The sequence below is a fragment of the Loxodonta africana genome, chromosome X (assembly GCF_030014295.1).
Source record: "Loxodonta africana isolate mLoxAfr1 chromosome X, mLoxAfr1.hap2, whole genome shotgun sequence".
NCBI lineage: Eukaryota > Metazoa > Chordata > Mammalia > Proboscidea > Elephantidae > Loxodonta > Loxodonta africana.
The window spans coordinates 123,856,164-124,144,521 of NC_087369.1; the positions used below are offsets into that span (position 1 = coordinate 123,856,164).

The window sequence follows — 288,358 nt, forward strand, 5'->3', positions numbered from 1 at the left end:
AAATCCAGGGAGTAGAAGGCCTATACAAGCATTTGTTTAAGAATGAACTTTTTAAAGATTGACAGATTTATACATAACATTTAAAAGGTTGCTTTTAACAAACACAAGTTAAAAAGCTGAGGTAATGTAGTATAAAATGTGTTTTTCTTGACCAAACACCATGTAGAGACGTGCAATCCCTCCCAATACGAGTAAAACATATCAAGAGAAATTGGCAGTTTTCCTTATGGGACAGCTGACAAAAAAAGAAAAAAAATGGTGAGCCAGCCCTGTGCCTTTGGCTTTGTTTTCTGTTTGTATTGTTTTCACTATGTGATGTGTCTCTTCTTGTTTCCAGACCATTTTTCAAGGTTGTGGTAGCTTGATGGATACTCTTGGGACTGGAATTCCAGCTAAAGTGAGATAAGATTCCAGGGGCTCACTGTGCCCTTTTGCAAAACAGGATAAATCCATCCCCCTGGTGCTCAGAGGCTCTGGTGGTGCAGTGGTTAAGTGCTTGGCTGTTAACCAAAAAAAGTCGGCAGTTCGAATCCACCAGCCGCTCCTTGGAAACCCTATGCAACAGTCCTACTCTGTCCTGTAGGGTTGCTGTGAGTCGGAATAGAGTAGCTGGCAATAGATCCTGATGCTCATAGGGGTGGGGCTCAGGCAGGATGTAGACAAGTGCTCCCAAGCCACATGCCTTTCTAGGGTGGATCTGACTTTGGTGTTTCCGCTCCAGCCTGCAGCAGGCACCAGGTCCACCTAGGCTGATGGCCAGGCTGTCCTGAGCAGACATACCTGGAGAAGGACTGTCCCTCCTGCATCTAGGAGCACTTTGCCTTTTCCTCCTTTTCCCTTTCTCTTTCAGGGAACTTTAGGGGAAGAGATGAAGTGCCAAAGCTTCCTAACTGGAAACATTGGTTGTGATAGTCCTCACCAAATAGTGGTCTGACTGGGTCTGATAACTTGGGGTTGAAGCAGAAGGGACTGTCTCTTCTCTCAGAGTTCAGGGAACCAACTGGCATGGGGATTGGGTTGGGACAATGACCTCACCCCCCTTCACCCACTGTCTTAGCTATCTAGTGCTACTGTAACAGAAATACCACAATTGGATGGCTTTAACAAAGAGAAATTTATTCTCACAGTCTTGGAGGCTAGAAGTCCAAATTCAGGGTGCCAGCTCCTAGGGGAAGGCATTCTGTCTTTGTCAGCTCTGGGGTAAGGTCCTTGTCATCAATCTTCCTCTGGTCTAGAAACTTTTCAGCGCAGGGACCCAAGGTCCAAAGGACATGCTTCCCTCCTGGTTCTTCATTCTTGTTGCCAAGAGTTCCCTCTGTCTCTCTGCTAGGTTCTCTCTTTCATATCTCAAAAGAGATTGGCTTAAAACACAACGTAATCTTGTAGATTGAGTCCTGCCTCATTAACATAACTGTCACTAATCCCATCGCTTTAACATCATAGAGGTAGGATTTAGAGCACACACGAAAATCACAACGTATGACAAAATGGTGGACAATCACACAATACTAGGAATCATGGCCTAGCCAAGTTGACACACATTTTTTGGTGATGTAATTCAATCCATGACATTCTACCCTTTGCCCCCCCAAAATTCATGTCCTTGCCACATGTAAAACACATTCACCCCATCATATCATCCCAAAAGTCTTAAATCAACTTTAAGTACAAATTCCACCCTGGGGCCAAATTCCTCTTCAACTGTTAAACCTAGAATATGAGTTATCTGCTTCCAAAGTACAATGGTGGAACAGTGGAGAGCTAGGCATTTCTATTACAAATGGGAGAAACTGGAGGGAAAGAAGGGATAACAGGCACCAGGAAGTCAGCAGAACACATTACATTAGCCCTCAAGTCTTGAAAATAATCCCCTGTTCTCTGAGACCATTTAGGCAATGGCCCTACCCTCCAGACTGGGTGTTGGCCACACACTCCAGATTCTGGGCGAAGGCCCCTTGGCCCTGGGCTTTAGCTCCACCTTCTAGACCCACTGGAACAGCAACTGTGCACCCTCACATTTGGGCGGCCCCATTCTCCTAGCCATCTGAGTGGCAACCCTAACCCCTGGGCCCACAGGCCCAGTTCTTCTGCCCCTTGGGCATGGCAGTCCTGCCCCCTCAGCTTTGGGCAGCAGATCTGGCCTTATCCCACTGGCACTCGTAAACAGCAGCCCCACACTCCAGAACCGAGTTGGTAAAGATATGACTCTTTGAAACCTAGGAGGCTGTGACCCCACTCTTTGAAAGCCCAGAGGCCATGGCCCTACCCTTTAAGGCTGAAGCAGTTCTGCTTCCTGTGTTCCTTGTTTCTTCAGCTTCCTGGCCTCTTGGCCTCTCAGGCTGCCCGACATCTGCCCTGCTCGACAAGTGTTCCAAAACTCTTTAGCTCTGCCGGTAAGTGCCTGGAGGCACCCCACTCTGCCAGGAAGCCTCCTGTGGAAAGGCATTCAGCTCTCTCACTCCATTGGTCAGCTCCAGCGCCTTCTTGCGCTGATCTACTGGTTCTGCTGCTGCCGCTTTTTCTTGCCATCTGCACCATCTCTGATGTTACAGCTCTCCTTCTTCACTTCCTTCTGAGTCCTCACCAGAATTGTCTCTGAGGCCATAATTCCACCAACAGTTTCTTCAGGGCAATCTATGCTTTTTCTGTTAGGCACCTTAAAACTCTTCCAGCCTCTACCCATTCAGTTTCAAAACTGCTTCCACATTTTAGGTATCTGTTAGAGCAGCACCACATTCTTCCTCTAATCCTGACTCATTAACATCATTAAAAAAACAAACCAAACCCATTGCCGTTGAGTCGAGTGGATTCGGACTCATACCCAAACAAAAACCCAGTGCCCTCGAGCCGATTCCGACTCATAGCGACCCTACAGGACAGAGTAGAACTGCCCCATAGTTTCCAAGGAGCACCTGGCGGATTTGAACTGCTGACCTTTAGGTTAGCAGCCATTGCACTTAACCACTACACCACCAGGGTTTCCCATTAACATCATAAAGGTAGGATTTACAACACATAGGATAATGATATCAGATCACAAAATGGTGGACAACCACACAATACTGGGAATCATGGCCTGGCCAAGTTGACACACATTTAGGGGGGACACAATTCACTGCACAACACCCACTTTGCTCAGACTCCCTGAGGGGCCTCAGTTGTGACGAGGCCTGTCCTGGTGGGTCTGTGATGACTTCAGTTCTATGTCTGCCTGGGTTAATGCTTCTGATATTCGAGTCAGGCCAGGCCCACAAGTGCAGGAAACCTCAGGCACAGGGAGCTTGAAAAGGCTTATATGTGGTCTTACAACTCAGGAGAAAAGGGGTGTCACCTTCTGTCTGCACTGTATGCTCAGCCCACGATTTGGGGGCCAGGGCAGTCAAGCTGTGAATTGGTGTGAAGATACATTTTTAAGGCATTGTTGGTGGAGAAAGCAATGTCATTGTGAGCTTTGCTCTTTAGGTCTATCATCTAAGGAACTGTTGTAGCTTTTCTGACATGCTACTAAAGGACTGGTTGGGCAATAAGGTGAAGAGAAAATCTAAATCCTTGAGTTCAGCAAAGTGTTTAAGGATTATGGCCTTTAGAGCCAGATAAACCTGGGATCCAATCTGACCTTCTTCCCTTATCAGTATGTCACCTTGCAGAAATATCCTCTTTGAACTTCAGTTCAGTCACCTATGTAAAGGGAATAATAACACCCATCTCAGAATTGCTTGTCAGAATTAAAGGAGTTAGAAATATGAAACACAAACAATGTGGTTTCCTTGGCCCCACACTACCTTTCAAATACAAAATCCATGTTCTTTCCTCTCACCTACTTCCTTGGATACCAGACAATTCATGTGGTCCCCACAGTACTCTTAGATCAAAGAGAAAATATCATCTCCACTACCACCATTATCGTCTATATTATCCTCATCATCATCTAGAGGGGTGTTGAATGGATGCTCATGGATTTCTGCTGGGCACAGGCTACATACTGTGAAGGTTTGAAGCAATTAGTTGCCGTCATGGATTGAATTGTGTCCCCCCAAAATGAGTGTCAACTTGACTAGGCCAGGATTCCCAGTTTTGTGTGGTTGTCCACTATTTTGTTATCTGATGTGATTTTCCTATGTATTGTAAATCTTACCTCTATGATATTAACGAGACAGGATTAGAGGCAGTTATGTTAATGAGTCAGGACACAATCTACAAAATTAGGTTGTATCTCGAGTCTTAAATCTCTTTTGAGATATAAAAAAGAGAAGCACGCAGAGAGACAGGGGGACCTCAAATCACCAAGAAACAAGAGCCAGAATAGTGTGTCCTTTGGACCCAGGTCCCTGGCACTGAGAAGCTCCTCAACCAGGGAAGATTGATGACAAGGACCTTCCCACAGAGCCGAGAGAGAGAGAAAGCCTTCCCCTGGAGCTGGCACCTTGAATTTGGACTTCCAGCCTCCTAGACTGTGAGAAAATCAATTTCTCTTTGTTAAAGCAATCCACTTGTGGTATTTCTGTTACAGCGACACTAGGTAACTAATACAGTTGCCAAGCCCTGGAAACCTCTCATCTAAAAGGGCGAAACTGGTATAAGAAGAAAGTATTGGCTAGAATCGGATTCTCTGCTTATCCAAAGTGTGAAGCCAGATTGGTTTGTTCATCTGTAGAATTAGTATAACCACGTGAAACTCACAAGACTGTTGTAGAAGTAAAAGCAGAAAGCTGTATCAAATACTTGGCATATAATAGGCCTTCAGAGAATGTTAGATCTGCTGTTATCATTATTGTCACCATTATCATCATCGGGGGGGGGGATGCTGAGATAATACTCAAATAGGAATTCAAAAAATGTGAGCTTCCTTTACCTCACACAACCCTTCTGAAGCCAAAGCCCATGCTCATTCCTTCCATCCAGCCTTCTCCCCTGCATAAAAGAGGCAACTTCTACACAAACTAAAACTAACTGCCATTCATTTGGAATTGTAAAAGCAACAACTGAATTCTACATGTTTTAATTATATATGCATTCTGGTGCCATGTCTGTATTATAGAATGAGAAAAAAACTCTTCACATTTCCATTTTATCTAGTTACCTGCCAGAAAATTTGAAATCATGGAGAAAACTCTAGTGTCATAAATTACATAATATGATGCACAAATGTATCATCGATATGGAAAGCTCTTCCTAACATACCATTTCATGAAAAAGCCAGTTGTAATACACATGTGAAGGATATTAAGGATAAATATCAATATATTTGAAATGAATATTTCTAGATGGTGTTATTATGGGAGATGTATAGCTTCATCTTTACCCTTCTCTGTATTTCTAGTTTTGATTTTTTCAATGACCATGTGTAACTTTTATAATTAGAAAAAATCGTAAAGGTGAAAACAGTGTAATTCCATTTTCACTTATCTCTTTGGTTGAGTTAGGGACTGGCTCCTCTCGTTCCTTGTTTGCTTCCTATTCCATCTTATTTCTGAGAAGAGCCTGGTATAAGTGTCAGACTTGTGTGGGTCCTGGCTGAGAAGCCCCCCACCCCCATACTTGCTCCTTGCCACGCTCCCTTGTCAGCTTATTTCATGCTGTAGTTCTATTTTTGGTCAAAAGGTGGCACTTCATACCTTCTTATTAAGTGCCCTGGAGTCCGTTCTGACTCAGAGATCCTACCTACAACAGTACTAAACACTGCCTGGTCCTGTGCCATCCTCACACAATCGTTGCTGTTTGATCCCATTGTTGCAGTCACTGTGTCAATCCATCTCATTGAGAGTCTTCCTCTCTTTCGCTGACCCTGTACTTTACCAAGCATGATGCCCTTCTCCAGGGACTGATCCCTCCTGGTAATATGTCCAAATTTACATGAGATGAAGTCTCACCAATCTCGCTTCTAAGGAGCATTCTGGGTGTACTTATTCCAAGACAGATTTGTTTTTCTTCTGGCAGTTCATGGTATATTCAATATTCTTCACCAATAGCATAATTCAAAAGCATCAATTCATATCTACTTCCTAAACATTCTCCAATAAAGAGACTGTAATTTTGCAAAAATAAAGTAGTAATAAACATTACATTCAAAGAATATTACAAAACTCTGATTCCTAATTCTAATTAAAAAGTACATAGGTATAGAAAAATACCAGGATATACCCTCAGTGGCATTTGCTAGAGCTTCTCAAATTAATGTTTCATTTATTTACTCCTTCAACAAATATTTATTTGGTAACTACTGTCAGTGCTAGCTAAAATCCATTTATCCATCCAAGACTTCTCTCCTGAGACCCTATATCCAACTGCCTGCTATAATTGTGCACTTGGACCAAGATAAATGTTATTGTCCAACCATATAGGCATGACCCTGCATAGATGCATACTCATAACTTTTACCCATCTGTCCCTGAATCCTGGAGGCTCATCATGTAAACAGTATGGAGAGGGAGGTAACATATAGGTTTTATGGTCAGAAAAGCCTGTGTTAAAATAGCCATTTTCTTATTTCAGAACCCTGTAACTGATCAATGGGATCTTAGTAACCCAGGAGTTAGATTAATAATATCAGGTTTCAAATACAAGAGATATCGATACTACCTAGAGTTGAGGGTCAAAATCCCCATTGTGCATTTGATAATCATTGATGTAGATGATTTCCAAGGTCTGCTGCTCTGTTTTGCAGCATTTATCGAGCTCCTGTTATTTTTTGTTAAGTGCCCTGAGACCTAACAGTGAACAAAACAAAGTTCCCCTTCACAATGATTATATTCAGATTTACATTCTCTTTTTTATAAAAGATGAGATAAAATTTACATGCAGTGAAATGAACAGATCTTAAGTGTATACAAGTAGTTGAGTACAAAACAGGATATTTCTATTACTCCAGAAAGTTTCCTGTCCCTCTTCTCAGCCATCCCAAGTAACCACTCAACTGACTTCTAGCAGTTTAATTTTATCTGTTGTAGAACATCATATAAATGAAATCATACAGTAGGTACTCTTTTGTGCCTAGAATCTTTCACATAATACTTCTGAGTCATCCTTACAGTTCTGTGTACTGTAATTCATTTTTTATTACTGTTGTATGGTATTCCATAGTGTGAATATATAACAATCTACTTATCCATTCAGATAGTGTTGGACTTATGAGTTGTTTCCATTTCTATTATAAATATAGCAGCTATGAACATGCTTATACAAGTCTTTTTGTACATATATGTTCTCATTTCTCTTGGGTAAATGCCTACGAGAATTGCTGGGTCATAGAAAAGGTGCACATTTAATTTTTTAGAGAACTACCAGCTTTTCAAAGTGGCTGTACCATTTTATAATCATACCAGCAATGTATGAGTTTCAGTTGCTCCATATCCTCGCCAAAATATCAATGCCATGAAAGAAAGAAGTCAGAAAAACGTTCTAGATTAAAAGACATACCAACTAAATGCAACGTTCGAATAAGTACTGTAGATTAGTTAGTATCATATCCACTGCCATCGAGTTTCCAAGGAGCGCCTGGTGGATTCAAACTGCCAACCTTCTGGTTAGCAGCCACCGTGCTTAACCACTATGCCACCAGGGTTAGTATTATATCAGTACTAAATTTCCTGAATGTGATCATCGCATTGTGGTTGTTTAGGAGAGTGACCTTGCTGTTAGGAAGTAAACTGCTTAAGTATTAAGATACCTACAATAAGCTTTAAAATACCTGTTGCCGTCAAGTTGATTATGACTCATAGAGACCTTATAGAATAGAGCAGACCTGCCCCATAGAGTTTCCAAGGTTATAAATCTTTACGAGAGCAGACTGCCATATCTTTCTCCCACAGAGTAGCTGGGTTTGAACTGCCAACTTTTCAATTAGCGACTGAGAGCTTTAATCACTGAGCCACCATGGCTCCTGGCTTTAAAATAGTTCAGCAATAAAACTATATATATATATATCAAGACAGAAATAAAACAATTGGCAAAATATTAGGCGGTGAATCTAATCTAGATGAAGGGATTGAGTATGTGGGTGTTAATTATTCTTGAAGCTTTTTGTAGGCTTACATTTTTTCAAAATAAAAAGTTGAGAAGGGACAGAGAGATCGAGTCATCCCTGCAGAAGAAAAGGAGGCTGAAGAAGAATCTAGCATCAAGGCTGACAAACTTGGTGATACGCAAGCATGAGGTGCCACATTACACAAACACCTTTAGAGGAACATAAAGACAGGGACAACAGACTGAACCCTGCTTCTGGCAAGTTTAAGAAATCACTCCGTAACTCAGGAATCAAAAGGCCATTCATAAATGTCACTCAACTGCTGGCCTTTCTGAAGTGCCTATGAGCTCCCCACCACGCATTTTCAGATCAGACTCTCCATCATCCCCTTCCTCTAGACAGAAGGTGAGAGATCATTCCAGCTCCAAAATTTGACAAGGGGCTCAAAGTTATCCTTAAACATGTTTCTCAGTTGAGCATGCAGGTACTCTGATGACAAAATAATATGAACATTAAATAAACAATCTGAGTGATTTTTTAAAATAAGCTGTACAATTTTGCTCACATACATCAACTGGAAATCAGTGTATGCTGTCAAAATTTCCAAATACTGCGTTTGTTAACCAATGTCATAAAACAATGCGTACTGTTTAATGAGAAACCAGTTTGTTCTGTAAACCTTCACCTAAAGTAAAAAAAAAAAAAAAAGTTACTGGCCTGACAGAGACTGGAGAAACCCCGAGAGTATGGCCCCTGGACACCCTTTCAGCTCAGTAATGAAGTCACTCCTGAGGTTCACCCTTCAGCCAAAGATTACACAGGCCCATAAAACAAAACTAGACTAAATGGGCACACCAGTCCAGGAGCAAGGACGAGAAGGCGGGAGTGAAAAGGAAAGCTGGTAACGGGGAACCCAAGGATGAGAAGGGAGAGTGTTGACATGTTGTGGGGTTGGCAACCAATGTCACAAAACAGTAGGTGTATTAACTGTTTAATGATAAGCTTGTTTGCTCTGTAAACCTTCATCTAAGGTACAATTTTTTAAAAAAGGGGAAAAAATCCAAATAATGCCTTGTGGAAGCACTATGGTGAGGAGACAAGCACCCCAAGCTAGGAACTGGGAGGTATGGGCTGTGGTCCCAGCTCTGCCACTAACTGGCTGTGTGACCCCGGGAAAATCACTTTCCTACTCATGTTCCTCATCTGTGAAAAGAAGTTTAGACTGAAGAAGTAACTTTCAAATTTTTGACTCTGACCTACAGTGAGAAATGTATTTTCTAAGGAAACCATGTTTAAAACTTAAAACAAGTTTCTCAAAAGAATTAACAACACTACCCATGGGTGATGGACTCTGACATGTTTTTGTTGTTTTAATTGCTGGTTACGACCCACAAAATTAATTTTACAAACTGTAATGGGTAGGAACCAGAACTCTGAAGAACACTAGACTGGAGGGTCTTTAAGAGTTTTATCCGCTCTAATGTTCTAAAAATGAAAGTGCCTGTACTGGAAACGGAGCCCTGGTGGTGCAGTAGTTAAGAGCTCAGCTGCTAAACCAAAGGTTGGCAGTTCAAATCCACCAGGCACTCCTTAGAAACCCTAGGGGCAGTTCTACTCTGTCCTATAGGGTCACTATGAGTCAGAATCGACTCGACGGCAAGTCCCCCCCCCCCCGCCCCCGTCCGTCCCCCGCTTCATCCCGGGTACTGGAAATATAGCAAAACAAAGTTAATTCATACACAGCCTCAGTTTTGCAGCCTCTCTTTGACCCTCCTCAGCTTGTCAACAGTTCTAAACATGTATTCTGCATCTGCAGATAACAAGGTGCCACAGAAAATGATGTAGGCCTGAACCCTCCTCCCAAGATACACAGCAGGGGGTAGCCCAGGTACTCAACATCTCTAAGCCTCAGTGTACTCATCTGTAAAGGGGGAAAACAATACAGATCTTAGAGGTTGTGATAAGGATAAAATGAGATACAGGGTGTAGTGCAGACATGGGTCATGAACTCGAGGTCCCTCCGACTGTATGTGCCCTTCAAGACATGCTTTGTTTGTCCAGCACAGCGTACACCCTCCAGTTTGGCACTATCCCTACCACTCATATGGTCAGTCTATTTTAAGGTCTTACACTTAACTTTTTTAGTGTTTTGCCCATCGAATCCAGATTTTCATTGTTATCCTACTTCATTATTTACACTTAATATGATACAATATACACACATATGTATACAGATACATACACACACCAGTGGTTCTCAAAATTTGATGTACATCGCAATTACCTGGGGAACTTATTAAAAATGGAAATTCTGGAGTCCCACCCTGTGAGTCTAGAGGATGGGTGCCAGAGGTACATTCTCAAAAAGCTCCCCAGATGTTAGTGTTTTTATGCAGATGGTGGACTAGCACTCTCTAAAAACACTAAGACATAATTCTTAAAATGATTATCAGATGTTGAATTGTGAGTACAAACTTTCCTTACTGATTGGTTGGAGACAAGTAAAAATAACAAAGACAACTGAGATTTTGAGTCCAGGTAACAAGAAGAAAGGTAACATTAACAGAAAATAAGGACTGGAACAGAAGAAGAAGATGATAGGATACAGACTGCCTTTTAAATCACCTTATTAATTTCACAACATGAAATTTATTATCTTTTCCTAAAAATGGGTGAAATTGCCCTGCTGACACTTGTAGACTGACACAAAACAATATTCAGTTAGAAACTGGTAAGTGCAAACACCAAAAGGTTGACAGCAAAACGAAATCGCAGCAACACAAGCTGTAAAACAGAAGCCACATTATTAACCTCACGGAAAACCGTAGTATTCGAGGTATAAGGCAAAACTCGTCACGATTGTCAGGTTCAGGGATTTGGGGGCGCATATAATGCCTCATCTGCTGCTCCCTAATCTTTCTCCTGATTTCCAACATCTGCCCCGTGACCCTTTCTACATTATCTCCCACTTCACTGCGATCAATATGCTTATTAGGTATGCCCCAATGAAAATTAGGGGCAAGTCACCAACCCCGCCCCCACCTGACATTTCCTCCAGGCTCCCGGGCTTCACCCCTCCCAAAGGGAGGCCTTCCTCTCCATTCTTCACAGGGGCCTGCTCCCCTCCTGCGTTTTCCTGGAGGTTATTTTCCACGTTGAGACTTTTTCCCGCTTGTTTCTCTTTGGACTCCATTACTCCTAGGAGACAAAGGCGGGAGAAGGGACTGAAGGCTTCGTGGACAGATCAGCACCGAAGACAGAGACTCTACTAAGCACCTTTTACCATTTAAACCAAAACCAAACCCAGTGTCCTCGAGTCGATTCCGACTCATAGCGACCCTATAGGACAGAGTAGAACTGCCCCATAGAGTTTCCAAGGATTTGAACTGGCGACCCTTCGGTTAGCAGCCGTAGCACTTAACCAGTACGCCATGAGGGTTTCTTTTTTACTATTTAGAGCCCTGGATACTCAAAGTTTTTTTTTTAATTTCATTTTTCCCACCTGAGCGACTAGGGCGCTCTCTAGGGGGCTCCCAGTTCTCTGCCCTCCCTCCCCCAAACCAAAAACCAAACCAAACCCAGCGCCGTCAAGTCGATTCCGACTCATAGCGACCCTATAGGACAGAGTAGAGCTGCCCCATAGAGTTTCCAAGGAGTGCCTGGCGGATTCGAACTGTCGACCCTTTGGTTAGCAGCTGTAGCACTTAACCACTATGCCACCAGGGTTTCCCCCCTCCCCCAAGCCCACCATCTTTCCTGCTTCTCCATCGCCACGCCTCTGCAGGCACCAAAATGGAGAACAGGACGAATTGGGGGGGGGGTGACAGGGGTCTCCGACTGGGCTCCGCCCCGCCCCCACTCCCCCACGGTCCCTTGCACCGACCTGGGCCTATCCTGGCAGTCTCCGCCTCCTCCTCCTCCCGATCCTCACCGCCAGGTGCGCCTCCGCGACCCTCAGACCTGCAGACGGCCGCGGGGCGGAAGGGTGCTGCGACCAGCTCTCGGCGCTGCCCCACCGCAACCCGGTCCCCCTTGTCGCCCGCGTCCGCCCCTCTCTCTCCGCTGAGCACCATTTTCTGCACAAAGGAGGACAAGCGGCACGGGGTATTTGGAGAAGCCTGCGGCGGTGGGAGAGCCAGGTGTTTCCCAGAGGTCGTCGCCTAGGGCCCACCCGTCCCGCAGGGCCGGCGGGCCCCTTCCGACAGGAGAGGGCTACGGATCTCTGCACCCGCACGCACCGCTTCGCGGCCGGCCGTTGGGGCTGCTGCTGCGGGCTCTGAGCTGCTCCGCCCGGGGCCGCCGGACCCTGAGAGGGAGTTCCGCCGCCCGCGTGTCGCCCCCCACGCCAGACCCAAGCACCCCTCCGGGTTCCTGACCTGCTCCACCTTCCGGTTCCTGTGCCGCCGCAGCCCGCACGCCCCCAGGACCACCGGGAACAGGTACAAAGAGGGACCAGCGAGGGCCGGCCCGCCTGTGGGCGGAGGCGCGCGAAGCTGCGCTGGCCAATCACGTGGGGCTTCGTCTCCCCGAGGCTCCGCCCCCACCCTTGCCGGTTCCGGTCGTCCCGGAGTCAGGCAAAGGCCGCCCCCCCTCACCTTAAAAAAAATAAGTCCCTTTAAAAACACCACCCCCGCGGAGCCCTGGGGAGCCCTGGGGAGCCCTGCGGAGCCCCGCGGAGCCCTGGGGCTTTCTCGGCCGGCCAGGGGAGGGTAGCATTTGCTCACGGGGCTGTTGGCCATTTCTGTTCTTCTCTGGGGATTGGCTTTTTCTCTTCCCTCTGCTCCCCGGATACCGTCCCTCGCTCTGCCAGTCAGCCGCAGAATTTAAGGGGATGCCAAATAACTCAGCAATCAAGATAAATAATATCTTCATGCGGTATTTTAAAAACAAAATCCATGCAAAAATATCCATGACAAGCAAAATGTCAAGAAATTTAAATAGAGCACCTGCCACAGTCGCTCTTCCCGCCAAACTGCAATCCTCCTTGCTACCAATGTCCACTGTTTTCTGTACATCGGAATGACTGCAGAGACAGGAAATGAGTTAAGGAGAGTGGAATTTCTAATTCTTCTGAATATCTTTCCGTTTTGTCCCTTTTTTATTTTTTTTAAATATGTTCTTTTTATAGTTCACAGTAACTATATTTTTTAATTTTATTGTGGCAAAATATATATAGCGACAAATTTTGCCATTTTAACCATTCTTAAATATATAGTTCAGTAAGAGTTAAATTCACCAGGTTGTGCAGGCACCATCACTCTTTCCAGAAGTTTTACATCACCCTAAACAGAAACTAAATCCTGGTGGAGTAGTGGTTAAGTGCTATGGCTGCTAACCAAAAAGTCGGCAGTTCGAATCCACCAGGCGCTCCTTTGAAACTCTGTGGGGCAGTTCTACTCTGTCCTATAGGGTCGCTATACGGGTTACGGTAAACCGAAGCTCAGTACCCCTTCAGCAGTAATTCCCATTTCCCCTCCCCCAGACCTCTAGTAACCACTAAACTACTTTCTGTCTCTATGCATTTGTCTATTCTAGTGGGATCATAAAAAATTTGTCCTTTTGTGCCTAATTTCACTCAGCATGTTTTCAAGGTTCATCCATGTTGTAGACATGTATCAGAATTTCATTTCTCTTTATGGCTGCATAATATTGCACTGTATGTATTTATCACATTTTGTTTATCCATTCATCTGTTAATGGACACTTGGGTTGTTTTACCTTTTGGCTATTGTGAATAGTGCTGCAATGAACATTGGTTTACAAGTATCTGTGTTCCTGCTTTCAATTCTTTTGGTTATATACCTGGGACTGAAATTGCTGAGTCATATGGCAATTCTCTGTTTAACTTTTTGCAGAACTGCCAAAGTGTTTTCCACAAAAGCTGTACCATTTTACATTCACAGCCGCAATGGATGAGGGTTCTAAGTTCTCTACATCCTCGCCAACAATTGTTATTTCTCCTTTTTCTGATAATAGTGGTAGTAGTAGGTGTGAAGTGGTTCTACTCTGTAACACGCGGTGTCCCCATGAGTCAGAGTTGACTCCATGGCAATGGATTTTTTTTTTTTAAGGACTGATGGAAGGGGGTTGATGCTAATGGGTATGAGGTCTCTCTTTGGGTGATGAAAATGTTCTAAAATTGGATAGTATTGATAGTTGCATAACTATGATAAACTAAAAACCATTGAATTGTACACTTTAAATGTGGATTTTATGGTATGTGAATTATATCTCAATAGCGATGTCAAAAAAAATACATAATCACAGCTACTGAACGACTAAACTATAATCTCCACAGTATGAACTTGTAAATCTGGGTGTTTAATAAACACCTTTGGTGATTCTTATGAGGAAAATTTTGGTAAATCCTAACTATTTATAATGGCAATGAACCATTTGATGCACCAGAAAAGGAAAGGAATGAATAATATTCATGTGTAAATTAGATGTGTAAAAAGAAGTTGAATACAACATGATTGGCAGCCATTGGCACCGGGTAACCTGGCCCCAGCATCTCCTGATCCCCCACCCAGAAGGACAAGGTTTATCAAAATGACAATCATAGAACACTTCACCCACCAACAGAACAATGCACATTCTTTTCAAGTGTCCAAGGAGCATTCCTCAAGATAAACCACACTGTATGTCATAAAAGAAGTCTCAGCAAGTTTAAAATAATTGGAATAATACAGAACACGTTCTCTGACCATAGCAGTATCAAAGTAGAAATCAATAACTGAAACGCAACAAGAAAATCTAAAAGCACTTGGAAAATAATCAACACACTTCTAAGTAATCCTTGGGTCAAAGATGAAGTCTCAATGGAAATTAAAAAATAAATATATCTGAATGGAAATGAAAATACAGCATATCCAAAAGTTGTGACGTACAGCTTAAAAAAGCGTTGAGAGGGAAATTTATAGGGCTAAATGCTTACATTAGAAAAAAGAAAAGGTCTAAAATCAATAATCTAAGTTCCAAAATTCAAGAAATTAGAAAAAGAAGAGCAAACTAAACCCAGAGAAGGAATAAGAAAGGAAATAATAAAGAGAAGAGTATTAATCAATGAAATTGAAAGCAGTAAAATCACAGAGAAAATCAATGGTTCTTCCAAAAAATCAATACAATCGATAAACCTCTACCAAGTCTGACAAAAAGAGAGAACACATAAACCACCGACATAAAAAATGAAATGGGATATCACTACAGATAGCTCCTATTTACTGCAGCCAGTAAAAGGATATGTCGAAAAATTCTAAGAGCAGAAACAAAGTTAAAGAAATGCTAGAGATTTATTAGTCAATTGTACAATTCGAGAATTGGGCAACACACAGCATAAACTGAGCGTTCCAAAGAAATGGGGCAGTATTGAGGTTTTTATAGCCCAAGAACAAAGAAAGTCAGGGAAGTCCAGGTGGTTTCAGATAATCATTCAAAATGTCCCTTGAAATCCTTCTTTAGATATGTCAGTTTTGCTAAGAAGACGAATGACGCAGGTTTCCAGGGCATCAGTACCTGCCGGCACAGGTTTCTAGATGGCTAGGCTCCTGTTGGTCTGGACTGTAGGGCCTAAAGACTCAGGATGTTGTTTACATATAAATCTAAAGAAACAAGTTAGTTATTACTTCTAAAGGTTAGGTTATGTATTATCTTAAACTTTTGCCCTGTGAAGCCAGACAAAGGCCATGTTCTCTGGGTTTGGCATAACTGTCTCCACCTTGTCTTTAGTTTCCACAGATAAAAAAGAGAACACTACAAAAAACTCTACATACAACCCCAGCGACTATGGCCCCTGGACACTGCTAACTCAGAACCGAAGCCACTTCTGAAGTCCACCTTTCAGCCAAAGATTAGACAGACCTATAAAATAAACAGTAACACTTGTGAGGAACATGCTTCTTAGTTCAATCAAGTACATGAGACCAAATGGGCAACACCTGCCCAAAACCAAAGACGAGAAGGCAGGAAGGGACAGGAAGGCTGGATGAATGGACATGGGGAACCCAGGGTGTAAAGTGAAAGGGGAGAGTACAATCAATGTCACAAAACAATTTCTATATAAATTTTTGAATGAGAAACTAATTTGTGCTGTAAAATTTCACCTAAAGCACGATAATTTTTTAAATGCAATATATGAAAAGTACAAAACAAAACAAGAACTCTAAACACATAAATATGAATACTTAGATGACATGGACCAATTCCTTAAAAACCACAATCAAACCATAACCAATATGAAACAGAAAATCTGAATAGTCCTATAAACATTAAACAAATTATATTCAAAATTTAAAAACTAACCATAAAGTAATCTCCAGGCCCAGATGGTTTTCCTTCAAGCATTTAAAGAATCCACACCAATTTTATACAATCTCTTCTAGAAAACAGAAAAGGAGAGGACATCTCCCAACTCATTTTATGAAGCCAGTATTACCCTGATATAAAAACCAAAGACACAGTGCAAAAAAATTTAAAACTTCAGACCAATATCTCTCATAAACTTGAACACAAAAACCCTCAATAAAAGCTGACTCTAAAATGTCACAGATGAGAAAGCTAATAAAACCAAAAAATTCAAACCCGTTGCTGTAGAGTCAGTTCCGACTCATAGCGACCCTATAGGGCATAGTAGAACTGCCCTATAGGGTTTCCAAGGAGCAGCTGGTGGATTGGAACTGCTGACCTTTTGATTAGCAGCCGGGCTCTTAACCACTGCACCACCAGGGCTGCTGTCAAATTAATAGATGAGGACATTAAAATCGTTATTATACCTATATAACACATGTCAAAGGCACTAGAGGTGAGCATGAGCATGTGTAAAAGAGATTCATGAATAATAAAAAAGGCCCAAATCAAACTTCTAGAGAAGGAAAATACAATCTTTGAAATGAAAAAAATGCATTTAATGGGATTTACTGCAGGTTACACTCTAGGGAGAAATGAAGGGAGATTCTGGAGGAAGAGGTTACAGTGGGACACAGGAAAGATGGGTGAGGGTTTCTCGGTCATGTACATATATCGAAACGGCCTAACTATATTTTCAACACGTAAAGTTTATTGAATGTCAAATGTACCTCAATAAAATTGTTAGAAAAATACAATGCAATATCACTACACACCTGTTAAAATGGCTAAAATAATAAATACTGACAATCCCAAGTGCTGTCGAGCATGCAAAACAACTAGAACCCGCATACACTGCTGGTAGAAATGCAAGATGGTATAGCCACTCTGGAAAGCAGTTTGGCAGTTTCTCATCCCCATAGGGTTTCCAAGGCTGTAATCTTTACAGGAGCAGATTGCCAGCCATACATTCACATTAGGAGTGCACATGACCTGGGGGTCTGGGACCTTCTTGGAGCTCCAGGAAGAGGACTGTGGGTTTATAGGGAAGGACACCAGAGCCAGTGTCAGGAGAGTCAGGAGTTCTGCCTGGGTCCTATTGCCTAAAACTGTTCCAGGCTGAGTTACTTCCCCTGCCTTGGCCTGTGTAATGGATTGAATTGTGTCCCCCATAATTGTGTGTCAGCTTGGTTAGGCCATGTGTGGTTGTCCTCCATTTTGTGATTTTCCTATATGTTAAAAAAAATCATATCTGCCTGTGGTTAAAGGGATGTGCTCAGGCCACATCCCTGATCCAATGTAAAGGGAGTTTCCCTGGGATGTGGCCTGCACCACCTTTACTCTCTCAAGAGATAAAAGGAAAGGGAAGCAAGCAGAGAGTTGGGTACCTTATACCACCAAGAAAGCAGTACCAGGAGCAGAGCGTGTCCTTTGGACCCAGGGTCCCTGCACTGAGAAGCTCCTAGTCCAGGGGAAGATTGACAAGGACCTTCCTTCAGAGCCGACAGAGAGAGATAAGCCTTCCCCTGGAGCTGACGCCCTGAATTTGGACTTCTAGCCTCCTAAACTATGAGAAAATTATCTTTGTTAAAGCTATCCACTTGTGGTAGTTTCTGTTATAGCAGCACTAGATGACGAAGACAGCCTGCAACATCAAACAGGTGTTCACTGAGCATCCGCCATTGCATACACCTCCAGTGGTCCAGGGTCTGGAGAGGAACAGTAATTGCCACACAAGGTCCCAGTCCTTGTGAAAGTTATGGTGACCTCTGTAGAGCCGCCTTGATACACCAAAAAAAAAACCAAACCCAGTGCCGTCGAGTCGATTCCAACTCATAGCGACCCTATAGGACAGAGTAGAACTGCCCCATAGAGTTTCCAAGGAGCTCCTGGCGGATTCAAACTGCCGACTCTTTGGTTCGCAGCCGTAGCACTTAACCACTACGCCACCAGGGTTTCCCGGCCTGGATATATACATATGTATATACACACACACATATATATAGAAAGCCTCACTAGAGTCCTCAGAGACTCCTCATAGAGGAGCTGGGATTTATATAGGAAGAAGGATTTATTTGGGGGCTGGATGGGAGGAAGGGGACCAGGAGTCTAGCCTGACTGAACTAAACAGTGGGGGCTTCCTAGGTGAACAGAGATAACTGTTTGGAAACTTCAGGGGTCTGAAGTCATCCAGGCTTAGGACCTATTGCCCAAAACCAAACCCAGTGCCGTAGAGTCGATTCCGACTCAATAGCGACCCTATAGGACAGAGTGGAACTGCCCCATAGAGTTTCCAAGGAGTGCCTGGCGGATTTGAACTGCTGACCCTTTGGTTAGCAGCCGTAGCACTTAACCACTACACCACGAGGGTTTCCAGGACCTACTGAGGGATTATTTTATTATTCATGTAAAGTATCAATACATCATACTTTCTCCAGTGGAAAGTCAACTTCCCTCCCATTCTGGACATTCTCCTCTGCATTCTAAACTAAAACCATGTGCTCGTGCCTCCTGCCAAATCATTTCTTTACCCAGCACCTGAAAATGGATTGTCTTGATTGGAGGAAAAGGGTTACTTCATATTCAGCATATTTGTTTTGAGAATGGAACTGGGTCTTGGTGCATCACCAAATCAGGCAGATTCAAGGGGTTTGTCCATGAATGTGAATGAAGACAGTTTAATTTGGCCTCAATTTCTATAGCCTGTATTGTTGCTGTTAGCTGCCAACAAATTGGTTGCCAACTCATGGCGACCCCATGCACAATGAGATTGGACCATTGTGATCCATAGGGTTTCCACTGGCTGATTTTTCAGAAGTAGGTCACCAGGCCTTTCTTCCTAGTCTGTCTTAGTCTGGAATTGTGGCCCTAATACCTTGCAACATGTTTTCTCCTTTTCAAAATGGGTGATTGAGAGCTTGACATAACTAACGCCATAATGATACTCTAAGTAATCTGTAAGCATTTTTTATTGTAACAGCTACACTGATCTCTTTCCAAAGGGATGCAGAGCCTTCTTGGCTCCTGTGGCCTTGGTCTCTCTCCTCTTTCTTTGTTCTCTTCAGAAATGGCCTTCAGCCTGCAAGACGGCAGCTAGGAAGGCTGCCTGGTGCTTTGATCTGCAACTTTCTTGTTCCTTATATCCATTAGAGTGGACTTGGCAGGCCAGTTTCACTAGCTGAGAGATTCTTATAAAAGATTTTTTTAGCCTGTTACAAACATACAGATGTCTGACAAGTATATCTGTAGTTTAGTAAAGAGTTTCTTATAGTTGTTTTGTGATGTATATGACCATCTGTGGGCTATGTGCTTAAAAAATTAGGTAATCCTTGCCAAAATGATATATAAGCTCTGATGTAAAAATTGCTTTTAGGGGACTCCATAAAGGACAGCTGTATTGCTGTTGGGGCCCCTCCATTGGTGTCACCTTCTAATAAATTTTCTCTCTCTTTCTGACTTGGAGTACGTTTCATTGGCTCGACTGCTCCAGGGCACAGACCCCAATTAGGTAACAGAACCTCTGCTGAAACCTGTTCAGCATCATAGCAACTCAGAAGCCTCCACTGACAGACAGGAGGTGGCTGTGTTTGAGGTCAGTGGTGTCACTAGGATCGGTGTCACCCACTGCGCTAATTCATGGTGTTGTCCCACTCCCCTGGTGGGTGGAGCAGCCCAGTCCCACCCCACCCCCACACAGAGCAAGCATCTGGCTGCTCAGCCCTACCCCTCCCAGCCCTGCTCCCCACAGCTTCTCCCCTCTCCCATTGGCCAAGTCAGAGACCCTCCTCTCCACCCAATGGCCGGTGCTGCTACCTGGCTGCCCGCATCCTAACTGGCCAGTGATGGGGGGTCAGCGGGGGTGGTGACCAGTTTCAGTACTGGGTGAAGACAACCCTAGTAACTGGCAAGTAATTGGGGGGAAGAGGTTGACGAGTTACCGCACTGGGCGATGGGTGACACCAACCCTAGTGATACCACTGCCCTGGCGGCCACTCCCCCGACAATAGGCAGGACATTATCCTGCCCCCGCAGTCGCTGCTACCACCACGAACCCTGGGAGCATTTTGGTGTTACCCCTTCTGACAGCGTCAGGGGATGTGATCCACACCCTCTCCCCCACCACACATTCCTTAGTGATATCACTGCTTTAGGGGCGTTGGCTGGGAGTCAAACCAAGGTCTCCTGCAAGGAAGATAAGAATTCTGCTTAGCTATAGGCAGATCTCACTTTGGACATGTTATCAGGAGGAACCAGTCCATAGAGAAGGACATCATGCTTGGTAAAGTAGAGAGTCAGCGAAAAAGAGGAAAACGCTCAATGAGATGGATTGATGTGGTGGCTGCAACAATGTGCTCAAACATAGCAATGATTGTCAGGATGGTACAGGACCAGGCAGTGTTTTATTCTGTTGCATATCTAGGGTCGCTATGAGTGGGAGCCAACTTGATGGCACCTAACAACAACAAAAGCAAATATGTTGTAATACACACCTTAATTGTAATTTGCTTGAAAAGAGAGTATTAAATTATGAGAAAACAAGGAACTATGTTTTGCCAGTGATAATCTTGTAACAGTTAATTCGTTTTTTTATAATTTGTTTTTTGTTGTTGTTGAGAATACACACAGCAGAACAGACACCAATTCAACAATTTCTACATGTATAATTCAGTGACACTGATTGCCTTCTTCAAGTGGCACAACCATTCTCACCTTCCTTTTCCAAATTGTACCTCCCCCGTTCAGACAAACTCACTACCCTCTAAGTTTCCTATCTAATCTTTCTGGTTGCTGTGGTAATTTGACCCCATATAGATAGTTCTTAAAAGAGCAGAATGCTCAAGACAGCCATTCTTTGCTAGTGAAGCTAAACTATTGTTTGTTTTTAAGAAGACTTCAGGGGATATTTATTAAGGATTAAAGATTATCTCAGGGCTATAGTTTCAGGGGTTCATCCAGCCTCCATGGCTCCAAAAAGGCTGGATTCCATGAGAATTTGAAATTCTGTTCTGCATTTTCTCCCTTTTGATCAGGATTCTTTTATAGAATCTTTGATCAAGACATTCAGTAATGGTAGCCAGACACCATACAGTTCTTCTCTGGTCTCAGGGCAAAGGAGGCAGTTGTTCATGCAGGCAATTAGCCACACATTCCATTTCTTCCTCCTATTCCTGACTCTTCTTCCTCTGTTGCTTCAGGTGAATAGAAACCAATTGTTGTACATTGGATGGCCGCTTGCAAGCTTTGAAGACCCCAGGCACCATGCAACAAACTAGGAGGTTGAACAGAAGCACTAAACACGATATTAGGCCAGTTAACTGGGACGTCCCATGAAACCATGACCCTAATCATCCAAACCAAGAAATCAAATCTCATGAGGTGTTTGGTTGTACATAAGCAGCCTCAGTGGCTGCTCTTTTTTGTTGTTGTTGTAAATATATCTATCACATAACTTTTGCCAGTTCAACTTTTTACAGGTATGCAACTTACTGACAGCAATTATATTAATCTACCCTTAATCAAAGAATATTGAATATACTATGGACTGCCAAAAGAACAAACAAATCTGTCTTGGAAGAAGTACGGCCAGAATGCTCATTAGAGGCAAGGATGACGAGGCTTCGTTGCACATATTTTGGACATGTTATCGGGAGGGACCAGTCCCTGGAGAAGGACATCATGCTTGGTAAAGTTGAGGGCCAGCGAAAGAGATGAAGACGCTCAATGAGATGGATTGACACAGTGAGTTCAAGCATAACAATGATTGTGAGGATGGTGCAGGACCAGCAGTGTTTCGATCTGTGGTATATAGGGTCTCTATGAGTCGGAACTGACTCGATGGCACCTACCAACAACAACAACAACCCTTAATCAATGCAATTTTTCCATCACCTTAAACTGAAACTCAGGTAATTCATTTTTTTTAACATTTAAATTTACTTTTGGTGAAAAGATACCCAGCAAAACCTGCTCTAATTCCACAGTTTCTAGACATAATATAATCAATGACTTTGGTTACATTCCTCACATATGTCAATATTCTTGTTATTTCTGTTCTAGTTGTTTCGATTCTATTTACTTAAACTCCATACCCTCCCCACCCCCACCCCCAAAGATCTCATCTGTGCTTTAAAATGGCTGTTGACCCATTGGTCTTAGGTAGTTTTTTTTTTTTTAACACAATACTCAGGGTGACAATCTTTACTCTTTGGGCTAAACTGTTAAGGTGACTTCAGGAATGAATTTCGATTTAAGAGCAACTCAGGGCCATAGTTTCTAGGACTCCTCCAGCCTCAATAGGTCCAGTAAGTCTAGATTCTTTAAGAATTTAAAGTTCTGTTGCACATTTTCGTCCCTTTTTATCAGGATTCATCTACTGTGTCCCTGATTAGAATGTTCAATAGTGGTAGCTGGGCACCATCTAGTTCTTCTGGTCTGAAGGTGGAGGAGGCAGTGGTTCATAGAGACAATTAGTCCTATATTCCAGTTCCTTCTCTGATTCTCGGGTTTCCTTCCTTTGCTTTTGCTCCAGAAGAATAGATTATAGTTGTATCTCAGATGGCTATTCAGAAGTTTTTAAGACACTATTCACCATCCTTGGAGCTAGAACATAAACTTTTGGAACTATATTATGCCAATGTACTGGATTGTCCCATGAGACTATGGCCCTAAGTCCCCAAACTAAGAGAACTAATCCCATGAGGTGATTAGTTACGTCTAATTAGTATCAGCATTTGTAGCCTCCCCTTTTTGGGCTGTTATTATTGCAAAACCATACACACCCTGGCATTTGTCCATTCATCCCTTTTCCCTATGTACAGCTTATTAAAATCAATTACATCAGTCATGCTGTGCAAGCTTCCTGCACATTTGGTGCTACCTTTCCCATCACTATAAACAAAAAGTGATTACTACCTGGGGAGTACTTCTTCCTTCCCTCCCCCAAACCCTGCCCCTGGTGAACATTAAAAAAAAAAATTTACCTGTTCATGTCAGTTAATTCCTTTTTAATGATAAATGGTATGTAACTTTCCTTCTCTGTTAAAAACAACGTTCATGTGATAAGGTTTAAAACTGTGAAAACGAAGACAGCATTTCCCAAAATTATTGCAGTAAATTGGAACTAGTTTTTGAAAAGCTTTGAAGTGTCAGAAAGGGAACTCAAAAAGTCAGCTTTATCTGTCAGTGGGTTGTAGGATTGCTGGTTATTTGTATTTTCCTCTCCATTCTTGAATGTATTTTCCACATCATCTAAACTGAGTGCAAATCCCTCTTATGGTTGGAAACAAAGCCACTAAAGTTATACCTAATAATCAAGACAAGGCCTGGTGAAGCAGTGAGAAGAGTAAGGGCTTTGGGGTCAGAAAGTGTGGGTTCCATTCTGGGCCCTGCCAATGATGTGAGGCAGGCTAGGACACTTAAGCTCCTGGAGCTCCCAGCTCCCCATCCAGGGAAGGAGGAGAGGCATCTTTCCCTCATAGGGTCTTTGTGGGGTTTTGATGGGATCACAAAGGCATGCTCTTTGGTCTCAACCACGCCTGGGATCTGAGGTTCTGTTTCCTTTTCTGTAAAGAAGGAATCATCGTGTTGACCTTGTAGTTTAGCCAAAAGCATAAAGTGTTATATAGATTAAGGTATAAGTCAATGTCTTATTAGATATATGGAAGCCCTGGTGGTGTAGTGGTTAAGAGCTATGGCTGCTAACCAAAAGGTCAGCAGTTCTAATCCACCAGCCGCTCCTTGGAAACCCGTATGGGGCAGTTCTACTCTGTCATATAGGGTCGCTATGAGTCGGAGTCGACTCGACGGCAACGGGTTTGTTTTTTTTTTTAATTAGATACATACTCAATGAGAATATGAAGAATGATGATGTCTAACCAGGGGCTAATGAAGTTTTTGCTTGCTTCTTTAATTTTTCCATTTTCCAAATTCATTTAAATACTTCACAAAGATTATATTTAAGAGTATTTCATAAAGAAAATGTTTCAAAAATTTCAAACCTGCAATCCTACCTCTAGAAAGTTGATATGGGCTTTTCCATACAAAATCATGTCTGCTAAAAAGAGGACCGTGTCATGTCCATACTCTCATGGGATCCTTTAGAGGCGGAAGCATCAATCCACAGTCCTCTTCAGTTTTAACAGCTTCTCTGAAGTACTTGCCCCAGTTCTTCCCTATGGAACAACTCTGGGGTTCCACTGCCAACCTGTGCAGGGTCCTGGGCAACCCCCTCAAAAATGCTGTCAAATAAAATAACAAATCCAGGAGATGTTGTATTCAGAGAGTACTATTGCAATAAGGAAATGCTGAGAAACCTGCAAGTGTCTCAAGGGTTAGACAAAAAGTGTTTTTTCTATAGAGAGAAGAGTTAAAAATGGTTAAAAAAAAAAAAAAACAAGTGTGGAGAAGTGAGATGAAAGGGTGACATGACTGGATAGAAAGTCAGAAAATTTTTTACTCTAAGGCCACCTATTCTCAAGAGGGGCTGTTAAGATGGAAATTGTACGGTGGCTCGGGCTGCAGGTGAGCTTAAGTTCAGAGTCCTGGAGGAAGGAGAGAAGGCTAAGCCAGGCCTGGTTAACTGAAATTTTGTTCTGATTGATCAATGGGGACAAGCAGTTTAGCTAGTCATTTTTGAGGAAAGGAATGTCAATTTGGAGGGTCTGTGTCCACCTTGTCTTAGGTAAACAAGGGACCATCTGTGAGTCTTATCTAAGTCACATAGGGAAGCGTGGTGGCAAGGGTCAGTTGTTTTAGAATCGGGCATTGTAGTCAGCAGATTCCCAGGGGAAGCTGATACGGGAGTTACATTCCAGTTTTTTAGTACTTGCTCAGGCTTAGGGATAAGCAGATTTCAGGGGTCTATAGGAAGGAGAAAAGCCAGACTAAAATTTGGGAAAGACAAAGCAGAGGGTAAGAAATGGACAATTGTGAACACTTGGTCAGCAGAAGAAGTGAATCCTGGAGGAAATCTTCAGACGAAAAATTTGAAAGCCCTGGAGCCCTTTCTTCCTTCCTACCTCCTTCTCATCTTTCTTTCACTTCCTTAGTCTTTCCTTCTTTTTCCTTCTCTTGCTATTCTACTTCTTTTCCTTCTCTGCCTTTTCCTTTTCCCTTTGTTCTTCTTGCTTTCTACCCTTTTACTCCTCCAAGCCTCATCAGCTGTTTATTCCCTGCCTGGCCCCTATTTCTGCAACTGTTAACGAATAGGCCACATAAACGTCTTCTGTAGCTTACGGCAAGGTAGAATCAGTCACTACTGGCCCGCTTGGCCTCTAAGTCGGCCCTTTGGTGGCCTCGGGCCATGACTGTAGCTTCCCCATCGATGTCCTTTGTAGTCTACCACAGCCAGAACAGCAGGGAGTGACACTGCCTCAAGGAGTTGTAAAATCTTTTGGCTGTGTTTGATTTTTTTTACTGGCCCAATTAAAAAGCTCCCTTTGCTTCCACAAAGTCTCGTATACACGTAAAGCTGACAACATGTACTCCAAATCTATATAAATGGGTAACTCGCTTAGACTTGGCCAGATGCAAGGGCTGGATCACTGCAACCAGCTTGGCTTTTTGGGTTGAGGTTCCATTTGGGAGAGCATTTGCCTCGAGGACCTCAGTGTGACCGACAACTGCGTAGCCCACCCTCCGTTGGCCACCCTCAACAAAGCTACTCCCACCTATGGAGATCTCTAAACCGGTGTCCGCTAAAGGTTGATTATGTGGGTCTGGACAGCTGGCATGGACCAGGCTCACCATCCAGACACAGTCACGGTGGTCGGAGGCGCCCAGGGACAGAGTGGGGGAGGGGTGGGTGGATCTGGAGCGGCAACAGATTGGACCGATGGCTGGGATTATCGACCAGAGAGGACTGGTGTTGAATTACTTGGTACTTGTTCTTTCTCTTGGCCCTCCTGCTTACAGAGTACACACCTGTACTTTCCCAGTGGGGGTCGGGGTTGGGCCTCAGCTAGGGCCTGTATATCTTTTCCTCTCAGGGGGCCTAGTCTGTATGGCTGCTGCTGGTAGGGCAACCTGGTGTTTCCTGCCTTTGTCTTCCTGTTGTTATAGATCTTGAATGCCAACTCGACTAGGTGTTCGATACTCATAGTTACTTCCCCCTCTATTTTGCTAAGTTTGTTCCCAATGTCCGGGGCACACTGTCTTATAAAGATACTATTCACCATGTGAGCATTTGCTGGGTACTCTGGATCCTGATCAGTATATTGTCTAAACCCTAAAGGCTCTATAAATTCTTTTGAGGAAAGCTGCGGATTCTCATCTTTACGCTGTTAAATTTCATATACCTCATTCCAATTTAAAGAGCTTAGGCACTCCACCATTAAGGCCCACTAAAAGACAGTCCCAATAGCGGGTGAGCCTACCTTACTCTGCCATGCATTGTGTTGCCAGTGGGAGTCTTGAAGGGGGAAGATAGCATTGACTGCATCTCTGGTCAGCTGAGCATCATGTCGCCTCTTGGCTTGCTCTTGGGCCTTGTCTAGGACCATCTGCCTCTCTTCTTGGGGGAGGAAGGTGCTTAAGAAAGATTGACAGTCTGCCCAGGTGGGATCAGAAGTGTTAAAGATGGCAGTAAACAGTTCATACAATTTCTGTGGTTTCTGGAGACATCCAGTTAATCGGGTTCGCTGTACTAAAGGGAACTTGGCCCCTATTCACTGCTGGAGTTGTTTGGCAGAGGGGATACTGGCTGGGGGCTGGCCCTCCCTGTTGGCTCTGTTCTGGCTTTGTGGCACCCTGGGCCACATTAGTCCCTCCATAGGGTGTTCCGCTCCCCTCGTATGGGGCAATGGCAAGGGAACATTCCCGGAACATTAGAACTGCTTTCCCTGGTTAATTCTCCACCCCTCCCCCTCCCCCCCTCAGCGCTGGTCTGGGAAGAGAGCCACGCCTTGGGCACTGCTGGAGTTGTAAGGGCTGTTCATCACTAACCCTGGCAGTAGTACAGTGGACTTTATCTTTTTCCCATGATCACAACCGAATTTCTCCCAATTCTTTAAAGTGTACCTTAAGGATGAACACTTTCGAATGCTTTCAGTATTATCCATGTTCTTACACCTGCACACTCGCATGAAGACACATGGACAAACAGAGAACACTGGTTCCAAACGCATTCAGACAGAAGGATGCCCCCCCCCAACCTAGAGGAGCGCCCACCAGACGGACAAAGAACACCAATATGAGAAGGACGTCCCCTAAACCAAAACCAGGGCCCTAAACAAAACCAAAACTTGAACCAAACCCAAAATAAGGACCTAACCAAAATCAATGACCATAAACGAAATCATCTGTTTTCTGCTGTCGAGGAGCAGATATAAAGAAAGGGAAAGAAAAAAAGAGTGTTCCGAGAAAGAAGGACGGTCGCCGATGGCAGAGTGACCCCTGAGGGACTTAAATACTCTTTTCCAAATTTACCAACAACAAAAAACCAGTTTCCAATCCAATCACCAATTACCAGTTTGCCAATAACCAATTCAGTAATAGGGTGACCACACAGAAAGATTGTCGCCGATGGCAGCGCAACCCCTGAGGGACTTAAATACTGTTTCCCGATACTACAGCTCTTCATCACTGATGGGGCGAGGGGCCCCAAACTAGGCTGAGGATGGGTCCCAGGGGCCAACGACCCACTTCCTTCCTTTAGTAATGTGAATCCTATGCTTAGGGTCTGGTCTTAGGATAGTGCTGTTGTCTCCATCTTTGTTGCCTAGCTCCGCAGAGGGGACTGCACCCCCCTCCTCCTCCAAGACCAGTGGAACAACCTGGTCCCTCATGCTTACCTTAACTTAGGGGAGGAACTCTTACCAATTCCCTACGCAGTTTCCATTTCCAAGCTGAGGTGGGGACCCGGCGGGACTTCCCAGGGTGGGGATCAAGGTGGCCACCTGAAACTCCTTACTGACCACCAAATGGGGTCGGGGTGCGCCTTAAGGGGCTGCGGGGTCCGGATACTAACCATGAAGTAGAGAAAATACATTTTCTCCAATGTTTTAATATTAAAGTAGAATATATTTTCTTGTTTGTTTTCGTATAGCTGTAGAAGCTGTGATTAATCTCTAGTCTTTAGATTCTGTTCAAGATATGGCTGAGCAGCCTGTTCCACTCTTAACATAACAAATACCCAAATACCTTACAACATGTTTTCTCCTATTCAAAATGGGTGATTAAGAGCTTGACATAACTAACGCCATAATGATGCTCTAAGTAATCTCCAGGTTTTAGAGTTGGCAGATCCCGCCGGAGTCGCCAGAATTTGTAAGCTGAATGTGGGTTGCTGTCCTGTCCTATTAGCCTGATCGAAATAAGACTGACGCCACACCACCAGTTGCAAGGGAAACAGAAAGTGGAAATTTACTGTTTGTGCAAACAAGGAGTAAGGTGGGGCCTAGCAGCCAAAAGACCATGTGCTCGCCCCCCCCCCCAAGGAAGCTGGGAGCTTTTATGTTCTCAGGTCCCCAGGGGGTAGGGATTGGCACCCAAAATCCAAAACCTCGATCCCTCCTATGCCCATATTTGGAGATCCAGGTGCTGAGTCATATTGCAAAGGAAGGGAACTTTCCCTTTGCAAACGGGCTCGGTGCAACTGTGTGCCAAGAACATCTTCCTTGCCTGCGATGTTCAAGACTGGGGTCAAGTTCAGGGCCACGCGCCTCAGGTCCTGCATGTGCCAAGATTCACGCATGTGTGGGATTCTGGCACAAAATTCCAACCGAGGTTAGGCCTGTAGCCCGGTGGGGCCAAGCTGCAGTTAGATACCGCAGTATGGCAGGCTTCGAGGGAGGGGGAAACTGCAGCAGAGCAGGGAAGCCTTGGTGGCAGCTTCAGGATGGCTGCAGTTATTTCCTGCCATTTGACTATTTCAGATCTTTCTGTTACTTTGCCCTAATGTAAGAAAACTCCATATAGTGCAGCAAGACTTTATTAAAGCTATGCATGGGAGGGGGTTATCCCCATTCCATGGAGCTCAATTCTACTTTTTGTTTTCCCATGTATCATCTGAGCTACTGCAAACAAGCTCCTATACTTCTCTAAGCCTCAGCAACCTCAGAGTGCTGGTGATTCAGCATTCACGGCCCCCTTGTGAGGAATATATGAACAAAATAGATGTAATGTAGCAAGTACAGAGCTTGGCGTGCAGCAGGCCCTCAGAGCTCCTTGGGTTTGCAGAATGAAGGAACACGATGTAATACAACAGACACAGATCTCGGTGCACAGCCTACCCTCAGTTCCCTGAGTTTGCAGCTACAGTACCTGAGTCTCAGGCCTTCTGATACTAGTTAACCACCTCAGCTGGGGGTAGGGGGGTAGCTCAGTTGGGAACGCCTCCCTGGTGTCAGACTAGTAGCAAACTCAGGGGGCATAAGAACAGGAAGTTAAGTCTTCTCTGGCCCCCAGAGCTCTCCTCTCTATGCTCTTGAGGAAGAGATTTCCTGTGAGGACTCCATCTTGCTCGTGTGGCCCTGACAAGGTGGTTTGGGGAGTGCTCTGGCCTTTCTCAACAACCCTCCTTGATCTGCCCCACACCCCAGGCTCCAGACCTGACAGATTCTCCTCAGGAAATTCCTGTGAGAACAGTAGTGACAGGACACCGGTTGTAGACCATACCATGGGTGAGTCGGTCAGTGCAGGAGGCAGGTGGGGTTCTGGGCCCCTCCCCCACCACACTAGATAACAGCAGACCCCTTTAGATGGGGGGTGGTGAGTACCCAGGTAACTTTTCCACTCTCCTGAGGATGGGGGTTGAGTGGGCCCTGAGACCCCCTCTCTTCCTGTGGTTTGGTCATGGCTGAGGTAAAATCTTCCCCCAGGTTGAGGGAAAGGCCTGAGTCATGTGGTTCAGAGTTTGGGGAGTAGGAAGGGTCACCTGGGGTGGGGGTATTGAAAATTAACATTCTTGGGATTCATACTAGAGGTGGGGAGGGCTGGGAACCCACCTTTACCAGCCATTCAGAGTAGACTGAATTATTCCCATAGAAGTTTCTAGAGGCTTGTGTTATGGCCCAACTGATGCACTATTCTTTAACATTCCTATGTGTGGTGTCCTATGTCAATTAAGGAAATTGTGTTTTTCACATGGTCTTCTCCTAACTGAAGTTGGTTTTACCTGTTTTGTCTGTCACTCAGTTAAAACGCCCCACTGTCACTGTGGACATGCCCATTTCCCCATTTACTTATGTCAGTTTTTGCTGTGTATATTTTGGCTCATTGTTAAGAGGGGCATACAAATTTAGAGTTGTTTTATTATTATATTCTTGTGGAATTGAACCTTTTATCGTTATGAAATCTCCCTCTTTTCTCTCATAATGTTTTTGTCTTAAAGTATAATATACTTTTTATCTTATTAATATGAGTATACAAGCTTTCAGTCAGTTACAGTTCAAATTATATATCTTTTGCCATTTTTTTAATTCTTAAATTTTCTATATCATTAAATTTTACATGTATCTCTCTTAAGGAGCATTCGATGGAATTTTTTTTTAATCTAGTCTGACAACATCTAACTTTTAATTTCAAATATTTAGTCTCTTACATTTTCTGTTAATTACAGATATAATTTGGTTTAAATATACCATATTACTATTTGCTTTATATTTGTCTATTCTAATTTCCTTTCCCTCTCTTTTCTTTCAAAATAAATAATTTTCTTAACATTTTGATTTATACCTCATTTGGCAGGTTAGTTAGACATTCTCTTGTCATTCTCATAGTGCTTATCCTTGAAATTACAATATTTACTATTAATTATAAATGACTTCTTTTACTTCCTCTCAGAAAACAGAGGCTTTAGACACTTTTAACTCTATTTTACCTCTCTCAATTCATTGTCACGCATTTTAATTCTATATATATTTAATCTCCCAGAAGAAATTGTTGTTGTTGGGTGCCGTTGAGTCGCTTCCGACTCATAGCAACCCTATGTACAACAGAATGAGAAACTGCCTGGTCCTCTGCCATCCTCACAATTGTTGCTATGTTTGAGCCCATTCTTACAGATACTGTGTCAATCTATCTTGTCGAGGGTCTTCCTCTATTTTGCTGACCCTCTGCCTTACCAAGCATGATATCCTTCTCCAGGGACTGGTTCCTCCGGATAACATGTCCAAAGTATGTGAGACGAAGTCTCACCATCCTCACTTGAAGGAGCACTCTGGCTGTACTTCTTCCAAGACAGATTTGTTTGTTCTTTTGGCAGTCCATGGTATATTCAATATTCTTCGCCAACACCATAATTCAAAGGCATCAATTCTTCTTTGATCTTCTTTATTCGTTGTCCAGCTTTTACATGCACATGAGGCAATTGAAAATATCATAGCTTGGGTTAGGCATATGTTAGTCCTCGAAGTGACATTTTTGCCTTTTAAAACTTTAAAGAGGTCTTTTGCAGCAGATTTGCCCATTGCAATATGTCATTTGATTTCTTGACTGCTGCTTCCATCATCATTGATTCTGGATCTAAGTAAAATGAAATCCCTGACAACTTCATTTTTTTCTCAGTTTATTATGATGTTGCTATTGGTCCAATTGTGAGGATTTTTGTTTTATGCTGAAATGTAATCCATACCAAAGGGTGTAATATTTGATCTTCATCAGTAAGTGCTTCAAGTCCTCTTCACTTTCAGCAAGCAAGATTGTGTCACCTGCATATTGCAGATTGTTAATGAGTCTTCTTCCAATCCTGATGCCACATTCTTCCTTATATAGTTCAGCTTCTTGGATTATTTGCTCAGTATACAGATTGAATAAGTATGGTGAAAGGATACAACCCTGACGCAGCTTTCCTGACTTGAAAACACGCCGTATCCTCTTGTTATGTTTGAACGACTGCCTCACGTCTATTTACAGGTTCCTCATGAGCACAATTAAGTGTTTTGAAACTCCCGTTTTTCATGTTATCTATAATTTTTTATGATCCACACAGTCAAGTGCCTTTGCATAGTCAATAAAACATGGGTAAAGATCTTTCTGGTATTCTCTGCTTTCAGCCAAAATCCATCTGACATCAGCAATGATATGCCTGGTTCCATAAAAAAAAAAAGGTTCCATATCCTCTTCTAAATCTGGCTTGAATTTCTGGCAGTTCCCTGTTGATATACTGCTGCAACCACTTTTGAATGATCTTCAGCCAAATTTTACTTGTCTGTGATATTAATGATGTTGTTCGATAATTTTTGCATTCTATTGAGCCACCTTTCTCTGAAGTGGGCACAAATGTGGATCGCTTCCAGTCAGTTGGCCAGACAGCTATCTCCCCAATTTCTTGAAATGGACAAGTTAGCGCTTCCAGGATTGCATCCATTTGTTGAAACATCTCAGTTGGTATTCTGTCAATTCCTGGAGAGTAATTTCTTCCTCTTCTTTTTTTTTTTTTGTGAAAAACAGAAGAAATTAGTCACTGCATTAGACAGTCAATACTTATTTAGATTTGCCTACATATTTACCAATGTCATTGTGCTTTCTTTCTTGCATCTATGTGCTTTCATCTGGGATCATATATATATATATATATATATATATATATATTATTTATTTATTTATTTATTTTTGCCTGAAGAAGAAACTTTAGTATTTCCTTTTTATCTTTTGGTGACAATTTTGCCTATTGTTTGTTACATTAAAATGTCTGTATCATCCACTTTTGAAACATAACCTCTTTCTAGGTACAGAATTCTAGTTTGGCAATTATTTTCATTCTGCACTTTGAAGATATAATTTCACTCTTTACGCTACCATAGTTTCTAGTTGTTGCTCCTTTGAGGGTAATTTTTTTCCTCCCTCTCTCAGCTTTGAATATATGTTCTCTTCCTTTGGATTTCAGCGGTATTACATGAGAGGCCTTCATTTGGTTTTCCTCACACCCCTCTAGACTTGGCATACATAGTGCTTCATGAATCTATGACTTAAATGTTTTTTGTGACTTTTGGAAACTTCTCAGCCATGATCTCTTCAAATATTGTTTCTGCAAAATGTAGAATAAAATTCTAACTCACAGAAAAAAGACCAGATTTACTGGTCTGACGGAGACTGGAAAAACCCTGAGAGTATGGCCCCCGGACACCCTTTTAGCTTAGTAATGAAGTCAGTCCTGAGGTTCATCCTTCAGCCAAAGATTAGACAGGCCCGTAAATCAAAACGAAACTAAATGGGCATACCAGCCCAGGGGCAAAGAAGAGAAAGCAGAAGGGGACAGGAAAGCTGGTAATAGGGAACCCAAGGTCGAGAAGGAGAGAGTGTTGACATGTTGTGGGGTTGGCAAGCAATGTCACAAAACAATATGTGTACTGTTTAATGAGAAGCAACTTTGTTCTGTAAACCTTCCTCTAAAGTACAATAAAAAATATTGTTTCCACACTGTTTTCTCTCCATGGAATCTCTGGGATTCCAATTAAACATTTGTTATAATTATTCACAATATCACCTTTAACTCTCACCCCCTCTCTTTAATTATCCTCTATAATTTTGTCTCACCAGGCGTTATTCTAGATATTTTCTTCGGACTCATCTTTCATTTATCTTATTCTCCATTCAGCCGGAGAATACACCTTGACCCTGAAACATAACACCACACATTCAAGGTAGATTGTAGTGTCCACCTACAGTACAGGAGGGAAGTGAGGGTTACAAACGTTAAGCAACTTTTCCCAGGTTCACCAGCATGAAAGAGGCAGATCAGGGCCTAACAGCCCAGAATGGATCCTCTGCCCAAGCCCTTCCCACTGTGCTTCCTCTCTCCTGGGCTGCAAATGCTCCTTACCTCTCATCTCTGAGAAACTGGAGCCATAGTGGAGTCTTCCAACTTTTTAAGCACTGTTATATTTCTTTTTAGACTGTAAAATGCAGTGATGTTCATTAGCTATGATAGTATCACAGAACTTCTCTCTGTCCATTCAGACGACCACTGGTACGTATTCTACCATGTTGTGGTTTTAGTTTTCTTTGTATTAATCTATTTTTCTAACTTCAGAGTATAATAACAGACATACCTCATTTCAAAGAAGAGGTCACTGCTGGGGTCTTTTCCAAGGGAGATATGGAAATAGGTCTCAACAAGTCAGCCCTGGCATTCATTCGTCATTACACCAGGAGCAAGATGGAGACGTGGCAATGAGTGATGCCCACGTGGGCCCTGGAGTAAGATAGTAAGTGACCACTCAGCACGGTGGTATGTACCAGCCAGTGGAATACGTAACCCTGTGTGTAACTCTGTCATTCCTCCTCTTCTCTCCAACCTAGTAGAGTGGTTAATGCTGGGACCAGATTAATGGTTGAGCAAACTTTATTGTAGCCTTGGTATCAGTGAACAAAGGTATGAAGAAGAATTCCTTAGCATTCACAGATGCCTTCCTTCTCTTCACTTCCCCACAGCACCCACTGTGCCAGTCGACCCTACCACAGAAGAAGCCAGTGGCATTACCAAGGCCAATTCCACGCTGATATAGACATGTGGAAAGAGCAAATTCATCCAGGGAGAAAAATGCTGGGAAAGGGGCAAAATGAAATACCCCAAAGCTGGTTCAAGATCACAGTGAGTATCCTGGCAAAATGTATGGAATGTTTCGAGGAGGGAGGGCAAGTCAAATGGAGTTGTGTTGATCTCCTATAGAGACATTACATACTTTGCTGGGGACGGATAGGATTTGTAATCTGCCCTTTTTATCACTAGGAGTAAAAATCCTTGATCACCTAACGGCAGGTTGAGAGAAACAATACAAAGAGAAAAGGCTGATTGCAGGAAGGCCAGGGAGGTTGTCTAAAGGCAAAGGTGGGAACTGCTACCAAGGAGGTAGAGCAAGTCCCCACTGGATGTTTCAGTTTGGCTCAAGCTGGGGGCACACAAATCTCTGGATCAGAGGAGCAGGCAGGGCCTTATGAAAGGAAGATCATGTTAAACTTCTTAGGTTGATTATTTGGAGGAGAGCTTTTACATGGAGAGAAAGGGGATTTAGAAAATCCATATTTGGCACAAAAAATAAGAAATCATGTCAATGGTCCCTTCTTTAGAAGTCTTTTAAATCTCAGTAGAAGATCAAAACAGAACACTTGGTAGGGTCTGTTCTCCACCCTTAATTCCATGTTGTCATTCTTCTCTCTTATACTTTCTTTTACCCTTAGATTCCTTACGGGAGACAGTATGACAAGACTTGGCTACTGGATTCCATCCAGAGCCATTGCAATGTTCCCTTCACCCCGGTTGATGTAAGAGTGGACGGTGAAGCCAGATGACTGGGTAGAGGGGAAGAGGGTGGTCTGGATCAGCAGGGGCCTTTAGTCTCCGACACTATTGCTATTGCCTCTGCTCCCTGTAGTTCCACTACGTGAAAATGCAGGCCCAGTTCTTTGTCCAGGATGCTAGCACTGCATCTGCGTTGAGGAATGTCAGCTCCATGATTCGTGATGAAGAGAACCGAAAGGTGTGTGTCAAAGTGATTAACTGTACCTAGTCTGAGGGCAGGAAGACAGACCAGGGACTGGAATCTCTTTCTTGGGATTACAGTTCCTGGCACTTACCTTGCCTCTCTTTCCTGCAGATACGTATTTTTGTCAATCACTCTACTGTACCCCACTCTGTGCAAAATAAGTTGACACCAGAACAAATGGAGCAGCTAAAGGTAATGCAGACTCAAGGCATGCTGTGTGCCCACACCCAGACCCTCCTCTTTTTTCCCCACTCCAATCTCCCCATCACTGCCATGACTGCCTCTGAGCTGCTATCTTCATCTCTGCTTTTGCAGCTGACCATGAACAAACGATATGATTACTTTCACCAAGCTCTTGACCTCCAGAGCTTCCGCTTTGACCCAGGTATGGCTGACAACAGTAATTCCAGGGCAGGTGAGGGCAAAGGGGTATGTACGCATGGGAGGGAGACTTAGGGATGCTAATAGGGAGGGACTGGCACTGCTACTGGTCTAGCTGGTCCATCTCAGCCTTCTGATCCCCTTCTCTTGACTTCCCGAAGACTTAGTAGGCCATAATATTGACATGATCCTGAATAGAAGAAACTGCATGGGTGCCACTCTGAAGATCATTGAAGAGAATTTTTCTGAGGTGAGGCCTTAGGTCCAGTGCTGGTACCAGGGCTTTGAACCAGTTTGTCCCAGTTAGAACTTCTGCTAAGAATTTTCATTTCTAACAAGTTCCCAGGAAGTTATACATAAGAATCACCTGGGGGATCTTGTTAAACTGTAGATTCTGATTCCCTATACCTGAGGATGTAAATGCAAATTCTCAGCAGAGAACATGTTAGAAATGGAAAATCTCAGCTGGGGTTTGAACCAGAACGAATCAGTTTGAAGCCCTGGTTGGTATTTAAGTAGAGGGATGGAAAGGATGAGATGGAGGGCAGATTTGTCTCTGAGGCCCTAGATAGTAACCATCATTTTAACTCTTATTCTCAAAAGCTGTTGTCCTTGAACTTGCGTAGCAACAAACTCTACCAGCTGGATGGCCTGTCTGACATTGTACAGAAGGCCCCCAAAATCAAGATCCTGAACCTCTCCAACAATGAGGTAAGAAGTGGGAGCCAGATTGAATTTGGGTTGAGGGTGGGTGACAGTGCTCATCAGGGTGATGACAAGAGGCAGGAAGGTGCCTGTGGGTGAGGGTGAGGGCTGAGGGTGCAGGGGCTCAGATGTCTCTCTTTCCCTGGGACTCCTCTCCCTCGTTCCTCCCCATTTTCTCAGCTGAAGTCAGCCTGGGAGTTGGAAAAGATAAAAGGGCTGAAGCTCGAAGAGCTGTGGCTAGAAGGAAACCCACTGTGTGACAACTTCTCAAAACAGTCTACCTATGTGAGGTCAGTGGTAACCACGGTCAATCCTTCTGAGGACCTTCACTCCCTGGCAGCCTGAGCTGCCCCTGACAGTGCCCTTCAGTAGGAGGCTGCAGCCCCAAACCTCTGGGAGGATCACATGGCCTGCCCTCTCTCTCTCTGTCTCTCACCTGTGCTTAGAGGCCTCCCTGCCTTCCTCTGGCCTGCTCACTGCTCCCCTGGGGCTGGGGTCTGTTTTCTGCCTCTCTGCACCCAGCCTTCTCTGGCATGGCCTCCCCTGAATGTGCTTCAGGAAGCAGGGCTTCCCCTTCCTCCCCAGGACCAGGGGTGTCCAGACTGTGCCCTGCTCCCTCACTGGGGCTGCCTGGAGCCGGATCCTGGTTCCCTGGACTGTGAAGGCTCCCCTTGACCAGGGCCTCCTGCTGAGACAGGCCTTCCTGCATCTGAGCTGAGATGGGGCCTCTCTCCCTTGCTCCAGAAGGGTCCCCCGACCTTCCCTAGTCTGATATCTTATCATGACATCTTTTCCTATGGCCCAGTGAAGGAACTGGGCCCTCCTGGGGGAGAAAGCTGGGTTCCCTGAGTCAACGGTCAGAAGTGGGTCACCTCCACTTAGCAGAGGGTATCCCGAGGCAGGTGCCAAGTGTGGAAGGCTGGGGACAGAGGTGGGTGAGGAGACAGGGGGGACAGTCCTCTCAGGACCACTGCCCCCTCCCTCCACCACGTCACAGCATCCTGCCTGGTCCTTCAGAGGAGCACCGGGTAGAGCAAGATGGTCTGATTCTTCATACAAAGGACCAAGTAAGACAGGCACCTTTGTTCAGGGGCCATCCGGGGAGAAGGTGGCGCTCATAAGAGGGGCCACAGATCCTGAACCCCATGCTGTGCCTTCACCTGAACCTTTCCTCCTGGGGAAGGTCTCCTGCCCCATTGGCTGCTCTGTTTCCCATGCCCAGCTCAGATAGCATGACACAGGTGACAAAGGCCAATGGGCCCCAGCCCAACAAGTACCTGTCTTCCATTTCTTCCTGGCCCCAGGGTCAGCCAAGGGCAGATGAAGGACAGGGCGGCAGCAGGGGAACCATTTCCCCATTCTTCCCCCCTTTCTCCCTAATCCCCACCACCCACAGTAAGTTTCTCCCCCTTGCCTTTCCTTGGCTTTCTCTTTAGTCTCCACTCCCCTATGTCTCCCCTCCTTACCTGCACTCCCTTTCTGTCCTCACCCCCTCCCTGCCTCCTGAGCCTGCCTTACCCATCTCCCTCCCCAGCATCTGGGGCCATCCCTGTGGGTATCCTGGTGTTGTCCAGGGCCAGGCCTGGCAGAGCACTGGACACTGGTGAGGGAGCAGAGCCCTGGCCCCCACCCCATTCCCTCCTCCCTCCAGAGCCTTCCCTGGGGACTTGGAGGGAGGTAAGTGAGGCAGGAGGGGAAGGAATCCCTGGAGCCTGGGCTCCACATGCTGCTTCTGTGTCACTGGAGAAGGGGGTCAGGGCATTCCTGTGGGAGCTTCCCAGGAGGAAGTGGGGGGAGAGGGGTATGGAGAGAGGGCCCACTAGCTTTCTCTGGGTGAGTCCATGGGAGAGGTGCCCAGGGTCCAGGAGGGGTGGTGGCACTGGACTGACTGTAAGTGTGGACACACCTGGATGTGTTCCTGTGTAGGTGTGCTTGCTTCCATGATGTGGCCCAGCTCTGTCTTTACTTGCTTTTCTCTTTTGTCTTGATATTTCACAGGTCTATCCTGGATTCATTCCCCAAGTTATTACGCCTGGTAAGTGTTTTCCTTTATCCTTGACTCCTCTAGCTGATGCAGACAGCACTCACAACCTGCCCTGAGTCCCTTAGATCTTGACCTGGTTAGATTTTTGGATCTGACCCCTAATCCTCATGGAGGACGGACCCATGAGGGACGCTGACAGAGGCTATGGACCTTTTCCGTAGTACTTCATGGGCTTCTGGGACCCCCTGGTGAGGACCTCACAGTAGTCTTGCCCATGGAATTTCCAAGGCCCTTTCACCCTGACCTCTGATCCTCCCTCTCACCTGGGTCCAGCCTTTCCCCTGACCATCCAATACCACCCCCTGGTCTGCACTGCTGACTTCCTTTTCCCTCTCCCAGGATGGCCACGAGTTACCCCCACCCATTATCTTTGGAATTGTAGCTTATAGGAAATTACCAGTCTGCAAGGTGAGGAGGTGGGATCAAGCAGGGCTTGACATGGTGGGTGAGGAGAGGAAGACAGCTGTGGTCCTGAGGACTATTTTAATTCCAGGGAAGTGTCTTTGGATCTGAGACCCTGAAGAATTCAGTCATGCAATTCCTGGAGCAGTGAGTACCCCTGGGGCTCAGAGACAGGGAGGGCTGGGAAGGCCCAGGCCACCCAGGCACAGGCCTGCTCATGGGGGGCTTTCAAGTCCACTTAGGAGTACAGACCACAGACAGTCTGTCCCCTTTACTTCCCCACAGGTATTACCGGATCTATGACTATGGGGACCGGCAGAGTCTTCTGGGTGCTTACCATGATGAGGCCTGCTTCTCGCTGACCATTCTTTTCAACCCTAAGGACCTGATTCCGTGAGTATCACAGACCCAATACTCATGGAGTCCTGGGCCCTGTGACTCCCCCCAGCAGAGACTGCCCAGTCCCCCACCTCCTGTTCCTCTTTTTCTTCTAGAAGCTGGTTGCACGAGTACTTCAGGGATAGCAGGAATATAAAGAAACTGAAGGACCCCGGTAAGTGTGTGAGGGGGAAGATGGGTGGGACAGGAGGTGTGATGGGGTAGGTCGTAGGGCCAGGTGAGTGAGGCAGCCCCTGACCTTCTCTTCTTCTACCCCCACAGTCCTGTGGATTCAGTTGCTGAAACACACAAAATATGATGTTGTTAACTCCCTCCGTGTGTTGCCCAGAACCCAGCATGACATCAGCTCCTTCGTGGTGGACATTTGTGTCCACACGGTGAGCACCTGCTTCCTCCCTGAGGCTGGCCCAGAGGGCAGAGGTGGGTAGGGGGTTTAGGGGGATCCTGGGAGCCTGAGCTATTTTACTCTTTCAGGAAAAGATGCTCTGCTTTTCTGTCAGCGGGGTGTTCAAGGAGGGTGAGTGTCTGTAGAGTCCCTTCCCCATGTGCCCCACTCCTCCCTCCCCCTGATGGACTCCCTCTCAGAACTCTCCAGGCTTCCCTGATCCCTTCCCTTCCTATTCCCTCTGTGCTTCCCAGCTCCCACCCTGCCCCCCACCCACCCTGGTCTGACCTACGCCCATACCTGTCTGCCCCAGCACAGCCCAGGGGTTAGGGACACAGGCTGTGGAGTTTGATGGCTGTCATCCCAGTCCCTCACTCTGACACCTTGGGACACTTGCTTACCTCTCAGTCTCCTCATTTGTAAAATGGGACTAGTAATACCCATCTCTTGGGCTGCTGTGAAAAACAAGCCAAATGAACTAGTGAAGAGTGTGTCACAGGGCCTGACACAGAATAGGGCCCTATCACTGGGTTGTGGTTGGTCCTGTGGTTGCCCTCCCCAGTGCTGACATCCCCTGCTGACTCCCAGTGGGCAGTTGTCCCTGTCTGGCCCCCTTCAGGGTGCCACAGGAGTATCAGGTAAGACCATGACTGGGGAAAGCTGCTGGTGAGCATGTAAAGCATGGGCAACTCTGAGGGGAATTGTTGTTTGTTGTCCTTGAAGTGGAAGGACCGTTTCAGGCTCATGTTCGTGCCTTCACCCGGATCTTCATCGGTACTCCTTCCAGCAACTCCAGGTAACTGCTGTGTTGTGGGTGCCACATGGGAACATCCATCCCAGCCTAGGGCCAGTGGTGTGGGAAGGTGACAGTGCATTCCTCAGGGTTTCCCCAATATTCCAAAAGGTAGATCCCAGGAGCAGCCTAGCCCAGTGGTTAAGAGCGTAGGCTCTGACGTTGGAATAGAGGGTTCTCACCGTGACCCCAGCATTCACCAGCTGTGTGACCTTGGTCAAGTTATACAACTTCTCTGTAACTCAGTGTCCTCCTCTGATGATGGGAATTAGAGTATCCACCTCCTTGGGCTGTTGTAAAGGGTAAAGTCTGGTGTGAAACACTCCCTGGGTTGGGAGTAACCTATGAATCTAGTGCAGCTGGGATTTACTTCTCCAAAGGCAGGTTCTGTGGGAGGGGAAAGGGTACCGGCCAAGGAGTCTAGGAGGCAGGCAGAGCAGGGGATGGGAGGAAAGTGGTTGCTGAGTAGGAGCAGGATCCTTGTTGGGGATGTGGGATTGTCCGTCTGTCCAGCTGTCTGAGGGCCCATTCTTCCTCCAGCCTATGCATCGTGAACGACCAACTGTGTGTGGGGGACCTTGGCCTCATGGGGACTCGGGGTGCCTTCTCCACACCAGTGTCCACACCGTTCTCCAGTTCCATGCCCACCTTCTACCAGGAGCAGCAGCAAATGGTGCCAGCGTTCTCTACCCAGTCTGGGATGTACCTTGGGTGGCCTCAGAGGTGAGTGCTGGGAGTGGGTGGGGATGGGGTGAGCTGGGAGGAGCTGGGGACTGAATGATGGGAACTCACAGGTAATGCTTTTTGCTTCATTACTTCACTCATTGTCACAAGGAACATCTCTGCTTCTCAGTACGTACTACACCATCTAGTTTTTTGAACAGGTGCACGGCACTTTCTGAGTTCCATGGACCCTGTTCCTTTACTGACAGGCACTGGGGTTTCCAGGCGTTCTCCCCCTTACACCCCACACCACAGTGCTCATTCTGCTGCTTATGTCACAAAAACCATGTTTCTGACACATAGATTAGGACCTGGGGTTGTGTGGTTAGCGTCTCCACTTTGGCCCTGATGGGTGTCACCCATTCCTTCTCCACCCCAGGTACCTTTATAGCAACAACTGGGATTACACCAGAGCCTCAAAGATTTTCGTTCTGTCCACGGTAAGGTCTGGAAATTTGGGCCAAGTGAGTGGAGGCCGGGTGGCCTAGGGATGACACTCAGGGCTCCTGGCTCTGAGGCCCCACGTCCTCCCTTCCCTCCCTCCAGCCTAGGTTCTAGATCCCAGAAGACACATTCATGACGTATTCCATGGTTCTGACGACGAAAACTCCAAAGGAGCCACGGTTCTGATCATCTTTGTCATCCTTGTTGTTCTCCCTTTTTTCTCTGGCCTGTGACTGAGGTGAGAGGCCCTGCGTGGCCCAGGAAGCTAAGGCTGACCTCGTGGGGCTGACACTCTTTCACCCAAAGGGCCATTGTTCAGTTTAATTGTCCCACCCAGTTTCTCTGGTTCTTTTAGAAATAAAGAGTGAGTTTGCATGTTATGTCAAATCCCTGCGGTATCCAATGGAGGCACGCATTATCATCACTGTCCTGCAAAGCGGAAGGGGAAGGTCCCAGAGGGTAAGGGACTTTCTGGGAAACTGTACAGAAAAGACTCAAATCCCGGACCCACAGTAAAGCCCACTCTGTGGCTTCGGGGGTGGGGCGCTCTCTAACCCTGATAAACCTGGGGCCAGGGCTTCTATGTCCCTAGAGTACTAATAGGTTATTTTTATACAGAGAACGGTACTGCTTTCTTAGCCATACAAAGCTATTCAAATTTAAAAAAACTGGGAAAAACAGCATTAAAGAGCATATGAAAAGCTGGGAAGAACATGTTCACACATATGACTGGCATGGCATTAATGTCCTTGATATATAAGGAAACCAGTAGGGAGATAGGAAAATGGTATCAACCTAGAATTCTTATTAAATGCAGAAGTTAGCTCATTTATATGAGGCAGGCCCTTCAGGGTCAGTTCTGGAAGGGGTCCACTGTGGACCCTCCCCTGAGGCCCTGGAGCAATGGGGAATGAGGGCTCCAGTGGAGGGGCAGGGTGCGGTGCCCTGGATGGGGAGGGAGCTGGTAAAGCGCAGCCCTTCAGGCCTGTACTTCTTGGGCAGCTCCCAGCCTGCTGCTGTCTGCAGCTGAGAGCCAGCAATGCTCTTGGTTAGAACCATCCTGGGGTCCTGAAGGGCCCAGCACAGGGCAGGCACCCACAGAGGACTCAGTACTCCTCTGCCCACTTCACCCCCATTGTCTCTCTTCACCCGCTGCATCTCCCACCCTTGCTTGGGGCTCCCTCCTAACTCAGGGCTCTGGTGGGACTGGCAGGCCACAAGGATCATCATCATCCTGTCTTCCCTGCACATAGTGGTTAAGAGCTATGGCTGCTCACCAAAAGGTCCGCAGTTGGAATCCACTAGGCGCTCTCCTTGGAAACCCTATGGGCCAGTTCTACTCTGTCCTATAGGGTCACTATGAGTTGGAATTCACTCGACAGCGAAAGGTTTGGTTTTTGGTTTACAGATGACACACGTTGTGGGTTTTTATTTTCAGACTTTTTCTCCTCAAATCCTTAAAGCAGTGCTTTGGGGCAGGCATCATTACTTCCCTTACAGATGGGGAAATGAATTCTAGGGAGGTTTCAAATGGATACCGAGGCCAATATGAAGGGCTTCCACTGGCCACTTCAGGGACAAAATGAGCATCAAAAGAAATGATAGTAACAGTTGGTAAACCTTACTGATATAAACAACCACATGAATGAATGAATAGATAGGGAGAAGGGAAAATGCTATCCTACAGTTGGACGCTAACTAATAAATCTAAAAGGAATGACAGAATTAGAAAAGCTACACCTGACAACTACCATAGTAATAAATGGTTCAGGCAAGAATCATAAATCGAGTCTCCGTCCATACCAAATCCCACAGCACTCACCAAGTCTCCATGGTACCCACACTGGCCACGTAAACCTGAGGAAAACAATCAGGCCTGATTTGGTTCCTAATACGGGCCAGGAACTCAATGAGACTGAGATGACGCACAGTAACTAAGTATTCCTCGCAATAAATACTCCAGGCAGCTGCAGTGATAGACACACGTACACTCTAGCTCTTTCTTGAGCACGCTTTCTCTGAAGTTGCAGTGATACCAGGGCTTTGAACCAGTATACTGAATCAGAATCTACAGTTTAACAAGATCCCCAGGTGATTCTTATGTGTAATAAGTTTTGGGAACCACTGCTCTACTAGTGGTTTTCGGAATGGTCCCTAGCCAGCAGCATTAGCATCGCCTGGGAACTTGTTAGAAATGCTAAATCTCAGCAGGGGGTTGAACTGGAAGAAACCTGTTCGAGCCCTGCAATGGAGACTGACTTGACCCAGCTAGAAGAGCAGGTTCCCTCCTTAAGGTGTTTGGGACTCAGCAGAGGGGGTGCCTCCGCCATGGGTATGTGAAAGACCAAGGGGGTCCCAGAGCCAAGGGGCCTCTTTCCCGCTTTGGGACTCGGTGCCCTCGTGTCTGGTCAGGGAGAGAGATGGGCGCTCATGGTCCCGTTTGGCTCGACTGAGCATGGTGTCCTGCTCTGGAGGTGCTTTCCATCCACCAGAAGGGGCGATGAGAGAGGGTCTTGGGTGGGGAGAGACAGAGAGGGGAAGAGAGCATTGTGCATGAATTGTGTGCATCTCGGCAACTGGAGTATGTGTGTGTGTCACTGCATGTATGTGTGTGTTATCTCTGCAGCTGGAGCGAGAAAGAGCGTGTGTGTATTGAAAAGTCGCCATCTTGATGCCAAGTTTCTACAGCAACCTCTTTGCCTTTTGGCTGAAAGCAGAACACCTGTGCCCTTCAAACTTCCACCTGACCAAACCAAACCAAGCCCAACCCACTGCCATCAAGTTGATTCCAACTCATAATGACCCTATAGGAACTGCTCCATAGGGTTTCCAAAGCTGTAATCTTTACAAAGTAGACTGCTATATCTTTCTCCCACAGAGCAACTGATGGGCTCAAACCACTGACCTTTTGGTTAGCAGCCGAATGCTTAACCGCCACATCACCAGGACTCCTTTCCACCTGAGAGAACATTTTAATTAGAGCAACTAAACTGGGACCGAGGCAATTGGTGGAAGTCTGCCCAGTTTGGTGGAAGAAAGCATGTTCTTGTTGCCAGGAGCTCTGCTTCATAAAGAGACAGCAGAGGAATATTATCCATTCACAGTGAGGTGTCCCAGGGTTCCTGGCGATAAGCTAGCCCTCTGAGGGTTAGCATGTAAAAATCACACACCACGCAAAACAGTGACCCGTCTGTGGCAGAAATCTAAGAGACCATCTACAATTATGTGACTGAATGATATAGGAACACCTACAAACAGCATTTAAGAAGTCTCAGAGTTATTTCAGAGGCAGGTCTAGAATATTAGCGTCATTTAATAGGCAGAAACCTAGTCAATTGAAATTTACAAAGGTTTATCTAGTGGAAATTCTTAACCTTCATTCCTGATGTCTTCTTCCATGTGGCAGGACATTCATGACCAAGGTATTTCTAGCCTCTACATACTCCTTCTCTATCTCAGGAATGACTTACCTGAATGGTGAGTTGTGAAGGAGAACCGGGGTTTGCATAGCACTGACACTTCCCCTTTGAAACTCTTAGAAGCAAGCTGCCCTTAGGGAGCATGGGTTCTGTTTGCACCTCAGGATGGGTCTCACAATGGGCCCACAATTCCTCCCCTCTTCTGTGTCTCACTGACTCCTCAACTATTCCTACCGTATTGCTCCAATTATGCTTGAGTCCTGAAAGGTCCCTGAAAATACACCCCTGTTGCACGTCTGAGTGCTGAATCAACCCCAGAAGATGGGTCACTGCTTTGCATGGTGTGTGATTTTTACATATTCACCCTCAGAGGGCTAGCTTATTGCCAAGAACCCCCAGAAATGGACAGGAAGTGATACTCTAAATTGTATCTCTTTAATCTTAACATTTATTGAAGTTACCTATTATTAAATCCACAATTCAGATCAAAGTAAAGAAAGTTAGGAGAGGTTAAGTAAATCATGAATGTCTACTCAGCAGTGAAACTTAGAATTAGTCTAAAGCTTTTCTCATTGTGTCCTGGATCTGCCAGTGCTCTGAATGCCCTGATTTCTCTGGGCACTGGCATTTGAAGCTTGTTCTAGGGTAAAAACATCACAAAGTTTAGTAAAGCAAAAAGAAAGTTTTATTTAGCATATATTCAAAAGGCAAAAGCCAGAAGACAAGCATGCTGCCACAGCCATGCCTGCCAGAGTCCGAGGAAATATTACAAAATAGGCAAAAGTGGGAAGCAGAGAAGCACGCTGCCACAGCCATGTCTGCCAGAGTCCGAGGAAATATTACAGAATAGGCAAGAATGGGAAAATGGACAAGCATGCTGCCACAGCCATGTCTGCCTGAGTCCAAGGAAATATTATAAAACAGACAAAAGGGGGAAAACAGACAAGCATGCTGCTAGAGCCATGTCTGCCTGAGTCCAAGAAATACTACAGAATAAGCAAAAGTGGGAAAACAGACAAGCATGCTGCCACAGCCATGTGAAATTACAGAGTCATCAGTATATATAAAAAAAAAATATTAACACTCAAATGGGTAAAACCTTTGAAAGCTTCACCTTTTCACAGATTGGCTAGAAACTGTGACCCTACATTTAGAATTGTCTTTCTTAACATTCATTGGTACAGGTACAGTCAAGGACAGTAAGGAGAGTCTTCATTGGTCCAACAAATTTTCTATTCACTAAATGCTAATAGAAAAAGATAAGAGTGGAAAGTCTTTTGTGTTCTGTTTGATTGGTTTATGTGAAGGTTCCCTAAAAGATATTTTCCAAGATTATCCTAGCTATTGTCTTCAGGGCCCAGTTGATGTGTCCATGTGAGTCCTTGTGAGCCCAGCTCCAACTGGGTCCCATTCTCTCTGTTCAAGGACAGGGAGTAATGATTTCAATATCATTTCCTAAATCAAGCTACCCAGGGTATACCCTAATTTTTTTTATAATGAGCTGCATTACTTTTAAATTATAATAGTATTAAAAATTTTTAAACATGGTGAATGCCAAATTTCTTATTTCCACTGCCTCCTGCCCCCCTTTGGAACTCTTGGGCTGTAGGGAGGAAGTAGATATCAGGTTAGCATTACATAAAAAAAAAAATGGGTTTCCAAAATCATGAGAAATGTTGGAAAACCACAGCAAAATATAACATTGTCTGATGGAGCTTTCAATGACTGTCGATAAAATACTTAATACTACCATAGCATAAAGGGAGGAGTTACACAAGGGGGCTTATAAGGTGGTGAGGTTTCTACATATCAACTGAAGTGGTAATATACTGATTCCACATGGACTGTGAAAAGTTAAGTAGGTAGTTTGTAATCCATACAGCCACCACTAAAAATGCTATACCTGTTGCTGTTGAGTCAATACTGACTCATAGCGACCCTACAGGACAGAGTAGTACTGCCCAATAGGGCTTCCAAAGAGCAGCTGATGGATTCGAACTACCGATCTTTTGGTTAGCAGCCGAGCTCTTAACCACTGTGCCTAAAATAGAGCTCCTAAAATAGAGCATAGCAATGTTCAAATAAGCCAAAAGAAGGTAAAACAGGATTGAAAGCCACAGGCCACAAACAGAAAACTAATGATGAAATGGTAGACCTAAATCCACACCTGTCAGTAATTATATCAAATGAGAACGGTCTAAATACACAAACTAAATAACTGATATTGTCAGAATAAATCTTTTTAACGAAAACAACAAAAAAATCACCGAACTATATGCTGTCTACAAGAAACTCACTCCAAATATAATGATAGAGGTAGCTTAAAAGTTAAAGGATGGAAGAAGAAATACCACACAAACACTGATCAAGAGAAAGCTGGAGTAGGTGGATTAACATAATTTCTATTTTGTAGGTATGTTCATCAAATTCCTAACAGCTGTTTCCCAATGGTCTTCTGCGAAGAGAGACCCCAATTCAATGCCCAGAATGGAAGGCAACATTGGGTTTGGACTCCCCCAGGGAGCCTGGCTCTGGGTCCAAGAGGGGAGAGAAGGACTGAAGTCTCCTGAAGGATTCTGCCCTTGTACTTTGGAGTAGACAGTAGCCAGTAGCCATGGGACAGAGGTGTTCAGACCTTACGTCCTTGCAGCCCATGGGTGGGGACATGGGTGCTCTCCAGAGACTGAGCCCAAAAGTCACCTTTATTCATTCATTACCAACTACTGAGTCACTGTTATGTGCCAGGCAGTGTGCCAGTAAAGATGATAATGCCTGCATTACCCAGAGGCTAAAAAGTAAATTACTTATAATTTCAACAGTGACACCAGTTAGTTGACATTTTGGTATCCCTGTCTCTAATATACATTTTAGTATATTTGCAGATATGTATGTAATACATGCATATATATTTTTTCTTACAAAAAAAGAGACATTTTTTAAAAAGTAGAAAAGACAACCCATAGAACGGGACAAAACATTTGCAAATCATCTATCTGATAAGGGAATTGTATCCAGAATATATAAAGAGCACTATAATAAACAACCCAGTAATAAAAAGTACAACTCAATTTAAAATGTGGCCAAAGGATGTGAATAGATATTTCACAAAAGAAAATGTACAAATAGCCAACAAGCACATGGGCACAGGCTGAACATTATTAGCCATTAAAAAAATGAAACAATAATATTGCACAGAAATGCAATAATTGTGAATAAAATTGCAATGAGATACCACTTGAAACTCACTGTTACTGTTGTTAAGTGCAGTTGAGTCGGTTCCAACTCATAGCAACCGTATGTACAACAGAACAAAACACTGCCTGGTTCTGCACCATCCTCATGATCTTTGTTATGCTTGAGCCCATTGTTGCAGCCACTGAGTCAATCCACCTCATTGAGGGTCTTCCTCTTTTCCACTGACCCTGTACTCTGCCAAGCATGATGTCCTTCTCCAGGGACTGATCCCTCCTGACTACATGGCCGAAGTATGTAAGATGCAGTCTCGCCATCCTTACCTCTGAGGACCATTCTGGCCACACTTCTTCCAAGACAGATTTGTTTGTTCTTCTGGCAGTCCATGGTATAGTCAATATTCTTTGCCAAAACTGCAATTGAAAGGCGTCAATTCTTCTTCAGTCTTCCTTATTCATTGTCCGGCTTTCACATGCATATGATGCGACTGAAAATACCATGGCCTGGGTCAGGTGCACCTTAGTCTTCAAGGTGACTTCTTTTTAACACTTTAAAGAGGTCTTGTGCAGCAGATCTGCCCAATGCAATATGTCGTTTGATATCTTGACTGCTGCTTCCATGGGTGTTGATTGTGGATTCAAGTAAAATGAAATCCTTGACAACTGTAATCTTTTCTCCATTTATCATGATGTTGCTTATTGGTCCAGTTGTGAGGATTTTTGTTTTCTTTATGTTGAGGTATAATCCATACTGGAGGCTCTAGTCTGATCTTCCTCAGTAAGTGCTTCAAGTCCCCTTCATTTTCAGCGAGCAAGATTGTGTTATCTGCATAAAGCAGGCTGAAACTCACTAGGATGACTATTATAACAAACAAAAAAAAGACAGAAAATAACAAGTATTGGCAAGGATGTGGAGAAATTGGAATTCTAAGGCATATAAAATGGTGCAGCCATTTTGGGAAGCAGTCTGGCAGTTTAAGTAGTTAAATGCAGACTTGCCATATCATCCAGCAATTCCAATTCTAGATATCTACCCAAGAGCAAACAATCCAAGAATCTGGACTTTAAGAGGAAGAATGCAGCATCAGGATTGAAGGAAGACTTATCATTAACAACCTGCGTTATGCAGATGATACCACCTTGCTTGCTGAAAGTGAACAGGACTTGAAGCACTTATGATGAAGATTAAAGACCACAGCCTTCAATATGGATTACACACCTCAACATAAAGAAAACAAAAATCCTCACAACCGAACCAATAAATAATATCATGATAAATGGAGAAAAGATTGAAGTTGTCAAGGATTTCATTTTATTTGGATCCACAATCAACATCCATGGAAGCAGCAGTCAAGAAATCAAAAGGCGCACTGATTGGGAAAATCTGCTGCAAAAGATCTCTTTAAAGTGTTAAAAAGCAAAAATGTCACATGAAGGACTAAGGCGAGCCTGACTTGAGCCATGGTATTTTCAATCACCTCATATGCATGTGAAAGTTGGGCAGTGAATAAGGAAGACCAAAGAAGCACTGATGCCTTTCAATTATGGTGTTGGCGAAGAATATTGAATATACCATGGACTGCCAGAAGAACGAACAAATCTGTCTTGGAAGAAGTACTGCCAGAATGCTCCCTATAAGCAAGGATGGAAAGACTACATCTCACATACTTTGGACACGTTATCAGGAGGGACTGAGAAGGACATCATGCTTGGTAAAGCAGAGGGTCACTGAAAAAGAGGAAGACCCTCAACGAGATGGATTGACACAGTGGCTACAAGGATGGGCTCGAGCATAGCAACGATTGTGAGAATGGCACAGGACTGGGCAGTGTTTCTGTTCTATATAGGGTCACTGTGAGTCAGAACCAACTGGATGGCACCTAACGACAACAAGAACAATAGGGTGGGGAAGTGTCATGGATTGAATCGTGTCCCCCAAAGATATCTGTCAACTTGGCTGGGCCACGATTCCCAGTATTGTGTGATTGTCCACCATTCTGTCATCTGATGTGATTTTCCTATGTGTTGTAAATCCTATCTCTATGATGTTGATGAGTTGGGTTAGTGGCAGTTATGTTAAAGCAGGCTCAATCTACAAGATTGAGTTGTGTCTTGAGCCAATTTCTTTTGGGATATAAAAGAGAGAAATGAGCGGAGAGGCATGGGGACCTCATACCACCAAGAAAGCAGCGCTGGGAACAGAGCATGTCCTACAGACCCAGGATTCCTCCACAGAAAAGTTCCTAGTCCAAGGAAGATTGGTGACAAGGACCCTCCTCCAGAGCCTACAGAGACAGAAAGCCTTCCCCTGGAGCTGACACCCTGGATTTGGACTTCCAGTCTCCTAGACTGTGAGAAAAATAAACTTCTCTTTGTTAAAGCCATCCACTTGTGGTATTTGTTATAGCACCAGTAGATGACTAAGACAGGAAGGTTCTGCTTAGGGGGCACTGAGTTTATGTTAATGATGATAGAGTAATTTGGAAAAGGATAGTGATAATGGTTGCACCGCATGAAGAATGCAATCAGTGTCACTGAGTTGTACCTGTAGAAATTGCTGAATCGGTGAATGTTTTGGTGTGTATATTTTCACCAAAATAAAAGAAAGCCCTATGGATCACAACAACTACAAAAAAAAAAAAAAAAACATCAGCAAGGAAGTAGAATAAGTAAACATCGTCATGAACCAACTGGATCTAACTGACATCTATAGAACACTCCAGGCAACAGCAGCAGAATGCACGTTCTTTTCAAATGCACATGGGACATTCAGCAAAGACAGACTACATCCTGGGTCATAAAACAATCCCTAATGAATTTAAAGAATTGAGATCAGACTATCTCTCTGACAAAAACAGTATTAAACTAGAAATCAATAATAGAAAAATAACAGGAAAATCTCCAAAAAGTTTAAAATTAAACAACAAATATCTAATTAATTCATGGGTCAAAGAGAAAGCTTCAAGGGAAATCAAAAATACACAGAACTGAATTAAAATGAAAATACAGAACAAAAACTTACAGCTATCAAACTTTCTGGGTCAGAAAACAAATTGGTGGTTGTCAATGCTGGGGTGAGGAGAGGAGGTTAACTGCACTGGGACCCGGGCTCAGCTCCTGACGATTCGCTCTGGTGTCCCTCCCTGTAGACCCACAGTCACCAAGTGCCTCCTCGTCTTTCAGGAGCTCCAAGAATGTCAGGGCTCCCAGGTCATGTGCACGCCTGTTGTGAACCCACTGGGCCCAAAGAGGCCTCAGGAAGGCACAATCATTCAATGAGAAAGAGTGAGCATTTTCCTCACCAGAACTCCATCAGAAACTCATTTCATGCCACGCTCAACCTCAGACATGGCCCCAAATCTGTTACCTAATGTGCACGAGTGGTTTGTTCTCCATATTGGAACATTCCTGAAATGCTAAGACACAGTGATGATCTGAGGTCAAAATAAAATCTCTGTAACAGAATGGAATGGGAAGGAAATAAACATTTGCTGCCTCTCTACATGTTCTAGATATTCTGCTTGGTATCAGGACTTCTGTTTATAAAGGAGTGAGCCTCAGAGAGGTTAAGTACATGTTCCAAAGTCACAGAGCTACTAAGAGGAACAGCTGCAACAATAACCCCCATGTGCTTCAGTCAACACCCATGACTGGACCCAGGCATTTAACCTCCCCTTTAGATGGACAATGTAGAGAAACAGGACCTCCCAGATTGTAAACCGGTCTGATGACTTTGCAGAGCAGTTAGACCCTACCTGGCAGATTGTGCCTCCCTGATGACACCCCACGTGGACCCACAGGGGTACATCCAGAACCCCCAACATGTGTGCACAAGGATACATTTACATAAAGTCCTTTGCAGCACTCCTTTTAATATTCCAGATCTGAAAAGAACCCAAATGCCCATCAACACATTATTCTGAATAACAAATTCTGGAACAACCGTATAGTGGAATACAATATAGAAATAAAAATGAATGAAATAAGGGTATAGGAATCAGAATGTAGACGAATCTCAAAAACAGCATGTGTTGTGAAAAGTACAAGGTCCACAAAGACACCTAGTGAAACCCGTGCACTTCTCTTGGTAAAGCTCATTTCTGTACCTGCCTACAGGGAATGAGTTCTTTTTTATGTTATTCTGTGTACCATTTTGTATGTTTAGAACATTGAATAAATTACAAAGAAAGCTTTTAGGGGCTGTATTTCTGATCATCAACGTAATGCACACTTGGTTTTATAAATGTTTAAAATAGACACACATACTGAGATGAAAATATAATCAGAAATTTGATCGAAGGATAACTGCTTACCTTTTGCTGAAAGTCCTTCTGTTATTTTCATGTATGCCTATGTACAATTAAGGAGCCCTTCTGGCGCAGTGGTAAAGTGCTTGGCTGCTAATGTCGATTTGAACACACCAATCGCTCTGCAGAAGAAAGATGTGGCAGTCTGCTTCCGTAAAGATTGATGGCCTTGAATACCCTATGGGGCAGCTCTACTCTGTCTTATAGGGTTGCTATGTGTCAGAATCGACTCAACAGTGGTGGGTTTGGACTGATATACGATTGTCCTGTATATACTTTATATATGCATTTCATATGACCGTCTTATATATACATATGTACGCACACATATATATCTTTTTATTTTTGTCTGTAACATGAAATCACATGGTATGAAGAAAGTAATTTTACTTTTTGAGAACACTTTACAGTTGCTCAAGCCCCATTTTTTGAAGGATATATCTGATGGGAAACACCATCACACACTACATGTAAACATACAGCATAGTAAATTCACCCAGGCTATGTTCCTTGTTGATGGTTGGGAAGTCTAATAATAACACTGTTGGTAAAAAGAAGTGACTGTCTACTCATAACTTACAAAGTATCATTCGGGTACCATACTGGTTTCCAAGTATTATCTCCTTTAATCTTAACCACAGACATGGGGTAGGTCTCATTCTCATCCTCATTTTAGAAAGGAAGAAATGCAATTCAGAACAAAAAGAAAACTTGCTAAGATCACCCAACCATCACCTAGTGGAGCCTAGGTCTAAGCCCCAGTTTATCTGACCCCAAAGCCCTCATCCCTGAGCACAGTTACATGGAGTGTTGCTCTGTGTGACAGCTGAGGCCAGCGAGGGGAAGTGGCTCACTCAAGGGCCTGTGGTCAGTGATGCGTTTAGGTCTCAGGTCTCCTGACTCGTCTTCTGTCCAAGACCCTTTATTAGGCATTGTTCTCCTGGAATGTCTCTTCTGTCTAGAGCTCAATGGGAACCTCTTTTACTTACATTCAACGTAAAAGGTAAAGTAACGAGGACAGAACAAAGAAAGAAACAAGGACAGGGTTGCACATGGGATTAAAAAAAATGGCATGATGATTTTCTTCCCTTATCCCAACTCAGTCAGGGAATGCATCCGAAATATAGAAATGGGACTAAAGTTCATATGTTATATAAAGGTATGTGTTTTTTACTTCCTGGTGCTACATTCCAGATGCTACTTGTGAGGACTATGCCCTTTGTTTTAGGTCAGGGTCATCTCTTCCATGCAAGGGAGAAGACAGGGCGGGAACAGGACAAGCATCTGTTGAGGAGCTATTATGCAGTACCCATGATTCCTAGATTTTAATATTTTCTCTTCATAAGACATCACTGAGGAAGCTATCATCATTCCCACTTTACAGATGACCAAACTCAAGCCCTAAAAGGGTTGTACTCTTCCAGGGCCCAACACTGATGTGTGACAGGAATGGGGCTCCATCTCTTGCCCACCCCACAGGACACTCAGCAGCACAGTCTTAGATGGCGACTTCCTGGCTTGAGGACTGTTTATTTTAAACACTCTGCTGATGACGAACATGGTGGTGGAGATGAAATCCTGCCCAATGGGCTAGAGGCTGGGATGTGTGCCCAAGGGACAGGCTAGTCTCTGAGGGGATGCATGGAGTTCAGGCAGAAGCAGAGCTGTTAAGTCTCTCCTGAAATAAAACCAACCAAAAAAACAAACCCACTGCCATCAAGTCAATTCCAACTCATAGCAACCCGATAGGGTTTCCAAGGCTGTAATTGTCTATGGAAGCAGACTGCCACATCTTTCCCCCGAGGAGCCGCTGGTGGTTTTGAACCGCTGACCTTTCAGTTAGCAGTTGATCATTTTAACCACTGTGCCACCAGGGCTGAAAGATAACCAGGAGACATTACAAAAAAAAAAATCATGAGGCTTCTTTAAAAAAAGGTAATTTGTATTTTATCTGCCTCAACCTTAACAGCTATTCATGCTGCTTTAGATTATTCCCATTATTCAGGTTGGGTTACCAGAGTTAGGAGATTAAGTAAACGAGGGGAAAAAAACCCAAAAACCAAACCTGTTGCCGTCGAGTTGATTCTGACTCATAGCTGGACCCTATAAGACAGAGTTGAACTGGCCCATAGAGTTTCCAAGGAGTGCCTGGTGGATCTGAACTGTCAGCCTTTTGGTTAGCAGCTGTGGCATTTAACCACTACACCACCAGGGTTTCCAAATGAGGGAAAGGGCCTTGTAAGTGCCTGCTCAGTTGTTAAACCTGGAATTACTCTACAGCTTTTCGCGTTGTGTCCTGAAACCTCCAGGGCTCTGAATGCGCTAGTCTCCCTGGGCAATTGATGCTGTCCAGGTGTTGCTCAATTTCTGTGACAATGATCTGTATTGTTTTTAAATACAATTATTATTGAAACACTAACATACCCTGCTTGGCAAAATAAGTAAAAGTTGGCTGAAATGCCAAATATCTTCAAACAACATGCGGCTTACGAAGCATGCTTACTATTAAACTGAGATGGGCAGGAGATAACACAGTACTGACATAAAGAGTAATTAGTATACCCGCCTGATAAACATCTGAAAAGATGCCAAAACACATTAGCTAAGAAAATGCAAATTAAAATCTCAAGAAGAACATGGATAAGGTGATACCTGTACTGAAAAAGGATATGTGAACACGAATGCACATTTGTGGTATGTAAATAAAAGTTACTACATCACCTACAGAGAAACACGTCTGGAGACCATGTATCAGTCTATGGACAGTCGGCAACTTCAGGTCACGGATGGCGACCAGGCAGATAGCCATACAGGATAATTCCAGAGGATAAACATACATTTCTATATGACTTGAAATGTTGTAATCGGGAAAAATTATTGAGATAAAAATTCAAAAATAGAAAATACTTTAAAAGATCTACTCATGATATTACTGCTTTGGAAATGCACTGAAATGACACTGTTTTAGGGAGAAAAGAAGCAAATTTAACAAATTTATCTAAAACAGATATGTATATGTGATTGCATATCTCTGTGTGTTTCTACAGCTGAAACTGGCAGTGAATGTGTGTGTGTGCATATGCGTGTGTATGTTGCTATGTGTTTTTATTTTCTCTGAATTATTTTTATTTCAATAACATTTTAAATCGTGATATATATACACATAAAATTTGCACTGTACTCATTTTAAGTGTACAATTCAATGCCATTAATTATGTTCATAATGTGCAGCCATCACCAGGCCAAGCTGGATGTGGAGTAAAGGATGAGGCAACCCTTGGTAGTTTGATTCTTCCTGATTCTCAAGGGCAGGAATGAGGAGTTTCAAACTCCCCTCCTTTAGATCTTTGCTACGTCACAAAGGGAGGTTTCTGGCCTGGTTTTGTGCCTGTCTTATCTCTGGAAGGGTGGCCACTCCCGTTTGGTCTTCCCCACACTCTCTGCGCCTGAACCATCATCCCTGAAGTGGGCATGGAGGTTCCCTTTATATACCACCACTTCTCCTGGTCGTGGGGCCCTGGGCACAGACACACTGATACACAGACGGGCAGATGGAGAGAGTAGGGCGTGAGTGCTTGGCTGGGAGGCCAGCAAGACGGTGACCACTGTCCAGCCACGCCCACTTCCAGCCTGGCTCAGGTGCACTACATCCCAGCATCCAGCTTTCATCTTCGGACAGCAACGAGCTTCCTCTGCTGAGGTTCTAACCCATCACCTCCACAGGTATGTGGTAGGGAGGAATGTTCTGGAAATCACCCACACCACCCATCCTTCCAGGCCTCTGCATAGGGAGACCCCAATTCAACGCCCAGAATGGAAGAAAGGTTGTATTTGGATGCCCCTAAGAGGCTTGGCAATAGGTCCTAAAACTAAAACCCTCTATGGTACTTCTGCCCTAGTTGGCAAAGACTGATCATATCCAACACGTGAGTGCATGCTTATGGTCAGGTTCCTCTTTTAACTGGCCCAAATCACTGATTTTCTGCCAAAAGGAGCTTTCTCTAAGTTGGGCCTCACTGTTAATAGACATTTTGGTATATTTGTCTCCAGTATATACTTTGGCATCTTTGTGTAAACATACGTGACACATATAAATGTATTTTAAAAAGACACCATTAAGGGAGTGGAATTTCAACCCACAGAATGGGAAAAATGTCTGGACATCATCGATCTGATAAGGGGCTTGTATCAGTATAGAAAAATAGCACTTAATAGTCAATAATAAAGACAAAAGAATAATTCCATTTTAAAAATGGGCAAGTGATGTAAATAGACATTTCTCCAAAGATGCAGAAACGGACAATAAGCACATGAACAGAGCCGCAGTATCATCAGCCATCAGAGAAAGCAAACGGTAACACCGCAGGGAAATGCCACAATAACTGTAAAGAAAATCACAATGAGATAGCAGTTCACAGTCACTAGGATGGCTTTAATCCAAACGACAGATAATAACAAGTGTTGACAAGGCTGTGGAGGAATTAGAACCCAAAAGCACGTGAAATAGTGGAGCCCCTTTGGGAAGTTGTCTGGCATTCCTCAAATGGTGAGTTACATGTGGCGTTGCCGTATCACCCAGCAATCGCACTCTTAGGTATTTATCTAGGAGATGAAAACACAGGTGCACATAAAACTTGCACACCATTACTTTTACCAGTATTAATCGTGATAGCGAAAATGTGGAAACAAGCCAAATGTCCATGAATGGATGAATGGATAAAGGAAATGTGGTATATACATACAAAGGAGTATTATCAGCCATTAAAAGGAACGAAGTACTGATACATGCTACAAAAGAGATGAACCTCAAAAACATGCTCAGTTTAAAAGAATCCAGTCACAAAAGGCCACATGTTGTATGACTCCATTTTATGAAGTGCCTGGAATAGGCCAATTCATAGAGCCAGAGTGTAGATCTGTGGTTCCATGGGGCCAGGGGTAGGTGCAGGGATTAACTGGCAAACTGCATGTATTTGGACTCTCTAGAGTGACAGAAATGTCTAAAACTCAATTATGCTGATGGCCGTGCAACTGCATCGATTTGCGGAAAACAACAAATTGTAACCTTAAAGTACATGCATTTTATTGTCCGTAAACTATACTGTCAATAAAGCTGTTAAAAATATGTTGACCTGGTCTTCTGTTGTACTGTAGAAACAATGTTTTTAATACAAAGGCCTTGATGTCTACATTTTATATAAACAAGAATTTACATAAAAACGTAGCTGTATCCCAGGCTTGCTGTCTCTATGTCCCGTGCTCCTCCAAGCAGTGGCCTTTCCCCTATGTGATACCTGAGACTGTGCCTGTGTGCAAAATTTGATTTACTTTTTATCACTTTCACATCTTCCAATTGTGTCAGTGGCTTGAGTGTGGGTCCAGGTCAGAGTTTAGGGCCTGCCCTTTGTGACATGGTGTCAGCATCACTTTTTTCACTGCTCTGGGGCCTTTCTCACATGACTCCCCTTTGGGGCCTCTAACTTGGAACTGCCTTTCTGGGTGTCTGTATGGCAATACCTATCCAAAAGCTACACAGGTGCCCACCCTTTGCCGCAACAATTCTCCTTTGAGAAATTCATCTTCTGGATGTAGTGTGGGATGTTCACAATGATTTGGTCATAAGGACCACCTTGCCTTCTGGGCCTGAAGGGAGACCTGATGGGAAGCAAAGCCACGAAGGGGCAGAAGGAAGCAGAGGGAAATGTCTTCAGCACAATCACACACTCACACTCACAAACACACACACACATAGACCCCCAGGCACACACTCACACATACACACACGTACACTCCTCACGTTCTGTTATCACAACACTAGAATTCTCCCGAGACAGTTGGCTGGGGCCAAGAGGACACATGCAGCTCACAGGTGCTGACAGACGGCCAGGTGAAGTGCGCCCAGAACTGCACCCGATAGCAGTCTACAGAGAGGGAAAGGATGCCATCCACACACTGTGTACAATAGGGAGTATGTGAAACACTGTGAATCCCAAACAACATGGAGTTGAAAAATTGATGAGGCCACATCCATGGGATGGCATTGTGGTCAGGCATTAAAGACACATCATCATGAAAACGATGATGAGAGACGATTTGTTGCCTGTCAGATTAGGAACACTTCACATTCTTTCCCGTGAGTGGAGAAAAGGCACCTTCATACAGTGTCATTAGGAATGGGAATTAGTTATAGCATTTTTGAATGTAATGTATTTAGATAAAATTTTATAGGCTCCATTGTTTGGAAACAATATTTTCAGGAACTTACAAAGAAATGTTTACAAAGATATTTGCTCATATATGAGCAAGGGTGTTAAGTATACTACTGTTTGTAATAGAAAAACTGATACAGGAAGGAAATTTTCAGCAGGATGGTACTGGTGAAATAAACTTGGGCTTCCACACAGTGTAACACCAGGTCAATGTAAAAAAAAAAAAAAAAGAGCTTGAAACGTTCTTGTAATAAAAACATTATCCTAGAAATGTATTTACATGGAAAGATGGTCACAGTAAGTGCAAAAGCACATTACACAGGTAACAGCCGGCATCAATCCATTTTTGCTTATACAGATATCTAGCTGTTTACCCAGAGGGCTCAAAGCACAAAAAAGAAAAAGGGTCTTTTTCTTCCACTCACATACAGCTTTCTCTTCAGCATAGAAAGAGAATGCACCTCCCGTCTGGAGGCCTTCTGTATTCCTGCACCCTGGGTATGCCTCCTTTCCTACCCAGCCTTCCAGAAAGCTCTCTTTGGTGGCTTTGGGCCACAGCCCCTCCCTCCCACTTTTCTGCTCTGCTAAGTTCAGGCTGCAGTTCAGGCTTCTGTCACGAGGTGGCGCCGAGGTACCTCCACACTCAAACTTCTCTGCAGAGGGGTTGATAAAAGGACCAAAACCCTCTCTTAAAACCCAGGTTATGAACCTATGTACAGAATGATTCTGATTCTGTCTGACAAAGGTACAGGCATAAAATAAGACGATAGAAACACATGCTCTGAGCACCCAGAGGCTGAAACACCAGGGAGCTGTAGCGCACCTTGGTGTGCCAGAGGACGGCACAGCACAGAGCCTGGCGGGCGGGGGTGACTGAGAGGATGGGGGCATCGCAGCAAGGTCTGGGCAGCTGTGTCCAGAGTGGCCTGGAGAAGGGTGACAGAATGCGAGTGTCTGTGAGGCCTTTGTAGGGATGCGGTGATGGAGTGTGAAGCCCTGCTCTCTTGCCAGGGCCCTCTCTGCAGTGTGGACGTGTAAGCTGACACTCATGAGGAAAAAAACAAATCAATGAATGAGACAGAGAGTTGGGGTCAAGAGAAAATGTAACTGCTTTAATACACATACGAATTTTTCAAACCGAATTGATATCGTAGTAAACAAGCCCTTTCGTGACGTTTGTTTCGCTGTGCAAAATGCACTTTTGTTTAAAAAAGAAAAAGAAACGACAATGAATGCCACGTGGTGGCCAGACCCAGGACTGCTACTCTGAGAGTGGGACCAGGGGCGTCAGGAAGGCTAGAAGGATGGAGGTTGGGATCTTGGCTTAATGGCAGCAGACAGACTTTTCTGGAATTTTTCAACCATTGGTAACAATTTCTTTGTATCCATCATTTTCCGGGATATTCAAAGTGAGGCTGGAAGTGAACAGTCTGAGCAGAATGTAAAGCTGCACCTGTGTGTATTTGGGGTGAGAGAGCTAGAGAAGACCTAGACACACACACACACACACACACACACACACACGAGCAGTCAAAACAATTATTTTTATCTACTTCATTTCCCCATAAAGCTCAATACAGTGAACCTATATGCGCATTACTTGGTTATCAATCTGTTCATGAATCTTTGTCTTCCAAATATGTAGACTACTTTATTTCCTGAATGCAAGATTTCAAACAACATATTAAAGTATATTTATAAACTGAAAATACCCTGTATCTCTCACTGGCTGGACTCACACCCCCTGACCCCAAGACGTGTGTTGTCAATAGAATGGTGCATGTTCTCTGGGTTGTTCCTGTTAGTGAGGCAGACAAAAACACGTACACCTGCACAGCCACACCTAGAGAGGAAGTACATTACTCATCCTCTTTTGCAACTTGTCTTTGTCACTAAATGTTAATTAGTTAATATTAATCCTCAGGATTTATATTTGCATCTAATTAGTTCTTCTGGTCTTGGCATATTTTAACCTGCTTACTGTTCACGTATATTTTACTGTGAATTCTCTGTTGAAATTACTTGCCAATCTCTGTTTGTTAGTAAGTGTGCTTCACAAACCATGAATACCAACACAGTATCTGAGATGCACCGGTAGTTAACAAATGTGTTCTCCCTGATTTTCACACAATTCTTGGTGTGTTTTTAAAGCTTCAATAATACTGTATTGAATAATAATAAGATTACTGTTAATTATTTCAACAATGATGTGGAATAATAATTTTGAAAACTATACAGGTCATCATTTAAAAAAACAGAAAAAGTTAAACAACACCCCGGAAACCCTGGAGGCTTGAAGACAAAATGTGAGAATTTAGAATAATGTCAGTTAAGTGCTGATCGGGAGACAACAAAGTTGTTTCCTGATTTACTTAAATTCCTCTAAAGTCAGAACCCTAATATGGATAAAGCGTCAAATAATGGGTAACCTGATAGCTGTCAGGATTCAAGGAGATGAGATATAAAGTGTACCTTGCAATGAAAGTAGCTCTGTGCCTGTTAATGTCCTTCCCTCTAGATCATCTGCCCCAGGGCAACACCTGTGCTCTGCCTGAGGCCCACTCACCTCTTCAGGGATGGGACAATTGAAGTGGCCCTGCCCTCAGGTCTCTTGGCACAAAGGGCAGGAGTTCATCTCCACTATCATCTTGTTTACCAAGTGGTTGAGTGGGTATCATGGGGCCACAATAGCAGGGGGTGTAAAAGGGCCAATTCTCAAGCCCTGGAAGTCCGTGTTCTAAAGGGGAGGCTGCTCGGTGTCTTCTAGGGAGGGCACGGGAGGGAACCTCATTGCAATCCTGCCGCTTATCTGGAGAGGTGACTCAGGTCCTCTAACCCTGAGCTCGTTCTTCTGTGAAATCGGACTCACCATACCTTCCCCACAGAGCTGTTCTGAGGGACAGACGAGAAAATTCAGAGCACAGCGCATATGGCAGGTGGCAGGACTTCAATCACCCTTTAAATGTTGAGGTACAGCAGTAGGGGCTGCCTCAGCCTCAGACTAACACAGGCATTGTGAAAACAGTTCTCATTGTTTTCTCCAAATGAGAATGCAGGTATCTAGATGAAGGAAGAAATAACTGGGATATGTTTGAGTTCACAATTTTGGAGACAGAGGGTTTTCCACTGTCTTGGGTATTTCAGAAGCCTCGGAGCCGACCCAAACCCACCTGCCCTGTATGGAAGACAGGCTTGTCTCTAAACTCTCCAGGTGATCTCAGTGACGGATCCCACCAGGGAAGCAAGGTGTGGTGCTCTGCCTAACATCTGCTCCTGGGCTGCTTGGCAGGTTAACATGTTTACAGAATAATCCTGGACCCATCTCACAGTCAGTCATCTGAGCAGTGGTCCTCAGATCACGCATCATCCGGCCACATCATGGCATGATGTCAGCCATCTGCTGCTGCCTCACAGAGATGAAAATCCAAGAATAACTACCATTTCTTTGATAACACAACTATCCATTCTTCCACTCATTAATAACTAAATATATACTGAGCTTAAAACCCGTAGTGCTCCATTGGAAGTCTCTCATTAACTCTAAGGTGGAAACAGAAGGGTTCTAAGGGAAATGAGGAGCCCTGGTGGCACAGTGGTTAAGAGCTTGGCTGCTAACGAAAAAAAAAAAAAGGTGGGCAGTTTGAATCCACCAGCCGCTCCTTGGAAACCCTATGGGGCAGTTCTACTCTGTCCTACAGGGTTGCTATGAGTCAGAATCAACTCGATGGCAATGAGTTTGGGGTTTTTTTCTTTTTTAAGGGAAATGAACAAACGGGCAAATTCGAGGGTGAAATCTGTGATAAGATGTCTCCTTTGCATCAGAATGGGGATCATCCCTAAGCCAAAGAAATTAGGTAATAGGGTGGTCCCAGAATAATTTATGAATCTACCCACATGACAGTCCCAACTGAGCAGGTTCAGGGAAAATGCACATGTCTAGGAGAAGGGAATTCCAGAACACTTAATTGTCCTCATGAGGAACCTTTACATAGATCAAGAGGCAGTTGTTCGAACAGAATAAGGGGATACTGCGTGTTTTTATTGACTATGCAAAGGCATTTGAGTGTGTGGATCATAACAAACTATGGATAACGTTGCAAAGAATGGGAATTCCAGAACACTTAATTGTGCTCCTGAGGAACCTTTACATAGATCCAGAGGCAGTTATTTGGACAGAACAAGGGGATACTGATTGGTTTAAAGTCAGGAAAGGTGTGCGTCAGGGTTGTATTCTTTCACCATACCTATTCAATCTATATGCTGAACAAATAATCTGAGAAGCTGGACTATATGAAGAAGAACGGGGCATCAGGATTGGAGGAAGACTCACTAACAACCTGCGTTATGCAGATGACACAACTCTGCTTGCTGAAAGTGAAGAGGTCTTGAAGCACTTAGTAATGAAGATCAAAGACCACAGCCTTCAGTATGGATTACACCTCAACATAAAGAAAACAAAAATCCTCACAACTGGACCAATGAGCAACATCATGATCAACGGAGAAAAGATTGAAGTTGTCAAGGATTTCATTTTACTTGGATCCATGATCAACAGCCACGGAAGCAGCAGTCAGGAAATCAAAAGACGCATTGCATTGGGTAAATCTGCTGCAAAGGACCTCTTCAAAGTGTTGAAGAACAAAGATGTCACTCTGAAGATTAAGGTGTGCCTGACCCAAGCCATGGTATTTTCAATCGCATCATATGCATGGGAAAGCTGGACAATGAATAAGGAAGACCGAAGAAGAACTGACGCTTTTGAATTGCGGTGTTGGCGAAGAGTATTGAATATGCCACGGACTGCCAAAAGAACAAACAAATCTGTCTCGGAAGAAGTACAGCCAGAATGCTCCTTAGAGGCAAGGATGGTGAGACCGCATCTTACATACTTTGGACATGTTGTCAGGAGGGATCAGTCCCTGGGGAAGGACATCATGCTTGGCAAAGTACAGGGTCAGCAGAAAAGAGGAAGACCTTCAACAAGGTGGCCTGACGCAGTGGCTGCAACCATGAGTTCAAGCATAACAACGACTGTAAGGATGGCGCAGGACTGGGCAGCGTTTCGTTCTGTTGTGCATAGGGTCGCTGAGTCGGAACCAACTCGACAGTGCCTAACAACAACAACAGGAGAACGGCAAGAATGTCTCTCAAGTAAACTTCATGTTCAACAGTCAGACAGCATCTCTACTTGCCAGGATTTTAGTGAAGGTCATGACATGAAAGCAGTTTCACAATATACTTCCTACTGTACTCTCCCAAATAAAGCCCCTTGAATTGAAAGTAGGTTTAACTGTTTAACCACCTAGTTAGCCAACCAGTGAATCCCCACAGGCAAGGGGAAGGGTAGAGTCTGCATGAAATTGTCCCAGGCGCATCTACACAGCTCCCACAGGAGGAGAATCCATACACAGAGGCATTCCGGGTAAAAGTTCTGTCACTCTCATCCAGTGAGGGCCCCAGGAGCAATCAACGCATGTGAATTAGAACACTTTTGGAGTACCTTACTTGGGCAACCAGAAATAATAAAAGGAAAAGAAGATAACCATATGCCCAGGACTTGTACAGCAAAACCAGCTCAAGTTCTAAATGGGACGAATCCCTTGCCTAACCAAGGATTTGGGTAGCAGTTTCACGGTCACGTGAAAACTAACTCCGTGCAATCCCTGTCTTCTTTCAACAGGTTGGCCAGATTCAGCTCTGGATGTACAGGCTAGATGAATAACAGTGTGCATGAAAGCCAGAAAATTAGGCCTGGGCAAACGGGCAGATGTTTTATGTTCAGGATACACTGAGACATGTTTTAGACTAACTGGCACCTGGGAAACTCTAAGACGTTGAAGACATCAGGGAAAAAGTGACTGAGAATTGCACCTGCAGATTCTGTTAGTGCTCCCTCCAGCCTTTTAGCTGAGAAAATGGGTGTGTCCGTTTTCGGAGCTCTGAATGAGAACATGCGTGGCAGGGAAGGCAGAGATGGCAGCTCTCACTGCAGAGACGTTCATGGGTATTTGTTCTCCTTACATTTCTTCCTTCCTCCTCTTCCATCAGGTAGCTAGGCATATACAGACAAAAATATGCAAGAAAAAAATACCACATTGCTTTTAGGGATATATAAATACGTAGTAAAACTATCAAGAAGTGTCCTAAGAATGAAAAACCTAAGTTCGCATGTATACACCCATTCCTGACTTATCGACATGGTTAGGTTCCAAAGACCAGGTTGTTATGTAAAAATCACCATTATGCAAAAACAGAGGATGGCCTCATCAGATCACAAAATGTAGGATGACTACATCATCACGTAACTGCCAAACCACTGAGAATCATGGCCCAGCCAAGCTGACACACAACCTTAATCATCCCAATGTTACTCTTGCCTCACACCTTGGTATTCGTCACTGCCAGATGTACATTATTAATGTGCAAAATAGTCGGACAGTAGATTTTTTTTTTACTATTGCCATAAATGCAAAATGTCGGGTAACAAAATAGTCGATAAGTGACGAGTAGGTATATATTTTGCAAAGTTGAGATCACATTATATATATTTTTCAGCATCGTGCCTTTTTCACTAGCATGATATCCCAGGATATAATTTTCATTTCCTTAGTTATTGCAATTTGGTATAATTTTGAAGGTTTTATGGATATGTATATTGATTTTATGCAAATTATATGTTAATATAATTTTATTTTATAAAATTTTGTGACCCTGACCTTTTGCGACGCTGACCTTGGTCATCTGTAACATATAAAATTATATGTTAATATAATTTTCCTATCTACTCATTAGTAAGAGTTCTTTAATATAAAAAAATATTAAGTGGGATTTTTAAGGAGTTAGAAATGAATGAGTTAGAAAACAAAACTACAGTAGAACTTATAATAGAAAAAAAGGTTTATTTTATGGGGGAGTCAAGAAAATGAACAAATCACTGGACAAAATAATCAAGAAAATAGGGGGAAAGGACAAATACACATCATTTAAAATGACGAGGGAGAAACAGTCATCAAAACAAAGGAAATTTGCTGGCCTTTTTTTTAGCTGTGGTAAAATATATACAACAAACATTTACCATTTCGACCATTTGTATGTGAACAATTCAGTGACATTAAATATGTTCACCGTGTTGGACAACCATCACCACTATCTGTTTTCACTTTTTTCCATCACCTTTAACAGGAGTTCAGTGCCCCTTAAGCAATAACTCCACGTTTCCCCCTTCCATCTGCCCCTGGTAATCACTAATAAAAGGTCCCTGGGTGGCAAAAGTGGTTTGCAGTCAGCTGCTAACCTAAAGGTTGATGGTTTGAACCCATTTTTAGTGGTACCATGGAAGAAAGACCTGGCAATATGCTTCTGTAAGGATTATGGAAACCCAGAAAACCACACGGATCAGTTCTATTCTACAACACATGGGGTCGCCATGAGTCAGAATCACCTTAGCCACATTTGGTCTGTATGCATTTGTCTATTCTAGATGTTTCATAGAAGTAGGATTCTACAATTTTTGTCCTTTGTGTCTGACTTACTTCACTCAGCATGATGTTTTCAAGGTTCATCCATGTTGTACCATGTTATCAGAACTTCATTTCTTTTTACGGTTGAATAATATTCCATTGGGTGTATATTCTACATTTTGTTTATCCATTCATCTGTTGATGGACATTTGGGTTGTTCCAGCTTTTGGCTACTATAAATAATGCCACAACGAACATTGATACAAGCGTCTGTTTGCACCCCTGCTTTCAAGTCTTTTAGGTATATACCAAGGAGTGGAATTGCTGGGTCATATGGCAATTCTAAGGGGCTCCGGTGGTGCAGTGGTTAAGTGCTTAGTCAGTGGTTAGAACCTACCAGCCACTCTACAGGAGAAAGACGTGGCACTCTGCTTCCGTACGATTATGGCCTTAAAACCTCTATGGAGCAGTTCTACTCTTTTTGTTGTTGTTGTTATTGTTTGCAAGATGTATTTTTTCCCATCCTTTGATTTTTTTAATTGTACCTTAGATGAAAGTTTACAGAACAAACTAGTTTCTCATTAAGCAGTTTGTACACATACTGTTTTACGACATTGGTTAACAAACCCATGACATGTCAACACTCTCCCTTCTCAACCTCGGGTCCCCTATTACCAGCTTTCCTGTCCCATCCTACCTTCTAGTCCTTGTTCCTGGGCTGGTGTGCCCCTTTATTCTTGTTTTGTTTCATGGGCCTCTCCAATCTTTGGCTGAAAGGTGAACCTCAGGAGTGACTTCATTACTGAGCTGAAAGGGTATCCAGGGGCCATACTCTCAGGGTTTCTCCAGACTCCGTCCGGCCAGCAAGTCTGGTCTTTCTGAGTTAGAATTTTGTTCTGCATTTTTCTCTAGCTCTATCCAGCAATGTCCAGCACCTATATAAAACACAAACCTAACTTGTAACAGAAAAACATATGGTATTGACTCAACACCAAAAAGATGCTAATTTCCCTAAGTTGATTTATTAGTTTAATGTGATCCCAATAAAAAGTATCATTAGCCTTCAAAATATATTACACAACGACAGTAATCAAAACAGCCTTGTATTGCTTTAATAACAGACATACAGAACAATGGGATAGAATTAAAAACCCAGAGATAAATCCAAATATCAATGGTCAGTTGATTTTCGGCAAGGGAGCCAATTTCATTCAATGGGGGAAGAACAGGCTCTTCAAAAAATGATGCTGGCAAAACTGGATTTCCACATGCAAAAAAATGAAACAAAACCCATATCTCACACCATACACAAAAACTATTTCAAAATGGACTAAGAACCTATGTTAAATCTAAAACCATAAAGTTCTTGGAAGAAAACAACAAAGCAAAGTTTTAGGACTTAATTTTATTTTCAACGATAGATTAGCAAACACAAAAAAATGCATAAGTAACAGAAAACAAAATATGTAAGTGGGACCTCATAAAAATTAAATACTTAAGTTCATCAAAAGAATTTACCAAAAGAATCAAAACACAACCTATGGACTGGGAAAAAATCTTCAGGAACAATATAACCGATGAGGGCCTAGTATCTAAAATATATAGAAAATTTCTGCACCAAAAAGCAAATAACCCCATCAAAAACTGGGCAAAAGACATGAACAGACACATCACCAAAGAGGATATTCAAATGGCCAAACACATGAGGAGATGCTCAATGTCACTAGACATCAGAGAGATGCAAATCAAAATCACAATGAGATACCATCTCACTCTCACTAGGATGGCTAAAATTTAAAAAAAAAAACCGGAAAATAACAAGTGTTGGAGGGGATGTACAGAAATCGGAACCTTTATCCGTTGCTAGTGGGAATGCAAAATGGTACAGCAGTTGTGGAAAACAGTCTGGTGGGTCCTAAAAAAAAAACTAGAGGTAGAAAAAAAGCTGCCATGAAAAAAGAAAATCCCAAACCTGTTGCTGTCGGGTCATTTCTGACACACAGCAACCCTACTGGACAGAGTAGAACTGCCACATACAGTTTCCAAGGCTATAATTTTTAGAGAACCAGACTGCCACATCTTTCTCCCGTGGAGTGGCTGGTGGGTGCCAAACACCGACCTTTGGATTAGCAGCCAAACGCTTAACCATTACACCATCAGGGCTCCTTAGAGCTACCAATATGACCCAGCAATTCCATTCCTGGGTATATGCCCTAGGGATCTAATAGAAGTGACACAAGCAAACACATGCACACCTATATTTATTGCAGTACTATTCACCATAGCAAAAAGATGGAAACAACCCAAGCACCCATCAATGGATGAATGGATAAATGAAATGTGGTACATACATACAATGGAATACTACTCAGCAATAAAAATGAGTTCCCGAAACATTTTACAACGTGGATGAACTTGAAAGACATTATGTTGAACGAAATAAGTAAATCACAAAAAAAAAACAATATTGTATGTTCTCACTTTAATGAAATGACATGAACAGGTAAATATACAGAAACTAATTTCATTACTGGTTACCAGGAGCGACGAAGGGGGGAGGAAGAAGTAGTCTCTAGGTAGTAATCACCTTTTGTTTATAGGAATGGGAAAGGTGGCACTGAATATGGGTGAACTTTGCACAGCATGACTGACATAACCAATGTCAATAAGCCATATATAGGGAAAAGGGATGAATGGGCAAATGCTTGGTTGTGTATGGTTTCGCCACAATAACCACCACCAAAAAAGGGGGAGGAGGGCTACAGGTGCTGATACTAATTAGACATAGCAATAACCTCACGGGATTAGTTCTCTTGGTTTGGCTTAGGGATGTGATCTTGTGGGACAATCCAGTCAATAGGCATAATATAGTTTTTAAAGTTTATGTTCTACCTCCTAGGGTGGTGAGTACTGTCTGGGGTCTTAAAAGCTTATGAGCAACTGGGAAAGTCCGCACAACTTGTACAAGACAAGGTCATGGAGGCTCTATAGACACATCGAAACTCCCTGAGGGACTGAATTACTGGGCTGAGGACTGTGGGGACCATGGTCTCAGGGAACATCTACCTCAATTGGCATAACATAGTTCATAAAGAAAATGTTCTACGTTCTACTGTGGTGAGTAGCATCCGGGGTCTTAAAAGCTTGTGAGTGGCCATCTAAGATACTCCACTGGTCTCACCCATTTGGAGCAAGGGAGAATAAAGAAAACCAAAGACACAAGGGAAAGATTAGTCCAAAGGATTAATGGACCACAACTACCACAGCCTCTACCAGACTGAGTCCAGCACAACTAAATGGTGCCCAGCTACTACCACTGACAGATCTGACAGGGATCCCAACAGAGGATCCTGGACAGAGCTGGAGAAAAATGTACAACAGAACTCTAACAAAAAAACACCAGGCTTACTGGCCTGACAGAGACTGGAGAAACCCCAAGAGTATGGCCCCCAGACACTCTTTTAGCTCAGTAATGAGGTCATTCATGAGGCTCACCCTTCAGCCAAAGACTGGACAGGCCCATAAAACAAAATGAGACTAAAATGGCACACCAACTCAGGGGCAAGGACTAGAAGGCAGGAAGGGACAGGAAAGTTGGTAACAGGGAATCCAAGATCGAGAAGGGGACAGTGTTGACATGTCATGGGGTTGGTAACCAATGTCACAAAATAATGTGTACTAATTGTTTAATGAGACGCTAGTTTGTTCTGTAAACCTTCACCTAAAGTACAATAAAAAAAATTTTTTTTAAGCTAATGAGTGGCCATCTAAGATATAACTATTGGTTTTTATTTGTTTGGAACAACAAAGAAAGAAGGAAACCCAAGAATCAGAGAAGGAACTGGACTACAAGACTGTCTACATGAACCACTGCCTCCTCCACCTTGAGACCAGAAGAACTACATGGTGCCCTGCTACCACTACTGAATGTGTTGATCGGGAACGCAATAGATGAATCCTGATTCAAAGGGAGGAAAATATGGAACAGAACTTCAAATTCTTAAAGAATCCAGACTTACTGGACCTATTGAGGCTGGAAGAGTCCCTAAGACTATGGCACTGAGTTTCTCTTCAGATCTTGAATTGAAAGCATCCCTTGAAGTCACCTTTAAACTAAGTAAGAGTTTAGCTCAAATAGTAAAGATTGTCACCCTTGAGCAAGGTATTTAAGTACATTTATATATGTATATGTATATGTATATGTATATGTATATGTATATGTATATGTATATGTATATGTATATGTATATGTATATGTATATGTATATGTATATGTATATGTATATGTATATGTATAAATATAAGACCAAAGGGTCAACAGCTTTTTTTTTTTTTGAGAACTCTTGAGTCAAGGATGCAGAACTGGATTCTGTTATCGTAAGTCTTAGCCTAGACATCGGAAGAGCTCATGGTCAAATTGTGATATTGGCTCTCCTGCTCTCCTGTAACCCCTGAGTGCCTTCTTGACCATTGGGCAGAAACTGTTGAGTCCCATGACAAATAGCACTCTTACCCTAATACTTTTAAACATATTGGTATAAAAATGTGTCCTGAATACTAATTCCTAATGTCATGGATTGAATTATGTCCCCCCAAAAATGTGTGTATCAATTTGGCTGGGGCATGATTCCCAGTATTGTGTGATTTTCCAATACGTTGTAAATCCTGCCTCTATGACATTAATGAGGGAGGATGGGCGGCAGTTGTGTTAGTGAGGCAGAACAGTCTACAAGATCGGATTGTGTCTTGAGGCAATCTCTCGAGATATAAAAGAAGTGAGCAGAGAGACAGGGGAACCTCATACCACCAAGAAAGTAGCACCAGGAGCAGAACGCGCCCTTTGGACCTGGGGTCCCTGCAACTGAGAAGCTCCTAGTCTGGGTAAGATTGGTGAGAAGGCCAACAGAGAAAGCCTTCCCTGGAGCCGACACCCTGAATTTGGACTTTTAGCCTACTTCACTGTGAAGAAATAAATTTCTCTGTTAAAGCCATCCACTTGTGGTATTTCTGTTATAGCAGCACTAGGTAACTAAGACAGAATTTGGTACCAAGAGAGTGGGGTGCTGCCCTAACAGATACCTAAAATGTGGAAAAAAAAATGTGGAAGCAGTTTTGAAATTGTGAATGGATAGAAGACTCAGAAGGAAGTGAGAACTGTTAACACCGGAGAAGGCGCAGATAGATGGTGAGAAACAGCAGCAGAGGACTGGCAGCAGCAGTGAAGCAGCAGCAGCAATGAACTCGCAGCAACAGAACCAGGAGACCTGTGCAGACAGCGCTGGAGCTGACCCATGGAGCAAGAGGGCTGAGTGCCTGTGCACAGTAGGCTACCTGGTAGAATGGGGTGCCTCCGGACACTTATCGGTGGAGCTACTAAGCTTTGGAATACTTGCCCCAGCAGGGCAGATTTGGGCATGCGGCCTAAGGGCCAAGGCCCGAGAGGCCAAGAAACCAGGAACCAGAAGCTGGAAAGACAAGGAACACAAGAAGCTGAGCTGCCTCAGTCTCAAAAGGTATGGCCATGACCTCAGGGGTTTCAAAGGGTGGAGTCATGGCCTCTGGTGTTTCTAAGGGTGAAGTCACCACTCAGATGGACTAGCAGAATGGTGCATCTAAAGCCGAGGGAGCAGAGTTGCTGTCCCAGTGCCCTGGAAGGTGGAGCTGAAGCCCAGGGCCGAGGAGCCTCCACTCAGAATCTGGAGAGTGTGGCCAATACCTAGAGTCAGGAGGGCCGGGACATTGTGTAAATTGTTTCAGAGAACAGAGGATTATTTTCAAGTGTTGAGGGCTAATGTATTGTGTGCTGTGGACTTGCCTGGTGGCTGTTTTTCCTTCAGTTTCTCTCATTTGTCATAGGAATGTCAGCTTGTGCCTGTTCTGCCATTATACCTTTGGAAGCAGATAATTTCTATTCTAGATTTCACAGATGAACAGAAATTTTTGGACTTTGGACTCGGAGTTAAGACTTTCGCTATGATATGACGCAGTGAATATGCTTTGCATGCTGCAAAGATATGATTTTGGGGGGGGGCCAAAAGGTGGAATGTCATGGATTGAATTATGTCCCCCTAAAAATGTATGTATCAATTGGGCTGGGCCATAATTCCCAGTATTGTGTGATTTTCCAGCATGTTGTAAATCCTGCCTCTATGATGTTAATGAGGGAAGATGGGCATTAGTTGTGTTAGTGAGGCAGGACTCAACCTATAAGACTGGATTGTGTCTTGAAGCAATCTCTTGAGATATAAAAGGGAGAAGGGAGCAGAAAGTCAGGGGGACCTTATACCACCAAGAAAGCAGTGCTGGGAGCAGAGTGTGCCCTTTGGACCTGACGTTCCTGCACTGAGATGCTCCCAGACTAGGGAAAGACTGATGCATCACAAGGACCTTCCTCCTTGTGAGGAAGAGCTGACAGAGAGAGAAAGCCTTCCCCTGGAGCTGACGCCCTGAATTTGGATTTGTAGCCTACTCGACTTTGAGAAAATAAACTTGTCTTTGTTAAAGCTATCCACTTGCGATATTTCTGTTATAGCAGCACAAGATGACTAAGACACTTCCCTAACTATGACTCAAAATCCAGGAGCATAATTAAAACAGATTGATAAATTTAACAACATAAAAATAAAAATAACTTTGCACGGCAAAACACATGATAGCCAATTAAAAAGGCACTGGGAAAAATATTTGCAACTAATATGTCTCACCAAGTACTGATATCCTGCTGTGCAATGAGTTTCTCTTTATATATGGCCTTTCTGGCCCTGGGTTTATAGTTCTGCTCAGATGATTTGCTAGGCCACAATCTTGCAAAGGGATTGGACAGTTTACTATGCAAATAAGGTGCATAAAACTCTTGCGAGGATTGGCTGATTACTATGCAAACTAGATGACTGTGGCCTACCTAGGGGATTGGTCAGTGTTGCCATCCTGCTAGGCTTAAAAGAGCCAATCCCACAGAGGTTGAGGGGGACCTCCCTACCATCAAGAAAAAGAGCCAGGAGCAGAGTGCATCCTTTGGATCCAGGGTCCCTATGCTGAGAACCTCCTCGATGCAGCTGTAACACTGGAGATAGCATGAGATGGTGCAAGACAGCTTGAGGTAGTACAAGACAGCACAAGTGGCAAGAACCAGGAGACTGACGCAAGATGGCTGTGGTGGGCTTCCTGGCCCACGGAGTACGGCAGCTGTAGTGAGCTTGCCAACCCATGGAGAGCTGAGCACCTTCGAGTAAGAGGCTTACAGGTAGAGTGGGGTACTTCCGGGCACTTAACAACAGAGCCAGAAGAGCTGTTGTGCTTGCCCAAGTGGGGGTTAGCCTGCAGAGGCCAGGCCTGAACGTAGCCCAGCAGCAGAGGTCCAGGAAGTGTGGCCTGCCTGGGGGCACAGTCGAGAAGGAGCTGAGAGCTGTCTTGGTTGGAAGCTGTCCTCATTGACGAACTATATCCTGTCCCCTGAGTTGTTTCTGTTACTTCCAAGTTGATCATGATCTCAAGTTGTAGCCTGTTACTTCCCTAATAAACCACATAATCTTGAGTATAGTCTGTGAGTTCTGTACGGTCAGTGCTATGAATTATTGAACCCAGTAGAGAAACAAAGAGTGCTATGGGGAGGACGGCTGGTGTCGGAATTGGTAAAAAGGTTGGAGAGTGGAGGTATGTCTGACCTCTACCTCACAGGAATCACCTTGGGCTGATGGTGATTCTCATTCCTCCCCCTGAAGTTAGCCAGGTTATGACACTACCGTAAATCACATATTCATTCTATCAAAAAGCTTAAAATAGAGAAGCATAAAAACCAGCAACCCTTTTGTATAATGGTAGTACCTGAAGTTCTCTAACTTCAGGAGGAGGGGAGAAAATCATCATCAGTCCAGAGGTGATTCCTACAAGGTGGAGCGATCCATAGTTTCAACGCCATCCTTATCAAACTTCCAACAGCCTTCTTTGCAGAAATGGAATAGCCAATTTCAAATTCATATGGAATTGTAAAAGGCCCTGGATAGCCAAAACAATTGAAAAAGAAAAACAAAGTAGGAAGACTCACATTTCCCAATTTCAAAACATACGACAAAGCTATAGTAATCAAAATAGCGTGGTATTGGTCCAAGGATACCTGCTATTTTTAACAAGTTGAGAATTAATAGATTTGAGTTGCACATGTCTTTAAGAAAGCTTAATACTCTCATGACTGAATCCTGTTCATCAACTGATGCATTTTTAAAACCACTAATCTTCACTATAGCCACTGCTTGATGACCTAATGACCTTGAGAAAGTTTCAAACACACTTGAAACAACTTTGTGATATGCAGATGACACAACCTTGCTTGCTGAAAGTGAAGAGGACTTGAAGCAACTACTGATGAAGATCAAAAATCACAGTCTTCAGTATGGATCGTACCTCAAAATAATGAAAACAAAAATCCTCACAACTGGACCAATATGTGGAGCCCCGGTGGCAGAGTGGTTAAGAGCTTGGCTGCTAACCAAAAGGTCAGCAGTTCAAATCCACCAGCTGCTCCTTGGAAACCCTATGGCACAGTTCTACTCTGTCCTATAGGGTCGCTATGAGTTGGAAGCAACTCGATGGCAGTGGATTTGGGTTTTTTTTTTTTTGTGTGTGGACCAATAAGCAACATCATGACAAAGGGAGAAAATATCGAAGTCGTAAAATATTTCATTTTACTTGGATCCACAATCAATGCCCATAGAAGCAGCAGTCAGGAAATTAAATGCGTTGCATTGGGCAAATCTGCTGCAAAAGACCTCTTTGAAGTGTTAAAAAGCAAAGATGTCATTTTAAGGACTAAGGTGCACCTGACCCAAGCCTTGGTGTTTTCATTTGCCACGTATGTATGTGAAAGCTGCACGATGAGTAAGGAAGACTGAAGAAGAATTGATGCCTTTGAATTACAGTGTTGAAGAAGAATATTGAATATACTTTATAGACTGCCAAAAGAACAAACAAATCTGTCTTGGAAGTAGTAGAGCCAGAACGCTCCTTAGAAGTAAGGACGGCAAGACTTTGTCTCATGTACTTTGGACATGTTATCAGGATGGACCAGTCCCTGAGGAAGGACATCATGCTCGGTACAGTGGAGGGTCAGCGAAAAAGTGGAAGACCCTGAACAAGATGGATTGACACAGTGACTGCAACAATGGGCTCAAACACAGCAACAATCGTGAGGATGGCGCAGGACTGGGCAGTGTTTCATTCTGTTGTACACGGGGTTGCTATGAGTCAGAACCAACTCAATGGCATCTGACAACAACATACTAATCAAAACAATGTGGTATTGGTTCAAGGGATACCTGTTGAAATAACAGTTGAGAATGTACGCATTTGAGTTGCATGTGTCTTTAAGAAAGCTTAAGAGTTGACTGAGTCCTATTCATCAACTGATGCATTTCTAAAACCACTAATCTTCACTATAACCACTGCTTGATGACCTAATTACCTTGAGGTTTCAAACACACTTGAAACAACTTATTTCAGAAAACAGTATCACCATCTATCCACATATCTGAACAAAATGCTACAGGGTGATCCTTGACTTTGCCTTAGCCTCACACAGCCCACATTCCCAGCGACTGCAGGTCCTGCCTGCTCTACCTCCAAAACAGTCTCAGTCAGACCATTAAGTCTGGTATTTTTATGAGAATGTGAGGTCTGCACCCCACTTTTCTCCTGCTCCATCAAGGACTCTCTGTTGTGTTCCCTGTCAGGGCAGTCACTGGTGGTAGCCGGGCACCATCTAGTTCTTCGGTCTCAGGCTGATGAAGTCTCTGGTTTATATGGCCCTTTCTGTCTCTTGGGCTTATATTTTCTTTGTGTCTTTGGTGTCCTTCATTCTCCTTTGCTCCAGGTGGGTTGAGACCAATTAATGCATGTTAGATGGCCCCCTGCTAGCTTTAAAGACCCCAGATACAACTCATCAAAGTGGGAGGCAGAACATTTTCTTAATACACTTTGTTATGACAACTGACCTAGATGTCCCCTGAAACCATGGTCCCCAGACCCCTGCCCCTGCTACGCTGGCCTTTGAAGTATTTGGTTGCATTCAGGAAACTTCTTAGCTTTTGGTTTAGTCCAGTTGAAGGCTGTAATCTTTACAGAAGCAGAATGTCATATCTTTCTCCCTCGGAGCAGCTGGTGAATTCCAAACATTGACCTTTTTGATTAGCACCTGCTCACTTTAACCAATGTGCAATTCATAATGGATAAATACACTGTAAAATATCCATATGATTCAACAATATTAAACACCAATGAGAACGAACTACTTAAAAGTATAGACAACAACCAAACCCCAACCAAAAAACACATTATATGTTGAATGTAAGAAGCCAGACACAAAAGACTACATGCTGTAGGATTCCGGAATTTTTCTTATAATCTCGAAACAGAGTTTGGAGCAGGAGAAGAAAATAGAAACCCTATTTCCTTTTATTTTAAGGTCTTTAGTGTTCCCCTCTGCTCTGGCACAGTAGTTAAGAACTCAGCTGCTAACCAAAAAGGTCAGCGGTTGGAATCCACCAGCCACTCCTTAGAAACCCTACGGGGGCAGCTCTACATTGTCCTATACGGTCACTATGAGTTGGAATCGACTCAGTGGCAGCTGATCTGTTTTCTTGTTTTTGTTTATGTTACCTTAGGTTAACTTTGAGAACCATATTTCTCTTGAGTCCTTAAAAAGTGATTTACTACACATAGGATCACAAGCTAACACTATGGAGACCTATGTGGGCCCCAGTGCCAAGCCTAGCCCAGTAAGTCTAGGGAACTCTGGGAAAGTCACCTGATCTCATCAGGCCTCACCTGTCCAAGGGGCGCAGAGTAGCCCTGCTCCTAAGCAGCAATGCCTCGGGAACAGGGCAGTGGGATTCCCATCTGAAAAAGCGCTCCGAGCTCCTAAAAGGGAAAGTAGTACACCATGGAAGTCCAGGGAATGATTTTAACACCCAAGTCATCTAACGAATAGTAACAGTGATAATCACTACCTTTTTGTTTTTAAAATTATTAACTTTTTGTTTTACTTACATAAACACCCTCTGCTGCATGGCAAAATCACTACTGAGGCATAGTTTCCACCCAGAGAGATATGGTTCCTGCCTAACCTCAACCACCATGAGCTGCCATCATTCAACAAATGTCTTTTTCTTTTTCCTAAGTGGACTCGCTAGAAGTAGGGGTACTGGAGACATCCTGAGTTCAGGCCCTACTCTGCCACTTACAAACTGTGTGGCTTTGAATACTTCACTTTATAGTAACTCAACTGTCTCATCGATAAAATGATAATAAAATCTATAATCCATACAGTCCTATTCATCAACTGATGCATTTTTAAAATTACTAATCTTCAATATAACCACTGTTTGATGACCCGATTACTTTGAGGTTTCAAACACACTTGAGACAACTTGTCTTAGAAAACAGCAACACCGTCTATCCACACGTTCAAACAAAAAACCGAGTGATTGTTCTTGATTCTGCCTTAGCCTCACACAGTCCACACCCACAGCCACTGCAAGTCCTGCCTGCTCTACCTACAAAACTTGCCCCGTCTAGGCCCACCTCCATCTCCATAATGCTGAAGCGCTTATCCAATCCACCATCGTCCCTCCCCGGACTTCTGCAATAGCCTCCTAATGGTCAGTCCCCATACTCTATCTTGTCCCTCTCCGCTCCATTCTCCACACAGCAGCCAGAGTAACCTGAGAACATGAATCAGATCATGTCACTCCCATACTCTAAGCCTGCCACACCCACAATAAAACCCAGACTCCTTACACGGCCCAAAAGACCCGGCTCCTGTCTGCCCTTTCCACCTCTTGTCCTACCAGTCTACACCTGGTTTGCCGGGCTCCAGCCATACACACTTTCTGACTACTCCTGGACAACAGGGGCTCTCACATCTCAAGGCTACTGACAAGAAGGCCTTCCCGTGGTTGGCTTCTTCTTGTCGCTCAGGACTCAGCCCAAGTGTCCCTTCCTGAGACATCTTTACTGACAACCTCATCAATAATAATCCCTGCCCTTGTCACTTTCTACTGTTTACATGTTCATTGTCTTCAGAGCACTCATACCCTGCTTATCGTTTTACCTGCTTAGAGTTTCCCAGACTGGAAGGGAAGCTCAGGGACCCTGGCTAACTCGTTGACTGCGCTGTGTCCCCAGAGACTACAATAGTGCCTCACCTACAAAGTACTGAATTAATATTACTGAAATGAGGGAAGTGTTACCTATCTGACACATGTGGGTAGACAGACATATTTAAAGCTGAGTGGCAGGAGCAATTGACGATATGAGACATCAATGAATTCAAACATTTAAGTGCTTTTCATACTTGGAAGAGTACCAGAACCAACTAGAGAAATTATTCAGTATGTAGACACCTCCTGCCCACCTCCCTATTTTTGGTTCAGCAGAGCTAGGGTGGGCCGACAAAGCTGTAATTTTAACAAGCACTGCTGAGTATTGTGATGAAGTGGTCCATGGACCACATTTGGAAAAATCTTGATCTAAACAACTGACGTTTGTGTACTATTAACTTCAATTTCTACCATGCAGAGTTCTACAATATCTGGAGGGTCTCTGTTCATATAATTACTCGAAAGTACACTGGTCCTTTATGCCCACCTAAGACCATGGATGGCTTTCCCACATGAGATCAAGCTTAAATTCCAAAATATTCCTGGGTGGTTGGGAGGACAGGGTATTGTTGTCACATGGTACAGAAGAGGCTGGTGGAAGGGTAGTGACTTACCTAAAGTGTCCCAGTGATAGGACCCTGATCTCTTCACTCTTGCTCCAGTAATTTGTCTAGCAGACTCAACATCACACATGGTTCTTCTCTGTCAGCACCTTTCTGAGCTGAGAGTCCACCCTTTTCGCTGATGTTACATTAGGAGGGAGAGGAAGAGGATAAGAAAGCCCATGAAATAAGAGAGAAAAGCAAGAGACAGGAAAGCACATGAAACGGAAGGGGCAGGGGTGATGGCTCTCTTGGCCTATCCCCACTCAGTGAACTGGAAGCCGTGCAGGAGGCTTTTCCTCTTCCCCAGCTCCATCGGACAGCCCCCTCCGGCACACAGCAGTGACACTGAAGCTCACACACAGTGCAATGTGGGTTTATCCCTGCTTGCTAGTACATTTCCATCTATGCTCTCTGCTAGCTCTGCTATTATGCCAACGTCAGAAGCACGGCATTCACACAACAAAGGAGGAAAAGGTGGAATGGGGAGCCAACATGTGCTGAGGCCCACGGATGCCACGTGCTGTGGGGTTTTATTTTCAGACTTTTTCTCTTCAAATCCTCAAAGCAATGCTCCAGGGCAGGCATCATTACTTTCCTTACATATGGGGAAATAGGCTCACAGAGCAAAGTACGCCCTCAAAGAATGCTAGGGAGGTGTCAAATGGTCACAGAAACCAGCTTGAAAGGGCTTCCACTGGCCACTCTGGGGGCAAAATAAGCATCAAAATAAATAATGATACTAATAAGTGGTAAACTTTTGAGCAAAACAGGAACCTATGAGTCTTACTGATATAAATAAATACATAAACAGATAAGGGAGAAGGGAAAGCTCTACTCTACAGTCAAGTGCTAATTAATAAATTTAGAAAAGATTAGACAAGCAACACCTGACATAATAATAAGTGGTTCAGGCAAGAATCATATATGGAGGCTCAGTCCGCACCAAATCCCAGAGCAGTCATGGAGCCCCCATGATACCCACGTAGGCCACGTAAACCCAGGAAAAACAAGCAACAAGCCTGACTTGGTTCCTAATTTGGGCTAGGAACTCACTGTCACCGACCTGATACACATTAACTACCTCAAGTATTCCTCACAAACACTCCTGGTAGCTGCAGCGACGCGCGCGCTCACACACAGGCTTCTCTCCCCAGCTGCAGAGACGCACACATGGTCTCTACCCCTCTCTCTCTCCACCCAAGACCCTCTCTCATCGCCCCTGCCTGTGGATGGAAACACCTCCACGACACCCCTGGAACAGGACACCGCGCTCCCTCCGGTCGGGTGGGACCACGACAGCCCGTCTCTCTCCCTGACGAGACAGCGGGGCACCGAGTCCCAAAGCTGGAAAGAGGTCTTTTGGTTCTGGGGCCCCACGTCTCCCCACACCCAGGGCGACGGCACCCACCTCCTACACTGAGGCCCAAACGCCTGCAGCGGCCCTCCTACTAGCCCTGGTCTGTCTCTATTGAAAAGTCGTCACGGTCGCCATCTTGACGTAGGTTTCTACGGCAACCGCGAAGCGCTGGCTGCTCCAGACACCGGAAACGCCTCCTCTCAGCTGTCCCCGCCTTCATCTTTCGATGAAAGCAAAACACCTGTGCCCTTCAGAACCTCACCTAACAGAGCGTTCTAATTAGAGCAACTAGACAGGGACCCAGGCGATCGGCGGAAGTCTGCGTAGTGTGGTGGAAAAAAGCATGTTCCTGTTGTCAATAGCTTTGTTGGCTTCATGAAGAGACAGCAGAGGAATATTATCCATTCACAGTGAGGTGTTCCCAGGGTTCCTGGAGATAAGCTAGCCCTCTGAGGGTGAGCATGCAAAAATCACATACCATGCAAAGCAGTGACCCATCTGTGGCAGAAATCTAAGAGACCATCTACAATCATGTGACTGAATGATATAGACCAAAAGCCAAAAACCAAACCCACTGCTGTCCAGTTGATTCCCACTCATAGCAACCCTGCAGTGATCTAAGAACATCTACAAATGCCAGGTAAGGAATGTCAGAGTTATTTCAGGGAGGCAGGCCTGGAATATTAGAGGCATCTAGTAGGCAGAAAACTAGTCAATCGAACCATACAAAGGTTTGTCTAATTGTTCAGCTAATGGTCCCGCTTTATGCCTTCGGAAATGCCCTGACATAATATTAGGGTGTGAGAAGGAAGCCTGGTGAGTGAGCATGTGTGTATGCTGCATCCCACTGAAATGGGAAATGTGGGGCCACGAGAACACCATACACTGCTGAGGGAGTACAAATTGGTATGCCCTGTTTGCAGAGCCATTTGGCAACATCTGTTGGAGAAGAAAGGCTGTTGTTGCATTCCTAGGTATGGAGTCTCATACATGTGTGCAGTAGGACACGTGTGCAAAAATGGTCACGACAACATGGCTAGTAACAGCAGGACAGCCCCAAAGTCACCTGATTACATAAATCTCAGAAACACTATTTTCACAGGGGAAAAAGTTGCCAAAGGGCACTTACTTTATGATATCACTTATACATTATAGCTAAAAATGTGCAAGCAATTTTGTATTTTGCATTATTCTCTCAGGACCACTCTGTGAGGAAGGCATCATTATTTCCATTTTACAGATGAGAAACTTAGGTTCACTGATGGTTAATCAATTTTCCAGAGTCATCTAGTAAGGAGGAGGAATGTGACTCTTCCTCACACCCTCCCCAAAGGACACCCTGCAGTCTCTTTTATACATGATTACCATCTAGGGCTTTAAAAAAAAAAAAACTGGTTTTACACATTTCTAGTTTTGTTTTTTGTGCCCACGTGGGTACTCACTCAACAAATCACTTTTTGATGAAGCTGGCGGTGCAGATAAAATCTGACCGCAAGGTCCTGAAGGTATTAACTGGTCTAGAATCAGCGTTCAAGGGCTTGTGAGTCCAGCCTTCTGCCTAGCTGCACTCTCTCTTCATCTGCGGACTCAATGAGAAACTAGAAGATAAAATAAGGGAACATAAAATTATGATGATTTAAAGAAAATTGTTTGATGATCTTCCCTTAACACAAATCCCTTAGGAAAGTTATCCTGAAATAAAGAAATGGCCCCAAAGCTTCTATGTGTGTACTTCCAACTTGCTGCCACATTTCCAGGTGGTCTCAATGGCAGTTATGCAGCTTGGCTTAGGTGAAATCACCTCTCCTCTGGAAGGAAGGAGAAAAGTGGACCAGGACTAACATTTGTTGAAGTCCTACTATGTGCCATCTACTCTGTACAGGGTTTCTCATTAACCCCTCACAACAATTCCTTAAGGAATACACTGTGAGCCCCTTTTACAGATGACCAGGGGCAGGCTAAGAGAGGCTAAGAAACTACTTCAGTATCACACATCAAGAGTTCTTGTTAGGTGCCGTTGATTCAGTTCCAACTCAGTGACCCCATGTGCAGAGTAGAACTGCCTCATAGGGTTTTCAAGGCTATGATGTATAAGGGAGCAGATTGCCATGTCTTTCTCCCATGGAGCCACTGGGTGAGTTTGAACTGCCAACCATTCTGATAGCAGCCAAGTGCTTAACCATTTCACCACCAGGGATCCTATCCATAAGTGAGGGGCAAGAATGGGGTTCCTCACAACAGAGAACCCCTGAAGGAGCAGGAGAGCAATGGGATGCAGACCCCAGATTCTCATAAGACCAGACTTAATGGTCTGACTGAGACTAGAAGGACCCCGGTGGTCATGGCCCCCAGACCTTCTGTTGGCCCAGGACAGGAATCATTCCCAAAGCCAACTCTTCAGACATGGATTGGACTGGACAATGGGTTGGAGAGGGATGCTGGTGAGGAGTGAGCTTCTTGGATCAGGTGGACACTTGAGACTATGTTGGCATCTCCTGCCTGGAGGGGGGATGAGAGGGTGGAGGGGGTTAGAAGCTGGTGAAATGAACACAAAAAGAGGGAGAGAGTGGGCTGTCTCCTTGGGGGGAGAGTAATTGGGAGTGTGTAGCAAGGTGTATATGGGTTTTTGTGTGAGAGACTGACTTGATTTGTAAACTTTCACTTAAATCACAATAAAAATTATAAAAAAAAAAGAATGGGGTTTCTGTGCTTGACCTCATCACAATATACTATTCATTCTCAGTGAAGGGGAAACTGTGCCTAAAAGGGCCAAAAATTAGTTCTTGGGGTGTGGGTGTGGGTGGATCTTAGACATTACAATGGTTTGTGGCCCTCCAAAAGACCATAGTAAATAAACTGATATACACGAACTCTGTGGTATTAAAGTGTCACATTCTAATAGCCCACACGAACCATGGCCACTTCTAACCTGAGACCAGAAGAACTAGATGGTGCCCCGACTATCACTATCAACCATTCTAGTCAAGGACACAGTAGAAGGTCCTGGATAGAATGGGAGAAAAATGCAGAACAAAATTCAAATTGCTTAAAAAAAAAAAAAGGCCAGACCTACTGGACCAATATAGACTAGAGGAACTAAGATAACCCCAGACTATCGCCCTAAGATACTCTTTGAACTTGGAACTGAAGCTATTTCTGGAGGTCACCTTTCAGCCAAATAATAGATTGGCTTATAAAATAAACAATGTCACCCAGGAGTAATGTGCTCCCTTAAAAACTATATGAGACAAAATGGTAAACATTTCCCCAAAAGCAAAGATGAGAAGGCAAGGAGGGGAACGGAAGCTAGATCAATGGAAACCAAATAAACAGAATGGAAATAATGAGAATGCTGACACGTGGTGAAAATTTTAACCAATGTCACGGAATAATTTGTATAAAACTTGTTAAATGGGAACCTAATTTGCTATGTAAACTTTCACCACATAAAATACAATAAAATATTTTTAAAAAGCTATATTCTTAGCAGGAAGGAGATAATTGCTTGGGGGGAATCTAAAAAGTCTCCTTAAATAAGTGATTATGAAAGATGGTGGACAAACACTGCATATACTCAGAAACCTATTATATATAGATGATGGGCCACCTGGACTTAGGGACTGGTCATTTTATCTCCCCCATGGGTGCTCACTTAGCGATCCCTCTTGGTGATGATCATGATGATAGAAATGAAATCTTACCTGTTGGGCCAAGAGACCTGATAATGAGGACTATACGAATTAACAGATTTTTAAGGTGGTAGAAGTCAGAACAGGTGTTTCCTCTGGGAAAGGTGATCTGGGTGTTAGGATATTAATGTTTACAAAACCAGTGTAAGCCAGAGGTATTCTAAATTCTATGTCCTTTAATCTTTACATTCTTTCACCTTACCTATTATTAAAATCTACAATTTAGATCAGGGTACAGAAAGATAGGAGAGGTTAAGTAAATCAGGAAAACCACTTTGTGAATGTCTGCTCAGAAGTGAAACCTAGAATTACTCTAAAGCTTTTTCCAATTGTGTCCTGGACCTGTCAGGGTTCTGAATGCCTTAATCTCCCTGGGCGCTGACATTTGATGCTACACAGGGTATGCCCTATTTTTTTTTAATACTGAGGTGTATTATCTTTAAGTTATAATAGTGTTGAAATTTTTAAAACACCATGAATGCCAAATTTCTTATTTCCACTGCCTCCTGCCCTGCTTTGGGACTCCTGGGGCTGTAGGGAGGAAGTGGATATCAGGATAGTGCTAAATGAATTTCCAAAATCATGAGAAATGTTGAAAAACCACAGGAAAATATAACATTGTCTGATGGAACTTTCAATGATTGCAGATAAAATATATAAGACAACTATAGCATAAATGGAGGAGTTACATAAGGGGGCCTATAAGATAGTGAGATTTCTACATATCAATTGAACTAGTAATATACTGATTCCACAATGACTGTGAAAAGTTAATTAGGTAGTTTGTAAACCGTAGAGCAACCAATAAAAATGTTATACAAAGACATTTATTCAAAGTGACAACCAAAAACAACCAAACCCATTACCGTTGTATCAATTCCAACTCATAGCAACCCTATAGGACAAGGTAGAAATACACCATAGGGTTTCCAAGGCTGTATGTCTTTATGGAAGCAGACTGCTACATCTTTCTCCCACAAAACAGCTGGTGGGTTCAAACCGCTGACCTTTCTGTCGGCAGCTGAGTGCTTTAACTACTGTACTGCCAGGGCTCCTTTTAAAATCCCAATAAAAAATTAAAATAGGGTACTAACAATGTTCAAATAAACTAAAAGGAGGCAAAAAAGGTGAAATGGGAGACTGAAAACAGAGGGGCCAAACAGATAATGAATAATAAAATGGTAGACCTAAATCCAAACATCAAAAACTACATTCACCCCTGAGGGAGCAGGAGAACAGTGGGTTGCAGACCCCAAATTCTCATAAAAAGACCAGATTTAATGGTCAGTCTGAGACTAGAGGAAATCCCGGCGGTCATGGTCCCCAAACCTTCTGTTGGCCCAGGACAGGAACCATTCCCGAAGACAATTCATCAGACATGGAAGGGACTGGACAATGGGTTGGAGAGAGATGCTGACGAAGAGTGAGCTACTTGTATCAGGTGGACACTTGAGACTGTGCTGGCATCTCCTGCCTGGAGGGGAGATAGGAGGGTAGAGAGGGTTAGAAACTGGCAAAATCGTCATGAAAGGAGAGACTGGAAGGAGGGAGCGGGCTGACTCATTAGGGGGAGAGTAAGTGGGAGTATGGAGTAAGGTGTATATAAGCTTATATGTGACAGACTGACTTGATTTGTAAACTTTCACTTAAAGCACAATAAAAATTATTAAAAAGAAAACCAAGCCCTTAGGCATGACCTCTGAGACCCTGTCAACAGTTTTCTAGACTGGAGTGGACAGGCTTTGTTTTTTGCTTGAGAACCATGGACCAGGATACAAGCTGGGGAGATACTTAACAACAATGCAAAGAACGCTTCTTGCAAGAATTGGGCCTGGCAAAGATTGAACAGGCCCATGGAACAAAACAAGACTGAAGGGGCGCACCAGCCCTGGGGCAGGGACCGGAAAGCAGGAGAGAATAGGAAAGCTGGTAATAGGGAACCCAGGGTTATGAAGGGAGAGTGTTGACATGTCGTAGGGACGTTGATCAATGTCACAAGACAAAGTGTATACTAACTGTTGAATGAAAAACCAGTTTGTTCTGTAAACCTTCATCTAAAGTACAATTAAAAAAAACTACATTCAATGTAAATGATATAAACATAACGAATAAATGACTGAATGGATTAAAAATACAACAAGTGACAAAAACAAAAATGACTCACCTATATGCTGTCTACAAGAAGCTCACGTCAAATATAATGATAGAGATACCTTAAAAGTAAAAGGAAGGAAGAAGATATACCATGTAAACACCAATCAAGAGAAAACTGGAGTGGCTATGCTATCAGACAAAGTAGGCTTCAGAGCAAACAAAATTACCAACAATAAAGAGAGACTGTCAATTCACCAAGAAGCTATAACAATTGTACGTCTTGTATGTACCTAACAACACACTTCGAAGTACATGAAGCAAAAACTGACAGAACTGAAAAGGAATAGAGAAATCCACAATTATACTTGGAGCCTTCAACACTTTGCTCTCAGTAATAGAATTAATAGACAAAAAATCAGCAAGGAAATAGAACTGAAATGAACATCATCATGAACCAACTGGATCTAACTGGCAACTTCAAAACACTCCACCCAACAATAGCAGAACACATACTCTTTTCAAATGCACATGGAAGATTCGGCAAGATAGACTACATTTTGGGTCACAAAACAATCCTTAACAAATTTAAAGAATTGAAATCAGTGTCTCTCTGACAATAAAGGTATAAAACTAGAAATCAACAGAAACATAACAGGACAGTCTCTAAGAACTTGGAAGCTAAACAACAAACGTGTAATTCATAGGTCAAAGAGAAAGTCTCAAGGGACATCAAAAGTTCCTGGACGGAATTAAAATAAAAATACAAAATGAAAACCTACGGCTATCAAACTTTGTGGGTGAGAAAACAAATAGACGGTTGTCAAGGCTGGGGTAAGAAGAGATTGACTGCAAAAGGGCATGGGAAATGGTCTGGCATGATGGAATACCTTGGAATAGCTTGATGGCGGCAGTTGCACCATTGTGTGCATTTGTCAATACTCACCAAATGGTTAGCTAAAAAGAATGAACTTTATCTAAATTATACTTTAATTAAAATAATTTTAAAAGCATGTATCTTGTCACAAACAGAATTTTTAGCTGTTTCAGCTTGTCTCAAACCCAGACAAGGGAAGTGGGGCTGTGGGTCTCAGTGACCTCTGTCCTCCTTTAGCAGGGTGGATAGCATGACCTCGACCTCGTGAAGGATCAGCTCCCCCCAGTCATCTTCACCTAGTTCAACAGCTCACTGGGATGGGGAGTCAGGAGAGTCCCAGACTGAATCACAAGTCCTGCCATGTGACCCCATCACTGCTTCACCAGCCTTACCTCAGGTTTCCTTGGAAACAAGGACATGCTTCTGTCACCTCAGCAGCAGAGGCTCCATCCACAAGGCTGCTCCTCATGGCTGCTCCACTCAGTTCTCAAGGAAGTACGACATTTTGACCCTCAGAGACCAACACCTTCTGGGCTGGCAAAGCAAGTGGGATCACACCTGTTTACTAACACTCCAGTGCCTTCCCAGAGCTGAGCAGGTAAAATGTAACTCCTGACCATGTCCTGCGTCCTCTGGCCTCTGCCTTCCTCACTCCCACCATCTGGGGCACCTCCCCTGCCTGCACTCACTCTGCTCCACTGTCCTCCCTCCATCCCAAATGAGTCAAGCTACTTCCCACCCCAGGGCCTTTGCACATGCTGGTCCATCTAGGGCATGGGAGGACTTCCACCCTAGCACTCTCCTGTTCACATTTGAGGTTGCCATTTAAATGTAATTTTTCAGAGGGGTTTTCTGCTTCCACCAATACCACTGCCAGACCAAATTAGATCCCCAATGCTATTCTCTCTCACAGGACGCCAGACTTTGCCCGATGAAGTCCACTTGAGCCAATGTACTTGACAAAAACGTGGGAGTTCAAGTAAAGTAGCTGGCATAGTGCCTGGGACATAGTGGATACTCAGCCCGGGTGCCAAACCCCCATTGGCCTGGTACATTTTTCTAAATGAAATGCACTATTCAACTATTTGTGTGATATCTTCATATCTGGCAATTTAAATTCACGTTTATATGATCTCATTGCTGGGTCTACGTTCTTTTAATGGAGCTTAAGAGCAACATTGTCAAGATCCCTCACCCGGACCCGCCCAACCCATATAAAAAAAAAGCCGCTGTGGTTTTAAAAAAAATTCTTTCTCTGACCAACTTCTCAACAAGAGGAAAAGGACAAACGGTCCCACAGAGGTGGAGGGGTACGGGTTCAGGGAGAGTGGTGGGCAGCCGGCAGGCCGGTGGACGGGGTAGGCCTCTCGCCCCCCCCCCCGCCCCGGCCGCGGGTGACGCGCGGCGACCACGTGACCGACCGGCGCAGACGTGGGCTCCAGATCCCGCGCCCGCCGGTCCTCCCAGCGGTCCGGACCCGGCGGCGTCTGCTGTGGTCCCTGAGCTCCTTATTGTTGCTCCAGGTTCCTTCAGGTGAGTGTGAGGGTCTTCCTCGCTGTCTGCAGAACATTGGAATGAGGAAGGGGGAAATGGGTTGGGGATGGGTTCAGGTCAAGGGAAGCTGGCCCGAGCGTAGATAGAGCTGGCGGTGGGAAACTGACTAAGGGGGGCTAAGGGACAGCAAACAGCCATTGGGTGCAGGGTGGACACCTCAAGTATCTGGGGCTGTTTTCACGGCACCCCCTCCTTTCTGCCCTACGTCCATTTTGGAAACGGAAATGGTGGGATGGGGGCGTCCCAGCGGTGCGACAGTGAAAATAACCCACCTTTACCATTCAGGGCGTAGAGGAAAATGTTCACCTCAAGGGTAGGGAGGCTAATTGCCTCCTGCGGAGGAGAACTCAGAGACCAAAATTAGTTTGGAAATACGGTCTGGCACCCGAGGCCTGAAAAGAAATGGCGGCTGGAGAGCAGAGGATGTGGGGAAGGGAATCATTGGGAAGAGGCCCGGATTCAGGAAAGGACCCTTGTCACTGTACGTCCACCAGACACCCTGAGCGTCTCCTGTCTGTCTGCAGGTCTGCGCATCTGTTCCCAGCACTCTGCGAGGCTAGAAAAGGAGAAGCCTGTCCAGAAGCCGTGCAGGTCTATGAGAGGGGGGCACTGGCTGTGGACCTGGGGCTGGGGGGAGTGTGGAGGGCAAGGCTGGACAGAATTTGGTGACCCCACCCTCCAACACACACACACACCCTCCCACGCTGGAAATAGAGATGGTGACAGGGCCTGCCTGGGAAAGGGTTGGCTCATGTGTGGGGGAGAAATTGGGGATGGGGGGGTAAGGGGTGGGCAGAAGGCACACTCGAAGGCCTGGCCAGGTTAAGGGAACCCTCAGGAGGGCAGAGACGCAAGAGCTATTTGGACCTGCGCTCCACTCCTAAGTCCTCAGTCTCCCTTGTCTCCTCCTGTCTCCTCCCATCTCCCCTGTCTCCCCCCACCCCCAGGACAGGAAAAGGAGGAGAATCTCAACATGGAAAAACGCTGCAGTGAAAATGAAGGAAAGCCTGAAAACCAAGAAAAGATGGAAAACGAAGAACAGCCACAGATTAAGGGAAAGCCAGAAGTAGCTGGTACTCTAGAAGACAAGGAAAAGTTAGGAAATGAGGGAAAGACAGAAAAGAAGGCAAAGACAGAAGATGAGGAAATGCTAAAAGATAAGGGAAAGCTGAAGGGTGGGGAAAAGCCAAAAGGAAAGCCAGCCAGTGAAACAAGGGCTGCAGGAAAGCGCCCAGCTCAGGATGATGTACCCAGAAAAGCAAAAAGAAAAACCAACAAAGGGTTGGCTGAGTATCTCAAGGAGTATAAGGAGGCCGTACACGATATGCATTTGAGCAATGAGGAGATGATAAGAGAATTTGATGAGATGGCTAGGGTGGAGGATGAAGTGAAAAAATCCAAACAGAAATTGGGAGGGTTTATGTGGATGCAAAGAAGTTTACAGAATCCCTTCTACCCTAGGGGCCCAAGGGAACTTAGGGGTGGCTGTAGGGCCCAGCAAAGGGGCTTTGAAGACATTCCTTATGTGTAGTGCCTTTGAGCTTCACTCATGTTTTGACTGATTAGAACATTATCAACCTGCTTTCTTATTCCCTGCATTTCCCTGGCAGGCATTTGCCAGGCTCTGTGTTTTAACCTTATGCTGATACTTGGCTTTAGGCATCCCTCTAGTTACCAATAGCCTTTTGACCCAACTACAGTGCTTTGTGTTTCAGTAGGGAGTTTTCACCCATTGCATGGAAAAAAATGTTTATGGTGCATTGTGAAATTAAAAAGAACAGTTTGCAGAACCATATATACAGCATCAGTCCATTTTTTTTTAAACTACGAAGATATTTACCCAGTAATCTATGCACAGAAAAACTGAAAGCTGTGTCTACTAAAAGATTAACAGTGGTCATCTGTGGGTTTTTTTTTTTCTGCTCATCTGTCCATTTGTTCTTAAAAACACATTACTTTTGGTATAAAGAAATAATAAAAGATTAAAAATAGGAAACCAATACATAATAAGCAATCGAAGCAAAGTAAGTAATTAAAACAACTGTTCAGGGGAGACAGAATTCTTGTCAGAACTTCAAATGGTAGTAAAACTCACTTTACTTCTGGGACTCATAGCTAGAGGAATCTCCCTGGCAGTTATTACCAATCCGTTGCTGTAAGGATCAGTCTTGTCACCTGTGAAACGAAGGTAGTACTTGCCTCCCAGGGCTGCCAGGCGGATCAGGTGAAGTATTGTGTATGTGAGCTGTGTTGGGTTGCTTCTACCCCTCCCTTGCACCAGCAGAACCAGGACCCCGTCAGACGTTTGGGGGAGGGCTGAGGGAGGTCTCACCTATGGTCAGAAATAAGTCCAGGTATCAGAGAGTGGGTGCCATCCTACCCTGGGTATTGCCATATCTGCTGGGCACTGTGTGCCTTCTTGTGGATCCTGTTGTATGCTGTCAAGTCGATTCTGACTCGTGGCGACCCTGCACCCTTCGTAGCAATCCTGCATCCTCCTAAAGCCTTCGCTACTGCTGATGGGCTAGAGATTATGATGGACTAAAGAACCACCTTGTCCCAACAGAAGGGTGAAGAATTCCTCTGTACCTACAATAAAGCTAAACTAACCCAGGTGGGTAGTACCCAATTGTCATTTGGGCCTTGATATTTTACGAAGTTCTTATAAAACATTCCTTTCCATGGCTTTTGTTCATCTGGGTATATTTTTGCACACAGCCATGTCTCCAGCAGTTTCAGATACTGGGGATAGAGCCAAGAGAAAAATCTCAGTGATCAGATGCTGTGCAATTCCCACCTGTTAATTTCTTGTCTGCTGATAACTTTACTGAGGAGGTGTCTCCCAGGAAATTCCTGTCAGGCCCTGCCTTAACATTTCAACAGACCCTTTTTTTTTCTGGGCTCTTTACTTTATTTGCCCTTTTTTTTTTTTTTTTGCTTACAGTGTGTGTTTTTTAATAAACTTGTATTTGAAAACAGATTTACAAAATTACTGCAAGGATGGTACAGAGGTTGTTGTGTACACCATACCCAGTTATCCTGCTACTGACATCTTAAATTAGTATGGTACATTTGTCACAATGAACCAATGTTGATACATCATGATTAACTAAAGTCTCTATTTTATTCAGATTTCCTCAGTTTTTCCTAGTGTTCTTTTTCTGTTCGAGGATCCCATCCAGGTTACCACAGTATTAGTCGTCATGCCTCCCTTGGCTTCTCTTGGCTATGGCAGCTTCTCAGACTTTACTTGTTTTTGATGACCTTGACACTTTTGAGAAGTATTGGTCTGGTATTTTGTAGACTGTCCCTCAATTTAGGTTGTTTTGTTTTTCTCCTGGTTAGACAGGAGTTATGTATTTTGGGGAAGAAGACCGTAGAGGTAAAGTGCCATTTTCATCACGTCATATCAAGGGTACATACTGTCAACATGACTTGTAAGTGTTGATGTTTACATTTAGGACACCTGGCTAAGGTAGTGTTTGTCAGGCTTCTCCATTGTAAAGTAATTTTATTTCTCCTTTTCATACTGTTCTGTACTTTTGATATTGGTTTATAATCCCTATAACCCATACATAATTTATAATTCATACAATCCATACATATTTTGTTGCTCAAGTTGTTCCAGATTTGGCCATTGGAAGTTCTTTCACTTGGCTCCTGTATCCCTTTGACATACCCCATCATTGTGGGGTTGGTTTTTTTTTTTTTTAAACACTTTCTTACTTTCTGGCACTACAAGCCGGCTCTAGCTTCATCTTGTACATTTCCTACCCCAGTCCTAGAACCAGCCATTTCTCCAAGGAGCTCTGGTACCGTTTATTGGAGAATGACATTAAAAACCAAGATTTGGGCATGAGGTGTGCTCCTCATCGCTACTGGGGTGTCTTTGCTTAGAGGCCCTCTCAGTTAACAGGACAAGGAGATATGTATGTGTGTGTATACATATCTATAAATATTTCTCTATGTAATCATCTGTATATAAAGCTAAATATGAGTTCGTATTGTCTCCAACTGTAATAACATATTACCACATGGATCATTCTAGCCTCCCCCCCTTTCTCCACTGTGACCTTTCACTCCGACAGTGAGAAACCTGTCTCCGACCATTTGCCATCCATTTATGTACTTAATTGTTCAGTTACAGTATACAGGTATAAAAAAATAAAAATAGTTTCAAAATTGTTAACCCATATTCCCTTGGGATACAATTTTATCAACTAGAGTATAGTGCTTATGTGCAATTCCTTTTGCCTTTAGTCTTACAGACTCCACTTAATTCCAGAGCGCTTACTTAATGTCGGAAACCCTGGTGGCGTAGTGGTTAAGTGCTATGGCAGTTCGAATCCGCCAGGTGCTCCTTGAAAACTCTATGGGGCAGTTCTACTCTGTCCTGTAGGGTCGCTATGTGTTGGAGTCGACTGGACGGCACTGGGTTTTTTTGGGTGTTACTTAATGTCAGTACCTAAAACCTCCCCTACCTCCTTCAGTGAGGTTTTTTTCCTACGTTTGTAATACATTTAGGTTCTTTTGACACATTCTGCATTTTTTTTGGAGCGCTATTGTAAATGGTGTTATTTATTTTTTAATTTCAAATTCCAGTTGTTCGTTGCTAGTATGTAGGAAAGCAATTGACTTTTGTTTAACCTTGTATTTTATAATCTTGCTATACTTGCTTATCAGTTCCAGGAGTTTGTCCATTCTTTAGGATTTTCTACATGGACAATCGTGTCATCTGTGAATAGAGACAGTTTCATTTATCCCTTTCCAATCCACACATTTATTTCCTTTTCTGATTACACTGGCTAGAAGTTGCAGCGCGATGTTGACTAGAAGCAACGGGAGAGGACATCCTTGCCTTGTTCCAGATTTTAGGATGAAAGCGTCTAGTTTCCTACCATTCAAGTATGGTGTTAACTATAGGCTTTTTGTATATGTTCTTTATCAAGTTGAGGAAGTTCCCCCCGCCAGTCCTGGTGTGTTGAGAGCTTTTATGAGTAGGTGTTGGATTTTGTCAAATTTTTTTTCTGTATCGATTGAAATGATCACATGACTTTTCTTCTTAATCTGTTGATGTGGTGGATTACATTGATTGATTTCTGAACATTGAACCAGACTTTCATACTTAGACTAAGTCCCACTTTGTTGGGGTGTATAATTATTTTTATACCTTGTTGGATATAATTTGCTAATATTTAGTTAAAAGATTTTTATGTCTATATTCACAAGTGATATTGGTCTGTAATTTTCCTTTATTGTAATGTCTTTTTCTGGTTGTAGAATTAGGGTAATGCTGGCCTCATAGAATGAATTGGCAAGTGTTCCCTCAACTTCTATTTTATGGAAGAGATATGGAGAATTGGTATAATTTCTCCCTTAAATGTTTGGTAGACTTCACTGATGAAACCTTCTGGTCCTGGTGATTTAAAATTATTATTAATTATTGATTCAATTTCTTTAATAGATATAAGCTGTTCAGGTTATTTCTCCTTCTATGTGTTTTGTACTTTGTGTCTATATTTAATAAAGGAATTGGTCCATTTCTTCTAAGTTGTCAAATTTATAAGCATAGAGCTGTTCATGTAAAAAAAAAAATCAGTTGCCATTAAGTCAGTTCCAACTCATGGCGACCACATGTGTTGCGGAGTAGAGCTGCAGTCCATAGGGTTTTCAAGGCTGTGACCTTTTGGAAGCAGATCTCCAGGCCTTTCTTCTGAGGTGCCTCTGGGTGGGTTCAAACCACCATCGTTTTAGTTAGTAGTCAAGCACTTAACCATTTGCACCACCCAGGTACTCCTAAAGCTGTTCATAAACCAAAAACAAACCAAACCTGTTGCCATCAAGTCAGTTCCAACTCATGGTGACCCCACTTGTTACAGAGTAGAACTGAGCTCCATAGGGTTTTCTTGGCTGGAATCTTTATGGAAGCAGATCACCAGGAGTTTCTTCCGTGGCACCACTGGGTGGCTTCAAACTGCCAACTTCCAGTAACAGCCAAGTTCACACTGTTTGCTCCACCCAGGGCCCTTAGAGTTGTTCATGGTATGTCTTTATTATCCTTTTAATGCCCACAGGATCAGTAGTGATAACCTCTTTTTCATTTTTGATATTGGTCATTTGTGTCTTTTTTTCTTGGTTAGGTTGGCTACAAGTTTATCAACCTTATTGATTTTTTTCAAAAAATCAGCTTTTAGTTTTATTGATTTTCTCTGTTTTCGTTGGTTTCTGCTGTAATTTTTATTATTTTTCCTTCTGCTTGTTTAGGCTTGAATTGCTGTTCTTTCTCTAGTTTCCTAAGGTGAAAACTTAGGTTATTGATTTTAGATATTTCTTCTTTTCTCATCGCTGCACTTACAGCTATCATTTTTTTCCTCTAAGCACTGCTTTTACTGCATCCCACAAATTTGGTAAGTTGTATTTTCATTTCGTTCAAAATATTTTACATACTTATTTATAATTCTCTTTTGACCCATGCATTATTTAGAAATATGTTTAATTTCCAAATATTTGTGTTTGCCACCTATATTTCTGTTATTGATTTCTATTTTAATTCCATTGAGAACATATTTTTTGTAATTTCTGTTCGTTTACATTTGTTAAGGTGTGTTGTACGGCCCAGAATATGGTCTCTCTTAGGAATGTTTCATGCTAGCTTGAGAAGAATGTGTATTCTTTTGTTGTGTGATGGAGTACACTATAAATGTCACTAGATCAAGTTGATTGGCAGTACTGTTCAGGTCAACTCTATATCCTTATTATTTTCTGCCTGCTTAATCTATCAGTTATGGACAGGGGGTGTTTAAGTCTCCAGATGTGATACTGGATTTGTCTACTTCTCCTTTCTGTTCTGTCACTTTTTGTCTCACCTGTGTTGGTGCTTGACTGTTAGTATCATTATATTTTTTTGAAGAATTGGTCCCTTTATCATTATGTAGCATCCCTCTTTATCCCTGATAACTTCCCTTGTTCTAAAGTGTGCATTGTCTGAAATTAATCTAACTACCCCAGCTTTCATTTGATTAGTGTTAGCATGATATATCTTTCTCCATCCTTTACTTTTAACCTCTCAGATTCTTTGTATTTCAAGTGTGCTTCTTATAGACATCATGTACTTGAGTCTTGTTTTTTTTTTTATCTACTCGGACAATTTCTGTCTTTAAGTGGTATGTTTAGATTATTCACGTTTAAAATGGTTATTGATATATTTTTGAATTAATAGTAACCATGTTTATAACTTTTCTACTTGTTGCCAGATGCATCATTTTCTGCCTTTGCTTTTTTATTTGAGCATTTTACGTGACTCCATCTTATCCCTTCTCTTAGTGTATCAATTATACTTCTTTTTAAAAAAAATTTTAGTGGGCTTCCCTAGAGTTTACAAAATACATTTTTAATAATCTAAGTCCACCTTCAAATAACACTCTTCTGCTTCATGTGTAGATTATTAAAAATGTATTTTGTAAACTCTAGATATATGACTGTCTTTATACCAGTATCATACTGTTTGATTACTATAGCTTTATGGTATGTTTTGAAATCAGAGAGTGTGAGTCCTTCTTTATTCTTCACTTTCATGATTGTTTTGGCTATTCAGGGCCCCTTGCAATTCCATGTGAATTTGAGGATCACCTTTTTCATTTCTACAAAGAAGGCTGTTGGAATTTTGGCAGGGATTGTGTTGAATCTGTAGATAGTTTTGAGTAGAATTGAAAACAATATTAAGTCTTCTGATCTGTGGACACAGTATGTCTTTCCATTTACTTAGGCCTTCTTTAATTTCCTTCAGCAATGTTTTATAGGTTCCTCTGTAAAAGTCTTTTACCTCCCTAGTTAACTTTATTCTTAGGTATTTTATTGTTTTATTTTCCTTTTCAGATTGTTCATTGATAGTACAGGTATCCCCCGTTATCCTAAAGTAGAGCGTTCCTATGAAACTTTTCATAAGCCAAAATGGTGTTAAGCAAAGAAGCAATTACCATTAATTTTTATGGGAAAAATTTTTGAACATTCCCAGACCCAAAAGTAACCTAACAAATCATACCAAATAACATGTAAAAATCTAAAATAACACTAACATGTACTAAAATTAGAAATGATGTGATAAATAGATGGGTGCACAAAATAAATCAAGATAAAGCACAGATGCTCACAGACACAGTTCAGAGTTATAACAGCTGGATACTGAGATGCTGCATATAGTTCCCAGGGAAGGAGCTTGGCAATGCCACTCTCACTGCTCAGCGTGTGCACTGCCTCTTTAATGGCTCACTGCAAAACAAACAATGCTATTTCTGCTTTTTTTCATAAAAGCAAAAATCCTCTTTAGATTTCTTTTGGTTAGCAAAAACAAGTATTAATGTAGGTCTTTCGTAAAAGCGAAGTGGCGTAAAACACTTTCAAGAGGCGTTGTGTACCTGAATATAGAAATGCCACTGATTTTTTCGTGTTGACCTTGTACCCTATGAATTTGCTGAATTCATTTGTTAGCTGTTGTAACTTTCTTGTGGATTCTTTGGGATTTTCTATGTATAGGATCATGTCATCAGCAAATAGAAATAGTTTTACTTCTTGCTTTCCAATTTGGATACCTTTCATTTCTTTTTCTTGCCAAATTGCTCTGAATAGAATTTCCAGTACCATGCTGAATAGCAGTGGTGAAACTGGGCATTCTTGTCTATTTCCTCATCTTAGGGGGGAAACTTTCAGTTTTTTACCATTCAGTATGATGTTAACTATGGCTTTTCATAAATGCCCTTTATCATGTTGAGGAATTTCCCTTCTTTTTGAGTTTACTGAATGTTTTTTATCATGAAAAGAGTGTTAGATTTTGTTAAATGTCTTTTCTCCATCAATTGAGATAGTCATGTGGTTCTTTACCTCTGTTCTATTCATGTGGTATATTACGTTGATTGATTTTCTCCTGTTCAACCACCCTTGCACTCCTGGGATAAATCCCACCTGGTCATGGTGTATAATCCTTGTGATATGTTTCTTAGATGGTACTCCCTGCCCCTCGTCCCCCCTACCTTCTTTCATGAATATGAGATAATGTTCTGGTAAGACATTCCTCCTGGAAAGTAGGCCTTTGTTATGAAGAAGGTTCTGGGTATATTTCACAAGAAGTACTCCCCCCAGCCTCACTTCCAGAGCCAGATCTTCATCATAAGAACCTGGTGGCGTTCTTAGCGTCTGGTTTCTCACTCTAATACTAGTTCACACTCAACTTCCAGCAACTTGTCAAAGTTACCATTTAAGCATTCCTTTTTAGTTTCTGGTTCCTATCTGTTTATGGTTCCTATCAGTGTAAGCATTCCCATCGTTTATTACCATTTTTTTAAGCATTCCTATTTTTTTTTTATCAGTTTATCTGTTCCAAGTAAGCAGATCTCAGCCTTGACTCTATAGGTTCAGGGTTGCGATTTGCCCTGCAAACTCAGTTCTCTGATGGGTCCAAGAAAAGTCATTGGTTTTTAGTTTGTCCAGCTTTTTCTTATAAGGATAGGAGTGATGACTTTCAAGCTTTTTATGTGTTGGAGCTGAAACAGGAAGTCCACGTGATTTTTAGAGAGAGACTCTCCTTAGGCTTCTCATCCCCACGTGAAATATGTGCCTGGTAGAATAAACATATGTGATACACATCACAGGTGATTAACTACTTACCAAAGACCAGTGTCTTTTACACTTCAAGTCTTCCCCTCAGTAGTGAGTTGCAAAATCAATCAGTGGGACGAGACCAGATTTTTTTTTTTTTTAGTGATATAAGATAGAACAAAATAGAGTTGAATCCAGTGGATTAGAAAATATCAAGAGTGTATCACAGATAGTAAGGGTTAGTACTGTTTTATAAAACTTGTGTTTCAGTAGTATGATCATGTTGTGTACCCTGAGCTGTGATTTAAAATGTATTTCTGACTGTTGGCTACAACTTAAAAAAACTGAGAAATGCTGCATTGGACTTTTCTAAGGGTATATCCTGTCCTCGTACTCGTACCTCCAAGTGCCCTGCACACACACACACACACACACACACACACACACAAACCCGAACCCATTGCTGTCGAGTCGATTCTGACCCATAGTGACCCTATAGAACAGAGTAGAACTGCCCCATAGGGTTTCCAAGGAGCAGCTGGTGGATTCAAACTGCTGACCTTTTGGTTAGCAGCCGAGCTCTTAACTACTGTGCCACCAGGGCTACCCCTGACAAATAGTAGTCACTTAATAAAAGTAATTGATAGTGACTAAGTTAGGATCCCTGATTTCTTGTCATAGTTCAGTTCCTGTCTATATAAATAATCTTGAACAAATAATGTAACATTTCTATAAAAGGTTATTTGCAATTCCAAAAAGATCCCATGGTAGAAACTGTAAACCTGAGATCATTTTAATAACGTTATTAGGGATGGGGATTATTCCTCCTCCCAGCCAAGCCACAGAGCCCCTGGATTAGCTCCCCCAGAGAAGGCCACACCCCTGGAGACTGTTGTCATGGCAGCCACTGCCTTCCCCCTTTCCTGCATGGCTCCCCTGTCTGCCCTCTGATACCTTCAGTCCCCTCCACTCCCCCACCCTGGAAAGTCTCGTTCTGCCCACCGGGGCTGCATGTGAACATGACTAGAGCCCACCGCCTAGGAGCAGCCTTCACCTAGGGAAGACCCCCCACAACATATTCTGAAACACTAGAAGGTGAGATGTGTGGAGCAAACCCTCCTCAATTACACAGGCTAGTCATGGAGTCTGTGGGAGAAAGATGCCACAGTCTGCTTCCGTAAAGATGTACAGCCTTGGAGACCCTATGGGGCAGTTCTACTCTTTCCTATAGGGTTGCTATGAGTGGAAATCGACTCAACAGCAATGGGTTAGTCATGGAGTCTAGTGGAAATAGTTGGGAGTCCACAGACATGGGTTCTGGGACCAACTGTGCCCTTTTCAAAGTGTAAGTCCATACATAGTGGCTGTCCCCAGCCCTTTCCTATACATACACACACACACACCCCTTACAGGATGGTAATACAGTTACGCGAAATGCAGCCCAGCAGAATGTCTTAAGAATATGGACAATTGAGACATTGCATTCCATTCTCATCCCCACCACTTATTATTATCAGCTGTTTGAGCTTGGGGACATCATTATCAGCCATTTGAGTTGGGAAAATCTTTTGCCCTCCTAGGACCTCAGTTGTTCCATCTTTAAAGTGATAATTCTCCTTTCATTTCAACTCCCACTAGTAATATTGAGCCAAGCAATATGCCCCTTATATGGCCTAGATTTTCTAACATCAGATAAAATTCCATCAGTACAGGCAGGAGGAGTGACATGAGAAAAGGGGGAAAAAATGTTCCCAAACGTGAGAATTTTCTAGTTTTCTTTTTGCTATTGATCATTGATTTGTGTATAAATGTTTTGTGGCCAGAGAATATAATGTGTATGATTTCAATCCTTTTAAATTTTTGAGATTTCTTTATGGCTTAACGTATGGTCAATTTTTATAAAATGTTTTGTGTCTACATTTACTGGGTGCTGTGCCCTTTAGGGTAACTTTTTTAGTCAAATTGTCCCAATCTTTATCATTTCTGATTTTTTTTATCAGCGTAGTCTATCAATTACTGATAGAAATATATTAAAATCTCATTATGGTTGTGAATTTTATTTCTCCTTGTAGTTCTATCAGTTTTACTGTTTTTATCATGAAAGATGGCACAGATAGTCATAAACATACAATATAGAGCTAAATTATTACAAAATGAAAACATAGGTAACCACCATTCATGTCAACAAATAGAATACACCTACTCTTCACTTGTCGACTGTCTCATTATCTGACACTTTGAGTTTACAATAGTAAAAAATCTACTATCCAACTATTTTGCACATTAACGAGGCAGTGGGCATGGCAACAATGGCTGGGGAGCGTCGCCTCCCCCAAGGAGGGTCTCCAACCACGTCTGGGAAGCTGGGCCACCCTGCCCCACGCCCTCTGCTCCCTCCTGCCACCGGGGAGTGCCACATCCAGCTGCATCACTGACTGGCCTCTGTGGCTAGAGCCTCCCGGCGGATGCCCAGCTCCTATGTGGCCTGAGGCCCTGCAGCTCAAAATTGCTGTGGGGTGGGGAGGGAGAAATAAAAGAGGCATTGGAGAGTGTGTTTGGAAGAAATGCCTGTGAGTTTAATGACATCCCAAAGTGAGCCAAACTGGACCTGAAGCTTCTGCCTTGGTGAGGCCTGGTACAAAGCCAGGTTCCCAGTGAGTCTGTATGAAGTCCTGGGACTTGCCAGGCCCGGAGGGCAGAGCAGGCTCCTGAATCATGAAAGCAGGGTTTGCAGGCATGGGATTGGAGCCCTGGAGGTGGCTCCACAAAGGAAGCCCTGACCCAGCACAGGAGGAAGGTGAAATGGTTAAGCTGTGGGCCCTCCGGTCACACAGCTCAGCTTTGTCTCCTCCAAGCCTCCTGCTCTGCAGAGGAATAATCCATAACTGGACTCATCACAATGATGAACACATCAGCAAATCTTAGCTGTTATTTCTATGATCATATTTTCTAAGTGAAAAAAATCAGACAGATGGGTGGTCCAAAAACAGAAAACCAAAATCCTCTGTTTTTGCATATGCCGATTTTCATGTAACACCCTGGCCTTCGGAGCCTAACCGTGTCAGTAAGTGAGGAGTGGATATACTGCTAACAGACTGAAAATTACATGCAGGGTATTCTTTCTTTTATCACTTTTCTGAGTTTGTGTTAGATGGATATTATTTTCTTCCTTAAATGTGTATCTGGTAGGGTTCGCTGGATGGGAATCAATGGACTTCAGCTCAAGTCATCTGGGCCTGAAGATTTTTCACTGGGAACAAAATCTTGGAATATTTTAAATTATAGATTTTATTTCTTTTGTATTTAAAGAACAATTGAGAATTTTTAATTCCTCGTGTTTCAGTTTTGGTAAGAGGAATTTTACTAGAAATTCATTTCTTTCACCTTAAGTTTGAAATTTATTGTCAAAGTTCTACCTAATATATTTTTTAGTTTGTAGAATCTGAGGTAATGTCACCTTTTTTTCCCCGTCCTTGGTTATTTATGCATTTTTGTTTTTTTTTCTAGGCTAATCATATATTTATTACTTTTATTGCCATATACTAATTACTAATGTCTGGGTTTGTTGATGCATTTATTATATGTTTGCTTTCTATTTCGCTAATTTCTGTTAGATTCATATCTCCTACTTTCAGGAGTCCCTGGGTAGCACAAATGATTAAGCACTTGACTACTAACTAAAAGGTTGGCAATTCAAACCCACCCAGAGGTGCCTTGGAAGAAAGGCCCGGCGATCTGCTTCCAAAAGGTCACAGCCTTGAAAACCCTATGGAGTACAGTTCTACTCTGCGAACATGGGGTGGCAATGAGTTAGAATCAATGACAGCAACTCCCCCCCCCCGCCCCCATCGACTTTCATCAAGTTCTGCTTCTATATTCTTGAGCTGGATGTTTGGATTTTCAGTATTTCTCCTCTTCTGATATGTACATTTCAAATAATAAGTGTCTCTCTAAGCATGCTTCATCTACTGCCCTCAAGCTTTTTTCCTTCAGAAAATTTTGATATGTGGTATTTTAATTATCCTTTAGTTGAAAACATTTTCTAAATTCCATTGTGATTGTTTCTTTGACCCATGAGTTATTTAGAAGTTTATTACTTAAACTTTAAACAATGTGAAATTTTCCAATTTTTTTATTATTGAATTCTTGCTTAATTGCATTGGACAGAGAAGGTAAAATTATTTCAATTATTTGAAACTTTCTGACTTGTTTTATGATGCAAAATCTAGTCAGTTTTGGAAAATAATCTGCACTCACTTGAAAAGAGTGTGCATACTGCAGTCATTGTGTACAGTGTTATATCTGTGCCCATTAGGTCAAGTTTGCTGATTGTTTTATTCAGATAATTTATATCCTTACTGATATTTTGTCTGTTTTATCAGTTAGAGAGAGAGGAGTGTTAACAATGTGACTGAGGATTTATTTACTTTTCCTTGAAGTTCTGTCAAATTTTGTTTTATTTATTTTGAGGTCAAGTTAATAAATGCATACAAATGTTTAAATATCATAATGAATTGTCACTCCTTACCTCTTGTAATACTTTTTGCTTTAAAGTCTAGTTTGTTATTAATATGACTACAACAGCTTTCTTTTTGTTACTATTTGCATGTTTGAATTTTTTTTATAGTTTCACTTTCAACATTTATGTACCCTTATATTTCAGGTGTGCCTTTTGTAAGCAGCATATAGTTGTTTTTTTCCCTAGTCTGAAAATCTTTCCTTTGAATTGCTGCATTTAGATCATTTGCATTAATATGATTACTGATATTATAGGTATAAATTTACTGTCATACCAAGTTCCTTCTCTTTATCCCTTCCTCTTTCTTGTCTTCCTCAACATTGATTTTTTTTTTTGCCCTTCTATTAGCTTGTAAGTTTTTTATTAGCTTGTAAGTTTTATACTCCTTTCCTCTTCCTTATTAATGGTTACCTAGCAATTATAGCATGCCATCTTGACTTATCAAAAACATTAATTTGTACTTTACACACTCTCCGGATATTGCGAAGATTTTAAATACTTTTACTCCAGTTAGCTTCTCTTGACTTATATGTTGTCAATATGAATCAACCAGATAATATTGTTATTGTTTTACAGAGTCAGTATTGATTTAAATTTACATAGATATTTATATTTTTCATTGCTATTTATTCCTTTATCTCCAACCCTCCACCTGGGATCATGTTCCTGTTATCTGCAAAATGCCCTGTAGTATTTGGTATTTCCTTTTGCTCAGGCATGCTGCTAGCAAATCCTTTGTTTTATCTGTAAAGGTCTTTATTTCACCTTCCTTCTTGAAAGGTGTTTTTGCTAGCTACCAATTTCTAGGATGGCTTTTATTTTCTTTGAAGATATTGAAGATGTCATTCCACTGTCTTCATGTTTCCCTTGTTCCTGTTGAGAAGCCAGTAATCAGCCTAACTGTTGCTATTTTCAAGGCATATTCTGTATTTTTTTTTTCTGGCTACTTTTATGATGTTCTCTCTGTCTTTGGTTCTCTAAAAGTTTACAATATGATGTATTTAAGTTTGATTTTCTTTTTTGTTGGACTTTAATCAGTTCTAAAAAGTCCTCAGCCATTATATCTTCAAATATTGCCTCTGAACAATTCCATCTCTCTTTTCCTTCTGGAGTGCTAATTAAACATATGTTAGAGATTATCACTGTTTCTTCTATATCTCATATCCTTCCTTCTGTATTTTCTATCACTTTGACTCCCTGCGCAGCCTTGTACTTTCATATGAACATAATTTCTAGTTCTTTCATTCTTTCATCTAATCTGCTGTTAAAGTCATCCATTGAGTTACTATGAACTAGGACAGAGTAGAACTGCCCCATAGGGTTTCCAAGGAGTTCCTGGTGCATTTGAACTGCCGACCTTTTGGTTAGGAGCCGCGCTCTCAACCACTACACCACCATGGCGCCAGTGAAGATGGGCCAGGGTAATTAATATAAGGAGCAGAACCTGGAGTCAATCAGCAGGTTTCCTCCCTTTCTTTCTCCTAGGTTCAGCCCATCCTCTGAGGCCTAGGTCAGGGTCCTTTTCCTCCTTGAGGCTTTCTCTGCCTGTTTGGGGCCAATCTGGTTGTTGCCTTCTCTTACCTTTTACTGGCCCAACAGTCTACTCCTCCCCTTTAGCCCTTTCTCTAAATGCCCACATGTGAAGGCATATTCTGCCTACCCAGAGAGAGTATATCTCCCACCAGGGTAGTACCCTCCTCTGAGGCCTAGCCCTTATCATTCAGAGCATACGGGGCAGTGCTGGGCATCTGGAAGGCCCACTGAAATAACTATCGACTCATCAGAGAACAAAAGGAAGAAGGTTGAGTGGAGAAAATGGTAGCAAACGTAGGGACATATTGAGACAGACCTCATTCTAAGCCCGGACGTGGTTCTGCAGCTCAGCATTAACCAGCTATATAACCTTGGACACTTTACTTAAACCTCTCTGAGCCTCAGGTTCGTAATCCATCAAAGAATCTCTACCTTGCAGGCTATTGCGAAGGCACGTGAGATAGCCCTCTGGCCTACCTAAAGCAGCTGGGCACATGATAAGGCACTCAGTAATAGTAAGATTACTCGAGGTCTCAAGAGAGCAGGTACCATTTCTTTGTGGTTGGCTTTGTTTCTCCCCTAACCCATTTACTCCCAACCTGACATACCCCAATAAATTATTATGACTGCTTTTCACTGAGTGCCCAAGATGTTGTTAGGTTGTTGTTATGTGCCATCGAGTTGGTTCGACTCGTAGTGATCCTGTGCACAACAGAACGAAACACTGCCTGGTCCTGAGCCATCCTCACAATCATTGTTATGCTTGAGCCAATTGTTGTAGCTGCAGTGTCAACCCATCTCATTGAGGGTCTTCTTCTTTTTCACTGATCTTCTACTTTACCAAGCATGATGTCCTTCTCCAAGGACTGATCCCTCTGATAACATGTCCAAAGCATGTGAGATGTAGTCTTGCCATCCTTGCTTCTAAGAAGCATTCTGGTTGTACTTCTTCCAAAACAAATTTGTTTGTTCTTTTGGCAGTCCATGGTATATTCAATAGTCTTCGCCAATACCACAATTCAAAGGCATTAGGATGTAGGGATCTATTATTCTTCCAGTGTGTTTCAAAGGGAAGGTCAGCACATTGGGAGTGATTTACCCAAGGACACAGTCAGTGAGGATGGTTCTGTCACTGGGGACCCAGAGAGGTCTCCTAAATCCAGTATTTTGTAGAAACAGAAGTAGCATCATGATGCCTTGTGTTTTCTGTCTTATATACCTGTGCTTCCCGGATGTTCACTTATCAGGTAAAATAATGGGACAGAAAAGCAACTGATGGAGCAACGTGTTTTATTCTCCTGCGTTCTGATATACTCTGATGTCACTGAAGGTCATACATAGTATGAGCTTGTGTGTGTTCCCTCGTATTACATTTGCAAATGATACCTCCGATAGCTATGCAATTTTTTATTGCAAAATCATGTCTTTTACAGAGAGTTGAAGTGAGGCTGGAGGCTTCAAATAACATTTGTTGAAGACCTACTGTACGCTGAATATTTTATATGTTGTCGTTGGGTGCTGTTGAGTCGGTTTTGACTCATAGCGAACCTATGTACAACAGAACAAAACACTGCCTGGTTGTGCTGTAATGGATTGCTTTTGTGTGGCCTTTCTTGCCATGGTCTTGTAACTCTCACCCAGGTGATTGGGCAGGACTGTGTGATAGGGTAATTGTAGCCCACCAAAGGGATTTGTGGGTTTTGCCATCCCGTTGGGCTTGAAATGAGTGACCCCAGAGGTGGGAGAGAGAAGAATCCCACCACTACAAAGGAAGAACAGCCAGGGTACAGCACGTCCTTTGGACCTGGGATCTCTGTAGAGAAGCCCCTGGAAGCAGGACACTGAGAGAGAGAGGGAGGGGGAGAGAGTGAGCTGTAACTCTGAAGATGGTGAGAAGCAGTGGCAGGAAAGACCCGGCAGCAGGAGACTGCGAGGTGGGCCAGAGAGAGAGAAAGCTGAGTGCCTTTTTGGGCAGAGGCCTAGGACCAGGGAGAGGTGTGCTCGAGCACGGCTAGGAAGAAGCTGTCCTGATGAAAGAACTGTATCCTTGAGTGTTCCTGAGCCTGCATAGTAACCTGTTACTTCCCTAATAAACCCAGTAGTGGTGAGTATGGTCTATGAGTTGTGTGTGGCCATTGCAATGAATTATTGAATACAGCAGAGAAGTAGAGAGAGCTGTGGGAGGGATGGTTGGTGTCAGAATTGGTAAAGATGGTGGAGAGAGGAGGCTTGTCTGGCCTCCGCTTCATAGAAGTCAGCCTGACGCTGTTGATCTTGGTTCTCCTTCCCTCTTGTGGGTTTGGAGGAGGTCAGACACTGCCCCATGCCATTTTTCACTGGTCCTATGCCATCCTCACAATCGTTGTTTGCTTGTGACCATTGTTGCAGCCACTGTGTCAGTCCATCTCATTAAGGATCTTCCTCTCTTTCACTGACCCTGTCCTCTACCAAGCATGATGTCCTTTTCCAGGGACTGGTCCTTCCTGATAACATGTCCAAAGTATGTGAGACAAACTCTTGCCATCCTTGCTTCCAAGGAACATTCAGGCTGTCCTTCTTCTAAGACAGATTGTTCGTTCTTCTGGCAGTCCGTGGTATATTCAATATTCATCACACCATAATTCAAAGAGGTCAATTCTTCTTCAGTCTTCCTTATTCATTGTCCAGCTTTTGGATGCATATCAGGTGGTTGAAAATACCATGGCTTGGGGCAAGCACATTTTAGTCCTCGAAGTGACATCTTTGCTTTTTAACACTTTAGGAGGTACCTTGGAGCAGATTTGCCCAATGCGATACGTCATTTAATTTTCTGACTGCTGCTTCCATGGGTGTTGATGATGGATCCAAGTAAAATGAAATCCTTGACAACTTCAATCTTTCCTCCATTTATCATGATGTTGCTTATTGGTTCAGTTGTGAGGATTTTTGTTTTCTTTATGTTGAGGAGCAATCCATACTGAAGGCTGTGGTCTTTGATCTTCATTAGTAAGTGCTTCAAGTCCTCTTCACTTTCAGCAAGCAAGGTTGTGTCATCTGCATATTGCAGGTTGTTAATGAGTCTTTTACCAATCCTGATGACCTATTCTTCATATAATCCAGCTTCTCAGATTATTTGCTCAGCATACAGATTGCATAAGTATGGTGAAAGGATACAACCCTGACGAACACCTTTCCTGACTTTAAACCATGCAGTATCCCTTGTTCTGTTCCAGTGATTGCCTCTTGGCCTATGTACAGGTTCCTCATGAGCACAATTAAGTATTCTGGAATTCCCATTCTTTATAATGTTATCCATAATTGTTATGATCCACACATTTGAATGCCTTTGCATAGTCAATAGAACATAGGTAAACATCTTTCTGCTATTCTCTGCTTTCAGCCAATATTCATCTGACATCAGCAATGATATTCCTCGTTCCACATCCTCTTCTAAATCCGACTTAAATTTCTGGCAGTTCCCTGTCAATATGCTGCTGCAATCACTTTTGAAAGATCTTCAGCAAAATTTTACTTGTGTGTGATATTAATGATATTGTTTGATAATTTTTGCATTCTGTTAGATCACCTTTCTTTGAAATGGGCACAAATATGGATCTCTTCCATTCGGTTGGCCAGAAAGCTGTCTTCCAGATTTCTTGACATAGACGAGTGAACACCTCTAGTGCTGCATATGTTTGTTGAAACATTTTAGTTGGTATTCCATCAATTCCTGGAGCCTTATTTTTTGCCAGTGCCTAAGGCGCAGCTTCAGTGCTGCCTTCTTTGAGTACAATCCGTTCTCGATCATATGCTACTTCCTGAAATGGTTGAATGTCCATCAGTTCTTTTTGGTACAGTGACTATGTGTATTCCTTCCATCTCCTTTTGATGTGTCCTGCTTCCTTCAATATTTTCCCCATAGAATCCTTCAGTATTGCAACTTGAGGCTAGAAGTTTTTCTTCAGTTCTTTCAGCTTGAGAAATGCTGAGCATGTTCTTCCCTTTTGGTTTTCTGACTCCAGGTTTTTGCACATTTCATTATAACACTTTACTGTGTCTTTTTGAGCTGCCCTTTGAAATCTTCTGTTCAATTCTTTTACTTCATCATTTCTTCCATTTGCTTTAGCTACTCGACGTTCAAGAGCAAGTTTCAGAGTCTTTTCTGACATCCATTTTGGTCTTTGCTTTCTTTCCTGCCTTTTAAATGACATTTTACTTTCTCCAAATTCAGGTGGGATATACTCAAGGTCATATTTTGGCTCTCGTGGACTTGCTCTAATTTTGTTCAGCTTCAACTTGAACTTGCATATGAGCAATTGATAGTCTGTTCCAACGTTGGCCCCAGCCTTGTTCTGACTGATGAAATTGAGCTTCTTCATTGTCTGTTTCCACAGATGTAGCCTATTTGATTCCGGTGTATTCCATTCGGTGAGGTCCATGTGTATAGTCACCATTTATGTTGTTGAAGAAAGGTATTTGCGATTAATAAGTTGTTGGTCTTGCAAAATTCGATCATTCGGTCTCCGGCATCATTTCTATCACCAAGGCCATATTTTTCAACTACCGATCCTACTTCTTTGTCTCCTACTTTCTCATTCCAATCACCAGTAATTATCAATGCATCTTGATTACATGTTTGATCAATTTCAGACTGAAGAAATTGTTAAAAATCTTCAATTTCCTCATCTTTGGAATTGCTGGTTAGTGTGTATACTTGAGTTGTACTATCTGGTCTTCCTTGTAGGGGTATGGAAGTTACCCTATCACTGGCAGCATTGTACTTCAGGTTATATCTTGAAAAAAAAATTTTTTTTGATGATGAAAGCATTCCATTTCCCTTCAATTTGTCATTCCTGGCATAGTTTTTTTGGCATAGTAGACCATATGACTGTCCAATTCAAAATGGCCAATACCAGTCCATTTCAGCTCACTAATGCCTAGGATATCAGTCTTTATGTGGTCCATTTCATTTTGGACAACTTCTAATTTCCCGAGATTCATATTTCATATATTCCGTTTTCTAATTATTAATGGATATTTGAAGCTGTTTCTTCTCATTTTGAGTCATACCACCTCAGTAAATGCAGGTCCTGAAAGCCTGACTCCATCCATGTCATTAAGGTCAGCTCAATTTGAAGCGGCAGCTCTTCCCCAATCGTATTTGAGTGCCTTCCAACCCAAGGGCTCATCTTCTGGCACTGTACCAGACAGTGTTCTACTGCTATTCATAAGGTTTTCACTGGCTAAATTTTTTCAGAAGTAGGCCACCAGGTCCTTCTTCCTAGTGTGTCTTAGTCTGTATCTTAGGCTGGGTTCTCTAGAGAAGCAAAGCCAGTAAAGCATATAAATATATATAGAGAGATAGACAGAGATATTTATATCAAGGAAATGGCTCACACGGTTGTAGAGGCTGGAATGTCCCAAGTCCGTGGGTCAGGAAAGAGGCTTGTCCTGATTCACGTAGCCGCAGGGGCTGGCAAGCCCAAGATGAGCAGGTCAGAGAGCAGAGCTCTTACTCAAAGGCTGCAAAGATCAGTGAATCCCAAGATAGGCAAGACCGCAGGTAAGCTGCTAGCTCAAGTCCCAAGAACCAGAGGTCAGGAGAATGGGAGTCAGCTGCAGGATCCAGCACGAGCAAAAAACCCCTAAGCCTTGCCAGAACGTCCGTTTATATTCGATGCAGGCCACACACCCAAGGAAACACCCTTTTAACTGATTGGTACTCACAGCAGATCCCATCATGGGGTGATCCCTTATTGAATCTCAACAGGGAAGTGATCACAACATTATATGACTGCCAAAACTGAGAATCATGCCCCAGCCAAGTTGACACACGATCTTAACCACCACAGTCTGGAATCTCTGCTGAAACCTGTCTCCCATGGGTGACCTTGCTGGTGTTTGAAATATCAGTGGCATAGCTTCCAGCATCACAACAACACGTAAGCCACCATAGTATGACAAACTGACAGACACGTGGGGGAATACTTTTTATATAGCAAATTTTATTTAGAATTCACAATAATCTTATAATACAGATGACATTATTCCCACTTCCCAGATGAGGAAACTAAGTTTCACAAACTTTTAGGACCTTTTCTAAGTTTATACAACTCGTAAGTGGCAGAGCTAGAATTTTAGCTCTTGATCACCATGGTAAATAACGAGACTGGTTGTTAGTAGTGTGTTATATGGTGACCTTGTGATGTCATGCACATATAAGAATTCAACAGCACTTTTTTTATTGATGAGGATGATAATAGAAATGAAATACCTCCTCTTGGGTTTAGAGTGTTGGGTTTTGGAGTCACCTGAATTTGGTACTAGAGCAAAAATTCCAGGTACTGACTAGACCAGCTTTTTGACATTACGTTGAAATGCTACCTTATTCATATATTAAAAGCCCATTAAAATCTAGATGTACAGAAGAACATTCTTATCTCTTCTTTAGCTAAATTTCTATTTTTGGGCCAGTGCCACACTATTTTGATTATTTTAAACAGCTCTCATCTATTGAAAAACTAGAACCCCTATCATTATTTTTCATTAATTCCTTGCCTATACTTGCCCATTTGTTTTTTTCCCCCAAGGGACTTTTGAAGGAAAATTCACTGAACTTCCAAATTGGTGGTAGTGGTGGTGTTGTGTGCAGTCGAGTTGATTCCAACTCATAGTGACCCTATAGGACAAAGCAGAAGTGATCCATAGGGTTTTCTAGGCTGTAATCTTTACAGGAGCAGATCTCCAGGTCTTTTGGGCAAATAGAATTTACAGCGTTGCAGTCTGGGTCATCCTATATAGGAATCTAGCCGAATGTCCAAACATCCAACAGGCATATTTTTTGTCAGTTATATCAGAGTCAACATTTACATTTGATCATCAATAATGCTAAAAGTTGATTTAAAAATAACCAGGCTAAGGACCAAGGTCCTTTTTATCCTGAGTTACGGAGTGCTTTGTGCATAACAGAGCATTTGTTTATGATCTACCTACTAAAGGACTGTGACGCGGATGAAAATGTAGGGAATGGCATGATCATAAATAATGTTAAGGAAAGATCAGTCTATTAGAGGTGAGCAAGACTCGAGGGAGCAAAACCAGAAAGCGATCTGTCACATGCAAGAGGAGTTAATTGAAAGGGTAGAGATGAGAGAGAAGAGAAAGCATCCAGAGATATTTAGGAGAGAAGAAATCAAGATTACTTGGTGAGGAAGAGGGAGTTAGGATTCCCAGATTTCTTTCTTTGGCAACTGTGTGCATTATGGGACCATCTATTAAAACATGGGGAAGTTTGGCATGTGGAGAAAGGAGAAGGATGGTGAAATCACTTTGGAACCTATTGCACTTGCAGTCATTCCAGGGCATCTGAGTGGATAGTCCAATAGTTGGTTAAAGTTCATACAGAAAAACAAACATGCAATAATACGTAGGAAAATACTGAAACAGAAAAACTATTAGGAGGACTAGCTCTACCAGATATTCAAACTTATTCTAAATCTTCTATAATTAATAGTGGTGCACGAATAGCAAATAGACCAATAGGATAGAGTAGAAAGCCCAGAAAGTTTCCCAAGTACATATGAACATTTAGTACATAATAAAGATGGCATCTCAAATCACTAGGGCATAAATGGGCATTTTAATAAACAGTCCTGGAACAACTGAGCAGGCACTTGGGAAAAGAAAAAAAATTAGACCCATACTTCACACCATACAGAAGTATAAATTCTAAATGTAAAAGAAAAATAATAATTATGAGTACTGGAAGAAAACAAGTGAATTCCTTAATATAGGAAAAAGATTTTATAACTATGAATCAAAATTTAGAGGCAATAAAATTTTGATAAATTTGACTGCATAGTTTTTTTTTTTTTATGCATGGAGAAAAATCCCACACCATAAACAAAGTCAAAAGACAACTGACAAACTAGAAAATATTTGCAACATCTACAACAGATAAAGGCCTAACATAATATAAAGAACACTTGAAAAAACCGGGGGACAAGGGCCAACAACCCAATACAACAATGTGGAAAAGACATTAACAGACAATTTATAAAGATATTAAAACTGTCTTTAAAACATAACTAGAGAAATGCAAGATAAAACACCACGGAGATACTACTTCTCATCTATCATATTAGTGAAAATTAAGTATGTCACATGTTACGCCGAAAAGAGTGTGGGGAAACCAGCATTCTCCTATATTGCTGGTAAGAATGCAAAAATGGGCCTGAGACTCGAGGGAGGGGAATAACCTGGATATGTAGATAGATTTGGGAATCTTCAGTACCTGAATGGAAGTGACCGAGATCACCCAGAGAGAGAGAGAGAGAGAGAACACGTGGACTGATAAGAGAGGTGGCCCAGGACAGAGCCCCAAGCAACACACCCCTCAAGGGGACAGCACAGCTTCCTGGCAGGCACCACCACCGGGGCTCTGGAGTCAGGCAGGGCTGGTCTTGAAAGCTGGCTGTGGGGCTTGGGAGCTGAGCATGCCTGGCTCAATAAGGTCCCCTCCCTGTGCCTCAGCTGTCACACCTGGCGATGAGGGGTGCCTTTGAGAGGGCTGTGGTGCTGAAACTGAGATGCGCCAGGTAAATCACCTGGGGTCAGGAAGCCTCCATCTCCTCCTTTCCTTCTTCTCAGTGCCCCGCCCCCTCAGCTCCCCGGATCACTCAAGAGTGGGAATGGTGGGGGGGGTAGAGGGGGGCGGAGCGGGGGGCCCCTGAGCAGAGGGTGACGCGCGGCGCCCACGTGACCGGCCGGGCGCAGACGTGGGTACCAGACCCCGCGCCCGCCCGCCTTCGCAGCGCTTGGGTCCGGCGCTAGCGGAACAGCTCTCTGAGCGGCCCCGGAGGCGGGCAAGCGGGCGCGCAGGCTGCGGCGAGCCGAGGAGGCGCCGGCCTGCCCCGTCCCGCAGGTCAGCGTGGTTGGGGCGCCGCTGGCGGACCTGGGCGGGGGTATGGGGGTGGGAGCAGGCTCTGGAGCAGCGGTGGGGGAGTGGGAGAGGGGAATGGATGAGGAGTACTTTGGCGGGGACGGGAGGGATGGAGAGCAGCTGGGGGCAGGAAGGGAAGGGATGGGAAGCACCTGGTGGGGGGACGAGAGGAGAAAGGATGGAGTGCACCTGGGGGAGGAGGGGAAGGAATGGGGAGCACCTGGGGGGGACGGGGAGCACCTGTAGGGGACTGGGAGCATCTTAGGGACGGGCGCGGGCGTGGGTAGAGTGTGGGGGAGGACCCCGCAGCGCCTGGCCCACCTTCTCGACCCCCCTCCTCTGCACCCTCCATCCCTTTTAGAGCCAGTAATCGGGGGAGCGCCCCCGCAGTGCGACAGTGAGACGTAGATTCTGGAAATATCCCCCCCCCCCGCCCCGCATTCTGCTCCTAGGAGGAAAGATTAACCTCCAGGAAAAGTAGATAGGGGTGGAGCAGGTTGCCTTTGGGGAAGGGGGACACCAAAACCCCCCAAAAGGAAAACATCCTGGTTTGGTGTCCAAAGCCTAAAAAGATATGGCGGCTGGGGGGGGGAGGGGCGGGGAGGTGAGGGAGGGGAATCTTCCGGCGAGGAGGCTCAGATCCAGGAAAGGACCCCGTGTCCCTGTCTCCTGTCTGTCTGCAGGTCTGGGCCTCTGTTGTTCCCAGAACTCTGCAAGGCAAGAAAAGGAAAAGAAGCCTGTCCAGAAGCCCTGCAGGTCTGTGAGAGGGGACACTGGACCCGGACCCGGACCCGGGGCTGGGGGGAGTGTGGAGGGCAAGGGCTGGGCAGACTTTAGGGACACCACCCTCCAACACATACGCAGCCACCCTCCCCTCCCACGCTGGGAGTAGAGATGGTGACAGGGCCTGCCTGGGAAAGGGTTGGCTCATGTCTATGGGAGGAGGGGTGGGCGGAAGGCACACCTGGAGGCCCAGCCAGATTAGGGGAACCCTGACAAGGGCTGAGAGCCAAGTACTATCCAGACCAGAGCTTCACTCCTAGGTCCAAAGTCATCAGTCTCCCTTGTCTCCTCCCATCTTCCCTCACCCCCTAACCCCCAGGACAGGAAAAGGAGGAGAATCTCAACATGGAAAAACGCTACAGTGAAAATGAAGGAAAGCTGGAAAAAGAGGGAAAACCAAAAAGTGAAGTAGAGCCGGAAGATGAAGGAAAGTCGGAAGAGGAAGAAAAGGCGGAAGTGGCGGGGAAGCCAGAATACCAGGGGAAGCTAGAGGATGAGGGAGAGCCAGGTGATGAGGGAGAGCCAGAGGGAAGGAAAGAAAAGCAGGGAAAGCCAGGAGATGAAGGGAAGCCGCAAGATGAGGGCAAGCTGAAGTCTGAGCGAAAGCCAGAGAGCGAGCCCCGGGCTGCTGAAAAGCGCTCGGCTGAAGATTACGTGCCCCGGAAAGCAAAAAGAAAAACAGACAGGGGGACGGACGACCCCCCCAGGGACTATCAGGAGGATTTACACGAAAGGCGCTTGAGCAGTGAGGAGATGATGAGAGAATGTGGTGATATGTCAAGGGCTCAGGAGGAGATAAGGAAAAAACAGAAAATGGGTGGTTTCCATTGGATGCAAAGAGATGTCCAGGATCCATTCCCCCCAAGGGGCCAGCGGGGAGTCAGAGGAATGAGGGGCGGAGGTAGGGGCCAAAGAGGCTTACATGACATCCCATACCTTTAATGCCTTTGGCTTTCAATTCCGGTTTTCCCATGAGAATATTGGCAGCCCCGCTTTCCCTGGCAGGCATTTGCCAGGCTCTGTGCTCTAACCTACGCTGATACTTGGCTTTAGGTGTCACTCTTGTTACCAGCAGCCTTTGACCCCACTGCAGCCTCTGTGTTTCAGTAGGGGATTTTCATCCATGTGCATGAAAGAGATGTTCATGGTACCTTGTAAAGTATTAATAAAACATAGTTTGCAGAACCGCATGTACGGTATCAGTCCATTTTTATACAATTGTATATCTGCATGATACATCTAAGCACAGGGGAAACTATGAATGTGTGTACACTAGAAAGTTGGCAGTGGTCATTCCTGTGTGATGGCCAATAATAGGTCTTGCATGTACTCAAAAATGAGTCCAATCAACTGATAGTTTGAGGTACCCCCATGCCATTCCTCTGCTGGTGTGCCCCATTCCCATGTCTTCTCCTGGGTCTAACCATGTCAGGTGGGCACTGCTGCACCTTCTGGTTCCTCTACTGTCCTCTGGCTCCCACCAAGTGATTCTTTTCTTTGTTCGCTCACCTCTATTTTTTTTCTGAAAGGATATGGATTATGTCTGTCATAAAAAATAATAAAAGCTAAAACCAGAAAGCAATACATGATAAACAGTTGAACTGTCCAGTAAGCTTATGAGGGCAATGGAGACACTTAAAAATCTTGTCAGAATATAAACATGGCAGGTAAAACTCACATCGCCTCTGAGACCTGTAGCTGGAGGAATCCACCTGGCAGTTATTACAGGTCCACTGCTGTAAGAGTCAGTCTCGTCATCTGTGAAATGAGGATAATCTTTGCCTCACAGGACTGTAGAGTGGATCAGATGAGGTACTGAGTATGTGAGCTGTGTTGGGCTGGCTCCCTTGCAGTAGCAGGACCTTGGACCCTATCAGACACTCAGGGGAGAGCTGAAGGTAGGTCTCACAAGTGCCTAAGGACAAGTCCAGGCAGCTGAGAAGAGGCTGTCACCCTTCTCTGGGTACTACCACATTTGCTGGGCACTCCTGATATGCTGTGCCCTGTACCCTCTACTGACAGCTACGGGTATTATGGTGTCCTCGGGGTAAGGAGCCTTGGTGGCACAGTGGTTAAGAGCTCGGCTGCTAACCAAAAGGTCAGCAGTTCCAATCTACCAGCCACTCCCTGGAAACCCTGGGGCAGTTCTATTCTGTCCTATAGTGTCGCTGTGAGTTGGAACTGACTCGATGGCAATGGGTTTGGTTTTTGGTTTTATGGTAACAAAGCCCCTTTGATTCTCTGGAGTCCCCAAATTGCCAAAGTTCCTCCCATTTAGACCCTATAGGTGTGTGGATAAATCTGCACTCCCAACATCAGAGTTATACTTACCCATGTGGGAACTGACTCAGGGCTGCTTGGGTCCCACTGCATTACATAGTTCTTAGCAAAGTAGTCATTAATGGTTTTAGTTCATTTTATATTTGCTTTAGTTTCCTTTCTCTTCATAGGCCTCAAACATTTTGGTTCCGCTGGGGTCTGTGTCCTGCAATTAATCTATGGATCAGACAATATATTGTGGTTTGAACTGAACTTTCCACCTCAGTAGCCCAGAGAAACCGTATTTCAATTTACGTGTCTTTCTTAGCATTAATTTTCTCTCTAAAAGGGCTCCTGGCTGGCTTGCTGTACAATATCAAGGGACTTGTCCATACATAATCACAGAGGGTCACACATCTGAGTCTCAAGCCAAAAAATTCCCCTTTCTAATACAAAGTAACTAAAACAGGTAATGGTGCTCCTTAAGACATTAAAGACTCTCAATGTTAGCCAGTTATTTAACCTGTCTGTTACCTTCTCAAGAAACCCTGCTGGTGTAGTGGTTAAGTGCTACAGCTGCTAACCAAGAGGTCAGCAGTTCAAATCTGCCAGGCGCTCCTTGGAAACTCTATGGGGCAGTTCTACTCTGTCCTATAGGGTTGCTATGAGTTGGAATAGACTTGATGGCAGTGGGTTTTTTTTTTTGGGGGGGGGGTTACCTTCTCAAAGACTCTTATTCATCCTGGTATCCCTAGAACTGTACATGACACAAAGTACTTAATAATTACTTAGTTATGACTGAGTGAGGAGCCCTGAGCTCTTGGCCAAGTGTAGCCTTGGGCAAGCAACTTCGCTTGTAAAAAATACAATTGAATTTTAAAAGTAGATACAGGAAAAGTGATATTTTCCAAAATTCCATACATGAAACTATTTTAATTTTGTATAAGATAGATTTTTTTTTCAAAATGTATTAACAGACCACCTTGGAAGTTTGCTGAAAATGTGACATCCTGGTCCCAACCACAGACTCAGAATTTCTAGGAATATGGCCCCAGAATCTGTAATATCCACAAACTCCTCAGGTGAGTCTGATGTACACCAAAATTTTATACACTGTATGATCTCAATTAAGTATAAGCCACAAAAATCTAGGAGAAAATATAGGAAAATGTTTATCTGAATTCAGTAGACAAAAAGCCAGAAAGCATATACAGGCAACCAAAAAAAAAAATCAAAATCAAACTGTGCAGCATTTGTACACTGACAACTACAAAAACATTACTCAGAAAAATTAAGACAAATAAATGGAAAGATAAACTATGTTCATGGATCAGAAGACTCAACATTGTTAATATGGTAATTATCCCAAAATTTATCTATAAATTCACTGCCATCTGTATTAGTTTCCTAGAGTTACCGTAACAAATTACCACAAATGCAGTGACTTAGAACAAAAGAAATTTATTCTGTTAAAATTTTGGTGGCTAGAAATGCAAAATCAAGGTAATGCTAGGATCATGCTCCCTCTGGTGTTCCTTGGCTTGCAGCTGCATCACTCCAATCTTTGCCTCTGTCATCACGTGGCCTTCTTCACTGTGTGCCTGTGTGTTTCCTTATAAAGACACCAGTTATTGGGTTTAAAGCCTATCCTAATCGAGGATGAACTCATATAACTAATTACATCTGTAAAGATCCTATTTCCAAATAAAGTCACATTCTGAAGTTCTGGGTGGACATGAATTTTTGAGGGACAATATTCAACCCATTATTCCATTATGTTAAGTATAAACCATGAAAAACTAGGAGGAAATTTAGGGAAATGTAAATCTGAGTTCAGTAGACAGAAAGCATATACATACCCAAACCAAAAAAAAAAAAACCAAACCCAGTGCCGTCGAGTTGATTCCAACTCATAGCGACCCTATAGACCAGAGTAGAACTGCCCCATAGAGTTTCCAAGGAGCGCCTGGTGGATTTGAACTGCCGACCCTTTGGTTAGCAGCCGTAACCCCCCCAAAAAAAAATATGTGCAGGATTTTTATGTTGACAACTATAAAACATTGATGAGAGAAATTAAGACTTACTTAAATGGAGAGATACACTGTGTTCATGGATCAGATAACTCGATATTGTTAATATGGTAGTAATCCCAAAATTGATCTATAAATTCAATATCATTTCAATCAAATTCTTAGCAGGCTGGGGTTCTGAAAGTTATTTGGAAAAGCAAAGGTCATACGATAGCCAAAATAATTTTGAAAAAGAAGAACAAAGTTGGAGGACTCACACCACTTAATTTCAAGACTAATTATAAACCCATTTCCGTTGAGTCAATTCTGACTCATAGGAATCCTATAAGACAGAGAAGAACTGCCCCATAAGGTTTCCAAGAAATAGCTGGTGGATTTAAACTGCCGACCTTTTGTTTAGCAGCTTAGCTCTTAACCACTGCATCACCAAGGCTCCAATTATAATGCTAGAGTAATCAAGACTGTACAGTACTGGCATAAGGATAGACATGTAGATCAGTGGAATAAAACAGACAGTCCAGAAATAGGCCTACACATATATGATCAATTCATTTTTTTTAAAGGCCCCAAAGTAATTCAATGGAGAAAGGATAGATTTTTCAACAAATGGTGTCGAAACCATCTGGAACAACTGAACATCCATATACAAAAACAGAAAAAGAAAAAATGTACCTTGACACTTACCTCACACCATATATAAGACATGAACTCAAAGTGGTTCACAGATCAAATTGTAAAACCTAAAACTATAAAATTTCTCTTAAAATAGGAAAAATTGTGAAATACTCTGCAGTTGCACAGTAAAGTATTATTGCTTGTTAATTTTGAAGTAGTCTAAAGACTTTTAGAATTATTTGTCTATTACTATCTACTTATAGTAAGTTTCAGAGATTTCAACTATTAAGAAATACAAAAAGACAAATGCTAATGATAAAATATTTAAATAGAAACAATCAAACTTAAGATTGTTATAAAAATAGAAAAAAATCTTGAGTTAGGCAAAGATTTCTCAAAAGGATATAAAAAGCACTAACCATAAAAAAGTTATAATTGAACCACATCAATATTAAAATATTTTAAACTTTCTCTTTAAAAGTCACTCTTAAGAAAATGAAACAACAAGCTTCTGCCTGGAAGAAAATATTTGATAAAGTACCTGTCTTCAGGGTATAATAAAGAACTCTTGTTCTCATTAGGTGCCATCGAGTCAGTTCCTACTCTATAGTGACCTTATGTACAACAGAACAAAACAATGCCTGCTCTTGCAACCATCCTCACAATCGTTGCTTGTGTCATCCTCACAATTGTTGCTATGCTTGAGCCCATTGCTGCAGCCACTGTGTCAATCCATCTTGTTGAGGGTCTTCCGCTTTTTTGCTGACCCTCTACTTTACCAACCATTATGTCCTTCTCCGGGGACTGTTCCCTCCTGATAACATCTCCTAGTCCAGGGGAAGACTGAGGACAAGGACCTTCCTCCAGAGCCGATAGAGACAGAAAGCCTTCTTGTGGAGCTGACACCCTGAATTTGGACTTGTAGCCTACTAAACTGTGAGAGGATAAATTTGTCTTTGTTAAAGCCATCGATTTGTGGTATTTCTGTTGTAGCAGCAACTAGATGACTAGGATAGCAGCCAAGTACGTTAATGGTTTGCACCATCCAGGGACTAATACAAATGGTAACATGTATTTTCTTGGGGAAAGTTGATTACAGTGGACCGCAAACCATGGAGAGGCAGTATTTTGACTTTAAGGGGAGACAGTTATGTACATTGAAAAAAAACACACACACAGTTTTAATGAGATATAATTCACATGCCATAAAATTCACCCTTTAAAGTGTACAATTCAGTGATAGTATATTCATAGAGTTGTACAAACATCACTACTATGTAATTTTAGAACATCCTTGTCACCCCAAAATGAACATCATACCCTTTAGAAGACTGCACATATTGCCCTCCACCCCAGCCCTCGCCCCCCAGTCCCTGGCAACAACTAATCTACTTTCTGTCTCAATTATTTCCCTATCCATGACATTTCATATAAATGGAGTCATAAAACATGTGGCCTTTTGTGACCGCTTTTTTCACTAAGCATATTTTCAAGCTTCATCCATGTTCTAGCATGTATCAGAATTTCATTCTTTTTTATGAATGAATAAAATCCATATTGTGTTGTTGACGTTGTTAGGTGCAGTTGAGTTAGTTTCAACTCATAGTGATCCTATGCACAACAGAACAAAACACTGCCCGGTCCTGCGACACATTCACAATCGTTGCCCATTGTTGTGGCAACCAAGTCAATACATCTCCTTGAGGGTCTTCCTCTTTTTCGCTGACCTTCTACTCTACCAAGTATGATGTCCTTCTTCAGGGACTGGTTCCTCCTGATAACATGTACAAAGTATGTGAGACAAAATCTCGCCATCTTTGCCTCTAAGAAACATTCTGGCTGTATTTCTTCCAAGACAGATTTCTTTGCTCTTTTGGCAGTCCATGGTATATTCAATATTTTTCACCAACACCATAATTCAAAGGAATTAATTCTTCAGTCTTCCTTATTCATAGCTCAGATTTCGCATGTGTATGAGGCGATTGAAAACACCATGACTTGGGTCAGGCACACCTTAGTCTTCAAGGTGACATCTTTGCTTTTTAACACTTTAAAGAAGTCTCTTGCAGCAAATTTGCCCAATGCAATGCACTGTTTGATCTCTTGACAGCTGCTTCCATGGGTGTTGATTGTGAATCCAAGTAAAATGAAATCCTTGACAACTGCAATATCTTCTCCATTTATTATGATGTTGCTTATTGGTCCAGTTGTGCAGATTTTTATTTTATATTGAGGTGTAATCCATACTGAAGGCTAGAGTCTTTGATCTTCATCAGTAAGTGCTTCAAGTCCTCTTCACTTTCAGAAAGCAAGGTACTGTCATCTACATATCGCAGTTTGTTAATGTCTTCCTCCAATCCTGATGCCTTGTTCTTCATACAGTCCAGCTTCTCAGATTATTTGCTCAGCATACAGAATGAATTAAGTATGGTGAAAGGGTACAACTGTGATGCACACCTTTCCTAACTGTGAAGCATGCAGTATCCCCTTGTTCTGTCCAAACGACTCCCTCTTGATCTATGTAAAGGTTCCGCATAAGCACGATTAAGTGTTCTGGAACTCCCATTCTTCAAAATATTATCCGTAATTTGTTATGATCCACACAGTCAAGTGCCTTTGCATAGTCAGTAAAACACAGGTAAACATCTTTCTGGTATTCTCTGCTTTCAGCCAAGGTCCATCTGACATCAGCAATTACATCCCTGGTTCCACGTCCTCTTCTGAATCTGGTTTGAATTTCTGGCAGTTCCCTGTTGATGTACTGCTGCAACTGCTTTTGAATGATGTTCAGCAAAATTTTCCTTGTGTGTTGGTAATTTCTGCATTCGGTTGGGTCACCTTTCTTTGGAATAGGAATAAATATGGATATCTTCCAGTCAGTTGGCCAGGTAGTGTTCTTCCGAATTTCTTGGCATAGATGAGTGAGCACTTCAAGTGCTGCATCCATGTGTTGAAACATCTCAATTGGTATTCTGTCAATTCCTGAAGACTGGTTTTTGCCATTCCCTTCAGTGCAGCTTGGATTTCTTCCTTCGGTACTGTTGGTTCTCGATCATATGCTACCTCCTGAAACAGCTAACATAGACCAATTCTTTTTGGTACAGTGAGTCTGTGTATACATACCTTCAATCTTCTTTTGATGCTTCCCGCATCATTCAGTACTTTGTCCATAGAATCCTTCACTATTGCAACCCCAGGTTTGAATTTTTTTTCAGTTCTTTCACCTTGAGAAATGCCAAGCATGTTTTCAAGACTGGCAGGTCAGACAACAAGCTGTGGCTCGTAGGCTATGTTGTTGTTAGGTGCCATCAAGTCAGTTCCGACTCATAGCGACCCTATATACAACAGAACAAAACACTGCCTGGTCCTGTGTCAATCTCACAATCATTGTTATGCTTGAGCCCATTGTTGCAGCCACTGTGTCAATCTATCTCATTGAGGGTCTTCCTCTTTTTCGCTGACCCTCTACTTGACCAAGCATGATATACTCCTCCAGGGACTGATCCCTCCTGATAACATGTCCAAAGAACTCAGTCTCACCATCCTTGCTTCTAAGGAGCATTCTGGTGGTACTTCTTCCAAGACAGATTTGTTCGTTCTTTTGGCAGTCCATGGTATATTCAATGTTCTTTGCTGACGCCACAATTCAAAGGCATCAATTCTTCTTCAGTCTTCCTTATTCATTGTCCAGCTTTCACAAGCATATGAGGCGACTGAAAACACCACTGGTTGGGTCAGGCGCACCTTAGTCTTCAAGATGACATCTTTGCTTTTTTAACACTTTAAAGAGACCTTTTTAAAGTAAAGTAGTGGCAGTAAACTTTAGGAAGAAAACTAACTACAAAATTAGCTAAGGAAGGAACAGGATTGTTAAGATTAAGCATCAAAAATCAGCCTTATTAATACACAGATACCTTTGTGTGTGGTAGTAAGGACGTTGAGGGCCATTGGGTTTTGAAGAACTATTTCTCTCATTATAGTTATTTCAGCATTTATTTCTTGGAGTCCATGGGCAGAATCATTTAATGTATTCTGAATGTATTTAGTCAGAATTTTGATATATGCCATAACATCTTCTAATCCGTAGGATATTCTATAGCTAATATAATGTTATTAGTTATTTAAATAACTGATTTTTACATTAAAAGAGGGAAAAGGAAATAAAAATGGGTTCTTACATCTGGAAATTAGAATATTGAATATCAGTAATATTCTCATAAAAATTTTACAGTAAATTTTTTTTTTTTGGTTTAATGAGTCCCATTTTGGTTCATGCAATATCAGATCCGTAGAAGTCTGAAAATTCCAATAGTTTACATGTAAGAGTCCTAGAAATTTTGATTTAGTCCAATTATATTCATATTTCAAATACTATAGTTTTTCTTCATGAGTAATATAGTTCATTTTTGTTGAGATATTTTAGTCAAGCTGTGGTGCAATGAATTACGTAATATGGCCCTTCTAACCATAGTCTTTGTGACTTACACACAATGAACGAGTGGGACTGTGCAAATAAGGTGTATGGAACTTGTGATGGTTGGGGTTATGTGTTGGCTTGGCTAGGCCATGATATCCAGTATTGTGTGCCTATCCTTCATTTTGTGATCCGACGTAATTATCCTAATTATCCTCCATTTTATGTGATGTAAATCCTAACCTCCATATGTTAATGAGAGAGGATTAGTGTGGGGTCTATCTTGAATAACAGCCTTGCAGGAGGGCATGACTCAAGTCCCACCCTTACTCAAGTCGCCCCCTTCCCTGGAGTGTGGTCTGCATCCAATGTATATATGTGGATGCTCTGGCGGGGTTCTCTCTCTCTCTGCATCTGGATCCTGTATCTGGCTTGTTACTGTCTATTCTCTTGTGCTTAGGACTTGAACCAGAGGCCTGTTATCTGGCCTGCCAATTCTGGAATTTGCCATCTTCCACAGCCTCATGGGCCAGCAGCCTATGGTGCGACCCGACTCACCAGTTTCTGCAGTCTTTGGAGCTGGCAGCCTGTCATCTGGCCTGCCAACTTGGGTTCATTGACTCCTGCTGCCGCATGAGTCAGGAGAAGCCTACACCTGATCCGTGGATTTGGGAATTGCCAGCCTCCGCAACTGCGTGAGCCATTTCCTTGATATGGTTCGTGAATTCTGGGAGACATTGCAGCAAATTACGGAACTCATAAGACAGGAAGGAGAGTCCTGAGGGGAAGAGGAGTGGTTGATGTTAGAGATGATGGAGTGGTACAGCAATCTGGAAAAGTTGGACATTTGGGACATCACTAACCTCCGCCTCGTTGGAACATAGCTTTGTGCTGGTCCTTATAAAAGAAATTATTCATTCACAAGCGTTTTTAGTGAATCAGCAAAGTAGAATTTTTCTGCAAATGACAGACATAAAGATAGCCATGGTTAACTTACAATAAACCCAAAACCAAACCCGTGGCTGTTGAGTCAATTCCAACTTACAGTAACCTTATAGGACAGAGTGGAGCTGCCCCATAGTTTCCAAGGAGTGGTGGATTTGAACTGCTCACCTTTTGATTAGCAGCCAGAGCTCTTAACCACTACACCACCAGGGTTTCCTAACTTATAATAGTAATTGTTAAAAGTGAAGGACCTGATGAGAATTATAAAATAACACAAAGCCAAATAAAGTTAATGATTAAAAAAAAAAAAAACTTTAGGCCAAAAAAACAGAAAACAACAAAAAAACCTAATTATTTAAGATTAGTCTATCAAATTCAGTTCAAACTGAAATTCAATTTAGAAAAAAAACTTGAGACATAACTTAAAATAAGAGTCTTGAAACATAATTTATATAGTTGAGTTATATCAAAAACAAATTAAGATCGTTAGGTGTGTATATATTTGACTAGTAATAAAAGTTCCATGGGTAAATGATGTTAATTCCCCAGTTAAACTGTTAGACCAAGTTAGCAATTAAAAATTATGTAACACATTTCATACTCAAAACTCAGGGCCGTTGAGTCGATTCCGACTCATAGCAACCCTACAGGACAGAGTAGAACTGCCCCATAGAGTTTCCAAGGAGCACCTGGCGGATTTGAACTGCAGACCCTTTGGTTAGCAGCCGTAGCACTTAACCACTACGCCACCAGGGTTTCCACACATTTCATATAACATATTAATTAAATCTTTTTGTACTTATTTCCTTATAAAACAAGTATTTGTGACTTTTTATGAAATTCAAAAGTTGTTAGGAATTTGTCATAGGTTACTGAGAAATATATTTGTTTAATAGTTAGAAACCCAATTTCTTTGCTAGCTGATAAAAAACTTTCAGAAATTTTTATAAATTTAAAAAAATATTCTAGTTGTAGTAAACAAGAACTTTAACTATTTTAAATAAATTCCCTTACTTTTTTTTATCTTTGCCATAACCTTAAGTTGCTTATTTCTAGAAAAATAGAAGTTGGATTTTTTTTTTAGAAAGTTAATGATATAAAGTTTTAATCTAGCTGAAGTTTTTTAAAGAGGTTTTGCTTTTAAAATTTTTGCTTTCAAGGTTGACATAAAAACTTTTGTTATTCACCCTTCAGCCAAAGGTTGAACAGGCCCATGGAACAAAACAAGACTGATGGGGTGCACCAGCCCTGGGACAGGGACTGGAAGGCAGGAAGGAACAGGAAAGCTGGTAATAGGGAACCCAGGGTTGAGAAGGGTTGTTGACATGTCACGGGGTTGTTAACCAACGTCATAGAACAATGTGTGTACTAACTGATGAGAAACAAGTTTGTTCTGTAAGCCTTCATCTAAAGTACAATAAAAAGAAGAAAAAAACTTTTGTTAGGCTACGATTCAAATTAATACTCTCATTAATTTAAGTTTTTTAATTTGTATAAACATTTATTATTAAACTAATTAGAATAATACTATTCTAGGTAAGAATTATTACCTTTTCTTTTACATGCTTTATAGGATCCTATGAAAAAGCTGTAACTTAAAGGGCTTTTTGTACCAATAAACAATTTATTCTTTTCGGTTCACTTTTGAAGTCTTTCACTTGTTACTAAAAGCTTATCTTATGGCTACTGGAGACAGAAACTCAAACACAACATGAGATAAAGATCACATAAATTTGTTAGTCTACAACAAATAAAAATTCCATAAATTCATTTGCCTATGGAGCTAATTCAAAATTTTTAGGCTTATAGCAATATCACACAAGATAAACATATCTGGAACTAGGTGAGGGTGACTTTTGAAAAAGTAGAACCAAGGTCTGCATGCAGCAAACAACTTCTTCTATAACTTAATTCAGGGTTTATTTAAGGTCTGTCTGTTTATGAGCATCCAGTAAGTTTAAAAAATTTTCTTTTGACTTGTAGACTAATTTCATTTAGATCATTTATTTCTTCCTTTCCATGGTAGGCCAAAGAGTTTGGGTGATCCATGAAACTATTGTGAGGGACTATGGGAGCTTGGAGGATAGAAAGGTTTGTTTTTGATTACTGACCCTCCTTTTTAATTTAAGGCATTGTCTTTTAAAATGACATGGTTTCTTAAAAATAATAATAGGACAGAGTAGAACTGCCCCATAGAGTTTCCAAGGAGCGCCTGGTGGGTTAGAACTGCCGACCTTTTGGGTAGCAGCCATAGTACTTAACCACTATGCCACCGGGGTTCCCAATAATAGGTTTGTTTGGGACAAATAGTCCAGAAGATTATTGGGGAAATTTACAGGCTTGTTTTGTTTTGCTTGTCATTTTGTGTTCTAAGACTGTGGCTAATTTGAGAATAAGATTGGTAAATTTATGATGGGGGAAGTTTCCCAATCTGACTGGTGGTGGTGCTTGACCCATTCAGCTAATTTAGGGTTTCAAACCATTTGTAAATATAGAATTAATGGTTAATTTAATATCTTTGTTTGTAAGGTGGAAGCCAAAATGTCCAGTAAAGGCTCTGGCTAAGCAATCTTTAAAAATTCTTAATGTTCGTTAGTTTATAATAATCTTTGGCCCAATGCCCGGATTCCTCGTAATATTTATAACTATTGGCAAGGCAAAAAGTGGGTCAAGGTGGAGACTCATGTTTTTTAAGGTGTTACTAAAGGTTTCCTAAAACAGGGAAGTTATATAGAAAAAGGAGGTTCAGACAGAGTAAGCAAGCGGCTACTAAAGGGGTAGAGGAAAGAGCTGCAGAGTTCTGACAAGTTTAGACAGAGTAGCTTTTGATTCTGTTTAATTTAGGAATAGTATATTATTTTGATATTTTGTTTCAAAAAAATTTAAATTTTAAGGTACCAATTAAAACAGGTGTTAGGTAAGCAAATTGAGACAATTTAAAAGAACCCTAATGCAGTTTTATTGAAGGTTCAAGCTTGTTTGACATTTAGAACTTTTAGATTTAGTAAAATCTTAATGGAGAGTGCTGTGGGGTTTGAATAGTGTGAATGAAATGGAGAAAGATACAGAGAAACAGTAGCTGGCAAAAGAACTGAAAGAGTATGGGTAGAGCTCTGATTTTGCAGCTTCTTTTTTTTTTTTTTTGGAAACCCTGGCGGCGTAGTGGTTAAGTTGCTACAGCTGCTAACCAAAGGGTCGGCAGTTCGAATCTGCCAGGCGCTCCTTGGAAACTCTATGGGGCAGTTCTACTCTGTCCTATAGGGTTGCTATGAGTCGGGATCGACTCGACGGCGCTGGGTTTGGTTTTTGGTATTTTTTTGCAGCTTCTTATTTTGTTTAACCTTGAAACTGCCTTCTGCATGGAAGCCTTTAAAATACAAAACAGTGAACTGGCACATGCTACTGATTAAAATTTTAATGCATACTAAACGAACAACATTGGGAACATCTCCCCTTAGTAAAATTCTTAAGGTGTTAAAATGAAGACTGATTAAAAAAAAAAAAAAGAATGAACGGAATTCTAGAAGAACTTGAATGTAGAAACGCAGAGTTTCACCTGAGATGTTACTCACCCACCTACTGTCCCTCGAGACCCATGGAGGTGGTTTTTGAGGTTTTCCAGGATAAAAAGGGAGCCCAGAAAGAAGGCCCTTGAGGGTGTTAAAACTTGCTTTAGAGACTGAAAGTCACGGGAAGAGATTTCTGTGTACGTAAGAAAATGAAAGTGATTAGCAGCCACCCTGGAGTTCAGATTCTTATTCTTAAGCCCAGGTCTTTGTTTGTTTTGGTTTTTCTTTTTTTGGGAAACCAGACCTAGTCTCTGAAAACCTAGTATTAAGAATTCAACAAGATATGTGGATAGCAAACCAAAAGTAAAAAGAGGAAGCTGGCAAGTGAACAGAAAGAGAAGTGACACGCATCTGAGATTTTAATCTTCTTGAGAGGTAGTTTTACTGTCTTGCTGTTGTTCTTATGGAGGAATCTTCATTTTCTAATTTCCTTCATAGCCAGGTATTTTCTAAGTTGTTATGCCATTGGCTTAAAAAAGGAACAAGTAGCAGGACCATAATGCTTGCTCACAAATTCTGCGGAAGTCTCTAAGAGATATTCTCCGCTCTTGGATTTGTTATTGCCCATTCTCCTTTTAGACCATATGTGCACACCAAAACCAGACTGGAGCACTAACCTTGATTATTGCTTCATGATCAAATCCAAAAACACTTGAAATTATACTGCAACTAAAATCTCAAACTTTAAGGACACTTTTCTCTAACAGTGTCCTGGTAGAGGGAGCTCAAGGCTCACAAACAACCAAATGGAGCAGTACTTTTGGGTTTCTCGGGGTTATGATAAATCCAAATCACCCAGAGTTGTTTGAAAGTAGAATTACCTTCTGTGAGTACCCAGAGATTCAAGAAGTAGAATTACCTCCATACAGAATTCAAAACATTGAGAAAAGGGAAAACACATCCAGGCCAAATTAAGAATGAAAGTAATTTAACAATAAATGAAACTAAGCCAATAACAAAACTTGCTCAGACCTGAGACACAGCAAAGGCAGAGTCTCGAGGATCTGAGAGGTACTCACCCAGGCAGCCCTAAAAGGTCCATGTAAAAAGGAGAGTCCAATCAACTCAGCTGGATCCAGAGCCTGATTTCTTGACTCTCTGGGGGCTGCTGGAGGAAGTCGCCTTGGATCCTGCTTCTGACACCAAATGTTGTACAGAATGAAATACAGGTCCGTTTAAAAGTAAAGACAAAGAGTTTTATTATGGCAAAAGGGTGTTTTGCAAACGGGGAAAACAGAGTCAAAAAACTCTTGACAAAGTGCTCCTGGGGAGCTCTTCATTTATAGAGACTTACAAAGACAAGTAGAAGGGTACAGCTAAAATGTTTATGATTGGATGACATTTACAGAATTTAGACAGGGGTTAGGACAAGGTTATGGAAAAGTACAGGGTTTTGTAAGGACTCAGGCACAGGTTAGAAAAACATTTTGTAAGGGAGAGCAAGGTAGGCATTTTCTGAGAATTGGCTTAACCACTACAGTCACGTTTAACACCTGTACAAGCTCCTCTTAACATCAGTCATCTCTAATTATAACAAAATCACATTTTTTTGTAAAGCTTACTTGCTTCTAGGTAGGTAAGAGGCTGCATTATATGACAGAAGCTGTCTTTAAAAACATAAAATGGGGTCACTTATTACAAGAAGGGATTTGGCCTAGACCCTAGCCAGATGTCCTGGTCACGTCAACAGCTTTAGCTTTTGGAATGCACTTCCTCGAATCCAATTAAAAAATGGGCAAAGGATATGAATAGACATTTTCCATACATGATATACAAATGAAAGATGCTTGAAAACATTAGTCATCAGGGAAACGCAAATCAAAACTGCAATGATAAGCTAAAAGTGGTATATCCGTACAATGGAGTATCATTTCGCTGTAAAAGGGCATGAAGAACTGATAGATGCTACAACATGAACCTTGAAAACATCATACTAAGTGAAAGAAGCCAGTAGAAAAGACATATGATTCCATTTATATGAAATAGTTAGAATAGGCAAATTCATAGAGACAAAAAGTAGATTAGTGGTTGCCTATGGTTGAGCAGGATGGCAGGATAGGGTAGGAGACAGCTAAAGCATATGGTATTTCTTTCTCAGGTGATGAAAATGTTCTAAAATTGACTGTGGTGATAGTTGCAGATATCTGTGAATATACTAAACAACATTGAATTGAACACATTAAATGGGTGAATTGTATGATATTTAATTGCTTTTTTTTTTGTTTTAGAATGAAAGAGGGACCATCATTATAGATCCTCCAGACATTTAAAGGATAGTAGAGGAAAATTATAAACACTTCATGCCAATAAACTCAATAATGTGAATAAAATGGTCAAATTTCTTTTTTATTTTTATAATTTTTATTCTGCTTTAAGTGAAAGTTTACAAATCAAGTCAGTCTCTCACACAAAAACCTATATACGCCTTGTTACACACTCCCAATTACTCTCCCCCTAATAAGACAGCCTATTCTCTCCCTCCACTCTCTCTTTTCGTGTCCATTTCGCCAGCTTCTGACCCCCCCACCCTCTCATCTCCCCTCCAGGCAGGAGATGCCAACATAGTCTCAAGTGTCCACCTGATCCAAGAAGCTCACTCCTCACCAGCATCCCTCTCCAACCCATTGTCCAGTGCAATCCATGTCTGAAGAGTTGGCTTTGGGAATGGTTCCCGTCCTGGGCCAACAGAAGGTCTGGGGTACTTCTAGTCTCAGTCAGACCATTAAGTCTGGTCTTTTTAGGAGAATTTGGGGTCTGCATCCCACTGCTCTCCTGCTCCCTCAGCGGTTCTCTGTTGTGTTCCCTGTCAGGGCAGTCATCAGTTGTGGCTAGGCACCATTTAGTTCTGCTGGTCTCAGGATGATGTAGTCTCTGGTTCATGTGTCAAATTTCTTTAAAGACACAAATTATCAAGTTCACTCAAAAAGAAATAGAAAACCTGAATAGAAGAGTGGTGTTTAACCACCAGGTCTCTGGAAGAAAATAAAAAAATCTTGATATGTGCATTTTTCATTTTCTGTGGTATAAATACTCCAACATGGTCAATTTCAAGCTACCAATATGACATCATTGAACATGGATTTGGGAATCTGCTCTCATTAGCCTGTATAAGCTGGTTCCAGCACACGTATATTAAAGAAAATTAATTTGCGATTAAAAACTTTCCAAGAAACTCCAGGCCAAGATGTGTTCCCTCGTGAATTCTATCACACATTTAAGGATGAAATAATATAAGGACGATCATCTAAGATACAACTATTGCTCTCTACTAATCTGGAGCAAAAAGAGAAAGAAGGAAACCAAAGACTCAAAGAAGAAACTAGCCTATAGGACAAACAGTCTACACAAACCAGAGCATCATTTACCCTGAGACCATAATTAGATTGTGCACTGCTCCCACTACCAACAGTTCTAATCAGGGGCACAATAGATGGACCCTGCTAGGATGGGATAAAAATGTGGAACAGAATCTCAAATTCCTTAAAAAAAAAAACCAACCTACTGAAATGGTTGAAATTGGACTTCCCGAGACCGAGGCTATTGCCCTGAAATACCATTCAAATCTTGAACCAAAACTGGCTAAAAAAGAAATGAGTATCACCTGTAAGTACTGTGATCCTTTACAAAATCACCTATATGAGACCAAATGGTCAACAATTACTTTAAAACAAAAACGATAATGTAAAGGAGCAGGGAAACTAGATTAATGGAAATGGAACAACCAGAACAGAAATAATGAGAATGTTCACGCATTGTGAAGAACGTAAACAATGTCACTGAGCAACTTGTGTAGAAATTGTTGAATGAGAATCTAAACTGCTGTGTAGACTTTCACCAAAAACACAATAAAATATTATCTTAAAAATATAAATAATAATAATATACAGATGAAATAATACCAATTTTACACAAACTTTTTCAGAAAGTAGAGGAAGAGGCCTCCTCTATATATAATGAGGTCAGAATTACGTTGATAACAAAACAAAAAACATTACAAGAAAACTCCACACCAACTGAACTCATGAACACAGATGCAAAAATTCTCAACAAAATTAGGAAATTAAATCCAGCAATATGTAATAAGTATAATAAATACACTATGACCAAGTGAGGCTTATCCCAGGAATGCAAAGTTGATCAAACATTCAAAAATGAATATAATTCAACATATTAACAGAATAAAGGAAGAAAAATATGACCATCTCAATAGATGCAGAAAAGGCATTGGACAAAAGTCAACACCCACTTATGATAAAAAAAAAAACTCTCAGCAAACTAGGAATAGAAAGGAGATTACTCAACCTGAAAAAAAAGCATCTATGATAAAACTATAGCTGATATACTTAATAGTGAGAGACTAAAGCTTTCCTCCTATGATCAGAAACAACACAAGGATGGATGCTCTCACCACTGCTACTCAACAATGTACTGGAAATCCTAGTTAGTGCAGTAAGGCAAAAAAATAAAATAAAAGTTACACAGATGGGAAAGGACGAAGTGTAACTCTTTATTTGCAGGAAAATCATGAGCCTGTATGCTCTAAGAATCTACAAAGTTATTAGAACTAATATGTGAATTTAGTATGGTCTCAGGACAGTAGTTCAATATACAAAAGTGAATTATATTTAATACAGTAGAAATAAACAACTAGAAAATGAATGTTCAAAATACTATTAGCAATGATATCAAAAAGCATGAAATACTCAGGGATAAACTTTATGAAGTATCTGAATAATTGTGCACTGAAAACTACAATACATTGCAAAGAGTAATGAAGGAAAAAAGACCTAAATAAATGGGAAGTATACTATGTTCATTTATCAGAAGAGTCATATTGTCAACTCTCTCCCAGATTGATCTATGTATTCAATGTAATTTCAATTAAGATCCCAGGAAGACTTTTGGTGGAAATTGACAGGCTAAACTCTAAAATTCATAAAGAACAATCTTGAGAAAGAACACTGGAGGACTGACGATACCTGACTTTGAGACTTCCTATAACCAAAAACAAAACCAAAAACAACAACAAACACTGCAACCCCATATATGTAACAGAGTAGAACTGCTGCTGCATAGGGTTTTCTTGGTTATAATCTTTACGGAAGCAGACCGCCAGGCCTTTCTTCAGCAGTGCTGCCAGATGGGTTTGAACTGCCAACCTTTTGGTTAGTAGCCGAGAGCAAACCATTTTCACCACCCGGGGACCTCATACCAAACCAGTTGCCATCTAGTTGATTCCGACTCATGGCAACCCCCTATGTATTAGAATAGAACTGTGCTCCACAGAGTTTTCGATGGCTGAATTTTTGGAAGTAGATCACCAGGTCTTTCTTCCAAGGCATCTCTGGGAGGACTCAAGGTGCTAGCTTTTCAGTTAGTAGCTGAGCGCTTAACTGTTTGTGCCACCCAGGGACTCCTGAGCCTTCCTACAATGCTGCAGTAATCAAGACATTGGCAAGAGGAGATAACACACAATGTGTGTCTGCTGTTTCTGTTGGCCCATTTGCGCATAGCATTTCCAATGCCTCGTGAGCACAGAACTCCACTGGCCCATATGATGTGTGGCAGTTCAGCAAGACTCAAAGAAGGGTCAGCATGTTACTTCTACGACTGTGCAATGGGCAAGGAATGGGCACTGAAAGCCCAGAAAAGTCACCCTTGGTTCAAATCCAAAGTTACTTCCAACACAGAATCAATTTCTAATAAACACACATGACTATGAAACCCTATAGTATACCTTCTTACATGTGTTACTTCCCTGTATTTCCCAACCACTTCTGCTGAAAATAGTGACACAGACGGAAAAGGGATAGAGTAACCCATAGTTCTGCAATTTAAACCGGATTCAACTGTGTGATATGGCATCCACAAAATCTACTATACTCTTAGGATGCAGCAATAAATCTACAGTGTCTATTCTAGACTGAAAGGGCTAATAGTGCTCTACACTAGGCAAAATATTGTATTCTCAAAGCCATTTATAAATTCAGGAACATGCAAGGTGGTGAGTAACCTGGAAAAAATGTTACCAAGTCAGAAACAGCTAAAATAACTGGGAAGGTTAAACCTCAAAAAAATAAGTCTTGGTGAGAATATAACTGTTTAAGGATTATATGAGATAGTATACTGAAAGTGCTTAGCAAAATGCCTGGCATAAGTGCTCAATTAATGTGAGTAATAAAAGAGTGATGATTAGTAGTACTATTAGTTCTGTGTCATATTGTTATTATTATAGTTAATGCTAATAGAGTGTTTTCTACGTGCTGGGCACTGTTCCAGGTCCTTTACTATATGTCGTATTGTCTCATTTACTCCTCGGACCAATCCTATGAGGCAGGTACTATTATTGTCTTCGATTTTGTAGATGAGAAAACTGAGTCACAAAAAATAGATTTCCCAATATGTCTCACAGATGGAAAGGGTCCGAACCAGGACATAAACCCTGGCAGTTTCATATTATCAAGGATAAAAGGTACTTTTTTCATTTTAAACTTGTTCTTTACCATTCTAGAGGGCAGACTGGGACCAATGTATACAATCTACTTTGAGGCAGATTTCAGCTCAACGGAAGGGGAAAAATAAACAATAACTTTGATTAGAATTGCCTGAAATTTCAATGGGATGTTTTATAAGGTAGGTAGTTTTCCATCATAGGATGTAAGGAAAAAAAAGGATGGAAATGAATAAGTGAATAAAATGGGACTCCTCTTGGGAAGAAACCATAAAAGTGAGACTCCAACCCTTGCTGAAAGAATAAAGAAGGCATAGTGAAACTTGGATTTAAAGGCACACATCGCTGTAAAATTTAAGAAAGTTATGGAAAAGATATAAAGGTGTACTAATATCGGTCTAGCTGCCATCGCAATACAAAGTAAGATGTCAAAGAAATGCAACAAACGTTATTATAATGGGAAATTTCACATAAGAATTTGTTTGGAAACTTCCTGGACAATCTGGGTTTGAAAAATATAAAACCACCCCAGGATCCTCACAGAGAGGGGAAGAGAGGTAGTTTGCTCTCTGGAGGAAAAGACATCTGCATGAGAAAGTAGTACCCAGGCTGTTGTAAGTACTAGATGAGATGCAGACATGAGATCAAAGATCATAAAACACTATTAGATTAAAAAGTATATACTTGCAATGGCAGTTGCGTATGTTAGCATGATATTAATCCTGCTACTCAGTATGTTAGATCAAGAGGCAGTTGTTTGGACAGAACAAGGGGATACTGATGGGTTTCAAGTCAGGAAAGGTACACGTCAGGGTTGTATTCTTTCACCATACCTATTTAATCTATATGCTGAACAAAAAATACAAGAAGCTGGACTATATGAAGAAGAACTGGGCATCAGGATTGGAAGAAGACTCATTAACAACCTGCCTTATGGAGATGACACAACCTTGCTTGCTGAAAGTGAAAAGGACTTGAAGCACTTACTAATGAAGATCAAAGACCACAGCCTTCAGTATGGATTACACCTCAACATAAAGAAAACGAAAATCCTCACAACTGGACCAATGAGCAACATCATGATCAACGGAGAAAAGATTGAAGTTGTCAAGGATTTCATTTTACTTGGATCCACAATCAACACCCATGGAAGCAGCAGTCAAGAAATCAAAAGACACATTGCACTGGGCAAATCTGCTGCAAAGGACCTCTTCAAAGTGTTGAAGAGCAAAGATGTCACCCTGAAGACTAAGGTGCTCCTGACCCAAGCCATGGTATTTTCAATCACATCATATGCATGTGAAACTGGACAATGAATAAGGAAGACAGAAGAAGAGTTGACGCCTTTGAACTGTGGTGTTGGCGAAGAATATTGAATATACCATGGACTGCCAAAAGAACGAACAAATCTGTCTTGGAAGAAATGTGGCCAGAATGCTCCTTAGAGGTAAGGATGGCGAGACTGCGTCTTACATACTTTGGACATGTTGTCAGGAGGGATGAGTCCCTGGAGAAGGACATCATGCTTGGCACAGTACAGGGTCAGCGGAAAAAAGGAAGACCCTCAACGAGGTGGACTCACACAGTGGCTGCAACAATGGGCTCAAGCATAACAATGATTGTAAGGATGGTGCGGGACTGGGCAGTGTTTCGTGAATCGACTCGACAGCACCAAACAACAACAACACTCAGTGTGTAGCATCCCTGGGTGGTGCAAACGGTTTACATGCTTGGCTACTAATCCAAAGGTTGGTAGTTTGAGTTCACCCAAAGGTGGCTCAGAAGAAAGGGCTGGAGATCTACTTTTAAAATATCAACCACTGAAAACCCTATGGAATACAGCTCCACTCTGACACACACAGGGCCACCATGAGTGGGAATCAACTCGACAGCAGCTGGTACTCAGTGTGTGGTCAACAGATTCATTATACAGTTTAATACTGAATGTCTTCTGGGCTGCATTTATATTTTGGGGTCCTAGGACTGCTGAACCCAACAGATATTTGCTGATTTAATTAATTAATATAATCTTTCTCAACCAGCAGTACCAAGAGTTGGCTGGTTAAGAATTGAGAGTCCCAGCAAAATTTGCCTTCAGTTATGAACAATAAAACTACTTCATAAGTTTTTTTTTTTATAATAATGCTATGCTATCCACGAAGACTTCTCCCATTTCAGATTAATAAATGGGTTTTCTGGACTAGTACTTAGATGGACAAAAGTACATCTTGACTTATGAAAATTATTCAGTCTTTATAGACTTACATACTTTACAAACTTAATTCTTTCTAGGGTCTTTTTTTATCAGAGTATATTTTTAAACATAAAAAATTTAATTTGCTTCTTTATCTAAAATAAACTGGAGCTTCTATTTGTGATATAGGTCTGGGGGCTCAAAAAACCAAAATATAGATGTCAAGGAAATGTGAAAGATTGTTCCCATGAAAGTGGCAAGAAGATGTGAAAACATTTTGATAGCGCCTACATGGATGAGGCAGGCAGCCTCAGAGACCAGCCCTGCTCTGCTCTGGCTTATTCCCCTACACCAAGCAGAATATACTTTCTTCTGAAATTGTCCTTGACAAGGTTAACTACAGGAAGGGCCATAGATGGCCTCGACCCACTTCTGGGTGGAGACTTAACATCCTAATGAAGGAAAATCAACCTCTCCTTCCATTCCAGGGGATCAAACCCTTGTCTAAAGAACATGCATAGTCATCTTCAAACTCTGAGCGCCTGTGTGAAGGTGGATCCTGGATATTCATGATGAATTTGCATTTCCTTGTCTGCTCTCTATAAAAGCCCACTTCCCCAAGCTGCCTGTGAACAGTCTTGGAAGCAGCAGCCCTGATTGCTCCTTTCTTTGTCCAATGAAATAAAGGTGTCTTTCTCCTCTCCCACCTCGGCCTCTTGTTTTATTGGCTGTAACAAATCACACTAAGCAGAGCCTGGGTTTTTCACCTGGCAACACAGATAAGATGTGGTTACGGATGTGGATGAAAACTGAGAAATGGGATATGATGATTAATGAAGGTGCATCTAGACTGCAGGGGAAATAATTGGGCCTTGGCGGCTGAGAAAGGGAAGGTGGGGAAGAGAGGTAGTATCAGAGAAAGTAGCAGACAGGAAGAGACAACAACCCCTAGGACTAGATGCTGATTGTCTCTGGTAACCAGGAAAACGCAAACATAAAGAGAGGGGTGAGTAACAACGCTTGGTGTGTTGCGGACCAGGGGTTATTGGCTGGCTGCTGCAGCATGGGCGCCAGTCAAAGTGGAAACTGGGGATCTGAGCTCGGCGGTGACGTGCGGTCCTCGCGTGACCGGGAACCTATGTCGGCCCAAGTCCCTCTTGTCCTGGTCCTTTATGCCTATCCGGACACCAATCTCCGGATTGCCTTTTGGTCCCGGGGGAAAGCAGAAGGAAGTAAGTTCCCTCGACCCCCTTAAATCAGCGTGAGTGTCGGTGCTGCCTAGTAACCCCTAGGATCCGGATGGTAGAGATTCCCGGTCTTTTCCCTAAGCCTCAGTCCCGCCCCCTCGCGCCCACATTTCGGTGCAGAAAATGGTCTCGCGGCAGAACGGGGAAGTGAGTAAGGCCCCGTGAAGTAGACACACTTGGAAATAGTTCCTAAGTATTTCTCTGCTCCCACTTTCCGCCTGGGGTGGGGGATAAAGAGTGAGAGCGTCGCGCGGCGGGGAGAGCAGCGGCACCGAGGCCACGGCTTGATCCGGGGTTTGTGTGAGGGGAGGAGTCCCAGAAGGGGGGGACGCTGGCGTGGGGGGCGGAGTCGGCCCAGAAGAGGGGCGTGTCTGCTAGGTCGTCCCGCCTCCCCGCCCCCGCCCTTACCCCGTCTCGCGTCTTGGTCCGCAGGTCACAGCGGGGCGCCTCAAAGAGAAGACGACGAGGAGCAAGCCGCCAGGAGAGGTCCAGGTGGGAAGAGGGTGGGCAGCGGACTGGGCGGGGAGTACCAGAGATGGCGCTGAACCAAACGCCGTCTGCCGGCCCCGCCGCCCCGCCCCTATCACTGCGGCCGGCCGCGGCCTGTGGCAAAGCCTGCTGGGAAAATGGTGGGATTTCGGGAAGGAAGGAAGGAAGGAAGGGGCGACCCTGAGGGAAGGGAAGAGACGCGGCGGGCTCAGGAGAGCCCGGGAGCCTCTCGGTAAGCGTAGGTTTGGGGCCTGGGCCCCGAATCCCGAAAAGGCAGCTACTGGAACCCATTGCAGGGTTGTTGGCCCATCCACCAAATATTCCGACTCTACTTTCCCTTTCTTGTCTTCTCAGAATAACTGTTTAAAGAATTAGCATTCTCAACATGGAAAAGCCATGCAAAGAAAATGAAGAAGAGCCACATAGCGCGCCAAAGACCACTGAAGAACCGCCTCCGGTGGAGCACCCTCCCGAAAAGCACTCTCCCGGGGAGGAAGAGGAGGAAGAGGAGGAGGAGGAGGAGGAGGATCTGTCTTCAGAAGAGCAGTCCTCGGAGGAGGAGGAGGAGGACGAGGAAGAGTTCTTTCCCGAGGAACTCCTTCCCGAGCTCCTTCCTGAGGTGCTCCTTTCGGAGGAGCGCCCCCAGGAGCGACTTTCCAGGAAGTACCTTTTTGAGGAGCGTCCTCCCATGGAGCAGCCTCCTTGTGGAGTAGGAAAACATAAACTAGAGGAAGGAAGTTTTAAGGAGAGGCTGGCTCGTTCTCGCCCACAGTTTAGAGGGGAGATACATGGCAAGAATTTAAGCAATGAGGAGATGATAAAGGTAGCAGAGGAGATGGAAGAGATGAAAAGAGTAAGAAACAAATTACTGATAATGCACTGGAAGGCAAAACGGAACCGCCCTTATCCTATTTAATGGGTTCTGCCTTGAGTTCTGTTTTGCCTGGTAGTAGTACTGCCACCTGAACTTTGCATTTCCGTATATACCTTTTGCTGTGTTCTTAACTTTTTGTGTGGCTTTATTTTCCTTTTGTGACTGGCATAAAAGTGTTTTCTTCCCCTATAATCTGCCAGTCTCCCTCAGTCATGAATTTCATCTGTTAGCATGAAGATGTATATTATGTATTGTGAAGTGAAAAAACAGCTTTCAAAAAGTATATATAGTATTCCACTTAAAAGTATATATGTATATTTATATAGTAATATGCAAAGAAAACAAAGTATATGCATCAGAAGCTTAACAGTGGCTGATAAAATAATAGGTGATTTTTGTTTTAATTTTTGCTTTATCTGAATTTCTCATTTTTAAAACTATTTATTTTGTTGTTTGTTTTTTCAAGATGAACACACTTGTGTTGCAAAAAAAAATTAATATAATGAAAAAAATGTGAAGCAGTTTTCAAAAACCTGTCAGCTTATGAAGACAATATGGCACTTAATAAATACTTGTGAAAACATAACAAAAGAAAAGTAAATCCCATGTTTCTTCTGACTCTCTTAGGTGAAAATACAAACCACATACCTATTACATTTGTATAAGGGTCAGTCTTTTCCCAGTTGAATTAGGAATAAAACCTGCCTTGCAGAGCTTCTGTGGAACCACATGAGGTAAAGATCATGTGAGCTATGTTTGTCTCTTTTCCCCACCTGCATACTCCGGACCCCCAGATGCTATAAATTCCCTTCATACATGGGGTGGTGCCTGAGGGGAGCCTCACCTGTGCTCACAGACAAGTCCTGTGAGATTCCAGGTGAGTGTCACATTCTATTCCTTTCCTGTTCTTCCTTTGAGTACTGCTGTGTCTGCTAGGCATAGCAGCCTCTTCTGCTGGGTCTTGCTCCTTCCACTGGGCCCCATCACTGCTGCTGTGCTGGAGCCCTCAAGGTGCAAAGCCTCACTGATTGTACTGGAGTGTCTTGTGATAGAACTGTGTAGCCTACAGAGGCACAGAGAATGTGCCCCTTCCAGCTTTAATATTACGCTTACTCAGGTGGTTACCATTCTAGTGCTGTTTAGACATCAGTGTCCTTTTTAAAGAAGTCTTAGCAAAATTATCTTGTCCATTTTTTTCCCCCTTCTTACAGCCTCCTTTTTCTCTATCGGACTCAAACATGAGTCCAGCGGGACCTGGGCTAGGAGACAGATTTGTGTACAAGACACCATGCAGTGTACTCAAAATTTGAACCTCCCTCCCAGGTAATTTCCAAGAATAAAAAAAGCCAAACCAAACCCGTTGCTGTCGAGTCAATTCCGACTCATAGCGACCCTATAGGACAGAGTAAAACTGCCCCGTACAATTTCCAAGGAGCATCTGGTGGATTCAAACTGCCAGCCTTTTGGTTAGCAGCCTTAACTCTTAACCACTATGCCACTGGTTTTAATTGCCTAACTTGCCTTAGGGTGAGCTCTCTCCCAGGGGCTTCTAACAGGCATGCCTTATGAATTCTGCTGGCATGTTCAATGTGTATAAGTTAAAGAGGAGACTAAAACTTAGGACATTCCAGTTCCACCCTACCCCGTATTAACCGGAAACATGCCAATGTACTTTGTAAAACATTGAAGTATTATATATGTATCAGATTATTTCCCCATTAAACTATCCGTGTAAAACCGAAGACTTTTATTGATCCTGGTCATTCTAGAAACACAGATGGTGTGTTAATATTTTTTTCAAATTATGACACAGTCAGGCACCTTGATTTCTTGAATCATCTCTGTCCTTGATTGACTGTGTAAGCTTCGGTAAGTGTGTTTGTTCCCTAGAACATATAATTTGCAGTTCCAAAAGGAACACAGTGGGGGAGGAATTGTTTCTCCATGTTCAACATTAAAATTAACATACCAGTGTTTCTATTATAAAAACTGCAGAATTCTGAATTCTACTCTAAAAACTGCAGAATCCTAGGCTGTACCCTAGGCCTGCTAAATCTGCTTTTCTGTAAATTAGCACACCAAAGGTGGAGGGCCACTGACCTATATACTCCTGATTTTCCTAAGGATATACTATGAAATAAATAGAAGAAAAAAATAGAAGTCTGTATCAGAATTAAGAGTGAAAGTCCTGTCCAAGCATATTTTTAAGTAAGTAACAGCCTCACAAATTGTACTACATGAAATTTAAAAGATTTCCTGCAGTAAAGCAAGATTGCACAAAAAGCTAAGGGAGACAATATAATAGCAAGATGTATTTTCTATGCCTAAACATCATATATGCCTTGCATTGCTTCCTTCCAGTATGAGTAAAATTTATCAGAAAGGAACTCAAAGTTCTCCTTCTGCCATCAGCTCACAAAAAAATAAGCTCTGTACCCTTGGCTTTGTTTTCTGTTTTTATTGTTTTCACTCTGTGATATGTCTCTTCATGTTTCCAGACCATTATTCAAGGTTGTGGCAGCCCAATGAATGCTCTTGGGGCTGGAATCCCTGCTAGAGTGAGCTAAGGCTTACTGTGACCTTTTACAAAATAGGATAAATCCATCCCCCGGGTGTTCAGAGTGTCCCTATGAGTCGGAGTGGTCTCAACGGCAATGGGTTTGGTTTTTTAGTGGGTGTTCAGAAAAGCCCTGGTGGCACAGTGGTTAAGAGATTGGCTGCTAACCAAAAGGTTGGCAGTTCAGATCCACCAGCTGCTCCTTGGAAACCCTATGGTGCAGTTCACTCCATCCTATAGGGTTGCTCTGAGTCGGAATAGACTTGATGGTAGTGGGTTTTTTTTTTTTTTGTTGTTTGTTTTGGTGTGTGGGCCGGGGCCGGGGGCTTAAGCAGGATGTGGACAAGCTCCCTCAAGCCACATGGCTTTCCAGGGGTGGGTCTGACCTTGGTGTTTCTGCTCCAGCCTGCAGCAGGCACCAAGCCCACCTAGGCCAGGCTGCCCTGGGCAGACATACCTGGAGAAGGACTGTCCCCGCTGCAGGTAGGAGCCTTTCCCTCCTCCCTTTCTCTTTTGGGGAACTTTTTGTAGGGGAGAAGATGAAGCTCCAAAGCTTCCTAACTGGAAGCACTGGTTGTGATAGTCCTTACCAAGCAGTTGTCTGAACTGGGTCTGACCGGTAACTTGGGGTTGGAACAAAAGGGACTGCCCCTTCTCTCAGAGTCCGGTGAAGTCCCTCACTACCTCTCTGCTCAGTCTGGTATCGTTATCACATGTCCAAGCAGCAAACTTGGCTGTCCAGCTCCAGAGCAGAAAGCATTGAGGGTCTAGGGCCCTGGAGAGAGAGCCCTCTGTTAACCAGCATCCCCAGGCTCTTAGGAGACAGTGCTTAAGAGGGGGAGCCCTTCTAGAGAGGCAGTGTGGAAGGGATCAGGCTCAGGGGCCTTGTAAAACATCTAGCGACTCTCCCCTCCCCTATTCAAAAATACTAACCTAAACTAACTCAATTATTTTTACAAATGAGGAGTAAAACTAAACAGATAAAAAGAAGCAGATCCTATGTTCTAACTCAGAATTACCAGTATCAAACCCTATGTTCTCCCCCACTCTACCACGCTGCCTCTAATTTAGATGGTAGCTTTCCTGGGCTTAGGAATAATTGGTTTAGACTTGAGTATGGTATCTTGTTGATTTGTGCACTTAGGAGTTCTCACATTATTATTCTTGCTCCAGGTCGGAGTGCCAATTAGGCAGTTGGATGTAAGTGTCCAGTTAAGGAAAGAGATTGGGATGGAAAAATGGATTATGGCCGATGGCATCTGGCACATAGTAGACACCCTGTGAATATTTGTGAATTAAATGAATGAATGTAGAATCCAACTGTTTATCCTTCTATTCTTTTCTATGCTTATGTATTTTTCAAACAGAATTGGGATTCCTTTTTTTAATATTTTTTGTGCTTTAAGTGAAAGTTTACAAATGAAGTCAGTCTCTCACACAAAACTCCTATACACCTTGCTATATACTCCTAGTTGCTCCCCCACCCAATGAGACAGCACACTCCTTCTCTCCACCCTGTATTTCTGTGTCTACAGAATAGGGATTCTAATGAACTCACTGCTTCATAATCTGTGTATAAAAATGAACTTTGTTTTTCATTTCCTCTTTACCAAGACAATACCGGATTATGAAGCAGTGAGTTCATTAGATCTGCCTCTTGATGGCAACTGACCTTTTGGTTAGCGGCCAAGCACTTAACCACTGTGCCACTAGGGCTTGTTTTCTGAGTACAGGATGTTATTTTTTTTGTGCTTTAAGTGAAAATTTACAAATGAAGTCAGTCTCGCATACAAAAATTTATATACACCTTGCTATATACTTCTAGTTGCTCCCCTCCAATGAGAGAGCACACTCCTTCTCTCCTTCTCTCCAGTAGTTGGAACCCACCAGCCACTCTGGGGAAGAAGGATGTGGCAGTCTGCTTCCATAAAAATTACAGCCTTGGAAGCTCTATGAGGCAGTTCTACTCTGCCCTATAGGGTTGCTATGAGTCGAAATCCACTCGACGGAAAAGGGTTTGGTTTATTGGGAAAACCATTTGCAATCAAGTCAATTCACACTCATTGCGACCCTCTCTGTGTCAGAGTAGAACTATGCTCCATAGGGTTTTCGGTGGCTGATTTTTTGGAAGTAGATTGCCAGGCCTTTCTTCCAAGGTGCCTCTGGGTGAATTAAAACCTCTAACCTTTCAGTTAGCAGCCATGCACATGAACGGTCCTCGCCACTCAGGGACTCCTCCTATATTGTGAAGGAGGTGAGAAAAAGACATTGCCATATGTTGCTGGTGGCAGTAAAAAGTTTATACGATCTTTTTTTAGGACAATTTGTATATAAATATTTATCAGGGCAATGCCAGAAATCCCCCATTCGTCTGTCCGTTTGTCATACTCTGGTGGCTATGTGTTGCTCTGATGCTGAAAGCTATGCCACCAGTATTTCATATACCAGCAGGATCACCCATAGTGGACAGGTTTCAGCAGAGCTTCGAGACTAAGACTAGGCAGAAGGACCTGGTGGTCTGCTTCTGAAAAACTTAGCCAGTGAAAACCTTATGAATAGCAGTGGTTCATTGTCTGATCAGTGACTGCAACAACAGGCTCAAAATAGCAACGATTGTGAGGATGGCACAGGACCAGGCACAGTTACGTTCTATTGTATTTAGGGTTACTAAGAGTCGGAACCAATTTGACGGCACCTGATAACAACAACAATTATAATGCTAGAAATAGTGGGAGTTTGGAAATAATCTAAATGTTCATCATTAAAGGCTGTTTAAACAAATTATGATAATCTCTATCAGTGGTTCTCAAACGGGATGGAACTGCTCCCTAGGGGGTGTTTGGAAATGTGTTGAGGTATATGATGGCTAAGGTTGTGTGTCAACTTGGCTGGGCCATGATTCTCAGTCGTTTGGCAGTAGTATGATGATGTGATCACCTCCATGATGAGAATTGATACAGCGTGATCACCTCCATGATGGGATCTGCTGTGCATAGCCAATCAGTTGAAAGGGAGTTTCTTAGGGCATGTGGCCTACATCAAACATAAGTGGCAAGGCTCATGGGCTTTTGCTCGCTCTGGATCCAATTGACTGGAAGAGATCCATATATGTGCCCATTCCAAAGTAAAGTGATCCAATGGAATGTGGAAATTATCGGACAATATTAATATCACATGCGAGTATTATGGTATTTTCAGTCACCTCATGTGCATGTTAAAGCTGGACAATGAATAAGGAAGACCAAAGAAGAATTGATGCTTTCGAATTATGATGTTGGCGAAGAATATTGAATATGGAATATACCATGGACTGCCAGAAGAATGAACAAACCTGTCTTGGAAGAAGTACAGCCAGAATGCTCCTTAGGAGGGAAGATGGCAAGACTTCGTCTCACATACTTTGGACATGTTATCAGGAGGGACCAGTCTCTGGAGAAGGCCATCATTCATGGTAAAATAGAGGAAGAACCTCAACAACATGGATTGATACAGTGGCTGCCTCCACTAAACTATCTGGTTCTCTCCAGAAGCAACAGTAGTGTCAAGTCTGTGCTACATAGGGCTGGATACTATGGCTCTCAGTGCCTGTGTTCTATTCCACAAACATCCTAAGGAACAAATCCCTTATGTGAAGTAGACTTTTACAGTACCGGCCTGTGTGAAAAAAATCAAATTCCACTTCTCTGACACCAAACTTTCTTGATTAATCCAAATGAATTTGTTATTTATGTTCCACTTCTGCCCTGACACCAGCTACACATGCAGCACCGCTTCCTGACCCGAATCACGTGGAACCAGGTCAGAGCTCACAAGGTAAAGGACACAGTCCTCCAGACTGACAAGTCAGCCCAAGGCTTCAGATGCCAGCTGCAAGCTTGGGAGTTTCCAGGGTCCCCTCACTTCTGACCTGCTGGCTATAAATTCAGGGGTTCCCCCATCTTCTCAGGACACCAGCCATAAACTCAGGGGTCCCCAGGCCCCTCAGTCCTGACCTGTTGTTGTTTCCCACTACTCCCTTAGGTTCAGTAGTTCACTAGAATGACTCATAGAACTCATGGAAAGTGCTATACTTATAATTACAGGAAATATTATAGGGAAAAGGGTACAATGAAGAGATGCATAGGGCAAGGTCTGGGAGGGTTCCCAATGCGGAGCTTCCGTGTCTCAGAAGGGGATGAGCTATTGTCCCGTGGGAGCCCTGGTGGAGTAGTGGTTAAGAGCCGTGGCTGCTAACAAAAAGATCGGCAGTTTGAATCCACCAGCTGCTCCTTGGAACCGCTGTGGGGCAGTTCTACTCTGTCCAGTAGGGTTGCTATGAGTCAGAACCAACTTGATGGCACCTAACAACAACAACCTTCCCATGTGCATAGATGTCTTTCACCAACCAAAAAGCGCATGGAGCTTTCCACTCCAGGGCCTTCAATGGGGCTGAAATCAGCTGATATTATGAAGTGGTCTTTCTGGCCTGGCCAGCCCCCACCTGAGTCACCTCATTAGCATAAATCCTCAGGTGTGGTCTGGAAGCTATAGGGTCACTATGAGTCAGAATTGACTCCAAGGCAATGGCTTTAGAGGTTATCTCTCAGGAAGGATAAACACCAAATTCTTTGGGTAAAGTTAAATTCTTTACCCTACAGGGCCCTGAGGGAATTACTCATTCTAGAAAAATGGCATAAGAAGGGCACAGATGGGGGAAGCATGAACCATATTTAGGTCATACTGAGTGGGGGTCTTTTGGGGATGGATCAGAGAAAAAACTGATCACAAAGCTCAGAATGTGTGACTCAGGCTGTATTTTGGAAAATGCCTGGATGGGAAGTCTAATATTATTCAGTAGGAGGTCATGCGTTTGCCATCCAGGATCTTTGAGCAGGAGAATGACAAGATAAAATCGGGAAATAAGGTAGATCAATTTGATCATTCGGTTTGTTCTTTGAACTTTTCTCTGATAGCTGCAGTACACACTGGGCATTCTCTGAATTCCTATAATAATCAGACCTGATAATAATCCTTACCTCAGAGACTGATGAGGAAGTGCATGGGATAGCCCTCTAGCATACCTAAAGCAACTAGTCCTGTGTTGGGGACCTGGCAGTTACTCAGTAATGGTGAGATTCCCAGAGATCTCAACAGGACAAGTATCATTTCCTTGTGGTTGGCTTTTTGACTCTTCCAACCCATCCACTCCCGACCTGATAGACCTCAAGAAATCATTGTAATTGTCTTTCATTGAGTGCCCAAATGTGGGGAGTTCTCCAGTATGTTCCAGAGGTGAGGTCAGCACATTGGGGGTGGTTTACCCAAAGACAGTCAGTGAGGATGGATCTGTCACTGGGAACTCAGAGAGGTCTCCTAAACCCAGAAGCAGCATCATGACACCTTGTGTTTTCTGTGTCTTATATACCTGTGCTTCCCAGATGTTCACCTGTAAGGTAAAATAACAGGGCAGAAAAGCAACCGATGCGGCAATCTGTTTTTATTCTCCTAAAAGAATTGATTGCCATTGATTTCTTCATTCAGTCTCACAGACAACTTTCAGTTTCACGTGTTCTCTATGATAATTGAATGACTTCCGTAAAATGTAGAGTTCTCTTAATTGTATATGTGTCATAGTTTTTCTTTTTGAGGATGAAATTGGATAATTCAGGTGACAATCATGTTTATAGTAGCATTTTTGGAGTCATTAATATCCTATGGGGAGTGAAACATGTGGAAGAACACTAAAGAAGCTATTACTAAACCAAGTGAAAAGTGACTGTGTCTGGAACTAGATGAGTGGCAGTGGAGATGAAGGTATATAGAACTTTTCCAAAGATATTTTGGAGGTTGAGTCAGAGAATTGAACTGAGAGGTGGGGAGGAATTGGGGAATACAAAGGAGTGGAGTCAAAGATAATGCTCACACTTGGGCATCTGGATGGATGTTTGTGTCATTCTCTGAAAAAGTAAACAGAGAAACCGAAGCAAGTTTGGGGTCAAGCGAGAGAAGATATGGAAAGGGAAGATTGTGAAATCAGTTTTAGATGTACTCAAATTTAAGGCTTCTGTGGGGAATCTTGCTGGCACAGTGGTTAAGAGCTTGGCTGCTAATCAAAAGGTCGGCAGTTTGAATCCACCAGCCGCCCCTTGGAAACTACTCTGTCCTATAGGGTTGCTATGAGCCGGAATCGACTCGGTGGCAAAGGGTTTGGCTTGGTTATTTTTGTAGGGCATCCAGTTTAAAAAGCATCTGAGCTCAGGAGAAAGGCAGAGTCTCAAGATGTAGATATAAGTCATTAGTGCTTAGATGAAGAGAACCAAGGACAAAATCTGGAGGAACTCTTAACTTTAAGAAACGCATGTGTTTTAGTGGCTAAGATCCCAGGCCTTGGAGTCACACAAAGCTGGGTTTGAATTCTGGCTTTTCCACTTAGTACTAACTACCTGCTCTTAGACAGGCCTACCACTTAAATTTTTGAGGCCAGAGGCAAGATTACAAAGTGGAAGCCCTTATATCATATGTTTAAATATTTAAACATTATAAATCAGGCTAACAAATTGTTAAATAACATATGTTCTAACTGGGTTCAGATTAGAATTCTTAGACTTCTCAGCTTCCCATGGCACACGCTTCCTCTCTATCCTTAGCTCCATCCCACATTGAGGGGCTTCACGCACACCTAAGCAGACGCAGCAAATTACACGTTCAAATTCCATTCACATCCCCTGCAAACAGTCTCCACTCAGTCTAAGGGTACACCTGCAGGAAGGCAGGTCTGGGGAAGAGGCGCATACAAGCGCTGGAAGTAGACTTGGGCAGTTTGGGCAAGATATTCTAGGGTTCCAGGTATCTAGAGTGCAGCCTAGAAGCGTGGGGGCAGGGGGTGGGGTGAGGGATTTCTGGAGCCATTTTACTTTAAGCTAGAGAACAACATGGTGTAACATTCAAATGTATTCCTCTTTCTAAGTTTAAGATACACAAACTTTTAAAAAATTTTTATTGTGCTTTAAGTGAAAGTTTACCAACCAAGTCAGTCTCATACAAAAACCTATACATACCTTGGTATATTCGGTTGTTTTTTTTATATTCTCCTAGCTGCACTCCCCCTAATTAGACAGTACACTCCTTCCATCCACTCTATTTTCATGTCCATCTGGCCAGCTTCTGACCTCCTCTCCTCTCTCATCTCTTCTCCAGACAGCAGCCACCCACATAGTCTCATGTGTCTACTTGATCCACGATGCTCACTCTTCACCAGTATCATTTTCTATCCCATAGTCCAGTCCAATCCCTGTCTGAAGAGTTGGCTTTGGGAATGGTTCCTGTCTTGGGCCAACAGAAGGTCTGGGGACCATGATCTCCAGGGTCCTTCTAGTCTCAGACCATTAAGTCTGGTCCTTTTACAAGAATTTGGGGTCTGCATCCCACTCTTCTCCTGCTCCTTCAGGGGTTCTCTGTTGTGTTCCCTGTCAGGGCAGTCATCGGTTGTAGCCGGGCACCATCTGGTTGTTGTGGTCTCAGGCTGATGTAGTCTCTGGTTTATGTGGCCCTGTCTCTTGGGCTCATAATTACCTTGAAGATACACAAACATTTTACACATCTTTCCAAAGTATATAAAATTAAACAACAACCCCTCCCCTAAACAAAAACAAAACAATGTATCACTCACCCAATTTAGGAAAATATTAAAAAATCTTAGAGCAGAAACAGTGTTGACCAATCCAACTTGTAACTCCTGTTAGATTATGTATGGGTGAGGTTTCTGGGCTCATTAGCTGAATACAGATGTATGTTGTTGTAGCTGTTGTCTAGTTAGCCCCGGACTCATAACGACCCCATGTTTGCCCCACAGTGGAACAAAATGCTGCCCAGTCTGGTTGTAGATCATATCCTTGTGATCCATAGGGTTTTCATTGGCTGATATTCAGAAGTAGATTGCCAGGCTTTTCTTCATAGTCTACCCTAGTCAGGAAGCTCCAATAAAACCTGTTCAGCATAGTAGCAACACACAAGCCTCCGCTGACAGGATCATAGCTGCACTTGAGGTACACTGGCAGAGAATTGAACCAGGTCTCCTGCATGGAGGGCGAGATTCCTACCACTGAACTACCACTGCCCCCAAACAGATGTATCAAACCGGCAAAAAAAAAAAAAAAAAAAAAACCATTGCTGTTGAGTCGATTCCGACTCATAGTCACCCTATAGAACAGAGTATGTATAAGAGAACTGAAAACCCCTCAATGAGCAGAGGTGATAATGCAGAGGTGAATTCACCTTGAAGCTAATGAAGCTTAAGCTTCAGGGCCCCTTGATTTGCATGGTCACTGTCTAATGCCCCTAAAAAAGGGCTTATTATTGTTGTTGTTGTTGTTGGGTGCCAGTCAAATCAATTCTCCACTCAGAGACCCCATGTGACAGAGTAGAGGTGGTGCAGTGGTTAAAGGGCTCAACTGCTACCCAAAAGGTTGGTGGTTCAAACCTACTAGCCGTTCAGTGGGAGCAGGGTGTGGCAGTCTGCTTCTGTAAAGATTACAGCCTTGGAAACCGTAACGAGCAGTTCTACTGTGTCCTATAGGGTTGGCTATGAGTTGGAATCAACTCAATGACGACGACGGGTAATCTTTACAGGAGCAGAACATCAGATCCTTTTTCTGCAGAGCCACTGGGTGGGTTCAAACTGCCAACCTATCGATAACAGCCAAGTGCTTAACCGTTGCGCCACCAGGGCTCCTTAGGAAGGACTATGGTAGGCAAAATTCTAAGATGATCTCCAGTGACCTTTACACTTGTATAATACATTTCCTCCTCTTGATTATAGGTGGGACCTATGAATATGATGTAGCACTCCCATGATTATGTCGTTATGTTGCAAAAGGGATTTTTCAGGTCCAATCAAGTTCCAAATCTTTGAGTTAATCAAAATGGAGATTATTGGATGGGTCTGAGCTAATCAGGTGAGCCCTTAAAGGGGTTGGGCCCTTTTGTAAGTAAGAGAGATTTGAAGCATAAAAGGGATCCAGTAATTTTGAAGGCAGAGGGTGCCACATGGCAAGGAATGCAGGGGACCGCTAGGAGCTGAGAATGGCCCCAGCTGATGGCCAGAAGGAAAGGAGGACTTCATTGCTACAAGGACAAGAAACTGAATTCTGCTACAACCAGGTAATCTTGGAAAATGATCCTGAGCTTCAGATGAGAACAGAGCCTGATGCCTTGATTCCAGCCACAGTGTACCTGGATTTCTGACCTACAGAACTATGAGCTAATCAAACAGGTGTTGTTTTAAGCATTAAGCTTGTGGTATTTTTAATATATGGAAATATAAAACTAATACGGAGGCCATGACTATGTGTCTTATATTTTTATAAAATTAATAAGTAAAAGCAAGAATACTGACCACCATTTGAGACTACTGTCTCTTTCCACTCTGACGTTCCTTCCTTTTGGTGATGGTGAGATGGATGTGTACATTTTTGGGGTTGAGCTAAGAGGAAGTTGATTTGGGATTACATTTAGTTTTGATTTTGTTGTTTTTAGCTGCCACAGAGTCGGTCTCCAACTCATGGCACAAGGGAACAAAAGTAAAATGCTGCCAGGTCTTGGACCATCCACATGATCAGTTGAGGCTCTGACTGTTGTGATCCATAGGGTTTTCACTGGCTGATTTTCAGAAGCAGATCACCAAGCCTTTCTTCCTAGTCCATCGTGATCTGGAAGCTCTGTGGAAACCTGCTCAACATCATAACAACATACAAGCCTCCAGTGACAGACTGGGGGATTAACCAGTAAGCGTGGTATGCACCAGCTTGCGTTGAGCAGGTATGAACGGGCTTAATCGTATTTACTTGCTAATCTGTGGTGAGCAATTTCACATGGGTTTTACCACGACGTTGCTGTAGTAGGACAGGTGAAATTGTGCACTGCAGATTGCAGGGGAAGGCACAGTTGGGCTCTTGCATACCTTGCTTGTTGGGTAGTTTGGCCGTGGGTAGTGGCTGCACATGAGGAACTGAACCTGAGTCTCCCTCATGGATGGTGAGAATTCAACCACTCAATCACCAGTGCCTCAGTTTTGGTTTAGTTGGATGTGTTTCTCAGTTCGTTCTGTATATAGTTAAGTAATTACTAGTAAGTTTTCGGAGCCCCGGTGGCATAGTAGTTAAGTGCTACGGCTGCTAACCGAAAGGTCGGCAGTTCAAATCTACCATCCGCTCCTTGGAAACTCTTTGAGGCAGTTCTACTCTGTCCTATAGGGTTGCTATGATTGACTCCACAGCATTGAATAATAATATAAATGGCAGCTCATAGCGACCCTATAGGACTGAGTAGAATTGCTCCAAAGTATTTCCAAGGCTGTAATCTTTACGGGGAGCCCTGGTGGTGCAGTGGTTTAGAGCCTGGCTGCTAACCAAAAGGTTGGCAGTTCCAATCCACCAGCTAGCCGCTCCTTGGAAACCCGATAGGGTTGCTATGACCCAGAGTTGGTTTGACAGCAATGGGTTTGGTTTTCTTTTTTTTGGCTTGAATCTTTACTATGGAAGCAGACTGCCACATTTTTCTCCCATCGGGTGGCTGGTGGGTCTAAGAGTCAGAATCAGAAATCTTACAAGGTAGTTCTACTCTGTCCTGCGGGGTCACTATGAGTCAGAATCGACTCCACCACAATGGATTTGGACTTTTTTTTTCTTTTTTCCCGATTCCAAAATACTTTTCTAGTCTTAGCTCCCATTGCTACCTTATGAGTACATTTTGATTTGTCAGAAATGGACTTCTGGCCTTTGCTAGATCAACCATGTCTGTGGCGTTGCCCAATCACATCAACACAGTTTCGTATTAATTCCTTGGTGATTTGGCATAAAATACTGACATCAATCGACTCAAAAAAAAAAACCAAACCCATTGCTGTCAAGTCAGTTCCAGCTCATAGCAACCCTATAGGACAGGGTAGAACTGCCCAGGAGCATCTGGTGGATTTGAACTGCTAACCTTTTGGTTAACAGCCAAGCTCTTAATCAGTGCTGATTTAGCAAATAATATTGGGATCATTATTCCCTGTCTTTAAGCATAGAGAATGTGACCCAGCTGGAGCTGTGCTCACAAGGACTCACAAGGACATATCAACTGGACCCTGAGGTATAAAGACAATAGTTAAGATAATCTTGAAAAATATCTTTTAGGGAAACTTTTATGTAAGCCAATCAAACAGAACACAAAAGACTTTCCACTTAGCATTTAGTGAATAGAAAATTTGTTGGACCAATGACGACCCTCCCGACTGTGGTTACTGAAACCTGTACCAATGATTGTTAAGAAACACGATTCAAAATGTAGGATCACAGTTTCTAGCCAATCTGTGAAAAGGTGAAGCTTTCAATGGTTTTGCCCACTTGTAACATTAATATATACTGATGATTCTGTAATGTTCCTTGGACTCAGACAAACATGGCCCTAGCAGCATGCTTGTCCATTTTCTCATTCTTGCCTATTCTGTAATATTTTCTCGGACTTGCGCAGACATGGCTGTGGCAGCTTGCTTGTCTGCTTTCCACTTTTCCTTTTTTAATATATGCTGAATAAAACTTTATTTTTGCTTTACTAAACTTTATGTTTTTTACCCTACAGCAGTGCACCACCAGGGCTGACATTGACTGAGATACCATAAAACTCAAAATACACTACTATGATGAGGACATTGACATCAAACTTGTTCATGAGTGTCAACAATTCAGAGTATCTAAGATTAGTTATCACACAAGAAAACTTGAAATGCTCTGATATCTTAACCCCATGTAAGAAAGAAATTTGACTGCTGACGAGCAATTTCCTCAAATTTGACACTATTAAAATTTACTCATCACCGGTAATGAGTTGTGAAGCTGACATTTTTCTGTTAATAATAATAAAAATTGATTACACCAAAGGAACAATTTAATTACATTTTATTCTCTCTAGGAAAAATGATAACACAAAACTGTCATATGAAGAGAGGATCAGAGTTTGTAGCCAAAAATTATAGGGAAAAAATTATTATGGAGGTGTGCCAGGAAGTTAATAAAAATAGACTATTTTTCTGGAATATGGGATGTTTGTTATATATGTTCAAGTTTTGTAATTTGTCGTGATTTCTTTTTTCATTCTAAACAAATACTAGCTTTTGTACCTATTTGCCTGCATTGCTGATATCCTTTTTATATTCTTTTCCTTAAAGAGGGTCCTCCAAATCGTAAATTTCAGGCCTTACAAAACCTGGATCTGTCCCTGAGGTGGTGAGGAGTAGGAGTTTCTGGTTGCAATCGGAAAGGGTATTAATAGGGACCTAAAAAAAAATTTTTTTTAAGGAGCCCTGATGGCACAGTGGTTAAGTGCTTGGCTGCTAACTGAAAGGTCAGTAGTTCGAACCCACAGCTTCTCTGCCGGAGACAAGACCTGGCCATCTGCTGCCATAAAGATTACAGCCTAGGAAACCCTATGGGGCAGTTCTACTCTGTCGTACAGGGTCACTATGAATCGAAATCGACTCACTGGCACACAACAACAGGGATGTAGATGTGGTAGGGAACTGGGAAAGACAGGAATTGAGTTTCGATTAATAAAATTTTGTGGAGACCAGAACATTGTGACTAGCTTTTAAGATCTGAAAATCCAAGGTATCCTTGGTGCTGTGGGATTATGTGACCTCAGTGGTTTACTTTATGGAAAGGCTTCACACACACAGGGGCCCCTCACAAGGGCAGCCTCCAGCTGCCCTGTACATTTCACACTTCCAAAAAAGTGGCTGCCTAGAGGGTCTATATTTGTATGATCCCTGAGCATCAAAAACAGGTGGCTGGGTTATTTACTTGCCCACACACACACTTGAATCCACCTCTCAATTCCCAAATGAAAAGTTATTTTCCATTTTCTAATTTTTTTAATTACAAACAGGGTGCAGATTGATAGTAATAATATAATAACCATAAGAAACAACATACAAATATTAAGCTAGTAAAAATCTCTCACTCCCAGCCTCCTTTCCTGAGCTCCATTTCAGTGCCTGGACGAAACTGCAGGGGAAAGGGTAGACTTTAGGATCTTAGGGGAGGGGAAGTGGGGGTCTTGGAGCAGGAGAGAAAAAAAGGAGACACGATTTACCCCAAAAGGCTGAGCCTCTCTGATAATCTGAGAAAAACCCAAAAAAACCAAGCCCAGTGCCGTCCAGTCATCCCGACTCATAGCGACCCTATAGCGACCCTAAAGGCAAACAGAAATTCCAGGAGAGAGAACACTTTTAGTGTCTCTGGCAAAGGCTGAAAAGATAAAGTGTTGATTGGGGTGGGGCATGGGTGTGACTGCTCTTTCTACAGAGCTGGTGGGAGGAGTTAATTGGGGATTCCATTTTACTGTTGATTGGGGCTTCTAGTGACAAAGGATTGACGTGAATTCAAGTCACTACATAGACTGACTCCTCTCTCGCCTGGGCGCCAGCTCCCTATTACCTTGGAGTCGTGCTTCCGGCCACTAGACAGAAAAGGTGGAGACTACTGCCCGCGCTGGACCTGGGAAGGTTTGAATGAACCGAAGCTATCAGGCGTGGGGATGGCGTGGGCGAAGAGAAGACTAAAGGGGGCGCAGGACTGCTTTGCCTATTCCCCTTCCCTGCTTCTATTCCTATCCATTTTGGAGCAAAAAATGGTGGGCTGGGGGGAGAGCTGTGGGGAGGGAACAGCGGTCAGGTTTAGGTACCGGCTCCCTGTTGCACTGAAAGCAGGCTTTCTTGCTCCTGGCCCCAGAGGAGGAGGAGAAAGAGTCCGGGCCGGCTCCCTGCAAGTCAATTTGAAGGTGAGCGCCACTTGCAAAGCCCCGGGATAGAAAAGAGGGAGGAAGCGGACATCCCGTTCCTGGCCTGCAGTTCCCACACCACAGCCATATCCTCTTGTCATTTTGATTCAGAAAATGGTGGGCCATGGGGAATGCTGGGGCCGTGGGCGGGAACCCTCCCTGAATGCCAGCTTCCTATTGCAGAGGATGTGGGCGTGTCGAGCCGAAAGAGAGGTAAGCACCCCAGATCCCTGAAGGTGGGTGTGAGGGTGGCTGCTGCCTATAGCCCACTGAGGTGGGGTCAGGGCGGACACTGAACAGCGTTGCCTACACTCTCACACTGACACCTCCTTCCCCCATTCCTTTTGGTGACAAAAAATGGTGGGCTGTGTGTAGAGGTGAGGGTGTGCACGTGTGTGCAGTTTGGGGAGTTGAAGGGGTTCTGGAAAGGAATACTTTGGAAAGGTTCTGTTCTCCCTTTGCTCTCCTTTAGGGAAAGGATGGTCTTCGTGGGGTCTGGGTGGGGAGAGAAGTCTTCAGAGGAAACTTGGGGAAGGATCCAGAAGAGGGGAAACCTCAACAAGCACGGCTCTCAATCTTGAACCGGTGTCCCCTTTAAGTGCTGATTCGTTCATCAAATATTTGATCTCTTTTTCTCCATTTGTCTGTAGGTTTATCCATCCACTCACTGGGGGTACCACAACCCTCCCAGGGAAAAGGAAAGATACACAAGATCTCTATAGGTTGGTGTGAGAATGGGAGTGCTGGGGGATATCTAGAGGTGGGATGGCAGAGAACAGAGCCAACTTGGGGTTCTCACAGCTTTCTTCGCTGCCCTCCTCAGGTTTCAGCGCAGGAAGAGGCTTGTAGTACTGTCTCCTTCATCTTTTTATCTTCTAGGAGTAATTGTGTTTGAGGGAAACAATTCAACATGGAAAATAACTGCCAAGAAAATGAAGGAAAGCCAGAGAGTGCCAAAGGCTAACAAACAAACAGGGGCAGTTGTAATTTCCCCAGGGGTATAGGGAAGGCATTCTGAATAGGTGTATGGATGATGAAGAAATAAAAGATTTCCATGACGTGGGAAGTGTTCTGGAAGGGTAAGGAATGTAAGAAACAAATTTGGTAGTACATATAGCAAGGATAGGAGCCCTGGTGATGCAATGGTTAAGCAGCTTGCCTGCTAACCTAAGAGGTCAGCAGTTCGAACCCACCAGCCCTGGCAGTCTCTTCCTGTAAAAATCTCAGCCTAAGAAACCCTATGGGGCAGTTCTACTCTGTCCTATAGGGTCTCTATGAGTTGGAATCGACTTGATGGCAATGGGTTTGGTTTGGTTCAGGTGTGCATGCATACTGTATATATGTGTGTGCATGTGTCCCTTAGTGCTGATATATATGTATATCATTCACTATGTATGTGTGTATGTGTATAAAATCAGTCACAGAAAAAATTCTCACATGACGTACACCAGAAAGTTAACAATAAGTATCTCTGCCACCGGAGTTCTGGATACTTTTTAAAATTTTTTCCTTTTTTCTTGTGTTTTCAATTTTTCCAAATGGAGTATGTATTACCTGGGTAACAAATATTATTACAAAGTTAAAAAAAAAGAGAGAAAAACATGTAAAAACAAAAGCATTTGTCAATCAGCTGATAATGGAGTACTTAGTTCTTTCCAACATCAGTAACCTATTTCTCGTCTGACCCCTGATATATTTTTGTCACACAACATGCAGGTGACTCTATTTCACTCTAAACTTTGGGGAGCATTTCTGTGTGTGTCAGGCTATATTAAGCTTATGCTGGGGTTGTTGTTGGTTGTGCTTGAGTTGATTCTGACTCCGGTGACCCCAGGTGTGCAGAGTAGAATTCCACTCCATATGGTTTCCAAGGCCGTGACCTTTTGAAAGCAGATCACCAGGCCTGTCTTCTGAGGCGCCTCTGGGTGGATTCAAACTGCCAACTTTTCGGCTAGTGTCTTAGTTATCTAGTGCTGCTATAATAGAAATACCACAAGTGGGTGGATTTAACAAAGAGAAATTTTTTCTCTCACAGTGTAGGAGACTAGAAGTCAGAATTCAGGGTGCCAGCTCCAGGGGACGGCTTTCTCTCTGTTGGCTCAGGGGGAAGGTCCTTGTCATCAATCTTCCCCTCATCTAGAAGCTTCTCAGCACAGGGACCCTGGGTCCAAAAGATGTGCTCTTTCTTGATGGTATGAGGTCCCTTTCCTCTCCACTTGGTTCTCTTTTTTAATATCTCAAGAGATTGACTCAACATACAACCTAAACTTGTAGATTGAGTCCTGCCAAACTAACATAACTGCCTCTAATCTTGCCTCATTAACATCACAGAGGTTAGGATTTACAACACACAGGATAATCACATCAGATCACAAAATGGTGGACAACCACACAATACTGGGAATCATGGCCTAGCCAAGTTGATAAACATTTTTGAGGAACACAATTCAATCAATAACATTCCAGCCCTCAGCCCTCAAAATTCATGTCCTTGCCACATGTAAAACACATTCACACTATCATATCATCCCAAAAGTCTTAAATCAACTCCAAGTTCAAATTTCATCCTGGGGCAAAATTCCTGTTCATTTCTGAAATCTAGAATACAAGTTATCTGGTTCCAAAGTACAATGGTGGAACAGGCATAAGGTAGACATTTCCATTACAAATGGGAGATAATGGAGGGAAAGAAGGGATAACAGGCACCAAGTCAGCAGAACACGTTATATTAGTTCTTAAGGGCTGAAAATAATCTTCTGTTCTCTGAGACCATTTAGGCAATGGTCCTGTGCTCCAGACTCTGGGTGTTGGCCACACTCTCTGGATTCTGGGTGGAGTCCTCTCGGCTGTGGGCTTCAGCTCCACCTTCCGGGCCCACTGGGAGAGCAACTGTGCTCCCTTGAATTTGGGTGGCCCCATTTTCCTAGTCCGTCTGAGTGGCAACCCTGCCCCCTCAGCCCCGACAGGCCCAGTTCTTCTGTCCCTTGGGCATGGCAGCCCAGCCCCCTCAGCTTTGGTAAGCCCATCCCACTGGCAGTCCCTGTGAATGGCAGCCCCACACTCCCAAACCGAGTTGAAGATCTGACTCTTTGAAACTTGGAGGCTGTGCCCCACCCTTTGAGACTGAAGCAGCTTCTGCTTCCTGGCCTCTTGGCCCCTCAGGCCTCTTGGACCTGTGCAGCATCTGCCCTGCTTGGGCAAATGTTCAAAAAGCCTTTTAGCTCTACTGTTAAGTGCCTGGAGGCAACCTACTCTGCCAGTAAACCTCTGCTGGAAGGCTCTCAGCTCTCTTGCTCCGTGGGTTGGCAAGCCTAGCTCCACTGATAAGTGCCCCGAGGCACCCCACTCTACCAGGAAGTTTCCTGCGCAGAGGCACTCAGCTCTTTCGCTCTGTGGGTTGGCTCCCGCGCTGGTCTCCTGGTTCCACTGCTGCTGTTTCTCTGCTGCTGCTGCTGCTGCTTGTCGTCTGCGCCATCTCTGGTGTTACAGCTCTCTTCATTTCCTTCTAAGCCTCACCAGAATTGTCTGACATCCATAATTCCACCAACAGTCTCTTCAAGGCAATCTAGGCTTTTACTCTTAAACCAAAACCAAACTAAACCTGTTGCCGTTGAGTTGATTCCGACTCATAGCGACCCTATAGGACAGAGAAGAACTGCCCTATAGAGTTTCTAAGGAGCGTCTGGTGGATTCAAACTGCTGAACTTTTTGGTTAGCAGCCGTAGCACTTAACCACTATGCCACCAGGGTTTCCCTTTTACTGTTAGGCACCTTAAAACTCTTCCAGCCTCTACCCATTCAGTTTCAAAATCGCTTCCACATTTTAGGTATCTGTTAGAGCAGCACCCCACTCTCTTGGTACCAAATTCTCAGTTATCTAGTGCTGCTATACAAGCGGATGGCTATAACAAACAGAAATTTATTCTCTCACAGTTTAGGGGGCTGGAAGTCCAGGGTGCCAGCTCCAGGGGAAGGTTTTTTCTCTCTGTTGGCTCTGGGGGAAGGTCCTTGTCCTCAATCTTCCCCTGGTCTAGGAGTTCCTCAGCTCGGGGACCCTGGGTCTAAAGGATGTGCTCTGCTTCCAGCACTTTTTTGATGGCATGAGGTCTCCCTTTTCTCCACTTCAGTTCTCTCTTTTGTATCTCAAGAGATTGACTCAAGATACAACCTAATCCTGTAGACTGAGTCTTGCTTCATCAACATAACTGCCTCTAATCCTGCCTCATTAACATCATAGAGGTTAAGATTTACAGCACATAGGATAATCACATCAGATCATGAAATGGTGAACCACCACATAATACTGGGAATCATGGCCTAGCCAAGTTGATACACATTTTTGGGGGGACACAATTCAATCCATAACAGCTAGTAATCAAGTGCTTAACCATTTGCACCACCCAGGGACTACAATCCCAAAACCTCGGTGGCTTAACACATCAAAGGTTTATTTCTAGTTTACAATATACGTCCAACGTGTTGGTGAAGGTCAGGAGTGGGAGGCTCTGTTCCCCATAATCCCTCAGGGACCCAGGCTGACAGGCTCTACAACCTGGAACATCACTGGTCCTGTGTCTGGGGAAGAAAAGTCTTGGAGATCTCTCACCTACTCTTCTATACTTTATAGAAATAACATAAATCGTTGTTCTCAGCTCAATGGCTAAAACTGGTCATGTGGCCTCACCTAACAGCAAAGGGGCTAGGAAGTAGTTTTCTGTGTGTCCAGAAAGCGAACAAAACTCAGTATTGGGGAACACTAGTATTCATAATGCCTGCTACAGTTAATTTCCACAATATGATCTTAAGTTTATTACATGTAAACTATGAGAAAAATAAGCCATAAGAAAATATTCATAAGAATTCAATGGGGGAATGCCTTTCTTAGGCACTAAAATAAAACAAAGAAAAATTCATAAAGAAAAACAGTGATAAGTATAATATAAAAGAAATGTAAGCATCTGTGAAGCAATACAAGAATGAATACACACACACACACACACCAGCAGCACCAAGGGACATAATTCTACATTAAGATTTATCTCTTGAATTCAGTGAAATGGTGTTCATCCACTCCTTCCAATATGAGTAAAACATATCAGAAAAAAATTCAGAGTTCTGTTTCTGCGATCAGCTCACAAAAGAACAAGCTCTGTGCCCTTGACTTTGTTTTGTTTTTATTATTTTCACTCTGTGATGTGTCTCTTCATGTCTCCAAACCATTCTTCAAGGTTGCTTCAGCCTGATGGATGCTCTTGGGGCTGGACGTCTGGCTGGAGTGAGATAAGGTTCGGGGGGCTCACTGTGCCCTTACACAAAACAGGACGAATGCATCCCCCTGGTACTCAAGATTGCTGGGGCTTAGGCAGGATGTGGACGTGCTCCCCGAAGCCATAAGCCTCTCCATGGTGTGTCTGACCTTGGTGTTTCTGCTCCAGCCTGCAGCAGGCACCAAGCCCACCTAGGCCAGGCTGCCCTGGGCAGACATACCTGGAGAAGGACTGTCCCTGCTACAGGTAGGAGCCTTTCCCTCCTCCCTTTCTCTTTCGGGGAACTTTTTGTAGGGGAGAAGATGAAGCTCCAAAGCTTCCTAACTGGAAGCACTGGTTGTGATAGTCCTTACCAAGCAGTTGTCTGAACTGGGTCTGACCGGTAACTTGGGGTTGGAACAAAAGGGACTGCCCCTTCTCTCAGAGTCCGGTGAAGTCCCTCACTACCTCTCTGCTCAGTCTGGTATCGTTATCACATATCCAAGCAGCAAACTTGGCTGTCCAGCTCCAGAGCAGAAAGCATTGAGGGTCTAGGGCCCTGGAGAGAGAGCCCTCTGTTAACCAGCATCCCCAGGCTCTTAGGAGACAGTGCTTAAGAGGGGGAGCCCTTCTAGAGAGGCAGTGTGGAAGCTCAGAGGCCTTGTAACATGCTTAGGCCCCAGTCAGCAGAAAGTATGTGGATTACTGCCAGGAAAGAGTCACCATGTCTGTGGTGACCATGAAGTCACATAGCTCAGTATCTCCTCAAAAGAAGCTTCCAATCCACCCTGACATTTATGCTAAAGCCATACTTTTCCCAGACTACTGCCACATATGGCTGAGCACAGCTGGGCCACTAGAGCTGGAACATTTCTGACTGATGGGGAACTCTTTTATTGTTCAGGGAGTCCCACTGGCCTGGTCCATACTTTCATTATTGCTCTGCAATCTGGGGCTCTTCCTGCCCAATACTTCCTTTATTTCTCCTTTCATGGGTGTCAGATGCACATCATGGTCTGAAGGCTCTCACCATCTCCTCCTGCTCTCTCCCCCTTTATCTGTCATAGGTGTTTCCCCAATAAATCTCCTGCATGTCTAATCTTGTCTTAGTGTCTACCTCTAGGAGGACCTGAACTGAATAAAGGATCAGGGTACGTTCCCAGATAGCATCTCAAGTTTAGCATACCTGTACTGTTTTTTCAGATAGGATAGTATTGTAGTTAAGTGCGTGACTAACTAGGTTCAAATCCCAGGTCGGCCATTTTAGCTGTGTGTCCTTGGGCTCTGGGCCCCTTTTGTAAAATGGTAATAATCACATTACTTCCTCTTAGGGTTGTTGTGAGGTTTATGTAAAATATTATACAAACCACTTAGAATACTGACACATAGTAAATAATATTAGCTATTTTTACCAGCTTTGATAGATGAAGTTGGAAGAAAGGGAATGATCTTAGCAGGTCCCATAGCTATTGATGTTTGGCACCTAGAAGCTAAAACCAAAGGACAGGAAAATACATAGTTAAGCGGCATGGTTGTTTCCCCCTACCTTCAACTCTATCGGGTGGGTAACTCCAAAAACTAAAATGGTGTATTATTGTTCCTTTCCCTGTACTCTATCCATCAGATAACTCATTCTACATCACAGAAATGGTGCTGAAGACCACACATGTACTCTTTCCTTTTTGTCATGTTTATGGTAGAGTATGTCAAAGGCATGTCTTTCAATGAAGTGAAGAAGCAGAGTGGGAAGGGAACTAACAATTCCCTGAGTGCCCATTAGGGACCAGATGTGTGATGTTTATGTTGGTTCTCTCTTTAATTGCCATGGCAATCTTGTGAGGTAGGTAGCCATATTTCCCTTAAGTGATGAAGAAACAGAACTTAGAGAGGTGAAGTATATTTTCCAAGCCCTCTTATTCAAAGTTTTAATGACAAAGAAGCAAAACTTCTTTTGGAGTGTTTCATGAGTGTCATGTCACAACTGTCCCCTAAATGAATAGGAGTCCTTAAGAACTCATCTTGTTGGTCAGGCCCTAGATCCCAGAGGACACAAGGGTGAGAGATTTACCAAAGCCTGCTGAACTGGTCACCCATCAATCATCAATATAAAGCTTGAATCATTTAAGTCATCTGAGAACAGGAATTCAGCTCTCTAAATAAAGTATGCACTAAGACATGAAGTCCAAGAATGACTGCATTCATTGTGTACGTATTTATTGAGCAACTTCTACGTGCTCAGCACTAGAGTTCGAGATATGTGATAATTACGTAGTCATTGGTAGGATGTATGGAATTATCAAAGGCCTTTTCTTTCTTTCTACTGGTCCCTTTGTCTGCCACTGGCCAGCACCCCGGCTGCCCCTCAACCAGAGCAGGCCAGGATTGGAGGAGGAATGAGACACCACGATGGGTCTAGTCACCACATGATGTATACTAGGATCACAATGCAGCCGGCCTAGACCCTAAGTTGGGTTCTCCTACTCTGTCTGATATACTGACATCTAAAAGCATGTTCAGGTGAATAATTTACTAGCACCCATTGCAAGGGGCCAGAAGACATACTAGTATTCTTTTTCCAGTCTGGCTGCAACAGTGATAAATGTTTCATTATTTAAATTTTATGGTATTTGCTGCCTAGGGTAAATGAACCTATTTTATATGTTTACTTACAATTTGCATTTCTTTTTAAAATGAGCCTGTTTGTATCTATGGCTCATTTTCCTAGTCTCTTATACCTTATTATAAAAAAAACTTTACAAAAACAAAACAGGCTTTACATTTTAAGAACATTAACTACTTTTTATATGAGTATTCTTTGTGTGTTGCTTGCCTAATAACTTTTTTCATGTTCTATCATAAAGTTAACTATTGACGTATTCAAATCTTTTCAACTTTTCCCTTCAGTATTCTGCCAATAGTCTCCTATTCAGGAAGGTCATCCCTGAGCCAAGATTATAAAATCTTCACTTTTGGCAAGCCAATTTTATGGATTCATTTAAGAAATGTGTATCTTCAATCCTTTTGGAGTATACTTTGGAATAAGGTGTAATGTAAAAAACCTTCTTTCTCCAAATATCTTCCCCACCACCATTTCTTGACAAATCCATTCTTTCACTATTAGTTTAAATGTTCCTTATGTTTAACGTAAGTATTAAATACATATATGGTTATTTCCATTCTGTTCATCTGATCTAGTTTGATGCCCATAATAAACTTTTTATAACAAATTTTACTATCTGGCAACTCCTCTTTAATCTTTTTCAGAATTTTTCTATTTTTATTAAGTCATTTAAAAATAAACTGGTTTTATTAGGCTTGACTTGCCTGTATTAATTTGGGAAGAAAAATGCTTAGAGAACCATATGTGTAATCTGATCCCAAGTTTGTTAAAAAATATTATGTGGTCTTTATTACGAATCTATGCACATATGCATAGTAATTCTAAGAATATATGGTAAAAGTAATAACTGGCTATTTCAGGTACTTGTGTGCTGGATATCTTCTCTCTGTCCGCTGCCCCCCATCCACTCTCCTTCCTGTTCTGTGTCCCTGACGCTTACCAATATGGACACCATCAAATGTCTTCCTTGACCTCTGGCCTCCAGTTTGGCCAAAGGGAAACATCAGGCAGGAGATACGGAGAGAAGAAAAGAGTGAGGTAAAGCATATTACCCCCCACCCTCTGTGAGCTGTAACCATTCCCACCCCTCGCCCCACTCCCGTTTTCCTCCCTTCCTACTCTCCTTTGCTTAGGGGTAAGTAACAACACAACCCTTCCCCTCTGCTGACAATTTGGAAAAAAATTCTTTATTAAACTCTCCTTAAATCATACAGTTTGAGTACCAGTTCTTTCCGTATTCGTTCTTGCTATTGTTTTCCAAAATTTCTACAATAACCACGGAATACTTTTCACAAAAGTGAAAAACGCTGTCACAAAAATAAAACTTGGTTTGACTGGGAAATTTCCACGTAAGAGGGATTTAGAAGCATAGGCATCTAACACCATCCTCCTCCATGGGTCCCCTAGCCTAGGATTCCCAATGTTATGTCCAGGGGATTAAAAAAAGCAAAGGTTGCCCATGCTTCCTCTGGCGAGAAAAAGCAAAGCTCTGCCTAAGTGTAAGGGACAGTTAGAGTACCCATTAAATGTCTCGTTACACCAACCAAACTCACAGGGGCAAAGGGGCACCTGGGACAAGTTTGGCTCTTGCAAGCAGTACTAGAAAGCAATCCCACCCTGAGTAGCCACACTGAGAGGGGAGTGGAGGGGAACTGGCCTGGCAGGGCACAGCCTTGGCTACCACACCCAAAAGGGAAAAATTCTTTGACTTGGAGTCAGAGCTCTCTGCTGTGATTCTCCCCTAGATCTTCCTGCTGACTTTATCAACCTCAGTAACATTAAAGGCACACTGCAAATGATTTGCTTTGAAATTTAGAAACAAATTTTATTTAAGATCTGAAATACGATTCCTAAAATATCAACTTTTCAGAAAACCGCGGCTACACAATAATGCATTGCCTCTACCGTGTTAGAATGTGCATCAGAGTCAAATACAAAAACCATGAAACAAATCACCATCCTTCAACCATCTGAGCAGATAGAATGAATGCCTAAGGAACAACATAGATGACTTGCAGAGGATGGGCTGTTTTACTTCAAGCACCATAAAAAAAGAAAAAGAGCACAAATGCATGGGCTTTCAGGTATATACATTAAGTTGAACCTTTGGCACTAGGAATCAGGGCATTTTGTCACGTAGCATTAACACGTATTAGAAAATTGTGTAGTGTCAAAGGGATAGAACCACCAGCATTCAAGCAATGTTCTCAACTAGGCAATAAAATGTTCTACTGAATGTTTCTTCTTTGTCTAATTACTGCGTACACTGGTAGCAACTTTGAAATGAGAAAAGGAGCTTGTGCTCCTTTTATTTTCTGTTTGAAACAAACAGAAAACAAACTTAAAGAGCGGCCCTGTGATACATTAACAATTTTAAGAGAACATCAATTATACAAGAAAAAGACTAAGAAGAAAAAGAAAAGTGTTTACAGATATCCAGACATTAATAGTGAGTGGTCAGTAGACCCTCACAGGGCTTTGCGATGGTACTCAGCTGAAGCCACTTTGTAATCACTGGCAGTAAACAGGGCTGCAGAATTCTTTGCCAGGTATTTTAGGAAATCATGCAAATAGCCCAACAATAATGCAAGGCTCTTCTCATCAAGGGGCGTATAGGCCAACATTGCTCCGATTCTTACAAATAATCTCAGTAGGTGTGGCGCTCCATAAACCTGGGACATGGGCGCATCAGGGTGAGCCATCAGGATCTCAGCATACTGGGGCCTCTCAAATTTGTAGAGCAGCTGAGTGCCCAACATCACATTGAAATACTCTTTTATTCCTGCCACAACTTCGTTAACTGCGTATTCCTTATTGTCGACGTTTCCTTGAGATCTCTTGCAATTTGCGTACTCTTCCAGGATGGCATCTACATTTTTCTTAGCTGGGAGCTGAAACAGCTGCTTCTGCCTGGTAACCAAGTCCCAGTCCTCAACAAGCCATGGTTTTAACTCTTCAGGAATCTTCACCTTCACCTCCACTCTATTCTTAAATGCCTCCTCGCTTTCAACAGTAGGATCCGCCCGGGCCCTTTTCTTCCGAGGTGGCTGAGGGGCTTCACTGGTACTGCCACCATCTCCGTTTCCGGGAGTCTTCTGTTTGTTCTTTCTTGTCTTCCTCACGGATCCTGAAGGGGGGTTCTCTGCAGATCGACCCCCCCATCTGCCTGGGAGAGCTGGCTCCAGATTCTTCTGCTGAGGACCAGCTGTCTTCTTTCCTGAGGAGGCCCCTCTCATCTTACTTCTCTGCATGTTGCTTCTAGTTGGCTTTTTGAAGTTGTCTTCTTCTGCAGATTGTTGTCCACGAGTTTGAGAACCCTGCTTTCTGGAACTCATTCAACCCTGTTTTTATTCCAACCACTGTAATACATAAAGTATTTTACTTGGTCGTTTTCTACCGCAACCTTTAACACACTCAGCTTCAACAAGGCGCATTAAAGCACAACGCACACTCTTGGAATCTGGATTTGTATAAGACCATTTGTAACTGACTTTTCTACCCCCCACCCCATCCTCATGGTCACCTGTTACCCTTATCCCACCCAAACACTCATCAGACCTGCCCATAAATTAATTTTTGATGTCCCCTTAACGACAGGAACATAATTTCAGAGAAAGAATAAAATGAGAAACTATAAAAGGCAAGTAGGGTTGAGACTTTTGAACAGATGAAAGAAATAAGGAAAATGAATTTAGTTGACGGGAGGCAAAATAGGCAACAGTAAAGGCTCTTGTTTAAGTGCAAGTAGGTGCTGATAAAGGCCTGAACTAGGGTGATGAGACAGTCAAAAGAAACCGAAGAATATGGAACTTGGTAACTGGAGAGGCAGGAGTCAAAGGTGGCTCTGAAATTTCAAGCCTGGGTAACTAATAAATTAGTAACAGCACTGATTTTTTTAAGTGTTAGCTTAGAACCAGCAATAAAATAATATAACAGGTAATTCAGCCATTCATTAATCCAGTCAGTCATCTGCTTCAGGCCAGGTACTGTGCTAGGTGCTGGGGATTCAAATGTCTACAGTGACAATTATAAAACAAGGTTAGAACAATGACAGTTGTAAGTGCAGAGTATTATGGGAGCAAACAAGAGATGGTACATGACACCACCATCAGTGATAGCTTGTTGGAGGAGGGGATAAATTGGTGAGGGAGAAGTCAATGATGATTCCCAGGTTTTAAAGATGGGTGACTAGGACCTTAGTATTACCAACAAATGAAAACTGCATGTAGGAGAAGAAGATGGATTAGAGGGTAAAGAAGATGATCTACATTGGATGTACTGTGAGATGTGTAGTTCTACACATGACTTTAAGGCTCAGGTGAGAGGTCAGAGGCAGAAATGGACATCTGAGAGTAATCACTATATTGTTGGTAGTGGAAACTATGAGTTAATAATACAGAGAGGATAGAGAGAGAAAAAAAAAAACATCAGCCAAGTATGGAGTTCTGGAAAACCTAGGGAAGACTGATATTTAAGGGATGAGCGAAGAGACAAAAAATGATCAGAACAGGCATAGGAGAATTAGAATGGCATTTTGGGAGCCAAAGAAGTTGAGAGTTTCATGAAGGGAAAGGGATAATCTACAGTGTAATGTGCAGCAATAAGGGCTAGAAAGACAGGGATAGGAAAATACTGTCCTAATATTCTTATGATCTGACAGATGAAAAAATTCCTCTGACTTACATAATCTTCTTCCTTCTTCCCTTTCCAAGAACTCCTAGTGCTTTCTCAGATGGAATCTTATAGATCTTCAGGGATGGTCTGGAAGGATGAGGTGGGTATCTACAATTAAGATTAACTTTCATGAAATAATATAGAAAATAATAATATAGGATTTTATATACTTACATATAAATAATATATAATTTGATAAACAAGTGAGGTATTAGATAAAATACATGAGTTCTGGTGTCACACAGAGCTGTACTTCAATTAGGCTCCACCATTTTTAAGTTGTGAGACCTTGGGCATACATGTAAGCTCACTTAGCCTGTTTTCTCCAGGGCTTCAAACCAGCTCATTCAGGATGAAAACACTGCTGAAAATTTGCCTTTCTACCAAGTTCCCAGGTGATGCTAACGCTGCTGGTTAGGGACAAATTTTGAGAACCACTAGTATAGCAGTGGTTCTCAAATTTATTATACCCAAGAATCACCCGTGGATCTTGTTAAAACGCAGCTTCGGATTCAGTGTATCTGGGGTGGAAATGCAAATTCTCAGCAGGGTTCCAAACTGGTTCGAACCCCTGGTGTTCTTATCTACAGAATGTGGTTAATTATCCCTACCCTTCACAGACTGTTCTAAGACTTAATGTGATATGGCTGAACAGCTAGCACAGGTCTTTGTAGGAATACCTCCACATGTGAACAGGTACACAAAGATGTTCACTGCAGTGGTGTTTATGCTGCTGAGAATTGGAAATACCTCAACATTCTTCAATAGGAAAATGGTAATACAAATTATCATATATATCCATTATGGAAGAATGTGCAGCCATTAAAACGAATTAGCAGAGATTTGTGTACCGACATGGAAAAATATGCAATACATAGCCAAACAAACCCAAACTCACTGCTGTCAAGTCAATTCTGACTCACAGTGACCCTGTAGGACAGAGTAGAACTGCCCCATTGGGTTTCCAAGGCTGTAATCTTTATGGACGCAGACTGTCACATCTTTCTCCTGAGGAGCGGCTGGTGGGTTCGAACCGACCTTTTGGCTGGCAGCCAAGTGCTTAACCACTGTACCACCAGGGCTCCTTTTGGGATACATAACACAGGTGGAGAAATAAGGATTGGCCTCAGACAAAAGAAGCAACCTGTTCTTATGAACATGTAATCCAGTCTGTGTTTTAAACTAGTGTGTACAAATGCACAGAAAAATAACTAGACAAGTACCAGATGATGATGACAGGGGTTACCTTTTGGAAGGAGTACTTGGGTGGCACAAAGATTAAGTGCTCAGCTAGCCAAAAGGTTGGTGGTTCAAACCCAACCGGAGGCACCTTGGAAGACAGGCTTGGCAATCTGCTTCTGAAAGGTCACAGCCTTGAAAACCCTCGAAGCAGTACTACTCTGCACACATGGGGTCACCATGAGTTGGAACTAAATGCCAACTAACAACCTCCTCTCAGAAAGGGAGCAAAAAGGAAAGGCCAACAGGCCAATCTTAAACTGGGTTTCTCTGGTAACTGTAGCTTTCAACCACAAAAAAAGCTCTTCAGTCAATCTCTACCCCTTAAGACTATGTGGCCAGGTATCAGGAAAGTCCTGGGGGGTGGGGAGAAGGGGAATAAAAGATAAATATTTGAAGACTAGAGCCCTGAATCAGGAACGCCAGTTATTGGGAAGAGAGGCTGGGGTGTGGGTACTCTCATCAAGAAAACACTATCCTTTAACTGAAAAGGGCACAAATCTCTGAGCAGGAACAAAAGGGCAAAGCCCATCTTCAGCATCAAAATCTGTGAAGATGGAGACTGTGAGAATCAGAAACCTGGCTGTCAGGGGCATACAGGTATATCCTTGCTAAGAGCCTTGCATTACTGTTGGCCTATCTGCATTATTTCCTATTATCTGTGAAGGACCAGACAGTGTTGTGAAAGTAGGCAGTATCAAGATATCATATTTAAGCTATCATGCTTACGAAATAATTTTTTAAAATAATTCATTGACACCAGGACAGAAGGGATAAGTATCTGAGATCAGAGAATTTAGTCAAGTAATATGAATACAATTTATAAAGTCCATTTGGGGGCTAGTATGGTGCACAGATTTCATAGAGCAAGACAGTAAATACCAACTAAGGAAAGCAAGATGACCCTGTGCAGAATAGACTGAGTAAAAAACCTAATAGTACTGCCAGGCTGGACAAGAACTATTTCGGAAGCCACACTGGGCAATAACATTTCGATTGACAGGTCAACCTATTTATTCCTGCTATTGACTGCATATATTCATACATAGTATAACTACAGAAGAATTTTACCTGGCTCTTTTTATAGAGAATGAGTTCAATCATTCTCCACAAATTTTCCTATCGTTCATAAGAAATCTCAAGTTGAATGAAACTTCTAACATTGTTTTATAAAAATACCTGCATCATTGGTTAAGGTTTGTGTGTCCAGAATGAATAAAGGCAGGAAAATAGCCCTTCTAAAGAACTGTCTCAGTAATGTTCATTTTCTGAGTGTCCTGCACATTAAGCACCCACCCACAGTTACCTGAGAGCCAAGGGCCAGACATCAAAAGGGAAGATCCATCCTTTAGATTTCTGGCTCCTACTTGAAATATGCTCCTTGAAAACTCTATGGAGCAGTTCTACTCTGTCCTATAGGGTCGCTATTAGTCGGAATCGACTCAATGGCACTGGGTTTTTTACTTGAAATACAAGTTTTTGGACAGCTTCACTACTGTCACTAGACTGCACACCTCCCTTCCCAGAAGCTTCAATTGCTCCATGGATTGGTGACAGATGTTCTGGACACATTTTTTTTTTATATAACAGTTGGTATGAAGTCAGCTTTAAATATTGCTTTTTCTGAGCTACTTTAAACTTTGAATCTACCAGTTTCAATCTTGAGTTTTCAGGTAGTTATTACATTGTTTACTCACTTTGGTATACCCACTCTTTGCTCCAATTCTCTCATTTAAATCCCATGTCAGGTCCCATCTGTCTTTAAATCTTCCCTTACTCTAGAACTCATGTTGCTCTCCCATCTCCAATACTATTTGAAGGTGACATCAGAATCCTATAGAGCTTATTTTATGTGTTTCATGTTCTAGTGCTCCTCAGAAACTCTATGGAGGCAGTTCTACTCTCCTATAGGGTCACTATGAGTCAGAACTGACTCGACGGAAATGGGTTTGGTTTTTATATATGTTATGTGGAAACCCTGGTCGCGTAGTGGTTAGGTGCTATGGCTGCTAACCAAAAGGCCCACAGTTCAAATCCACCAGGCACTCCTTGGAAACTCTAAGGGGGCAGTTCTACTCTGACCTGTAGGGTCACTATAAGTCAGAATCCACTCAACGGCAAAGTCTTTGCTTTATAAATAAATAAAACCAACCTCGATGCTATCAAGTCGATTCAGATGCATAGTGACCCTATATGCCAAAGTAAAACTGCCTCATAGGGTTTCCAAGGAGTGGCTAGTGGATTTGAACTGCCCACCTTTTGGTTAGCCCCTGAATTCTTAACCACTGCACCACCAGGGCTCCTGGGTATATACAGGGGTTAACAACTATTGAATCAAAGAAGGGAGGTGATTTGGCACATGGAGAAAATAGGGGCAAAAACTGGGAACAGCCACCAAACATTTTTCCACTTCTTTCGCACAGTTCTGTTAGGCCATAAATCGAGAAAACATTATTTGGAATGTTTATTTTAGTTTCCTACCTTTAATCTCAGTGTAAATACGCACTTAAACAGAGGTAAGCTCATAAAATAGTAAATCTTAGACTTCCCTTTTCTTTTTACATTTTTTGCCCTCATTTCATATTATTCCTTTGCAAGATTCTTGGAAGTGGATTTAAAGGGTCAAGAGGTCTAACACTTTTAAGGTCCTTAATATGTCACCAAATCACCTCTGAAACAGTGTAAGAATGTCCTTATCATACCTCATACCCTGGCCAGCACTGGGTAGCCTCATGAAAATATTTGTGAACTTGATGAGGAAAAAGGGGTTGTTTTAGTTGTACTTATTAGGGAAGTTTTAACATTTTAAAATTGTGTATATTTTTGTCGTTTATATTTCAGCTCTTGTCCTTTGCCCATTAATCTGGAGTTGGTTCTTGGTGATTTTACCTACTTATTATAGCTTTATATGTAAGTAGGGTCAGCAGTTCGAATCCGCCAGGCGCTCCTTGGAAACTCTGTGAGGCAGTTCTACTCTGTCCTATAGGGTCACTATGAGTCGGAATTGACAGCACGGGATTGGGTTGTATAGCTTTACGTGGAAGCCCTGGTGGCGTAGTGGTTAAGTGCTACGGCTGCTAACCAAGAGGCTGGCAGTTCAAATCCACCAGGCGCTCCTTGTAAACTCTATGGGGCGGTTCTACTCTGTCCTATAGGGTCGCTATGAGTTGGAACCGACTTGAAGGCAGTGGGTTTGGTTTTGGTTGACAGCTTTATATATTAAGAACTATGTCCTATTTTGGTAAATATCTCCCCAAGTGTTTTCTTTTACAGTGTCTGAACTTAAGTTTTCCCCTCAAGTCTTATATGGCCAGACAGGTAGTTTTTCCTGCCATTATTTTTAAGTCTAAAAATTAAAATGTATTTTCTCGAATTTATGTTTAATTCCTCAACCCACCTATAATTTATTGTGATACGTTGGCTAACAATCTTATCTTCTGCCAAGTAATTAAATTTTGTGGCACCATTTATTGTGTAATTTTTCCTTTATATACCTATACATACCAAGTACATAATGATGCGGGCATTCTCCCCTTACCACTTCCCTCCCCTACCCCAATGTATTCCCTGAACAAACCTGTGTTCATTCTTTCAAATTTTTTTATGTGCATATTCACACACAGAAATACCCGTTTAAAATCAAGTGTGTGTACACACTGCTCTGCACCTTGCTTTTCTCTTTAGCATGTTATCACGAACATCTTTCCACGTTAGCACGTACCTACCTCATTCTTTTTCAACAGCCACACTGTACTCTGTAATTTTTATGTTCCCTAGTTTAACCAGTCCCATATTAATGAACATTCAGGTTGTTTCCGATATTTCATTATTTAAAAAAAAAATGCTGTAATAGTACAGCTTTATTAGAGCATGAGACTAAGTATTTCTGAAGACTATGTTCCCAGAAGTGCAACTGTTTGGTGAAAGGATTTACTTATTTACAACTTTGATAAGATAAAGCCAAATGCACATTAAAAAGAACTGTTTCAATTTGTATTCCCAGCAAAAGCGCAAGTCATTTCACCAACCTCCTCGACAACCGTAGATAAACATCTTTTTTTTTTTTGGGGGGGGGGACCTCTTTTTTTTTTGGGCAATCTAATGGGTAACAAGGCATTTTATTTTAATTTGAATTTTTGTGATACAGAGCATCTTTTCATATGCTCGTTGGCAATTTCTTTTTTCTTCTCTGCTGGGTTATTTGCTGCTTATTAATTTCTACTAATTAAGTTTTTTTGAGCTTATGTTTTGGAATATTTTTTCCAAGCTGCCATTTGTCTTTTTGTTTGTGGTGTCTTACTTTAAGAATTTCTAAGACATCACTGACTATACTATTTCCTAGTATTTTTATAGTTTTTCTCCTACATTTAAATCTGTAATCATCTAGAATTCATCTTTGCATAAGATATTAACTTTTCTCCAAACACACAATGAACTTTTCCTCATCTCAGTTACTGAAGAGTCTACCCTTTCCCCAGTAATTTGAAATGCTACTTTATTAAATTCCCAGAGGTATATGGGTCTTTTGTGGTATTCTCTTCCCCATGTTTGATTACTCAATTCTCAAAGGCATCACTATTTCTAGGCTATCTGTTCTGTCCATGATGTCTGATTATTCTCAAACTGGCATCACACTGGTTAATTACATAAATACTGTTCTAGAATAACACTTGTAAATGTGTACAAAGAAAACTATGTAAGGATGTTTGATGCAGAATTATTTGAAGTAGCAAAACACCACTGTCAATCTCCACTCTGGCAAAATAAAAAGTGGTATATCCATGATATGCAATATCATGCTAGTTAAAGGAATGCCACTGTGAAAGGAATCGAATAGAACTGTGTGAATGGACATGAAGAGATCCAAGGGAAACTGAACAAAGATAGCTAGTTGTAAAACAATACTTATGGTGGGACACCATATTTGAGTAAAAAGAAAAACACAAAACAGTATTTTATATACATACATAAACATCTTTAAAAGAGGTACACATTTTAGGGATCTAGAAGGAAACAAACCAAACTGGTTAACGGTTACCTCTGGGGAGGGTAAGAAAATTGAGGGTGGCTAAAAAGAAAACCTAAGCCTACTGTTAGATTTAAATTTATAAGGAGAATGTATTCACATATTGATTAAAAATTAAATTAAAAATACACATAGTTTAAATTCATGATAATAATCCGAGCTATTCTTATCCATGGATCTTACATAGTGCTAAACTATTCAGTTAGTTATTCTTGCTTATTGTGTACTCTGTAGGAGCACCATTCAGACCGGTTTCCCTCCCTCCTTCTAGGTTCTGCCCAACCTCAGAGGCTCAAGTCAAGATCCATTTCTTCCTCAAGGCTTTCTCCATTTCAGGCCACCCTGACTGATACCTTCTGTGACCTCCTATTGGCCCCACAGTACACCCTGCTCCCTTTAGCCTTTAATCATTCTCCAAATGGCCTCATGTAGAGGGTTTATCTGTCTACTCATCTAGTACATCTCTTCCACCAGGGCAGTGCCCTCCTCTGAAACCTAGCTTTTGGAACGGAGAAAAATAAGCAAAATACAGTGACTCCATGAGAAAATGAAGCTGTCAAGAGCCTCCAAACCTTCCTTCATCTCCTCAAGCACGGGATGAACCATTCAGGAATGCAGACTCCAAATGCTAACACCTTTGTGTATGCGTGTGCCACAAATGAGTGTGAATAGCACCTCCTTGTTTGATGGACTAAACCTTCAAATGCACATATACCAAGTCAGTTTCATTTATATCAATCCTCTCTTCAGGATCTTGGAACATCTCCTTCATGTGTAACCGTTTGTTATTTTTTTTTTCTAGACCGAGGACAAAGGAGGAATGATATAAAAGCTATCAGCGAACTGAATATGGTGTGATTTGCTAGTTGCCACTTATGTTAAAGTCATAGCTCCTGGGAATACCCTGATAAATATGTGTGATCAATACATTTAAAACCTTTCTAGACTGTTAGGACAAGCCAGAAGTCAAAATTTCAGAATTCAGTTCTAGTGGTAACGCTGCTTCTAAAAAATCAGGAGAGAAACCAACATTATTAATTTTTTTTTTTGCAATTCCAAAGAGAGGTATCTACTGCATTTAGAAGCATGTGTAAGTGTGTGTGTAAAACAGGATGTATCAGAAGGACTAATCATTATTAAAGTACCTACATGTGCCAGGCGCCATCCTGGTACTTTACATTTAATTCTTACAACAATCCTATGAAGTTGGTACTATTACTTCTATTTTACATACGAGGAAACGTAGGTACAAAGTGAGTAAATATCTCGCCCAGGATCACAGAGTAAGTGGCAGAACCAGGATTTAAATTTAGGAAGACAGTATTTGCTCTTAACCACTAAACTATGCTGCCTATAGGATACCCCAAAGTAGGAAAAAAACCAACCAAACAAACATATGGATCTGTGGAACTAACTATAAGGCATCATTTGTAAAATCTTTCATCAAGGGATGCAAGATTATATAAGCCCTCTCTTGTTTAGGCCTCTATATCCATTTTCTACTCTGGAAGCACCAAAGGGTTTAGCTCCATCCTTCCCTTTCCCAGATAAGGGCTTATTAATGTTCTAAACATTCCTGGACATTTAGCAAGACTATGTGGTATTATCTTGTTTGAGGACTGAGGCCAGGAGAAGGGAAGCACTTACCCAAGATTCTGTAATGAGGGATGGTTCTGTAATCAGGATCAGATCTTCTGATCCTTACTGTGCAACTAACTTAGCTTTTCTGATGATGACCTAGAAGGTCAAAGAAGGGGACAGGAAAGGACATAAAATAAAAAGATATCAGACCACGGTTTTCTTTTCCATCAATCAATGCATTTTATCACACACAAAGAACACCAAAGCTGATAAATATGCACAAATATTTTTTTCTTTCTTGTGGTTATATTTTCAAATCATGTACATTTAACCTATTTTTTTAACAAACTAATATTTAAAAACAATTTTATGAAGGAAAAAAAATCAAATGGACAAAAATTTAGATAGAATAGTATCACCAACCCATACGAATCTATCACCCAGCTTCAATTACCAACTGAAGGCCATCTTGTTTCATCTATAACCCCACCCACTGCCCCCCCTCCAATTTTTTAAGCACCAAATAGCTGATTTTTTATATTTCATTATGGAACATTTCAAACATACACTAAGATAGACAGAGTAATAACAGTCAGCTTAAACGATTTTTAACTTCAGGCCAATTTTGTTTTATCTACAGCCCTCTCCGCTCTCCCCTTCGCAGAAATTATTTTGAAGCAAATCCTAGTCGTCAACGTATTTCGAAGCCAATCCCAGACATTATATTATTTAATCTGTGAATATTTTAGTCGATATCGCTACAAGGTAGAAAATTTAAAACCATAACCACAGTATCATTATAACGCCTAAAAAATGATATAAATTTCTTAAAAGCCATAAAACATCGAGTCGGTGATCAAATTTTCCCTATGTATCTTAAACAACGTTTTACAGTTGTGTTCAAATCAGAAACCAAACAAGGCCTACTCATCGCATGTGGTTCATCTCCAGCTCGCTCTCGTTTTCAATCTTTTTTTTTTTTTTTTTTTTACTTTTCAATTTGGAAAATTTCAATCCTATTCCGAAGCAAATCTCGGCGTATTGTTTCATCGATAACAATTACGCCTCTTACATCTCCAATTTCTTCGAGGGAAGTTGATGGGCAGGGAAGGCACTATAATGAGCGAATTTACATAATACATATTTTCTCATTCTGTTATGTGAGGCTTTATCTCCATAGTAATAATAATATCTACAAGAGCCAGGCTTCGTATTGAGCGCCTTATACGCACTATCATACTTAACCCTCGTACACGTCTCTGAGGTAGATACTATTATTATCACCATTTTACAAACATGGAAACCGAGACACAGAAAGAATCGGAGCCTTGCCCGAGCTGGGCGTTGGCGAGCAGGAATTTGAACCAGCTCTGACCGATTGTAAAGCCACTAGCTGATTCTGTCTGTATATGTGTATATATATACCTTATACATACACATGATAAAGGGAAATCACCAACCCTTCCTCCCCACCCCCACCCCGAAACCTGAAACGAGAATCCAGCTCTTCCCAACAGCCGACGTGTGATCACTGCCGTTCCTCCAACCGCCATAGTAAAGCCAGGTTTCTCTGGCAACTGATATCCATAGGCAGACACGTCATCCTAAAGGCGGGCTTATGCCCTTCAGCCAATCACATTCGTCTTGTCTAAGTTTTAGAATGTTCTATAACCAAATGATTGGACGAGGACTACCACGTAAGCAGTGACACTTAGCCGCAGTAAAGGCGGGTGCTAGTAACCTGCTTCTTCACGGTTAAGGCTCGGAGCAAACCAATCACCTTCCTTCTTTACTGTGAGCTGCAGCCAATCACATTCGCCCTCTTAGGTTCTTAGCCCACCCTCCAAAAGCGCGACAGCCTTTGGGTCATAAGTCTATAGAGCACAGTGTTCACGTGGCCTATTTTCACGACCCAGAGTTCCCTTGACCAGAAGGTTTTTTTTTTTTCTTTAGAGAGGCATTATGGGTCCCCCCCGCCACACTGGGAAAGGAAGTGTCTACGTGGCCTGCGGAAACGGGACGGCGGAAATGAGCTAAGGTTCCCGCCGGTGGGGAAGCGCGAGGTCAAACCTGGGGCCACGCCCCCCAACCTTTTGCGCAACTCGGGGAGGGGAGGCGGGGGTGTTTTTAATATGCGTGTGAGTGGAGGCGGCGGGTGGCTCGGGCGCGTGTCGTTGGGGCCTGTGTGTGTGCGCGCGCGCGCAGGCGAGCTCGCGTGGCCTGGGGGTGTGCGCCAGCCTGCGCCCTTAGCTTTGGGGCACGGTGTGTGTCCCTGAGTGGGGTTGGTGTGAGTGTGTGTGTGTGTTTACCTATAGGTGAGCTGCACTATGTTAAATTTAGGTAATAAGTGTGTGGGTGTTTATTATAGCAATTGTTCTCTACTTTTGTATGTTTGAAAATTGTTCTAAAAAAAGGAAAATAACTAAGTCAAGCGGATAATAACAAAGGGCCTCTGTTATATGAAGTATTTTGGTTTCTCCTATTGACTCAATTTTAGACCCTTCCACGTTTTGCTCGGTGCCAAAATCCTGCTCTAAATCACATCTCCCCATTGCACAAGAGCCAAACCCTCCCGGTTCCTCTATTAGCAACTCCAAGGGGCAGCTCCTTTCATATTCCCCAATATCCTCCTCCCATCCCCGCCCGCCCTTCCCCCTACCTTCCCCCGCCTCCCGCCCATCCCTCGACTCTTCTCTCCCTTCCCCCCCTTCGCGCCCTTTCCCCCTCTCCATTGTGTCCCCCGTCCCTTTTCCCCCCTTCTCAGGACAGCTCCCTGCTCCCTGCCCCTCTCTCCCATTCCCACCCCTTTCTCCCTGCCCGCCCCCTAGCCCCGCTCGTCCCCAAAGTTGCACGCAATTCCCCTAGTACAAATATAATTTTCTGCTGAGATAATCAATATACGACTGCCTCTCCCTTCATGAAGGACCGTAAATTTCTGTGGCGGCTGAGGAACTCTTACCTTTTTGTCCTGACCACCAAGCACAGTGCCCTTCAAGCGAGTACACACACAATTAATTTTCCAGAAAGTTCTCTGGATGAGGTTTATACCTCTCAAGTCGGCCACTAGATGTCGCCAAATCCTAGCAAAGGATTGGCTATTTGGTCCCTGGAATTATGGGATTTTGTCCTCCCGTGTTTCTGATTTGCTGAACTCTCCAATCTCCAGTGAGTATGTCTTTCTTTCGTTTCTAGGGGGAAAATGAAGCCAACCTCTGTAAATGGCCTTAATAGGCAGGGGACCATGGCCCAAGATCCAAATGCTTTTCTTGTTTCTTTCCTTCTTACCTCATCCCTTAAAAATTTTTTTTCCTTCCTCATTCCTCTGTCTTCTTTCTTCCATGCCTTCTTTTTTTAGGGAAGTGATGAATGATACTAGGCACTGATGCTGATGAAGATTCTACCCTTTCTGTTCACCTTCTTCTCAAATGTTAACAACCCCCCAAAACAGTACACAGAGGGCTGTTTAGTCCGTAAAGATAGATTAAAAACTCTGAGGTAAAACTTGGATCTGGCATTGAAAACTGATCTTTTCTCATGACAATTTTATCACACGTGTGTATGTGCAGTGGTACTGCTAAACTTTATTATGTCTTTGGAGCCAGAGACCTTTTAATCTCTATGTCACCACTTTATAGCCCTGTGACTCTGGGCAAATGATTTATGTTCTGTGATTCTCAGTTTTTTGCATGCTTTCTATATTTTAGATGCAGTGTTGACCTCACATGGATATTCTCATTTATTCCTCATAAAATCCCTTTTAGGTGGGTACTACAAAATCAAAATCCAACAACAAAAATCATTCCTCTTTGAGTTATCAATCATATATACATTATGTGTGTATGTCGGTCCGGGGTCGTTTAGAGCAGTGGTTCTCAAAGTATGTTTCCTGAACTAGCAGCTTTAGCATCACCTGGGAAGTTGTTAGAAATTCGGATTGTCAGGCCACACTCAACCCTGTTGTCTGCCGTTGAGTCGATTCTGACCCATAGAGAACCTTTAAGACAGAACTGCCCCCATAGCGTTTACCAGGCTGAAATCTTTACAGGAGCAGATAGCCAGGTCTTTTCTACTGCAGAACTGCTGGTGGGTTCAAACCACCGACCTTTTGGTTAGCAGCCAATCACTCAACCACTGAGCCACCAGGCCTCCTCACTTCAAACCTACAGAATCAAAAATTCTTGGGGTGGGGCCTGGCAATCTGTATTATTAGAAGCTGTCCAGGTTATTCAGATGCACACTAAAATTTGAGAACCAGCGCTTTGGAGGGCAGAAATGCAATGCTTATTTTGCACATACCACTAGAGGGTGCTACAGAATTTAACGCAAGATAATAAACAATTTATTTTTTTATGCTTATTGAGACACTCTGGATTAGGAACTAATGTGTAAAAAAAAACCCAGTGCCGTCAGGAGGTGTCAAATTATTTCCCCAAGTGCACAAACAGATATGGGAACCAGGATTTGAACTGTATCTGCCTCTCAATCCTAGCCCTTAACATTATTGTTCAATTTATAGCTTGTCTCTGGGCCTCAAAACACATTACAAATACTTTCTCTCTTCCTTACTTTGGCTAATGTTAACTAGAGAGACAAGGAAGGGCAGGGAAGCAGATCAATTAAATGGAGATATTTTGATGATTTTATACCCTTCTCCATCTCCATTCTATAATTGGATATCACATAAAAGCTCATGAGTGTTTCCCTTCTTGCTTTTGTATTTCCCAAATGCTCTGTCTACCCTGAAGTTGTTTCTTTTTTAGTTTATGTCTGAATCTCTTCCATGTGTAAGGGAGGAATCATAGTGCTGAGGGAATAAAAGTTCTCGAAAGCCTAGTATGGACCCCACTATATAGATCTATACCCATTAATTTCAACAAGAGGTCTGTCATCATTTTATAGATGATGACAGTGAGTTCCAGATATTTTTTTACTCAGTCATACAATTTGTAAATGGTGGAACCTAGATAATACTAGGTATATCTAACCTTATTACCCTACTAAGCTTTCTACTCCTACGTTTTGAATCTGGTTTAATTACTTAATACTTAAGTGACTTTCAACAAGTTCTTTAACTTTTCTGAGTCTCAGTTTTACCATAGATTAAATGGTAAAAAATATTCGTGCTTCATAATCTTTGTTGTTGTTGTCGAGTTAATTCTGACTCATGGCGACCCCATGTGTGCAGACTAGAACTGCTGCGTAGGGTTTTCAAGGCTGTGATCTTTCGGAAGGAGATCTCCAGGCCTGTCTTCCAAGGCATCTCTGAGTGGGTTTGAAGAGCCAACCTTTTGGATAGAAGTCAAGCGCTTAAATGTTTATGTCCCCCAGGGAGCTGTACTATCCAGTGTTGTAGCCGCTAGCTACATGTGGCTACTTAAATTTACATGAATTAGCTAAAAACTTTAGTTCCTCAGTCACAGTAGCCAATGGCTGTATTAGACAGTGCAGATATACAACATTCCCACCATCATAGAAAGTTCTATTGGATAGCACTGATTTAGAGAATATAAAGTATGTAAAAGGGACTAAGGAGACCTGGTGGGGTCACAGTTAAGTGCTCAGCTGCTAACCGAAAGGTTGGCGGTATGAACCGACCCAGCAGCTCCACAGGAGAAAAGACTTAGCGATCTGGTCTGGTAAAGATAAAAAAAAAAACAAACGGGTTGCTGTCTAGTTGATTCCAATTCATAGTGACAGCCTAGGAAACCTTATGAGTCAGTTCTACTCTGTCACATGGGGTCATTATGAGTTGAAAATGACTGGGCAGCAGCTAACGACAACAACAAAAACCAAAACCCATTGCTGTCGAGTCAATTCCGACTCATAGCGACCCTATAGGACAGAGTAGAACTGCCTCACAGGGTTTCCAAGGAGCGCCTGGTGGATTTGAACTGCCGACCTTTTGGTTAGCAGCCATAGCACTTAACCACTGTGCCACAAGGGTTTCCTCAACAACAAAAGGGCCTAGGACAGTGCACTCCTCATGGCAAGTGCCCAAGAAAAGTGATTTCCTCTGCTTTTTTCTTTCGGAGGTGTTAGGGGTGTTCTGTTTTATTAAGGTGGTCAGCTGAGAGGAGTAACTTCCCCAAAGTACTATAACAGGATGTGTCTGGCACCAGGGCCCACATCTCCTGACTCTTGCTCCAGTAGGTCTGTCTAGCAGACCCATCTTTATGCTTTACTGGGAGAAGTTTCAAGGCCAAGAGTGTGAATGACATAACTTTGGAGTCAGGGTGGTAGCAGAGAAGGGCATGGGAACTGAATGCCTCCTACGTGCCAGGCAGCACTAGGCTCAGCTCTTGATATCTGTTATCTTAGTGAATCCTAACTGAAGCCCAGAGAAGTTAAATACTTACCTGAAGTTGCTCAGATAGTAAATGACAAAGATTCAGATTTCTCTGTCTGACTTTAAACCTACCCACCCAGTGCCATAAAGTCAATTTCAACTTATAGCAACCCTATAGAACAGAGTAGAACTGCCCCATAGGGTTTCCAAGGCTACAATCTTTACCAAAGCAGACTGCCACATCTTCCTCCTGCAGAGCGGGTGGCTGAGTGCTTAACCACTGGGCAACCAGGGCTCCTTCATCTGACTCCAAAGCCCATGCTTTCCCCATTATGCCATGTTACCCTCTCAAAAGTGAATACAATCCGGCACCCTCCACTTACTTGTAGGAAAAAGCTTCAGCAGATTCCCGATTCTTAGTAGATCCTCGGAAGATAGAACTTACTCTTCTTCCTTTTGAATTTACAGCTGAACAACTGTCTTCACAGTCCCTTTCAACTGGAAAGGAAAGATAGCTTTGGTTAATGTTTGTTTGGCTCCAAGGCCCAAGGCCAGACAGAGCTATTTATGGTCTCAGCCTTCACAGGACACTCAATGGCTCCAAGCACCCTGTGTTTATCTTCAAGGCCACCATTAGCTCATACAATACCTTTGTGCTAGTTAGAACCATGTGCCTGCCTCCTGGCTCCAGATAAATTGCAAAAAGGTATCCACTCCAGTGAAATACTTTAAAAAATGCTTTTCTTTCTCTGCGATGTTGCAGTCTTCACCAAAGGATGAATTTCTGCCCCAACTTGTGCTCTCTCAGTTGGACACCCTTGTGTAGTGTGCAGCCTGCCCATCAGTATCTGCTGGCCTTGCTTGTCTTGCCTAGAGAGCCTTCCAAGGTCTGGAAGGCAGTGTTGATCTGTTCTGGAGGGTGGGGAGGAACGCCAGTGTCCTGTTACGGATTGAATTGTGTCCCCCAACCCCAAATATGTGTGGGAATCCTAACCCCTATACCTCTGGATGTAATCCCATTTGGGAATAGGGTTTTCTTTGTTATGTTCATGAGACCATATCAGTGTAGGGCTTGTCTTAAACCTAATGAGTTTTGAGGTATATAAAGAGCAGGTTAGACACAGAAGCAAGCAAGCATAAAGTGGGGATGACAGAAACACATGCGAGGATCTCCAAGGAACCTAGGAACACGGGGGTTATGGAAGCTGAGACAAATATCTTGCCCGAGCCGACAGAGAGAGAGACAACCTTCCCCTAGAGCCGGTGCCCTGAATTCAGACTTCTAGCCTCTTCAATTGTGAAGAAATAAATTTCTGTTATAGCCGCACTAGATAACTAACACACGTCGCATGGCTGTGGGTAGGAGAGAAATGTCCATTCTAAAGGTTAATTCGATGTATATATTCTCTCATTTGGTTCTGACTAGCTTATTAGATGATTTTAAAAAGAATGTTTGGTCAACTTAAAAGTCAAAAACAAAACCTAATACTTTAAGGCTAAGCAAAATGGTATTTCTTTACTAAGGATTTTTTTGTTTATCTGTTTATACCTGCCTCATTCCAAAGGGATTTCATAAAACCAGTTCAGCAAATTTGTCTGGATCAGACTGGTTTGCTAGCCCAAGGCAGATAGAACAAAAGATGAGAATAGTCACGAGGAAGCTTTATCCTTTTAGGGGTATCTGTTCTTTTCTAGCTCTTCTCTCCTTTTGTAACAGAAACCCGAATGACTGGCTCATTCTTTTGACAGAAAGAGGTTACTTCAAATGACAGAAAGCACTGAGATCGCTACTTGAACGTAATGAATGTAGTCCTTGATTGACCTTGGGATGCCAGACTTTCCCATACTCCCTTGGTTTTTCCCTTTTTGAATCAATAGTTTAGCATGCAATTTACCTAAACTTGTGGTTTTGTGAGCCACAGACTTCATTTGGAATGATCACCTGAAATCATCTAAGTTACACATCAACCAGCAGAGATGGGGGCTGATTTCCATCAGTATACACTGACTCATACAACGCAAACATTGCCTCAAGAAGATGCCTTGAGCCATTTTTTCCAGTGAGATATTTGTTTTTGCTTATAACCTCCAACCTACAGTCCTCATTCCACTGGGAATGACAAAAGCTATGTCTTTTGAAAATACCAGCTGTCATGTGATTAAAACAAGACAAAACCAGTAATACTGGAAAGTGCTGCATCTAAATTGTTGAAGCTTAATGATGGGCATGTGGAGGTTCATTAAACTATTCTTCCTACTTTTGTGTAGTTTTGAAAGTTTCCATAATAAAACATTTCGAAAAAGACAGAATTTTTGTAAAAAAAAAGTACTTCGTCAGTCTTGGGGAAGAGCACATACAAGGGTTATTCTTTAGAGGAGTACCTCTTAACCAAGGGGTTGCGTGGCACACGCATCTCTCTAGTAGGGATCCCAAAAACCCAAAGTAGGGATATACCACGTAAAAATCTGGGGACGGAGTATTTTCGTTTGAAAAAGCCTCTTCCCTAGGAATTCTGATAAGGTCTCTGAGAAGGGAAATTCTCCTCCCGCCTGCAGTTCTTCTCCACCAGACCCCTTAAGAAGCGTTGTGGTAATGAGCCACTGTTAGTGAAAGAAGTATATCATATCCCTTGGGCTTGTGGGAGTGCAGGGAAGCTGAAAACCACAGAAAGAGGCCTGAGCTAATTGGTGAAAACTCTGTTAGCCAGCAAGTAGAGAACAGAACTAGGAGCATAACCGGGCTTCATTCTCACGTCAGGTGAGTGCTGAAGAGGGCAAAGCTGCTAAGGAAGGAGGATAGCAGGGACAGAATATAATGCAAAGAGGCCCTCACTCGGGACCTCAAAGGGTATTCTTTGGAAGTTTCTGGTCCCATCTGATTTTCAAGTTTTAAAACTGTGGGGAAGCTGTTTGAAGGCAAAGATCGTGTGCACGTGCACACAAACACACACAGACACACACGTCCAGGGACTTGTAACCAACAGCTCGTCTTGAGAAGGCAGACTCCATAAGCTACACGTTGAAAACTGTGATTTTGTTCCTTTCTGTTGTGTTTTTACTGTGAAACTAAGCAAATGAGGGTGTTTGTACACTGCTGGGAGTTAGAAGATATGGTTGTAGAGGTGAGGCACTGTTTAGAGCTGGGGACGTAGGAGGACATGTTCTTTCAAGATGCTGAAGTTGAGGTGAAATGATTAGAAACTGGAGACAGAGAAGAGAGCAAGGGCAGTTCCTAAAAGGTACAAAGCCGAGATTCACCCCACTACTCCCAGGCCAGAGTGGTGGGTGGGTCATCAGTGAGACCAAGGCGGGTGCAGCCAGCTTTCAATAGAGCTGGTCTGTGAAACTTGGCTGAGAAGACAGAGGAAGATTGATGTTTGCTTCAGAGGGGGCTGTCAGCTGTGCTCACTGCCTCACCATGGTCCCAGCTGTAAACAAAAGTCCTGGCCCTTCATGGCACTGCAGAGCAGTCCAGGCTGGCGTAAGTCTCTGAGGACAGCTAGACCATTTTCTAATCCTGGATCATGACCAGAAGACAGAAGAAACAATAGAAGGTGGTGGTGGTGGTGGGGGAGATGATTGGAAGGGGGTGAGAAGCAGTGACCAGTGGGAAGGAGCTGTCAGTTACAGATCTGAGGTCTTTGGATACAAATAGCTAAAATCTTTTGGGGGAAAGCAGACCCCTTTCCTTTTAAGCTTTGCAGATAATACTGAATTATTAAAGGAGGCCTACAGGGGCTCTAGTGCCACATTCATTCATTCATCCATCCAATCATTTATTCATTCAATGAGTACCTTTTATATATCCATTATTGTGCTCAGTACTCTGAGTGATGCCAAAGTAATAGGAGATAGCTTGTAAATTCAAGATGCTTATAAGGAGTATGGGGATATGTGTAAAGCTAAGTAGCAATACTAAATAGTGTATCTTCAAATGCTAAGTGACAAACATGCAATAGGAGTTCAGAGGCAAGAGAAGCCATATCTGGCCACGATCTGAGAAAGTGGGATTTGAGAGAGTCTTAGATAGACATTTTTTTTTTTTTAGATAGACATGATATGGCTAAGAGGAAAAGGAACCAGGCATTCCAAGCTGGGACGAAATCATTAGCAAAAATGTAGAAACAGGAATGATTGAGGCCTGCGTTGGCTAAAGTAGATAGTGTGCCAGAGACTCCCCACCCCACCCCCAGGTCATATACTCCTCATCATAGCTAACCCAACCTTCAAGTCTCACTCTAAATGTCACTTCCTCGGGGAGGCCTTCCCTGATCTTCAGGACCAGGTTAAATACTATTGCTTTATGTTCCCCTAGTAGCCATTATTTCCCCTTTCCAAGCCACCGTCTTTTTCACTTGATAACTTACTCTTGTTCCCCTACATTTTGTACTCTGTATCATAGTCAGAATAATCTTTGCAAAATACAAATCCGTTATATCCCTTCCCTCTTTAAAACTCTCCTGGCTCTAACCCCTTTCTTCTCTTTTGTTTCCCTTTATGTCCTTCCCATGTCCCTTCCTCTTATTCTTCCTTCAGGTCACATCTTAAATGTTTTTGTCTCAGGGAAGCCTTCCATTACATCTCCCCCTTTCCCTAACTTCTACCACAACTAGGTCAAGTCCCCCTGTTACATACTTCTATAATGTTTCCAAATTTTCTCCATCTTACTGTTTTCCAGTAACTCAGACCATGTTTGTCTCCTCTTCCAGAGTATAAGCTCTCTGAGGGCAGGGGCTATGTCTCTTTTTCATTTTGTATTCCCTGTATCTAGTACAGTGACTGGCATATTGTGGTAGGTACTCCACAAAGATTTCTTGGAAGAAATCATGGCAGAACACTGACTCCTGGGGAAGCACACACATACACACACCAAACAAAACCCAGTCAACTCCAGCCTCGGGTCATCCCAAACCCTAGCCTTCCAATAACCTTGTGGACTGATGTTCACTCCCTCTCTGTTCCCCCTTTCACTCCATCTTCCAGAAACACAAGAGGACTTAATATTGATCCTTCCAACTAGAGAGATTTGGCAACAGGGTCAAATGCACTTACTTCCACAAGTGGAGTTGTTCATTCGCCTGGCATTTACTGTGCACTTCCATTGTCCCTGGAAACCTTGGTGGCGTAGTGGTTAAGTGCTACAGCTGCTAACCAAGAGTTTGGCAGTTCAAATCCGCCAGGTGCTCCTTGGAAACTCTATGGGGCAGTTTTACTCTGTCCTGTAGGGTCACTATGAGTCAGAATCGACTTGACGGCACTGGGTTTGGTTTTGGTTTTTTCCATTGTTCCAAGCACTATGCTCTTAGCTACAAATGAAGGAGACCTTTTCCCTACCTTTGTGGAGCTCACAATTGAGTGAGCCCCTCACAGTGATTGATCACTCACCTGATAGCTTCAAATTTCTGGTGAAGGATTTTGTCTTACCTGGGCTCAATGTGAGAGACTTTTCTGGAGAGCAGAGCCTCCAGAGGGTCTCAGTTTCAGGAGCCCTCTGTAAAACTGGGGACTCAGTGGGACTCAGTGAATGAATGCCAATCCACGCTGGACTTTTATCCTTCCACAAGGAGGCTCAGTGGCAGATTGGAGAATGCCTGAGAGTACATTTGGGCAGTAGCCATTCCTTAACCTGGGCCTAACAAGGCAAACAAACCACCAAGATACACCTCTTGAGTGAAGCAGGTGGAGGGATTCAAGGAATAACAGGAAAAGGAATGGATGTCCCAATAAAAATAGAAGAATTGCCCTTGCCCCTTGAGGGCGACTGAAATAAGAATGTAGCTCCAAGAAACCTTCCAAAGACAAACAGGCAACACCCACCCTCACCTTGGGGTAGCCATTAATGCCAGGGGATGGTTTCTTTTCATCTTAGATTCAGTTCCCAGGTGGTTAGGAAGATAAGAAATGGGGCTGTCAGAAGAGTATTACTCCCCTCCCCCAAGGAAGGGTAAAGGGAAGAAAGGGATATTGTTTTTGTATTTTAGTTCTAATTGGGTATCTCATGGTTGAAGGATATCAGAATAGGTACCTGTGATGCTTGGAAGACATATTTAATAGTTTTGACCCTCTCTCTCCCTTTGAATCCTTTACCCTGAACATGAGTCCACCACCAAGATCTTAGAGAGAAACAGAGAGAGAGAGAGCTACATAAGTAGCAGATAGCCACGCTTAAAATTAATTTCCATGACTCATTGTTCTCTTCTTTGTTAGGTGACCTTGGGTGACAAGAGTTCATTTTACGAGTTGCCGTGGAGGCGATTCTGACTCATGGAGACCCTGTGTGTGTCTGAGTAGAATCGTGCTCCAGAGGATTTATACAGCTTGATTTTGAAACCCCTAATGAGGTGGAACAGGAAGGGTTAACTCCAAAATCAATGGAATTCATTTTATAGAAGGATGACAATATATAATTGAGAAAACACATTAAAGAACTAACCTGAAGTGTAGGCCAATCAAACGGTGATAACAAGTTATGTTTCTATGAGGGAGAGGCAAAAAGAAATATGAGATTCACAAATCAATTCACAAAAAACCTTGGAGAAGGAAATTCCAAATTTCCAGAATTTGGAGCTTGTCATGAAGTTCCCTGAGATTTTATCCTAACTCCAAGATTTGTGCTACCCCCTCCCTCTGGGGACTGCGGGCATCTAATATGGATATCTGCCAACGGTGACCATGTTAGAGATTGGGCACCGAATGGTCAGCAGAGCAAGTTTCCTCAGTAGTAGATTACCTTGAATCTGATGCAGTCTGAGTGTCGAGGCAGTCCTAGAAGTGAGGCTCTGGAGCTAATAAATGATGACACGCTCTAGTTCTTCATTGTCTAAGCTATTCTTTCTTTCCACAACTTCACCTAAATTGAGAAGGAAAAAGGGGATTACACTTTGGGCCTGGGCTTTGCCTGCTCAGGCCCTTGGTGTCACCATATTCTCTGATGGGTGGACCAGACCAAATGATCTGGGAAGGCCCTTCCAGCTCTGCTGTGCCAGGTTCTAGAATTATAAGACATTGTGATGTGTTAACCCAGTTGCCTTATGGGAAATCCCATGTGAGATTAGTTTTCTAAAAGAGCCAATTGTTTGTCCTTCTCTGTGGGAATGGTGGTGAGATAGCAAATGTTGCTGTGACCAATGGTCCAAAACATTCTTGCCCTTCTGATGGTCAGGACTGTGTATATTACAATTGATTTCCACTGCCTGAAGTAGTTAGGGATTAGCATTAGACTGAGGACTGATAAGACCAAGATTAATCAGCAAGGCATTGATAGCAAGTAATATTTGCATTGATAGCAACTATTCAGGACTTCTATAGGCTGATAACGTGAAGAGGGTCAGAAAGATGCTCCGCTGTTAGATTCCTTTTTCATGGCTGTCATTCACTTTGGCTTATTAATTCTCAAAAAAAGGGGGGCTTCCTGTAACATAATCCAAGTAACACAGTTGTAACACCCCTTGACTTATTAAATGACTTACCTCTGAATGTTGTAGATGATGTAGTTTTGTTTTTCAGATTGCTTAAAGCAGCAGTAAATTCTCACCCCCCTCCCTTTGCCCCAAACAAAATCTTGTGGTGAAGCTAAATATATAAGCTGAAAGTGGAGTTGCTCTGATTCAAATGCATGTCTGTGTTTGTGTGGGAGGGGAGGCTGCCAGTTCTTCCTTCTCAGTAAACCCTAGGACTCCTTGAAGCTGACTTTGAAAACCCCTTACCCAAGTAGATAAGGCATAGAACTGAGACATAGGAAACCTGGGTTTTGGTTTTGCCACTGTCATGAACTCATTGTGAGACTTGGGTAAGCCACTTAACCTCTCTGAACCTCATTTCCTCATCTCTTACATGAATCCATGATTATCCTACTGCAAAGGTTTCCTTTGAGGATGAAAATGACGCGTGCTTAGGGAAAAAAAATAGAGAGATGTTTGTTATCTTGATAATATAGTCCCCCATGACAAACCCTTGCAAAATAAGTATAGTTGGTAAAAAAAAAATTTATTGAAGAACCGCAGTGCTCACACTTTCTTTTGTTGTTGAAAGTATACACAGCGAAACGTGCACGAAGTCAACAATTTCTACATGTACAATTCAGTGACATTGATTACATTCTTCAAGTTTTGCAACCATTCTCACCCTCCTTTTCTGGATTGTTCATTCCCTATTGACATACACCCCCTATGCTTCCTATCTAACCTTTTGAGTTGCTGTTGTCAATTTGATCCCATATAGGTAGTTCTTCAGAAACCCTGGTGGCGTAGTGGTTAAATGCTACGGCTGCTAACCAAAGGGTCAGCAGTTCAAATTCACCAGGCGCTCCTTGAAAACTCTATGGGGCAGTTCTACTCTGTCCTATAGGGTCACTGTGAGTCGGAATCGACTCGACAGCACTGGGTTTGGTTTGGTTTTGGAGGTAGTTCTTCAAAAGGTGCTCACCACTTAAAAAAATTATTCAGCAAAAACTAATTTATTGTATACTATGAGTTTGATATGGGGAATACAATGGTAAGTACATTGTAATCCCTGATCTCAAACTCATATTTATGTGCGAGGGAAACAGACAAAAGAACACTATATAATCTTACAAGTACAGATACAGAAGTAGGTACAGGGAATTACCAGAGCACCCAACTCTGTCTGGAAGTTGGGGAGATAGAGGCTTGAGAAGGTTTCACATAAAACAAGATACCTGGCTAGAATCTTGATGGGTGAGCAGGGGTATCTCAAGTGGAAGAGGCAAAGGAGGGCATTTAAAGACTAGGGAGCAGCATGTGCAAAGGCAGAGAGTATTAGACAGGGAGGGTTACTGGGTTCAGTGAACTGTGGGGAGATTAACCGTGTTGCCATTGAGTTGATTCCGACTCATAGTGACCATACGAGGCAGAGTAGAACTGGCTCATAGAGTTTCCAAGGAGCGCCTGGTGGATTCCAACTGCTGATCTTTTGGTTAGCAGATGTTAACAACTTAACCACTAAGCCACCAGGGTTTCTGTGGGTAGATTAGCAGGGTGCATTTAAGGGAGTGAGGGGAGTAATGAGAGAAGAGGCTGGAGGCATTGGCAGAAGCCAGAGCAGAAAATTCCTTATAGGCCATTTTAAGGAATTTTGGACTTTTTCCTGAAGACAATGGGGAGTTGTTGAAGGGTTCGAAGCAAGGAAGTGTCATACATAGATTTGTAATTTAGAAAGGTCAAATTGGCAATAGTGTGGAGGATGGGAAACCATGCTGAAGTCAGAAGCTGAGCCAAGATAAGGTCATGGAGGATACAGAAGGAGGGTGTAGTGGCTGAATGGTGCCCCCCCCACAAAGATGTGTCCACCCTGAATTGTGAATGTGACCTTATTTGGAAAAAGGGTCTTTGGAGATGTGATTAAGTTATGGATATGGAGGTTAGGTCATCTTGGATTTAGGGTAGACCCTAAATTCAATGATAGGTGTCCTTATAAGAAAAAGCCAGAGGGATATTTGTGACAGGGAGAAGGTGATGTGAAAATGGAGGAGGAGCTTGGAGTGATGTGGCCACAAGTTAAGGAAGCCAAGGAATGCTGACAGGCACTAGAAACTGAAAGAAGCAAGGAAGGATTCTCTCCCTAAAACCTCCAGAGGGAGCACAGCCCTGCCAATACCTTGATTTCAGACTTCTGGCCTCCAGTACTGTGAGAGAATAAATCTCTGCTATTGTTGTTTATTGTAATCTACCCAGTTTGTGGTAATTTGTTACGCAGCCCTAGGAAACTAATGCAGAGGGAGAGATTTCAGAAATATTTGAAAGGTAGAATCTACAGGACTTGGTGACTGATTTGATCTTGTCAAGGAGTTGTCAAGGATGACTCCCAGGCTTCTGGCTTGGGTGACTGGTTAGGTGGAAGTGCCATTCATCAAGATGGGGAAGATTGGAGGAGGCAGAGAAGGAAGTTAAAGAAGAATATGGGTTGTTTGGTTCTAGACATGTTGGGCTTGAGATATTTATGGGATATTTTTGTTGTTGTGTGCTGTTGAGTTGATTCCAATTCATAGCGACCGTATAGGACAGAGCAGAACTGCCACATAAAGTTTCCTAGGCTGTAATGTTTATGGTAGCAGATTGCCAGGCCTTTTCTCCTGCAGCAAGGCTGGTGGGTTTGAAACACCAACCTCTCAGTTAGCAGCCAAGTGTTTAACCACTGTACCACCCAGGCAAAAATGTTCAACAGAGAAATAGATAAATGGAACTAGAGCTCTGGAGAGTCTGAGCTGGAAATGAAGAAAAAAAAATGAGAATCATCATCACATAAGCTACCACAGCCACGGAAACCGTTGAGAATAGCCAAGCAGTAGGTGTACAATGAAAAGAGCTGAGAGCCAGAGATGAAATCCTGGAAAATAAGAAGAAGACCAAGAAACAGTGGCCACAGAGGCAAGAGAAGAAAATGGAAGAGTGAAAGCCAAAAGAGAAGAGAATTTCCAAGGGGGTGTGACAGCTCTGACAAATGCTACAGAGAGGTCAGGAAAGATTAAGACGAAAAAGTGTTGAGTTGATTTAGCAATTAAGAAGGCAGTATGAAACCAAAAGCAAAGAAGTTTCCTGAATAAACTGAATGCTTCGAAGGCCAGCGTAGCAGGGGCAGGGGTCTGGGGACCGTGGTTTCAGGGGACATCTAAGTCAATTGGCTTGATAAAATCTATTAAGAAAACATTCTGCATCCCACTTTGAAGAGTGGCGTCTGGGGTCTTAAATGCTGGCAAGCAGCCATCTAAGATGCATCAATTGGTCTCAACCCACCTGGATCAAGGGAGAATGAAGAACACCAAGGACACAAGGCGATTACGAGCCCAAGAGATAGAAAGGGCCACATGAACCAGCAACTACATCATCCTGAGACCAGAAGAACTAGATGGTGCCTGGCTACAACCGATGACTGCCCTGACAGGGAACACAACAGAGAACCCCTGAAGGAGCAGGAGAGCAGTGGGATGCAGACCCCAAATTCTCATAAGACCAGACCTAATGGTCTGACTGAGACTGGAAGGACCCTGGTGGTCATGGCCCCCAGACCTTCTGTTGCCCCAGGACAGGAACTATTCCCGAAGCCAACTCTTCAGACGTGGATTGGACTGGACAATGGGTGGGAGAGGGATGCTGGTGAGGAGTGAGCTTCTTGGATCAGGTCGACACTTGAGACTATGTTGGCATCTCCTGCCTGGAGGGGAGATGAGAGGGTGGAGGGGGTTAGAAGCTGGTGAAATGGACATGAAAAGAGAGAGTTGAGGGAGAGAGCAGGTTGTCTCATTAGGGAGAGAGTAATTGGGAGTGTGTAGCAAGGTGTATATGGGTTTTTGTGTGAGAGACTGACTTGATTTGTAAACTTTCACTTAAAGCACAATAAAAATTATTTAAAAAAATAAAAGAAGGCAGTATGAGGAACACAGAAAAAAGATTTTGTGGGGGTAAAGGGGAGAAGGCAGAAAATAGATTACACTGTATTTAAAGAGTAAATGGTAGGGGTGAGGATGTGGAAACGACTAATAGAGACATCTTTTTTAACAAACTTGATGGTGAATGGAAGGAGGGCCATAGGCCAGTAGCTAGAGAGAAATTGAAATGGAGTGTTTTTGTTGGTGGGAGAGACTTCTCTCTCTCTAATTGATTAAAAAACCAAGGCTCAGAAAGATAAAGCGGTTTTCCACGGTTACATGGTTTGTAAGCATGTTATATGCCAGCAGGAAGAAACTAGGGGAGAGACTGAAAATAAAAAAAAGAGAGGTGATTTTAGCTTGACCTTTTTTTATTATTATTATTTTTAAATGAGTGTGGGCTCAGCAAAATGAAACTCACAACATGGAAATCCGAAGTTCCATACAGGCTCGTGCGCTAGAAATTTGGCAGGTGTAGAGGAGAAACTGATGATGTGGTTTGGTCATGTAATAAACAAACGGAAAACCAGACCCACTGCTGTCGAGTGAATTCATACTCATGGCGACCCTATAGGTTAGAGTAGAACTGCCCCATAGGGTTTCTAACGCTGTGAATCTTTGTGGAAGCAGACTAACACATCTTTCTTCCATGGAGCAGCTGGTGGGTTTGAACCACCAACTTTTTGATTAGCAGCTGAGCGCTTAACCACTGCACTACCAGGGCTCCTTGGTCATGTAATAGCTAATATCTATTGAGCGCTTACTACGTGCCAGGCACTGAGTTAAGCAGTTTACATATATTATCTCATTTAATTCCCACAATAACTCTATGAAGTAGACACTTCTATTGTCTTCATTTAACAGATGTGAAAACTGAAGCAGAGAAAGGTCCAGTGATTTGCTGAAGGTCGTATAGTTATTGTGTGCTGGATCTTTCAGAGCCTTCAAATGGCCCTTCAGAGGAGGAAGTTGAGGCTGAAGGAGATGAAATCATTTGTCCAAAGAACCCATAACTGTTAAGTGGTGGAATTGTAATCCAAACCCAGGCTCTGTCTGGTACCAAAGCCCACGCTTGCTCTTAATCACTACATTGTTGTGAATGGAAGCTATTAAAATACAGAGTATGTACATTTTTTCTGCATCAAGCTCTTTAAGGCAAACAGTTCTGTGAATTTAGCTGATGTTAAGAGTTGCCCTAGTTCCAGGGAGCTGATAGCGACAACATGCACTTCCTTGGTAATGCATCACACAGTATAATGCAGCCAGGGTTTTTGTAGGAAAAAGAAACAATAGAAAACCAGTTGTCATTGAGTCGATTCTGACTCATGGCAATCCATGTGTGTCAGAGTAGGACTGTGCTCCATAGGGTTTTCAAGGCTGTGATCTTTTGGAAGCAGATTGCCAGGCCTTTATTCTGAGGCACCTCTCGGTGGGTTTGAATCACCAACTTTTCAGTTAGTAATTGAGCACTTAACCATTTGCACCACCTAAGGACTCCTGTGGAAAGCCTCATGGTAAAAAAACAGAGCTACTCAGGTGGGGTGACAACAGCTGAATTCTCATGTGACTTCCACAGGTGTCTCCATGACTTTGCTCTGGGAGCGAGAAAGCTCCTGGCTCAGATGTTCTTTTGTCTCCTGGCCTAAGATTCACTAGCAAGTTGTTCTGATGCTATTGGTTCAAGTCTGCAGACTGTGAACGTCATCCTAGTGGTATAGTGATGTGTCGAGGAGTGTGAGGCTGGAAAGAGCAGCCTAATTGCTAACCCTTCAGGGATGACTGGCTCTTCAGTGGGAACAGTGCATGAAGCGGGGGGAAGCAGTTGGTTGTACTGCCAAAATCCCCCCACTATACTCGTTTGCCACTGCCAGGGTCTTCATTTCGTGATTGGTTTCTAAAATATAGCTTGATAGTAGTCTTCATATTTGTAGTATCATCAACATCTAATCAGAACATTATCATTCTTTATTCAGTGATGCAGTTTACAGGGTTTTGCTGTCTTCTTAACTTTGGCTCTGCTACACTCAAGGATGGCCTTGTGTGCTTTGTTTGTGTGTGTGAACTTTATCTGATTTTATAAGTTCCCTTCCAGGTGTGTTCTTCTGTGATCAATAAAGTAATGGCAAGAGAATGAACAGAAATGTGTATATAGTAAACCAAGCAGGAAGTCATGCTTTCATTCTACATATATGTATATAGTGTATTGCTAGGTACCAGGAGCTGTGTAGGCTACATAGTCGTAAGACACAGCCCTTGCCCTCAAAGAGCTTATTCTAAATTTATTCCAAAAAACAAATGATAGTACTACCTGGGTTCCTAATCTGTTGGTGGTTCCCATGCTTAGTTGATTCACCTTTCATCAGCAGAGCAGTCTAGGAGATCTTTAGTCTAAACATAATGAATTTGAACTTGAGATTTTGGCAGCCAGCAATGATGAAATAATAATAATTACGGCATTGGTAATAGTAAACAGGGAGCGGAGAGAGGCAAGTGGGGACACATATTAAGATTCCTGGGAGGTGATATATTCTGGACAAGGTTGAGGCATTTGCATGGCTCAGTAAAAAGAAAATACCTTCAAGAGTCAATTTAAAATTTCAACTAGAGAAGAGTGTCACTTCTTTGGTGATGGGTGGGGAAAAAGACTTATGAGAGAAAGTGAGAGGGGTAAATTTTTTTCACTACTTTACTTCTAAGCAGAGAGCTCTTTTTTGATTTAACTGAATTCTGGTAGAGCAAGAAGTCCTGTTGGTGGATTGAGGGGAAAGAGGAGCACAGATCACTGTTTTTCCAAAGAGCAAAGCGAACTGAGGGGGAGATGGAGGCACTGATAGTCTTAACAACAACTGAATAAATAAAATCCTTTCTCTGGAAAAAATATATGTATAAAATATTTAACTGACATTAAATATTAACAGTGAATTAATGAAAACACCCCAAACCCTTTATTCATGTAGGAAGCTTTTTCCCCTTAAAAAATTATTTTGTTTTAAAACTCAGATCACTTCAGATGTGACCCAGGCGGAAAGTACTGTGGGTCTATGGAGGGGTGAGTGCAACAAGAATGAGGAGAGATGGGACGACCTCTGTTAGCTTCTTATATCATTTCCTGCCAATTCACTATAGTAAGAAGGGCCCAAGTTCAAGAATTCTGTGATTGAATGGACTGTTAGGTGTCAGATGTTCCCAGTGAAACCCAGCACCCCCTCCCTGTCAGTACATGTGTGGGAGGCGTGGGGAAAATGAAAGCCATTTGTACCTGATTCTGACACCATGTGTCTCCCTTCTCTGCTTGGGGGCTCTTAATGGGGAAGGACAGTACCTTCCACCTGGCATTGCCTCTGAGTAGCTTTGTAAACTCCTTTGGGCTATTATGTTGGTTGGTACTTTGGTATCTTTGGCTCCCAGCACCAGCTGATGCCCTGAGCTGAGTCCCAGTTGGGCAGGCTCTATTGCTCAGTGCTGTAGCTGCCTCCAGGGCATTGTTCTTGAGACTTCCAACAGGGCAGATTTGTGCAGTTGGCCCATCTGGACAAGATGTATAACAAGTAGAGCTCTGTGCAATAAGCTCATCTCCATAGTCCACCCCATCCCCCGCTACCCCCGCCTTTGTGCTGCAACAGCCTGACACCCCAGCCCTGCCATGGAGAGTATCAAAGAGATACTCTCTGCTCCTTTCAAAAGGGTATTGCTTGTGGCTTCTCATTGATTGGCACTACCTGGGCAGAAATGGAAAACAGAGGCCTTCTACCCTCTCAATTCAATCTTCTCCCTTAACCCAGTTCTTTTGTTTTGAATCGCCCTGGTACCAGATTGATAGTTAACATTGCCAATAAAATTTACCAGCTACCCTAGGCAGCCTGAATGCCCTCCCCAAAGCCAACAGACAGACAAGAGGAGTATGTAGCAGTGAACAGGAAAGGAAGACAAACAAGCTCAACAGGAAAAGGGGGAAAGAAAGCTGAGCTCTTGGTTTGACTGTAGGATTTGGTTTGATCATTAGATTTACTGACGTTCAATTTTGAACACCATGTTGAAGGAGGGAGAAAGGGATGGAGAGAAGCAGAAAGGGAGGGATGAAGGGAGAGAGAGAGATTGGATTCATATGGTTGATTATTCTAGGTCCAGAGAAAAGGACAGGATGTGTAAAATATCATTTGATCACCTCTTTCTTCCAGCTGTTAGCCCTACACTTTCTCTAATCTCTCCTGTTTCTGTTCTTTACAGTTAGGTCATTTCCTAGGACTCAGAGCACCAGGCCTGTGCTGCCCCATGTCCCAGCAGTATGTCAGGCCTGAAATGGGCTCTTCCACACCAATCCTCTCTACTCTGACATTTCTGGTAGCTTCAACCAACAGCTACCCCTCCTCACAGTGGAAAAAGAAAGGTAGCAAGAGGAAGATGAAGAAAAAACTTCGCTTTATGATTCTCTAACTCCCACAAGTACTACCCTGAGGTAGGCCAAGTCAATGTTTGTCCAGGATAGTGGTCCTCTATATGGCATCCCTCTCTAGGAACCTCAAAGCCTACTTTATGCCGGACGATTTTGCATCACATCATTATTTGCTCTCCAAGAGGAGGCAAAGGAGCAGATTGGAAATGAGGGGTCCTGGGAAATAAAGAGACTTTGGAGAAAAACAAGAAACAAATGAAAACCCAGCCACCAAAAGACTCTCTGAAGATAGTTTCTATATTCCACTCCTCCTGGGTCATACGACCTTGGTCCTACCTTTTCTTGAAATTTTTCTAGCGCTATCAAGTAAATTACTTAAAGAGTAAGCATTTTTCTCTTTTTACACTCACCAGGAGCCTAACAGATCCTGTTGCCATGCTAGCTAGTTAGGAAATAGAACAAATATTTGTGAGACCAGGAAGTTCAGGTGGATTTGGAAGCATAGGCTTTCTGAAAGTCCAAGGTTCCTGCTCCAGTTTCAACACTGTTGAGCATCCTGATAGGCTTGACAATCTCTCTGTTGGGATGTATATATAGCAATGCCCTATCCCAGGGCAGCCCAGGACTATTATACCCTTCCTGAGAGGTGGGGAACCTGTTACCGTGCCTTCCTTCAACCAGTCAAAGGAACCTGACTGGATCACACAAGGGCAGCACTTGTGGAAGGGAAAGACTGCCTACTTGAGCCTGCGGCAGAAGAGTCAGAGAGCACAGTAAGGGCCAGGCTCTGGGTAAGGTGTGGTGGAAGAAGAGTAGTGCAGATTAAGATTAAAAAAAAAAAAAAAAGCCAAAATGAAATACCTGTGGTTTGAGTACTCTTGACAAGAATATTAGAAAACAGAGAGGCTCCAGCAAGGGCAGAATGTCACCCTGGCCCCAGGAACGTGGCCAAACCATAATCTTATGAGAAATGGGAGGGCATGGGGGAAATCTGGATTAGGGTAGATAAACCATCTTTATAAGTACAGCCACTGTTGGCACCATGTAGTGTAGGCCCACATGGTTTGGTAGTTGAAATTCTGTGTGGGAGATCAGGAAGAACTGTCCAAGTCCCTGATGGACTCTAATGGAAGGGGAAAGCCCACCTAGAAGGAAGCAGAAAGCCAGCAGCTAGACTCTATAGCCCCCAGGCATTCACAGTGCCTGGTGGATATCTTCTGACCGTAGCACTTTATAGACAACCCAGTAGAAGACGTTGAAAATGAGGAAAGTGAAAGGGAAGACAGCCCGGGAGATGGTGTCAATCCTTTTGGCTCGGTCCACGTAGAGTTTCCGCATGGTTTCTTCCTCCCTTAGAAGAGGTGCTGGAGGCTGGGGGCTATAAATGCCAGAACCTTCCATTGGGCCTCCATCCCTTGCCTGAAGGCAATGGCCAAGGCCATAGCCACGAAAATAGAAGCGACTTTCTCGGATGATATCTTCCTCCTGGAATTACAAGGGCAAAAAGGCAGAATTTGAGGTCACGGCTTTAAGGTAAAGGGATAGAGACCAGATCACACACAAAATATCTCATAGGTGATGCTTTGCAGACAAGGTGGCTGGGTACACAGGTCCACTACATACTTTATTATGGGCACAAAATTACTCAAGAGATGTTATTGTTGTTAGGTGCCATTGAGTCTGTTCTGACTCATAGCAACCTTATGTACAACAGAACGAAACATTGCCTGGTCCTGCACCACCCTCACAATCGTTGTTATGCTTGAGCCCACTGTTGCAGCCACTGTGTCAGTCCATCTTTTTGAGGGCTTTCCTCTTTTTCGCTGACCCCCTATTAAGAGATACATGTATGCTAAGCAGCTATACATGGTATATATTATGATTCCATTTGCAGATTGGCCCTGAGCTGTCTTTTAAAAATGCATCACAACATTTAGAGCCATCTAAAACAAGTGAAGTCCCAACCCACTGTGAGAGGGGGCTAATAGGCATCTCAATATCAAGTTATCTCTGACTGGTAATAAATAGAATAAACAGAACAATAAAGCCATTACATGGCAAAGCTGAGACATTTAGACTTGGTGAACTTGACTTTCATGACTTTCAAAAGGTACAGAATTAGTTCTCCTTGTACATACTATCTTTTAAAAATTGTTTATCTTGTCTCAAAGCTAAAAATTCTAAAAAGTTTTAAATGAGCGTAAAGGGTTATCCAAATTCGGGTAAGTCTGATTATTGCAGATACCTGTGCTCCTCTGCAAACTAGCAGATTTTAACATTAAAAAAAAAAACCTGTTGCCATCAAGCTCAACTCATAGCGACCCTATAGGACAGAGTAGAACTGCCCCATAGGGTTTCCAAGCCTGTAAATCTTTACCGAAGCAGGCTGCCACATCTTTCTCCTGTGGGTTTGAACCACCGACCTTTGGGTTAGCAGCTGAGTGCTTAAGCACTGTGCTACCAGGGCTCCTTAGATTTTAACATAGGGGTCAGTATCGCCAGGATAACATTTATTAGCCAATGCGCATTCCACTCATATACATTCCATTCTATATCACAGCCATACTATCCATACACATTGTTCTTTTATAATCTGTAAGATTATGATGGACACATGCATTATGATGAACACATTAACACTGGAGAGGTAAATTTTACAAAGAAAAAACAAGCACTAAGTAATGTAGCCAATTACAGAAAATTCATTTATCCAATAGTCTATTAACAGACAATCTTAAGTAGCTATAACACAGTTTGGAGCCAGGAAATAAAGAGAGAAAGATAGGAGAGGGAAAAGAAAAGGGAGAGGAAAAGGGAACCAAAAGTCCCTGGGGTGGCCATTGGAGAGAGCTTTACTCATTTAAAAGGTCCTCAGGCCCCCACCCAGGGCCTGTTCACTCTTATATACAGCCCAAACAAGCATGATTTTATCTACTTCCAAAAGACACGCTGCCATCAGAAGTGACGGCTCACAGCCTGGAAACTAGACAGAAGACAGGGAAGTATATGCCAGAACTGAGACATGCTTCCTTCAAAATATGCCTACAATTTTTTTTAAAAGTATTGATGCTTAAAGGAGTAAAAGCTTCAGCTAGCTAAGAAATCACCTTGAAGTGGAATGCCCCCTTCCAGGATGACGCCAGCTACCATCCTGGTTTGCCCAGGACTGAGGAGGTTCCTGGGGTGTGGGATTTTCAGTGCTAAAGCTGGGACGGTCTAAGGCAAACTAGGATGAGTTGTGGTCACCCTACCACTAACTGAACCACTTCCTATAGATTGTAAAAACAATGTGTATGGATATTGTATGAATATGATGTAAAAAACAACAAAAAAAAGAAATATGTAAAGTGTGGATATAGTAGATTTTCGGTACTATGTGCAGCTAGGAGGGCATCATAGGGTCTTTATAATAGGTCCTCTGCAGCTATGGTATCCCCCCCACAAAAAAGAAAAGAAAAACCAGCAGCCATCAAGTCAATTGCAACTCATAGTGACCCCATGTGTGTCAGAGTAGACCTGTGCTCCACAGGATTTTCAATGACTGATTTTTTGGAAGTAGATTGCCAGGCATTTCTTCTGAGGCACCTCTGGGTGGACTCAAATCCCCAGCCTTTTGGTTAACAGCTGAGTATGTTAATAGTTTGCACCACCCAGGGACTCTGCGGCTATGGTAACACAATGCAAAGTGTGATTTGTAGATGAGACATTGGTTTGGCAGGGTCCTAGTTACCCTTGATTATTAGATCACTATAAGTTGACCTCATAGCCTAAGGGCAGGCCCTTCATCAGGGGCAGGCAAACTCAGACCAGAGATTCGGCAGCATATTCCATCTCTTTCTCTGCTGCCTGTGGGCTCATAGCACCAACTTGGGAAACTGCATCAGTACTGTTCACTGCTAATACCCAGTGCCTGGCACAGTGCCTGGCACTTAGTAGGTACTCAATACGTAGCTGTTGAATGAATGAACTGATGAGTCACATGCCTCAGAAACTAGGACAGGGAATGGCTTTGCATTCTTGTGAAACCAGCATCCCCTCAGGGTCACAAACTGAAGAGCCTATTCAGAAGAGAATCTTACTAAATTACAAAATGTTTGGCAGGAAAAACATTTACTCCCTGCTCCACCCTGCACAATGGCCTGATGCTCTTCGGCTTCAAGAAAGGGAGCAGCACCTTTGGTGTAAGAAAGAACTTTTTAAGACTGTCCAGCAAAGGCTGCCTGACTCTGGATTTTCCCAGAGTCTTTGTGGAGAGGGTTGTACATGTATAGGTTGAAGGCAATCCACTATGGGTGCTGTGCTTGGGGGCCCTGAGTTGTGGTGGGGCAGCCTTGTGCTCAAGGAGGGGAAATGGGGCCGGCTTAGCTCTGCTCAAAGTTGTTTCCATCACCTCATTCACCAAAGGCCTGGGGTCACCTCACATGTGTTCTGTAATTCATTTTCACACTATGCCTACAAGGGAGGCTGTGCTGCAGATGAAGATCCAGGGGCAAATAAAATACCTCCCAAGTAATTGAAAAATGAAAGAGGTAAGGAAAATGATTTTCTTTTTTGCTTTCCAGTTCAGGGTACCTCAGACCACCCTCTTCCCCACTTCTCATCACGACCTCCTCAGCCTCGCAGCGAAAGGAATACAAGCCCGGAATAGACTTGTTTGCAAAAAGCTCTGAAGGAGAAAATTGGACCCAACTGCTGTTTCTGATTCTATAGATCCAATTATTTCCCTTCCCCTCCAATCACTATAAATCTAAAGGGAATTATTTGGAAATATTTCCCAGGCTTGAAAGAGCCATTTTATACAGGAGAGAAAATATGGCCAAATGGAGTATGCTGGCCTTGGATCTTTCAGATTTTAACATATTGTACCTCTTGTAGTTGGGGGAACAAAGATGGGTGAGCTGAAATCTAAGGGGTGGGGGGCTGGATTTATCTATGTAGGCTACATTCTGAGTTTGTGTGTGTGTGCGTGTTGGGGAGGGACAATGGAGACTTAAATACCACTTGGTGGCTTCCGTGGATGTTGAAATAGAATATTTTTTGCAGTTATCTACAGGGGAAAGGACTGGAGGGCTAGAGAGGGAAGATAACCCCAAACCAATCTATGTCTGGAATGCACAGTGTAAGGTGTGGAGGTAGGGAGGAGTGTGTTGTGGAATGGAGACAGGCAAGCAGGTTTCTGGGGCTGAGATCCTGAGAAGACTTGGCCATATTTATAAATTTGTTCCAGTTCTCAAATTATTCTATTTATAATGTCAAGGCTTTCTCTCTGCCCAGATCGAGACAGAGCCCTTGCCAACCAACCTGCAAAGGTGAGTTGGTGGGCTAGGTTGCATGGCTGCTGTGTCCAGAGCTAAGGCCTGTTAAAGTTATGAAAAAGAGAGCCAGATCCTTCCCCGTGAAAGTTACGGACTAACTGGGATGACAAAAGCAGTGGTTAGGTACTCAACTGCTAATCCAAACGTCAGCGGTTCAAACCTACCAGCCACTCCATGGGAGAAAGATGTAGCATTCTGCTTCCGTAAAGATTTACAGCCTCAGAAACCCTATGGTCCTATAGGGTCACTATGTGCAGGAATCGATTCAACAGCAACAGGTTTGGTTTTTGGTTTGGTATATATGACAAAAGGAGCCCTGGTGGTGCAGTGGATAGGAGCTTGGCTGCTAACCAAAAGGCCAGCAGTTTGACTCCACCAGCCCCTCCTTAGAAACCCTATGGGGCAGTTCTTCTCTGTCCTATAGGGTTGCTATGAGTTGGAATTGACTCAACAGCAATGGGTTTGGTGGTGCAGTGGTTCAGTGCTGGGCTGCTAACCAAAAGGTGGGCAGGTGGGTGATTGGAACCCACCAGCCTCTCTCTGCAGGAGAAAACCTGGTGAGCTGCTCCAACAAAGATTACAGCCTAGGAAACTCTATTCTGTCATATAGGGTCACTGTGAGTCAGAATCAACTTGACGGCACACAACAACAGTATGTGACATGGAAGGAGAACGCTATGTAGTGGAGATGGGTAGTTGAGGAACAATTACAGAACAGGATTAAGTCTGGAGCTGGATGAATGGCTGACTGGCTCCTAGAATACCCCTAGCTTGCTCTTGGCTAAGGGCTTCCTGATAGTTCTTCGGATTCTTCCCCATCCCTCCTCTCAGACTGAGGACTTTTGCTTCTTCCTCTGGAATAGTAGGGCCCAGACAGAGACTCTAGACATGGATCAACTCTCCATCAAAATTTCCAGCCTACTCAGTGACCTCCAGGATTCCTGCTACAGTTCCACTGGGATGGCAGTGGGATTACGACACTCACAGTGGGACGCAACTAATGCATAGGTTCCGATTTTCAGGTTTTATTCACATCAACAATAAGCCTCAGCCCACTTTCAGGCAGGCTCCAGGAGCCTGAGCAGGGCCCAGACTGTAGTCATAACGTTGTAATAATGGAGCACTGTAATGACAAACTCCATTATGAGCTCTGGATTGGCCTATATATGAGCAGGAGGGGACAGGCAGTGGGCATTTGGGGGTTGGAGAGGTGCAGGGAAGGGGTGGGACTAGTGTCAACCTGGGCTAGCTCTGCAGTAACTGACGGAACACCCACACAGGCAACTTAGCTGGTAAAGGACTCTGGACTGGTTGGCAGCCTGCTCTTCTTTTCCAAGGTAGAAATTGAGAAGTCATTAAGATCAAAACACCCTTAAAGATAAGATTTTGGTACCTGCAGGTTTGACACTGCAAAGGAGAAGGTGGGGACAGCTAGTTTAGAAAAGGGTGCGTCCTCTTTTCTTACCCCTTTTCCAAGTCTAGATTTCTTCTTTTTAGTCCTCTGTTTGGGATGTTGTTGTTAGTTGCCCTGGAGTTGATGATAAACCAAAACCAAACCCGTTGAGTCGATTCCGACTCATAGTGACCCTATAGGTCAGAGTAGAACTGCCCCATAGAGTTTCCCAGGAGCGCCTGGTGGATCTGAACTGCTGACCTTTATGATTAGCAGCTGTAGCACCTAACCACTACACCACCAGGGTTTCCAGAGTTGATGAAAGGAAAGATTAAAGAGAGGATTTTAAGTCTCTTGAATGAGTACTACTCAATGGGCTGCAGTTGTGGATCAATCCACTAGAGGGCCAGCTGCCCAGGACCCAACTGAAGGACTAAAGGAGGCCAAGAACTGATAGATCAGACAGGAGCCCTACCCTCAATAGAAAGAATATTTAGCAAGGGACATGAAACCCCAAAGGTAGTTTGTGAGATATTTTTAGTGTGGACAAATGGTAGGGGTGCCCCAGGAGCAGTTTAGGTGGTGGGTGACACGTTAAGAAGAGAGAAGTGGCCCAGATAGGCCAGAGCCAGGACTTTAACAATGGGCTCAGATTACTATCTTCTAATCTTCCAAAGATCATTCTGTGCTTGCTGCTCTGGCTTTGGAGCCTCTAGGTTAGGCAGAAAACAAGGAGCTAGAGCTTGACAGACCAGAGCTTTGTGGCTCTGACGATTAAGTAACCAGTAAGGTTCAGTAAGGGCTTTCAGCTTTGCTCATAATTGGGCACTTGCTTCTATGACGGTGGGCCAGGCCACCCTCTGTTGTCATGACAACTTACCTAGCACCTATTTTCTGGGCAATTGGGGGTAAACTGTGTTGTCATGACAACAAGACTCCTATTATATTTCCCCAGATAATCACTGGGCTGTAGAAGAAATGGGGTTAACAAACAGGAGTGAGGGAGAAGAACAACTCAAGCCCAACAACTCTGAATCACTCAGTGAAGATCAAGCAGAAGAAACCCAACAGCCACAAGAGGCAAGTAATGGATTTTCAATTCCAACTTAGTTATGGGAACCCTTTTACAATGATCTCCAGAAAAGCTCTTTAATTCTCAGCCATTAAATAGCATGTGGAAACCCTGGTGGCATAGTGGTTAAGAGCTCCGGCTGCTAACCAAAAGGTCAGCCGTTTGAATCTGCCAGGCGCTCCTTGGAAACTTTATGTGGCAGTTCTACTCTGTCCTGTAGGGGCCTTATGAGTCAGAATTGACTCGACGTCAGTGGGTTTTTTAATCAGTGTGTGACAACCTGGGTACCTTCCTCCTGGGTTGGGGAGAGCCACGGGAACCCTTACTAATTTTCAATGTCCTTTCATATTAAATAACTTCGTAAAGTCCTAATACAGGCTCAAATTATTTTAGTGCTTACTATGTGCCAGGCACGGTGCCCATGTTCTTAATCAGTATACTATATTGCCCTATAGGGGTTATTGTCCCACTGGACAGGTAAGGAAATAAAATCAAAGAGATTAAAGTACTTAGTTTATCTGAGACCAGCCTGGGACTAGAATTCAGGGGTCCTGATTGCAGCCCTAGGTTGGGTCTTTGTGGGTGGAGCAGTAGGGAGGAAGGAGTCCAAAGGATAAAGAAAGTGGGCCCCTCCCAAGTTGTACTCACCATGCGTTGGCGCTTCTGCCTTCTTCGGAGTCTCATGAATTCCTTATGCTGACGAGAGACAAAATTGACAGCAGCGTACTCCAGCAGGGCAGCGAACACAAAGAGCAGGCACACAGCCATCCAGATGTCGATTGCCTTCACGTAGGACACCTGCAACATCCACCAACAGAGCCATCAGCCTTCTTGGAGTCATTCCATGGTCTGACCAGTGGATTTCCAGCCCATATCAATTGCCTGTTATTCTTCAGTTTTATCCTGAATTTTTTCTGATTTTTAAAGAAGCTGTCCACGATATGTCCCTTTGTCTGAAGGCTCATGTCAAGGAGATGGGGCTACCCATCTTCCTTCACCTCTCTGCACTCTCCACCCTCAATTTCCATCTACCTATCCTCTCTATACTTCTTTTCTTTTTTCTCTTTCTTCTTGTCATTGTGTTTCTGCTGCTTATAATTCTTCTCATTCTTATCTTCTTCTGATTCTTTTCTTTCAATAAACCAGCAATGAACATGAATACAGGATTTGTTTGCCCTCTGTTATCTTCTAGGGTCCTCACAGCCACAGTGATAGTTGGGCAGGGCTCATTATTTCCACGTGAAACACATGAGGACACTTAAGGCCCAGAGAGGAAGGGTGCAGGAGACGATTGCCCAGTGAGAAGGTGACACTAGAACTCAGGGGTTTTGGACTTTTAGTGGCATTGCCATTTACATAGGCTGCAGGCTCACTGATGGGCTGAGTGCTCCTTCCTTTCCCTCCTCCACCCCTGTTCTTCTCTTGACCTTGTGGGTTGCCCTCCTGCTCTCATTGAGAACCCTTGCTGAGGAATTGAGCTCAGTAGTGAGCTGGGGCCTCATCTCACCCTGAAGATGAGACCAGAGTGGAGCTCTGAGGGAACATCACCCACTCCCTGCTAAGGACACTTCTCCAATTGCAAGGCACTGTTGACATCCACCTATCCAATCCCTGTTGCTCTTCTCTTACCATTTGCCTTTGCAGCCTCCAAGTACTTTTCTCTCCCACTCCCCTTTTGAAGGCTGCACACTCATATCTCTCCTGGAATAGAGTTGTGGCTGGGTGGGGCTAGGAGGGTGGACAGTACTCAGGTTTATGAGGCCCTTTCATCTCCTCAACCAGATTGCCTTCCTACATAGTTTTGAGTTGCTGAGCTCACCCCACAGGGCTCCCTAGCAGGAGTGGGATTCATGCCAGACAACCGCCTTCACCAGCCTCTGCTATGTTGGGCAGTGAGAGTGCTGCAGACCCCAGGCAAGAGCAGGTTTCACCGGGTACACCCTCTATCTCAGTGGTTCTTAACCACGGGCAATTTTGCCCCCACAGGGCATTTGGCAATGTCTGGAGACATTTTTGATCTTCACAACTTGGGTGGGGGTGTGATTGGCATCTAGAGGGTAGAGGAGAGGGATACTGCCAAACATCCTACAATGCACAGGAGACTCCCCTCCCCCCGCAACAACAAAGAATTATCTGGCTGAAAACGTCAATAGTGTTGAGGTTGAGAAACCCTGTTCTACCTCCTTTAGAGCAATTCCACTGACGTAGTGGTGGTGGGTTGCTAGGTATCCCTGATTAGGCATCCCTTAGGGTCTCTACTTTGCCATCTCCTAAGACGACATTCTATTTCATTCACCACCCCCAGTCCCACTGTGTCCTCAGGGATGTTCAGTAACTGCTATGAAGATCAATAATGAGTTAATGACAAGGAAGGCTATGGAGGGCTTTGGATCATTGCAAAGAACACCTTAAGCACCAGACAAATTCTTTTTAACAATGAGTGTGTCGATAATACCTCTTAAATATCTCTGGAATCCATCCACTCACTGTCCTAGTTCATCTGAAGGACTTCAATAGTCTTCTAAATGGTCTTCCTGCATCTATTATTGCCACCTCCAATCTATTTTCCAAACAGCAGTCAGTTTTGTTTTCAATATGTACTTCCGATCATACCACTCCCCTACTTAGAACCCTTCAGTGGCTCTCCATTACTTTTTTGATGGAGTCTATACTCCCTTAGTATGTATGCCCCTGCCATGATTAATTATTTCAGTAGTTCCCCAGTGAGCCAAGCTCTCTCCCTTTCTCCTGGATAACTTTTATTTATCCTTCAGCTTTCATATTAAATACCACATCTTCTGGGAAGCCTTCCCTGATCATCCCAGTCTGGGCTGGCTGTCTCTGCTATATGTGCCCAGGTTACCTACACCTTTTTAGCAACCATCTCATATATCTGCCTGTTTCCTCCACAAGACTGTGAGCTCTAAGATGGCAGGGGCTTTTTCGGTCCTGTTCACTGTTCTATCCCCAGTGCCTAGCTGAGTGCCTGGAACATAGTGAATATTTGTTGAATGAATTAATGCATGGATGGATTGGCAATGTGCTTATCTCTGCTGGCTTCTGCTTGCTCTCTTTGCCTTCCTCACCACTACCTGCCCCAAGTGTATGGGCCGTGTAGATGATAAGATCTAAAGAGAATTGGGTCCCTTATCCCTGTGCAATTTTAAGTCTTAATCTGCCAGTCTCTGGCAGAAACCTGTACTTAGTGCTTCCATCCTGCTCTGAACCACGTGCACTTGTGTAGATCAAGGGCCTGATGAAGAGACAGGGAACCCCTATAGGGCAGAGAGAAGTAATGGTTATCTGGGAATGTGGGGAATGGCCACCCCAGCTGAATTTCCTTACAAAGGCTTCTGCCTGTCTTCTCCTGGACACTGGTGTTGTATTGGGGGTGAAATAGGTGTAGCTTTCCGAAGCCCCTGACATGGCCCCATCTCTTCCCTTAGGGCTCCCACAAAACCTAATATTTCACAAACTTGAGCGAGCAGAAGCTCTCTGATTTACTCAGACCCTTGCTCTGTGGGACTGGCTAATAAGGCTATTTAGTTTGGAGGACATGCCCGGGTATTTTGCTTACTGGCTAATGAGGCCATGAAAAAGTCATTAAAATTTGACAAGAAAGCATCAGATGCTACAAACAAACCACCCTCCAACCAAATCCATTTTTTTTTTCCAAATGAGGAAACTAAGTGATTCCTGGGAGCAGATGGATTATGCTTGTTCACAGGAGGGGACCAGAAAAGGAAGTTCTCTTGGCAAGAATAAGACATACACTGTGGCACTTTCCTGAGTAAAAGAAGAATTTCCTTCATGTGTGTCAGTGGCAATAAACTAGGGCAGGGTTCTTAGGTCTGAACTGCTTTTCTGCCTCTTGATACAAGGCTACTAGCACAACATAGTTATCACAGCCCAGCCCAGCCCTGTAGTCCTTGCCCAAGCTTAGCCTACCTCTCAGAGCCTCGTCAGTTATCTTTGTATACCTAGGAGACATATCTACAGGAAATGACCCCTGACAACTTCTCCTGGAACCCTTGAACCTGAACTTTGTCACCACTTATCCCTATGGGGCTTTGGACCACCTCAAAGGTTTCCTAGCAACTCAGAGACCATTGCGAACAACACCAGTTGTTTTAGCCCCAAGTCCATCATTCAAGCCTTTCTAACCTGATACCTAATAATAACGATAGATAGCTAACATTTATTGAGCAGTTATTATGTGCCAAATACTGTTCTCTGTGTTAATATGTTATCTCATTTATTTCTTACAACAAACCTATGGAAGAGGTAATATTCTTATTCCCTAGGGTCACACCATTAGTAAATGATGAGGCTGGGACTTAAACTGAAATATGTCTGATTTCTAATCTCTCACTCCATATTTTTTAGCACTATTCCTGTCATATGGAAAATTAATTATTAATTCACCACAGATGTCCCAGATTACCCCTGTCTAAGTCCCCAGTAAAAGTTTGCTTATGGAGCAAGAACTGGGAGATAGGTGATCACAGAGTGTGGTTCCCAATCAATCAGAGCAAGAGGGACTCTGTTCACCATAAGATCCACAGGAACTATGCTGGGTTTGTTACCCATTATTTCTCTATGGCCTAGTACAGTGCCTGGTACATGGAATATGCTCAATAAATGTTTATCGAATGAATGAATGAATGGCCCTACTCACTGATTTGCTCAGAGCCTTGCTGACTGTAAGGACTTTGAGGTGACCTCTAAATTCCCTACATGAAGACACGAGGCAGGAAGATCCTAGGCCCAATCCCATCAGCACAAATTTCTCTGAGTAATCAAAACATCACCAGGCCCCAGCAGATCAGAGTCCACTGACTTTAATTGCTCTTTGCTACCTCAAAATTTTCTTATCCCGGACAAATGGACACTGTCTCTAGAACTCCTTGTCATAGTATCTGGATTTGGACATAGTAAGAGGACAGAAGTCAGTTCAAAATCTTGGTATTTTTTCAGTTGTTTCTTGTGGGGTGTGACCTTGAGAAAGCCATTCTACCCCTTTGGGCTGTATTCTCCTCATCTGTACCAGGAGAAAGTGGGACCTTCTCCTCATTAAGGGTCCTTTGATCTTGGACCTGAAGGAAGGACTTCCTGCAGGAAGTCAAAAGTAAGTCAGGTATTGTCTCTGCTCCTCTAGCCAGACAGCATCCCTAACTCCAGCTGCCACGTGTTGATGGGGAAAAAGAATGCAGGACACCTGCTCTTGCTCAATACCTCTTATCAACCTTACATTCAAGGTAAACAGGGAGTATGAGGGAGCAGGAGATGAATGGGAAATGGTGAGCTCTATGGCAAGCAAGTTCCTTGCATGTCTCTTCACCTTGGGCAAAGAGGCCCGGGAGCCAGAGCTCTGGGTCGTCATGGTAAGCACGGTGGTGATGCCCAGACCCACACGGGCAGGGGCAGCATCCATGTTGATCCAGAAGGATACCCAGGACAGGATGACGATGAGTAGGCTGGGGATGTACATCTGAATCAGATAGTAGCCCATCTGCCGCTCCAGATGAAACTTCACCTCAATGCAGGTGAACTTCCCTGCAAGGAAAGATGTGAGGCATCAGGTCCCGGGTTCCCAGCCTGCAACTAAGCCTAAGGCGCCAGGACTACAGCGGCCTTATCTCTGTTGTCCTGCCTCTGGGCCCCTCGACTGGGCCAACCAATGACCCTTGTCAAACAGCCCCAGGTAGTTCCAGATGTATGTACTGAGGAAGCTCTCAGAGCAACCATCAGGGACTTGACCTCTGCCTCTCATCACTTTCATTTCCAGCAGAAGGCCATCCATGGTACAGTACAGCAAGAGGATTGAAAGCAGGGGGCTCTGGAGCCAGAATGCCTGGGTTTGAGCCCTGAAACTTCCACTCAGTAGCTCTGTGACTATAGGCAAAACACTAAAGCTTTCTGAGCTTCGGTTCCCTTGCCTGTATAAAAAAAACCCAACCCCCCCTCCAAAAAAGCAGAGTAATAATAATATCATCTCTATCACTGGCCTATTGTAAGAATTAGATGAGATAGCGTATTTGAGGTGCTCAGCACATAGGTAGCTGTTACTATTGTTATCATTATTAACAAAGCACTTAGCTTAGACTCCACTCGTATCTCAGCAGTTTTGCGTGTGCTTGCTGGTACCCCAGAAGCTCCTTAGCAACAACAGTTCACTGGGATAAATGCTGTCTGTGTCTTGAGCAAGTGAGAACAGCCAGATAGCAAACATCTGGTAACAATGCCCAACAGAGACCAGCTCTGGACAGTGGCAGGGGTTCTCGTAAAGGGTCAGGCAGCTGCATTCTATTCCACCAACAAAAAAGCACATTGCCCCAGGCACATGTACCAACGCTCTGCCTCCCCTACCAGCCATCTTCATTTTCCTGTGCTTTCCACAGCTCTGAGGCTAAGAAAAAACTTCCTCAGAGCCTCTCCCAGAAGCAGGTAACCAAAACAAAAAGGATGTGTATATTGTTATTTTATTCTGGCCTAGGCCTGCTCTTATTTGGCCTACCTAATTCCTCAAGGCCAGTGATTCCACCGATGACTGATTGTGGCTTTGACATGTTGTATGATCTCTTACTGTTCCTTGAGTCCACTCCACCTCAATCCCTTCCTGGGCTTCCTGCCATGACATGACTTTGCTAGATACCCATATTTTCTTTCTGGTTTTTTTTTTTTTTTTTTTGGTAATAACAATTTTGTTTTTACCTTGTAATGTGGTAACTGGAGCCCTGGTGGCACACTGGTTAAGAACTACAGCTGTTAACCAAAAGGTTGGCTGTTTGAATCCACCAGCCACTCCTTGGAAACCCTATGGGGCAGTTCTACTCTGTCCTATAGGGTCACTATGAGTAGGAATTGACTCAACAGCAACTTTTTTTTTAAATGTGGTAACCAGTTGCTGTAGAGCCAATCCTGACTCATGGCGACCCCATGTGTGTCAGAGTAGAACTGTGCTCCATAGGGTTTTCAATGGCTGATTTTTTCCCTAGAAGTAGATTGCCAGGCCTTTCTTCCTAGGTGCCTCCGGGTAGACTCAAAACTCTAGCCTTTTGGTTAGCAGCCAAGTGTGTTAACCGTTTGTACCACCCATGGGCTTAGATTTTGTTTTTAATCACAAAATTAACACTTGTTTAGTACAGGTAGTCTCCAACTTACCACATATTTGAGTTTTTGTACGACATACAATGTTGCAACCTATAATTTGCCAATGTCGTCATTCTCATGTTCAGTTGCAGATGTTTATATGTAATGTTTCCAACCCAAAAAGACAAATAAAGATTGGATTTATAAAGATACTGATAATAAAAGGCAATAATAATGAAAGAAAATTAAAAAGGAGGTAACCACCCACTCCTCACTTATCGACATGGTTAGGTTCCTAAAACCAGGCTGTTATGCGAAAATCAATGTCATGCAAAAATGGAGGATGACCACATAATTACATAACTGCCAAATTACATCATTACATAACTGCCAAACCATTGAGAATCATGGCCCTACCAAGCTGACACATAACCTTAACTATTACAGACAGCATTACTCTCACCTTGCACCTCGGCATTCTTTGCTACCAGGTGTACGTCGTTAATGCACAAAATAGATAGTAGATTTTTTACTATTGTCGTAAATGCAAAATATCAGGTAACAAGATAGTCGATAAGTGAGGAGTAGGTGTATTCGACTTACATCAGAACCGACTTATGACGGAATCGTCAGAACAGAACCCCGTCGTAAGTCGGGAGCTACCTGTGTAGAAGAAATGAGCAGCAAGGAATAATAATTTTTCATAGCTCACATTTATTAATCCCCTATAAAATGCCATTTGCTTTATGTACATTATCTCATTTAGTCCCTCAACAACTCTTTGATAATAGTATCTCCCACTGTACAGATGAGGATACTGAGGCTCAAAGAGATCAAGCTGTTTCTCAAGGTTACCCAACTAGTAAATGGCACAGCCAAAATTCAGACTCAGCTCTTCCTGACTCCCAAGTTCTTGCTCTAACTCCTTGTAGCACGTTATTTTAGAAACATTTGGTGCTATCTCCTTTCAGGTTTTTTTAAACACTTATTTTTGTTTGCTTGTTTCTTCTACCTCAATATAATCATTCTGTGTCTACAACTTTGAATTTTACAATTTTTCACTTGAACTTTTCTGTGTTGATATAGACTCCTTATAATCATCCTTTCTAATGTCTGCATGATATTCTATCAAGCAGATACACTATGTAATTTACTTAACCTCTGCCCTATTGGTGGGTATTTAGAAAAATTCCAAGTATTTGCTAGTATAAACAGTGACCTAGGAGCCATCTTGTAGTCTAAAGTCAATTTGATTTTTTTGGAAATATTTCTTTATACTAAATTCCAAGGAGTGGGATTCCTGGATTAACAGATCAGAAAAAAATTGTAGCTTCTAGACTAAAGTTTCTTACAGTATGTTCCCTGGAACACTTCTATCAGAATCCTCAAAATACTTGTTAAAGTGCAGATTCCTGGGCATCGCTCCAAGCATATGTAATCAATCTCTGAGAGGTAAGAATCAACATTTTAACAGGCTCCCCAGGGGGATATAATACACATCAAAGTTTGAAAACCACCGACCTATATATAAATTGCCAATTTGTTCCCCAAAGGGGTATATCAATTTCTACTCCTACCTGAACTTTCAACATTCAATGTCTCATTTCTGTCCCCCTTTCTGCACCCCACATATATGCATGTACATAGTAAGAGGGCAGCACCCAAAGGATATCAGAGTACCATAGAAGGAACCCAGAATCACCCCTCTCTGACGTGTTGCCTCCTTTGAGGGTCATAGATCCTTGAAGACAAATTGCCAGAGGAAACAAGGAACTAGCAGCTCTTAGGGAAGCTGTAGGGGGAAGATGATCAGGCTGGAAAAGCTTCCCTTCCCACTTCCTGGACCTTGTCTCCCACCTGGGAAAACAAGCCAGTTCATGAGGGCTGGGCAGTGGTAGTGTCGGTAGGGGGTATGGACGGTAAACTCGGCCAGAGCCCTGGGCTCTTTTCCCTCCCAGTTCAGTAGAGCCACTGACTACTCCCAGATATGGATTCCCCAATTTCCACACTAAGTTGGCGCCAGACAAGGCAGGACAATCCCTGCCACTCACTGGCACAGGCTCATATACTCTGCCATGTGTGCCAGGGAGTTAGACAGACCTGGATTGGAATTCTGAATCTACTGTTTACTAGCTTTGTGACTTGGTTGACTGATTTAACCTCTTAGGACCTCAATTTCCCCATTTTGAAAACTGGAGCTGATAATCCGTACCCTTACAGGCTTGCTGTGCCTATGAAGTGAGATAAGGTATATGAAGTACTTAACACCATATCTGACACAGATTGGACCTTCAATAGAGGCTGGCTGCCTTGCCCCCTTCCCTCCCATCTGGAGGCCAGTAATGATCCTGGATTTTTACCTGTGTTGTAGTGCTTGGTACAATAGCCTAGATCCTTCTCGTCTCGCAAGATAAACTGGGGCAGAGTCAGCCCCTCAGCCACTTGAACAGCAGGAGCGTCTTCCAGCCACTCAAACACGAGGTCATTCATGGTGTAGCCAACTGAAAGTGACAGAGATGGCAGAGGGCTGCAGAGTGTGGGTGTTTGCTAGGGGTCGGGAGTAGGGTCAGAACTGGCTGGAAGGACCAGATAAGGAAGAAGACCTGGGCTTCAGGAGCTTCATACTGATCTTGGAAAGGGAGATTTGGCAAATTGTCTCACGGGCCCATCCATCGTCACTGGGTAAATCAGGAGGATTGCAGACTCCTCTCCTACCCAGTTTTCAAGCTTGAGAGAAGTCTTAGAGAAAATTATTCTGGTGGACCTACAAAGCAGGTCAAGAGGTTTGGAAACATGTCAAGGAACCCAGCTGGGAAGTTTCTGCCATATTTCAAACCCAGGGGACTAAGCATGTGTACCAACCACATGTCTTGAACTGAGCCAGCCTCAGAACCAGGGCTTCTGCCACTTCACCCCAGGGAGGGGAGAGCTATTTATATCCTGCTAGTCATGTTAGTCATGCATGAAGAGCCCTGGTGGCACAGTGGTTAAAGTACTTGGCTGCTAACCAAAAGGTTGGCGGTTGGAACCCACCAGCCGCTCTGCAGGAGAAAGATTACAGCCTTGGAAACCCTATGGGGCAGTTCTACTCTGTCCTATAGGGCCACTATGAGTCAGAATTGACTCATTGGCAGTGGGTTTGGTGAGAGTCATGCATGGAACAATGGACACACCACAGACTCCCAGCCAGGGCCTTGAATTGGGGCAAATTGAGAGCTAACATCTGAACATGCCAAGTTGGTCACAGATAGCTAGCAGTCATGAGGGCGCATGCCATATATATGACTGTATTCAGACATGTCAGGTAGAAATGGGCGCAGAGACACCAAGGCTCACAGATGTCCAGTGTAGGGCTATGTGACTTTGGGCAAGTCCCTTCCCATCTGTAAAATAAGGATAATAGTGGCTGCTCTACCCACCTTTCAGAGTTGTTGTGAGGGGGTAATGAAAACCCAGATGTGAAGGTGGTTTATGAACTCAAAAGAGCTGACCATATAGGACACATTCAGCATTATTACTGCCTGCTGGAAACAGACTTATAAGCCTTCTCTGAGGACCAAGTAGCTATCTCCTGATCTCACAGTCACAACTCACCCAGGAGATGGAGAAGGAGTGGAAGTAGGTAATATTCTAGCCTTTTCATCTCTTGCTTCCTCTGTACCTTCGGCAACTTCTTCAGGCTGACCTCTCTACCCTGAGCACTGTCCTATGCTTAGAACTGTCTTCTCCCAACTCTCTACAAAGGTTATCTGTGCTCATGGGTAACCAAGGATCAAAGAGTACCCCCTTCCTGCCAACACCGACATTTTTATAGACATTTTCAATGTCTTAACTCAGGGAGACTAAAGGTAGAACTACTTCAGGTACTGTGAGAGGGAACATATCTTTGGGCAGGGGAGGTGTCTTTTAAATTGTCCCACAACCAGCACGTGTGTATGTAAGTCTGGCACCTTCCCATTCCCCGGCCCTGTGGAACAGCCGGACCAGCAAATAGTGTGGAGATGGAAAAACACACTGTGCTGGGTGTCAGGGAGCCCTGGCTCCCTCTATGCCAAGAACTGATTGCGTGCCCTCAGGTAAATCCCTCTTTTTTCTGGGTTTTCCCTTTCCTGCCTGGAATATCGTGGCATGAGATTAACTAGCTGGTATTCCAGGCCTTGCCCTGTGACTCTCTAGAGGCACTTACAGCTCTCCAGCTGCATGGCGCAGGTCTGGATGTCCATGGGGAAGTTCTTGAGGTCCATCGGGCAGGACAAAATGAGAGTCAGCCTGGTGGGGACAATAAGAAAGAAGTGATATTGGCTTTCTGGGGCCAAACACAGCACAGGAGACCCTCTCCCCACCCATCGGCCTCCAACTAGCTTCTTCCCCTTGCTCTACACTCTCCTGGTCATTCACCAGGTGCACCTGATGCTGTAGAGCACATTGCCATTCTTGAAGATGCGCAGTAATTTGTTGTCCGTGGTCACCTCATGGAAGTTGGCCCCTTTCTCATTGGCAAAGAACAGGTCTGGCTTCCAGATGGAGTCCAGCATGGAGGGATCGAGGTCCAGCGAGTCGTCAGGATACTCTTGATAGGCCAGGCGTGGGTCATTCCACTGCTGCCGCAAGAAGACATTCACCCGGTAGTCCTGGGAAAGGGTGGAGATGGGTCCATCAGTGGTAGTGCTATTCCCAGGGGCCCAGCAAGCTTACACGGGCAGGAGGACCATGAGGAAGAAAGGTCGGGAGCTCATCTCAGGGCCAGCGGGCATTTTCCACTGAAGAAGGGGCCTGCCTTGGGCTGCTGTGTTAAAGATGAGAGGGAACAAGACATTTATTGAACACTTACTATGTGTTGGGCTTTCTGCTAAGTGCTTTCTTTATATGATCGTTTCATTTAAGTCTCACACCAACTCGATGAAGAGGGTACTGTTATGACCCCTATTTTATGGATGAGGAAACTGAAACAAAGAGAAGTTTAAATAACCTGCCTAAAGTCACACAACAATTATATGGTAGAGCCAGGATTTGAACCTAGGATTCTCTGATTCCAAAGCCTGTGCTCTGCACCAACTTACCTTACATGTTTGACTAGCTGCTGCTTAGGCTTTTCGGTCTTAGTTATGTAAGCCTAGGGCTGGGAAAGATGACTTCCCAGTGACCAACTTCAGACATTCCATGACTTTAGCTATGACCGCAAAAGAGGAAGAGGAAAGTAGAGGGAGGAGATTCTTGCTATCTGGTGGGCTTCTCCCATTCATAGTAGAGTGGAAGCAGGGAACAGGGAGAGCCCTTACCATGGTGGTCTCGGTAACGGAGCCGAAACTGTTGATGAAGATGTTGCAGGTCACGTTCACAGGTGGGCCTAAGGGCAGCAAAACACAGTCCATTGGCAGGGTATTCTAGGAGGCTGGGAGCAGATCCCAAGACTCCCTCCCAGAGCTTCAGGCCAGGGCATTGCTGGGAGAAGGCAGTGCCAACTCCATAGGCCCCATGGGCGATGGAGAAGGGTGGCTCCTGAGCTATAAGAGCTAGCCTTGTACCTCCAGTCTCCTTTCCTTGGGGCAGGAGATAGGTGCTGGCTGGGTAGAATATCCCCAAAAGGGATGGGGAAGGAGGGTTTTTTTTTTTTTTTTTGTAGGATGAATGCTTCTTACCTTTAAAATTGGGCCGAATCCTGGCATCATATCCAGATGTTCGCCCCATAAGCTTGTCCAGGAAATCAGAGGGGGACATGGGCTGGGTACCCCCCTTGGTCCCAGATTTGACTTCGTCTTTTGCCAAGGCTACCCTGGACAGGAGAGGTAAAGACATCTGAGACCAGTTGTATTCTACATTTGTCACAGAGCCCTCCACCTCTGCCCCCACCAACCTCTGGCTGGACTCCCAGTCAGGCAGGAGGATAGGAGAGGGTGGGTGTCTGGGTGTCCATTTCCAAAATGAAGAGAACAAAAACAACCATAAGCCAACAGTGTAGCCCACCAGTTAGACCTAGAAAGTGCTTTGACATATATTAGATCTTTTTACCCTCACAATTTTCAGCGTGATGGGGATGAGAGCTGGTATTTCTGTTTTACAGATGAGGAAACTGAGGCCTCCAAAGGAGTGACTTGTCCAAAGTCTCAAAGCTAGTGAGTGGCACGGTCAGTACTCAAACCACCCAGGGGTGAGGCCTCAGCCAGTGTTCTCTTTCTGAAGGTGTTTTGAATGCCCTCAAAAAAGAGCAACGTCTCACTGGAAGTAATGTGGCTGCTGCAACGTTTTGCCCATCTGACCCAGCCAAGGATGCGAAGGGCTCAAGGATGGCCTGTGTTCCTGAGAGTTGATTTCAGTTGTTGGACTTCATGCTGGGCTGTTCAGGATCTAGGAACCCGCTTCTGGGGAGGGAGGCTTGGCTTCTGGCATTTGCTTCATCAGGAAGCTATATTGAGAGGTGGACCTTAGTTCAGGGCTGTGGCAGCTGCAGGCAAGTGAACTCTTTTTGACAAGGAAATGGGTGGAGATAGAGGGCCCTGAGAGCATGGGAAAGCCTCCCAGCCGGGTGGCCATGCTGGAAAGGTCAGCTCCCATGTTCTTCCCCCTAACAGCTTGATTTTGAGGAGGAGGCTAGTGTGCTTCGGCCTAACCTAGAAGCCAGCCCCGTCTCCCCTGACAAGTGTGTTCCCTTTCAGAGCAGCAACGTCCCTTCCACATGCCTGCTTACCTGCTTACGAGCCAACAGATAGACCAGGGACCAGGGGCTCAGCCAAGTCTTGGGGATGGGTGCGGGGCTCAGGGCAGAGCTCAGGCTGGACTCCTGCCTGGGCCGTGTGCCTCCTGCTCCATCCTGCCATCATCACTGCGGGAGGCACTAGAGTAAGCGCCACCACTACCACTGCTGCCGCTGTACTGTGGGGCTGGGAGGCAGGATGACTGCTGCCCTTCTGGGTCCTAGTCTCTCCTGAGCCAGCGGGCCCCTATTTCCTAGCAAGTCCATGTACCAGCCGATGACCGATAGAATAATAAAAAAATAGCTAAGGCACCCTGCTAAACACTTTGTAGACTTTATGGTGTTAGTTTTCACATCAATCCTCTCAGATGAATATCGTTATTATCCCCATTATATAGATGAGGAGACTGAGGATCAGTGAGGTGAAGTCACTTGTTCAGGATCATACCGCTAGTAAGTGGCAAAGTCAAGATTCGAACCCAGGGCTGTTGGACTTCAAAACTAAGTCTATCACAACAGCACGATAGGGTGTTCTGGGGGAAGGTCAGTGGCAGCCCCTCCCTGCCTAGAGTACTACCTCCTTGAATTGCCTGAACAGGAGGAAACCCTTCCCCTTGGGACAGGCCACCCTGGCCAGAGGAGGGTCAGCAAGTCTGGGCTGCCAAAGCAGGTGTCCTAAGCAGGCTCTGAAAATCCAAGGAGGCTGGTGATGATGCTGGAGCAAGCAGAAGTCCGCGGCTTCACCACAGGATGTCCACACTGGCCAGGTGCTGCTGCTGCTGGCTGCCTGCCACTTGCCCACTGGGAGGCCACATGGCCCTGCACGTGGAACAGCCAGACAGACCCTCCCCACCGTCCTCAGCCTCATGCTTAGGTCACCTGTCCCACTAGCCCCTGCCCCAGCACCCTGGGACAGGCTGTGGCTCCAACTGTCTTGGGCCCCATGCCCTGTTGCAGCCCCTCTCTTCTGGGGCTGGGGGCTGCCTTGTCTGAAGACCCGAGAGCACAATCACTGCAACCACTCCTTCCTCCTTCATTCCTGGAAAGTCCCAAACACTGGCAGGACCTGGGAGGTTCCGGAGCTGAAAATCCTGCTCTTGCAAGGTCCTGGGGTGGGCTGGGGGGAGAATTCTGATTCTACCATTGGGTACCCGAATGACCTTGGGCAGGTCACTCCCCCTCTCTAGGCCTCAGTTTCCATATGTACAATGAAGGACTCGGACTCAAGACTCTCTGTGGGCCTTTCCTGCTCCCATCGCCTTCTGCCCCCGAGCCCAAGTAGGAAAGCTGCAGCGGAAGCTTGGACTGTGAGGCAGCCTCCCTTCCAGGAGGGCCAAGAAGCCCCAGCTGGGTGCCCCCTTCTCCCTGCTTCCTCCTATCAATTCCAGCTGAGCCGCCATTCCACTCTGAGCTGCTCATCACTCTTAAGAAGTTTCCTGCCCCACACTGTATCCCTGCCTGCCTGCCTGCCTGCCAGCCAGTGTGGCTGCAGACAGCAGGATAGGAGGCTCCCCAGAGGCAGGTAGCCCTAGTGTGCTCCTTGAATTCAGAGGAGGAGCAGGATGTCGCACTGGTATCCACCCCAGCCCCTCCCTTTATGACCAGGTCAGCCCAGGCCACAGCCATTTTTCCTACTCAGCTCACCCTGTCAACCTGGACTGGCTCCTGGTCTAATGAGAAGGTAGAAAGGGGTGCGACATTTAAAGGGGAGCCCAAAGCATGGATTGCCTCCAAGCCCAGGAAATGACTGCTACTTAGTGCCCCTCCAGGGACACCTAACAGCTGCGCACACATAGCAGGGTGATTGCAGAGGGCCAAGGCTTGGCTACCTCAGCTCCATTCAGATATGGTCTTCGGGCAAACTCTGGCTACTTGAAGCCCCCCAGGCAGGGAGCTGGCAGATGTTGCTGTCATTTTTAGGGAGCTGAGCAGTGTGTGACCAAGCTAGTAGGGAGACAGGGTTGGGTGGCAGGACAGTTGGCATCTCTTTCTGGGCTCAGCTACCTACCTACCCCTTACTCAGGCCCAAGAAGCTCCCATCCATGCAGAAACCTTCCCACCAGCACCAGCCTTGACATGCCTAATGAAAAATTCTTGGGTCCCGATGGGGGGGTGCTCTCTTCTGGAGCCCTCCAGCCTGTGGGCTTTTTGCAAACTTAGAGGAAACTGGTAGATGGATGCGCCAGCTGCTTCTGGCTGGGAGACTCCAATGTCCACATGCACCACATTTTTACCCCCACTCAGCTCACCTGAGGAGGACCTGCCCTGGCAGCGTCCAGAGGAGAAGGAAAGAGAGAGTTGCAGAAGCAAGAGTTGCCATTCCGCGGGGACCCTGGAGCCCTTCCTCAGCTTGGCTGCCAACGTGAGGGGGGATATCCCAGCGGGAACACCAAAAGTATAGAGCCTTCCTCCAACTTGGGTTGCTTGCACGGAGCCTGCGGGGGGCCAGGCTGTGAGTTGCGCTCTGTCCTCTTCTGCTCCCTTTTCCTCTGCCCAGTCTTTACCAGTCAGGGGCTAGAATTATTCCTCTGGAAATGATCCTGACACAGATAACCCTATCAGCTCCCGCTCGGACTTGCCTCAGGCTCCGGAGGGCCGCAGCCAGGTGGGGAGCTGGAAGAGATTCTCTTTGGGTAGCAATCACTCTCCAAACCCTGGAGAATCTTGGAGGGGAGGGAGGAGGGAGACCGGTAGGAAGATGTTTCCCTCCCTCCCACCTCCCCCCAGATGCACCCTCCAAAAGCAGCAATTTAAAGGCACAGTAGCCAGCAGCTGGAGTGGGGTTCCAAGCCTGTCCGTGTGCCGGGGAGAAGCTCGAGCTGCTGTTATGGCTTGTGGAGGTTGTGGAGGACCGGAGGTGCTCTGTCCAGCGTGGAACTCTCCAGCGGGAGAAGTGCTTGCAGGCTGCCCTGCCTCCCCTTCCCCACCAGCTTTTCTGTTAGCCTGGATCCCAGCTGGGGCCAAAGAGTCAAGCCCCAGTACTTTTTACAGGGGGAGAAAGACCTAAGGAGTGTTTAGGCAGAGAGCCACTGGGTATTCTCAAGCTGACCAGCATCAGGTCTGAGAGGAGGAGGAGGAGGAGGAGGCCATGGGCTGGGGCAGCTTTCCCCCAACCCTCTGGATGGAGACACATCAGTGGTACAGAAGAACTTCAGAGCCCTCCTCACATATGATCTGGCTTGTCAATCTATCCATCCATCCATCCGTCAGTCTGCCTGCCACCATTCCCTTCATCTTTCTAGCTGTGCATTTGTTCCCTGGCCTGCTTCCTTCCCTCTGGTCATCTCTGGGGAGGCTGGCCTGCCCTCTGTAGCTCTGGAAATCCCCCCTCCCTAGCCTCCCTTCCCCAGCCTGGCTCATGGGAAGGGAGAGCTGGCCTCCTCACTGCCTTCTGTCCATTTGCTTACAGCATCCAGGTGTGTCAGCTGCTCCCTTTTCCCCTGCTTCAGACCCTTCCCCAAACTTTCCCATGCATCATCTAAACATCTCTGGGACTTCCCCAGTGTCTCTCTCTCTCTGTCTCTCTCTCCCCTTTTCCCTCCTTCTCTTTCTCAGCTCTTTCCTCTCCCTCCCTCTCTCCCTGAAGGATAACTTCATCTATCCTTCCTCCACCTCCTTCCTCATGCCTGCTAATCTGTTCCTCTTGGTTTCCTCTCTGTGTCTCACCTTCTGTGTTTGTCTCTCCCTTTTCTTTCCCCCTCACTTTCTCTCCATCCCCATTTTCTCTCTCTCACTCTTTTCTCCTAAATTACAACAGTGAGAAGTCAAGAGTTTTCATTTCCTCATCAGTGGAAACTCCTGCCAGCTCTGCTGAGTTCTGAGTGTGTGCTAGGGGAAGTGTGTGCTGAGTTCTGAGTGTGTGCCACTTTACATGGGTCAATCCCAAAGTGCACTGCAGTCCCCCAACCTTTCCAGAGATGTATTTGTAGGCATCGGAAGCTCTTATAAAGGGCCCACCAGCAACTTAGAGGGATTAATAACAAGGCTACAATGGGTGGAATTTCTGCCATGCGTGTCTCCCTTCTGACTGTGTTATTATTAAAGAGGAATTTACAAACCACAAATAAAAGGGAAAAAAGAGAATTCTAAAGAACACACACTAAAATATTGATGGGGGAACTGGGCTTTTGGAATTAGGACTGGGATCATTACCAGCCTCAAATAACATCTATATGCCCAGTAAGTACAAAATACTAATGATCTTAAAGACATCTTTAACAGCCCTCTTACCTGCCAAACCTCCCTCCTCGTTTCCCTTAAAAGTCCTAATCCCCACTCCATGAACAGGAACAGAAGCACAAAGGGAGCCTTACAGAACCTCCAGGGCAGAGTTCCAGGTTGGGAAGCTAGGGGGTGGATGGGGGGCACCTGTCTCTTCTCTTTGACTTATGTCATGTCCCCTGCCTCAACTGTTCCCTAGTGCTCTCAGGCTGAAGCCCATGGCCTTATGTGATCTGATCTCTCTGCTCTTCCCACATATGCATCTAGAGTTGCCTGTTCTGTCTCTCTAGCTTGCAGGTAATTTTGCATATTGTGCCCACTGCCCAAAGCACTCTTCCCACACTCTTACTCTTCCTTCTGGACTAAGCTTTGTTGTCACTTTCTTAAGGAAGACTTCTTGAGACCCCCCCACCCACCCGTGCAGGTAGGAGTAAGGAGTCCCTCCAGTGTGTTTGCACAGGACCCTTGCTTTCCCCCTTCACAGCACTGGGCACACTCTGTTTTGGTTGCTGGTTTACTTGTCTCTCTCCCCCACTATACCATGAGACCCCTAATAGCAGAGTCACATCATCCACCAGGTCCCTGTGGCCCAGCCCAGAGCTTGGCACAATATAGGCATCAGTGAAAGTTTGTTAAACAATGCATCCTGAGCACTCAGAGACACTGCCTCAAGCTCAGTGTCCCTGTAGCATTTTCTCTGTCAAACAAGAACGATAAGCTTGACACACAGAGAGAGGGCCAGCGTGAGGTAATGGTAAGAAGGAGAAATGAGGAAGCAGCTTTCATTCCCTTGCCCCGTAGGCCTGTGGCCTTACACTCAGTCTTCTGGAACTCTTGGCTAATGGAAGGCGTAGGCCCCTGGAGACTAGTCCGTTTGTCTCAGGTCTCACCTCATGTGTGCCCCCATGGGACTCCTGAGTGCTGAGAGCATAGCAGGGTCAGGTTCCTGGGAGGAAAGATCCTTCTTACCAGAGGCTGCAGCAATGACCAAATGTCTGGCTGGCATGATGAAGAGCTACAACTTGCCAAGGGCGCTGGGAGTCCAGACTTTTGAGGTGAAGAAGGGAGGAAACGGAGGCAAAGAACTGGGGAAATTGATGCTAGGAATTGACAAGCAACAGGAAAGATGCCCATTCAGAGTTCCCTGTACCAACTGGAAGCCACACTCTCTGAAGAGGAGCTCAATATCTTTTTGTCTGAAAAGGGCACAACATTGTGTCCAGCCTTGCCCTGTCTCCTTTTTCTGTTTTTTACGAAACTGTGGTGTATATGAATCTCCAGGTTCCAAAATGTATTGCACCCTTTTCCTGTAGCGTGACTGGCTGCCATGTTGGCCTGAGAACTGGTTGTATTTCAGGGCCGAAGTTGTGTAGAAGCTACAGTACACGGAGTGTTTTTCAGGATGAAAGGCATTATTTTATCATGAAAAACTACTGAGCTGTTAAAAATGGATTAAGCGTATTTTCATAATTGTTTCATTTCAGGAAAAAGTCTGTCACATTTCAGCCCTATGAAGGGAAAAAAATTTCAACCGCACCCTCCTGATGAGCAGGCTTCCTGACACCTCAGTCTGAGGAGCAGGAGGTCTGTGTTGGAATGTCATCATTGTTGTTGTTGTTAGGTGCCATCGAGTTGATTTCTACTCATAGTGACCCCATGTGACAGAGTAAAACTGTCCCATAGGATTTTCTAGGCTGTAATCTTTACAGAAGTAGATCGCTATGTCTTTCTCCCGTGGAGCCGTTGGGTGGGTTGGAACTGCCAACCTTTTGGTTAGCAGCTGAGTGCTTAACTGTTGTGCCACCAAGCCTCCTTGTATTAGAATGGGTATTGTTTAAATTCAATGACTTCTAGGGATTTGGGGGGCTAAGTTTGAGAATCACTTGATAATACTATTCCAGACCAAACTGCAATTACGGTATGGACCCCATATTGCCTAGCCCACTTACTGAGTGCAGAAAGTGGGCTGAGGGTACTTCGAAAAGTAGGCTCTGTCTCCAAGCTGAGGAACTTTCCAGAGTTTTAGCTACTTTCAAGAGGCATTGGGGTAAGAAGGTGGGGGGATGTTGAAATAAAAGACAGATGCCTTTTTAAAAATCTGCTGATGAGGACTGGGGCGTTTCAGTTGGATCTCCAAGGAGCAAGCCTGCATCTTTTTGCTGTGTGTGAGTTTTTCTTTTCAGGGTCATTTTCAACTTCCACGGATGTGACAGTTTACTTAAAATGGGGGCTCAACTTGTGGTGCTAAGGGAGCAATGCGGGCAGAAGCAGGAGGCCCTTTAACCCCCAGACTCAAGGAGATGATGCGCAGCATTTGTGGGGTTGGTAGTGGTGGTGGGAGTTTCACATCCACAGACTCAGCTGGAGTAAGGAAGCAGAACAAAATGGCAGGTGTGTTAGACATGTTCAGTGGCCTCCTAACTTTTGGAGAGTAACAGGTTTAAGTCCAATGTTTTAAAGATTTGACTTCTTTCTTTTTATGGAATATTTCAAGTGCGGGTTTTGCAGGCAAAACCTGGCGTGTCTGAACTTGGGGAAGGCCCATGGAGAGGTCCCCAAAGACAGACCAAGAATTAACAGCAGTCCCCAAAGACAGGCCAGGTATCAACACCAGGATAGTACCATCAGCAATGGCCCTGCCTCTGTTGTTGAGCTTTCTGTGCAGTATCCAGAGGACAACAGAGAGGTAGGACTCCAGCTAGGGAAGGTACAGTAACAACCACCCAAGTAGGCATCATTTCTCCCCTGCTGATACTCAGAACCCTTACTCATTCCACCAGCCACTGGAGAGCAATTTACAAGTGTGCAGAAGAGTTTCCTTAAGGTTCCCACATAGTTGGCAGTGACTCTCCTTGTCTCTTGGCTCTTATAACTCTGAAGCATTCTTGTTTGGGGATGAAAGGCCCATGTCACTCCTTGGTTTTTGCTTGTGATCATGGTCCTGAATATCTCACTTCAGACATTTGGGGACTGTGATGACCTATCCTGTGTAGGCTGTGAGGCCCTTAGATAATATGCAAGCAATAGGACTTGGAAAAATTAATCAATATTTACTGTGTGGAATGGATCTCATTACCACCAATTCAGGCATGCATCAACAAATCTTTACTGGATGCAAATCACAGGCCAGATGTTCTAGGCACTGGAGATACACCAGTGAACAAAGCAAAGGCCTTGCCCTCATGTAGCTTACATTCTAGAGGGCTAGTAATAACATTTCGTCCCAAAGACGGCTCCTGCATGGAGCATCAGCAGTGCCACAGGACCTGAGTGCCTGTCATAGCATTGTAACGGTGCATTTATTACACTGTCTAGAAAAAAAAAAGAGAGAGAGACTACTTTCCAGCAGGCAGGAATAAGCTTCATTTACATCTGCCCCAGAATCTGTCTGCTAGTCACATCCCACAGGCCATAACCTGCTAGACACCCTCCCAAGAAGCTTATCCTCCAATTTTCCAGCAAAAAAAAAAAAAAATTTTTTTTTTTTTTTTTAAGCAGAACACACCAGGTTCCATGATTCTCCCTGGTGGTGCTTACACATTTGTCTGCAACTGCTAATAAGTGCCTTCCTCACTAGCAGAGTTAGGTCAGAACGACAGCACTCTTGTGGTGGTGCTTCTCTAAGCGGTCGCCAATTATTTAGGATCGATCTCTCTCTCCTCCTCTCTCCCTCCCTCTCTCTACTTCTCCCTCCTTCTATCCCTCCCTCATTCTGTCCCCCCTCTTTCTGTTTTTTTCTTCCTTCCTTTCTTCCTACCTTCCTTCCTTGCCCCTCTGTCCCTCATTCCCTCTCTCTCCCTCCTTTCCTTCCTTCTTCCTCTCTTCCTGTTTGTTTTCTTATCTTTTCTTCTGTCGGTATTTCTTTTTTGCTTTTTACCAAGAAAAAAATCCAAAGCTATAATAGAACACTGGACACTGAAGGCTTGGTTGGTGAACTACATGGAATTACACAGAAAGCTGAATTTGCCTTAATGACACCAGTCATATAGTTAAGTTAGCAAATTCTTTATGCAAAGAATTATAAATTTAACGGTGTAAATGATGCTCTAGCTTAGCCCTGCCCTCCTATAATGTTTGTCCTCTGAGTATATACACATGTGTGTATCAGAGACCCACACACATGCAAAGCTCTCCTTGATAATCTGAAGATGATGCCCCTGCAGCCAGTAATTAGTATCTGAGAGTGTGATTGTGGCTGAGGAAGTTGGAGTGTGATTAGTAGTCCTTTTCTTCCTGACTCCATGTGGACATTGTTCTTTGATTTGTGGCTGTAGCTTCTGCACATACTGCATTAATGAAGCCCTTCTTGCCACAGTCACTTACCCAGAATAATTGGAATCCCTAAGCAAGGTGCCAAATTGAACAGGGTGGGTTACTTCATTTTGCAAAGTTATGCTGCATATGGCCCAAAGTGACAGATTCTAATCAATGACAGGCACTCCCAAAGAGTCACCAGAGATGCTAATCAGACAACAGGCTGCTCCAGACCTCAGCAGGTCACACACACCAGTTTTTGCTGCCACCCACTCCTGCACTGTCAGCAACATCTCAGTGTCATCCTCAGACACTGGGAGAGTGTTGCTTTGAGAACTCCAACTTCTCTTTCCTGGCTATTGTCAGCTTCTTTCTGTAACCTTCACATTGCCTTTTTGCCATGCATTACATCCCACGTGTTTGATAATCCCCTCACTTTCCACAGCAGTGTGCCCAATGCTGAGTCAAAGGCAGGTGCTCTTTTACAACTGCAAACCCAATACAACCAGCCTCAATTATGGTCCAGTTTCAGGAGAGATAAATAGGATGCTGAGGTCTTGACATTTTCAGGCAAGCGGTGGCACAGAGTCAGGGAACTCTGCTCAGTTGTATCACCTTAAGCAAAAGCACTCGGGAGACCAAATTCTTTTCCATGTATAGGACCAGGCCTATGAAATGGTAGAATGGAGCAGACAAAGACCATTTAAAAGGTTCATCAGGTAAGGATGAACATTTTAGCAGTTCAGAAAAGCACCCAGGAGGAAACTCGGAAGCAAGGACAGGGGAGCTCAACTTGTTCTCAGCTACTGGAGGGAGAGAATTGGAAGTGACTCTTTTTTGATGGCTCAGATTTTGGCAGAAAGTTTGCTGAGATTCCATTCAAGATCAAGTAGCGACCAGCAGCAGTTAGAAGATTTCCAGAGAAAGAGACTAAAGAGACAAGCCTCTGACCAGAGACCAAATCTTGGAGAAACTGTTAATCAGCGCTAAGAAGGCCAGTGCCTAGGGAGTCTTAGTTCATGTTAATTGCATTGATTCCATCCTAGTGTGGAACTGAGTCTACCAAAGACTGTCATGACCCCAAAGGTCCCCTACTATCCACTTCTCCTTAGAGGATTCTTGTGCCCCTGTGGAGACTGGAAAGGAATTCTAAACACTATGGGAGGGAAGTTTCTGGCATTCAAGTGCTGACAGTCTGTCAGAGGTAGAGAAGATCCTCTGTTCTAAGATGGTGGAATTCATAACAATTATTAGATATATTCAAGTGTCTCTAACTCCCAGATCCAATCTAATCTGCTATTATTGGTCCTTCCTAGATCCATTTTACAGATGGAAAAATGAAGCCTCATGACACTGTCTTCTTTCCCTCATCCCTATACTCCTACCCTCATCCTGCTTCGACTTTCCTAAGTATAACTATATTATGTTTACAAATTGGTAAAAATCAAACCAACCAATAAGATAGATGGAAGTGGAGATGACATATGATTCTTTTTGTAGTTAGTGGCCAGGAAATGTTTAAGTATCTGTCTCACATCCAACTTCATATTTTAACCTCTGGCCTCTCCACTGCTCTGCACCCACTCAGACCTCTACTCACCTGCACATTCAGAATGTCACCTGCCAGAGAGGAACTGAAGTCTTTTGATACCCAGCAAGGGTTAGGGTTGGTCCCTTCACTTGAAGAACAGGGGAGGAGGAATAACAGAATGATTGAGTCATCATGGGACTTGATCCTGCCTTGTAGCTCCCCTGGTCTCAGGAGGTGAGTGGAGAGTAGAGAAAGGACAAGTGTCCTGTTTTCCTAGGAATCAAAGGTCACTCTGGAGGCTTTTGTAGAAAGAAACTGTACTTTCTCCCCCTTGTGTTCCAAAGACCGTAGCCATGGAATAGACCCTTTGCCTAAAGGTCATACAAGTTGGCCGTCAAGCCAGGAAACAGGAGCCAGGTAGGCCTATACCCAACCGATTGTGCGTGACAAACAAGAACAAACTGGGTCTGTACAACATTAACGGGACAGTGGACAGTCAGTTCATGCTCAACACTTCTTTTCAAATCAACCTTTGCTGTGGTTAGCAGTAAAGTTGTCTCCAACTTAGTGAGGGGATTCTTTCAGCCACCAGAAGAATCATGGATGAAATGATAGAGATTTTTTTCCTAAAGGGTTTGATTCTTCTCTGTCCCACTGCTCCCCACCCCTACCACTAATCCTCTGCCATCCTCCTCTGTCCCTGACCTAAGTGGGAAGGAACATGCAACTGATTCTCAAGTTCCGTCAAAAGTTTGTGCAGCGGCTTGGCCCAGCCCTACTATGAGCAGGGAAGGCGCAGCCTTGACTGCCCTGTCAGGTGGTTTAGAAGTGCCTCATGGCTTTCATTTGTGCCTGAAGCATATTGTTTTGGTAAGAAATTCAGGAAAAACTAAAAGTCAAGAGGAGTGGCTTACCAGGGGTCAAAAGAAGAAGGGCTGTAATTCCTCAGACCACTCAAAATCTCATGCAAACTATGTGGGCAGCTCCTGCCTGGAGGGGAGATGAGAGGGCAGAGGGGGTCAGAAGCTGGCTGAATGGACATGAAAATAGAGAGTGGAAGAGAGGAGTGTGCTATCTCATTAGGGGGAGATTAGGGGGAGAGCAACTAGGAGTATATAAAACCAAAAAAACAAACCCAGTCCCACCAAGTCGATTCCGACTCTAGCGACCCTATAGGACAGAGTAGAACCACCCCATAGAATTTCCAAGGAGCACCTGGTGGATTTGACCTGCTGATCCTTTGGTTAGCAGCCGTAGCACTTAATCACTACACCACCAGGGTTTCCAGGAGTATATAGCAAGGTGTATATAAATTTTTGTATGAGAGACTGACTTGATTTATAAACTTTCACTTAAAGCACAATAAAAATTAAAAAAAAAAAGAATCTTAAAAAAAATTCTCATGCAAAACCACCAAGTCATAGGAAGTTAGAGATGGCTAGAATGTTAGAGATCAAATCCAAGTCCCTCCTTTTGAAAGCCACAGAAGGGACCAGAAGGGTGAAATGACAGATTCAATGTGATCCAGCAATTTAGTTTAGAGCTTGGATTAGATCTCAGAAACTTTAGCTCCCGAGCAAGCTACTCTCCCATCACATTGCTGCCTTCCACCAAAAACTCAAACCAGTCCTCTGATTTGTGCTCTGTGAGATTTCCCCAATGCCCTTCTCCACAAAACACACATGCACATGCCTACACTCTGCAATGTGCCTTGTAGCCATGAGCTCTGCCTGGAAGAGCACAGGTCCAAGCAATCTGGCCTTCCTAAGTTGCTCCTTTGCAGCAAAGGTTCAGCAGTAGGGCCAAGGGAGTCCCTTTATATTAAGCTACAAGTCAGCTAAATTATGCACACACAAGCTACTTCCTCCACTGTTTATTCAGGAACTCATTCTCTTCCAAAAAGAGAGCCGAAGAGAGCAGAGAAGAGAGGGGAGAGCATGAGGTAGAAAGAGAAATGACTGGATTTTCTTAGAATTTCTTGCTTCCTCCCCTCCCCCGCCTTCCTCAAATCATTTCTTTAATCCCTATCCTGTGGGGCCTTTATCTTCTAGCCGAGCAGGGAATCCACCTTCCCTTGCAATTCTGGCACACATTGTCCCACTATGATAATGATAATGAAAATAATAATGTTACCTCAGCAGTGCCTTTCTTTATCCAAAGATCTTGTCAGCATAGAAGACTGGTGTCTGAACCAAATTCTATGTTCTGTAGAGGGCTGGGTCTCTTCAACCACAAGAAATAAGCAATTGGAAAGAGGAAGCTGCTTGCTCCAAGAGGCAAATGGGCACATACTGTGGGTAGTTATGGAACCCCCTATTTTGAGAGAGCTCACTCCTAAAAGAGTTTAGGGGGATCCAGCACCCCCAGACCCATCCTACCCTGAGAGGGTTCACCATCCCCCTCTGTTTCAGTTGGAGCTTTCCCATGTAGGAGTAATTCTGCCTCTACAAAGTTGATCCCTCTGTGTCAGGTACCATGCTAGGTATTTTCATAGCCCTGGCTTTCATCAACCCACGAGTATTATTGTCTCCAGAAACAGGCTCAGAGGTGTCAAGTGGAGAGCTAGGCCTCATAAGCAGGGCCCTTGGTGCCCAACACTCTCTCCACAATAACACAGCTCCTTATGGATGGGTTGAGCAGAGCCCGATTCAGGGGAAATACTTGCTCAATGTGTATCAGATGAATGAAAGACTGAGTGAATGTAGGAAGTAACTGAAGACAGAAGGGGTTCACAGTGAGTGAACCTCAACTCCCTCACTCCCCTTTCTGCTCCACTACTCCCATGGAACTAAGCAGAAAGACATGGGTTTGTTTTCCAGGATTTTTTATTGAGCACATTCTCCCCCACCCCAATAATGTTGAGAAAACTGTTTGCTTGGACTCATCTCCATGAGTCAGGACAGAATCTTACCCCAAAACCTCTTCTGAAAGTAGCTGTGAAAGTGGCAGACTTTGGTGCTAGACTGCCTGAGTTTAAATCCTTGCTCTATCACTTACTAGCTGTGTGACGTTTTACAAGTGACTTAATCAATCACAAAAAAAAACAAAAAAAAAGTTTTTTTTTTAAGCCTCTATTGATACCTATACTGACATCAAGGTTGTCAAGAAAATTAAATGTGATCATAGATATAAAATTCTAGCACAGGGCACATAATAAGCACTCAGTAAATGACAACTATTATTATTCTCTACCCTGAACCTTTCTTTCCCTTCATTGGCTCTGTGAGATGAAGTGATTTTATTGAAACCCTGGTGGCGTAGTGGTTAAGAGCTATGGCTACTAACCAAAAGGCCGGCAGTTCGAATCCACCAGGCACTCCTTGGAAACCATATGGGGCAGTTCTACTCAGTCCTATAGGGTTTCTATGAGTTGAAATCAACTCAACGGCAGTGAGTTTGGCTTGGTGTCCCACAGCTGGGCTGGGGGCATACCAGAACAGTGGACATGACATGAGTTTTGGAGGGACATGAGCTTTGGAGGGACACAAGCTCCTGAGGGAGCTCACCCAGATCAAAGACCAACACTTACTAGGCCATTGGAACTGTAGTGGATAAAACATCCTGGATGAGGGTTTAGCTCTGGGAGAGGAGAGCTGGATGGAAACATTGCTGGAGTGAAGGGGAGGCAGAAAGACTGTGGGGCCAGACAGAGAGAACAGAGGAGATAGACAGAAGAGAAGAGAGGATGGGGAGACAGGGAAGAAAAGGTTTGGGAGAGACATGGAGGGGCCCAGAAAGCTGAGAAGCTAAATTGCTACTGGAACGTTAAGCACAAACGAGGGGAAATAAAATTAACATCTTTATTGAAAAGAAAAACAAGGAAGTAAGAAATAACCCTGTTTGGGAAAATCTTCTGTAGAATGGAGCAGGTGCTGGGGGCCTTTGGAGGCTGGTTGCCATAGTGATGCTATATGTCTTCTAGTCTATTACCCTGTGATTCTGTCAGCTGATGGTTTCTTTCTGCTCTGGTTTCTAGGACCAGGGCTTAGCCCTTGCTGCAGCTTTAGTGTTTCCATCTCTAGCACTTGGGTTATGCTGTGGGACCTGCTGGCTTGTTGTCATGAATCCTTTTTGATATGAAACCTGTCCAGAGAGAAAACAAAGATAGAGTGCATGCTGGGGAGCAGGGAGAAGAAGCCCTCTGTATGCTTCTTTCCATGTGGATGAGAAGGCTAGTTTAGCAGGTAGGGAGCACCTTGGCCATGAGGAGATGAAGAAGACCTTCAGGGACTCCTCCCTTTTCAAGGTAGATCCAGGTGGATGCTTCTTTAAGAAACTAAGGCGACCAATCATCCTGGTTTTCCCAGGACTGAGGGGTTACAACTCAGAGAGTCCCAAACAAACAGGATCACAGAGGGCTCTTGAGAGAAACTCATGATTTAACCCAGTCTAGGAGTCCCTAGATGGCATGAACCATTAACACTTGGCTACGAACCACAAGGTTGGTGATTCTAGTCCACCCAACGGCACCTTGGAAGAAAGGTCTGGTGATCTACTTCTGAAAAATCAGCCATCAAAAATCCTATGGAACACACAGTTCTACGCTGACATACATGGGCTCGCCATAAGTCAGAATCGACCTGATGGCAACTGTTGCCTTTTTTCTTTTCATAAATATAGGCAATAATTTACTAACTGGGTTTTTGCCACCAACTCATCACAGCCTTCAGTATGGATTGCACCTTGACATAAAGAAAACAAAAATCCTCACAACTGGACCAATAAGCAACATCATGATAAAAGTAGAAAAGGTTGAAGTTGTCAAAGATTTCATTTTACTTGGATCCGCAATCAACACCCATGGAAGCAGCAGTCAGGAAATCAAAAGACGGATTGCATTGGGCAAATCTGCTGCAAAGGACCTCTTTAAAGTGTTGAAAAGCAAAGATGTCACCTTGAAGACTAAGGTGCGCCTGACCCAAGCCATGGCGTTTTCAGTCGCCTCATATGTATGCAAAAACTGGACAACGAATAAGGAAGACCAAAGAAGAATTGACCCTTTTGAATTGTGGTACTGGTGAAGAATATTGAATATACCATGGACTGCCAAAAGAATGAACAAATCTGTCTTGGAAGAAGTACAACCAGAATGCTCATTAGAAGGAAGGATGGCGAGACTGCGTCTTACATACTTTGGACATGTTGTCAGGAGGGATCAGTCCCTGGAGAAGGATATCATGCTTGGCAAAGTACAAGGTCAGTGGAGAAGAGGTAGACCCTCAATGAGGTGGATTGACACAGTGGCTTCAACAATGGTCTCAAGTGTAACAATGATTGTAAGGATGGCACAGGACAGGGCAGTGTTTTCGTTCTGTTGTGCATAGGGTTGCTATGAGTCAGAACCTACTCAACAGCACCTAACAAGAACCAACAACATCTTCTTCATGTTATACAATGTAAAGAGGTTCTCCAACTTCTAGGAACATCAGAACCACCTCCAGGTCTTGTTAGAAAAGCAAATTCTTGGGTCCCAGCTCCTAACCTGCTTAATCAAAATCTCTGAGGGGAGGTGCAACCCAGGAATGTACATTTTATCATGTTTTCTTAGGTGACTCTGACACCCACGGTCTGAGGGCTATGCACTGGAAAACCCAGGATAGTGCAGTCAGAGTTTGTTAGACAAGTGGAAGCCACCAGCGTCCAGACTTCAGAGGGCCTGACTCTGCCAGGCTAAATGGTGTGGAAATGCCCCTCCACCTGCACCCATCCTCTTTCCACCGGCACTGATCCTCCCTTCACTGTCACCGATCCTCCTTACCCCTGCATCAGTCCTCCCTCCACTTGCACGGTTCCTCCCTCCACCTGCACCAGTCCTCCCTCCACCTGCACTGATCCTCCCTCCACCTGCACTGCCCCACCTCCACCTGCATCAGTGCTCCCTCCACCTGCATCGGTGCTCCCTCCACCTGCACTGATCCTCCCTCCACACTGTGCCTGGCAGGGCCTGCTCTTCCTTGGAGTCTAGGCCTAAGTATCATCTCAGAGGTCTTCTACTTGACCTTACAGGCATTCACAACTTCTTGTTCTTTGGTTTGGTCACATTTATCACAATGTGTAACCTCGTATTCACGTGTGCAGTTCTCTTAATCACCCCCCCCCCACACACACAAATACACACTAGAATGTAAGTTCCATTGGGTCAAGTCTTGTGCCTGTTTTGGTCACATTGCTCTGCACTCTATAGCACCTAGCACAGTGCCAGGTGCATGGCAGGTGCCAGCTAAATATTTCTGAATGAATGCATGAATGAATTAATAAAAGCATGAGTGGGGAGGCATTGGTGCCTGCCCCAGCTGGGATTATAATGCTGAGTGGCAGTGCCTCCAGAGGGGCCAGTCCGAGCTGCTCTACTGGTAAGGCTGTTTGCAACACCATTAATGGGTGACACCATTAGTGGGTGACACCATTAGTGGGTGTTATGCATTGAATTTTCTTCTCCAGAAATGTGTATCAACTTAGCTAGGCCATGATTCCCAGTATTATGTGGCTATCCATCATTTTGTGATCTGATGTGATTTTCCTATGTGTTGTAGATTCTACCTCTGTGATGTTAATGAGGCAGGATTAATCTACAGGATTAGGTTATATCTTGAGTCAATCTATTTTGAGATATAAAAGAGAGAATGAAGCAGAGAGGAGAGGGACCTCATTACCACCAAGCAAGGAGAGATAGGAGTGTGTGCGTCCATTGGACTTGGGGTCCCTGCACTGAGAAGCTCCTAGATCAGAGGAAGACTGATTACAAAGACCTTTCACTAGAGTTGACAGAGAAAGAAAGCCTTCTCCTGGAGCTGGCGCCCTGATTTTGAACTTCTAGCCCCTTGAACTGTAAGAGAATAAACTTCTGTTTGTTAAATCCATCCACTTGTGGCATTTCTGTTATAGCAGCACGAGATAACTAAGACAGTGGGCATCATCATTAGTGGGTAACACCATTAGTGGGTATGAAGGTGACAAATGAAGGGCCAGGGACCCTTCTTTCTCAGCTCCAGTCTCTAGGCAAAGTCCTGGGTCGCTCCCCAAATATAAAGCAAACAGAGAAACCAAGACAGCCAGCTCTCAGGCAAGAGGCCAGGACAAGAGCTACATTTCCCACTGGTTGGCTGAATAGCCAGAGGCCCACTGGGAGGAGAGGCCCTAGGACGTGCTGCCCTCTCCCCCTGCCCCAGCTAACCGGAAGTCTGTCTCCCCAGGCTTCCTGGCCCTCAGTGTTTATCTTACATCTGCAGAGCCATGGGCAGGTGGCCTCCATAGCTCAGGGGCATTGGTCTCCACGGCAGTGTTTCTAAGGGTGCCTAGAAAACCGGGAGGGCCACAGTACGTTCGCATGGAATCGCTGACAATTCATACTGACCTGCATATATTCTCAAAGGAGCCCTGGTGGCACAGTGATTAAGTGCACGGCCACTAACTGAGAGGTTGGTGGTTCGAACCTACCAGCTGCCCTGAGGGAGAAAGATGTGGCAGTTGGTTTCCATAGAGATTACAGCCTGGAAACCCTACGGGGCAGTTCTACTCTCTCCTATGACCTATAGGGTCACTATGAGTCGGAATCGAGACAATGGATTTTTTTTTCCAACGGCATATATTCTGAAGGGGGGGAGCTCGGGCAACCTGTAAACCACATCTCTCATAGCCAGAATGCCATGGTCCCCCCAGAATGAAAAGCCAGGTCCCCAGTTGACAAACTACAGACCTGAAAGTTCACTACTCAACAGAGCCAACTGTGGGGAGCCAGGACATCTGATGAGAGGCAGATAGTTAACATTTAGTAAGTGTTCATTAAGGCAGTTTGCTAGCTGCTTCATGTGCATCCTCAACTATCTTTCGAGGTAGGCACTACTGTTGTCCTATTTTGCAGATGAGGAGACTGAGGCTTTGTCAGGACAAATGGGTGTTGACAGTCACCTGCCTTGGGAGAGGTAAAGCTGGGATGAGAACCCAGGCAGCCTGGGCCCCAAATCCAGGCAGTCTGGGCTCCAAGCCCAGGCTCTGAATCCTGCCCTCTCTATGCTACCTCTCTCACACGGGAAAAGAATCTCAGACAAAGACAAGTCCAGCACTCTCACACAGCCAGTGAATGTCAGAGCTAGAGCTAGAAATGGGGTCTCCTCTCCCCACTCAGGTTGTCTTCCCCACGTGGCCCCAGTCCCTCCAGGACAGTAGGGATCACGTGTCCTGCTTTGTCCTGCCAAGCAGAGTCCCAGTGACCCAGATAGAAGGCTGAGGTGTCTCCAATTCCATGACTGGATTTTCTTGACTGCTCAGCACTCAGAAGGTCTAAGGCTGGGAAGCAAGGTGCGAAGAGGCCTTCTGCACTTGACCAAGGCTTTTGAGAAGATGACACCCCAGACTAGAACCATGGCCACCAGCAGCAGTGAGCCTCCAGACCCCCATCCACCATCCTGAGTCCCTGGGTTTCAGGGGCTCCCTCTCACAGGTCCTTGAGGAAACCTCCCATCCCTGCCCCTGCATCCCTCCCCTCCCTGGGTTTTCTCTCTGGCGGGTTGTGGGGGTTGTAGTAGGTAGGTCACTCCCACTCAGGGCTTTTAATGAGAAGTTCTGTCATGCCCAGGCAGTGAAGATGAATAACTCAGTGAATGAAGCCCAAGAAATGTTATTCTACCAGAGAAGAGTCCCTTGACAGTGGGGAGAGGCAGAGAATGACTGTGTCTTATTATGAGAGGAATGGGGGTGGGGGTGACAGCCGTGGAGGGGAGAAAGAGGAGGAGGAGGAGGAGGAGGAGGAGGAGGAGGAGGGTCTCACAGGAATCACTAACAGAATTATAAGGGATCCTTGTCAAAGCCTCTTTGCCACTTAGGAGCTAAGCCTACTTAAAAAAAAAAAAGCCCACTTAGGTCGGTCCAAAATCCCTAGTAATCTGTTGGCTTTTGCCCCATCAAGCTGCCATCTCTTTAGGACCATTGCCTACTCTCTGGAGAGCAGTGTTGTAATCTCTAGCAGGTGGTGGCCTGTTTTCCTTATTCATTGGACTTTTAAAATGATTAAGAGTGCTTAGAGGGGAAAGAGGACAGATGGAGGGAAGGATTGACATGCATTCCTGGGCCTTATTTAGGTGGCAGGGGGAAAGAAACAAACTCACAGAAATAACTCGCCAGTTTGAGCTGCATCTGAGCACACTGACTTTCCGAGGTGGGGAAGGGGGTGTGGGGAAGGCTAATTCTTTGACACCACCTTTGAGGAGAAGACAGCAAATGGTTTGCCTGCAAGGTGATGCGGTACTACTTCTGACAGCAGGTGAAGTCTCCTCTCAATTGGCAGTTTGACATGCAGTACTGGGGCCCTGGGTCATCCTTGTCTGAATAGAAGACAGCAGGTCTTTGAGTGGGAATTGGCATATGACACAAAGCAAGGTTTCCAATGCTTTATGTGCCAAGGGAGCCCAGTTGCGTATGGTCTTGGGTTGTGCAATCAGAAAAAGGTGGATTTTGATCTCAGGTCTACCACTTTTTGACTGTGTGACCTTAGGCAGTTTGCATAACCTCTCTGAGCCTCAGTGTCTTTATCTGTAAAGTGAGTAACAGTAACATAAGATTGCTGTGAGGGCTACAGGAGATATAAAAGTGTTCTGTAAACTGTAACACTTGTAGTTGTGTGAGGGTTATTATAAGTAGAAAGGTGCACTTAGCAAGCCACACTCTCTCTGAACTCCTAACAAACTGATTTGCTGGGGTTGGGAATTAAGTATGTGGTCGAGGAACTGTCTCTGTACAAAGCTAACTGGCCAATAGTGACCTTAGTCTTAATGTGACTTCTCTCTCATCAGAGGTATAAGATGGTGGGCTTTGGATTCCAAGGGAGCTGAGTTTTGTACTAGGCCCTGTCATTTACTAAACATGTGACTTTGGGAAAATTACCTAATGTCCTTGAGTCTCATTATCCTCATCTGTAAAATGGAATTAATAATAGTCTCTACCTGACAGGATTATCATAAGGTTTAAGTGAGAGCGTGCAAGAAAAGCACTTAACACAGGCCCTGGCACATAGTAGTTGTTCAATAATTGAAAGGTTTAGATGCTGCCTTTATTTTGAGTGATCAACAAACTCTGAGGTTATACCCATAAATAGGCTTCATTTAAAAAAATCTTCACTGAATACCTATTATATGCGAAGCAGGCACTGTTAAATGAGTGAGTGAAAGCAAGACTCCACTCTAGCTCAAGAATTAAGAACTCTAAGTTATTAAGGTCTTAAGGAGCCCTGGTGGCACAATGGTTAAGCACTAGCTGCTAATGGATAGGTCGGCGGTTCAAACCCAACCAGTGGCTCTGCGGGAGAAAAAACCTGGTGATCTGCTCCTGTAAAGATTATGGCCTAGGAAACCCTACTGGGCACCCTACGGGGCACTTCTACTCTGTCCTATAGGGTTGCTATTAGTCGGAATCAACTTGATGGCACACAACAACAACAACATTAAGGTCTTGGAGGTTGAGGCTGAAGAGGAGATAATTATTCTTCCAGAATCTGGGACTGAGCTACTCACTAAGCTGATGGGGAAGAGTGTGCAGATGGTATCAGGCACAGGGGGACTAATAGAAGAAGGGAAGGTAGTGTATTTATGGAGGAAGGAATGTCTAGTTCCCTTTGCAATAGGGAAAACCAAACCCACTAAGAAAACAAAATGACCAAAGTAACCCTTCTCTAGTGATGGAGGTGAGCAAAACTCCTAGTTCTTTTTTCCTAACTCACTGCCTCCCCTTTCCTTGACAAAGCAGGCATTCAGGAAAGCCTCTAAGAATTCATCTACAACTGCGTGGTGCAGGGCCAATGTGAGCTGCCTGGGGACTAGCCTCAGGTCTGTTTTCTGAGTAAAGGCCCAGCTCCTTGTGTGGGTCAGTGAATCTAGCCCCAGCCCCATATCCAGCTCCAACCTCCCTTTCTCAGGAAAAACAGTTGCCAAAGCAGTAGCCAGTGGGAGTTATAAAGCCTCTGAAAGGACTTGAAGGACTGCCCACATTGGCAGATGGCTGTCAATTCGTGTGGGTCACCACCCTTTAGAGGGAAGACAGAACCAAATGGGGGCTGTGGCAACAGTGTGTTTGGGAAGCCTGGCAACATGGAGGCAGAGGTCAGAGAAGCTGAGTGGCCAAGAATCTTTCCTGAGGAGTGTGGCTTCTGTTTCTTTGGGTAGTTATATTCTCACCAGTGACCAGCTGCCTCCTGTTGAGGTGAAAGTGGGTACCCTGCTGACTTTTGCTTCCTGTGTCCTCCTCCAAATTTGGCCAAAGAAGGAGCAAATCACTTTTGACTGCCAAGAATTGACTGGTACCCACACACACTAAAGATTCCCTCAACCTGCAGTCTTACCTGAGGGGAATGAGGAAAAAGAGTGAGGAATATTGGGCCTTCACCAAGACTTTTGAGGGTTAATACAAGTTGGCATTGAAGGCCCCCACCACCTTCCCAAGACAGTTCCTGAGAGATGTTGCCTAATGGATGCTGACTATTCCCTACCTTGGTGTTCCCTTTCCTTTCTCTACCACTTCCCCCTCCTTCAACTTCCACATCTCCCCAGGACCAGTTTAATTTGCCAAGTATTGAAATCATCCCAGGCAAAGCAGCCAGCCTGCACTTCTCACTAACAACTGGATTGAGGGCTGAGGAGGCCTGAAGGCTTACTGGTTGCCATGGTGAGAAGTAAGCCCTGAGAGGATTAAGGAGCTGGGAGCTTGAGCTTTTTTTTTTTTTTTTTTTTGGTTGGTTTTGATGAGTTCTGTTTGCTTTTCTTCCCCCATCCCCCTTCCCCTCCATTCTCCTCCGGCCCACCCCTCCCAAGTCTCAAACCACTAATGCAAATAGAGATTACTAGGAGCAAAATCAGCTACCAATGCGGGCTACACTAAATACAGGCTGCCCTGCTGAGGATAATTGGTGTGTACTTTAGAATGCGGACTCCTGGGAGGGCCAAGTTTGGAACACAAGATGTTACACCTTTGTGGCACGGTGCAGCAGCGTCCTGAGGCAGAGGGGGGCTGGTGGGGGAGGAGGATGCACTGAAGCTCTCAGACACTTCCATAGCTGTCTCCTTTCTGGCTACAGGATGGAAACCCTGGTGGCGTAGTGGTTAAGTGCTACTACAGCTGCTAACCAAAAGGTCGGCAGTTTGAATCCTCCAGGCGCTCCTTGGAAACTCTATGGGGCAGTTCTGCTCTGTCCTATAGGGTTGCTGTGAGTCGGAATTGACTCGATAGCAGTGGGTTTTGGTTTGGCCACAGAATAGGAAAGGCATAGATGAACTAAAAGCCAGGAGTTTGGGCTGAAGGAGGCCTTTAGGGAAAGGGAGGCAGCTCAGTCTTGGCAGACAGGGAACACCTGTCCTGTAACTCCCACACCCCAAGGTCCTTCTTGACTGGAGTCCAGGCTCCCAGTCTACAAAATCTCTCTGAATCAGCTGCCTCCCTTCCTGCTGTTGACCCAGGTAGATTATATTTGTAGAGAAAATATGGGTTTCAGAAGGGTGTAAGACAGGACTTGAAGAACTTTATATTATCATTATTATTTTCTAAATAACCAAAACCAGTTGCCATCAAGCTCATTCTGATTCATAGTGGCTGCATGTGCGTCCGAGTAAAACTGTGCTCCACGGGGTTTTCAGTGACTGATTTTTGGGAAATAAATCGCCAGGCCTTTCTTCAGGGGTACCTCTGGGTGGACGTGAACCTCCAAACTTTCAGTTAGCAGCCAAGAACATGTTAACTGTTTGCACCTAAATAGTTCACTTCATTTCAATCCATTGCTCTGAAAAGGGAGACAGCTGATTCAAAGAGATTTTGTGGACTGGGTACCTAGATTCCAGTTAAAACTCCTACTTAATTGGTACTTTGGGGCTGAGGAGTAAGACAAAGGAGGGAGGGCATGGAAAGGTGTACCAGTAAGGCTAGCCTACAACAAACGATGGTGAAGCCTCAGTGTCTTCTACCTTCTCTTTCATCCTGTGGCAACTGCATAGAGCTAGCTTAATTGGATGAACATCTCAGAGTGAAGGAATCCAATGGTGTGTCCCTATAACTCCAGTCCAATCCTTTTATCCATCCTAGCCTGGGAATAGGTATCTTGCCCCCTTTACAAACTTCCAAACTCGTATTCTCAGCTTGCAAGGTCTTCAGTTATCCTCACCTAGGTGTTGCTTTGTGTATGCTCTCAAATCCTTCTCTGGCGTGAATGTTTATTTCCATGTGTTTCCTGAAGGCAGGTTTTGTGTAACAAACTCTACTGGAATCCGTCTTCAGGGCTTCAGAACATAATAGAAGCTTGGTAAATGGATCTTAACTTACTGCTCAAGAACTAAGAGCCACAGGAACCTGTTGCCTTGGCGTCATTTCCAACTCATAGTGACCCAATAGGACACAGTAGAACTGCCCCACAGGGTTTCCAAGCCTGAAATCTTTACGGAAGCAGACTGCCACATCTTTCTCCTGCGGAGTGACTGGTGGGTTTGAACCCCTGACCTTTCAATTAGCAGCAAAGCACTTAACCACTGCGCCACCAGGGCTCCTTATATTATGTATAACAGGCATAATATAGTGATATTGGGGAAACTAGCTTATTATATATAAAAAAGAATATCAAATGTTTATCTCACATTAAAGGTATTAAAGACTTAAACATAAAAGGCAAAGTTACACAACTCTACATAGAAAATGTAAGCGAATACCTTTGTAGCACTGGAGTAGGAAAGTTTTCTTAAGATGTGGAGAGCACAGATCACAAAGGGAAAAGTGGATGGATTTGATTATAGTGCGTCAAAAGTAAAGATTTCTGTTCTATAGAGGACCCAATGGGTGAATTGAACAGACAGGTGACAGACTTAGGATATTTACGATATTTGAATCCACCAGGTGCTCCTTGGAAACTCTATGGGGCAGTTCTACCCTGTCCTATAGGGTCACTATGAGTTGGAATTGACTCGACGGCAGTGGGTTTATATCCAGAGTAAAATCCAGAATATATGAAGCAAGAAAGAGACAGGAAACCTGACAGAGGGAACAGAAAATGTATGAACAGGCAACTTACAGAAAGGGAGACCCAAATAAGCGGGTAATAATCATCTGAAGAACTGCTAAGCCTTGTCATCATAGCCAGGGAAAGGCAAATTGAAACAGCAGCAAGATATTATTTCATACTCATCAGACTTAGCAAAATATTTAAAAAGAGTAAGCTAATAACGAGTTTTGGTAATGATATAGGATAGATAAAATGCAAAATATGCAGATAATAGAACACTAAACAGTAGTTAAAATGAACACACCAGATCCCTACACAAGTTCTCAGTAAGTGTAATATTGCATGAAACAAAGAATCAGAAGAAGATGCACAGACTAATACCATTTATATAAATCAAACACAAGAGTGGCGGTCCATCAGGAAAGGAGAATGGGGTTGGGAAAGCCATTAAAGAGGGGAAGAAATAAAGTAAAATGAACAGAAAACAAAATAAAACAAAGCGGGCTATGCATGAATGAATGACAATAGTGTGATCCCAACAGAATTCCAATCAATGCAATTCTTTGCACTTGAGGTACCCCCTAAAAAAAGATAAAATGAGAGAAACAGGAGAAGGTATAGGAAAGTGCCCAAGACAGTGTCTGGCAACCAATACATGCTCAGCAAATGTGAGTTTCCTTTCACCCGCTTTACTCTTTTCCTCTCTGGGAGACAAGTGGCAGTGATTAGGGAGGACTAAGGGCCAGGGGCCAAACTCCTGGGCATTTGGATCTATTCCTGGGTGTCAACTGGTCCATCTGGGGGAGGTGCCCCTGCTGGAGGACACCAAAAACGAAACCTGTATGTATCTCATTGGCACGTGAGCGCTCTTTGCCCCTCACATCTCCTATTCCACTATCTTTGTACTGAGAACTTGACCCAAGAGATCCAATCAGTCAGGATTGCCAGCCTGGCAGTCCTGGATCTGGTGAGATTACCCTTACTGGCTATACCATCCCCTCAAGGGTGAGGAGTAGCTTTATCTCAGCTCCTGACTGAGCCAACACAGCACCTGCCCAGAGATTCCTCTAGCTGCTCTGAGATATGGGCTACATAGCTCATTACCAGCAGGAACCCAAGGACCAAGACGCCTGACAGCTGGTTTGAGGAAACTGCCCTACCACTTCAGGGACATAGAAAATGAACCCAAAGGCAGGGAGAATGTTTTGTTGAAGATACTTAGCCAAAATACTGAACTGAAGAGTCTCAAACAGGGAGTGCTCAGAAACCCTGCTTCCCACTTGTCTCAGCTTTGGCTTCTGCTAGAAGCTGATCAGTCTAGCCCAGCCTGGCTGTGCCTAAATAGAACCAGTTAGGGAGATAGTAGCCATCTGCCAAAGAAGAGAAGTAAGAGAAGCAATGGGAAAAGCTTTGCTCCCAAGGGCATGGTTTAAAGAAGAACAATTTGTGATACTTTGAGTCGTGACTATGGAGGTAATTAGATGGGAATGCCTCAAGTCTCCAACCTGGCTATGAACCATTTTATAGCTGGGGTTAACATTCCCTCATATAGGACCCCAAACAGAACCAGGCTAGTGTTCTAAGAACCAGGAGAATGGTATAGATGGGAAGGGAACAGACAAGTATACATGGGGAGCTTAAAGGAGAAAGGCTTTTGGAAAGAGCAATTGCTTATTATTTCCTCTCCATTTCTTCTAAGCCAAGCTTCTGCTGGCTAGTATGCTTATTGGGCCTGTGTCAGGGCTTGACATTGACCTTAGTTTTGGTGGTTCTAAGCGAGAAGGAAACCTGGTCCTACCAGCCCACCAAGTTGCTTGGCTGTCTGTCTGGGGGAAAAGGGGCTCAGCCAAGTGGTGAGTATCCATATTTGTGCACACTTATCTCCTTGCTTTCAGTTCCTCTTCATCTGCACCTCACCCCCCACCCCCAAGCTGTGGGGCCCTCAGTCCTCCTGGCTCATTCCTCTACATCTGTTGTCTATCTGTCTGTCTCTTTGCCTCCAAGGTCAGGCAATTGGGATTTAATTATTTTTAAATTTGTATTTAAAGATTTTGCAGGCTGTCTGCCCAGGAACACAAATGGCATGGGGAGTGTCAGTCCGCTCTGGGTGCTCTTTTGTCCAATGTCCTTGTCGGGTTGAGGGAGGGAGGGAGGAGAGGCTAGAGCCAGGTGATAGCGGAAGAACACTGCTGGTCATGTGTTCCCTAAGCTCACTTTCTCAGCTTTTGTTGTCAGCTGCCCCTCCCCCTCCTCCCATTGGACTCCTTCTGAGGAGAGAGGCACTGAGGTTGGGGAGGGAGCAGAGCAAAGGAAAGAATTACTAAGACCTATGGAGTTCCTGGAAACCCTGGTGGTGTAATGGTTAAGAGCTACAGCTGCTAACCAAGAGGTCAGCAGTTTGAATCCATCAGGCGCTCCTTGAAAACCCTATGGGGCAGTTCTACTCTGTCCTATAGGGTTGCTATGAGTCAGAATTGACTCGATGGCAACGAGTTTTTTATGCAGTTCCTGAGTGGTGCAAATGGTTAATGTGCTAGGCTGCTAACCAAAAGGTTGGCGGCTCAAGTCCACCCAGAGGAGACTTGGAAGAAAGGCCTGGTGATCTACTTTGAAAAAGCAGCCATAGAAAACCCTATCATGCACAGTTCTACTCTGGCATACGTGGGGTTGCTATGAGTCAGAATCAACTTGGTGGCAACTGGTTATGGAGCTGTGTGCCTCCAGCCACTCCAGGAACTCTGCATACTTTGCTTCACTTAATGGTTACAACGGTCTGGTAAGTTCGGCACTATTATCATCACCTGGTTTAGAGATGAGAAAACTGAGGCCCAAAGAGGATAGGTAACTTCCTTAAGGCCTCATAGACAGTTAACTGTGGAGCTGAGACTCGAACTAAGGTCTGTCTGACTCCAACCACGGTGCCCTTAACCACTCGGCAGCCCTATCAGGAGCACTGGGTTATGCTCCTGGCCATGTCACCAATAGGTGTGGCTATTAATGCAAAAATCTCTCTGGGCTTCAGTTTCCTCTGGTATAAAATGGGAAAGACAATGCTTGTCCTGCCTGAGTCTTGGGATTGCCATGAAGACCCAACTGGTTGCTGTCGTTAGGTGCCACTGATTACAACTCATAGCGAGTCATACATGACGGAGTAGAACTGCCCCATAGGGTTTCCTAGGCTGTAATCTTTACAGATGTAGGTTGTCAGGACTTTTCTCCCTTGGATCCTCTGGGTGGGTTTGAACCGTCAACCTTTTGGTTAGCAGCTGAGAGCTTAACTACTGTGCCACCAGGGCTCCTTTCAAATTGGTTAGAGAATATGAAAGAGTAAAGAACCATTCCCACTGGTGGGATGATGGGTATCAGAATGAACACTGGTCTGTGAGCTGGGTTACAGGCATGGCTGTGCCTTTCCCTGGCTCTATGATTTTGGCTTCAACTGTAAAATGAAATAGGTGGACTCTAAGGTCCCATTCAGTTCTGATGTTCTATGGTTCTGTGATCCTTTCCCCTCTCTGAAGTCATAGGTCATTTGCCTGCTGCTGGAGTGAAATGGTCCCACTCGGCCTTCTTCCTTCACTACGCTCACGTTGGCTCTGAAATGGGTTGGAATGAACAAGAAGCTAGAGCCCAAGCAGTCCTCAGTCCCCCGTGGTATATCCTACTGTCTCCTTTTTACCCTCTGCCACCATAGTGTTGGTCGTAGGTATTGCCATCGCTTTCATCTCTTTGTCATTGATGAGGTGAGAGATTGCGCCCTTGACCCAGTCTCCTTAGAGCCCAGCACTGCTCTACCCTACTAGACTCCACTGAAGGAGAATGAGTGATGTTGGCCTCCCTTGGTGTCACCTGATGCTGCTTTGGGGGACTAAAGGAAGTCCTGGTCCAAGGCTTGATGGGGCTGTGAAGCAGCTCACAGTGACAGAGACTTGACAGTCATTTGCAGTCCTAAAATGACTCCCAGTCATATCTTGAATTCATGAAACATGATTTTATTGGGTATCTCTATGTGTAAAAGGAGCTCTAGTAGCGCAGTGGTTAAAGTGATTGACCCCTAACCGCAAGGTTGGCGGTTCAAAACCATCAGCAGCTCCTGCTGGAAAGGCAGTCTGCTTCTGTAGAGCTTTACAGCCTTGGAAACCCTATAGAGTCCCTATGAGTAGAATTGACTGGATGGCAGTGGGTTTGGGTGAGACTGTGTGTAAATTGCTTTCCTGGGCATCAGGAAAGTAACAATAAGGTAGATAAGAAGCTCAGAGGCTGGCGGGTGAGATGGATACTATCATATCCTCACACGTAAAGCATTTTGGGTACTTTACAAGAACATTCGGAACTTTATCTCATCGTATTCTCAAAACTTCTAGAAGATATGCATGGCAATAGCATCTTCATTTTACAGAGGAGTAAACCCATGGGGTATAAGTACATGTGAGACCTGTAAAAGTGGTAGAAGAGAAGGTGGCAACTGCGGAAACGTTGGATGATGTGAGCGGACAGATTCTAACGACACAGGATGGTGAGCCATTGGGAGAGAGGCATTATGGGAAGGCTTTGCTTTGATGTTTAGTGAGTTTATTCTCTGGGAACTGTGGGGTCACTAGGACTGTACTTGCATGCAGAGGAATCAAAGCCTAAGTGGCTGACAGGGACTGAGCTCTCTTGTCAGGCAGCTCACTAGTTGAGAAGATGGAGGAGGGTGTCCAAGATAAGCAGAAGTCAAGAGGGGAGAAGACTTTCTCTGGATATAGTGTTGAGATGCCCTTGTGGAAGTTCCAGAATGTAGGCTTAGGGCTTGGTCAGGGGTCCAGGAAGCGTCCCACAAAGCCTTGCTCACAGAGGCTTTAATAAGCCAGTGAAACACCATGGGGCAGTTCTACTCTGTCCCATGGGGTCGCTATGAGTCGGAATCGACTGGACGGCACTGGGTACTGGGTTACAGAGCAGCTGAGCCTTTTCAGCACCTGTCTTTGCTGGGGGGTGCTCTCTAAGGCCTAGGAGTTCTGCAGATCGCCCAGCCCCCAATGCTCTGGCCTTTTTCAAAAAGCAGAGCCGGAGGGTACATTCGCCAAGCTCCCTTACTAAGAAGCAACTTCTGCTCTGGCACAGAATGTGTGCGTGTGGCGGGGGGGGGGGACGGGATGAGGAGAGGTTGGAGGGGCAATTGTATTGCTTAGGGAGAGGAGGGATTCTCTCCTGCCTTCCACTTACCTTCCTAGTGGCCTCTTCCTCCAGACATTTGATTTCGATACCCTCCTTCCTTCCCTTCCTCAGATTCCTAGGAGGGGTTCTCTGCTCCATGCCCTAAGCCTACCCTGGCCCAACGCCTTAAAACCCATTGCTGTGGAGTCGATTTGGACTCAGAGAAACCCTTGCCTTACCTTGGAAAACCACTGGAATTATTACTGAGGTGAGTGAAGTCTCCAGGCATCAGGAACCAAGTCCTGAGTAGAGAAAGACTAAACCAGGAGGCAGAGGACAGACAAACACAGACTCATAAGCCAGATGGTATGCATAGTGGCTTAAAGCATGAGATCTAGAGGCTGATTGTCTAGGTTCTGTAACCTACTAGCTATGTAACCCCTCTGTGCCTCAGTTTCCTCGGCTATAAAATGGGGATAATAATAGTACCGTCCTTATAGAGGTATTTTATGGATTCTGGGCATTATTACCTATAAAATGATTAGAACAGTACTGGACATATATTAAGCACTCAAGAACTATTAGCTATCATGGTTTATCATTAGAATGAAATGAAGCATGGGCGGTTCAGTGGTAAAATTCCTACCTTTCATGCGGGGGACTCAGTTTGATTCTCAGCCAATGCACCTCATGTGCAACCATCACTCGTTTGTCCGTGGAGGCTTGTGTGTTGCTATGATGCTGAATAGGTGTTCCAGCAGAGCTTCCAGACTAAGACAGGCTAGGACAATTTACTTCTGAAAATCAGCCAGTGAAAACACTATGGATCACAAAGGTCCGACCTGCGATCGATCATGGAGATGGCACAGGACTGGGCAGTGTTTTATTCCATTGTGCATGAGATTGCCATGAGTCGGGGGCTGACCTGACAGCAGCTAACAACATCATTATAATCTTCCCTTTCCTGACCTTCAACCATAGACAGCCAAGGCAGAATGTGGTGGATCACAGGTTATCTCTTGGACAGCCATGTTTTTCGCAGGCTGCAGTTTATTTGCTCTTTGGGCCTGTGTTATCCCTCCAACTCCCCCACACACGTACAATTGCCGTTCATGTTGTTTTAGTCTGTCTTCTAGGGGATAGGCTCAGGAGGATTTGTTCCCAGCTCCTAGTCTGCCAGGAGCTTCTATTAGATGCCTGCTCTGATGAGCGGCCATAGCACCTCCTAAGGATTTCTCTCCAAGGGTCCTTGGCTCAGCCTTAGCCCATGTGATCAGCCCTGAAGTCTCGAAGATCTGTAGGAAGTGTTCCTTGACCTCTCAGAAGTGTGAGTCCCCTTGAAGGTTTAAGGCCCAGTACTCCTGAGCCTCATAGCCAAGAACAGCAGAAAGTGCCAGAGGGAGCTGGGGAGGTGGTCATAGCTTGCAGAGGCTGAGGGAAGGCCCTCCATGCCCCTAGCTGGAGTGTGCCCAACACCAACACCCACCAGTGTACCCCACCAAAGAGTTTACCTCAGGAAGTTGGTCAACCTGAAGCCTAAGGGAATAAGAGAGTTTCGAATCAATAAAAACTCTAGCATGAGGGAAAGAGAAAAAAGTTGAGAGATCCAGGCCAAAATTAAAAATAGCTGAGTTTTTAATCTTTTTTCTTCGAGTGGGGAGATTGAGGAAGGTGCTGGGACTGGACAGGACGCAAGATACATTTGTTCTGTCTGCTTCAGGAAGAGGTGGATGCGTGTGAATTCCATTTCTGGATCTCTGCCCAGAGTGGTCTCACATCACCATAGACCAAGGATCCCTTTGCCACCAGAATTCTTGCAGCAGGCATCCCCCCAGCAGTCTTCTGCCTGCAGCTGTTACAACTTCTAGATTTTCCAGGGCTTGGGTATGCACACTGGAGGACTCAGTGGCAATCATGTTGGCTGACACTTGGAGAATTCACATTCTGGTCCCAGTATACTGAAGGAAGCAGTAGATTGAGACACTGGGAGTAGAAGGGGGCAGAACCGCCATGGCCCATCCCAACCATCAGAGTCAGCTCAGAGGACTCTGGAAGAGGGTAGAGCTGAGAGCTTGAGTCTGGAAGAGGGAAATTATTCACCCCGCAAAACCTTCTAAAGAGGCCAGTCCTCAGTAGAGAGGAGGATTCACTTGGGGCCTTGGCATTTTTCCTGGGACAGGATGAGAGCGGAGCATGGACTGCTCCTGAGGGTGAGGTAAGGTAAGGTGCTGCTGATATGACATTGGCCAGGAGGGAGCTGGGAGGCAGGAAGCCAGACAAGGTGCCTGCCAAGTCAAGCCAGCCCTTAGGCTATGGGGATGTGGGAAGGGATGTGGGAAAGGGAACTAGTATTTATCGAGTGCTTTTTATAATGTGTCAGGCAGAGTGCCAGGGCTTCCCCGCTATGGTAATAGCAAGCATTTAATGAGCCCATACTGGGTGTCAGGCATTTTCTGTACACGATCTACTTAATCTTTACAACCACACTGAGAGTTTGGCATTATTATCTCCACCTTTAAATTGGGCAGCAGAAGCTCAGAAAAGTTAGTTGACTGGCTCAAAGTTGCACAGCTGATGCAGAGCTGAGATCTGAATCTAGTTCTGAATGACTTTGAAATGGATGCTCATTATACTACATAGCCACTCCTAAGTGTAAATGACTCAGAATCTTTGTCCCTGGAGATGCTATAGGAAAAAAGAATGTCCCGATTGTATTAGCCAGGAGAGGATAGGATAACTATTCCAACAGTCTCCAAATCTCAGTGGCTTAATACAATAAACAATTACAGTGGAACCTCTGAGAGCCAGAACTCGACAGGGCTGGGTCTTGCGAGTTTTTGCCCTTGACAGAGTGCAGTCTTACCGCTTTTCTGTCACTATTAAACCCATTGTCGTCAAGTCGATTTCGACTCATAGCAACCTATAGGATAGAGTAGAACTGCCCCACAGAGTTTCCAAGGCTGTAATCTTTATGGAAGCAGACTGTCACATCTTTCTCCTCGGGGTGGCTGGTGGGTTCGAACCGTCAATCTTCCAGTTAGCAGCTGAGCGCTTAACCACTGTGCCACCAGGGCCCCTTTATTCACTCTATTAGTGGAAAATATTTTCATTTTTCTTCTCTGACAGGTTTCTGCCTTACACATCTTCCAGCTTTCGCAGGTTTTACTGTATTTTTTATCCATGTCATAGTCCAATGCTGCTTGGAGAGAATGGGATAGGATGGTGGACTCAGAAATTACACAGTCATTTAGGGACCCAGGGTCCTTCCATAGTGTGCCTTGGCCATCTTTTTATGTCCTTGGAGTCTTTAGCCACATCCTTCGTGTTCTGCCAACAGATGAGGGGGAAGAGGGAATGTGGAGAAGGCACACCCATTCTTCCTGCATCAGCCTGGAGAGAGCACACATTGCTTCTGCTCACATTGCAAAGGTGAGGACTGACCACTTCATTGTAAGACAGCCTGAGAAATGTCATTTTGTGGTGGGTCCTGTAAGAAAAGGAAACTTACTTGGTGAGCGTCTATACAGTCTCTGCCACACTGATCAAATACTCTATAGTGCAAAAGTGTCTGCAGTGCTGATTACTTCCCGTGTGACCTTGAACAGATTACTTAACTTCTCTGTACCTCAATTTTTTCATCTGTAGAATGAGGACAACAGTAGCATCTATCTTATGTGATGAGGGTGAAATGAGGTTTAATACACGGGAAGCACTCAGCACAGAGTCTAACCCGTTGCTCTCGAGTTGATTTTGACTCATAGCAACCCTGGATCACTAGCTATGAGTTGCTGTGAGTACAGAGTCTAGCACACAGTAATTGCTTGATAAGTGTCATCTAGCTGCCAACTCTGTTCCCTCCATGTTTTGGAGGCCATAATGCACATTGGCATAGTAGAGGTTCTGAGAAGTTTCAAAGCAAAGACACTTTTTCTTTTTATTGGTTAACCCAGCCTTTCCCAAACATATCTTCCTGCAGAATTATGTTTTTCACATTCCACCTTTCAACATTAAGTGGAACCTATAGTCTCTGAAACACACTTTGGGAAACTCCACTGTCCTTCCAGTGAGAGACTCCAATAGTATTTGTTAGTGCTTCGGAAATGTTTCCAATGGATGCTATTGATACTTTTTTCCTACCCCAAATGGGAGTATAAAGAAACCCATTATACTACCCCAAATGGCAGTATAATCCAATATAATTCATTATCTTCTATTTGAGGGGTGGGTGGGAGGAGGTTCTTTTTCAAAATGTCAGCTGGGTTGCTGTGGTAAGGAAAGAGGCATTGTGTCTTTGTGGGGGTGGGAGCTATCTAAAAAGAGGAGCAGAAACTGGACTGGTGGCTATGGTGGTTGTGGGAGAAACAAAAGGATGGAAGTCTAGATGGACCAAGTCACATCCACTCTAACCCTCTAGATTAAGGCTTCCACCATGGGTCTTTTCAGAGATGCTGCTCCCCTCCTATATCTATATTAATAAAGGCCCGCTTGAACAAGGCACCATACTAGGTGAGGGCCTTGTGGAGAGAGGGAAGTAGGAGAGGTTACCTGGTCCTTAGAGCCCTTCCACATGGGCTGTATCTTCACACACCTTGCCCTTGCCAGTGCCCTTGTGGGAGGCCCTGAGTATGGTCTTGGGCAGTCCATAGCGGTCCTAATTAATTCTCAGGAAGGAGCCACTGTATCCCAGATAATTTGGCCCCCGTCAGTCCTTTCTCAAGACTCTCCAGACTCTCCTCCTTGATCCCATCTCTCTGGCTTCCTTTGTACACAGCTGGCCCAGGAAGGGACCTCATCATACCTGAAAGCAGGGATGGCTGGGAGCAGCTTTAGCTCTACTTTTACTGCTGTAAATTGCTGCCTGCTCACCAATCCACCCCAAATGAAAGTATAATCCAAATAAAATGCCCTTAAGCAAGTGGAGCCTCAAGGCAAACTCCCCTACTCCCCCAACACACGTTCCAGATCGCTGTCCCTATGCCCCCAGCATGAAGTGCTGGAATTCTCCCCTCCCTTCCCCCCTCTCCGCGCCCACTGAGATTTTCTTGCCTGGTAATTTTCCTAGAGCAGACATGTCTAGGTCAATAAATGCTCACAGTTCTTCATATAAGACCTCTCAAGGCTGTGCCCCACACCCACATTGGCCAGCAAACCGCCCCCCCCTCCAGTAGCGCCTCCTTTAGCACCTCAACACCTGGCACCAGATGGGAGGGAGAGAAGAGTATGCGGAGTCAGTCTCATTGAGGGAGTCCAGGGTAAGCTCCTCAGGGCAGAAACCATACCTTCCAACCCCTGTCTCTCATCTCTTTGGGGCCAGCAAAGTGAGTGCTGGGAGGGAGAGTGGGAGACTGACAGCAGTAAGAACGCACTTACTTAATCCTTGCTGGGCGACTGATGTACTGATTCTCCGCCGTCAGCACGAAATAGTCTGAAGCTCCACTGAAGCTCCACAGTGGCGCCTCTGACCCCTCCCTTCACGCTACCTCCGCAATCCTTGCGCTGAGCTAGCAGCCTCACCATGGCTGGCTTGGCCTGTGGAACTCCTCAACTCTATCAGCTGGAGGGGCCTAAAGGAAGAGATTTGCCTGGTGGTGTGTGCAGATATGGTTGGGTGATTCTAGTAACTAGGTACAGGCCCCAGGACAAATCACATGACATGTCAAAAGACATCACAATCCATCTAACAACAACGCACATGCGCACATACAGTTTAATGATCAATTACTGTGTGCAAGATTACTGAGAGCATTCAAGGCGATTGAGGATAATCATGGAGGGGATGATATGTCAGTATGCCAACTAAGGGTAAGATGTAGCTTATTTCAAAATGGAATTTTGTATAGAGGAATTGCCAGAACCTAACAGAATCTCCTTTCTTAAGCACTCTTTTAAAAGTAGCATGGCATACTGCAAAGAGCAAGTTCTGGGTTTTTGTGCTGGTTTCTCCACTTACTAGCTGAATAGCCTTGGGAAAGTTATTTAAATTCTCAAAGTCTTAGGTTCATTATTTGTAAAATGGGGCTGATAATAATTTTTTCCTTCTGTGATCAAAGTGAGATAATGTATGCAGCTATAAAAGCAAAAGGATTGTGAGACTGGGATGATTTGCTTTGAGGAGATTTTATCATTCTGACTTCTGGCATGAATGAATATTTAGGTTGTGGGAAACAAGCCAGACCTCTCCTCACTCTTATCTCAGCTAACGCATCTCCAGTATCTCCATTTCTTCCGGCAAAGGTTGGAGGTCTAGGAACACTCTGTGGGTGAACAAGCTGGGTTTGAACTCATCGGACTCATTGTAGTGAGGGAGAACGAACACCAAGGGGAACTATGGGGTGTCTTAGTAGGAAGGTGGTGTTGTTGTCAGCTGCCATCGAGTCGGCCCCCAACTCATTGGGACCCCATGCACAACAGGATGGGACTGTTGTGATCTATAGGGTTTTCAATGGCTGAGTTTTTGGAAATAGAGCACCAGACCTTACTTCCTAGTCTGTCTTAGTCTGTAAGCTTGACTTGTGTTAGCGATTTGGGAGAGAATCTAAGGAAGCAGGACTTTACTCTGGATTGGATGTTATCAGGAAACAGGAGCAATTCTGTAATTGGGTATCCCAATAAATCTTATCTATAAGGAGAAGGAGAAGAGATTAGATCCAGGGTAAAGCTGTAATGAAAGAAGCAGTCAGTCATATTAGCCAGAATAGGGGGAAGCTTAGTCATTTCTATCTGTTTGGACAATGTTCATGCTTTTCTCTGTGTTCAGATTTGATTACACAGTGGTCTTGTTTTGTCTTGATCAATCATGTTCACAGAGTGGCCTTGTCTGATGTTGATGTTCAGTGAAATTGTTTATGGTTAGCAAGAAAATAGCAAGGCCCAACTGCTAGTGCCAGGCCAGTTCCTAGCTGTCAGAGGCTGCTTGTCTCTTGCTCATTCCACCGCCCCTTCTAGCCAAGGGAAGATGAAGCCAGGCTGCAGGACATTAACCGATGATATCCAGATTTTCACCAGTGACAGAATTTGGCAGATCAGGAGGTTGTTTGGATAATGTAGTCCGTAGTCAGACTAGGGTTAGCCTATCCTGCTCATTCTGTTGCAGAATAAGTTGTTGAATCCTCTAATATGACAATGGTTGCACAGCAGCATTTGAGCCTCTGGACAGGATACATTAGCCAACTGTAATTCAAACAATTATCAGAAACAAAATAATAAGTAGCCCATGAAACGAATGGATATTTTCCCCTTAGTTATGGGCTGTTTTACTTATCTTGTAATGTATTGGCATAGCAAGTACTTGCTATAGCAGATATTCCTCCTTGGCTGTTGTTGGGTGCCTTTGAGTCGATTCCAACTCATAGCAACCCTATAGGACAGAGTAGAACTGCCCCACAGGGTTTCCAAGGCTGTAATCTTTATAGAAGCAGACTGCAACATCTTTCTTCTGTGGAGTGGCTGGTGGGTTCGAACCACTGACCTTTTGGTTAGCAACAGAGCACTTAACCACTGCGCCACCAGCGCTCCTCTTTCTTGGCTAGTTAAGAGGAAATCAAAGGCTATGTGGTTGCTCATAACAACCCTGGCTACTGAATTTAGACTAGTTTGTTGGGCTGTCAGGTAGATATTATGTTATTTGACTTTTACTAGGGTCAGAGACAAGTTTTGAACCATCTTTGCCTGTTGTGTTATTCCTAGTGTAGGAATCCCAGCTCGCAGAGTATGCATGAAGAGGCACGTTATCCCTTCTGGGAGTTCTCCAAAGTAGTCTGTGTGTGCCTCATTTTGGAGACTCCTAGGCTTTTTGTTTTCTTTTCTTTTTTAAAGAAACATGATCCTCTGGAGGGGTGGTAATTTAAATATCTGAAAGTCTCTAAAAATTATCTTGAATACACAAGATAAGTTAGTGTGTGGCGTTGATGTCTGATGTCCACATAAGAAGTAGTAACCTAGTGGGACACAGACTATACTGGGAGTAAAATATCATTTATTATAATGGGACCAAGCCAATTTTGTGTCCCTCTAAGGAGACAAGATTTTTGAGTAGTGTTGAACAGTTCTTGCAAAGCAGGCTATAGTGTCTCTGAAGGTCTATGCAGGGCATGGTGAGTTCCCTAGCAGAGGCAAGCAAATGTAGGTTCGTCCTTCTTCAAGTAAACGAAGGAGTGTGCCTGGGTTTAGAGTGTCACAGCAACGGGCGGGTGGTATGAAAGGGGAAAGCAATAATATTTCACAGAGGTTAGGCTGCTAGCTGAGAAGTGGTAAGCAATTTTTGTCAACAGAAGAATTTGTATAGCATAAACCCAACCCAAACCAAACCCATTGCTGTAGAGTCAATTCTGACTCTTAGCGACCCTACGGGACAGAGTAGACCTGCCCCCACAGGGTTTCCAAGAAGCGGCTGGCAGATTCGAACTGCCAAACTTTTGGTTAGTAGCCATAGCACTTAACCACTATGCCACCAGGGTTTCCTTGGACAGCATAAAAAAAAAAAAAGAATGCTAAATTTAGTGGAGATCTAGAACTAAGCTAACTGAAGTTTTTACGTTTTGCTATTGCTGTTATAGCTCTTAGACAAGGTGGTATGTCCTGGCTATTGGATCTAATAAAACACTGAAATAAGCAATAGGCCTCTGATCGTTCTCATGTAATTAATACTCCCCTAGTGTCTGTCCAGAAACTTCATGAACAAAAAAAGAAACAGGGTTTGTGAATCTAGAATCCTGGAAAAAATTTTTGGTAGTTATTCTATCAGTCTTCGTGCTTAAACATAAGTATGTTTCTTTTAACTTGGCAAGTATTCAAGCATTGAAAGATACTTATATTAGCACATGTTGCTTATATATAATTAACGAGAAAGATAAGCTCTCTTTTTAATTTGTCAAGTTATTTTAATGCTGTTTGGCAGACAAAAGCACTATAACGGTTTGACTTAATTAAAAATTGGAGAAATTTAGACAAACCTAATTATTCTTATCGTCCTCTCTTTTATAAAGTGAAAGTGCAAATCTTTGCATTATCTAATGGTCATTTTAGGACACGCAAAGATAGTTTAGGCATAAAACACATCTTAATAGTTTATTGATTTATGCGTTTGGGAAAGGCAAAATCAAGAATAGTCATTAGAGGGGACATGGTATAAATCAGAAGTATCTAAAGCAAGAAAGATTTACAGTCAACATTGTAAAATCACCCAGCAATAAACCATAATGGCTATTAGGATATTGGCCTTCTTAAAAACAGTAAGGACTTAAAGAAAAAAAAAGATTAAAGAGTATGTCTTCAAGTACTGAAACTTAACAGAATAATTTGGTGATAAAAAGGAACCTCTACTAATTTGGGCATAAAATAATTTTTTCATTCTACATAAAAAGACCCAAATTATAATTTTACTCTTTTGATACATTATTCATGTAACAATTTGTCATATTTATTCATATATCTTTTATACGTATGCATTTATGCACATACATATATAACTATAAAATTATGTAATATCCACCCCTCACTTATCAACATGGTTAAGTTCCAAAGACCAGGCTGTTATGTGAAACTTGGTGTTACGCAAAAACGGAAGATGACCACGTCAGATCACAAAATGGACAATGACTACATCATTACATAGCCGCTAAATTGCATCATTACATAGCTGCCAAATTACATTATTACATAACTGCCAAATTACATCATTATATAACTGCCCGACCACTGAGAATCATGTCCCAGCCAAGTTGACACATAACCTTAATCATTACAGTCAGCGTTCATTACTGCCAGACATAAATTGTTAATGTGCAAAATAGTTGGATAGATTTTTTACTATTGTCATAAATGCAAAATGTTGGATGACATAGCAGATAATTGAGGAGTAGGTATAATCTCAAGCTTTTAATGATAGCTTTAGAATGCGTTTGTCAGTGTATTAAATAAAACAATGTATATTACATTGAATTTATCATATAAATGAACCATAACAACTTTCTTAATAGCAAACCAAAAATAATATCCATTATCTTATATACATATTTCTATTTCTCGGTAATTATTGTACCGAGTATAATTAAACATTCACATTAATTCTTATGTTTAGCCAAAGTACCCAACTTTTCTTTCTTCAGACACAAGAGAAAACTACAGAACAGAAAACAAGAATTGTTTAGCTATTCTTTTCTGCATGTGCGGTCATTTAATATCATTTTAACAGTTTTAGGAGGCAAAAATAAACATATAGATATATAATATCATACAAAGGTTTTTTGCATATTTTGTTAGGCGATTGCCATTTTAAAAAATAAGAATAAAACAATGTTTGTATCTGGTTTCTTTTTCTTTCTTTTTTAAGAAACTGTCCAGACATCCAAAGTTTATTTAATAATTAGCTGAGGTTTAAGGTCTTAAATTAGCTAAGAATCTGGAAATTACAATTTAGCTAACACACTACATTTTCATGATTTATAACATTGTAAGGATTTCGTAAAGTTCCATCCCTTGAAAAGATGTTCATTATTACCATTCTATCTAGTTGAATAAAATTTTACAATATAATTTTAAATTTTAAACAAGTTATAGAAACAATGATAACTTAGTTAACTCATAAAACCAATGTAGGAAATTTAGGAAGTTTGAATCATGAGAAATTTAATCCTCGTCTTGAACAAACCAAAATAAAGGGCCAAAGACTCTAAATCAGGCCAAAATTCTTTTATCTTGAAACTCATGCTTTTTCTTATTTTCTTATAGCTGTGTAAGGGCACCCTAAAACTGAGGCACCTGGCATGACTGAGTGACTGACACAGGTCTGAATCAAAGTCCCTTTTGCCCTAAATCCCTTGTTCTGCTTTCAAAATATGTATTCCCCTGTTGACAGAGCAAGTACGTGCTTATGTTTACTCAAGACTATGATAAAAAATGTTCTACTCTCAGAAAGGATGCTTGTATACAAAGTTATGGTTTATGATTAAGCAAATAAGAATGTTCCCTAAACAGAATGTTGAGAATGTCCCCCAAAAGATGTTTGTATAATGTTGTTTTCAGGAAATTGCTTATGCAGTTTGCCCCCAGAAACTCTGTGATTAACTGGCATTATAAAAAGTTTACTTGTGATTCCTGTGTGACCCCCAGCACTCTTGTATAAAAATGGCTCTCTCATTTTGAACTTTGGAGCACTTGGGTTTTTTTTTTTGTATAATTTTTATTGTGCTTTAAGTGAAAGTTTACAAATGAAGTCAGTCTCTCACACAAAAACCCATATACACCTTGCTACACACTCCCAATTACTCTCCCCCTAATAAGACAGCCCGCTCTTTCCCTCCACTCTCTCTTTTCGTGTCCATTTCACCAGCTTCTAACCCCCTCCACCCTCTCATCTCCCCTCCAGGCAGGAGATGCCAACGTAGTCTCAAGGGAGCACTTGGTATTTTACCAAGTGTTACTCCAGCTTCTGTCGTAACACATCCTCAGTAAAACTCTATCATTTCTCTCCTTACAAAGTTCTTGTTATTTTTACACTTTGACATAGCTTAGCTATGGTAACAATGGCTATTATGTAAGTACACTTTTCAGCATTCACAAAAAGAAACACGATTTTTGGGGGAGGTTTTTTTTGTACATCTTTTAAAACATTTTTTGTCGTATTTTAGGTAAAAGTTTACAGTGCAAGTTAGTTTTTCATTCAAAACTTTTATACAGAAATTGTTTTGTGACATTAGTTGCAATCCCCACAATGTGTCAGTACTCTCCCCATTTCCCTTTCCACCCTGGTTCTCAGTGTCCATTCATCCAGTTTTCCTGTCCCTTCCTACCTTCTCTTCTTTGCAGGTGTTGCCCATTTAGTCTTGTATACTTGGTTGAACTAAGAAGCATGTTCCTTTCGTGTGTTACTCTTCGTTTTATAGGCCTGTCTAATTTTTGGCTGAAAGATGGGCTTTGAGAGTGGCTTCAGTTCTGAGTTAGCAGGGTGTTCAGGGGTCATGGTCTCGGGGGTTCCTCCAGTCGCTTTTAGACCAGTAAGTCTGGTCTTTTTTTGTGAATTTGGATTTTGTTCTACATTTTTCTCCCACCCTGCCTGGAACCCTCTATTGTGATCCCTGTCAGAGCGGTCAGTGGTGGTAGCCAAGCACCATCTAGTTGTTCTGGGCTTAGGCTGGTGGAGGCTGTGGTTTATGCGGTCCATTAGTCCTTTGGACCATTATTTTCCTTGTGTCTTTGGTTTTCCTCATTCTCCTTTGCTCTGAACATACTGGGACAATAGAGGTATTATAAACAACTGCTTGCAAGCTTTTCACACCCCAGATGCTACTCACCAAAGTAGGATGTAGAATACTTTCTTTATGAACTATGTTATGCCAATCGACCTAGATGTACCCTGAAACCATGGTCCCCAGCCCTCAGCCCCAGCAACTCAGTCCCTCAAGGTGTTTGAATGTGTCTAGGAAGCTTCTTGGATTTGCCTTGGTCAAGTTTTGCTGACTTCCCCTATATTCGTCTACTTCTAGTTAGTGATTTCCCCTCCCAACCCACCTCTTCCTTGTAATCCTCTGTTATGGTTTGAATTGTGTCCCCCAAAAATGTGTGTCAACTTGGCTAGGCCACGATTCCCAGTATTGTGTGGTTGTCCACCATTTTGTGAACTGATGTGATTATCTTATGTGTTGTAAATCCTAACCTCTATGATGTTAATGAGGCAGGGCTCAAACTACAGGATTAGGTTGTATCTTGAGTCAATCTCTTTTCAGATACAAAAGAGTGAATTGAGCAGAGAGGAGGGGGACCTTCTACCACCAAGAATGAAGAACCAGGAAGGGAGCATGTCCTTTGGACCTGGGGTCCCTGCTCTGAGAAGCTCCTAGACTAGGGGAAGATTGATGACAAGGACATTCCTCTAGAGCAGACAGAGAGGGAAAGCCTTCCCCTGCACCTGGCACCCTGAATTAGGATTTCTGGCCTCCTAGACTGTGAGAGAAAAAATTTCTCTTTGTTAAAAACCATTCACTTGTGGTATTTCTGTTATAGCAGCACTAGGTAACGAAGACACCCTCAAAAATTGTTTTTTTCTGTGTCAAACTTTTCCTGGTTTTTTTTAAATAGTGGCCTCATACAATATTTGTCCTTTTGTGATTGATTTATTTCACTCAGCATAATGCCCTCCAGATTCATCCATGTTGTGAGATGTTTCACAGATTCGTCATTATTTGTTGTTGTGTAGTATTCCATTGTGCGTATGTACCATAATTTGTTTATCCACTCATCTGTTGATGGACATTTGGGTTGTTTCCATCTTTTTGCTATTGTGAATAATGCTGTAAAGAACATGGGTGTGCAAACATCTATTCATGTGACAGCTGTTATTTCTCTAGGATATATTCCTAGGAGTGGAGATTGCTGGATCATATGGTATTTCTATCTTTTGAAGGAGGTGCCATACCATTTTACACAGTGGTTGTACCATTTCACATTCCCACCACCAGTGCATAAGAGCTACAACCTCCCCGCAACCTCTCCAACATTTGTTATTTTCTGTTTTTATTTTTTTAATTAGTGCCAGTAATGTTGGGGTGAGATGGTATCTCATTGTAGTTTTGATATGCATTTTTCTAAGGGCTACTGATCTCAAGTATTTACTCATGTGTCCATTAGCCTCCTGAATGTCTTCTTTGGTGAAGTGTCTGTTCATATCCTTTGCCCATTTTTTAATTGAGTTATTTGTCTTTTTTGTTCCCGAGGTATTGAAGTATTCTATAGATTTTAGAGATTAGATCCTTGTTGGATATGTCATAGCCAAAATTTTTCTCCCAGTCTATAGGTTCTCTTTCTACTCTTTCAGTGAAATCTTTTGATAAGAATAAGTGTTTAACTTTTAGGAGCTCCCAGTTATCTAGTTTATCTTCTGGTGTTTGTGCATTGTTAATTATGGTTTGTATATTTATGCCATGTTTTAGGGTCCCTAGTGTTGTCCCTATTTTTTTCTTCCATGATCTTTGTCATTTTAGGTTTTATATTTAGGTCTTTGATCCATTTTGAGTTAGTTTTTGTGTATGGTGTGAGGTATGGGTCCTGATTCATTTTTTTATGGATGGACATCCAGTTTTGCCAGCACTATTTACTAAAGAGACTGTTTCTGCCGATTTAATGGACTTTGGTCCTTTGTCAAAGATCAGCTGACCATAAACCAAAAAACCAAACACATTGCTATAGAGCAATTCTGACTCATAGCAACCCTACAGGACAGAGTAGAACTGCCCTATAAGGTTTCCAAAGAGTGGCTGGTGGATTTGAACTGCCAACTTTCAGGTTAGCAGTCAAGCTATTAATCACAGTGCCACCAGGGCTCCAGCTGACCATACCTGAACCCATTGCCGTTAAGTCAATTCTGACTCCTAGCAACCCTATAGGACAGAGTAGGACTGTCCCATATGGTTTTCAGGGAGCAGCTGGTAGATTCAAACTGCTGACCTTTTGGTTAGCAGCTATAGCTCTTAACTACTGTTCCAGCTGACTATAGGTGGATGGATTTACATCTGGGTTCTCGATTCTGCTCTATTGGTTTATGTGTCTGTCGTACCAGTCCAGGATGTTTTGACTACCATGGCTGTATAGCAGGTTCTGAGATCAGGTAGTGTGAAGCCTCCTACTTTGTTCTTTTTCTTCAATAATGCCTTGCTTAAAAAAAAAAAAACCTTTTTCATTTCCATATAAAGGTGGTGATTAGTTTTTCCATTTCATTAAAGAATGCTGTTGGTATTTGGATCAGGATTGCACTGTATCTGTAGGTCACTTTGAGAAGGATTGACATTTTCACAATGTTGAGTCTTCCTATCCATGAACATGGTATGTTTTCCATTTATGTAGGTCTCTTTTGGTTTCTTGCTATAGTGTTTTGTAGTTTTCTTTGTATAAGTCTTTTATGTCCCTGATTAGGTTTATTGCTAAGTATTTTGTCTTTTTAGGGGCTACTTTTTTTTTATGTAGGGTCGCTATGAGTCAGAATCGACTCGACGGCACTGGTTTTTTTTTTTTTTTTATATATAAATGGTATTGTTCTCCTGATTCCCTTTTAGAAGTTCTCTTTGTTGGAGTATAGGAATCCCACTGGTTTTTGTATGTTGATCTTGTATCCTGCTACTCTGCTGAATCTTTCTATTAATTCTAGTAGTTTTCTTGTGGAATCTTTGGTGTTCTCTATGTATAGGATCATATCATCTGTGAATACGGATAGTTTTACTTCTTCCTTTCCAATTTGGATGTGCTTTATTTCTTTTTCTTGCCTTATTGCTCTAGCTAGGTCTTCCAGCACAACGTTAAATTGGAGTGGTGATAAAGGGTATCCTTGTCTTGTTCCTGTTCTTAGAGGGAATGCTTTCAGCCTCTCTCCATTGAGAATGATTTTGGCTGTTGGTTTTGTATACCAAAAACCCAAAACCAAACCCAGTGCCATCGAGTCGATTCCAACTCATAGCGACCCTATAGGACAGAGTAGAACTTCCCCATAGAGTTTCTAAGGAGTGCCTGGCAGATTTGAACTGCCAACCCTTTGGTTAGCAGCCGTAGCACTTAACCACTATGCCACCAGGGTTTCCTGGTAGGTGCCCTTTATTATGTTGAGGAATTTCCCTTCTATTCCTATTTTATCGAGTTTTATCCTTGCATACCTGTTATGAATCCCACTTGGTCGTGGTATATTATTTTTTTGATATGATGCTGAATTCTATTGGATAGAATTTTGTTGAGAAGTTTTGCATCTATATTCGTGAGAGATATTGGTCTGTAATTTTCTTTTTTGTGTGTGTGTGGTGTCTTTGCCTGGTTTTGGTATCCGTGTTTGTTATGCTGGCTTCATAGAATGAATTCAGGAATATTCCTTCCTTTTCTATGTTCTGAAATAGTTTGAGTAGTACTGGTGTGAGCTCTTCTCTGAATGTTTGGTAGAATTTTCAAGTGAAGCCTCCTGGTCAAGGGTTTTGTTTCTGTTTTTTGGGGGGTAGTGTTTTTATTACTTCTTCAAAAAAAATTTTTTTTTCAAGTTCTTCTCTTGTTATGGGTCTGCTCAGGTCTTCTGTCTCAACTTGTGTTAGTTTAGGCAGGTAGGGTGTTTCTAGAAATTTGTCCATTTCCTCGAGGCTCTCAAATTTGTTGGAGTACAATTTTTTCATAGTATTTTGTTATGATCCTTTTTATTTCAGTTGGATCTACTGTTAATGTCTCCCATCTCCTTTCTTATTTGGGTTATTTCCTTCCTCTCCTGTTTTTCTTTTGTCAGTTTGGCCAGTGGTTTGTCTATTTTGTTGCTCTTTTCAAACAACCATGTTTGGTCATGTTGATTCTTTCTATTGTTTTTCTGTTCTCTATTTCATTTATTTCTGCTCTAATCTTTATTATTTCCATTCTTCTGGTGGCTGTGGACTTCTTTTGCTGTTCTCTTTCTATTTGTTGGAGTTGTAAGGCTAATGTTTTGATTTTGGTCTGTTCTTTTTTGATGTGTGCATTTATTGCTATAAATTGACCTCTGAGCACTGCCTTTGCTGTGTCTCAAAGGTTTTGGTATGATGTATTTTCACTCTCATTTGTTTTTTTTTTATTCCTCCTTGATTTCTTCTATTACCCAGTTGTTTTTAAGCAGGTGTTATTCCGCTTCCATGTATTTAATTTTTTCCATGCTCTTTCCGTTATTGATTGCTACTTTTATGGCATTGTGATCAAAGAGAATGCTTTATATTATTTTGATGTTTTGGATTTTATTGAGTGTTGCTTTGTGGCCTAAAGTGTGGTGTATCCTGGAGATTGTTCCATGTGTGTTGGAAAATAATATATACTTTGCTGCTGTTGGGTGGAGTATTCTATACGTGTCTGTAAGGTTGATTTGGTTGATTTTGGTCTTTAGATTTTCTGTAGCTTTATTAAGTTTCTTCCTGGGTGTTCTGTCCTTTACCAAAAATGGTGCGTTGAAGTCTCCTACTATTATTGTGTAACTGTCTTTTTCTCTTTTCAGTGCTGTTAAACTTTGTTTTATGTATTTTGGAGTCCTGTCGTTGCTTGTGTAGATATTTATTAAGGTTACATCTTCTTGGTGGATTGTCCCTTTAATCATTATATAATGTCCTTCCTTGTCTTTTATGGTTGATTTTGCCTTAAAGCCTATTTTATCTGAGATTGGTATTGCCACTCCTGCCCATTTTTGGTTATTGTTTGCTTTGATTTTTAATATATCTACGTCTTTGTGTCTAAGGTATGTCTCTTGTAGACAGTAGATTGATGGTTTGTGCTTTTTTATCCATTCTGCCAGTCTCTGTCTCTTTATAGGTGCATTTAAGTTATTTACATTCAGTGTGATTACTGATAGGTATGGGTTTATTGCGGTCATATTGTTGTGTTTTTTTTTTCTTTTTGTAGTGGTGACATTTTCTTTTTTCCTCTTATTTTCCTTTGCTGAGTTCCTTTTGTTTGTGGATTTTCTTTCGTTATTATAGATTTTGTGTTTACCGAGACTATGTATTTCTTCTTCATTCTGATAAGTAGGTTTGTTAACTTTCTTTGTTATTACATTGAAATATAACTTTATCATCCCAAGTTTGGACCAGTCTTCTATTACTTGATATCGCCTTGACTTTCTCTTCATTTGAAGGTTCTATACCTACATTGTTTATTCCCCTTATTATTGTTTTGATGTTGTCATCTTACAGATTGACGTCTCTGTTTCCCTGTTTTAAGTCTTTTAGCTCTTTTTTATTATTGAGAGTTCTTTACCTATGTTGGTGTCTGGCTGATGGTGTCCCATGTCCTAGACTCTGGTTGTTGTCTGATTTTTTTGGTTCTCTAACAGAAGGACTACCTTTAAAATTTCTTGTAAAGTTTGGTTTGGTTTTTTTTTTTATTGTGCTTTAAGTGCAAGTTTACAAATCGAGTCAGTCTCTCACACAAAAACTTATATACACCTTGCTACATACTCCCAATTGCTCTCCCCCTAGTGAGACAGCCCATTCCCTCCCTCTACTCTCTCCTTTCGTGTCCATTTCTCCAGCTTCTAACCCCCTCTACCCTCTCATCTCCCCTCCAGGGAGGAGATGCCAACATAGTCTCAAGTGTCCACCTCATCCAAGAAGCTCACTCCTCACCAGCATCCCTCTCCAACCCATTGTCCTGTCCAATCCCTGTCTGAAGAGTTGGCTTTGGGAATGGTTCCTGTCCTGGGCCAACAGAAGGTCTGGGGGCCATAACCACCGGGGTCCTTCTAGTCTCAGTCAGACCATTAAGTCTGGTCTTTTTACCAGAATTTGAGGTCTGCATTCCATTCCTCTCCTGCTCCCTCAGGGGTTCTCCGTTGTGTTCCCTGTCAGGGCAGTCATCAGTTGTAGCCAGGCACCATCTAGTTCTTCTGGTCTCAGACTGATGTAGTCTCTGGTTTATGTGGCCCTTCCTGTCTCTTGGGCTCGTAATTACCTTGTGTCCTTGGTGTTCTTCATTCTCCTTTGATCCAGGTGGGTTGAGACCAATTGTTGGTTTGGTTTTAACAAATTCCCTTAACTTCTGTTTATCTGGAAATGTCCGTATTTCACCATTGTATTTGAGAGAGAGTTTTTGCAGGATGTATTTTTCTTGGCTGGGAGTTTTTTTTTTTTTTCTTTCAAGGTTTTATATATGTCATCCCATTACCTTCTTACTGGCATAGTTTCTGCTGAGTAAGCAGGGCTTAGTCTTATTGTTTCCCCTGTGTAAGTGACTTTTTTTTTTCTCAAGCTACTCTCAGGATTCCTTCTCTGACTTTGGTTTTGTCAAGTGTGATTATGACATGTCTTGGTGACTTTCCTTTGGGGTTTACATGATATGGGGTTCACTGAGCTTCTTGTATGATCAACTTTTCGTCTTTCACAATGTTTGGGAAGTTTTCTGCCAGCAAATCTTCAACAATCCTCTCTGTGTTTTCCATTTTCTCCCCCTGTTCTGCAACTCTGATCACAAGCAAATTTTTGTTGTTGATTGTGTCTCACATAATTCTCAGGTTTTCTTTGCTCTTTTCTCTGATTTTTCCTCAAACAAAGTGGTGCCCATGGATTTGTCTTCAATCTCGCTGAGTCTGTTTCAAATTTGTTCCTAAAACCTTCTGTTGAGTTGTCTGTTTCTGAAATTCTGTTGTTTATCTTTTGTATTTCTAATTGCTGTTTTCATATGATTTCTAGTTACTTATTTTGATGTTTTGTTCTTGTATTATTTTCCTGAATTCTTCTATTGCTTTGTTTGTTCTTCCTTGATTTTTGGTATGTTTTTGTTGGTTTTGTATGTGTGTGATGTTAAGGTTGTGTGTCAACTTGGCTTGGCTATGATTCTCAGTGGTTTAGCAGTTATGATGTAGTTTGGCAGTCGCATGATGATGTGATCACTTCCATGATGAGATTTGATATAATGCGTTCACTTCCATGATGGCATCTGCTGTGAGTAGCCGGTCAGTTGAAAAGGAGTTTTCTTGGGGATGTGGCCTGTACTCAGTATACGTGGACTTTCTGGCAAGGGTTGTGCAGCTAGCTCCTGTTTGTCTGACCTCTGGCTCTTGAGAGTTAACCTATCAGCTTACTTCCCTTCTTGCCTGCTGATCTTGGGATTTGTCAGTCTTTGCAACCTGTGAGCAAGAGCCCTATTGTCTGACCTGCTGATCTTGGGTTCATCAGCCCCTGTGGCAATGTGAATCAGAAGAAGCTTCCAGCCTGGCCCATGTACTTGGGATGTTCCAGCCCCTACAACATTTCCTTGATGTAAATGTTTCTCTCTATATATTAATACACTTTACTGGTTTTGCTTCTTTAGAGAACTGAGCCTAAGACACTGTGTTTGCCATGATTTTGTCTATTTTTCCCTTGGTTTTGTCTGTGTTTTGCTTGATTTCTTTCCTAATCTCTTGAAGATCCCTAAGTATTAGTCTTTTGAATCCATATCAGGTAGTACCACTGCCTTTTCTTCTACCGGAAGGTCATTTGATTATTTTGTTCACATGCTGGAGCCATCTTGTCCTGGTTTTTATATGTTTTGATATTGTCTGCTGTCTCCAAGACATTTGAGGTGTTTTTTTTTCTTTATTTATTGATCGTTCATTTGTTTTGTCCTGCTTCTTTGTTTCATCTTGATATGCCAGGGTGGGCAGGCCAGGCATGCTTTGCTGCTTGCTGGTCCATGGGCACGATAGCTCTCACCACCTTCTCTGGGTGGGCAGGGGAGCAGCTGGCAGGGTGAGCCCACTTCGGTGTACACTGGTTTGGCAAGGTGGCTGAGAGCTGACTGGGCAGGTGCTGTCTGCCTCTTGATGTTGGTCCAGTGGTGTCGGAGCATTCACAGCCCCTCACCAGATAAAAAAAAAATAATAATTTTTTTAAATTTATTTTTATCTGGTCAGTTAGGTGGGGGCATTGGACGGGGAGCGGTATGGGCTCACTTCCCTTCATTCAGCAGCTGGTTGAGTGGCAGGAGGGGGGGTAATGTGGGCCCGGTGCAGTGGTGGGCCTGAGCTGGGGATGCTCTAGCCATGGTGGCAGGATGAGGGCCAGCGGAAAGGGAGTGGGTTAGAGGGCTAGGTGGGGGAACAAAGAAAAGAGATAGAAAAAAGGGGGTGTACCCAGTGGATGGGGGCAGGGTGGACCTGGGGGCCAGTGGGAAGGGGGAGAGGTGGCATGTATATAGGTGACATATATAGATGGGATGTAGAAAGTGGGCAGGCCAGTGGCTCTCTAGCTGTAGTGGTGTGGTGTGGCCCAGTGGGAAGGGGGGGGTGGCTTATGAGGCCAGGTGAGAGGGAAAGGAAAATTAAATTAAATTAAAAAATGGCATGATGGGGCTGTTGGTGGAGGATTGTGGGGGTGGGTAGAACCTGGGGCAGTGGCAGGCCAGTAGTGCTCTACTTGTGGTGGTGTGGCGAGGCTCAATGGGAAGGGGTAGAGGTGGTGTACTGGGCTAGTTGGGAGGGAGAAAGAAAAGGTAGAAAGGAGAAAAAGAAAGAGAAAAATGGTGCAGCAGGAGCTGCCAGGTGGGGGCAGGGCAGACCCAGGGTGGTGATGGGCTGGTGCCTCTCTAGCCAAGGTGGTGCAGCGTGGCCCAGTGGGAATGGGTAGTGGTGGGGTACGGTGCTAGGTGGGAAGGAGAAAGCAAAGGAGGAAAGGGAAAAAATAAATTAAATTAAAAATATAAAGTGCCATGGTCAGAGCTGGCAGGTGAGGGAAGGGGGAACCTGGGCTGGTGGCTTGCTGGTAACTCTCTATCCACAGCAGGCCTAGCTGGAAGGGGTAGAGGTGGCATACAAGGCTAGGTAGAAGGGAGAAAGGAAAGGAAGAAAGGGAAAAAAGTGTCGTGGCAAAAGCTGGCGGGTAGGGGCAAGGTGGACCTTGGCTGGCGGTGGGCTGGTTGCTGTCTACCCGCAGTTGTGCAGTGTGGCCTGGTGGGAAGGGGTAGAAAGAAAAGGAAGAAAGGGAAAAAATGGCACAGCAGGAGCTGGCAGGTGGGGGCGGGGTGGACCTGGGCTGGTAGGGAGCCGCTGTCTCTCTAGCCAAGGCAGTGTGGCATGTCCCGGCAGGAGGGAGTAGCAGTGAGGTACAGGTTAGGTGGGAGGGAGAAAGAAAAGAAGGAAAAGAAAAAAAGACATGACCAGAGCCGGCAGGTGGGGGCAGGGCGGACCCAGGCTGCTATTGGGCCAGTGTCTCTCTACCCAAGGTGGAATAGCATGCCCTGGTGGGAAGGAGTAGAGGTTAGGCTTGGATTATGTGGGAGGGAGAAAGAAAAAGAGGAAAGGGGAAAAAATGGCATGGCAAGTGGGGGTGGGGCAGATCCAGGCTGGCAGCTTGGTATGGCCCATCAGGAGAGGTGGAGGTGGTATACAGGGCAGGAGGGTGAGGGGTGGGAAAGCATGTTTCTCTGGTTACTGGGTGCTCTGTTCCTGTTGGGAGCTCTGTGAAGTTGCCTTCCCGTACTCTCTGTCCAGGGTGTGCTCCAATATGGTGATGCTGTGCCATGTCAGTTGGCAGGGGACCTCCACTCTGTACCTCTCCTTGTTCTCTGTTTTCCTTCAGTTTCTTTTTGGTATTTGATCTATTTCTTTATCCTTTCATTTGATGCTTAGGGCTCCAGGGCTGATGTTTGTATCTGTTTTACTTAGTTTTTTGGGTCTTTGCTGCAGAGGGATGATGGCATGATGTGTCTGTCTAGGGCACCATGTTGGCCCCACCCCCCAAGAAAAAAGCTTTTTAATAACTTTTAAATTTTGCTGTTAGACAATTTTAATGTTCCTGGACTAGATATTCCTAGAGTGTATACAAAGCAAGTAAATGATGTTTTGATCAATTATCTTTGAAGTTTTGCTAGAGGGAAAAAGAGAGGAAGTGAAACAGAAAAGAGAGAGAGCCAACTTCCGTCAAATATGCAATTATCACTTTAAAAGGCTAGTTAGGTTTCCTCTGCAAGAAGAGGGGAAAAGGTTAACATGCAGAAAAACAGATTTTGAGATACACGCACGCAAAAGAGAGTGGTATATGTAGCTGGTTTTGACATTTACATGGGCTCTTGACAATTTTATCAAGCTGTACAATTAAAAAAAAAAAAAAGCCAGTACTTATTAATGCCCAAATATGGAAACCAGGGAGGGGGTATCTTTTACATTAAACTAGATAGACAAACAAGAAAAATCATCTCCTAATGAGGGGAGCTCTTCCTAGCTGTTTGTTCTAAGGTACCTCTCAATCAAACAATCCTGATTATGTCAAAAGCTCTCCAAAGTGGCCAGTGGAATTTTAGATTGTTCTTGATGAACTCTAGATAAAGTTTAAACACAGAAGAAAATATTCTTTGATGATTACGAGGGTGGGGAGGGAGGGAGAGAGATATTCACTAACTAGATAGTAGATAAAAATTTTTTTAGATGAAGAGAAGGGCAACACATAACACAGGGATAGTCAGTACAACTGGACTAAACCAAAAGCAAAGTAGTTTCCTGAATACAACCAAATGCTTCAAAGGCCAGAGTAGCAGGGATAGGGGTCTGGGGACCATGGTTTCAGGGAACATCTAGGTGAACTGGCATAACAAAATGTATTAAGAAAACATTCTGCATCCCACTTTGGTGAGAGGCATCTGGGGTCTTAAACACTAGCAAGTGCCCATCTAAGATGCATCGATTGGTCTCAACCTACCTGGAGCAAAGGAGAATGAAGAATACCAAAGACACAAGGTAAATATGAGCCCAGGAGACAGAAAGGACCACACAAACCAGAGATTCCATCAGCCTGAGATCAGAAGAACTAGATGGTGCCTGGCTACTGCTGATCACTCCCCTGACAGGGAATACAACAGAGAATCCCTGATGGAGCAGAAGAACAGTAGGATGCAGATCTCAAATTCTTGTAAAAAGACCAGGCTTAATGGTCTGATTAAGAGCAGAGGGACCCTGATGGTCATGGTCCCCGGGCCCTTTGATAGCCCAAGATTGAAACCATTCTCGAAACCAACTCTGCAGACAGGGATTAGCCTGGACTATGAGATAGTTTTTTTTTTTTTTTGATGAGATAGACAATGATGCTGGTGAGGAGTGAACTTCGTGGCTCAAATAGACACATAAGACTATGTGGGTGACTCCTGTCTGGTGGTGAGATGAGAAGGAAGACGGGGACAAGAGCTGGTTGAATGGACACGGGGAATACAGGGTGGAGAGGAGGAATGTGGTGTCTCATCAAGAGGAAAGCAGCTAGGAGTACACAGCAAGGTGTGTGTTACTTTTTATATGAGAGACTGACTTGATTTGTAAACTTTCACCTAAAGCACAATAAATAAATTTTAAAAATAAAAAATAAATTGTTCCTGATGAAATTGTGCCAGTTAGAGAGATAAGCGTAGTTGTAGTTTGCTAGTTCTGCTGTAACAGAAATACCACAAGTGGGTGATTTTAATGAACAGAAATTTATTTTCTCACAGTTTGTTGTTGTTAGGTGCTGTTGAGTCAGTTCTGATTCATAGCAAGCCTATGTACAACAAAATGAAACACTGCCCGATCCTGTGCTATCCTCAAATTGTTGTTATGCTTGAGCCCATCATTGCAGCCACTGTGTCAATTCATCTTGTTGAGGGTCTTGCTCTTTTAGACTGGTCCCCTACTTTACCAAGCATGTTGTCTTTCTCCAGGGACTGATCCCTCCTGGCAACATGTCCAAAGTATGTGAGATATAGTCTCGCCATCCTTGCTTCCAAGGAGCATTCTGGTTGTATTTCTTCCAAGACAGATTTATTTGTTCTTTTGGCAGTCCATGGTATATTCAATATTCTTCACCAACACCATGATTCAAAGGTGTCAATTCTTCTTCAGTCTTCCTTATTCATCATTCAGCTTTTGCATGCATATGAGGCAATTGTAAACAATATGGCTTGGGTCAGGCCCACCTTAGTCTTCAAGGTTACATCTTTGCTTTTCAACACTTTAAAGAGGTCTTTTGCAGCAAATTTGCCCAATGCAATGCATCATTTGATTTCTTGACTGCTACTTCCATGGGTATTGATTGTGGATCCATGCAAAATGAAATCCTTGACAACTTCAATCTTTTCTCAGAGTTTAGGAGGCTAGAAGTCCGAATTCAGGGCACTGGCTCTAGGGGAAGGCTTTCTTTCTCTGTTGGCTTTAGGGAAAGGGCCCTTGTCTCTTTTCAGCTTCTGTACCTCAGTTCCTCGGTGATCTTCATGTGGCATGGTATCCATCTTTCCCCATCTGTGCTTGCTTGCTTCTGTGCCTAATCTGCTCTTTCTATATCTCAAAGATGATTAGTTTTAGATGCACCCTACACTGATATGGCTTCATTAACATAACAAAGAAAGTCCTATTTCCAAATGGGATTACAACCACAGGTATAGGGTTTTAGGATTTACAACACATATTTTTGGGGGACACAATTCAATCCATAACAGCATATAAGTTAGCATTATAATGAGAAAACGTGAAGGAAGCAGGTGCTTAGCCTAGAAGAGCCACAGTTTTAGACTGAAAAGACCCCATGAGAACTGAATGATCTGTAAAGACGATGTTTGTGAACTTTGTGTCTCTAGAGTTTGGCCAAAAGCCAATTGTCACCAGTCAGGGGCCAGACAAAACCTGATTCTGGGTTGTTGTTGTGTGCAGTTGAGTTGATTGTAACTCATAGTGAGTCCATGTGACAGAGTAGAACTGCCCCATAGGATTTTCTAGGCTGTAATTTTTATGGAGGGAGCCCTGGTGGCGCAGTGGGTAAGCACTCAGCTACTAACCAAGAGGTCAGCAGTTTGAACCTATCAGCCACTTCATGGGAGAACAGCCTGCTTCTGTAAAGATTACCACCTTGGAAACTCTGCGGGACTGTTCTACTCAGTCAGAATTGACCAACAGCAATGGGTTTGGTTTTCGTTTTGGTAATCTTTACGGGATCAGATCTCCAGGTCTTTGTCTTGTGGAGTTGCTTGGTGGGTTCGAACTGCCAACCTTTTCGGTTAGTAGCCAAGCGCTTAACTGTTGTGCCACCAGGGATCCTGATTCTGGGTAGACAAAACTAAACAAAGCAGCTCTCAGGGACACAAAGACAAGACTGAGAAGTCTTTATAAGGTTTTGAAATGATCACCTGAGACAAAGTCTGTCCAAAGGACACTAGTCTGAGGAGACCTTCTAAATACCTCAGTCACTGAATCCAGCTCAAGGACAAACTTGTAGGACCTATACCATCCTGTCCCTGTAGACTTTTCCTCTTATATACAAACAACATTAAGAATAGTAGACAAGCACATAGACCATAGTAGTGTATGTTAGAAGGCTTGAAAACAATTTCACCAAGGAACAACACAAATCCAATCAGATAATCAAAAAACTCCCAAGGGGCATCATTCCTAGGAAAACAAAATAAGCCCAACACTGAAGGTCTTCAATGAAATATCAGAGCTCAATTCTTCATGAACTTAATGCCCAGAAATGGGCAGGGTGGTACCTCAAATAGAGATACAAGAGATCTCAGATGTGCTCTTTATTACTAAGTGGAAATCTGGTCCAAGGCAGTGAGGGCTTCAGCTGAATCTCAGTGAACCTTCATTTCTGTCAATTGCCTCCAGTTAAAGACCCCCAGAAACCCATCTGGGGTTGAACAAGTTGGGTTAATGACTTGTTGCAGCCAGAGAGAATGCACACCATGGGGAACACTGGGGTGTCTCGCTTCACTGCAATGAGCAACAAACCCAGCTTGTTGAACCACGAGTGTGATCCTGGTGGATTCAAATGACCAACTTTTGGTTAGCAGCTGAGCTCTTAACCACTGTGCCACTAGGGCTCCAAAAGACCAAAAGAATGTCTAATAATCAATTTTTAATTGTTTTGAGTTGCCATAGCATATGTCCCCTCCATCTACCCAAACCTTGATAAATTCTGTTAACTTGCACAAATCCTTCATGTGAGTGGTCTTTATAGAAACCCAGGGAGAAGAGCCATCTTTACAATCTGGTGTGATGCAAAATAGAAGAAGGGAGTAACCATGGAAGATGAACTGGGTATGATAGCAGGAGTTCATTAGAAGTCTAAATTCAGAACCAGAATTGGTCATGGGACTGTGAACTCCCTCAGAATTCTCAGAAATCTTGGGGAAGACACTGGACATCCTTGACAAGGGGTGGGATGGGGGCTTGAGCCATTTTTTTCTGAACTTGAAAGGCTGACCCTTTGCTGACATCTGACTTGCATGTGCACTTAGGGCAGGGCCAAGCACAGGGGAGGTGCTCACTCTTAGTTGTGTCTGAATGTCCATTCGACTAATGTTCCGAATGTGCCTTCCAGATAAGGCTATAAGCTTCCTCAGGCAGGGAATGTGTCCAGAAATACTCCTATTTTTCTTTATTCTCCTCAGTGTCTGGCAAAGTGCTGGATACAGAATAAGAGTGAAGGGAAGAGAAGAGATAAACTGAGGAAAGCCTAACCTCTAAAGGTATTAACAATTGCCATTTATGGTGCTATGTCCTTGCTGAGATGGAATACGAACCCAATTCGGCTGGCTACAAAGCTCAAACTCTTAACCATTGCATTATGTTGCCTGTCTCAGGGCCCATCTCATCTTCCCATGCTCAAAAAGATCTTCTCTAGAGCAAGATATGGCCAGAGGTAGACCTTAGGCCTATAAGAGGTAGGAATTGGGGGTTGAAGTGCAGAGTAGGTGTGTCCCTTAGGGAATCTTTCCTTCTTGCTTGAGATTTCCCTAGCAACTCTTCTGGCTCCAGCTTGGCTTGTCATAGCAGATAGCCCTCACTTGTAGGGTTTCCAGAATTAGCAAATAAAAATATAGGACACCCAGTTAAATTTGCCTTTCAGATAAACAGCAAATGATTTTTAGCAATAGTATATGGGATATACTTATACTAAAAATTAGTCAATGTTTATCTGAAAGGCAAATTTAACGGGGCTCATTTATTTTATCTGGCAACCCTACTCCTCCCGGGCAAGTTATTTTGGAGAGTGGGGAAATGGGGGGCTTTTGGAGTTTCCCTTTCAGTGTCTTCAGCACAGGGAACTTAACACCTACTGTTATTGGCAGCTCGTACAGAAACTGCTCCAAGCCTGATGCTTACTGATGTGCTCAAGTGCTGGTGTAGGGTAACCAACTCACCCGGTTTTGCCTGTACTTACCTGGTTTTAGCACTGAAAGTCCCGCATCTCAGGAAACTCTTAGTTACTGGCAAACTTGGATCGTTTGTCGCCATAGTGCTGGGCACACCTAGAGGAGCTGGGGATGCTGGAAAATAACAAATGCATGGCTAAGCTGCTACCAAAAAAAAAAAAAAAAAACCAGTGCCATCGAGTCGATTACGACTCATAGTGACCCTGTAGGACAGAGTAGAACTGCCCCATAGAGTTTCCACAGAGTGCCTGGCAGATTCAAACTGCTGACCCTTTGGTTAGCAGCTGTAGCACTTAACCACTACGCCACCAGAGTTTCCGAGCTGGTACACAGGTCTCAAATAGTGTCAATATTCTCACAAGCACATTTCCTGGGTTCCATTTTAAGATAGGCAAACTGAGGTTCTAGGGAAGTCTAGGATATTACATCTAAAACATATTGGTTCTAGACATCATTAAGTTAAAAAAACAAACCAAACCAAAACAAACAAAAAAAAAAACTCATTGCTGTCTAGTTGATTCTGACTCGTAGGATAGAGTAGAACTGCCTCACAGGGCTTCCAAGGCTGTAATCTTTATGGAAGCAGACTGCCACATCTTTCTCCTGAAGAGCAGTTGGTGAGTTCAAGCCGCTGACCTTTTAGTTAGCAATCAAGCGCTTTAACCGGGGCGCCACCAGGGCCCCTTTTTATCACTAAGTTTAGCCTCTGTTAAGTGTTTATTACGTAATTGTACTTGGGTGCAATATTAATGATATCATTTGATAATTTCTGCTTTCTATTGGATCACCTTGCTTTGGAATGGGTGAGGATATGGATTTCTTCCAGTCACTTGGCCAGTTAGCTGTCTTCCAAATTTCTTGGCATAGACGGGTGAGCGCTTCCAGCATTGCATCTATTTGTTGAGACATCTCAATTGGTATTCCATCAATTCCTGGAGCCTTGTTTTTTGCCAACATCTCCAGGGCAGCTTCAGTGCCTTCTTCCTTCAGTACCATCAGTTCCTGATCACATGCTACCTCCTGAAATGGTTGAACACCGACCAATTCTTTTTGGTACAGTGACTCTGTGTATTCCTTCCATCTTCATTTAATGCTTCCTGTGTCGTTCACTTTTTTGCCCATAGAATACTTCAATATTGCAACTCGAAACTGGAATTTTTTTCTTCAGTTCTTTCAGCTTGAGAAATGCCGAGTGTGTTCTTCTCTTTTGGTTTTCTAACTCCAGGTTTTTGCACATTTCATTATAATACTTTGCTTTGTCTTCTCAAGCCATTTGAAATATTTTGTTCAGCTCTATTACTTCATCATTTCTCCTATTTTCTTTAAGCTATTCTAAATTCAAGAGCAACTTTCAGAGTCTCTTCTGACATCCATTTTGCTCTGTTTTTCCTTTTCTGTCTTTTTGATGACCTTTTGCTTTCTTCATGTATGATGTCCCATAACTCACCTGGTCTTCAGTCATTAGTGTTCAATGTGTCAAATCCATTCCTGCGATGGTCTCTAAATTCAGGTGGGACACTGAAGGTGCGTTACGGAAGGAAGAAGTCCAAGCTGCACTGAAAGCATTGGAGAAAAAAAAGGCTCCAGATATTGATGGAATACCAATTGAGATGTTTCTACAAATGGATGCAATGCTGGAAGCTCTCACTTGTCTATACCAGGAAATTTGGAAGACAGCTACCTGGCCAACTGACTGGAAAAGATCCATATTCATGCCCATTCCAAAGAAAGGCAATCCAACAGAAAGCAGAAATTATCGAACAAATATCATTAATATCACACACAAGTAAAATTATTCTAAAGATGATTAAAAAATGGTTGCAGCAGTACATTGACAGAGAACTGCCAGTAATTCAACCTGGATTCAGAAGAGGACGTGGAACAAGGGATATCACTGCTGATGTCAGATGGATCTTGGCTGAAAGCAGAGAATACCAGAAAGATGTCTAACTTGTGTTTTATTGACTACGAAAAGAAATTTGACTGTGTGGATCATAACAAACTATGGATAACATTACGAAGAATGGGAATTCCAGGACACTTAAAAATAGACCAAGAGGCAGTTGTTTGAAATGAACAAGGAGATACCGTGTAGTTTAAAATAAGGAAAGTTGTGCGTCAGGGTTGTATCCTTTCATCATACTTATTAATCTGTATGCTGAGCAAATAATCTGAAAAGCTGGACTATACGAAGAAGGAAGGGGGATCAGTGATGGAGGAAGTCTCATTAACAACCTGTGATATGCAGATGGCACAACCTTGCTTGCTGAAAGCGAAGGGGACTTGAAGCACTTACTGATGAAGAGCAAAGACTACAGTCTTCAGTATGGATTACACCTCAATATAAAGAAAACAAAAATTCTCACAATTGAACAAATAAGCAACATTGTGATAAATGGAAAAAATATTGAAGTTGTCAAGGATTTCATTTTACTTGGATCCACAATCAAACAACCATGGAAACAGCAGTCAAGAAATCAAAAGATGTGTTGCATTGGGTAAATCTGCTGCAAAGGACCTCTTTAAAGTGTTGAAAAGCAAAGATGTCACCTTGAAGACTAAGGTGCGCCTGACCCAAGCCACGGTATTTTCAATCGCCTCATATGCATGTGAAAGCTGGGCAATGAATAAGGAAGATTGAAGAACTGATGCCTTTGAATGATGGTTTTGAGAAGAATTTTGAATATACATACGGACTGCCAGACAAAGAAAAAGGAAGAATTGATGCCTTTGAATTATGGTGTTGGTGAAGAATATTGAGTATACCGTGGACTGCCAGAAGAACAAACAAATCTGTCTTGAAAGAAGTACAGTCAGAATGCTCCTTAGAAGCAAGGATGGTGAGATTTTGTCCCATGTATTTTGAACATGTTATCAGGAGGGGCCAGTCCCTGGAGAAGGACATCATGCTTGGTAGGGGGTCAGTGAAAAAGAGCAAAACCCTCAACGAGATGGATTGAGAGGACCAGGAAATATTTCATTCTGTCATACATAGGGTCACTGTGAGTCGGAACCAACAACAATGACAAATGTTTATTAAACATTTTCAGAGATAGAGACCTCCATCACCTCAGCTGGTTATTATTATTATTATTATTTTTGCTGTACCTAAACACAGGCATTATGCTAAAGATTTTCTATTCACTGTCTTGTGTAATTATCTCAACAACTCTGTGAGGTCATTACTATTATTATTCCCTTTTCAGGGATTAAAAAAAGGAGATTTAGGTTAAATTATCATCCAAAGTAACACAGCTGATATTGGTAGAACTTGTGTTCAAGCCCAGGTGTGTGTCTGACTTCAGAGCTGATGTTCTTAATCACAATGTTCCACTGTTCATACAAAGCCCTGGTCATCTAGAAGGCCCACTTGATGTCTATCTAAAGTCTTTCATGCTACAATACCTTCCCTCTTCCTCAGTTACCAGTGGAAAGAAGATGACTACTCCCAGGAAACCCAGAATAGCTATTCTCCCCAAACCCAGCTTTAACTGGGAGAGCCAGCCTAGACTTCAACCCTAGCACCCACCAGCCACATCCATGTCCCTCTTTTTGAGGGACTTTGAGGACAGCTCTGCCCCAGAATGAAGAACCCTATTGGCCCTTCAAAGTCCCTGAGTGGTACAAGCAGTTAAGAGCTTGAGTACTAACCATAAAGGTTGGTGGTTCAAATCTACCTAGAGGTGCCTTGGAATAAAGGCCTGGTGATAAGCTTCTTAAAGTTCTACTTTGCAACACATGGGCTCGCCATGAGTTGGAATCAACTCAATGGCAACTGGTTTGATTTTTTGGTATTGACTCTTTAGGCTTGTAGTTCTCCCTAGGGCCAGATGCTTAGAGGGGTTCCCCTGGGCAGAGGACTGAATGGGACCCCTATGGCTGGGCAGTAGTGGTAGAGCCAGAGTAGAAAGGATACCTCAGTGAGCTTGCTTCTTTTCTTGGAGGTTTCTGCTGTGGGGACAGAGGAGAGGCTAAGGGGAGCTGCTGCTGCTCTGCCCTTTGAAACCTAAGAACTGCTGGATTCAGCCTGTGGAAATAATTGCAGTGCTTTAGAAATTTTGAAGGATTTTCAAGGATAACCCAAGGAGCATGTAAAACCCTCTTTAGAGGAGGGTCCTTCAAGGGACCTTCTTCTTAGACTTTATGGTTTTGGACTAATTGCGCTTTAAAAAAAAAAGCATTTTTCTCTGAGGGCCAGGGTATCCACAACCTAGGAAGGGGCAGGTCAGGATGGCTGAGTACATTACTCCCCCACACCTGCCGCCATGGAGGCTAGGGGTAGACAACAGCTCCACTGAGTCTGCTGACAGCCTCTGCTCTGGTGTCTAGTGTCCCTAATGCCCTCCTGCCTGCTGCAGAGAAAATCCCATATCAATGGAGTTCCTAGGAGAGGAATGTTGGAGGGCGGGGGCTCCCCAAGGCCCAGAGCCTGCCCCATGGTACTTGGTGGCAGGAGGAGGCAGCAGGGCTCTTCCCTCCATGTGCCAGGATATAGGCTATCTCTTAAGCCCATTGCTGGTAGGGAAGAGCAGCTGCCCAGGCCTCCTTCTGGGCTTGGCCAGGTGGGGCATGGGGTGGGGAGGGAAGGAAGCAAACCTCAGAGGCCTGAGCCAGGGCAGGTCTCCCTGCGTAGGGTATTTGCTCCAAGCTCTGGCTCCATGACCTGTGTTTACCTGGAGAAAGTAAGGCTCCCCTTCTTCTCCCTCCTGGCTGCTGGCATGGCTTTCCAAGGAAAGTACCCCAGGCTCAGAGTTAGACAATCTTCTTCATAGGATCCCAGCTTTGAGTTAAGGTGTCATCCACAGCCCAGAGTGACTCCTTTCACCCAGCTAAGCAGCCAGAGCTAAAGGCTTGGCCTAGCTTCTCTGAAAGGGACAGGAAACTTTATTATTATTATTATTACTATTATTTTGGAGGAGGCAGAATCCCACCTCTGAAAAGGCAGCCCTAGGCAGTAGCTCTGAAGGGAGAAGGCAGTCATCAGTCACAGACATAACCCTTGGTGTTGTTCATGGGGCCAGCAGAGGGGCAAGGATGGGCCTTGTTACCTCTGGGAGGCAGCATGAGCAGCCCCTTGGGCTTTTCTCCTCTGGTGGGGAGCAGGGCCAGAGCAGCAACCCCTCTTCCCCATCCAGCTGTGCCTCGGGAAGGATTCCTGGGAATCCCCTCCTGCGGCTGGGAGAAGCTTGTGCTTCTGAATAGGACAGTGTTTCAGGCACACAGGCAGGGTAAGGATGCGGGCGGCGTGGGTGTGTGTGGAGGGTGTGGAAGCTGGCCAACCTGCCACAGCAGCGATGGCTTCACTCTCATGATCCACCTGCTGCGGTGGAACACGCCCAAGTGGTCTGCGGCACGCCGGCTCTCAACCCAGCATGAAGGACTTTTCAAACGAAAGTCGGGAGAGAGGCGTTCTCTAGGGATGGCTCTGTTGTTTGCCCGCTGGGTGGCATTTGGGAAAGCTGCCTCTGTACCCTAGCAGCAAGGTGGAACAAATAATTTTGGTTCCCAGGAGTTTGGTGAGTATTCAGCAGCCACGGATAGTAGTTTTATTTCTGTTGTGCTCAGAGATCACCTCAAACATACAGTTTCTCTGCAGGGGTCACCCTACCAAAGCTGGCCAAGTTTTCGTGATGATGGAGGTGGATTATGTGGACAGCTTGCTTCTCCACATTTCCAGTAGCTGCTTAATGCTCCTCAGACACTCCTTTCTTGAGCTTATTCATCTGATTATATGGGCTTCCAGGCTACCCTTCACTCTATCCTTAAACCATGGGGACCTCCCCATCACAAATACACATCCAACTCATCACCTGCCCCTATCCTCAGGAGAGGCAGAAGAACACCCTCTACTTCCTCCACCTCATGACAGATCAATGTGTGTGGCATCTGTGGCCCTCAGCTCTCAGTTCTCTTGGCCAGAAAGACATGGCCAAGCCAATCAGTATGAAGTTGGGTGTGAAAAGTGCTGGCCCCAAACACATAGGATACAATATACTGCCAGCTATCCAATTAGCCTTCTGTATCAGGGCTTGAAAAGCTGTAGGAAAAAAAGCCACTTGCTTTCCCAAAGCTGGTCTGGGAAGACATTACACTAGGGAGGAAAAGCAAAGCCTCAGCTCCAGAAGCCCAAACGCTAGCAGGTGACCTGGGCTCTCCCTGGTACATGGCTTCTCTGTTCCCCTTTATGTAAATATGGATGGGTGGGCCACCAGATTGGGCACTTGAATCCTTATTTAGTTTCCTGGGGGAAAATTCCTTGGACTTCCCTCAGTTTCAGAGCTTAGTCTACACAATGGAACAAAGAGAATCCCCTTGTCCAGCAGCCATCAAGAATCTGGTGCTACAGGATTACAGAGCAGAGTGGAGGCGATGCCCAAGTGTTTTGGAGTTATTTGCAAAAAAGATACACAACGAAACTAAGCTGAGACCAAGAGGGACCATATCCTCTGAGGTCCCATCAGAATCAGAATCGCATGAAGCAAACTGTTTACTAGTTTCTTACAATCCTGCATTGTTCCCACAAGCACCCAATGCAGGCAGCAGGCTACCACCAAGAAGACTGGCAGTGCCCTCTTGAGGAATCCCTGGGCACTGCCCGGAGCCCAGCTGGAGCCTGGGGAACATTTTGCCAAGGGCACCCAGCAGGACCAATGGGAGCAGAATCACAGAAATTGGTGGGAATGAGTGAGTAGAAAAGGTGGCTGGGGACCTGGAAAGAAGCCCTATGAAGGCTGTGGGAAGGGCTCAGGAGAGGAGTTGTGAGTGGGTGCCCAGGCAGAGTGTCGGGATGTGCAAAGTGACTTCGACACGCTAGATCCTGGGGAGTTGGAAATCTTAAAGCACTGGGGACAGTGAGCACAATCACCTGGCCAAGCTGCTTTCTAAGCCCTGGGTTTTCAATTCTGTACTTCTCAGAAGGAGCCCTGGTGGTGCAATGCTTAAAGCACTCGGCTGCTTTAACCATGAGGTCAAGGGGAAGACAGGAAGACATAATCAAGGCGTGTGGCGAAATAGAAGGAGAGACAGAGATGGAGAGACGGAGAGACAGAGATTGAGACTTAGGGAGAAGATAAAATGAAGAATAAGGCAATAGAGATGGAGGAAGGAGGTGGGAAATGTGCCTTAGGAGAATGTGGTTGATAAATTGGGGCCCGTGATTTTGTTGGGAATACATCTTTTCTTCCGAGCAGCCTAGCAGTCCCCAGGGCTGCTGCTGAGGATCCAGAGGAAGATTTGTGAGAGGGCTCAGCTTGGGTCAGTTCCCCTGTGTATAGAGCTGTCTCGTCTATTTGAGCTTTAAAGAACCATCTCTGTCATCCCCTAAGTCAGAACCCTCAAAGTTTGGGCTCAGCTTCTTTTGCCTTCTGGTGAGCTATGGGCCAAATCTGGTGACTCTTGCTCTTGGTCCCCCCCTTCCTCCAGAACCATTCTGACGACAGCCATCCAGAAGCTAACTGTTGGTGCTATCCTACAATTTAGTTTCCACAGCAGGCAGAGTCTATATCTGGAATGTAGTACTGGGGAGGGCAGGGGTCCTGGGACCCTCTACCATTAGTCATATGGCTTAGTGAAGGCACTGGGATGCTCTGGAAAGCTACTACTACACTTTTCTGCATTTACAGGGATCCTTTCTCCTTGGGGCTGGTCTCAAAGACCTCAGAATTTGGGAGCATGGTGGACCCCCAGGGACATTTTCAGAAGAGTCACTCATTTCCTAACAGCCGGGGCAGATTAACCAGCAAGCACAGTGTGCACCAGCTTGCATCAATTGTATTTACTTGCTAATCTGTGGTGAGCAATTTCACATGGGTTTCACCACATCTTTGACGTGGTGGGGGACAGGTGAAATTGTGCACCTCAAGCTGGTGAGAAGGCAGAATTGGGCCCATGCATACCTTGCTTATTGGGTAATCTGGCCCTGCTAACAGAAGAGCCCAAGCCAGAAACATGCCTAAAGTCATGGTCTGAAGAGAAAACTGTAAGAGACAATCTTCCCTCTCTCCCACGCACAGAAAGATCCTAGGCTCTGCTCAGTGCCTCCGACCTTGCCTCTTACCCCAAGGCAAACCCCCAGGAAAAATTTTGGGAGATCATACCTTCCTTCCCTGGAATCTTCCCAGAGGCAACCCTCGAGTTATCTGCCAACCAGTTTCCTTATAGGCCATCCATGGGAGGGTGCTGGCCTCAAGGTCAAGAGAACTGTGTCTCCCTTGAAGCTCCTGAAGGGAGAGAGAACATCAACAAAGATCTCAGATAGGCACTAGTTAAGATTCACCTCTTCTAGAAAGCCTTCCCAAGCTAATCCCACCTAACACTGGGCACTCAAATACCTCCAGCATCCTTCATAGTCTTTGGAAATAACTCTATTAGTAAGGTAAGTTTCATATATTATGCCCTGTTTTTTGGCCATCTGGCCATTTTTTTCTTTGCATTTCTTTCTCTGAGGCACGGACTATATTTTCTTTCTCCTCGTCACCACTCGCTACTACCTGGTGCTTCACCCCAACCTGCCCCTTGCCTCTCACCAGCCTGGCCTAAGCTCTCTGGTGAAGACACTATGTTCTCAGGATGGTATATTGACTGCTTGAATCCCAGATCATGTTCTTGACCAGTCTCGAAGTCACTTATCCTCCTTGGAAACCAACCACATCCTCAACTCTGGCTTTTTATTTTAGCTCATTCTGTGAACTTGCACAGGGCTTGGGCTTCTCCTCTCTCTGGTCTCTGTTAGCCTATCTATAAAATTATTATGATTCTAGTCACTCCCCACTTGGTCACAATCTGTTCATGCAATTAACAGCTTGCATTTTGTCCTTTTTCAGTTGAAACCAAGAAGGACTTGAAGGAAATTATTTTAAAAGAGGAAGTTTTCTTCTATATTTCTAGAGCTGGGTGGGGGAAGGGGGTGTTTATTTGCCAGGGAGTAAGGGGAGTGGGAAGGTGGACAGGGCCAGGGGCAGCTAGGAGTGAGGGGTGGGGTTGGGGCAGAGTTGGAAGGACTCTGGGAGATAGCATCTAGGTTTTTGACCCTAAACCCTGGGTCAGTGCTACCCCTTCCATGGCTTCTGAGTCTTGCGCAGCCACATCCCACACCAAATAGACCCAAGGATTAGTTGGAGACTCCCAGAATCTCTTCTTTTTATTTCCACCCCCAATTGAATCCACATTTCCAGATGTCTCTGCAGCAAAGTGAAATTCCACACAGGCAAACCTTAGGAAAAAAAAATTTTTAAATGAAACAATTGGCAGTGAAAGGCAGAAAGAAAAGATGGAGCCCTTAGAAAAGGGTGTATCCCTGAGGAGGTGGGGACAAGGGGAGGAGAAGGGGTGGAGGAGAGGAGGAGGAAAGCAGGCCTGTCCCTTTAAGGGGGTTGGCTGTCAATCAGAAAGCCCTTTTCATTGCAGGAGAAGAGGACAAAGATACTCAGAGAGAAAAAGTAAAGGACTGAAGAAGGAGACTGGAGAGACCAGGATCCTTCCAGCTGAACAAAATCAGCTGCAAAGCAGACTAGCCAGCCGGCTACAATTGGAGTCAGAGTCCTAAAGACATGGGTGAGTTGAAAAACTTTAGTATGGAAGATTCAAGCAGGCATAGGAATTTGCAAGATAATTTCCAACTTTGGGGTTCAGGGTTTCCAATGGTTTAAATGAGTTGTGTTTTGGCCCCTGTTTTCTTTTTAATTCCTTAGCACGCACCTAGATTAACTGAGAAAGATGCTTTCTTGCCAAAGAATTCCAGCAGCACATGGAAAGTCCCACAGATCCCTGGAGAGAGTGCCCGGTGGGATGGATGTGGTTGTGGGTCCACTTACCCCCTCACTTCCCTCTACCTTCTCTTTTTGCCTGTCCAAGGCCTTGTTAATGGCTGGATCAGCTGGTACCCCTGATTCTGCTGAAAACAACTGAGTGTTGGCTAGCCCTAAGGTGTACAAAATAACTGCTTGCTTGATATAAAACTTGGACCCTGTTTGGCATCAGTAGGAAGTCGAGGAACCAGGCAAGCTGGACTCAGTCTTGATCATGGCTGAGGAGACCAATCTCAGATTCAGGAAATTTAAATGAAGTCTTCAGTGGCTTTACTATGGGGAACAGATATGTGTAGGGGTGTCTGTGTGTATGTGTACATATGGGTAATCACTGATAGCAAATATCACAGACTTAGCCTTCCTGAGGGCATGGCTCAAACTCTGAATCCCTGCTTGTGACAGGGAGGCTGCTGGGACCTTAGGCCTCTTGCTGAGTTGATTAAGTACTGAGGGCTTCTCCAGGTTCTGTGAACAAAGAAAGAGGCTGTGAGGTTCTGGTCTCTGGTAGTATCTACTCAGAGCAAAGTGTGCAGAGCCCAAGGGTCTTTGTACAGGATGCCACAGAGACATGTTGACCCTTCTCGTATTTGGCAAAACAAAGGTAGCAGCTTGAATGCATCCTAAATGAAATGAGATTCAATTGCCCCATGTATTTGCCATCAAATGTAGTACCCAGTAGACTCCGACAATGCACATGGAAAGGTTTTCAATTATATGAAGTTGGTGTCAGCTTTAGGTTGTTTTATCCTAAAACACAGAGAGAGCTCTTCGAAACGAGTATTTGGGTAGGATAGTTAAGAGGGCAGAGCACTGGACAAGGAGTCAAAACAACCAGGTTCGAATCCCAGATCTACCATTTATGAACTGTGTGATCTTGGGTAGGTCACTGTGAATAACCATTTTATCATCTTGAAAATGGGGATGATAATAACTGGTCTATTTTCAGGGTTGTGAGAATCAAATAAAAATTATATGGGAGTTCTTTGAAATTGGGCAAGCACTCTAAGAATTGTAAATCATGATAGTACCAATTATTATACAATCAACTCACGTACAGGCTGACTTTTCCTTTTTCCAGGGTGGTTGGGTTTTCTTTGTGTGCTTGGCTAACAATCACTGGACCAATTAAGTGTGGCTGGGTGAGAGGTGAACACTGGAGGAACTCAGTTTCTGCCCTGTGTAACATCAGGAACCCTATCTAATGTCAGGGCAGCTGATTGGGTAGGTTGTGAATTAATAACAAAGAGGGGGTAAAGAAGGATGTTGAATATTAATTCCTCAGGGAATGAAAGCCCTGAGGCAGAGGTAGGAACAAATAAGACGACCATAGAGACAGTTTCCTGTTATGGAGGCTGGATAATGGTCAGGGATGGGGGCACCATTGAAGACATGGATTGGATCCCAGGTCCTGGGAGTAGGCAATACGTAGGCCTGGTACACATGATGGAGTAGCTACTGAGTGTTCAGTTATCAATAACAGGGTATCTCAAATAGTGTGTGAATTATAGACCATCTCTAACAAGGTATTGAACTGCTGAGGTGAAATGCGTTGCTGTTTAACAATTACAGTAAACAGGTTTTATCATGGAATCTGGGACTGGAAGAAACTTTAGAAGTTGTCTAAGCCAACCCTCTATGTAGGTTTGTCTTGTAGAACAGCCAATTAAATGTTCATACAGGCTCTGCTTAATTACCTCCAGAAACAGGAAGCTCACAACCTTAACCATGTAGAATCCCTTAGGATTAGAATGAAGAAGAGCACTGAATTCAGTAGTATCTGTACAAAGGGTTTATGGGGAAACGAGAGTTCATTACACTTTGCCCTGACTTGGGAGGCGGGTGCTCCAAACGAGGCTTTGGGATAACAGTGGAACCAGAAAAGAGCCAAAAAGCAGTGGCTGATTTTTCTCTGCTCGGTAACACAGTGCCATTATTGAACGGCAAAATATTGGCTCCTGCCAGCCTGTTGTCTGAGAACAGTGGCTGTTACCCTGGTAACCAGACTATGATGCTTCCCTCCAAGGTGGCTGTTTGCCGAGCAGTATAGTTTTGGCTGGCTCAGAGTAAGTGGATGTAACCAGGCAAAGAGTGTGGAGGCAGAGCAGGGACCCAGT

General features: G+C 43.5%; 7 protein-coding genes and 2 long non-coding RNA genes across 14 annotated transcripts; 4 read left to right on the forward strand and 5 right to left on the reverse strand.

Moving 5' to 3' along the window:
- Positions 1–9,656: 9,656 nt before the first annotated feature.
- Positions 9,657–12,424, reverse strand: LOC100676807 (protein BEX4-like). Its single transcript, XM_010594710.3, is given in 4 exon segments — positions 9,657–11,039; positions 11,042–11,161; positions 11,847–12,039; positions 12,340–12,424. Coding segments are annotated over 3 exon segments (669 nt in total). The 5' UTR covers positions 12,037–12,039; positions 12,340–12,424; the 3' UTR covers positions 9,657–10,680.
- Positions 12,425–34,417: 21,993 nt separating this feature from the next.
- On the forward strand, positions 34,418–42,369 carry LOC100676524 (nuclear RNA export factor 2-like). The gene is made up of 16 exons (XM_064278466.1): positions 34,418–34,444; positions 35,426–35,509; positions 35,620–35,724; positions 35,842–35,922; positions 36,046–36,115; positions 36,273–36,361; positions 36,715–36,822; positions 36,997–37,152; positions 39,200–39,268; positions 39,354–39,409; positions 39,548–39,655; positions 39,757–39,815; positions 39,923–40,081; positions 40,635–40,684; positions 40,770–40,820; positions 41,309–42,369. The coding sequence occupies exons 1-16, from the start codon at positions 34,418–34,420 to the stop codon at positions 41,564–41,566; spliced, it is 1,530 nt and encodes a 509-aa protein (XP_064134536.1). The 3' UTR covers positions 41,567–42,369.
- A 9,591-nt stretch (positions 42,370–51,960) lies between these two features.
- Positions 51,961–80,852, reverse strand: LOC104846310 (uncharacterized). Of its 2 annotated transcripts, XR_775853.3 has the most exons (5): positions 80,758–80,852; positions 79,359–79,485; positions 77,411–77,503; positions 67,290–67,527; positions 51,961–65,184 (listed from the first exon to the last, which is right to left on the reverse strand). It is a non-coding gene; the product is annotated as an uncharacterized LOC104846310 (long non-coding RNA). The 2 variants fall into 2 exon arrangements; XR_010319823.1 differs by lacking the exon at positions 77,411–77,503.
- Positions 80,853–88,780: 7,928 nt separating this feature from the next.
- On the forward strand, positions 88,781–90,712 carry TCEAL4 (transcription elongation factor A like 4). Of its 2 annotated transcripts, none has more exons than XM_064278650.1 (3): positions 88,781–88,896; positions 89,442–89,508; positions 89,870–90,712. In XM_064278650.1, the coding sequence occupies exon 3, from the start codon at positions 89,891–89,893 to the stop codon at positions 90,446–90,448; it is 558 nt and encodes a 185-aa protein (XP_064134720.1). In that variant the 5' UTR covers positions 88,781–88,896; positions 89,442–89,508; positions 89,870–89,890; the 3' UTR covers positions 90,449–90,712. The 2 variants fall into 2 exon arrangements, with proteins under 2 accessions (XP_064134720.1, XP_064134719.1); XM_064278649.1 differs by having other exon boundaries at positions 88,844–88,896; positions 89,865–90,712.
- A 22,689-nt stretch (positions 90,713–113,401) lies between these two features.
- Positions 113,402–115,657, forward strand: LOC100677372 (transcription elongation factor A protein-like 3). The gene is made up of 3 exons (XM_064278113.1): positions 113,402–113,462; positions 114,164–114,236; positions 114,583–115,657. The coding sequence occupies exon 3, from the start codon at positions 114,609–114,611 to the stop codon at positions 115,203–115,205; it is 597 nt and encodes a 198-aa protein (XP_064134183.1). The 5' UTR covers positions 113,402–113,462; positions 114,164–114,236; positions 114,583–114,608; the 3' UTR covers positions 115,206–115,657.
- Positions 115,658–119,557: 3,900 nt separating this feature from the next.
- Positions 119,558–138,506, reverse strand: LOC135228974 (uncharacterized). 2 transcript variants are annotated; one of them, XR_010319825.1, is made up of 5 exons: positions 138,396–138,506; positions 129,115–129,231; positions 128,099–128,228; positions 124,445–124,538; positions 119,558–124,359 (listed from the first exon to the last, which is right to left on the reverse strand). It is a non-coding gene; the product is annotated as an uncharacterized LOC135228974 (long non-coding RNA). The 2 variants fall into 2 exon arrangements; XR_010319824.1 differs by having other exon boundaries at positions 128,099–129,231.
- On the forward strand, positions 138,354–142,179 carry TCEAL1 (transcription elongation factor A like 1). Of its 2 annotated transcripts, none has more exons than XM_003414828.4 (2): positions 138,354–138,479; positions 138,831–142,179. In XM_003414828.4, the coding sequence occupies exon 2, from the start codon at positions 138,862–138,864 to the stop codon at positions 139,390–139,392; it is 531 nt and encodes a 176-aa protein (XP_003414876.1). In that variant the 5' UTR covers positions 138,354–138,479; positions 138,831–138,861; the 3' UTR covers positions 139,393–142,179. The 2 variants fall into 2 exon arrangements, with proteins under 2 accessions (XP_003414876.1, XP_023409693.1); XM_023553925.2 differs by lacking the exon at positions 138,354–138,479 and adding an exon at positions 138,578–138,708.
- A 23,187-nt stretch (positions 142,180–165,366) lies between these two features.
- On the reverse strand, positions 165,367–179,145 carry MORF4L2 (mortality factor 4 like 2). Of its 2 annotated transcripts, none has more exons than XM_010594707.3 (4): positions 179,047–179,145; positions 176,154–176,243; positions 168,251–168,349; positions 165,367–166,926 (listed from the first exon to the last, which is right to left on the reverse strand). In XM_010594707.3, exon 4 carries the CDS (start codon positions 166,900–166,902, stop codon positions 166,036–166,038), a length of 867 nt encoding a protein of 288 aa, XP_010593009.1. In that variant the 5' UTR covers positions 166,903–166,926; positions 168,251–168,349; positions 176,154–176,243; positions 179,047–179,145; the 3' UTR covers positions 165,367–166,035. The 2 variants fall into 2 exon arrangements, with proteins under 2 accessions (XP_010593009.1, XP_003414875.1); XM_003414827.4 differs by lacking the exon at positions 179,047–179,145 and adding an exon at positions 177,575–177,705.
- Positions 179,146–199,127: 19,982 nt separating this feature from the next.
- On the reverse strand, positions 199,128–222,032 carry LOC100676242 (glycine receptor subunit alpha-4). Its single transcript, XM_010594708.3, has 9 exons — positions 221,962–222,032; positions 218,661–218,794; positions 218,301–218,368; positions 217,429–217,652; positions 217,208–217,290; positions 215,382–215,522; positions 211,271–211,485; positions 206,578–206,727; positions 199,128–199,634 (listed from the first exon to the last, which is right to left on the reverse strand). Exons 1-9 carry the CDS (start codon positions 222,030–222,032, stop codon positions 199,344–199,346), a joined length of 1,377 nt encoding a protein of 458 aa, XP_010593010.2. The 3' UTR covers positions 199,128–199,343.
- Between the last annotated feature and the right edge of the window lie 66,326 nt (positions 222,033–288,358).

Bases quoted from the DNA above. Each gene is read 5' to 3' on its own strand.
- TCEAL4 (XM_064278650.1), top strand. From the start codon at position 89,891: ATGGAAAAACGCTGCAGTGAAAATGAAGGAAAGCCTGAAAACCAAGAA.
- LOC100677372 (XM_064278113.1), top strand. From the start codon at position 114,609: ATGGAAAAACGCTACAGTGAAAATGAAGGAAAGCTGGAAAAAGAGGGA.
- MORF4L2 (XM_010594707.3), bottom strand. From the start codon at position 166,902: ATGAGTTCCAGAAAGCAGGGTTCTCAAACTCGTGGACAACAATCTGCA.
- LOC100676242 (XM_010594708.3), bottom strand. From the start codon at position 222,032: ATGGCAACTCTTGCTTCTGCAACTCTCTCTTTCCTTCTCCTCTGGACG. The intron at 218,795-221,961 runs GTGAGCTGAGTG...TCTCCTGTCCAG, and splicing joins CCAGGGCAGGTCCTCCTCAG to GGTAGCCTTGGCAAAAGACG. The intron at 199,635-206,577 runs GTGAGTACAACT...TTGTAATTCCAG, and splicing joins GGCAGAAGCGCCAACGCATG to GAGGAAGATATCATCCGAGA.
- LOC100676524 (XM_064278466.1), top strand. From the start codon at position 34,418: ATGAGTGATGCCCACGTGGGCCCTGGA. The intron at 35,510-35,619 runs GTAAGAGTGGAC...TGCTCCCTGTAG, and splicing joins TTCCCTTCACCCCGGTTGAT to TTCCACTACGTGAAAATGCA. The intron at 35,725-35,841 runs GTGTGTGTCAAA...TCTTTCCTGCAG, and splicing joins GTGATGAAGAGAACCGAAAG to ATACGTATTTTTGTCAATCA.
- TCEAL1 (XM_003414828.4), top strand. From the start codon at position 138,862: ATGGAAAAGCCATGCAAAGAAAATGAAGAAGAGCCACATAGCGCGCCA.